At 39.5% G+C, this 270,412-nt stretch overlaps 1 protein-coding gene, 1 long non-coding RNA gene and 1 pseudogene across 20 annotated transcripts; 1 reads left to right on the forward strand and 2 right to left on the reverse strand.

Moving 5' to 3' along the window:
• Positions 1 to 1,908: 1,908 nt before the first annotated feature.
• Positions 1,909 to 146,877, reverse strand: LOC105466175 (Rho related BTB domain containing 1). 19 transcript variants are annotated; one of them, XM_071069601.1, is made up of 13 exons: positions 88,759 to 89,026; positions 86,578 to 86,628; positions 80,982 to 81,053; positions 55,924 to 56,125; positions 55,458 to 55,561; positions 37,398 to 37,583; positions 32,815 to 33,788; positions 30,730 to 30,848; positions 22,397 to 22,547; positions 19,117 to 19,205; positions 16,342 to 16,447; positions 15,620 to 15,811; positions 1,909 to 2,104 (listed from the first exon to the last, which is right to left on the reverse strand). In XM_071069601.1, exons 4-12 carry the CDS (start codon positions 56,113 to 56,115, stop codon positions 15,642 to 15,644), a joined length of 2,091 nt encoding a protein of 696 aa, XP_070925702.1. In that variant the 5' UTR covers positions 56,116 to 56,125; positions 80,982 to 81,053; positions 86,578 to 86,628; positions 88,759 to 89,026; the 3' UTR covers positions 1,909 to 2,104; positions 15,620 to 15,641. The 19 variants fall into 19 exon arrangements, with proteins under 19 accessions (XP_070925702.1, XP_024643807.1, XP_011713464.1 ...); XM_024788039.2 differs by lacking the exons at positions 1,909 to 2,104; positions 80,982 to 81,053; positions 88,759 to 89,026 and adding exons at positions 43,257 to 43,313; positions 131,820 to 131,920; positions 146,761 to 146,877 and having other exon boundaries at positions 15,379 to 15,811; XM_011715162.2 differs by lacking the exons at positions 1,909 to 2,104; positions 88,759 to 89,026 and adding exons at positions 131,820 to 131,920; positions 146,761 to 146,877 and having other exon boundaries at positions 15,379 to 15,811.
• Positions 57,397 to 57,499, reverse strand: LOC112423927 (U2 spliceosomal RNA; annotated as a pseudogene).
• A 47,419-nt stretch (positions 146,878 to 194,296) lies between the features above and the next one.
• LOC139356239 (uncharacterized) lies at positions 194,297 to 245,761 on the forward strand. Its single transcript, XR_011607777.1, has 3 exons — positions 194,297 to 194,895; positions 233,839 to 233,964; positions 240,606 to 245,761. It is a non-coding gene; the product is annotated as an uncharacterized lncRNA (long non-coding RNA).
• The last annotated feature ends 24,651 nt before the right edge of the window (positions 245,762 to 270,412 follow it).

Here is a 270,412-nt window from a genome sequence, read left to right on the forward strand (position 1 = left end):
TGTTCTCATTCACTTTGAATGATCTGAATATCAGTTCCTGTTGGGATCTGTAAAAGCCAAGGGCAGAACATCTGAAGCTTTATAGTGCCAGATGCCGAAGAATATATATGATTTTGATAGTAAGAAACAGGATGCCTGTTTTTGGAAAGGTTAAACAAGAGAAACCTGAGAAAGGGGGACTTTTTTTTTTCCTTCAATACTCCCTTCCTCTGGCCCCCATCACTGCTTTGAGGCTTCCTAATTGGTGTCCCTGCTGGCCGTGTCTTCACATCCTGCATCCTCTGCATACTCATCCAGCCTCCTTACAATTAGGGAAGAGAAGCCACCAGATTGTGGCTGGGGCTGCAGCCAGGCCAGAGGACTGGTTCAAAGGCAGAACAATGAGATTACCCAGAAACCACTGAGAGACAATTTTCAGAGAAGGAGACATGTGGGAGACCAAGTTGCTGCTTCTTTGCTTTGATGGTGAAATAGACAAGCAGGCAGTGATGTGTGTAATTGTAGAACTTCAAGGCTGAATTATTTTCCACTGTAAGCTGAGGTGGCTGCTTCTAGTTGTGCACCAGTCCTTTGGGCCCCCAAGAAGATGGTTATATAAGTGGACAGAAACTCAAAGGGATCCTTGTGGTGGGACATCCAAGGAGGAGGAAGCTACTACTCAAAGCTTTATGGCCCTGGTATAGGGCCGTGGACTAACCCATGAACCCTCTCATGCTTCTGGTGGGGATGGGAGAGGAGCACAGAGGAAGGGGGAGATTGAGGGCTTATTTTACATATTCATTTATATATTCCTCCCTCACTTTAGCCTCCAATACCATTTTACAGGTAAAGAAACAGAGGTTCAAGAGATCATCACCTGCCCCAGCACTTACACTGCTAGTAAGTGGCCTGAGCCAGGATTTGACCCCAAACCTGACTCCAAGGGTTTCTACACCAACCGCACTGCTTCCTATTATTATTCAATGAGAAAGGGAAGACACTTTCAATCTCATTAGTCATTAATACTTTTTCTAGTTACGATTGCTAGATGTCTTAGTCTATTTTGTGTTGCTGTAAAAGAATACCTGAGGCTGGGTAATTTATAAAGAAGAGATGTTTATTTGGCTCATGGTTCTGCAGGCTGCACAGGAAATATAGCAAGCATAGCACCAGCAGCTGTATCTGGTGAGGTCCTGAGACTGCTCCCACTCATAGCAGAAAGTAAAGGGGAGCCAATGTGTGCAGAAATCACATGGCAGGAGAGGGAGCAAGAGAGAGGTGGGGGAGGAGTCAGGCTCTTTTTTTTTTTTTCTCTTGAGATGGAGTCTTGCACCGTTGCCCAGGCTGGAATGCAGTGGCGCGATCTCAGCTCACTGCAACCTGCACCTCCTGGGTTCACGCCATTCTCCTGCCTCAGCCTCCTGAGTAGCTGGGACTCTAGGCACCCACCACCATGCCCAGCTAATTTTTTTTTTTTTTTTTTTTTTTTGTATTTTTAGTAGAGACAGGGTTTCACCGTGTTAGCCAGGATGGTCTCAACGTCCTGACCTAGTGAGTCGCCCGCCTCGGCCTCCCAAAGTGCTGGGATTACAGGCGTGAGCCACTGCACCCGGCCAAGTCAGGCTCTTTTTAACAACCAGTTCTTGAAGGAACTAATAGTGAGAACTCACTTGTACCCTCCTACCCCCAGGGAGGGTATTATTCTATTCATTCTTTTCATGGGGGATCATCACCCCCATGATCCAAACACCTCCTGTTAGGTCTGCACCTCCAACACTGGGATCAAATTTGAATATGAAGTTTGAAGAGACAATAATCCAAACTATAGCACTGGATAACACAACACTCCAACATTTAGTGGCATGAAACAATCATTTTATTATTCTCATGGATTCTGTTAGTCAGAAATTTGGAGAAGACATAGCAGTACCAGCTTGTTTCTACTTCATAATGTTTGCAGGTGCCCATACTCACATATTTGGTGACTGATGCTGGCTTTTGGCTGAGACTTCAGTGAGACTATTGACTAGAAGAACACTGACACTGGATCTTTCTGTGTGGTCTCTCCGCCTGGGCTCATTTGGGCTTTCCTGGAGAATGGCAGCTAGATTCTGAGAGTGGGTCCCTGGAGAAGAAAGTGGAAGCACATGACATAGCTTTGATCTAGCCTTGGGAGTCACGTGATGTCACTTTTACCATATTCTATTGCTTGAGTTAGTAAAAAAGATCCACCCAGGTTCAAAAGGAAGGGCCACAGACTCTGTAACTCAAAGGGAGGAGTGTCAAGGTCACCTAGTAAGAAGAACATGTGCAATGGGAGATATTGTTGCCACCACCTGCCAAAACACCTTACAGTGAAAAAGTCTGATGGTTTTCCAGAGCTTGCTTTTTACTGGAGAAAGGATGAAAAGGAGATGGAGAGGTGATGAAGGATACTCTATGTCTTAAGGGAGAAGAAGAGTTCCCAGGGTGGTGTCAGGGCTCACAACAAGAAAGAACTCTGCCACTGCATGCTTTATTATTTGACATCTTCTTTCACCTGAAATGTGACTGCCAGAGCTGCTGCCTGGTCTTCCTTTCCTGGTTCTTGCATTAACCTATGCCCACTTAATCAGAAGAAACTTTGCCCTCCTCACCCAAGGTTTTAATCATTAAGATGGTCACCTCTCCAGGTGGAGCACCCTCCTGATTTAGCAGCTTCAACAATTTGAAGATTATGGGCCCTAACCAACCCAGCTGTTTTTCTATAATATCTCCCAGGTGGGAAACAACCACTCTAAAGGCCATGTTCTCTTATTATCCTCATATAAACTCTCCAGAGAGGGACTTTACTTCTTGAGATAGTGGTCCTTGGTTCAGTAAAAGTTCAAAAAATGAATATTCCTGGCCAGGCGCGGTGGCTCATGCCAGTAATACCAGCACTTCGGGAGGTCAAGGCGGGTGGATTACCTAAGGTCAGGAGTTCGAGACCAGCCTGGCCAACATGGTGAAACCCTATCTCTATAAAAACACAAAAATTAGCCAGGCATGGGGGCACATGCCTGTAATCCCAGCTACTCGGGAGGCTGAGACAGCGGAAACACTTGAACCCAGAGGCGGAGGTTGCAGTGAGCCGAGATCGTGCCACCGCACTCCAGCCTGGCCAACAGGGTGGGACTCTGTCTCAAAAAAAAAAAAAAAAAAAAAAGAATATTTCCTTGTAATCAACAACAACAGCAGCAGCAACAATATTATATTCAGTAAAGGAACCGGGGACCCTAAAGCCAACAAAAAATTCAGAAGGGATGGTGCCAGGATGTCCATAGACTTAACACATCCTGTGTAATTCTGTTGCACATTGAGATTGAGAACAACTAACTGTCTGATATGATTTGTCCTGACTACCTTCTTAAATATAACTGCCATTCTTCCTCTTGCTCATATTTATCTCCAGGCCACAGGTCTTCTTGACCAGCCTTTAATATACTAAGTCGGGTCTTATCCTCTGGTCTTTGCACCTACTCTTCCCTTGGCCTCCAGATGCCATTTTCCTAGTTGCTTGCTGGACTCACTTCTTATGCAGGTGTTCTAGTCAACAGCCCTGCTGAAGTCTCAGCCAAGAGCCAGCATTTAACCACCGAATATGTGAATGTAGACACTTCCAGATGATTCTGTCCCTCAGCTGCTGAGTCACCCTGGCCTTCAAGTCTGAGCTGAGGCTACAAATATTGTGGAGCACAGACCAACTATAGCCAGTGTGTCTTCTCTGAATTCTCTTAATTCAGGTCTATACTCAAATAATACCTCCTTGGAGAGAATATCTCTGATTACCTTTGTTCAAAAATGATATTCTTAATCATCTTCTATCCTCTTCTTTTTTTCCCTTTCTAGCACTTACCTGATAAAAATACATACTTGTTTGTTAGTTTTTGTTGCATGCCTCCCACAAAGGAATGTAAACTCCGTAATGATAGGGACATTGGTGCCTGGAAAAGTGCCCAACACAGATTAGACAGGTATCAGTGCAATAAATATCTGTGAATGAATAAACACTTGATAATTATGCCACTAGTTCCTTTTCCTAGAGTCATATCAGATGCTATTGTACAATCTCCACCGTCTTTGCCCTTAAACTTGGCCTCGGATTGTGCCTCAGAATCCCTCACAACACAATCATGCATTACTGATCTGGGTCAGTAGATGAGATGAAATCAATTTTCCATACCTGGTCTATAGCATTAATTTTGGTATGTTCATTTATTGTTTTATTGTTATTTGGATGTGTGCAATCAGATACTAGTTGCTCTCTGGGGCCAAAAACAGAGTCTCATACTATATTTGGCATATAGAAGTTCAAAAAGTCCTAGATGAATTGAAATGATTTGTGATAATTTTCAGATCAAGCCTTTGGCAAGGCAGGAGGAAGGCTGAATGAAGATATGATCACCAGGCTTCCCAAGATAAGAGGTGGATAATTGGCACCACACTGGTGGAAGCAGTTTCCAGAACTGACGGAACCGAAGTTACCTCCCTAAAAAATAGGGTGGAGATGAGAAAATCAGTTGGGAAGGCAGAGATTTTAGGTTATAGGATGTTCAATTTGAACCTCAGTAAGATTTGGAAATTGTTTTCTGTTTATCCTACCACAAAACGTCTAGAACTTCATTTGCATCATCTGTTTGCGTATGTTGTGATATTGGTCAAATGGAATTTCTCCAGGGCCAGGTCCAGATGCTTGGGGTGAGGGAGAGGGTGGGGAGGGGAAAGTGACAGCTGTAATGTATTCTCCAGACTTGAAGATCAATGAGCCTGTGTTATTAGGTGGTTTGTTTTAGGAGAAATGAGATCTGAAATTATCTTTAACCTGGCAGGCTTTCACTTCCTGGTTAGATTTCAATGGAATCTACCTCTTAATATTTTCATGGCTGTCATCTGAAGGCCTTGCTCATGCTGGGTGTTTTTAAGACAGGAGAGAGATCCTAATTGGTTGCGATTGCAATCATTTCTCCTTTGGAACATGCCTAGTCGAGAAGAACATCCCTATTGAAACTGAGAGAGAAATGCCATTTTTGGAAAGAGCTAGTTTAAACAAAGAGGCCGAGGCGGGCGGATCACAAGGTCAGGAGATCGAGACCACGGTGAAACCCCGTCTCTACTAAAAATACAAAAAAAAAAAAAAAAAAAAAAAAAAAAAAAAAAAAAAAAATTAGCCGGGCGCGGTGGCGGGCGCCTGTAGTCCCAGCTACTCAGGAGGCTGAGGCAGGAGAATGGCGTAAACCCAGGAGGCGGAGCTTGCAGTGAGCCGAGATCGCGCCACTGCACTCCAGCCTGGGTGACAGAGCCAGACTCCGTCTCAAAAAAAAAAAAAAAAAAAAGATTACTATTACCTATAGAAACATCATTCACCTGTATTAACAATGTATCCATCACTCACCCAAACTGTGAAAGAACGTAGATACCCACTAAAATGAGTTCAAATGTTTACTTTCCCTCCCCTCCCCCAGCAAGTTGCCAAGATCTAATGGTCAATAAAAACATTTTATTCCCAACATAATTGCATGAATAAGACCAGAAACATGATCCAAGGAAAGATGTTGCCTTTCCTTGCTGCAGCTGACAGGGTTGCTTAGAATTTGGGCAGTTGGAGCTGGGGAAAAGCTTTGTTAGTTTATTAAAATGAGGAGTCAGGTCTGGATTCTAGTACCTGGGCTCTAAGCAATGACTTCCTTCCTTCCTTCCTTCCTTCCTTCCTTCCTTCCTTCCTTCCTTCCTTCCTTCCTTTCCTTTCTTCCTTCCTTCCTCTCTTTCTTCTCACAATTCCTTCCTTCCTTCCTTCCCTCCTTCCTCTCTTCTGTCTCTTTTTCTTTCTTTCTTTCTTTCTTTCTTTCTTTCTTTCTTTCTTTCTTTCTTTCTTTCTTTCTTTCTTTCTTTCTTTCTTTCTTTTCTTTCTTTCTTCTTTCTCTTTTTCTTTCTTTCTTTTTCTTTCTTTCTTTCTTTCTCTTTCTTTCTTTCTCTCTCTTTCTTTCCTTCTTTCTTTCTTTCTTTCTTTCTTTCTTTCTTTCTTTCTTTCTTTCTTTCTTTCTTTCTTTCTTTCTTTCTTCTCTCTCTCTCTCTCTTTCTTTCTTCTCTTTTCTTTTTTCGAGATGGAGTCTCGCCCTCTCACCCAGGCTGGACTGCAGTGACATGATCTTGGCTCACTGCAACCTTCACCCCCTGGGTACAAGTGATTCTCCCACATCAGCCTCCCTAGTAGCTGAGACTACAGGTGCCTGACACTATGCCCAGCAAATTTTTGTATTTTTAGTAGAGATGGGGTTTCACCATGTTGGCCAGGCTGGTCTCAAACTTCTGACCTCAGGTGATCCATCTACTTTAGCCTTCCAAAGTGCTGGGATTATAGGTGTGAGCCACCGCACTCAGCCTTTTAGACAGAAAGGGCTCTCTCTCTCTCCTTTTCTTTCTCTTTTCTTTCTTTTTTTTTTTTTTTTTTTTTTTTTGAGGCGGAGTCTCGCTCTGCGGCCCAGGTTGGAGTGCAGTGGCCTGATCTCAGCTCACTGCAAGCTCCGCCTCCCGGGTTCACGCCATTCTCCGGCCTCAGCCTCCCGAGTAGCTGGGACTACAGGCGCCCGCCACCTCGCCCGGCTAGTTTTTTGTATTTTTAGTAGAGACGGGGTTTCACCGTGTTAGCCAGATGGTCTCGATCTCCTGACCTCGTGATCCGCCCGTCTCGGCCTCCCAAAGTGCTGGGATTACAGGCTTGAGCCACCGCACCCGGCCTTTCTTTCTTTTTTTTCTTTCCTCTTTCTCCCTTATTTTCTCTTTCCTTCTTTCTTTTTTCTTTCTTTTCTTTCTTTCCTATTTCTCTCTCCTTCTCCTTCCTTCCTTCTCTCCTCTCCTCTCTTCCTTCTTTTCCTTCCTTCCTTTCCTTCCTTCCCTTCCTTCCTTTCTTCTTTTCCTTCCGTCCTTCCTTCGTTCCCTCCTTTCCTTCCTTCGTTCCCTCCTTTCCTTCCTTCCTCCCTCCCTCCGTCCCTTCTTTCCCTCCCTCCTTTCCTTCCTTCCTTCCTTCCTTCCTTCCTTCCTTCCTTCCTTCCTTCCTTCCTTCCTTCCTTCCTTCCTTCCTTCCTTCCTTCCTTCCTTCCTCTCTCCCTCCCTCTTTCTTTTTTTCTTTCTTCTTTTGTCATATGGTAGGTGAAATAAAAATCAGGCAGAAAAACCCATGGAAATCAGGCTGTTGGTATTTAAATACAAGTTTTAAAAGTCTGCTTCCCATTTTTAGTTTTTGATTCATTTCTCATGGACTGATTCTGTGCATGTGTAGGGTGATGATGGGGGTGGTGGAGAACTAGAATTGCCATCCTGGCCTTTTTTAGAAAGAACTTGCTGTAGATCTATAAAATGCTGTGTTGCAGAAATTCGTTTAGGTTCAAGTAAATCATGAAATTTGTTTTGCACAATTTAGAGAAAATTTAATGAGGCCCTTTCAAATAAGCGTTATGTATATTTGGGGGCAGTACAAATGATTATGTTTTAAGTTCTATAACTCTGAGACATTAATTACAATGAATTTATTTTTTGATCTTTAAATTGATTTTTTTGTTGTTGTTTTTTACACAGCGGCAACAGAGGATGCATTTTTTTTCATCCATATTTATTTTTTGTGTGCTGATAGTGCACAAAACTTCCATCAGTGTGTCCCATCAAATAGCCTAGGTTGTTCTCAGACTTTCAAAATAGTGGGTAGTGCACAGATCAATCTGAGCTCTTCCGCGGTGTCCTCACATCCCTTTTTTTTTTTTTTTTCCTGGGATGGAGTCTCGCCCTGTTGCCCAGGCTAGAGTGCAGTGACATAATCTTGGCTCACTGCAACCTTTGCCTGCCGGGTTCAAGTGATTCTCCTGCCTCAGCCTCCCGAGTAGCTGGGACTACAGGTGCCTGCCACCATGCCTGACTAATTTTTGTAATTTTGGTAGAGATGGAGTTTCACAATGTTGTCTAGGCTGGTCTCGAACTCCTGACCTCAGGTGATCCGCCCACCTCGGCCTCCCAAAGTGCTGGGACTACAGGCGTGATCTACTGGCTGGCCCCTTGCATCCTTTTTAACTTGTCTGGGTGCCCCTCCCCAGCTTCTGTGTTCTTCGGTTTGCGTTTCAGAGTCCATATTGGAGACTCCCATTGCAGGACTCCTCCTACACTGCTGCAGCTACTTTCCCTGCCTCCGGCCTGAAATGCGGGAGTTTCCATTATCCGCTCCCCCTCCGCTGCCTGAGCACTTAGCCTTCGACCACTAGTGCGGGAATATAAAAGCCCCTTCTGTGGCGTAGTCTATACTCCCGAGCACCCCTTGAGACCAGATTGAATGGGGCTTCCTGGCTTGGCTTTTCACCCTTTCCAGTCTCCCCCTTCCTTACTGGTCTCATGGAAGGGCATTTCCTAAGTAAACCACTTGCCTGGGAATCTTCACCTCAGGCTCTGCTTCTGGGGACCTCACTATCCTCTCCATAAGGTGTGGTTGTGGGAACTAAATGAGACAAATGCAAACAAGGCACTCATCACAACACACAGCCATAACATAGACTCAGAAATGTTATTACTATGATGATGAGTCTCACATCACTTTTTTGGACTCTGGTAGAGTGGTGCCAAGACTTACACCTTTGATCCATCTGGTTGGCCATGGAAATATTTGAATAAAACGGAAACATTTGAATAAAACTGAAAGAGCATATAAAAGTGCGTCCTAACAGGCCCGAGACCGTACCACTGGGGTAACTATGCAAACATAAGCAGAAAAGAGCAAAAGCAACCAGCAGAACAGCATTGGCTGAAAAGACAGTTCACATTAATTTTTCTTTTCCTTTTTTTTTAGATTGTTAAGCCCATTTCTCTAAGAGTTAAAAATTTCAGATGACTACTTATTTTATTATTTATTTATTTATTTATTTATTTATTGAGACAGAGTCTCACTCTGTTGCCCAGGCTGGAGTGCTGTAGTGTGATCTCGGCTCACTGCAACCTCCACCTCTGAGGTTCAAGTGATTCTCCTGCCTCAGCCTCCTGAGTAGGATTACAGGTGCCTGCCACCATGCCTGGCTAATTTTTGTATTTTTGGTAGACATGGGTTTTCGCCATGTTGGCCAAGCTGGTCTTGAACTCCTGGCCTCAAGTGATCTGCCTGCCTCGGCCTCCCAAAGTGCTGGGATTACAGGCTTCAGCCACTGTGCCCGGCTTGACTACTCATTTAAAAAGAAATCTCAGGTATATAAAGTGAAGTGGTATCCTGGTGACAGTGGTAAAGGGGTCCAAACCTGATAATGGGAGAGGGGCTGAGAGAGAAAACACAGTGATTTCAGCACTCTCCATCTAATTAGGTGGTGTGCTCTGTGGAGGGGGGACAGGAAACTAGGAGATAGGGAAGTTTTATGTCCAAGAAATAATTTATCCAGGACTTCCGAGGCAGTTTCAACAATCTCCAAAATTTGTACTGGAAGCTTACTTTTCTTCAGATTTCACATGTGAAATGAAATTAGAAGACATCCTTCAACACATGCACAAGCTCACTAGGGAATTTTCCCTCCGGCTTTATTAAGGTATAATTGACAAATAAAATTGTACATATTTATAGTGTGTAACGTGATGCTTTGCTATCTGAATACACTGTGACATGATTAAATCAAGCTAGGGAAGTTTTTTAAACGCAGAAAAACAGGCATCTTAGTATTTAGGGAGCTCTTAAGAAGTCATCTTGGCCTCTTGCCTTTCACGAGGGTCAGATGATACAAAAGGCCAAGGCCATTTGGGATGGAATAACTCGTTGTAATAGGTAATAACTTTCACAATCAGGGAAGCCTCTTGAAGCCTCTCAGGTGGCAGGAAGCTAAACCTAGTTTCTCTTCTTGCTGGTCAGAGGAACCAGTCTCCGGGCTGGCTCATAGCCTTTCAGATTGTTTGCATGTTGTCTTAGTGCTAAGGTAGTGCTTAGTGCTTTGGTCACTGAGTTCAGTGTTCCCTTCCCACACATGCCTGTCACCTTGGGAGGCTTTGATTCAGTACATCTGGAGTGGGACCTGGAATTCATTTTTATTTTTTCTGAGACATAGTCTCTCTCTGTCACCCAGGCTGGAGTGCAGTGGTGCTATCTTGGCTTACTGCACCTCTGCCTCCCGGGTTCAAGCAATTTTCCTGCGTCAGCCTCCTGAGTAGCTGGGATTACAGGTGTGCACCACCACACCTGGTTAATTTTTGTAGTTTTAGTAGAGACAGGGTTTCACCATGTTGGCCAGGCTGGTCTCAAACTCCTAACCTCAAGTGATCTGACTGCCTTGGTTTCCCAAAGTGCTGGGATTGTGGGAGTGAGCCACCATGCCCAGCCTGGAATTCATTTTTAGATCTGGACCCCAGGGCATGTACAAGAAGGCTCACTGTAGGGCCAAGGAATGGGAATTGGCTAGTGGTTCTATCACCAGTTGAATGGAGGAATCACATGGGATAGATGCCGCCTATGGGAGGCTAGGCAGCCCCGGGGAGCCACGGACTAGATGCACACATTGTAAAATGGCTAGATTTCCAGAACAGTGTGGAGTCAGAAAAGTAGATAGAAGGAAATTTGCTATGTAACACCATTTGTGTAACAATTATGCACATGAAACAACACTGTGTATAAAGAAACCCACATGTTTAAAGACATACATTGAACAGAAGATGAGAGTGGGTATTCTGGAAGAAAGAGAAAATATAAAAAGAGAGGGCCTTGTGTTGACTGAGGATGACAATGTGACAAGCACTGAGAAGCATGGCTAACTAGACTTTTTGCATCCAACCCTCAAGAAAAGAAGGAAAAAAATGATTGGGAGAGTGAAGACGAATTGCTCCTGAGTCAATCAGTGGTTCAGCCAAGCTCAGCCCTGAGGTGGGCTGGCTTTACTTAATAGAGAACGTGGAGGCCCTAGTGAGGGCAAATGTTCTCTTAGAAAGGGTCACCCTTTCTTCTTTTCTCCCACCACTCACCTTTCTGTCCAGCCCATTATTATTAATTATAATAATTATTTACCTTATCACAGCTTTATTTTCTAATTGTTAAACCACTGTCATGAAGCACTAAGCAGCAACGTCAGCATTTGGTTGAAGAGACTGGCAGGAAAAGACCACACTGCTCTGTTCTGCAACATGCATGATTGTCTTCTCTCTTGGATTTTTGACCTTGGTTTTGGCCTTGAAAACCAAGGTCAAAAATGCTGAGCACGCAGGTTCCATTTCATCTGTTTTTCGCTTCCATTCACTAAGTACTTACTATGTCCAAGATATTTGGCATATGGGTGCCTTACCTAAATCATCTCATTTAACTTGTACTGAAAACTCAGTGATATCTGTTCCCATTCTCTAGATGACTAAAGCTTAGAGAAGTTGTGTATCTTTTCACATGACAGTTGAACTTAACCTTCCAGGGGAGTATCACCCCAATTGGGACTACCATGAATCATCAAATCAAAGGATATATATATATATATATATTTTTTTTTTTTACCATATTGGAAGGGAATTTTAAGAATAGTCAGACTTTGGTTGGCATCCAAGTGGAAAGAAATGAATCAATTCTGTCCTTACTGATTGCCTGTAACATCTAACCATTCTTGTATTTGGGATTGAGAACATATTCAAAGAACTTAAATACTCCTTCGAAGCATGGGGCCACATTTAGGTAACACCCATTTCATCTATGTTCTGTTGGAAATCCATGTCACTGTGGAAACTGAATGACAGAAGAGGCAGGTCGCTTCACGTTTGCTACTGTTGTTGATAATGCTTTCATGTCTGTGGATATCAACTGCATGATTGCTTGGTTTCCACCCAAGAGTTACCTGTTCATAAATTACTTTCATATTTCATAGGCTACAGTCTGTAAATATCTAACTGATGAGCACCTGTATATCAGCCCAGTAAGAAACTATGCATATAAATGGCTCAAGTAAAAATATCCAATTTAGAAGCACTGTCAGCACAGGGAAGAATTTTCTAATGCAGTCAAGGGGTATAGCATTACTTCTACAGAAATGTAGCTTTTAAAGAAGGTCACTAGTATTGCCACCCCAGTGTCTTCACTTCTAAGTCTAAACCTTTCATGATGCATATATCACCTGCTTCCTAATTGGAAATTCAAGAAAGCAGTCTTCATCATAAAATAAATTACGTCGAGGGATATGCAGTAATCTCTCGACTTAATTTAGCACTTTGAAATAAATAATATATCCGTGACTCACAGTGTTGAATTCAATTCTGTGTCTTTCCTCAGTGGTCCTTTCCCTCCCTCCCTTCCTTCTTTTTTTTCTTTTTTTTTTAAATTGTCCTTTTCTTCATTATGCTGCTTCTGGTTACACACACATACACGTACAACACAAATGCATTCTCCCTGGCTAACTTTTACCTTTATGACTTTTATGCAACAGTCACATTCTTCTAGAAAAGAGAAATTATTGCTATTTGCCCTCCAGAATCCAACTAGGAGATCTCTGTCTGTCTATCATCTATCTATCTATCTCTGTGCCAATTAAAAAAAAATCCAATTCATGAAAAGGGCTGGCAAATCTTCAGCTTGCAGATAAGCATTCATTCAGAAGTGTTGAACTCATAAAACTGTTTCCAAACTCAAGATTCGCTTTGTTTTTTTCCTCTGACTAGTAGTATTTCTTCTGCCTAGCCAGTGTCATAGTGATGAAAAACGGAATTTTGACAACTAATATACCATACATTGGAAGCCAGCATGAAAAAACCTCTTAGAAACATTGGACTTTTTGCTTCTGAGTGTCCATAATGAAAATATTGGAGTTCCATCTAGACCAGCAGTGTCTGTGGTTCTCAAAATGCCAGTATAGGAAACTTTGCTGAAGTTACATAAAAGAAAAAGAATGCCAACACAAGGTACTGACATCCCTGATGATTTGCCAGACATTACTCCCAGAAACTTAGACCAAGACTTTCTACAGGGAAGAAGAAACTGGTATGCTTTATGTAATAAGTGCCACGACTGGGACCACCCACCTCTGAAAGGTAGAAAGGTGTTGGGAATCTCATTGTCTTCTTTTCACAGCTATTTCTTACAGTGGTCAGCACCTTCCCATAGAGTTATAGGTAGCCTGTCACTCAGAAAAGCCCCGCAGTGAAATCTCACTGGAGACTTTCTTCCCTCTGAGCTTGGGTAAATTATTACCTAGAAGTCCAGAAATTGTCCAGACATTTTCACAAAGGCTTTCTCAGACCTGCTTTTCAAGAAACTTTTCCTGAACTCAGCAACTCAGACCTATCACTTAACTGCTGGCGGAAACTATCTAAACCCAGATTATACTAAGTCCTTTAGGATAGTTGTAGTTTCTCCCCCTGCCCCCTACCCGGCCCCAGGCACTATGTCTAGTGACATACTGTGTTAGCCAAGAACAAAGCACCAGGCACTTCATTTACATTATGACACTGGAATCTCTGCTGACACCACCGAATACAAAAATGACAAGTCATTCAAGCTGCTTTGTTACTGGAGCATGCACAAGCTCCCATGACCCAGCACCCTCAATGTTTTGATTGATAGTTTAAAAAAAGCTGTTAAATTACACACACAATATGACGTCTGTCCTTAAAACAAAACTGGAGGCATTTTATAGCTAAACAATTTTATTGGCTTTTTGTGAAATAAAAAACACACAAGAAACCACCATGGTTAAAGGCCATAATCAGCATCAACCAAATGAACCAGCCACTTGGTTACAGCAGCTGATAACAACACTAGTGGATATTATTGCTTATACCCCAAGTTCATTTATACGTCCATTACATTTTGGCAAGATTACAATCAAATGGGAGCTTTGGTTGTAAAAATTCAACTATGACTACTCATTGAAAACTCAACTTCTACCATTTTATGATGGGATACATGTCAATTCTTCTGCATCTTGACATTTATCCTCTCCTGTCTCCTTTCTCCTTCCATTAATAAGATGTACAAACCTATTGAAAAAAATTAAGGTGGATGCATTTGTAACTATCCTTCCTCTGCTGCCTCCTCTTTTGTCATGACAAGGTGCTGCATTTCTGGGCCTCTCCCAAGATCTTCTATCTGGTATGTTTCCACTGCCAGTAATAAATGCCCATCTGTAATCTAGATAGATTTGCAAATGCATATGGCTGTCAACATTGGGGTTTGGACTTAACTGTCTCATTTCCATCTTCTGAAAAGCTAGAAGAAAAAATAAAAATAAAAACAAAATCAACAGCCCTTGGCATTGGTAACTTGACCTCCCAACAGAATGAGCCCCATCCCCTGCCACATAACATCCCATGGCAGGTGTGGAGCTGTGGCCTCGAAATGCTCTCTGTGTGTGTATGTGTGCTGTAACATTTTACTTTGCAGAGAAGCAATGACTGACTGCCTCACAAAAGCTCCCCTGCTCTCACACTTTCTAGTTTAACACTGAAAACTCAGAATGAGAAAGAGTCAGAACTAACTTACAATAGCACCATTTCCTAGACTCTTGGAATGAGATTCCTTTCCGTGTAGGAGAACGCAGGCGCCCAGCCTCCAGCTGTGTGCTTTCACAGGCTCCCAATGCATTTCAGCAGAAGTGGGTGGTCTGCCTTAGCCTACTTCTGCAGAAACATGACTCTTCCCTGGGAAGAGTTAAAAATATGGGTCTTAGAAAGTGAAGTTGGCCACAGGTGAGAAGCCTGAGGAAGCCTGTTTCTGGTGGTGAGATGTGACAAGCCTGTAGATGGCAGGAGGGAGTCCAGGGACCTTTTCCCTTGCCCATCTCAATTCAAGTCAGTGAAGAATCTGCATGCAGAAGCATGGCAAGTTCAAGGAATACTGAGAGACGTAAACCCTAATACAGCAATCGGAACACCAGCGCACTAATGGTATCTTACGTATTCAGGTCCACCAGTGAGTTTGCCCTGGATAATGCTGGGATTTAATAAGCCCTTCTAATGATTATAAAGATTATCCTCTTGCAACTAGACATTGGAAACAACAGAATATTTGATATCACTATATTTTACATGGCACATATAACCATATAATTACCAGCACTTAACACGGCAAATATTGTAAATACACATTCTTGGAGTTGACTTTGTAATTACACCGATGTTATTCAACAGAAAAAAGATTAAACACTCTCTAATTTGCACTTTGGGGGATTTCAGTCCCCTCCTTCCCTTCACAACAATAGGATAACCCTCTAATTACGTAATAATGCTCGGTGGTCATGTGGGCAAAGAGAATCACAGGGTGACTTCATAGTCAATTGTGGCCTGTAAAATAAAGTAATACACAGTATTTTCATTTCAACAAAATACAAGAGACCATATAAAAATATTTTCCAATTTGGAATCAGAAACATGAAAGCTGGATTTTTTTTCTTTGTATAAAAAGAAACAAAATAACAGACTAAAGTTTATTAAGCCTCCTAACAAAAAAAAATATACATATCAGTTTAAGGAATGCAGTGAGAGTCAGCTTCCCTTTTTGTCCAGGCTCATTGATGGTGAGCTTGTGCTTTGATCCTAACAAAGATAAATGCACAAAAGTGGAGGAAGGTCAGTGTCTGAAACCTGAACTATGTCGTATCTCTAATAAGACGAATTTTACAGTAGTGCTTTGAAAAGTGGTGGATCAGATTACCGATTTTTTTTCCTCTTCCTCTTCAGGCCACTGCTGGAGATGAATTCCAGAAGCACCACTTTCGTCTCGAGTGATGCTTATTTAGTGCAATATCTTCCTTCTCTCGTTCCCTTTTCACACGCTGGTAGTGATCTTCTTCCTTCAGGTACCACACGGGGGGCCAGCGGTGCCGCTCGAAGTATTCCTGGTTGTCTGGTGAAGGAAAGAATCAGACCATAAGACCTGCAGCTCATTGACGCTTTTTACGTGCTAGGCCTTGAGCTTAAAGCTTCTCGAATATTCTCTCAAAAACGTGATGTGGCAGGGACTGTGATTAGGGTCATTTGCAAAAAGTGACACTGTTTTGAGAGGAAGAATCTCTTGCCTGTAGTCATGCGGCTGGGCACAGAGAACCTGAACCCAGGACCACCTGATTTGAGAGTCTAAGCCTGCTCCTAAGCTTGCCTCCCTAAACAAGGGGAAGCCCGCCACCTCTGCGCTCTCTGCAACAGGGCACCATGGACTCCAGCCCAGCCAACTCCCCTCAGCATCAAGTTCTTCAAAGAGAATTCCCAGCCTTCTATTCTTTATGTCATCTCACATGAATATGTGACCACCAGCTAGTCTCAAGGAATTATCCGTGAGCTGCCTGCTGACTGTGTTCCTTTCCAGGGACAAAGAAGGTAAAAGCTTCCATGAGAGGTGAGGAGAGCTGGATGAATGGGGGCTTCGCACAGTCTCACCTGCAGATTTTGATTTGATTTCCTTGCGGAACTTGGAGCATACACTGTTGTAGTTGGTGCAGATGTGGTGCAAACACCAGGCGGCCAACTGGTGGGCATTGTGAAACTGCAGAAAAGTGAGCAAAAGGAGGGTAAGACTCTATTTTCTAAAAAGGGGCTACAAAGAAATTGGGGAAGCCATCGTAAGGGTGAAAATAAATGAAGGGCTTATATAACTAATTTGGTAAACCTCTTGTTTTGACCTCAATGTTTTGACTTTGGCCATGGCTCTGATGCCAGCCAGTGTAGTGCTGGGCACACCCCTCCCTTTCCCACTGTCCTAGGTGCACCAAAAATAATTGCTGTATCAAATCACGAGCTTAAAGTATGCCTCGCCCTCTCACCGTCCCCTGCCACCTGGCCCTCTAGTGCTAAGCAACCGTGGCCTCTGGAAGACACCAGCCCACAGCAGAAAGCAGCGATGTCATCTCTGTTTAAGGAAGCCTCGGCAATGGAATACTTCGTGTCGCATGTCAGGGCTCAGCTTGCTGGGGCCAAGATCCGAAAGAGGAGACTGCAGAATGTGTGACTGTCCTATACCTGTCCTTTGGTTACATAAGAAGAGCAGGCAGTATGGGCAGGGTGGAGAGATCCAGATACTTCACCCTTCCTTTCTAAGCAATGCTCAGGAACGTGGCAGCGAGGTAGCTATGATTGAAAAATATGAGATGCTCAAAAATCAACTGTCAACTCCCCCATTCCCTCTCCAGACCTGGCGGGCCTGCCGTGATCCCTCACTCTTTCCGTCTGTGCCCTTCTCTGACACCCCTTCTGTTGTCTGTCGCTCTTGATGTTTCTTTGGTCGGGTGGAACCTTAGAACCTACAGCACGCTTCCTCTGCGGCCCTGTATCTCCACTGTGAGGCCAAAAGCCAGAGATCTCAGAAACCCACTCGAGAGACTCACTGAAAATCACAACCCAAACATCAGAGACAGTTTTAGCTGGTGCTTCCAACTTCTCTTGCTGTTAGATTTCTCTCTGAAAACAAGACTAGGGCAGTGTTCCGCCGGGTGGGCTTATCCCAGCTTGAAAGAGCCAATTGTGTGCATTTCTTCCCTACTTTGAGTTTAGTGACTTCATATGTTATAATCAGCCATGATGGGAGTATTTATATAATAGAAATTGGCAAATGTAACAGATTAGGGTCCCACTTGCCCCCAAGCTGACTGTTAAACACTTACCAGCACATCACTGGGTTAGGGTCTAATGGACGAGCTAAGACATGAGAGAATCCATCCTAAGCTCGTCCTGCCAAGGCTTGTCAGGGCTTAGCAATAATCATATTATTTCCTTGTAGTGGGTATGTGTGGGGGTAAGGTGGGAACACAGTGCAACAAACAGACACAGACACAACTGCAAATCATTCCCTCAAGTGAGTGGTCCCGATATGAAATTCCGGATCATTACATTTTTCTCTAGGAGGAATACTTGCTGGAGCTAGTACAAGTTATAAACCATCCCCCAGAACTGTTTCAAAAGACCCTAAATTCCAAGTGTGGACAACCAGTTCTGATGGGGACTTGCTGATTCGACTGCATTAGATGTCTACTCTCAGTTTCACTGTAATCCCTAATTGGATTTTAATAATTTGTATTTGTGTCTGTTTCCTTTACTTGCCTATGATTGCCCTGGGGCAGAGGATCTACCATTTATATGTACACATCCTTTGCCTAGGGCAGTGCCTGGTATTTGGGGAGAAAAACAACAAATATTTGCTGAATGCTAAGTCAAAATGAATCGGTCGCTGTAAAGTTCAATTCCGCCTCTTCCCCCTTTTGCACCTGAGTCATCTCCTTTGGCCACAGTAGGAAGGGCCTGAGCAGCACCTGCTAGATGCCACCTCCTCCCCCTAAAACCACCTCCTTTCCCTTGATTGAGAAATATTGATTTAAACGGACTGACCTAAGACTTAGTAAGCCATTGTCTTAACGGAAAGAGGGAGCACAGGAAGCCAAACCCAACAGGCTGAAGAAAAGACGGAGGCATTTATTCTTAGTTCCCTCAGAGTGTAAATTCATTGTTAATCAGCCTATGCCAGGGACTAGAAAATTCTGCAGATGTGCCTGGCATTCTAAGAGGGCTTACACTCTTCAGTGCTCGCTCTTGAACATTCTCTCCCACTTGATTCTCAAAATAATCTGTAAGGTTGGTAGGATGCAAACTGTCATCCCATTTCCTGTGGATGAGGAAAGTGAGGCAGAGTTTAGCTTGTGCTTTGAGGAAGTTACTCCATGGTGAAGCTGAAGCTGAATCTTGGACCTTCTCTGGAAGAAGAGGGCAAGTCTGTATTGGGATTATGTAATTACAATCTGAATATTAGCAACTACTGGCTTTAGAAAACACCAGGACAGCTGTAGTGAGATGTTCATTAACAGAGGGTCATTACAGGGCTTCACGGAACTCTAGAAACTGTCTGTGCTTGGCCAAATACATGGCCAAGAATTCAAAGAAGGAGGAGAGACAAAACCTCCCCCAAGTGGTTCTCCCACATGCGAAGCTGGTGCCTTAGGCGACAATGGGACTGGTGCGGGGACCGTGTTGTTTATTCAAATGAAGCCCAGCAGGCTGAATGGTACATGAAAGGTAAAACTCTCAGATCTTCTTAGTGTTCACAGGGGGCCTCTGTGACTCAGTGGTGACATCTTTATTTAGACAGATGCAACAATGGAATGTTTCATCAGCATTAAATGAACTGATTGAACACACTTAAAAGGTGAAGAGCAAACTGATACAAACCTGAGCCAATTCCAAGTAAGAGAGCACTTCTCCGTCAATGCCCACGCCACTCATTGCAGCCTTGGTCAACTCCTGAACGGCATGCTGTTCTGGGGAAGAAAAAGGGGGCCGGAGAATGTTAAACCACACCCTGCAAGCCAGGTAGCTTGCCTGGAGGGTTGGTCTGGGAGCACTTAAGAAGGGAGGAAATGTGGGACACAGCTCTGGGCAGCCATCTGAATTAAATCCAGAAGCTGCTCTGATGTGTGGTCTTTCACTACTTGGGGTTCTGGTGCCAGTCACTTCACCCACACCTCTGGGGACTCTTATTCATGGCTCTAAAATAGTCAGAATCCTCCAGACCTGCAATGTTCTGTGCAGGATGGTAACTCCTGGCCACACGAGACTATTTAAACTTAAATTATTTAAAATGAAATGAAATTAAAAGTTCAGCTCCTCATTCACACTAGCCACAGTAAGTGCTCAACAGCCACATGTGGCCACTGTTTGGACCATCCAGATATGAAATGTTTCCATCACTGCAGAAGGTTCTACTGGATGGAGTGGCTCTAAACACTCTAGCACCTTCCTAGAGTCCTCTAGACTTTAGACACGCTCCTGTTTGACAGTTTCCCCACTCACATCACCACGATCCTTAATACCCCTGACAGTGAAGAGGTTGAATGACATAGGAATGAGTCTATTTGAGGAATTAAAAATGTGATTGCGTACGTCTGTCTCAACAGCTACAGATGGTGACGTATTGTTCAGCCTCTTGGATTCTAAAGACTGGGGAGACCCGCAGTCCGAAGTAACAAAAATGCAGTAGGGAGAGCCATTTCTGCTTGGGAGCTTGAGTCCAAGGCTTCCAAGCTGAATTTACATTGTGGCCTGAAGCTAAGACATTCTTGCCTTTGTAAAGGCTGTTGCCTGCCTCTGAGACTGACGTGTGAGGGTACAGCCTTGGCTCAGCATTTCTAGGTCCTTGACATTGATGTCATCCGTAGCATAGCATTTGTTTTTCTAATCCAGCACATTGTCTAAATCACGCTTACTTTCTGCTCCAGCTCTGCATGCTTACTGGTCAGTATGCCTATATCTGGTCAATATAGTATCGGGAATGGAATGATTTCTTTGGCACAAACCTCCTCACCTGGACTGAACTATTTGGAACTAAACTGCCCAGAGAAGTCATCTGGGCTTTGTCGTTTTAAGTAACTGCAACATTTCCTGACATTTATTTAACACGGGCTCACAAAGCATCGTCACTAGAAACTGATTTTTAAACACTATTTAAACACCATTTAGAAACTGATTTTCTAAACACTCTACACTAGACAGTACAAAGCAAATACTATAAAGGATTAAAGGAATCATCTTGGGAAGCTGTATATTAAATAATCGTAACAGTAACAACAGCATTTAATAACTAAACTAATTGTTCATAGAAGTCTAGAGTTCACACAAAAAGCTTTATTTGGGTCAGTTAAAAAAAAAAACTTTTATGGAGAAATCAATCCCATGTTTTCATTGCCAGACTTAACATTTAAGCAAAAATGGTACTAGTCTGAGATTGATCACAAACCTTATTGGGCAGATTTGGCTCCAAATTACTTTTGACAATTTCAAAAATAAAATAAAAATTTATCCTCAGGACTAATGTCATAAAACCTGTGGATAGTTAGATGGCTTGGAACCCATGTTTCATTAAGAAAGTAATTGCCCACTGAAGCCTCCCAGCGTCAGTATTTAAAAAAACTAGCGCCCTCTTTTGGATCTATTAGGTATATTGGTTAAAAACAGTTTTTAAAAATAAATCTAATATTGATGCCTCAACTCGCTTTTTCTATCCAACTGGGGAGGAAGTAGGACAAAGAGAGGACTTTGTTCTCCAGGTGGTTGTGTGTAGTGGAAGCCCAGAGGACAGAGAAAATAATCTTTTTTTTTTTTTTCTTTTTTGAGACGGAGTTTCGCTCTCCTTGCCCAGGCTGGAGTGCAATGGCGCAATCTTGGCTCACCGCAACCTCTGCCTCCTGGTTTCAAGCGATTCTCCTGCCTCAGCCTCCCGAGTAGCTGGGATTACAGGCATGTGCCACCACGCGTGGCTAATTTTGTATTTTTTGAGACGGGGTTTCTCCATGTTGGTCAGGCTGGTCTCGAACTCCCGACCTCAGGTGATCCGCCCGCCTCGGCCTCCCAAAGTGCTGGGATACAGGTGTGAGCCACCGTGCCCGGCCTATCCTTTATTTTTTCTAAAGACATTGCCAGAAAATCAAGTGCAGATAGGACCGGTTGGTCTGTTCATACACTCATCTTCATTCATTCAATTGTTCAACAAATATTTATCGAAAGCTAATATGCTCAGGCACTCAGAAGAAAGGCCAGTGAACAAGACAGGCACTGTTTATTTCTGCTTTGATGGTTAATAGGAATCAACTAAACAGTGATAAACACCCAGCTTGTGACTTAACACCTCTGGTGTAAAGTGAATGAGGCTGAAGATCTGAATTCCAGCGACAGCCATTTAAGTGCATATATCCTATACAGACCTGCTTCAGCTTCCCAACTGAACAAATCTAGAAATGATACATAAGATTTTGTGAAGTTAAGCCAAGTTTCCCTTTTTTCTCTTTCTCCCAAAATGAACTTGACAATGTCAGAACATTTTCTAAAATAGCTTTAAGAAAACCACTTACATAATGCTTACTATGTGCCAGACGCTGTTCTAAGGACTTTATATTTTAACTCATTTAATCTTCAAAACAGCTCTATGGCTGAATAATATTAGCCCCATTTTAAAGAGCGAGAAAGCTGAGACACAGAGCGAAGGTTACAGGACAAAGTCACCTCGTCTGTAAATGGTGGAGTCAGGGTTTGATCTTAGGCAATCTGGCTCTGTCATCTGTTTTCCTAAACAGTGCATCTACCGCCTTCTTAAAGACTGTGTCTGTGCAGTTATTATGGAGATAATGTTGACAAAATAGTATTATTTCAAACTCTGGGGTGCACAAATGACTCAGCATGCATAGAGCGTGTGCCTCAAGGGCAGGGGGCATGCATTACTCACCTTCATAGCTGTATCACCTAACAGGGTCCACCACAGAGTGGGTGCTTAAGGAGTATTTGTTGAATTGAATTGGGCTGTCTGATGCAATTTGATTAGTTCATATCATTCTACACAAGACAGTCCTATTTTGCGTGATAAAAAATCAACTTTTATTCTCTGTAAACATATTTTTATTTAAATGTGATTTTGGATAAATATGACAGACAGTGCATGGCCCTGAGTCATCAGCCTTACCTGCAAGTGCAACCAAGTGTGGCAGGCAAAATCTGTTTGCCAAGGCAATTAATTCCAGCGGGTCCAGATCCAAGTTAGGAGACAACTGCTTGGTATAGAGATAATCCAATACTGCTTGCATTGATATCTTGTTTATGTTCGGGAGATACACCTGAAATGTTATACAAAAAGCTAAATTCTGCTGCAGAAAGCAGGGAGTGGGCACATTTTCAGGCTATGCTGCTTGTAAATATCCTGTGTGACTTGATATTGGCGAGTGTTGGACACCTGCTTTGAGGCTGTGCATAGGAATCCTTCTGTATTTATGACTTTAAACATAATGGTTTGATTTGTAGATGACAAAAGAGTGGAGCTGCCTGACACAGCCTGATGCGGAATTTTTAAACGACTATTTGGACTTATAAATCAGACAAATGGGCTGGAAATGTATGATAACATTAGGGGCCCTCATGCCAAGCACCTTGTAATACTCTATTGTGGGGAAAGAAATCTCCTAGCAACACGACAGGTGTTGGGGGGAGCTGCAAACCACACTGTTGCTGACATGATGGAGCCTAGCTCTCCAAGACGTCAAAACAGAGGATGAGGCTGAGCAACCACCCTAGCTGCCACAGTGACCAGCTTGATTTCGACATTCTGTCAGTATATGCACAATATATTGCAATGTACTACATAACGTATACACTTCATTATTTTTTCCTACAACCACATGGATTCAGAACTACTGGAACATTATCAGTTATCAGTAGATTCAGAGAATCCAAAGGAGTCTTTGCTTAGGACTTCCAGGGGAGTATGACTGGGTACAGGTGAACTGTCCCCTGTAGGCTTCCCACAGTCTCTTTCATGAGTGCCTGTAGTTGTCCATATAAATGCATGCTAGAGCTTGCTAGAGAGCCAGGCACTGCCTGGGAGGTGGAGAGCTGGAGAGGTAGGCATGGATTAATGGAGATGTACACTGTGTAGCAGCTAGTCTTTATTTTAGGTCTCTAACTCCATGAGACAGGCCCTGGTGTCGTTCAGAACTGTACCACTTGGATTATTGGAATACCGACAATTACAAATATTAATCGTAATTGAAGGATCCTATGAACCAGGCACTGCGCTAAGCTTTCCACACACATTCTTTAATTGGACGCTTATATCTGCCCTAGAGAGTAGAGACTTACTTTTGCCATTCTACAGAAAAGGAAACGGAAGTTCAAGGAGGTTCATTTAAATCTTGTGTCCAAGGTCACAGAGCTAGGAAGTGGTGACTGGGATTTAAACCCAGGGAGTATGACGCGAAAGTTTATGTTCAGAATTGCTGTGCGGTGCTGGAAACGTTTAATGCCACAGAAGCACAGGTTTGAGTTACAACAATAAAGCATCATAATTTACTAATGGTTTGTAAGAATTCTACTTCAAAAGGATGAACAATTATGAACTTCTTTTTCTTTCTTTTTTATTTTATTCATTTTTTGAGACAGGGTCTAACTCTGTTGCCCAGGCTGGACAGCAGTGGCTTGATGATAGCCTGGGCTTGGGCTCAAGCTATCCTCCTACCTCCACCTCCCTAGTAGCTGGGACTACAGGCAGTACCACCATGCCCGGCTAATTTATTTTATTAATTCTTTTTTTGTAGAGATGGCGGGCTTGCTATGTTGCCCAGGCTGGTCTCAAACTCCTGGCCTCAAGTTATCTTCCTGCCTTGGCTTCCCAGAGTGCTGGGATTACAGGCATGAGCCACTGTGTCTGGCCAGTTATGAACTTCTTAATTCTCATACTTAATAAACCTCTATACAACATGTAAAGATATATATCTATATATTATATATGATTACATCTTTATAACATGGTTACATCTATATATTTTATATGATCGCACCTCTCCATACACATGCACGTGCACACACACACACAGGCACACACACATACTCAGGCACACACACACACAGTCAGGCACACCCACACACTCAGGCACACACACACACAGGCGCACACACACACACTCTCAGGCATATACACACAGTCAGGCACACACACTCAGACACACATACACAGTGTCAGGCACACACACACACACTCAGGCACACACAGGCACAGAGCCAGACCTCTATACCTGTGGGTTCCACATCTGTGGATTCAACCAACTGTAGATCAAAAATATTTGAAAAAAAGGCATGACTGCCTCTGTTCTGAACATGTACAGACTTTTTTCTTGTCATTATTTCCTAAACAATACAGTATAACAACTACTTACACAGCATGTGCATTGTATTAGGTATTAGAAACACTCTACAGATAATTTAAAGTATAAAGGAGGATGTGCACACATCTATGCAAATACATTGCCATTTTATATGAGGAACTTGAGCATTCATGGATTTTGGTGTCTGAGTGGGCGGGTCGGGGGATGGTCCTGGAACCAATCCCTCACAGATACTGAGGAATGACTCTGTGTGTGTGTGTGTGTGTATGTGTGTGTCTGTGTGTGTGTGTGAGACAGAGAAAGAGAGAGAGAGAAACAGTGAGAGAGAGAAAGAGTGTGTTATGTATGTATGTATAATGGCTCCATATTCTACAGGGTGCTTATGGCTTATGCATTCTGGCAGTGTGGCTCCAGAACTGTTCTAAGCTATAGAAACCTTCTTTGTTATTATCCTATGCAGCCATTAGCCACCTCAGAGAGGGAATATCCTTTCAGATAGGTAGACCTGTCCCTTAACATATCACAGGGAAGGTTTAGAAAAGTTCCTAGAAATATTAAGGAATTTATCCCCCACTTTCAGACATGGTTGGTGAAAACAACAATTATGATTCCATAAATGAGTTACATAAGTCATTACCATAAATGATTTGATAAGCATGATCATTTCAGGTTTCCAGCACAACCTCTACAACAAATAGAACTCAATGAATTGAAACTATTACTGGGATTATTTTAAAATAAAGTAGCTGTTGGGCTTGCTAGATCATCTGCAATATACAGATGTTGGAATGTTATTCTTCCCTTTAAACAGCTGTATCCACATATGAATAATTATTCAACTAAATCTAGCACCAGTTACACCATGTGTATGCTCGCATACATATATGTTTACATACACGTGCATTTATCTTACACAAATAATGGATTTATTTACAGATATTCAAACAAATTTGTTTCTGTGTGTAGGAACACGTAACATTTCATTTCTTTGATGAAATAATGTTTGGATTAGCGATATGGTTTGGCTGTGTCCCCACTCAAATCTCATCTTGAATTATGGCTCCCATAATTCCCACGTGTTGTGGGAGGGACCTGATGGGAGATAATTGAATCATGGAGGCGGTTCCCCAGACTGTTCTAGTGGTAGGGAATAAGTCTCACGAGATCTGATGGTTTTATAAGGGGTTTCCCCTTTCACTTGGTTCTCACTGTCTCTCTTGCCTGCTGCCATGTAAGATGTGCCTTTTGTCTTCCACCATGATTGTGAGGCCTCCCCAGCCACGTGGAACTGTGAGTCCATTAAACCTTTTTCTTTATAAATCACCCTGTCTCTAGTATGTCTTTATCAGTAGTGTGAAGATGGACTAATACAATTAGTATAGTTTTTTAGACAGTTGAAGGTTGAGTTGTGAAACTTTAAAATTTGAATCATTTTAATAGTGAAAGTACTCACATTTTACAAAGTGCTAAGTGCTCTAAGATGTTAGTAATTGTTAATATACAAAGTGCCAGAGCTTCCTGTTAACACCTGCTCTCTCAGAGATGGGGATGTCTGGTGCTTCTGAAAACAATGCCTCTAGTGATAGTGCAAGAGCCTGGGGCAGGCCCAGGGATATATCACTAAAGTGCTGCGTGACCTTTGATAAATCACTCACCCTCTCTCACCCTCAGTCTCGTCATCTGTTACATGGGAGGAATTTGGAATAGATGCTGTTAAAAGTTTTTTCTTCACGGAAACTCTGGGTTTTGAAGATCTTCAGATTACCTTAGCATTTTTTGGCAAGAGTGTGTTCTAAGTCATGGCTTAAAGAAGAAATAGCAAAATGAACATCCTAAATAAAAAGAAACTATTTCTGGCTGCAGCAGATGACAGATTCGAGTAAGCAACCTTGCCCAAATACCCTCAATGCCCTCGAAGTGTTCCGATGTTTGTAATCACCTATGACCTGCTATCTTCTTTTAGCTGAATATAATGTTAACATTTTTTGAAGTGATGGCTCTATTTGGCAAATAACGTTAGAGACCCTTAGAAAAAAAAATCAAATTAGAATAAACTCAGAACACTTTTGGAGCATTCATTTTTTCCCCCTCATGGCTGATTTTTAAAAAAAGCCTGTTTCTGTGATTTCAACATTTATAATTAACTGCATGACAACAGAAAGACCTTTATTTATAGCACTTTAAAAATAGTATAAGCAAAGCTTCATAAATAATGGAATAAAAAAAATTTGCATCCTACCTGCTGGATATAGTTTTTTTTTTTTTTCTTAAAAAAAAAAAAGAGTTATCCAAGAGAATATAATGCTACCCTAAACAATGTTCTATCTTGCAGTTTAGTCGGTTTAAAATTTTAATTGTGAAGATTAGCTGAGACTATTAGGCTTATAATTAGAGACAGTCTCATAGAGAATGAGAAAGTATCCCAGATCCAAAGCATTGCTTACTACAACCCAGGCATGCATTTTTAATGAACCACTTGCTGAGTACCTCTGGGGAGAGAATTATGCTTACTGCTACATTAAAAGTAATGAGAAAAAATATAAGTAAGATACAATGTTTTCCTGAATATTAAATGACAAAAAAGTTAAATTAAAATCAATGGACATAGGCATATTTCATTCTTTTCTGGATATGCACATTAATTCTATTAATTCTCCAAAAAAGGCTGAGTCTCATGGTGGGGGGCAGGAGGGTGGTGGGCATCAGATTTCCAGATTTTCTCAAGATAACAGAAAGTTAAAAGGTGGCCTACAAAGGCCAAATCCCAAGTGTGAACATGGACCTATGTTAATTATGAAGCATTAATTGAGTGCCTTTCCCCTACAACTATAACCACCTGAATTGTACTTTCCTACTTTAGAAAGGGGACTGGTGGCTTTTTAACTTAGAGCTTTCCAGGGCAAATATCTTTAACCCCATATGGAAAGAATTTAACAGGAAAACTCTAGCTTAATAGTCGCTAACATTTATTGAACATTTGTATGTTCTAGGCATCAAATTCAATGCTTTACACATGTCCTCTCGTGCCTTCTCTGCCCTTTGACGAAGGTTCTCTTGTTATCCCCATTTTACAGATGAAGAAACAGGTTTAGAGTGAGCCACTTGCCCAAGGTCAGGCTAAGACTATATTATAGTTTGCACAGGAAATAAAGTGAAGGGACAGGAAGGAGTGAGAATGTCAACAGCTCATTGCATTTTCAATATACTGGCTAAAGGAATTGTGGCACAGGTCTTCAGTGGCTTGGTTCCATGGTCTTTGTCTTTTGAGCTGGTTTGAATCTATACAAACCTATTAGCCTTAACTCCAGGTCTAAGCGGTGAGGGACCTCGTGTCTCCAGCAGGGTGTGCTAAACAGGTGGCCTCCTCCAGGAGAGGCTATCAAACAACCATATACATGTGTATTCACATTTGCTGCCAAGTTTTTGTTTTGGTCACCTCTACTGCACATTTTAATCTGGAGACGATTACAGTCCATTCTTGGAAGGGATAAAGGAGATTAGCATTCGTGAGGTCAGCTCTGACAGTGTCCCTTTGTGCCTGCGTTCCTGACCTCGATCAACTTCTCCCTGCTCTGTGAATAGCAGGTCCTCGGCTGCACAATCAGCACGCACTTCAGTGAGCTGGACAAAGAAGGGGAGCAAGCCTCCCAGCTCTTTATCTCCAGAGATTGCTGAAGTCAGTGAAATACCAACTGGATGAGGTTTTACAAATTGGTGGCTACCCTAACTTTTTCCTGGACACAAGAGGGAAAGAATATCATCACTACCAACAACATCAGAATAAGTCCAGTGGCAGCTACCATTTATTTAATGCTTCTGAAGTGCTTTGCAAGTAATGACTCTTACACCCCACAACCACAGTATGGGTTATAACTGTTTTCCAGATGGGAAGTCTAGAGCCAAGAAAGGTTAAGTCACTTGCCCAAGTCACTTGTAAGTGGAGGAGTTGCAATTTGAATCCCACAGTCCTGTAACTGTGCAGATTCCATGTACTGCAGTTGTCTTAGTAATGATGCTCCAAAACACCTTTGACCCAAGCTCAGGAGACATTTTCATTAGTCACAGGCGAGAGTCTCCTGGTTTAGAAAGGTTATTAGACACTGTAAGAGGCCATCAGGATAACTCTAATATTTTCTCCCTGAAAAGCAGATAGCCCTTTGCTAGGGGCGGGGTGGGGGGCGGTTGGTTTAGGAGCAGCTGCAGTTTGTTCTGGATGCACGAGAGTGGCCTAGTAATCTTAGCCCCTGCTATCCAAGGCTTGTGATTCTAGGATTCTGTTTCCCTACTTGGGGATGCAAATGCAGACTCCTGGGTCACAATGGGAGTGCTCGAATTTCTTGTGCTACTGCCTCATTTGAAAAGTTAGCTATTGTTTTCTGCATTTCTTTGAAAAATCTGGAAAGACGCTGAGACAAGCAAAACAAGCCTCTTAGGACAATAAACTACATGGGTGTACCCATGTTTTTATTTTTACTTTTAAAAAAAAGATGTTAAAAATACTTGCAAAACTCCACAAAAATGCTTGCTCACTCCTAAAGTTAGAAGTGCTTGAATTGAATTTTTTTCTTTTCCAACAGTTTTTAAAAAGACAAAGAGGACGTACTCCCATGTTAATTGTAGCACTATTCACAATAGCCAAGATACAGAGTCTGCCTGTGTCCATCAGTGGATGGTTGGATAAGAAAATGTGGTACATATACACAATGGGATACTATACAGCCCTAAAAAAGGAAAATTCTGTCATTCAAGACAACATGGGTCAACCTAAAGGACATTATGTTATGTGAAATAAGCCAGGTTTAGAGAGACAAATATCACAGCATCTCACTTATATGTGGAATCCAAAAATGTTGAACTTCAAAGTAGAGAGTAGAATAGTGATAACCAGAGGCTGGGATTAGCAGGTAGATGGGGAAAGGAAAGCCATCTGTCAAATATACGAAGTTTCAGTTAGAAAGGAGGAATAAGTTCTGGTGTATTTTTTTTTTTTGTCTTTTGTTTTTTTAGAGACAGGGTCTCACTCTGTCTCCTGGGGTGGAGTACAGTGGCACAATCATAGCTCACTGTAGCTTTGAACTCCTGGGCTCAAGTGTTCTTCTCACTTCAGTCTCCCAAGGACCTAGGACCACAGTTGCATATAGTCTAATGCACCTATAATTTTTTTGTGGTGTTCTATTGCACAGTATGGTGACTATGGTGAACAATAAGGTACTGGATATATTTCAAAAGAGCTAAAAGAGGATTTTAAATGTTCTCATCACAAAGAAATGGTGAACATCTGAGGTGATGGATAGGCTAATTAGCCCGATTTGATCATTCCACAATATATGTATATTGAAACATCGGGTACCCCATAACTACGTACAATTATTATTTGTCAGTTAAAAGTAAAACAACAAGAAAGACAAAGACATAGGGTCTCCAAGATGTTGTTTGCTCTGCTCTAAGCATATCCCTCTTCTAGAGATAGAGCCAGTGGCTGACAAGTGATGCAGCTAATTTCACTAGACCTAAGTACCTTGAGAGGTGTGCTCAGGGGAGTAAACGTTCGCTCCATTACTGTTGCCCTAAACTTAACAAACCCTCACACCCCCTCAACACAGGCAAAGTCAGGGCAGAGCCTTAGATAGTATTGTAGCTCATGGTAACCTGAAGGACAATCTAGAGCATCCCTCAGCTTGCAGATGAGGAGGTTGAGGCACAAGAATGTGGCTTCTTAAGGTCCCCTGTCTGGTTAGGGGCACAGCTAAGCCCAGGACTTAGGTGGCTGACCAACTCTTTTCACTTTCTGAACTACTGGGAGACATGCTCCTCTTGTACTTGGTTTTGATAGTACCATGCCTGGTGACATTTGCAAGAGGTACAGCTGATCTTGTCTTCATGGATGAGGACGGCTCTGAGGATGAAAAGATATAAGGCATGTAAAGCACCCAGGTGCCCCCACACAAGTGACCGATAAACAATAACTCCTCAAAACTGCAGAGCTAAGAGAAAGGTGACCAAACACTCAAGCACTGCTAAGGAGCTATTTCATGGAGCCAGTTTAAGGTTGAAAGTCATCTGGCTATTTACCCACTTTATATAAATACACAGGCACACGCATATTCATAAAGACGCCACTATGCTTTAGGAAGGCACGTACCTCACTGTTGGCACTTTCCACAAATGACCCGCCGAACATAGCTGCCATCCACTCACAGCTACAGATCAGCAGTGGCTTGTGGGCACTGATGGCTCCATCGTCCAATTTAAATGTCACGTCTGCCAAGGAATTGAGGAAACACAACCATGAGCCAACTTTGCTGAGAGCTTCAACCAAGGTTTCTGCTCCAATATCCACTGACCTGCGTCTCTCTCACTCTCTCGCATGTCTTTACTTGCTGATTTTATGTCAATCCCCATCTTTGGGCTTTGGCACACCCAGCTCCCACCTAAGGGAGCATGCTGCATTTAACATCATTACACATAAAGTCACGGCACAAACTCTCTGAACCAGAAAGTAACAGAAAGGAGGGAATATTTTTTCCTCCTTACTATGCAAAACTTCAAGCATATAAAACAGTGGAACAAACTATGATGACCACTCATTTATCCCTTGTTAACATTTTGGCATGCTTGTTTTAGGTATATTTTTAATTTACACCATTTTACTTATTAATACTCAATTAAACCTTACATTTACAATATGCTCTACTTGTATGCTATACTGAAACGTAACCGAATTACTGTTTTCTTAAGAGATGTCGGGGGGTCTGGTTATGATGCCGAGGCTAGATTTAAACTGCCGGGTTCCAGTAATCCTTCTGTCTCAGTCTCTGAAGTAGCTGGGACTATGGGCAAATTAGTCACCATGCCCGGCTATATGTGTATTTTTGTATAATTCTATATATGTGTATAGCCTTTTTTTTTTTTTAACAGATAGCATGGCACTTCACTCCTAACTACCTTATCACAAGTTTTCCCAAAATAACAACAGTCTCCTAAATAACCATACCATGATTACACCTAAGAAAATTAAAAATAATTCCCTACTATCATCCACTATATAGTTCATATTCAAATTTCTCCAATTATCTCTAAATTGTATTTCATAGCTTTTTTTTTTAATAAAAAAATATAACAGAATCCAACTGAGACTCCCACATTGTATTTGATTATTATGCCTCTCCAGTAAGGAGGGCATACCTAAGGCTCACTTTTAAGTTACTGTAGGTTTGTAACATATTCTTTTCATTGATTTTCAAGACTACTTCTGTACCACAATGGCCAGTGTTTGAAGTAAATACTACTCATAAGCTTTAAAATGAATGAACTGAGTCTTCAGGAACCACTTACTAAATGTGTAGTGCCCTGGCAGGGATTATAAAAGATAAAGACAAAGGTAGAGGTATCCATATAAATAGAAGTCAGGAAGTCAACATTTTACAATGAAATTACACACACCCACACACCCGCCCAGAGGACAATTTCAGAACAAAAATAGTCCAAGTGTAAGACAGTGCAAACATGGGTCAATAACCCATATTGGATGCGGGCCACCAGCGGGCTTAGCAATTATGAAAGGGTGCTGCGGGCAGCATATGGCATAGTTATCAAAGGCATAGGAGGTGCAAGAAAACTACAGAAGTGCAGGGCCAAGGAGCATGAGGACAGAAAAGGAGAGGGGATGGAAACAGATGAGGCACCCCTTGTAGGAAGGTGGAGGGCCACCAAAATTGCCTCAAGGACTTTAGTGGCCTCAGAACTTGAGCTCACTGATTTGTGTCAAGGGTCAGTGCTGAAGGGTCAATGGAGAATAGAATTGGTCAGAGAATAGATACTGAAGGGGAATTGTATGCAACAAGCCCACTGGAGATAGACTCGGGGTCCCTGATCCACTCTTGAGGAGCAGCATGGTACCACGGTGGTTTATGGAACAGGTTTTGATACCCACAAAAGCATAGGTTCTAATCCTGGCTCTACCATTTATTGCTGGTGTGACCATGGACAGATTAGCTAACCTCTCTGTCCCTTGGTTTCCCCATCTACAAAATGGAGACAATCACATTTAACCTTTAAATTTGAGGAGGATGAAAGAAGTTAATGACTGTAGCTTAGAAAGGTACATGGGAAAAAATAAGTACTTATAAATGTTAGCTATGGTTCTTCTTTCTCCTGCTCATGTCTGGCTCATGTCCAGTGAAATACAATCAAAGGTATTAATGGCTCTGCCCTGCAGCCCACTCACCTGAGAACGTCCCCTTGCTGAGACACTCTTTTATCCGATTGGCTTTCCTGACGTGAAAGGCTTTCGTAATCTCCTGGTTCATGAAGGCTTCCTTGTTCATGATGTTTTCCACCATCATCCTCAAATCGAACATCTCTAGGACCTCTGCGATCTGAGCCAGGCCCACCAAATCCTTTTCCTTTTCATCCAGTTGTCCTGTATAAAGAAACTGGAGCAGGGTCCGAAAAGGGCCTGGCTGGACTGAGGCGTCCATCCTGACTACAGTCACAGGGCCCACCCGCTTTGAAATGGGGTTGACTTGCATTTCCCTGTGCATGCCAATGAACCCCTTACTCCAGTCGGCCAACGTCTGTGTCTCAGGGACTGCACCCTCGGCTTCCAGCCCCAGAGCCTCCACTAGGCTCTTGTTTGAGGACTTCCACTGCTCGGCCTGAGGTGTCCTAGGCGGGCCCTCCTCCCTTTCCTCCTCTGAGTCGACACTCAATATCTGCTCCTGGAAATCTCTGCTCTGCTTCTCTTTCTCACAAGCTCCTTCACTCCAATTTGGGGATTCTTCACATTCCATTAAAAACAGATCATAAAATTTGGAAGAAGAGGTAGCAAGGTAAATTCGATGTGCAAAGATGTGTTCCTGGTCCTGAAGGATGAACAGAACATCGGCACACAGAGGATTGTCCAGTAAACAGGCAGCTTCACTTGTCCCCATGGAAGGACACTCTGGAATTTTGATGACCGGTGGAGGGGCTTTTGGAGGTAGGAAGGGTGCCTGAAGTAAAGGTTTCTGGACTTTCTTTAAGTGGGATTTCCAGAATTGCAGGTGCCTGCGGGAAATCAGCGCTGCTCGGATTGCATTGTCAAACACATCCTTGATCCCAAACTGGTCAAACACGCTTGTTTCATAGTATGGTATGCCAAGTTCCTTTGCTACCTCTCGGCCTTTTTCTGGGGGCAAAATATCCCCCCTTTTTATGGGCCTGAAATAGAACATTTTAAAAATTATAATCAGCCTTATTTTAGGGAAAAAATAGTAACCAGGGCCTATCTAAGCACCTAATGGAACTATACACTGAAAACTCTAGTCAGGCTTTTAGTCTCTGGAAAAATCCGCCACCATCTCAAGTCTTTCAACTGGAGCTATGATTGCAGGAGTTATGATTGCAGGAAAAAATAATGCTTTCAAATATTTCAGAGTTTCAATGCACATAATTTGTGAAGCTTATCCATAAATATTCCATGTTTTTATGTTATTATAAATGGCACTGTTTTTAAACTTTATTTTCCAATTGTTCATTTCTTAGTTTATACAAATACAATTTTTGTGTATTGACCTTTTATCCTGTTATTTTGCTAAATTAACATGTTAATTCTGATAGCTTTTTTTGTAGATTCCTTAGAACTTTTCATTTACATGACCATATGCCTAAATAGGGAGAGTTTTACTTCTTTAAAAAACAAATGCTCTCAGCAGTAACCACAGTAACTGAAGTATCATCCCTTTACTAGCTATTTAATCTTGGGTAAGTTACTTAACCTCATTAAACATAAATTTTTCCAACTGTAAAACAGGAATAATAATAATAATGAGTAATCATATCTTGAAGAACTATTGAAAGGTTTACATTATTAGCATGACTATGCTAAGCATAGTATCTGGTCCACCGTAAGTGCCTGATAAATGTTAGCTGTTATCATCATTATCACTATTCTCTTCATCACCTTCATCTTTATCAACAGCATCTTATGCTTGAATTTTACTTTATAACTTTAAAATGCATTCATATACATTTTTCATTTGAGCCTCACAATAGCCCTGTGAGGTATTATTTCTGTTCTACATTCTGAGGAAACTGAGGCAGAAAGGTTAAAGGGTTTGTCTGAGGTCACATTTGCAGGCTGCTGAGAGACCTCTATTAAGCAATTAGAGTCAAGACTTTCCCACTCCTAATCTCTGCTGCATTTTGTGAATTCTCTTTCAAACCCTCCTCTTCTTTTTTCCTCCAATCCCTTCTTCAAGCCGTCATCATCTTTTGCTTAGACTGGTGTATCAGCCCCTTAACTAATCTTTCTTCACACCCACTCCCCACATTTTGGTCCAAAGTCCTCACTGTTGCAAGAAAAGTCCTTACATAAAACAGCTATGACTTGGCGGCAGTTCTGTTTTAACTTCCTCTGATTTCACAAAGCCCCTGGAATAAAGTCCATACCCTTTAGGTTGGCACACAAGTCCAATTTACAATCTAATCAAACCCTGAGAGGACAAATCTTTGGAAACAGTAGACTCAGGACAGTGCTGGGGTTATGGCATAACCATGGTAAAGGCATAGATGGGTTCCAGAACACAGGCAGGAAGTACTTTTTTGTGACACTCATTACAAACACTTGCTTGATTCTAACACATACCCTTAGGAACTTATCTTCTTATATAAATATTTGGCCTTCAACACCAAAGGTAATATATAGGACAGACACTGGTCTTAGGAGGAAAAAGATGATACTGGATAGAATTTGGAGTTGACGACTTAGATGGAAAGGAGGGGAAATTATAGGGTGTGGACAAAGGTGGAAGGGACGTGCAGGGAAGAAGGTTTAACTTAAAAGTTTGCTCCTGTGAGCATTGTGTTCCTTGTTCTCAAGCCTGACTTGAAATTTACCAACTGATGAAACTCTTCAAGGCTTAGCTCAGATACAAACTCCTTCACAAAATCTTAGAATTGCTCCGTAGAAGGGACTGTCCTCTCCATTGTTCTCTACAGCTCTGCAACTCTCCTCCAGTACGTGACTGTGAGGCCTGATTATCATAACCTACTCTTTTTATACAGAAAGTTGCCGAGGCCAGGACAGTCTCTCATTTACTGTGGTCTTCCTAACCTCTATGTGGCTCCTAATATACAATTCCTAGTCCATGCATGGAAGAACAGAAGGATTGTGGAAACTGAATATAAAGTGTTTTTAGAAATGTAATGCAAAACATACCTAGAACATCAGAAATTGTCTAAAGAAAGCACCATTTACTTTTGCTTGGAGAGAATAAAAAGTTGTGTCAATATAAAATTTTGTAATAAGCCTATTAGGTAAATGTCAAAATAAGATTTTGTTTGTTTTTGTTGCTGTTTGCTTTTTTTTTTTTTTTTTTTGAGACAGGGTCTCGTTCTGTCACCCAGGCTGGTGTGCAGTGGTGCAACCATGGCCCGCTGCAGCCTTGTCTTCCCAGGTTCAGGTGATCCTCCCACCTCAGCCTCTCAAGTAGCTGAGTACACCACTAGTCCTGGTTGATCTTTTTTTTACTTTTATTTTTCTAGTGACGTGGTCTGACTATGTTGCCCAGGCTGGTTTCAAACTCCTGGCGTCAAGTGATCCTCCCACCTTGGCCTCCTGAAATGTTGGGTTAACAGGCGTGAGCCACTGTGCCCAGCCTAGAGGAAAGTATTAATATCCAAAGTTTTTGAAAAGGAATGCTCTCCAGCCAAAAAGTTCAACATAAAAATAAAAACATAAAAAGTTGTTTATTTTATAAAGGGGATTTGAGGGAGCTCACATTTTAAGAAATGTATTTCCCTCCATATGGTTTGGCTATGTCGCCACTCAAATCTCATCTTGAATTGTAGTTCCGATAATACCCATGTGTGATGGGAGGGACCCGGTGAAAGGTAACTGAATCATGGGGGCGGCTTCCCCCATGCTATTCTCATAATAGTGAGTAAGTTCTCACGAGATCTGATGGTTTTTATAAAGGGCATCCCCCTTTGCTCGGTTCTCATTCTTCTCTCTCCTACCGCCATGCAAAGAAGAATGTGTTTTCTTCCCCTCTGCATGATTGTAAATTTCCTGAGGCCTCCGCAGTCATGCTAACCTGTGAGTCAATTAAACCTCTTTCTTTTATAAATCACTCAGTCTCAACTATCTCTTTATTAGCAGCATGAGAATGGACTAATATACCCCACCAAAATCAATATCTACATTTTATATATACTGAAACAAATTCTCCTTCAAGTTGTATTTTACATTTGTGATACTTAAAAATATAACCACTAGAGAGATTTAAAAAGCAGTATTTGTTTGTTTTGCAACTATAGGTCCAAATTATTTTCAAAAAGTGGACAGTGTCATCTTGAGAATGAAATACTGTAACAGGTTGGACTGAGGAATACAAGGAAGATGAAAAACACTTCAATATGTGTGTTTGTATGAATCTGATGTTCTCTGGAGTCCAGATACCTCTAAGTGTTAATTAATTTTATTGTAATAATTATAATTTCAAGGATGACGTTATTATGAGTAACCAACATTTTGTCTAATACTTTATGCTTTTCAAAGTGCTTTTATTCACATCCTTTCATAATTAGAGAATTTACTTCAAGTGCTGTCCAATCATTTGACAAAAATGAGTTCTGACACCAGAGATGATGGTGCCTGTTAGAAGGGCTCAGGGCACACCCCTCATGATTCATGGGCTGACTTAAAGCCCATGGCTGATTGATGGGATCCAGGAGTGTTGAAGAGCAGAACACCAGGCTACAGAGACACCTGATGCCTGTAAATTTTAACTTGGCCAGGACAGGGAAACACTGACTCCCTTGGCTTACCTTGCTAATGGGCGCCTGGCTCGATTAACAGCTTCCAGGTCGGCGTAGCGGAGATCGAGCTGGCACCCAACAAGGACAACAGGTGTTCGAGGGCAAAAGTGCTTGATTTCTGGATACCACATGCTTTTCACATGATTTAGGGAATTGGGATTAGCGATTGAAAAACAGAGGACCACAACATCGGACCTAAAAGGAAATCACAAAAGAAGCTTGTATTGCCTTTTAACATTTCTTTTCCTTTTACCATTATGGTTCCTCCCAAACCCCATCCTTCTAATGCCATCTCATGTCACAGTTAAAAAAAAAGAAAAGACCAGATATTAAAACACATCTTGGAGTCATGCAAACAGCCTGATAAGCCCCCACATTCCAGCACCAACACAGCCTAACAGTTCATGTCCATATTGCACTGCAGAATGCTGATGCATTGACGTTTCCGATGAAGTTTTTTTATGGTAGAGATGATAACCCAAATTTTTCTCAGTCCTGGAACCACAACATGCTGAACTATTTCTCTTCATCACAAGAAATAGTTTCAAGAGAAAAGAAAATAATACAAACTACCTTTCACCAGTTTAAACAACATAAAGGTGATGATGACTCATCCCAATGAGATAAAGCAAACAGTTTAAACATTACTGAAAATGTAACAAGTATTTGCTGTACAGGGTCAGCAAATACACAGAAGGATTTCTGCCCTTCTTCCCACTTATGCACACATGTAGACAGCATAGCCACTTATCTGTTTCCGAAAAGAAAAATCCTGAATTTGCAGGAATTTTGACTCTTTACTAAGTAAGGCAAGAAGGTAATATTTAACATGTAACTAGGCAAGAATTAGATTGATGGCTAACAAGATGAGAAAATATTGGAAGCAGATTTCTCAAATGTTACATGAGATACAAAGCAGGTATATGGGGAAAAGAAAAACTGCTTTATAGTAAATTTTGACATGAGGGTCTTCCATTTTTACATCATAACTTACCATTCTAGAAGTCAAAGAACTATTTTACAAAACAGTTGTCCAATTATGGTGTTTGATAAATATCTGCTAAAAGGTATCCTTCACAGGAATTACAAACCATCATTCTAGGTTAAAATGTGCTGAATGATGACTTTCAAAACACTGAGGCAAAAGGATATAAAGAGTAAGAAAAGTTACGCCCAAGGATTCAAGACTATCTTGTGGCTAAATTCAGAAATAAACTCTTATAGTTTCATTTGATGTTAATTTATTGCCTTTATTGTTTATGTAATGAGAAGAATCAAGTCGATGAATCAAAACACCTTCCTTTTAAATCATTAATGAGCTTTCCCCCCTACATATCAATGAAGAGAAACAAATATATGCAGGCAACCATAAAATTTCTAAAAATAATCATTTGCAATGCAGAAAACTGTAGGGTGCTTACATTAAATGTAATTCACAAGCTGTGTCTTTAAATTTATATCCAAGAAAAGCTGCACCAGACCACAACAAATAGAGGAGAAAATCCTGAGATTAAAATATTTCCAAATTATAAAAGAGGACCTAGGACTTAAAGCAGATGAATGTATTAATCTGAATGTTCAGAATCATCTTGAATAAAGATACCAAGATTCTTGGATGCTGGGATAATATGAGTGAAAATATGCATAAATATATAAATGAAAAGGAAACGTCTTGTCTTTGGGATTCTGATTTACTTAGTGAAATATTCTGTGCTCAGTCTTACTTACAATCAGCATAAATAACAGTATCCAGTAAAGCCAAGAATGCTTTGAATTTTACATTTTTTATGGGCTGAGTTTTCTATTATTCATAATCCTATTTATATCAGGTATCTGATGAGACTCTGCTATAAGCTTCATTCTGATCATAAAATAAAGCCACCAAGAATTTTGGCACAGTGAGAATAGAATGAGAATATCTGAGGTTCAAAATTATACAAGAAGAATTGAGGAAATATATCCAGCACCTAAATGTGTTATAATACGTATAAAATAGTTCTAATTGGTGCCTTCTATTTCCCTATTAAGGCACATGGCTCTAAGCGGAATCGTTCTCAGAGCTTAATTTATATGACAGACATGTAGCTAAATGTCAATTCTGTTCTCTAATTTTATGATACAGCATGTGAGGTTTTGAAATCAGAGCTAGCTTGGTTGTCAAGGTTACCATGATAACACTCATGGTATTGAACACATACTAGCTGCTATCCATATGACCTGTAAACAAGTACAGACAGGACCTTGGGGGTTGGAAAAAAAGGAATCTTGTGATGATAGCAGCACAATGCCATCACACAATACAGGTCCTGAGGGCCCAACTTCTAACTATGTCACATCAATATTTAAATGCATGAAATGCCATTGGAAAGCTGGAAAGATAATTCAATGTCCTATAAATATTTTGCCTCAAAATAATGATAAAGAAAAGAGGTTGTGCTGAGAGCAATACTAACTCTGAAGATAAAATAACTTATTGAGTCAAAATTCTATTTGTATATCAGAATAAAGGTCTTTTTTTCATATTCACATTTAGGTGCTATAAGAATCTGTGCTCATTATTTTACACTGAAAGCAGTTAAAAAATAAGATAATTCTTTTTTTTTTTTTTTTTTGAGACAGAGTTTTGCTCTTGTTGCCCAGGCTGGAGTGCAATGGCATGATCTCAGCTCACCGCAGCCTCTGCCTCCCAGGTTCAAGCGATTCTCCTAATTCAGTCTCCTGAGCAGCTGGGATTACAGGCATGTGCCACCATGCCCAGCTAATTTTGTATTTTTAGTAGACAAGGGGTTTCTCCATGTTGATCAGGCTGGTCTCGAACTCCCGACCTCAGGTGATCCACTCACCTCGGCCTCCCAAAGTGCTGGGATTACAGGCGTGAGCCACCACACCCGGCCCAAGATCATATTTTAAGTACCACAATGCTTAAATGTCTTTTGGTTAACCTTGTTGATCTAAATACAAATGTAAGTTAAGAAAACTTTATATAAAGATTACATAAAATTCTATTCTTAAGGTCTGCCATATGAATGTAACTCCCTAAAACCAAGTTTAACCAAAAGGCTGAGCATTGGGAATCAATGGACACAGTGACAGAGCTATAGAAAGATGTTGCTTTGATGCATTTCTCCTTACCAACATTCTTTTCTAATTCCTAATTCTCAACACACCAGTATCCTCTGTGATATAAACACATATACAATCAAGTAACTATTTTCAGAATGCCATTTATTCTCTCTAGATTTTGAGCCATTTTTTTTTTAAATCTAGTCAAAGAAGGCACAAGACCTGCAGCTAAGAATATCTCCAGCTTTAGGCATAATGCCAAGGAACTAGAGATATTAAATAACTTTTAATCAAAACATACATTCCCATGTGGAGACTGTTCAATGTCTGACATAAGCTTGTGTTTAAAAAATACCATTCCTCTGAAAGATAAAAAGAAACAGGCAAGTTCTAGCATTTCTATTTCTATGGCTCTGTTACATTTTTTAACTTTGAAGAGTCAGTTTAAAAATAATTGGGAGTGGTGAGTGTGATGAGGACATTCTCACATATCAGGAATAGGGTTAGTCTAGAAATGACCTCAGGGGTCCTGTTTCAGCTGTAAAAAGAATCAAATAGGATTTAAATGGAGTCCTGCAGCTATTTGGGGTAGAAAGCATAAGAATTCGAGAATGCAGAGGCAGAGTACAGGGGACATGAGATTGTAAACTCCAGAACCTGAATACTGAGAAGGGGTAGGAAGGAGTTTGGAATGTTTATTGTATTTACTTTTATTACATATTTAAAGTTTCACTGGGCTAAACAGTTTTATTAGAGAAAGCCAGAATTACAAAGGACTTCAGGGTATATGGTCTTAGCTGCTTGCCCATGGAATGTTTATATCTTAGGGAAAAATGACTTCTTCTTTCTAAGGAGAAAATATCAGTATAAAAATTTCACTGGGTACTAACACATCAAATAATGTCCATGAAATAGTGTTTTGACTAGTCAAGTCAAAAACAATCTGAAATAAATTGAAATGTTGAAACAATTGGGCATCTTGTTTCATAGAGTGAATCAGAGAGACCAAGTCATCCAAAAATGCCTGAGCTGATAAAGCCAAGCTCAGCTGCATCAGTTTTACTTCAGATATTAAACAAACCAAAAAAGCATATATTTTTTTCAGTTATCTTTCGAGGGGAACACTGGCCAAAGATAGCATGTGAAAGATTGGCAAGGATATTTGAATAACATAAGGAGTACATGCAAAGTTGGGACCAATCTTTGTTGGAGGATTAAAGAAAAAAAAATCCAAAAAAAGTGCATCTTACCCACATATCTTGGCCCTAGCTAGACTTTGAACAGCAAAATACCACACATGTTCTCAGAGACTGTCTTTATAATGTCTACAGTCAAATATAGCAGAGTCAGTGGGAAAAGATCGGAGAAGCAACCAGAAGCTAAACTTTTTTTCCAATCTGAAATACCAAATTCATCCTTTGAAGACGTGGTCAGAAAAGGGTTGATAATCAGTAACAAACTTTTATTGTTAAATGAATTTTCGTCTAAGTTCTTTCCCGTCATAAAAGTACTCTGTTTTCTTAGTTTGACTTTCCTTTACCGGTCCCATCTATTTTGCCACTATCATCCAGCTGAGGAGCTGTGGGCCTTGGGTTTTCTTACCTGGTTAAGTGAAAGAATAATTCTGACATTATCTTTTTATCTAGAAACTTCAGATCAGGTCATTTTTACAGGCAATGAGGATGGTGGACTCCACCGAGCTCTCCAGAAAGCTGTGAGTGGGACAGCCAAACGCCCTTCTCCAGTGTGTCTGAGTCTGGTTGGGTCTCTTGATACATTAACACTTGGTGACCAAGAATAAGCTAATAATTGTGTGTATATATATATATGTGTATATATATATAATTTTTTTTGAGATGGAGTCTTGCTCTGTTGCCCAGGCTGGAGTTAAGTGGCTCAATCTTGGCTTACTGTAACCTCTACTGCCTGGGTTCAAGCAACTCTCCTGCCTCAGCCTCCTGAGTAGCTTGGATTACAGGTGCATGACCACGCCTGGCTAATTTTTTGTATGTTTAGTAGAGATGGGGTTTCACCATGTTGGCCAGGTTGGTCTTGAACTCCTGACCTTGTGATCTTCTCACCTTGGCTTCGCAAAGCGCTGGGATTACAGGTGTGAGCCACTGCGCCTGGTTGCTAATAATTATATTTACCCAAGTTCTGCTTGAAGTATTTCCTTTTAATGTACATTTGTACAAATTCTTTCGTTTTGTGGTAGGATCCCACCTCTTTATATGTCATCATTGACTATTATTACTTATTTTTTTTGGGAGAGACTCCACATATCCAGCATATGGGCAGACATTGTGGTCACATTTTAATGGGCTTCTTTTCTTTGTCACTGTGCATGAGTCCCCCTCTGGCAAAGATTCAAGTAGGAGTGTCTGACCTCCTTCCTTGGGGCTTCAAGCTTCTTTTTCCCTGCTGGTAACTGAGGTAGGTTCTTTACAGAAACATTTTCAAAACCATTCATGTTGACAACATATCTTTCATGCATATAGTCTGACAGGGCTATGCAAACAGACAGATCAAAACAGCACAAAACAGCTGGGAGCATGGCAGAGAAAAGGAATGTGTAACACGTGGCTTTGGAAAATTTTAGTAGGGGAGCAGCCCAGTGTGTATGAGATGCAGAGGGAGTTGTCAGTGATGGTGCACATAACCACCAGGAGATGAATGGCCGTGTAAGCTCATACTCATGGAGGATGGAGAGGCCTGTAGGGGAGCGCCTGGCGGGGGATCTGGGGAGAGCAGGGCAAACCATGCAGCGCCCTGGATGTGAGCAGAGAAATCAAGTCAATACTTTACCAATAGCGTGAGGCTTCTTAAGTACAGATGTTATGTGGGGAAAACTGTCAAAACATCCTGAAATATATCCAGATTTGGGAGTGATTAGCATGTGCAACTATTTTTTTCCAAGCCCGTATCTGCATGTTTAGTAGGAAGCAATATTTTAAACCAGTCTTCCACCACCCTCTGAAAGTGGGGCCAAAGCAATGCATGCTCTTAAGTGCAGGGAAGTCACATCAACATCCCAGCAATGCCACCAAACCCTAAGATAGATACTATTAGGTTGGTGCAAACGTAATTGCATTGAAAGCAATGGCAAAACCTGCAATTACGTTTGCACCAACCTAATACTTGAGTCTTAGAAATGGTTGGTTCTACCATCATAGTACAAATATCACAGGGGGCAATGGCCTTGCCAAAGAAGGTTGTGGGTTATCATTCAATGAAATCAGGCCATTTTCCACCCAAAATCTCATTTTCTATACTTGGCAAACCATACTCCCTTTAGTATATTCTTACACCTCACGTAATCATCAGAAGTTGAATGCATGTGAAATTGCGTGAAGCACAAATAATTTATTAAAAGAAACAGCTTAAACAGTCTCATTTAACTCCTGGTCAACGAATGCAGGAGGCACTGAAGTAAAGAAGGCTTGTTAAACAGAAGAAAGTGAAACTGTGGTAATAAATTCCCTTTCGACTCCATCTGGAGTTCACATTCCTCTTTGGCATTCCCTGAAGCTAAATGACTGAGGAACTTTCTTCCTAAACTTTTCATGTTTTCTCCTGAGGGCAAGTTGCACATATAAGAAAACTTCAGTGTCAGCTACAATGCTATATGGGAGGTTTCTGGGATTAACCTCCCCGACTCTTCTGAGACCAAACTGGGTAAACCAGCACGATCATTTGATCACGATGACAAAGGGACTCTACCCAGCATCCTTGGCAACTCTCTTTGAATCAGTAAAGGTATCAGGAATGGTCAAGTCACTTATCCAGTATTATTCATCAACCATCTAATCGTTTCTTGCAGAAATAGTAACTGAGAACCTACTGTGTACCAGGTACTCTTCTAGACATTGGGGATAGAGTGATTAGTAAAAGACACAAACTGCTGTCCTTGTCGCGCTTGTCCTCATTATGTCTACATTCTAGTGAAGACAGACAATAGAGAAGAAAAAATACTTAAAACAGGTAGTGCTAAGTGCTAATTAGAAAATAAAGCAGGGAAAGGGGACAGACATATTGGGGAGCAAAAATTGCTGTTGAAAATGAGGTAGCTAGGGAGGGCCTCGCTGAGAAGGTGACATTTCCAGAAGCCCTGGAGAAAGGGAGGGAGTCAATATGCCAGTGTGTGGGGGAAGAACCTAGCAGAAGAGGAAACAGTTAGAGCAAAAGCCCGAGGTAGGAGCTTGCCTGCAGTGCCCGCCCTGGGGGAAGGGACCATGCCATTCTGTTGGAGCACAGTCGTGAGGGGAAACTGAAGTCTTTGAGCAGAACGTCGTGATATAATTTATGTTTGAACAGTGTCAGTCCATTGCTTTAATGAGAATGGACTAAACTGGTGGCAAGGTAGGAGTGGGAGAGGATGGGGAGGGTCAGGGGATAGGGAGGGAAAGGCAGGAAGAAGCAGAGGACCAGTTAAGAGGTAAGAATCCCGAAAGAGAGGATGGTGACTCTGCCGAGCCTGGGAGGGGTCCCCTACAGGTGGAAGTGGCAGCATTCCGTATACACATGCTGAAGGTATAGCCTGAGGACCAGATGTGTGATGTGAACCAAAAGAGTTCAGAATAATGCTAAGCTTTTTCCTGAGCTATTTATTTTTGCTTCCTTGTTCCGGGAACTGACACCTTTAGTTCAGCATTGTTAACACTGAACTGTAATGGTTTATGTAGCTGTCTTTTCCACCATACTATCAGGTCATTTTCAGGGATTTTTGTCCTGTTCCTATTAGTTTCTCTCTTATTGTGCACACACAGTGTAAGAAAATGGGCCCTCGATTAATTTTTATTAAATTAAAAGGCCTTATGGATATCAGAAAGTAAAACCTGCATACACAAATATGTCTGCAGACTCAAAGTCTAAAAGAGATTAATTTAGGCTTAACGTAAGTCAGAGAATCACCTGGAACTTTAATAAAGAATGAAAATATAATATGAGCCATTACAGTTCTTCAGACTATTATTGCTGAAAGACTGCCATGTAATACCTCTGGTATACAGCAAAGGTTAACCGGTTAATCTCTATATATTTTAATTATTTGAATTTCTCTTAAAAAATCTCTTTACCCCATGTAATTGGATAATTTCATAACACCAGAATAATAACGCATTAATAATTTCTTCCAGGAATTAGATTATCTCCAGAAGCAAAGGAAATGTAAAGAAATGGACAGGTTACTTTCAGGATTAATTCCAGGTAAGTTACAACAGAATTAAGGCTTAAGAAAGCCCTCTATTACACAGACCATCTTGCTTTTTAAAAAACACATGAAACAAACAAATCACTAAAAGGATAGTCAAGATGATAAACTGGAAAAAGAATTCACTAATGTGCTTTCTGTGTCTGCAATTCAGAACTTCCTCCTTTTGACTCATCCTGGGGGCAGAGGCATTTTCGGGGGAGAATAAAGTGGTGGACTAATTTTGAAAGTCGGATCATGGCCAATATTAGAAATTACTGGTAGAATTGTTGTTAAGATTCACTAAGGCAAATCTCAGTGAAAGTGTTCTATAAACCGTTAAGTGCCAATTATTGTCAGACAAATATAATTATGGGTTCAAAAATCACCAAGAATGTATCTTGTATGTTGACTTTAATAAGAATGGCAGACTACTTTCATCAAGAGATCCTTTCCTTTTGGATTACCAGCTGTGTCCTTTATTGATATGGAATAGCTGAAAGATAGGTAACAATTATCCACTGAAGATATGCAGAATTATTTAACAGTCTCTTTGTTTTCACCACCTACTTTAAAAGGAAAAACTGTATGGGCTGGAATATATTTCTTCATCAGAAAGTTCCAGTATAAACACATCACAAACTGATGTTTTTTTTTCTTCTTTCATGGTGAAAAGTCAACACACTTAGTTGTATTTGACCCAACTTGTCAAGCTTCCTGTTATTAAGCAGTAATAGAAAAAAAGTAAAAGGAACGCAGAACACAAGACGTTAATGTACTGAACGATGCATATATTCCTTATTCTCTTTGCCCATCGCAGTGGCCTCATTAATTGCACTCCTGTGGACTCTCTTGGGCCCATCAGTGCTTTTCTGGGCTGAGCCACAAAGAACCCAGCCATGTGACCAGTGCTTGGGCAGCAGCCAAAATCCTTCCTGGCCCTGGCACATGGGTGAGCCCCAGGCATCAATCAAGCCCTGTTGCTATCTCATTTGGCACTCCGCTTTCCAAGGACAATTTCATCCTGGGGACAAGCCTGGGTCAGGCATAGGAATCCCAGCTCTTCTGTTTTTTCTTCTGGGTAGAATACAGGATGTACCAGTTCAGAGCGGGAAGGACAGTGTGGGACAGCAGGCCGAGGGTGGCACAGAGAATGGTACATGTATTTTCTGTGCGCCAGATGATTCAGCTTCACTGCAATCCTATGCTTGAGTTCTTTAGTACAGAATCCCTAAACTTCCACCACAGATTTAATTTTTTGAGTTATTTGTATGCATGTAGTCTAACGTGTATCTGTTTGTTTTGGATGATCACATAACAGCAATAATCCACCTTTAATTGTTCTAGTTAATGCTCTCATCTTTAGGCAAATGGATTAAAAAATGTCTCTCTATATAATTATTCTTAAAAATTATTCTTATAAAGATCTTGAAAATGATACCCAGAGGAGAAACAACCTATAATTGGAAAAGCATTATTATTCATACAAGTAATTCGCTGTTTAAGAATATTCATTCATGAAAGGCATTACCAAAACAATTTACAAGTCCAAGAACTTGGGGAAAACAAGGGAGGATTTGAGGGTATGGCTGAGAGTAACTCTCTCCTTTTTCTCCTGGTTTTGCAGCTGATCTTTCTGTTTGCTAATTCACTAAGGAGAGGCTCAGCACCGGTATTTTCCATCTTCATCACCTGCAGGTTGATCCATCACTTGTTATTCTTATTATAAAAGTGCACATATAGAATTCAACTTAGGAAAATAATTTGGCATTTATTATAAGACTATTTCCTTGTCTATGCCTTAGAAGATCCTGGAACACCTGAGAGATCTGTCGACTCATTCAACTAACATTGACCAAGCTCCTACAGGACACCAGGCCCAGGTACAGGGGATAGAGAATAGAAAGAAAACATCTCTGTCCTAAATATACTATGATAATAGGATAAGGGGAATGGGAGAAAATTAAGGAGCCAGTTTTCCCACAGTAGTTATTGCTACAACAGGAATTTGCAAAGGTGTCCTACGGGAACATAAGGAGAGACACCTCACCTAGATTCCAAAAGTGACAGAGAGAGTAGGAAGAGTGCAGAGAGGAATTCTAGGAGTACGTGACACTTGTTCTAATTCTTAGAATATGAGTAGTGATTAGCTAGCTTGAGAATAGGTGGGATAGAGGTCTAAATTCTAACATAATGCATGTTTGTGGGCCTGGAGGGTACAAAGGACACGGAACTGCAAATACTTTGTTATGTCTGGACCAAGACAGGAGGCTGGGAAGGCAGGCTGGGATTCAATCCAGAGAAACAAATAAGAATGGAGTCTCATGCCCATGAGTCTAGTAACCAACCCCAGTGACAGGACACACTTGATCACTCAACTCAGCACCCAGTTTCCAGTCAGAGTGACTGGGTACAAAATGGAGTCACATGCATGCTCCCAGAGATTACCACCATGTTCAGCAGTTTCAGAACCAACCAGCTACAAAAGACAAAATTGTTACTATTTGATGAAGAAACGGAAAACTTTCACAGAACTTGGTGTTCTCTATTTGGCTATCACAGGGTATCTGGTGAAACGTTTCTTGTTAGAAAAAGACATAAACATAACCACAGGCTGAGATACAGGCCCCTGGGTCAGATTATGAGCCACTGAGTGGGGGTTCTATCTCTGAGAAAAGGAAACCAGCATGATTTTGTGTGACAGTATGACACTGTCCCATCCTTAGTTTCAGGGTTATATTCAGCTATTAAGGATCTCGTTCCATTTTTTTTAAGTTCACATAGTGATTTATGTTTTCAATGAGAACTAACTTAAAGTTCCATAAATAATTAAAAAAAATATAGTCTAACATGCAAACCTTTCTTCACATATCATAGACTACTTTGTCCATCAAGATATTTCTTTTCTTTCTTTTTTTTTTTTTTTTGAGACAGAGTGTTGCTCTATTGCCCAGGCTATAGTTCAGTTGCACAATCCTAGCTCACTGCAGCCTCTACCTCCCACACTCAGGTGATTCTTCCACCTCAACTTTCAGAGTAGCCTGGATTACAGGTGTGTGCCACCATACCTGGCTAATTTTTTTGTATTTTTAGTGGAGATGGGGTTACACCATGTTGGCTAGGCTGATCTCGAACTCCTGGCCTCAAGTGATCCACTTGCCTCAGCCTCCCAGAGTGCTGGGATTATAGGCGTGAGCCATTACACCCGGCCTATTTCTCTTCTTAAAGAATTTTTATTGAGATATAATGGAAATACACCACATTTGAATATTTGTTGTTTAATTTGATTAATTTTGACATACGTATTCCCCTGAGCCATCATCATGATCAAAATGACAAACATTTCCATCACCCCTAAAATATCCTTATGTTCCTTTGTGATCCATCCCTCCCCACCATCCTCTTCTCTAGGAAACCAGAGATCTACTTTCTGTCACTATAGATTAGATTGCATTTTCTAGGACGTTACAGAAATGGAATCACACAGTATGTGCTCTTTTTTGCTTGGCATCCCTTACTCAAAAGCTCTGTCTCTCATCATCAAAGATTCTTCCCTTCTGACTGAGGTTTGGTAACGAGCATCAGAAAATTCCAGGACAGTGTTTACCAGAGTGGGGCCAGAGGACCATCTGCCTCAGAGTCATCTAGGTACTGGCTATAATGGGCTGATTCACCTCTTCCAGAACTCTTACATCCGAATGACTGCTCTGTTCAAATAGCAGAGCTAACAGTTTTAACCTAACCTCTTAGGGAACAACTATTTCTATCTCTTGGTTCAACTTGCTGCTTTTCTCTCATGTCTTTCTACTTTTTTTCTGTAACCTGAGCAATTTTTAGTTCTTTTTGTTACAGCGGCACACTGAACTGAATGTCTTTAAGACACAACCAGTGATAATTTTCCAAGACCTCTTGGTACCATATATTTAAAAGTGTGGTTTGGATTACTTTTCCATAAAAAGCACATGCATTACTAACTTTCTTCCCTTAGTTACTTTGCTATCTATTTATAAAGTCTGCCATTAGGGCCAGGACTTGAATGAAGAAAACAAAGCACTTGCTTCAAGTGCAAAATATAAGAGGGTACCAAAAAAACCCCAGTGATCCAGACAATACTTAAAAAAACAAACAAACAAAAAATTCAGGCTGGGCACAGTAGATCACACCTGTAATCCCAGCACTTTGGGAGGCCAAGGCGGGCAGATCACAAGGTCAGGAGTTCAAGACCAGCATAGCCAACATAGTGAAACCCCATCTCTACTAAAAATACAAAAAATTAACCGGGTATGGTGGTGGGTGCCTGTAATCCTAACTACTCAGGAGGCTGAGGCAGAAGAATCGCTTGAACCTGGGAGGCAGAGGTTGCAGCAAGCCAAGATCACGCCACTGCACACCAGCCCAGGCAACAGTGCAAGACTCCTTCTCAAAAAAAAAAAAAAACATTAAGGCAAAAAATCCATGGTGGACAAAGTATCAAAATTTTAAATATAGTCAGCATCAGTAACAATGCCATATTGTGTCTGAGGCAGAAGGAGAAAAAAAAAAACAGCAATGGTGATCCTGTCTTTTTAAGATTATTATTATTTACATTTTACACCCAAGACAAGTGACTCCCTCAGTATGCCCTAGTCCTGGCCCTGGTCCACATCCTGGTCCACTTGACGTTTCACTGTGTAACAGGCTATTTGCCATCCTAACATCATCATTACAATGTTACTTCTGGCCCAGCCTTTAGAATGTGCTATGAACATTAAGAGCTAACTCAAAATGCTCTATCTAGACAGATACACTGATCCTTACTTTTTCCCTTGCCATAAAACACAAGCACAACCAATCCCAGGCAAAGATACAAACACCAGTCACTACAGTCCTGAATTTTTTAAAGGGCCTCAACAGTGCATTGAGAATGGGGTGTGTTCATTCGTGTCTGATTACAGGTACCTTCAACATGAAACTAGACACCCAGAAACCATAGTTCTGATTTAAAACATGTACTTTACTTCTCATAGGAACTAACAACGTTTGAGAAAAATCAGTGTGTAAGAATAAGCTATATAATAAATGGGTTCCAATTGGACTGAAAATATGCCCAGAAATTGCTGGGGATAAGGGGAAGTACAGTGGTTCTGAATGTTTTAGTTAAATGATTTGGGGAAAACATGCCAAGATTCCCATTCACTCTCAGAAAGTTTGCTTGGATGTATCATTTTTACTGAAAACAAAAGGACTCATGCTCAGCTAGTTATGGATGCATATAAAGAATTAAGTTCTTTGCTGTGGAATAAAGAATTCAAGAGGAACACTGGAATTTCAGAGCTGGTAATAGAATGTGAGTGCTGGCCTTCAGGGTCCACATGGGACTGTGTAAGATTCAGACTGTACCAGGAGGAAATTTCAAGTAATTTTGTCATCCATCATCATCACCAGCTACAACAGCATGGTGGATGGGGAAGATGTGGGCTTTGGAGTCAGACAGACTCAAGAGGAAAGTCCAGCTCCACTCTGTCCAGGCTGTCTGACCTTGGCCCTTTTTTGTGCCTGTTTCTCCAACTGTGAAATGAGCCTATTTTGCAGGCTCGCCACAAGAATGAAGCAGGACAGGACACGTGCAGCACGTAGCACAGGGCTGGCGCATGGGGCGCCCTGATTAAACTGTACTTGTTGTTATCACTGTCAGCAACATAGGCTTTATTCAGTGTCTGGAGGTTCTCTGACCTGCAGGCAGATCAATGAAGGAAATTTTATAGGGGGAAAAAAAAACCAATAGAATCTGTAATTATTTACCTGTGTGTGACTAGACAAAAGGGACTGATATGGTTTGGCTGTGTCCCCACCCAAATCTTGAACTGTAGCTCCCATAATTCTCACATGTCATGGGAGGCACCCAGTGGGAGGTAACTGAATCATGAGGGCAGGTCTTTCTCATGCTATTCTCATGATAGTGAATAAGTATCATGAGATCTGATGGTTTCATAAAGGGCAGTTCCCCTGCACATGCTCTCTCTCTTGCCTGCCACCATGTAAGATGTGACTTTGCTCCTCCTTTGCCTTCTGCCATGATTGTGAGGCCTCCCCAGCCACATGGACCTGTGAGTCCATTAAACCTCTTTTTCTTTATAAATTACCTAGTCTCAAATACATCTTTATTACCAGTGTGAGAACTGACTAATACAGGGACTGAAGGGCCAGATTCCTGATAAAGGCAGAGCCCATCCCGTTTGTCTATATTTTCAGTGCTAAGTCCCTAAATGTGGACATTTCATTCTCATAAGAGCTCCAGGAGACAACTCTTGAGTTGAGCGACATCCCTTTAAGAAGAGGAGCTTTCCTTGCCAAAAACGAGCAGCTGATCAAAGTCACGGTTACTATGTACGGTTTTGTTCCTGACATTTTAAAAGATCCAGAAAAGAGCTTTAAAAGTTCATCCAAAAGTGGATATAAAGTAGGTGGTGGGAAAAAGGCCATAAGAGAGCTGGAGTTACTCACTCCAGAGAAGAGAGGGTCGACAGTTTTCAAAGTGCAGAGCATTACAATGCTCATGCTACTCTGTTTCCTTCATCTCCATGGAATAGAAGGGCTCCTATCAATACTTCTTTTTGGATAGATGGATGATTTCCCTTCCTGAAGACATGGGGTCAACCAGATGACCTTTTGAAATCTCTTCTAGTTCCAATCTTTGCACAAATCCAAAAGAGCAAATAGAAATCCAGCTCACCAATGTAGGGTCCCAGTAGGTTGAGGTAGCTTGGCACAGTGGAAAGAGTGAGAGCCAGGAGTCAGGCAGAGTGACTTTGAATCTGCCTCTGAGACTCAGTTGTTGGGAAAATTTATGGTAGTAAAAGAACTCAACCCTTTACTCAATGGTAGCACCAAGATCATCTCTGCCTCCTATAGTTCCTGAAAGGATTAACTAATGTTGGCAAAACACCTAATGTGTTGACTGGCACACAGCAGGTTTTTGATAAATTGAAGATTTTATTCTAATTGGCAAAAAATGGGTAGAATAGTTCCATTTAAATCATAAGAGAGCAATAACACTGTGGTTATACCACATCAGGAACATTGCAAATTCAAGTTGGCCAACTGCCTACCACTGACAACTCCTCATCCCACAGAATCCTCTCTGCAAACTACAGCTTGTCCATGCCAAAGAATGTTTGAGGGGCAACTTATTAACTATCTTTTGCTATGAAGCAGAGGAAACCGAAGGCAAGGTCTAAGACATGTTGGTTTAAATCTGGCTTCTCTCACTGTCACCACAAGAATCAAATTAATTATTCTAAAAAGGTCTCAAATACATTTCCAAGTATAGGGAACGTATTTCACATGCCTCAAAGTTTATGTCTGAGTACATCCCACTGAATTGTAATTCTCACTAAGTATAGTAAAAATGTCAGTCACAAAACAGGTTTGCAAAACAAACATTGTCAGAAGCTATAATTATGATTCCTCGCCTTCACGAATGATATAAAGGTAAAACTTGAAGTCATTAAGAAATTAAACAGCTCTCTCAGAGCAGGGAAATGTACTGGTCAGGGACCTAGAGTGAATAAAAGAACTACTTCTCTCAGGTTTTTCCATAAAAATGTAATTTTTTTTGGCATTACGTCAATGTGATCTTACATATTTAGCATTTACAGAAAGATGCTGGAGTGCAAGAAAGAGCAGCTCTGGTTTTTGTTCTTTAACTAGAGGTGGGGTCTGTGTCAAGACACCTGGAGGCTGTGAGGAATTGGAAAAGACAGAGGAAATACAAGTTACAAACATGCACACAAAGTGAGGCCCCAAGAAGAACGTGGCCAGAAACACGGGAGTGTTCCTGAAGCCCCTCTATGTTCCTCAGAGAATCAAAGTTGGCTTGGGGGAGCACTTCCTGTTTCTACCAAAGGGATAATGGGTTACAGTTGACAGAACCAAATGTTACAGACAAGGGAGCAGAACAAAGCACTTTGAACTGATGGAGTCACAGGAAAGAGCAGCTTATTTTTGTTGGGAGGGAACACACACGCAGGTATGGCATGTTGTATTGTAAAATGACTCCAGCTATGTCAGGGAGCTGGACAGGGCCCAGTGTGGATCTACGAAGGCCATTGTGCCATTAAATAAATGCTATGCAGGAATCTCACAAAATAATGAAGCAGCCCTTTTATTACCACCGCACCAGCTTTACGCTGAGGGGTCATGTTAAAATTCATTGTTTGAAATGAATACATTTCATTGTTGTTTTCTCTTTTTTTCTGTGGTATTTTTTTTTTCACAGGTATTGACAAATGCATACATTTCTAGTGGCAACAAATCACTGAGCTGTTGAAATAGTTTCTAGAGTCTAAACCCAAATATTTCCATTAACTCATCATCAGGCTCATCATTTTCACAACACCGTTTTAGAAGTGGGGATATAAAAAAGTCCTTTGAAATCTATTGTATTTATCCTCACACTGCCTAAAGTCATCAAATCAAGCTTCCTCAAAACCACAGGGGTTACAAACCTGACTGCCCAGCAGTTACAAGCAGGTTCATTTATAATTGTTATTTTTACATGTAGAACAATTGGCCAAAAGAAAAAAGCAAAACGGCAACTAAGATAACAATCAAGAACATTACAGGAAGAAAAAAAAATCCAGGAAATTCAAGGAAAAGAAAACTATCTATGATGTCGGATATTAAGTTCAAAAGTCCTTGTTACCAAGCGGACATTAAAACCGTGTTTTGCTTCCATATCTCTCTTTCTGAGTCCCCTTGAAAAAAGTGGTCTAAGTCACAGATTCTTTCAGTGTGTGAAATAATTCCTAGGAATAGGGCAAACTCTTTCAGCAGTTTATTCATTATTTTAGGCCACTTAGATAAATGACAATAAAAGTCTGTTCAGAGAGCTACTGGCTTGGAGAAATAGAAGAATCTTCAGAAATGCTTATCTCGATACCAAGGAGTAATTCATGTGCTTGGAGTTCCTAACTAATAAAATCCTGTAAGGTAACATGATGTTTAATGTTAAGAAGAGACAACAAGGCCATGATATCTACATTCTACACTTAAAATGAAATGTGTTCATTTATAATTAAGTGGCAAAAAAAAAGTCTCCACTAATCCAGATTTTAATAGCTATAACCCTTTCATTGAGAGAGACGTTAAGTTATGGTGGCAAGCAGAGGTTGCTAAATATTTTAAGGCACTTTGACCATGTTCCTACCCATATTAATGTCCTTTTAGAGGAGTTTTCCCATTACTAGATTTTTTTCTCCTTTTTTTAAAAATAAAAAATAAACATTAGTGTTTCCGTTCATTTTGGAAATATGTCTTGCAAAGGACTTCAGGGATGTTTTTCTTTCTTTTTAAAAATGACCTTCTAATAAAAATAACAGACTTTTCAGATAACACAAAACCCAAAGCAAATAACATTAGACTCTGCCAATATGGTCATGAAAAGACCAAAGAGTCCTTCTGAAGTAGGGTGACTGAGTGCCAAAATAACATAAAACATTCTAACAGAAGGCAAGTGAAGTGTTACTCAGAGAACCAGCAATCAAAGCAGCCTGCAGTTGGAGGGTGTTACAGAATCCTCATCTAGCAAACCTTCCAGCTTGACCACTGCTTGTTTTCAACACAGTACTTCCTCATTGGCAGGGCATGCTGCTTTTCTTGACTTCAGGAAACAATACCATTCTTTTTTTTTTTTTCTTTTTTCTTTTCTTAGACACAGTGCAGAACCCAACACATTTCAAGGCCATATGATGTGGTTTTTGTTGATTTGTGAACCAGCTGCTGGTTTTGAAAAGGAAATTGCACTCAAGCTCAACCGCACTGTACTAGTCTTGGTTTACCTGCCATATGCAAAGCGTCTGTCTTTGTGATGATCACCAAAAGTATCCCAAAGCCTGAGGGAAACACTCACTTCATCAACAACATCCCGAGAACGCTCCAAGACCTGCAGGAGAGAGAGAGACAGCATCTGTGCTCAGTGTCAGTAAGAAGTTCCCTAGGAGAAGCATGTTCAAGTCAGCACCCTCAGTGCCCCTCAATTCACTTGCATTAAGTTTCCTTATTCTATCTAATGGGATTTAAGCTAAGTCTTAATTCCCTTTTTGGAACCACCTGTCTCAACCCTCATTCAGGATACCCAGAGCCATAGTCTCCGGTTTGCATTTTACGTTTGTTTTCTTTTGTGGCACTAAAAAGGTTAGTTTAGTTTTGAATGTGCAATTTACCCACGCTCCTCCTTGAAAAAATCAGACTGGTAACCAGCAATGATGTGCCCTAGGGATGCTAAAGACACTCTGTGCATCTTACCTCCTGGCACACGCGGTACTGGTCAATCGCCCACACGGTTGGCACGTGGGTGGCCAGCAGCTGATACTGCGTGAGCGTGGTATTGCACGCCCTGGCACAGATCAAGCGCGTCTTTCCCACGGCATTGTCACCCACGACCACACACTTGATGGTTTCAACGTTGGGTCTTTCGTAGTCCATGTCAGCGTCCATTTATAAAACTCTGGAAGGAGAGAGCGAACACCGCAGTAAGGACACCAAGGCTTTCCAGAGCAATCGAAGACGTGAGATGTTCGGGGAGTTTTGCCTTCATCCAGCCACTTCCTTGGAGGTGCACAAGCATGGGCAAGAATGTTTGGAAGTTCATACTAAGCCTAATTGACACTCAAGTTTTCTTTTTATATCTCACACAAGTACAAAAACATGGGACTGTTATTTTGACCCCAAACGGTTTATTCCCGTTAACATGTTATTTTCTTCTTGGTTTTCTCTAAACACAGCCTGCCTACTGGAACTCCATTCAGCCACTGTCGGGACAGCTGGCACACATTTATAGCCTACTGGCTACTCACGTTGGCCTGCTAGCAAGTCCGGTCACCTGTAGGGCTAAACATCAACACTGGGGCAATAGGCAGCCTTGGCAATGCTAGCATCTGCTTCATCACAATATTGCCCATTAGCCAATATCTGTTGTTGAAAAGCAGTTTTCTATAGGTTCAAAACTATTATGGGGACTTAGAGAATAATCAAAAGTGCAGGCTGAAAGACTACCTGACGTCAAAGAAGAGTAAACTGTAAGTCTAAATTTAATCAAATTAACATATTTATTTGTATTAAATCAAATTCAAAATTCATTAAAAAATATATATATAGAGAGAGAGAGAGAGAAAGAGAGAGAGACAGAGACAGAGACAGAGAGAGAGAGAGAGAGATGGAATGTCAGTCTGTCGCCCAGGCTATAGCACAGTGGTGCAATCTCCACTCACTGCAACCTCTGCCTCTTGGGTTCAAGCGATTCGCCTACCTCAGCCTCCTGAGTAGCTGGGATCACAGGTGCCCACCGCCATGCCCGGCTACTTTTTATATTTTTAGTAGAGATGGGGTTTTGCCATGTTGACCAAGCTGGTCTCAAACTCCTTATCTCAAGTGATCTCCCCACCTTGGCCTCCCAAAATGCTGGGATTACAGGCGTGAGCCACCGTGCCCAGCCACAAAAAAAGATATTCTTAAGAGGGCCCATAATAAGATTCAAAAAAATTATCTTCCGTGTTTTCATCAAGAAATCTGGAACATATGGCAAAGAATAATTTTACCAGGAGAGTTACTTTGGAATCTTCCTGAAATCATCCAAGAAGGTTTAAACAGGGTTGCTGATGAGAGGCCAAGAGGAAGAAAAAAAGCACCTGCCAGCTTGGTCTCCCCAGGGACAGGACCCTTCACAAACAGGGGTGCAGACTGCTTTCCAGTAGCGGCTGGGTAGGAGGCCAGCCATGTATGAGTTTAATATTTTAATTAATTATAATTGCCTTTTCGAGGGAGTCTATTGTAATAAGAACAGATACTACACTTGATCTTAGTCAAAAGGCTGACAAGCAATGGAAGTCCATTGTTAAACTGAAAAAAGTGGGTGGACAGTCATTTTTAAGGAGTCAGTAAAGATTTTAATGGCTATGGTAAAGAAACTGTTCAGAGTAAAGCCTAATACATAATTGGGACTCAAGTGTTCGTTTAATTCATCTGATTTGAGAAAAACAATAACTTGGATAACATGAGATTAAGGGCATTGACAGGGATATAGAGAAAGAATATTAAGAAGAATTATTTTTCACAGTTACGACTATTGGAACATGGGCTGTCTCAGAAAGTGAAGGGTATGGAACTGTCGACTGTAACGCCATCACAAGACGTGTTAAAGCTGAGGCTGGAGAACGATTTGGCAGGAATGGAGTAGAGTGATTCAAGGAACAGATGTGTGCTTAGGTTAGGATTGGATCTGTAATTCCTACACCGTGGAGAGGCTTAAAACAGTCATATACCTGTCCGCTTGACAAATACTTATCCTGAACATCCTGGGTGGGGAAAAGGAGTCTTTAAAAATCTCCAATTCTGATGATCAACCAGGCATGGTGACTCCTAAAATTGATTTCTTGCAAATTTAGTTTTAAACTTCTATGGTTTTCTTAGTTACCCGTCTAACAGTGTAACATAGCAAAAGCATGAATTTGGTGTTAGATTGGCGGGTCCTAAACAAATCCCAGGGAACACTCTGCAGTATCTGGAGACGTGTCTGGTTGTCAGTTAGTGGAGGGAGTTCTGCTTCTAGTGGGTAGAAGATCAGAGATGCTGCTGCTAAACATTTTGCAGTGCACAGGACAATGTCCCACAACAAAGAATTACCCAGCCCCAAACGTTACAGGGCTGCGGTTGTGAAACCTTGCCTTAGAAGGATGTGAGTTTGAATCCTAGCTCCCCCCTTTTCCAGTCATTGGACTTTGGGCAAGTTGTTTGTACTTTCTGAACCTCAGTCTCCTCATCTGTTAAGTGGGAATCATGATGATACTCATCTCCTAAGGTTGTTGTGAGGATTATGTAAACTGATGAATTAAGTCCTCAGTGCAGTATCTGACATGCTGATGGTTTCAAAAATTATAATCATGATACTGAAGACAAATGCATTCAGATGACAAAATTGAGTCAGGTGGAAGGCCACAATTAGACGCAAACTCATAAACCTAATAATGACAAAGTTCTATAAAAAGGATACAACTTGGAAGAATTAACCAAACAGTAACTCACTGAAAATGAAAGAACACAGAAACAAGATGTGGTGTAGCTGATCTTAAGCAAAGAAGACAGAAAAAGTTTTGGGTGTGGAGAGGGCGGGGAAGAGGTCACAGTTAATGAAAAGATAATAGAGTCGGAAAGCTGTGTTAAAAATGCTTGCCTGAGGCATTTCTAAATTCCAGAATAAAAATGGTAATACTTAACACCCTTTGAGAAGTTTCTGGTTACATTAGCATGGGGTAGTAGCTGGAATCAGAAAAACAGATTCTAGTTGGAGTCTCACAACTTTGGAAATGGAGGTTCATTACTTTAAATGTCCTCAGTGGTGGGAAACCTTACTCTTTTAAGGGTGAATTTTATTTATTTATTTATTTTTTGACAGATAAATGTCATATAGAGCCAATCCCTAAAATTTGGGAGAATGTTTAGACTTGGTAAAAACGGAGAATAGGACACTAATAATACAGAATTGATTTTCTGGTAGGCTTGCAAACTAGCCCTGCTAGCAGCCCCCAAGAAGGAATCCCCCAAATAAGTTGAATCATAGCAGCACTGATGAAATGGCTATGTCGCTTTCACTGAAGATGACTTCAAGAGTTAACAGAAGCCCTTCTAGTTTCGTATTAAGGCTATGATTACAAAAACTATCATTACTTCACTTATTTTTAGACACATTTCATGAGTAGTCCTAAGAAGAATTTCTGTGTCAAAGGTGAGAATAACATCCGTGGGTCCTCTAATCCCTAACAGTCTGCTCGAGACCAAAGTGACTGCCAAAGGTGCTGACCCTTGTGCGAAATGGATAATATGTAAGGGAAAATAAAAGGCCGGGCAGAGTTAAATATTCATGGCCCAGATCACTTGCTGCAGATATGGAATTTCCAGGAAGCATTCACTGAATTTCCAAATACTGAAAATCTTTTATTTGGAATAGAAATGTCTCTTGTGGTATTCTAAAAAGCATTTTAAGAATGTGAAGTCACAGCTAAGGATGGAAACTCATGCTACAGTTGCATTGTTGTAAATCATTTGTTCATTTGTTACACATAAACACAGAAACATTATATTATGGTAGTAATTATAAAAATATGCAATTTTATCCTTCTCCACTTGTTACAGGCTCTAATTTATTCATATCTAGCATTCTGGTGGTTTAGTGTACTCTTAGGACCATCTGGATAATGACTGTCTGGTTTCTGATTTTTATTTACCTAGAATGAGAGTAATAAGTATTATTCATTTAACACTATTAATAAATGTCACCACTATAAATCCTGCTGATCGATGTGGAGACCCTCTCATACTTAGATACATACCTGAGGAGACAAGGAAGGTAGGAAAAAAAAGAAAAGCTTGAAAGAATGGACACTGGTAATCTGCTACCATGGCAGTTCCGTCATCTTACTCAAAACTGACTTGAACGTTATTTCATATTTTCACCAATACCTGATGAATCCACTTGCACAGTATTCAGAAATTAGAAGGGACAAGTTTATTTGAAAAACTGTTAAATAAACAAGACCGTGCAGGTGGGGAAGTTAAAGGCATGGTGGAGTAGTTCTGGTCCCCACCACTCACAAGGATGACCTAGAAAAGCGTGATCATGCTCTTCATGGTCTACAGAATCACCCCATCTGGTCTGATCATCTCATACCTGCCTGCTATTATTGCTGTCATCTCCTGGATTTCATGCCACTCCTCCACACTCCCTGCCCACACAGTGTTCTTGGGCCCACAGGATGGTGCAGCCCATATCCTAGCCTCACCATTTCTTCTCTCCTTCAGTGCCAGTGATCTTTACCACATTCTACTTGAGCCATCCATCTCCTTTTGGACACGTGCTGGATATTGTTGTCATCCAGAAAGATTTTACCTCTGAAATCCCAAATTTCAAAATTCCACTCTCAGAACAAAAACTCCTACCTGTACAGCCTGTGCTGGATGAAATAAGGCCACGGCAGCAACTCCCATCAGGAGGTGAAATCTATTTCCCTTCCTCTTGAATTAACGCTAAGCTTCTGACTGCTTGGCCCAAAAGAATGCAGTGGAGGTGATGCTGCATGAGGTCTAGAGTCTAGGTCTCCAGAGGCCCTGCAGTTCTACCTTCTTGCTGTTGGAATGCTGCCACAAGCCCGCCATGTAAGGAAACTGGCCTAGCCCAGCAGGGGATGAGAATTCACATTGAAAACCACTGAGGCAGCCCTGCCAATGGCTGTCACTATGTGCCAGATAATGCAAAGTCATCTTGGACCTTCCAGCTCGGCCAACCCTACAGCTGAATGTAGTTTATGAATGAGCCCAATTGAAACCAGCAGTGGAATCACCAGCCAACCCTCAGAATCTTGAGAAATCATAAATCATTACTGTTTTAAGCCACCAAGTTTTGGGTTTATGAACCAATAGTCAACAGAAACACACCCATTATACCTTATGAAAATCTCCAGTACCTTCACTCCTCTATTTATTTTTAAATGTCAGATGATGGTCCCTTTTGAATGGATGATCTTTTCCACCTAGGGTTGATGGGTCATGCCATCTTTACTCTTTACGGTCACCCTCAATGTCTTGCATTGTATATGTGGTATGCAGAATAATGGCCTCCCTGAATATGTCCATGGAATCCGTGAAACCTGTGAATATGTTCCATTGCATGGCATGAGGGAATAGGGTTGCAGATGAAATTAAGGTTGCTAGTCAGCTGACCTTAATATAAGCAGATTATCCTGGACTATCTATGTGGGTGCAACACAATCACAGTGATCCTTTAAATGTGGAAGAGGTAGGCAGGAAGTCAGAGTCAGAGAGAAACATGAAGATGCTATACTGCTGGCTTTGAAGATGAAGGAAGGGGTTGCAAGCCAGGTAATGTATGTGATCCATAGAAGCTAGAAAAGGTAAGGCAACAGATTCTCCCCTAGGCCCCCCAAAGTAACACAGCCTGCCAACACTTCAAGCTCAGTGAGACCCATGACAGACCTTTGATTTTCAGAGCTATAAGAAAATACATTTTGTTTTATGCTCCTAAGTTTTGATAGTTTGTTACAGCAGCAATAAGAAACTAACGTAGCACACTTCAGCCACACAAAATGACTTTCTCAAATTCTAAATGTTTTTTGTTACCTTTATATACACCTTTCTTTCTTGCCAACTCTCCTCCATTCCTTGTATGCCTGGCAAATTCTGTTCATTCTTTAAAACCTTATTCAGATATCCTACTGTGGCAGCTCTGTCACAAAAGCCTTCCTAATACCCTCTAAAAAGCTTTTCTAACTACCCCCTTAGTCAGCTTCAGCTGCCATAACAAAATACCAAAGACTAGGTGGCTTAGCCAACAGAAACTCATTTCTCACAGTTCTGGAGGCCGGAAGTCTGAGAGCAGGGTGCTGGTGTGGCTAGGTTCTGGTGAGGGTTCTCTTCCTGGCTTGTAGGCAGCTGTCTTCTTGTGATGTCCTCACATGACAGGCAGAGACAGAAAGCTCTGGTGTCTCTTCCTCTTCCTAAAAGGACACTAATCTCATCATGGGGCTCCACCCTCATGGCTTTATCCAAACCTAATTACCTCTCCAACACCCCACCTCTTAATACAATCACATTGGGGGTTAGGGCTTCAACATATGAATTGTGGGAGGATACGAACATTCACCCTGTAGCACTATCTCAGTGCCTACAGACACACTACTCCCTCTTGCCAACCCTCTTCCATTCCTTGTCTGTCTTGCAAATTCTAGTCATTCCTTAAAACCTTACTCAGAGATCACCTCCTCTGGAAAGGTTTCCTAACAATCCTCTGCCTCATAAACTAATTTATTTTTTTCTCTGTATCAATAAAGAGTTCTAGGAGAAGCAACGACAAACAAAAACAAATGTACACGCATCCATACACACATATTTTTCCTGTATTAACAAATCATGGAATGGTAGCTTGTGAATTTGTGTGCATGGGTGTGTGTTGGTTATACCTTCAAAATGCCCCTTTCATACACTTAACAAATCATCAAGTGTTTGTGGGGTACAGCTATTTGCTAAAGTGCTTGGAACATATGCTTATACAACACCCTTTTACTGCAAAGCCTTTCTTGACTACCCCTCTGGTCCAAAGGTCCCCTAATTTAATGGTGACTCTCTCTGAGGACCACCCATTGGAAAAATAGGGACAGAGCCAAATGTGACCTTAGTTGTTCTGGTCTTCTCTTCACATCACCTCCCTTTGGTGGTACCTCAACCCAACCTTCAGTCTTTGCCTTGATGACCTTCATGATGTTCTGTCCCTCTCTTATGAAACAGACTCCCAGGAAGTTCGGTGCATGCCCATTCCCTCATTTACAAGACACCTAGAAGACCTCTAGAGTTCTGCCCCCATAACTCAATAACTCAGGGCACTGTGGCTGATGTACTTGTTTGCTCAGATAGGCGCCCTTCAGCGTAGGGCCACTAACTGATTTCAGGCAAGCGTGCAAGACTCCTCTAACATGAGAAACTCAGAAATCAAGATGAGGGGGTAGGAAAAGAGTTATCATTTGACTAAGAAACCCCACTAGGGGTCTCCTAATTGCTGCGAATCATCCAGGCATTGGGATATGCTGCATCTTATCATTTACGCTATGTCTCTTGTTATATTTGCTATTTCTTTTCTTTTTCTTTCTTTCCTTTTTTTTTTGGAGATAGAGCTTCACTCTTGTTGTCAGACTGGAGTGCAATGGCACAATCTCAGCTCACCACAAACCTCTGCCTCCCAGATTCAAGCAATTCTGCCTCAGCCTCCCGAGTAGCTGGGATTACAGGCATCTGCCACCACGCCTGGCTAATTTTTTATTTTTAGTAGAGATGGAGTTTCTCCATGTTGGTCAGGACTTAAACTCCCTGACCTCAGGTGATTCGCCCGCCTCGGCCTCCCAAAGTGCTGGGATTACAGGCGTGAGCCACCACGCCTGGCCCTATATTTGCTATTTCTATCAAGGTATGGTGAGCAGTCTGCTTAAAAACAAAAATTGAAGGCCCATGGAGTGACCTTTGTACTCTTATCTCCATTTAGCTGTTCACAGACAGTCTGAATGATGCTATTGCACAGACACTACATTTTCTTATTCCTCCCAAAAGCATATAATCTTAACTTTAAGAAGTAATTCAGCTCAGCCATTAGAAAATACGAGTGCAACAAATTTTAGTGTATTTGAAGAGTTAGCTCTGAAATAAAAAACTGAGAATTTTATTTTATTGACAGGAACAAAAGAAAAATGTTAAGAGTTGCATAATAACTATAGCCAACAGTCAAGTTTCGACGGAGCAGATTTCATTATTCTGAGCTTTTAATCAGCAGTTGTAGGTAGATGGGAGCTGTTTCATACATAAAATAAACATCTCAGATGGAATAAAGAATGGATCCAGAGCTGGGAAAGAGATGCAAGGGCTGGGTTGGACTTTCCCTGAATCAAAACTTCACAGAATTATATCTCCAGGATAACATTGTGTTCCACCATTTAAATCAACAGATTTCATTGTTGTAATCAATATTATTTTTTCAATGGACTGTTTTGATTAAAAAAGAAAAGAGTAAGTAACAGAAAGGATGCTGCATAGAAGTCTATGGATGCAAATACTACAGAACCACCTGCTGATATGAAAGAAGTACTTTTTACTACATCTGCTCATGATTCTCACCAGGGCTCTATGACAGTGGAGACCCACACAAGAGCGTGCTCTCTCTGTTTTTAAAACTCAAGGTCAGTTGGGGAGATGAACCAAGATTAGAAACCAACCTTCTTTTCTACCTTATGTGCTGTTCTTAATAAACATTGCCCTCATTGAAAAAATAAAGAAAATACTTCATTTATTTTTTGAAAAACTAAACCAAAAATTTTAAAGATGCATGAAAATTCCAGGGCGGATTTCAAAACCATCATAAGTGAACTGTGCTGGGTTCAGACACACGGGTCTACTTTCTTCTACAAATACACCAGGGAGCCTCTCCTTTGACAATTTGCCTATGTCATTACTTCTGCTCAAAGGCCCTTTCCTCGTGCCCTTAACTCACCTGCTGAAATCATTCTCCACCTGTGGGACTAAGGCAGTCTTAATTTAAAAATTATATGCTAAGCACTGAATGAGTGCCAGGCCTATAGGTGTATAGTGAAAAGCAAGCCGGGGGTGGTTCGCAGTCAGGTGGAAAGAAACAACTAAACAGATAAATACATCATCACAAATTTGAGGGGTTCCTTGAAAAAAACCAAAGGATGTTGAGAAAAAATAATGGATGGGAAGCCTGAAGGGGCAGACTGGGTGACCTCTCTGAAGAGGCCTCATTCGGGCCATCTGGAGAATGAGAAGGGCCCAGTCAAGAGATGGGAGAGGAAACAGGCCTGGAGAGCCTGAGGGAGAGGAAGTGGGGAAGTGGGAAGGTTAGAAAGGTAGGTGGGGATAGATCATACTCAGCCTTTCAGGCCATAGTCAGGAGTTTGAATCTTATTCTAAATGCAGTGAGAAGCCACTGCAGTGTTTAAGCAGAAGTGTGGTAGGTTCTGATTTGCTTTTTTTTTTTTTTTTAAAGTTTTGTTTTGTTTTGTTTTGAGTTGAGGCTTGCTCTGTCACCCAGGCTAGCGTATAGTGGCACAATCTCAGCTCATTGCAACCCCCACCTCTACCTCCCGGGCTCAGGCCGTCCTCTCACCTCAGCCTCTTGAGTAGCTGGGACTACAGGCATGTGCTACCATGCCCGGCTAATTTTTTGTATTTTTGGTAGGGATGGGGGTCTCACTATGCTATCCAGGGTGGTCTTGAACTTCTGAGCTCAAGCTATCCTCTCACCTTGGCCTCCCAAAGTGCTGGGATTACAGGCCTGATTTGCTTTTTTTTGTTTTTTATGAGCCAGTGTCTCGCTTTGTTGCCCAAGCTGGAGTGCAATCGCGTGATAGCTCACTGCAACCTCTGCCTCCTGGGTTCAAGTGATTCGCTGCCTCAGCCTCCTGAGTAGCTGCGATTACTGACACTCACCATCATGCCTGGCTAATTTTTGTATTTTTGTGGAGACGGAGTTTCACTATGTTGGCCAGGCTGGTCTTGAACTCTTGATCTCAGGTGATCCTCCCTCCTTGGCTTCCCAAAGTGCTGAGATTACTGGCATGAGCCACCATACCCAACCCTGATTTGCTTTTTAAAGGAATCACCAATATCACTGAGACTGCTGTATGTACAGAGAACATGCCATGTCGGCAGGGGTGCAATGGAAGAGGAATGGTGAGGAAACCCTAAGTTCTCCAGGAGAGAAAGGATGGTGCCTCTGACAGAGCAGAATCAGCAGAGATGCAGCCAAGTACAGATTCAAGTTACATTCTGGAAGAAGACACACTGCAAACATCCTTCCTTTGCACAGTCTCTAAGGGGGTTTATCAAATTCTGATTTGTAATACTGATTATTATGTTTATATGCATTCCACTTCTACCCCACCGAGATTATACATTTTTGGCAACAGAAATTGTGATTCATCTTTAAATCCTCAAATCTTGTCACAGTGCCTGGCCTATAGGCAGCTTTCAATAAACGTTTGTTGAATTGAATATAAAAATACAGCCACTCCACCTTTCTTAGAAAACCTTCCACCTGGGGCTGGCAGAGAACTTGCACACAGCTATCTCCGGTGACTGATCATTAAGTTCTGTGGCCTCGAAAGCAGCAGTGTGTGGCTAAGCCTGCAGTTGGTGAGAGGAACACCTCGAGGGACATCTGTGTGGCCCATCACAAGAGCAGTGTTTGACAGATGGCATTGCACCAACCATTGCTTCCTGACAGGAAGTGCATCAGTAACCATGGGAACCACCAGAGACCAAGGACCACACCCTTTCACCAAATGGGAAGGTGGTGGTGGGGAGGAGAGTCCCAATATGCGCAGACAGGAGGGCCTTAGGATTGGACTGGATTTAGAAAAACAAATGAGTGCTTGTTTATTTTGTTCCAGTTTCTAGAGTCGATTTATAAATCTTAATAATATTTACATATAAGAGTCTCATAAAGTTCTCATCCACTTTTAGACTTAAATATCCTAATTCAAGGGATTCTCAACTTTTTTTGGTGAGTCACTACATGGCTGGAAAAGAAAGGAAAAAGAGAGGCACATGTACCCATTACATATGGATAATGATTTATCACTAACATGAAAGTGAGTCTTGAATAAAGGCGTTCAGACTAAGCCCAAAAGAACCACATCACAAAATGCAATTAGCTGTACTTCAAGACAAGATGGCAGCCGGGCGCGGTGGCTCAAGCCTGTAATCCCAGCACTTTGGGAGGCCGAGACGGGCGGATCACAAGGCCAGGAGATAGAGACTATCCTGGCTAACCCGGTGAAACCCCGTCTCTACTAAAAAATACAAAAAACTAGCCGGGCGAGGTGGCGGGCGCCTGTAGTCCCAGCTACTCGGGAGGCTGAGGCAGGAGAATGGCGGGAACCCGGGAGGCGGAGCTTGCAGTGAGCTGAGATCCGGCCACTGTACTCCAGCCTGGGCGGCAGAGCGAGACTCTGTCTCAAAAAAAAAAAAAAAAAAAAAAAAAAAAGACAAGATGGCAATGAAGGCACTGATGCCTTGAACCCTCCTCTACCATCATCTCACTGCAAGTAGCCTTAGTCTGTACAGATAGCAGCCTCTACAACAGTACCAGAAATTAATGGTAAAAAGTAACCACGTACCAGAAACTTGAAGGATTTCTGCCAAATTCACTTCCATGGAGCCAAGTGAGAACGTCACTGATGACCAGCAGACTGCCATGTCCACAAGGAAAAGAACTGGCCCAGGAAGTAGGCAAACATTTTTCACCACAGATGCCCATTATCTGGAGTAATGAGAGCCACACTGACTTGGGACAACGGTGAAGAAAGAAGGGTGGAGGAAGAAGGTTTCCTAGTGGCTCCAGTAGGAAACCAGCCTGCTGCTATCAGCATGGAGTAACCTTGCTGACTGTCCCTTGCTGAGGATGGACCAGGTAGAGAGAACAAAGTATGGAAAAAGATGCTCTCTATTCTGCTTTTGCTTCCTCCAGCCCACTCAACCAGACCCTTTCAGTTTTGACCCTATGACAGAACTGACCGGTCTTGTGGGGTTAATGCAAGAGGGAGTCAGGTGAGGGGGTGCTGCCTCTTAAGACTGAACATTAGTGTAACTTCCATGGTCACATTCCTCACTGTTGTCCTTAATTCATTCACCCTCAAAGGTTCTCTCAGCTCACATTACATTGAGTACCTTTGCTTGTCTGCTCTGGAACTGGGTGATTTCCTGGAATGCTATGAGAGAGCCCTACCTTGATCTTTGACAGAGCCTATGGTTATTCAAGCATTTGGAATATGCTTCAATCCTTGGCCTTTGTGAATCCTTTTGTGTATGGATAGTGTAAACAGAGACCATTCAACACATGACCTATTAAAAACCCTGAAGCATAGACGTGTACAAGCAATTACCTAAAGGCACAGAAGAAAGGTCTTCCACTTAGATAAATGTGCTATATAAAACAGCAGAATAAAAACTTCAAAAATCAGATTCATGAACTTAATCATGTAAAAGAAGATAATATACATTTATAAACTAATAGTAGATGAAATTATAAGTAGGTAATGGGACGAGATAAAGAAAGACCACATACAAATGAAATATAAGGTCACCAAATTGAAAGCCATGCTGGCAACAGTACACAGTAGACTTGAAAATGTTGTAAAATTAATTAGTGAGGTACAGGTCAAGCATAAGAAGCTCTCTCTAAATACAGACGTAAAGACAATCTTTCTTTGTCTTTACTGATGACTGACCAAAGACAAAAAAGAGACTGACTGTCAAAATGCGATCTCTTGAATAGTATGTGATATGGTTGCATCTAAATCTTCATCCAAATCTCATCTTGAATTGTAGATCCCCTAATTCCCACATGTTGTGGGAGGGACCCAGTGGGAAATAACTGAATCATGAGGGGTGGTTTACCCCATACTGTTCTTGGGATAGTGAGTTGATCAAGATCTGATGTTTTTGTAAAGAGTTTCTGCTTTCACTTTGATCTCATTTTTTTCCTTGTCTGCCTTTCACCTTCTACCATGATAGTGTGGCCTCCTCAGCCCCATGGAACGTGAGTCCATTAAACCTCTTTTTCTCTACAAACTACTCAGTCTTGGATATGTCTTTATCAGCCATGTGAAAATGGATTAATATGGTATGTGTTCCTGAAGAACTAAGGAGCATAGTGTGATTTAATAGAACAAAATGTTCCCACTACAAAAAACAGGAAGGAGCAGGGAAAAGCAAGGAGGAGAAGGAGGAGGAGAAAAACAATGGAAGGCTCCAAATCTATGCATTTTTTTCAGTAAGATGTTTACATATCAATGACAAATTATATAAGAATCTCATTGTATCTTATCATCTTCTAAAACTAATGGACACAAATCTTCTCCATAAAGAAATAATGATATGAATGACTATAAATTTCACTAAGACACTATTTGAAGATGATTTTAAAAAACACATAAGAGAGTCTTAAGGATGGAAAAAGGTATTCCATGCAAATAAAATCCCCCCAAAAAGAGCAGAATTAGGTATCTCTATATCAGATAAAATAGATTTCAAGACAAAAACTGTAAAAAAAGACAAAGAAAGTCATTATATAATGACAAAGGGGTCAATTAAGCAAGATGATATAGCAATCAACACTGCAGCACCCAGATATATAAGGCAAATATTATTAGAGCTAAAGAGAGAGAGAGACCCTGATATAGTAACAGCCAGGGACTTCAATACCCCACTTTCAGCATTGGAAAGATCATCTAGACAGAAAATCAAGAAAAAAAATCGCTATGGACCAAATGGACCTAACAGACATTTACAGAACATTTCATCCAACAGTTGTAGAATACATATTCTTCTCCTCAGCACATGAAACATTCCCAAGGATAGACCATATGTCAGACCACAAAACAAGTCTCAAAAATTTTTTAAAAAATCATATCCAGTATCTTTTCTGACTACAATGGAATAAAACTGGAAATCAATAACAAGAGGAACTTTGGAAACTATATGAATACATGGAAATCAAACAATATGCTCTTAGATATAGTTTGGGTATTTGTCCCTGACCCAATCTCATGTTAAATTGTAATCACCAATGTTGGGAGTTCGGGCTTGGTGGGAAATGTTTAGATTATGGGGGTAGATCACTTATGAACGGCTTGAGTCATCCTCTTGGTGATAAGTGAACTCTTGCTCTCAGTTCACACAAGATCTGGTCATTTAAAAGTGTGTGGCTCCTCCCCCACCCCACTCACTCTCTCTCTCTTGCTTCTGCTCTGGCCATGTGACACTGCTGCTCTCCTCTCACCTTCCACCATGATTATAAGCTTCCTGAGGCCTCCCCAGAAGCTGAGGAGATGATAGTACCATGCTTTATGTAAAGACTGCAAAACCATGAGCCAATTTAATCTCTTTTCTTCATCATTTATTCAGTCTCAGGTATTTCTTTATAGCAATGCAAGAAAAGACTAATATGCTCCTGAATGAACATTGAGTCATTGAAGAAATTAAAAAGAAACCTTAGAAATATATTGAAATAAATGAAAATGCAAACACAACATTCCAAAACCTATGGAATACTGCACAAATGGTACTCAGAGGAAAGTTTATTGCAATAAATGCCTATATAAAAAAGGTAGAAAAACCTCAAATAAACAACCTTATAATATATCTTAAAGAACTAGAAAAGCAAGAGCAAACTAAACCCAAAATTAGTAGAAGAAAATAATTAATAAAGATCAGAGCAGAAAGAAATGAAATTGAGATAAAAACAGAAAAAATCAACAAAATGAATTTTTTTGACAAGATAAGTAAAATGGACAAATCTTTAGCCAGACTAAGAAAAAAAAAAGAAGACCCAAATAAATAAAATCAGATATAAAAAAAGAGATGTTACAACTGATACTGCTGAAATTCAAAGAATCATTAGGGACCATTATGTATAACTATCTGTCAATAAACTGGAAAACCTAGAAGAAATGGACAAATTCCTAGACACATGCAACTTACTAAGATTGAGCCATGAAGAAACACAAAATCTGAATAGACCAATAACAAGTAACAAGATTGAAGCAGTAATAAAAAAGTCTCCCATCAAATAAATAGCCAGGACATGGTTGGGCGTGGTGGCTCACACCTGTAATCCCAGCACTTTGCAGGGCTGAGGCGGGCAGATCACTTGAGGTCAGGAGCTCAAGACCAGCTGGACCAACATGGGGAAACCTCATCCCCCGTCTCTACTAAAAATACAAAAATTAGCTAGGTGTGGTGGTGCACGCCTGTAATCCCAGCTACTTGGGAGGCCGAGGCAGGAGAATCACTTGAACTGGGAAGGCAGGGGTTGCAGTAACCTGAGATTGCACCACTGCACTCCAGCCAGGGCAACAGAGCAAGACTCTGTCCAAAATAAACAAACAAACAAACAAACAAATAAGGACAGGAACTGATGGCTTCACTGCTAAACTCTCAAACACTTAAGAATTAGTAGCAATCCTACTCAAGCTATTCCAAAGAATTAAGAAGGAAGGAATACTTCCAAACTTACTCTACGACTCCAGTGTTATCCTGATATCACAAACAGACAAAGACACAACAAAGAAAGAGAGCTACAGGCCAATATATCTAATACACATAGATGCAAAATTCCTCAACATAATACTAGCAAATCAAATTCAACAACACACTAAAAAGATTATTCATCATGATCAAGTGACATTCACCCCAGGGATGTAAGGATGGTTCAACATATGTAAATCAATAAATGTGACACATCATCTGAACAGAATGAAGGAAAAAAACAACATGATCATTTCAATAGATGCCAAAGAAGCATTCAGTAAAATTCAACATTCCTTCATGATAAAATTTCCCAAAAACCTGGGTATGGAAGGAACATATCTCAACACAATAAAAGCCATATATAACAGACTGAATGTATCATACTGAATGAGGAAAAAGTGAAAGCCTTTTCTTTAAGATCTGGAACAAGACTAGCATGCCCACTGTCACCACTTTTATTCAACATAATACTAGAAATTCTAGTGAGAGCAACTGGACATGAGAAAGAAATAAAGGGCATTCAAATTGTAATGGGAGAAGTCAAATTATCCTTGTTTGCAGATGATACAATCTTATATTTAGAAGAAACTAAATATCCCACAGAAAATGATCAGAACTGATAAACAGTAAAGTTTCAGGATATGAAATCAATACACAAAAATAAGTAGCATTTCTATATGCCAACAATGAACAATCTGAAAAAGAAATCAAGAAAGTAATCCAATTTATCATAGCTACAAATAAAACAAAATGCCTAGAAGAAGTGAAAGTTATCTAAAATGAAAACTATGAGACATTGAAGACACAAAAAATGGAAAGTTACTCCATGTTCACAGATGGGAAGAATCAATATTGTTACAATGCCTATACTACCCAAGGCAATCTACAGATTCAGTTGACTCAAGTGTTAGTCTCCTTTGGCAACACCCTTACAGACATACCCAGGATCAGTACTTTGCATCCTTCAATCCAGTCAAGTTGACACTCAGTATTAATCATCACTGCTATCCTAAGCAAAAAGAATAGAGCTGGAGGCATCACATTATCTGACTTCAAATTATACTACAAAGCTATAGTAACCAAAAAAGCATGGGACTGGCATAAAAACAGACACACTGACCAATGGAAGAGAACAGAGAACCCAGAAATAAATTCCCACATTTACAGCCAACTTATTTTTGACAAAGGCGCTGAGAACATACACTGGGGAAAAGGCAGTCTCTTCAATAAATGGTGTTGGGAAAACTGGAGATCCATAAGCAGAAGAATGAAACTAGACCCCTGTCTCATGCCACACACAAAACTTAAATCAAAATAGATTAAATACTTATATCTAAGACCTCAGACTATGAAACTATTATAAGAAAATATTGACGAAACACTCCAGGACATTGGGCTGGGCAAAGATTTCCTGAGATCACACAGCAAAAATGGACAAACAGGATTACATCAAGCATAGCAAAGGAAACAATAAAGTAAAGAGACAATCCACAGAATGGGAGAAAATATTTGCAAATTACCCATCTGACAAGGGATTAATAACCAGAACATATAAGGAGTTCAAATAACTCAACAGAAAAAAAATCCAATTTAAAAAGAGTAAAAGAACTGCATAGATATTTCTTAGAAAAGGATGTACAAATAGCTAACGCATATATGAAAAAATGCTCAACATCATTAGTCATCGGAGAAACACAAGTGAAAACTACAATAAGATATAATCTCACCCCAGTTAAAATGGTTTTTATGAAAAAGACAGGTAATAATGATTGCTGGTGAGGATATAGAGAAAGGGGAACCCTTGCAAGCTGCTGGTGAGAATGCAAATTAGCACAGCCATTTTGGAAAACAATATGGATGTTCCTCAAAAAACTAAAAATCAAACTCTTTTATGATCCAGCAATCCCACTGCTGGGTATATATCCAAAACAACAAAAAAAGGAAAATTAGTATATCGAAGCGATATCTGCATTCCCATGTTTATTGCAGTACTACTTAAAATACTAAGATATGGAATAAACCTGTGTCCATCAGCAGATGAATGGATAAGAAATCCTGTTGTTTGAAACAACATGGATGGAACTGAAGGATATTATGTTAAATAAAATAAACCAGGCACAAAAAGACAAATATTTCATGTTCTCACTCATATATCGGAGCTAAAAAAAAATTTGAGCTCATGGAGGTAGAGAATAGAATAGAATGGTGGTTAGCAGAGGCTGGGAAGGGTAGTGGAAAGGGGGACAGAAAGGGGATGGCTAGTGGGTAAAAAATACAGTTACACAGAAGGAGTAAGATTTAGAGTTTGGTAGCACAATGGGGCAACTATAATATATTAACAATAATTTATTGCATATTTTAAAATAACTAAGAGTGGAATTGGAATGTTTCTAACACAAAAAAATGATAAATGCTTGAAGTCATGGACACCCCAATGTATTAGTCTGTTCGCATATTGCTATAAAGAATTGAGAATGGGTAATTTATAAAGAAAAGAGGTGTAGCTGACTCACAGTTCTACAGGCAGTATAGGAAGCATGGCTTGGGAGGCCTCAGGAAACTTACAATCATGGTGGAGGGCGAAGGAGAAGCAAGTGTGTCTTCACTTGGCAGCAGGAGAGAGAGAGCAAAGGGGTAAGTGCTACACACTTTTAAACAACCAGATCTCCTGTGAACTCCAATATGAGAACAGCAAGGGGGAAGTTTGCCCCCATGATTCAATCACCTCCAACCAGGCCCCTCCTTCAACATGTGGGGATTATAATTGGATATGAGATTTGGGCGGGGACACAGAACTAAACCATATCACCCAGTTACCATGATTTGATTATTATACATTTTATGTTTGTAGCAAAATATCACATGTACCCCTAAAATATGTACAACTAACATGCATCCATAATAATTGAAAATGAAAAATTAAAAAAACAGATTCTTGAAAGAAAAAGGACATAATAATAAATTTCTGACTTGGGTCAAATTGATATTTACATGAAAGCAACATAAAGCTGTTCTTAGATATCAAAGACTCAGGTCAAAAAACCCAAGTTCCCTTAAGGAAACTGCTCAAAGATACTAGCCAAAACACCTAGAGATAACTGAAAATTAAATACTAAAAACAAACAAAGGCATCAAGGCTTTAAAGAACTATGGAAACCAAAGCCAATAAAAACGTAAGATCATCCTATGTAGTTATTTTGAATTTGGTTACAAAATGGTATAGAAAAAGTATCTGCCAGAGATAATCTAGAAGGTTACAAAAGGCCAATTCATAATAGAAGTCACATGAACCTTCATAGACCAAAAGACATAGAATAAAATGAAGAAAACTTTTTAAGTATAAGGAGAAACTCACAACAATAACAAATATATGGGACAAAAAATCAGAATAAAGCAATGTCAGGTTAAGAAAGTGAAAATAAACAACACATGGGTGATCTGAATAACAAATACTAAGGCTAAATTAATAAATATCCCACATTTTTAAACCTATAGAAAGATAGCTTTCTTTCAAGTGTTCTTGGCACATTTAAAAAGCTGACCACATACTGGGCCATAAGGCCCCAAATCCCCCAAAGTGTAAATTGTTGTCAACCAAATTCTCTGCCCACAAAGAAGTAAATGAAACAATTGAAAGGAAAAGCTCTATAACATGAACAAAAAATCTCAACCCTTGTAAATTTAAAAAATACTTTCTAATATATCCATCTAAGGTAATAATTTTATAAATGGGAAATGTTTTAAAAGCAAATATATTTACCATATCTTTAAAAAAAATGAAAACAACCTATGACAAGTGAGGGAATGATTAAGATACTTACTAAGTGATGTTAGACAAATTAATCTGTCGGAGACTGTATTTTCTTATCTGTAAACTGGGGATAATTATCTCCTTCCATGGGTTGTTGTGAAGATTATATTAGATAATGCTTGTGAAATATTTCAACCTCTGTGCTTAGTATCAAGAGAACATCAGTACGTCTTATCTAATAAGGTTGTCATCGAAGTTATGCTTATGATGAGTTTGCAATAATCCAGAGAAATGCTGATATTATTGAGGAAAAGTGTGGAATAGTAATGTGAAATATATTCGACTGAAACAAAAGTAAATAAGTATGTGTAACCCAAATAAAACTGTGCCTCACGCACTCACCTGAAGCACTGTCTTAGCACAGTGGCAAAGCAAAAGAAACACAAACTGATTCTTAGAAAGCTGTGAACCATGTAGCTGCTTATGAATAGAGAGGTGTGGCTTACCTCACCTGTTACACATCTTACAGTGAACCTCCTAAAAAAGTCTCTTTGAAATGTTGCCCTCTGGAGTCTCACCTTTCATGACAACTGCTCAAATCTGTCTTTCTGCCTCTCAGGACCTGGGATCTCTTCCTTTCAGGTCCTTCTTCATCCCTTCTTACAGGGTTAGCCATCATTCTCTGCTTGTCTTACTTGCATTCCCATCCATTACTTCCCTCTGACAAATAAACAAATCTTTCTTGGGACTTACCCTTTTTTAAGGGGGTTGGGTTGGTTTTAATATGTGACTATTTAAAATTCAGTAACTGTATCTCTGTCATGTAACAGGAAGCAACATTGACGTTTTCCCTCTGCAACAACAATACATGAAAAACAAAACAAACTGGAAGGAAATACACTAGAAAGCAACACTAATTGTTTCTGGACAATGAGGCTATAACTTGTTCCTGCCATTTTCTACTTTACTTTTGATTTCAAATTTTCTACAATGCACGTCTTGCTTTTTAAAAAAATGTGAGATAAAATCCACATGCTACACAACTTATTCTTTTAAAGTATACAATTCATTGGTGTTTATGATATTCACAGGGTGGTGCAACTATTCCTGCTATTTAATTCCAGAATATTTCCATTATCCCCCAAAGAAACCTTGTATCCATGTATCCACTAGCAGTCATTCTCTATTCTCATTCACCCCAGCTCTGGCAACCACAAATCTACTTTCTGTCTCTACAGATTTTCCTATTCTGGACACTTCATGTGAATGGAATCATGCAATATGTGGCCTATTGTGTCTGTCTTCTTTCACTTAGCATAGTATTTGCAGTTTCTTCCATATTGTAGCACCTTTCAGTACTCCATTACTTTTTATGGCTGAATAATATTCTTAGACATATTATTTCTATAATGAGAAATACGTTTTAGCTTTTTAAAAACTAATGGATAGATTAAGTATAACCCTTGATTGTCACTTCTACTAAGAGTACAACCCAATCATAATACATGATTTTTGATAACACATAAATTGTTTTTCAAAACCATATGTACATAAAAAGCATAGAGAGTCTGCTAAACCTGTTTCTTTCTCTGACTCGAGCTCTCACATTAAAAAAACCCCACAGGAATCAAAATGATGTTTTTCTGAATATCAAACACAGAAATGGAACCATATAAAAAGACAGCTGTGGATATTCAGGACAAACACATACAATTCTATCTCAAACAGAAGATGAAAAATTCTTGGCTTTTAAATCTTGAGCATTCAAAGGGAATACTTACGGTAACTGAAATGAGCAATTTTAAAAAACTGGAAACAGGGCACATGAAATATTCTGTGGCAATCAATTGTAGTTAAAGATAGTCTAAGCTCAGATCAATATAGCATAATTCAGCTTTACATTCATTAAGAAGAAAGTAGTTCTAGATTTGTTGGTATGCATGCCATGTATGTATTTGTGTACCTGGAAATCACAAACACATAAATATTGATGCACACTCAGTGCCCAAATTTAACGTTGCAATCTTTACTTGGAAAGGCAGACTTCTACACATTTTCAGTGACAAGGGAGATATCCTGATGGAAGCTAACAGTAGCTAGCTCATATAAAGTAATGGTTCAGGCAAACAGAATTCTGTAAATGAAGGACTTACCCTGGACATAAAATGTGAGGTGTTTCAAACACACTGAGGGTGGAGTCGGGTGGTGACCAGAAGTAGGGCACTGGTGGTGTACTGGTTCTTGATCTAGGTGCCAGTTACATAGGTATGTTCAGTTTGCAAAAAGTCATCAAGATGTACTTTGCGATCTGCATACATTTCTCTATGTGTTATACTTCAATACTTTCTTAAAGTTAAAAAAAAAAAGAAAGAAAGAAAGAAACAAGAAACTCTACACATTGATTTTGGAGGCCCTATCATCCTCATGGGGGTGGGGCTTAGCTAAGAGCTGAATGGGGAAGTTTTGTCAAGAATTAATAATCAAAATATTGGTCAAGTCTTTAGAGATGGCAAAGTTGTAAGTGCTCATTTAAGAAAGCTAATACCAAGGCTGTAGACTGTGGGTGTTTAAAAACCCATACTCATGAAGAAAAGTCTCCACAGCCTTCTGTAGTAAGTTACTCATTGAAAGCATTCTCTAAAGATGTTACCAGGTTAGCTTCTGGAGCAGCAGGGTGACCACCTGCTGTGGTCTTCTGATACAATGACAATCAAGCAATTGTATGTAAACATTCATGAGACTATCATATGCTCGTTAGGACTAGGCTGTGCTTTGATTCAGGCAAAGGAAGAAACGTTTTGTCAGGTTTTCACAGCAACGTTAGACCATAAACGCAAAAGTGCTGGTGGAAAATTAACCAGACTTCCTAATATCTCTTACTTTATTTGAAGTTATTGGCTAATAACAACGAATAGTTTCCAGCTAGTATTTTTCAGGGCATGTTCCTATACCTTCCAACTTTAGGTAGAAATTATTACATGAAAGATTGTACGATTTTAAAAAGCAGGATGAAGCACTGTTTGTGGAAGTGGAAAATGATACCAGTCTGGAGTGTGACTAGAAATTTTAAGTCAAAAGACTTTAAAATGTCATAACTTTCATCCAATTTTAAGGTTTTATTCCTGGAAAAATAATAAATGTATAGAAAAAGATTTCATTTAAAGAATGTTCATCAGCTGGGTATGGTGGCTCAAACCTGTAATCCCAGCACTTTGGGAGGTCGAGGCAGGCAGATCACGAGGTCAGGGGTTCGAGACCAGCCTGGCCAACATAGTGAAACCTCGTCTCTACTAAAAATACAAAAATTAGTTGGGTGTGGTGGCACACGCCTGTAGTCCAAGTTACTTGGGAGGCTGAGGCAGGAGGCGGAGGTTGTAGCGAGCCTAGACCACGACGCCATTGCACTCCAGCCTGGGTGACAGAGTGAGACTCCGTCAAAAAAAAAAAAAAAAAAAAAAGAATGTTCATCATCATATCACTATTTGTGGAAACAAAAATAACTTTAGAAGTCCAAACACGGGAGATGGGTTAAAGAAAAATGAATATATGTCCATCAAAAATGTGCTATAGGAGTACACTTATTGTTATATTAAGATGTTCATGATAAATCTTTAAATTAAAAAAGATTTAAAAATTTACTGAATAACACTACTCCTTAAAAATTATGTGCCTAAATACACATAAAAAGATTGAGATAGAGATATACTAAAATACTAATGCCAACATCTTTTATAGGATAGGATTATAATTCATTTTAATTTTTTTATTTTTCTCATCTATGTATTCCATCTCTTCTGTAGTGAACATATGTTCTTTGTGAAACAAAGAAATTTTACAAAAAAGAGGGCATGGAGGTAGGAAAACAAGGAAATAAAATACCTTCATGTGTGAGAAAACATTCTTCCTTCATTATGTGAAATTAACATCTACTCTTGACCTTGTCTCTGTGTACCTTAAGAACTTTGTGTGAAATGTCTTTTATATGGTAGGGAACAGCCTTGCTACTCCTGGACCCTTCTTTTCAATCCTGAGCAGATGTCCCACTCATCAGTATATCATCTTGGAGTTCCTGGTTATTCAGCTCCCTTTACTTCTATCAAAGGAACTAATACCTCAATAGGCCCAACCACAAAAACTACATAGCCCCTCAGCCTAGAACAATGCAACAAGGATATACCTGTTGCATGCTAGGTGTAGGAACAAGGCCATGGGAAAACATTCTCTAATCTTTCCAGATCAAGTCATGAGACTTTGAGAGACTTCAGTAGTCATGTCAGAAGAGAGTCCCTGGTCTACTTCAAATAAATAGAGTTTAAAGAATATTAGAATCTGATCTAAGGGTTCATTGTTGACTTTTGTTTGATACACACAAAGGGAAACAAGTTCCTTTACTTGAAGCCTCTTTCCAGGAGCCTTAATGATCAGCTGCCAAATTTAGCCTTTGGCTCCATGTCCACTGTGTCGATTATTCTCCCATGCTTACTGAAGTGAGGCCAAATCTCATCCCTATTTAGAGAGAACAAATGCAGATATCTTGATGAAATGGAGAGCTGGTGAACCTGTATTGTAAAGAGCCAGGAGAACATACTCTAATGAATGGAAGCACATGGGCCTCATGGCTTATGTTTTAAAAGTACGTTCACATGAAAGGATCAATGGCCGTGGGCGTGCTATATGAGACATAGAGAGGAGGGGAAGATACAGAGAAGGCAGTCAAGATTGGCTGCTCATTGGACTCACTGGGGGATTTGTTTTGTTTTGCATACTACTCTCTGTACAAGAATGTTCTTGGCAGCACTATCCAAAATAGCCAACAACTGGAAACAACCCATCAACAGTAGAATGGATAAAAAATAATAAATTGAGGCCTATTTATACAATGGAATATTATACACCACTAAAAATGAATGAACTACTGCTACACACATTATGGATCAATCTCAGAAACATAATATTGAAGCCAGGCACAAAAGAATACATAGGATATGATTTCATTTATATAAAGTCCAAAAGCAGGCAAAACTAATTTATGGTATTAGAAGTCAAGATAAGGGTTACATTGATTGGGTAGTGGCTGGATAGGGGCATGAGAAGGGCCTCTGGGTGCTGGTAATGTTCTGTTTCTATATTTAGGTGCTGGTTATGTGAGTGTATTCAATTTAGGAAATTTTTTTATATACTTATAATTTGTTTTTGAAATATAAGATATACTTCATAAAACGGTTTTAGTTCATATTCCTGGGCTCTAACATGGATCTACTAAAACTGTAGGCTCTAACTTCTTTGAGGTATTCAGTATAAAGCAAGGTTGGGAATCACTACACCAGATGATCTACATCCATAGGTGTACAGAAGCCAGCCCCTACTAGCCCACAAGAACTAGCTGCTAAATTTTTAGGAATTTTGCAGGCCCATTAGTGCCAAGTATTAAAAATTAAATTACATCAGTTTACAATTACATAAATTATACTAAAAACAAAGATAATAAGTACTCAGAACGCATCACTTTCTAGCTATTTCTGTTTACTATTATCTATATTTGGAGGCTATTCACGCCAATTTTATCTATATGGTGAAAGTACAATACAATGGTGTGACACCGCGTCATCTCTTTCCAATTCTGTGCTCAGCCACATCAGCAGCTTGAAATTGGACGTGGTGGGAATATTTACACCACAGAAATCAGCAGCCACTACCAATCAGTGCTTGCTTTATTGTTCTAGATCTAAGAAAATAATTTAAAACTGTTAATAATGGAGATTAAACTTAAAAGTGTGCTGTATGTGGAGGTGTGGCACTATGAATAGTACGTTTGAAAAATATTCTTTCAGTACTAAAAATTATCATCCGGTTCAACAAGGAAGTGATTCACATCATGGATGAATGAGTAGAGTTCTGACATATGTCTTTGATGTTTCACTTTTGTCTTACTGATTAACATAAAAGAAAATACCTGCCAGCATTTATATGGGAGCTGCACCCCTTAATCAACTGCAACATAGGTTGGCCTATGGATAGAAGAGTTCTGCAAAAAACAACAAAAGCATACTGTGAGACCTAACCGGCTATACTGAATTTACAATAACAGGTATTACAGAGTTTATTATTATTTGTAAACAGTGTACTACACATTCTTTATGTCACTAAAATTTATGTCAATTTGTGTATGCACATACACGCATTTTACTTTTTTCCAGGAGAGCTGGTTGATTTACCAGGTCGTCACCACCTACATCCCTCCTATGTTTAAGATTCCATGGCTCTCTATTATGATTCAAGAAACAAGTAAATAAAATAAGGTCTGGTTATGGCCTATGAAGCATGAATTTCAGCATAAGATATAGTAACCACTATTCTTTAGGACCTCATGACTCAAAGTGTGGTCCACAGACCAGCAGCACTGGCATCAATGGGGAACTTGTTAGAAATGCATGATCTCAGGCCCCATCCCAGAATTACTGAATCAGAATCTGCACTTTAACAAGATGCCCATTCTTGTTGTACACACGTGAAAGCTTGTGCACAGCTTTAAAAGCAATTAATTCCTTGGTAAGAATAAAGACTTACATATAATCAGTTTGAGATTAGTAGAAGGTTAAGGACAATATAGCAACTGGTGAGTTCTCAGCACCTAGCCCCAGTTCAGCCACTTCATAGCACTGGGAAAGACATATACTTGCTACTTTTAAATTTGAAGAAAAGGACATCCATCTTGCAACATGCATTTACCAAATACTAAAAGTGAAATTGCACCACCAGGATAATAAAGCCTATTCTAGGCCACTTGGATTATTACTAAAAAAGGAAAAACAGGTACAAGTATTTAAAAAAATATATCAAAGCAGTAGCTTTCCTCCACATATGTGATGAATTGGAGGTGTTGGCAAGGACTCGGTTCCGAAAGTCCAAAGCAGGGCAGCAAGTGCCACATGACGGAATGTGGCAGCTGGGGAGAGGAGTGCAGAAAACACTTCCCAGCGATGTAATTTAGGCCAGGGTACTTATCAAGTGCTGCCGGTGAAATGGGGAAATTGTGGTGTTTATGCTTTTCCTATCAATATATCAGTCAGCAACACGTGACAAAAAGAAAAGGCAGGAGCAGCATACCTCAAATACTCAAAACTACAGTGAATTGAAATGAAGGTAGGAAAGTCTCACATTTCAAAATTGAAAGCAAAAATTTTCTACTGGCAATAATATTCTCCGGAAATATTTCTTAGTTATCTGGCTGGAAATAGTGGCTTTGAGATACAAAGTTCCATGTAGAACACACATTAGCTACTTAGGAACAGTGTCTGGAAGAAAATGAGAGCCACAAATCTGCAAAAGAAGCTTGGTATTAGTTTGCAGCAGAAACTAAGGCAATAAAATAATTCAATGCAAGTAAACTTTGGCAACCCTAGAGTGTGAAGAAAACAAATGTAATGGAGACTGGGCCACTGGAACCCAGAGACACCACTGGGCCTGTTGTGTTCAAGAAAAAAAAGGTTCCTATAACCATTCCTTGCAAATCAGAATTCAAATGACTCCAGTAAATTTAGAGACAAAATGATACAACTGCCCTAATATGTTAAAACATTTTCTTTTGACATACTCTAGGAAGGCTAAGAAGAGAGCTAACCCTTATTGAGCACCTACTATGTGCTTTACATGCATGAGGCTTTTATAACATCCTCATAACCCTCTGATGGGGGAGGGGATACTGTTCCCATTTTACAGTTGAGGAAAGTAAGGTCATATTTCACCTAAGTTGCATAGTTAATGAAAAGCCAGAGTTTGGTCAAAATGAAAAAGCGCCAAATGGATCACATAACAAAGACAGCTTGGAAGGGTTATTGTAACAAAGACAGCTTAGAAGGGTGTTATGTTTTGAATAAGAGAAAAAGACTATTTTATCTCCCACACCACTGAAGATAAGTGAGGTTTCTCCTACTACCCACCATATCTTTACACGACTAGAATTCTCTTATCAGCATTTCTGGATGTACCTTGGGTTTCACATGTATATCATACTTGCTAGTTGTATTTCAGGCTATGTTGGAAGATTTAGAAGACTTGGCACTTTTCAGGCAGTATTATGTAACGGCACTGGGCTTTGGCTGGGACTTGGAAGCCTGGGTTCAGTTCAGAGGGTGTCACTTATTAACTATGAGAGTAGTCAAGTTACGTTGCCTCTCTGGGTGCCAGTGTTTTCCATCCACATGAGGTTGGGCTAGGTATCCTTAATAAGGACATTCCTGGCTCCATGATTCAACTCTCTCTGACCCAACTGTTTAAGATTGTGACACCTTCCATCAAAATACATTTAAAATGACCTAAACAGTTAGCCAATTTATCTAGGCAAAAATGTTATGTAGTTCAAATTTAAATACAAAATTTAGAAAGTAGAAACAAACCCAGAAGAATAACTTCTATGCTCCAACATCTGCAAGAGTAACCTGGAATGAAATGGTTTAAAGTGTTGCTTTTGGTGGTGGGTGCGGGGAGGTGTTATTTAGAGCAAATATATATTCAAGTTCTTAGACAGCATTGGGTGCAAATCCAAGCTCTGTTTCCTAGTAGTTCTTTAACATCTCTGAGTTCCATTTCTTGCCTCTGTAAAGTTGGAATTGATCATGAATATTAGCTGCAATTTAGTTAACGTGTCTGGCATCTAGTAGGGGCATAAATGCTGGTTTATTGTTATCACAGCAGTCATTAAGGGTTTGGTCTATGGTTGGGTAACAATTCAAAGGAAATTTCTCCACAGAGAGATAGAACCTAAGATCATAACCTTATTAACACTGGGAACTTGCCATTAACCTGTGTCTATGCAATAAATAAACTCAGGTGCACAGTGGAGACATGTAATTGCTTTCTTCTAGACCTATTGGCATCGCTTTCTTTGTAAAACTTGCTAATTCGTTCTTTAGTGGATAAAGCCTGATCAGAGGCATGCTGATGTATTTGATGACAGAGCTCAAGGAAGTTTCTGAAGACAGGAGTGTCCTGGGACATCTGGAAAAAGTGATAGTCATAATCACATGTCCATCGTTTTTGGCATCTTTTGCCAGTTTTCCAATATCTGTCCTATGGGCACAAGGAACAAAAGGTGCCAGGAAAAGGAGGAAGTGGGTTCTATTTGTTTACAAACTAAAAATAAAAAAATTCTGATGCTAACAAATAACTAATCTGTAAATATCCCATCCATTGGAGTAACTGCTTCTTGATCCTTCCCCCAAAAGCTTTCCCTTTCCTTTTCCTCTTCCCTGCTGCCCACACACTCACCCATCTCCTGCCCTCGTCTACACACACTTTTTGGAACTCATTTTTCCCTCCCTCTCCAAGTTTTGTTTTGGTCTTGTGATGTTGGTGGGAAGCCTGGTGGAGAAGAGAAGCATTCAAATCACCTATGCTCTTTAAACCCTAAAACATGAAGCCAGAGGGAAACTTGAATGGCCTATTTTCTAAAAGGAAGACCAAGAGAAAGTTTTAAACATTTCTCTGTTTTCTACAGGTATATTTCTTGAGCAAAAAATGGCAGAATTTCAAATGTTTCCAGCCATTTTAAAAGAGGTAAGTCATGCATACTAACCAAAGCCTTATGAAATTCAAAAGAGAAAACAAATGATTGCTAAATGATTATTATTAGAGATACCATGCTAATTCCTAGATCTCTTTTGTTCATAATGTTATATGATTCAAAGTATAATTTTAGTGCTTAAAATTATAGGTTTATGGTTACTATATTGATATTTTTGTTATATACCATTATCACAACTAACCCTGTTGATGAGGTGTTGGCCTATAATGGGATCTTCCCAATAATAATAGTGCTGTTATAGAATGTGACCTATTTTGTAATGATCCACTACACAACAACTTTTACAGGACAGAGGTGTTATAGGACAGCTTATAACATCCCTTTAAATGCTTAAAAAATATCTTCACTAATTAAGATTTTAGAGCTATTAGCTTGAGTGGGGGTTATCAGTACATTAAAAAAGATGATATCCTAAGGTTTGCTTTCATAATTTGTTTCCCATTTCATTTTTTAGTACCCCTTTATATAAAACTAGCTAAGAAGGATTACAAATTACTTTATGAAAAGAAAGAGGGGAGAAAGGAACTAGGGGAACAGAAGAGAGAGAAGCCTGTCAATTCAGGCAAAACCTGAAAAAGGTCTGCTTAATATTTGGTTGTTATCAGGACTTTGGTTAGGATTTATCTATTACGTATCCGAATCCATCTACGTGGTGCCTTTCAGACAAACTGAGGTTCCAGGAAAAATCCAGTACTTTTAAACATCATGCCAAATTATTATGCTTTCTCAAAGATGCCATGCAGATTCAAATAGCTCACAATTTTAGGTTACTATGCTTGTGAAGCAATAACATCTTTGAGTTTGAGATATTGCAATTTAGCGGTTCTGGATGACTACATAATCTCTCCCTGTTGGGTTGAAATTCTACATTCTACCCTTTCCCAAACTCTCACCGATTAATCATCTACCCAGACAAAAAAAATGTGCTTGGAAATTTTTTTTCATGCATATATGCAATTGCAAAGTAATTCCACAGAGTGGAAAATGCTGAACTTCTCATAAATGTACCACTGATCCCCAATTCAGCCTTCTGGCAAGTATAATCTTGATTTATTCTCTATTGTTTCATACCTGAATGTTTAACATCTTGCCTTTTAAATCTTCCGTAAAATCTTCAAGGCCAGAGACCCCACAATAAAAACTCTCTTATATCTTTGACAGCGTCATGCCAGAAAGTACACATGAATACTTACAATTTCACGAATTTACTTAAGAGAATAGAATTGATTATTTTGCAACAGCTGGGCCATTGTTATTATATGTGCTAGCAATTACCAAGTTATCTTAAACAAGTCACTTAACCTTCTTTGTCTTCAGTTTCCCTAGTGGAAAACAATTTTTCAACTAGAGAGTTTAGGTCTTAGGGTAAGACAAAAACTTTAAAAAAAAAATCCTATTTGTGCCATTTAATAGAAGTAAGAATTGAACATATTATTTAATGTCTATAAACTTCCAACTCCTCACCTGTAGTTTGGAACTCAAGGTAGTGGTTTCACCTCCCCGAGATATTTTTTTTTCTTTTTGAAGCAGAATAAGACTATTAATATAAAGAATGCAGCACATTACCTGAACCGTGATTCATGCTCAATAAGTCAATTATTATTATATCAAGTTTCTTCCACCCCAGAGTGCTAAGATTAGCATAGAAGTAAACCCTCAATTATCAAGCACCCAGATCCCCAGTATTCTCAAGCGTGGGCACCATTCTGATGCCTAAAGTGAAAAATAAAACGTCGTATGAAGGACAAACTGGTTTGAGGCCCATATTTGTACCATGGTACTCACAGAGTAAGCAATAATTTTAATAATCATTGAACTCATGACATTCATAACTGAGTCCATAAAAAGGTCAAAGACAAAATTTTTAAAAGACAAATGATTAAGAAACCTGTTCTGAAATGCATGCTCAAAATTAGATACAGAATGTTACCAATCTATAGTCATGGGTTTGCACAAAGACACTGACCTGGCTTGCTGGAAGTGAAGAACAGAACACTCGGCTCACAGCTGGACTTACCTACATAAAAGAGAGAAATACTTTATAAATTCTACTGCCTGCCAGGAGTACATGGGGAGCCACTAAAATTTTCAACATACGTTGTTTTCTTTTTTTTCCCCCGAGAAAGGGAAGAATCTGCTTTACTTTTGCTAAGTGCCAGTGTTAATGTGGCATTTCTTAGGGTCAAATACATCCTGAAATAGCTAGGTTAACATTTTGCAGGATTTGTGAAAATACATTTTTGAGCACTTGGGACCATACCAAAAAAAAAAAAAAAAAAAAAAAAAAAAAACCCAAAAAACATTTGGCCGCAAACCGATAGATAACAATGAAAATCTTAGAGGCATTTTACAATACAGAAGTCATAGATGTGGTCATCCTATTCAAAATAGCATTTTTAGACAACATAATCATAATTAAAAGACCAAACAATTTTGTTTTTTCCCGTTGTATTTGTATAACTTATCATTTGTATTATTGAGCCAATAACATCAAACTGTTACATGTGTTTCTGTTTCCACCTGTGTGATCACACAGCTTGCGTTATGCACTTAAAAAATCTTACACTATCTTCAAACTCTGGGAAAGCCATAATGGGCAAAATTAGTATATTGACTATGATATTCTTGCTTCCTAATGATTTTCCAAAGCCTTCTGTACTAGGATCAACTGGTTAAAGCTTTTTCCCATTAGTATGTCCAAATATGATCCAGGAATCTCAGAGGAAACCATGTTTAATATAATAATTTACTGCCCACTCCACCTGTGGAGCAGAATGCAGACATTATTTATACTGCAAAGAGCTTGTGTTTATTTTCTAGCAACCAGTGACTCTCTTAGGCATCTACAAGGTTACTGGAAATGAAACATAGTTCCGAATTTCTAAATAGCGTTTGTAAACAAACTTACCAGAGTATGTTTAAAAAGGTCTAAGGCTTGCTAAGACCAAACAAACACAGCCTATTGACTATTTACTATCTGCTGCTCGTCAGAGGACTTATACAAAGATGCAACCACCGATAACGGTATTTTATTTTTTCGGTTTAGAGTATGTTAGTGTAGAACGTACACCACAGCCTCGGTTGGGGGTGGGGGAGCCCCAAACCAGTGAAATCTCAAGCTGAGCGTTTGGCTGGAGTTCAACAAGGCTCAGTGAACAGCACAGGATGGGGAAGTTCAAAGTCAGGGCGACTCTTTTGGTCTTAACTTCCTAGATTTTCCTAGATCTGGGTGCCTCTGTGTATATATTAACCTTCACGCATTTTTGCCCCCAGCAAATGTGTACAGTCAGCTCCAAAGGCACAGCTTGTGTGCTAACGTGCAAAGCCAAGTCAAAACCCTGTGCTTGGCGCTCCCTTCTAACTTTTTGGCTTGTCCAAGTCTAAATATTGACATTGCTCCTCAGTTGAGATGTTTGATACTGCTGGGGATGGAAACGGTGCAGCTAACAGTAGGATCTAATGATATATTTGTACATAGTTGTGCCTGCCTTCCACTTCCTTTCGGGGGGCAGAGGGCTGGATTCTCTTGCCTGCACATCTCCCCTTGGTTGTTTTCCCCAAAGCCGAGCACACACAGACAAGGTAAGGTGTTCTGCAAGCCCCTCATGGCAGCTTCTCCTGTTGTCACAGCAACTCACAACAGACTCCATAGACAGGGGGTTGCGGGGGAGGGGAGGGGAACGCCAAACTGTGGGCTGGCCAGTCAACTCTCAAGAGGGTGCAAGCGCCAAAGGGGCTAGCTTATTCCCCTGTTCGGGTCCTCCGGTACCCGCCCTGCCTTCCCCACACTGGCCTTCGAAGGGGAAGCGCCTTCTCGTCGGCGCGGCACCACCCCCTCCCTGGCGCAGCCAGCCTGATAAGGGTGCCTGTTGTACATTTTCTCAGCTCCAAGTTAGGGGTGCGGCTGTGCGGGCGCTCCTAGAAATCTCTTGTGCTCGCCTCTGATGGGAGGGTTCCTGGCCTCTCGGAGAGGCGAGGGCGGCCCCCCTAGCGGCTCGGTCCCACAACTCTCTCTCGGGGCGCTGCTGGCCGCGTGGCACGGCCCGGGGCCCGCACTTGCCACCCGCTGGGGCCGGGGCGGTGGGGGCTCCGCAGCGGCTGCTCGGAGAAGTTTCATAGCATAGAGCACTCACGACACAGAACCTACCCTGAAGCCGAGCGAGACGCGAGCTCTCTCCGCCTTCAAGGGCCGGGGGGAGCGGGGGGGCCCCCGCCACTCAGCAGCAGCCACGGCTGCGCGCGGTCGCGGGTGTGCGGGGCCCCTGCGCGCGGCGCGCAGCCCGCCGCCCAACTTTGCACAAAGGCAGCATGGCACTGCCTCGCCCTGCCGCCTCGCCCGGCGCCGCGGCCGCTCTTCCCAGTCCCGGGCGAGAGGGGCTCGCCCCTTTCCACCCGCAGCCCTCCCCTTCGCCTGCCCCCACCCCGCTCCCAGGCGGGGCAGCCGGGCGGAACGGAGCACCCGGCACCTCGCTCCGCCGCCGTGGCGGCCGCCGCTCGCACTGTGACGTTAGCAGCCTTCGCGGCTATTTATATCCACACGATTGGATTTCATTCATGAAACCGGGGCCTGGTGTGTCTGTGCTCTGGGACACGGGTGGCAAAGGTGCCTTGGCTCTACGCAGACCCGACGGGCCCGGGCACGGAGGCGGATCGCCCGGGACAAACCGACACAGAGCATGGGAGACCCCCGCCCTTTCCCCGCGCTGCCAGGAGGGGGGAGTCTGGGCCATCTGTGTCCCCGTACCCCATCCCCAATATCCCATCCACTCCCGTGCCTTTGCTGGCCCTTTGTCCCAGGCTTTGGAAAAGTAAGTTGGGCCACTAACCGGCTGGGCAGCATGGCTTTCTTCCCCCTAGGAGCTGACCGGCCGCGGACTCCGAGGGAGGACATTGGCTTTTGTTTCAAAACCGAGCCCAGCTGCTGACTAAGGGCTGCGTTAGCCCAGCCTCCTCCTCCCTGGGCGGCTGCACGTGTTGGCTGGCTCTTCCATTCTGGGTTACCTTCCTCTGCGACTTGGCCGGAGGGGTCCCCGCAGGGGGCGTAGGGACGCACCGCTGACCCCGACCCGGGTACAGAGGTGATTTACAACCTCCTGCAAACGGCTGAGTGAGGAGGTGAAATTGACTGTGGCCTTCCACAGACAGCCCATGCCTCCCCACAGAAACTGCTCTCTCCCCCAGGCTGACGGTGAGTTCTGAGGACAGAACCAGGGGTAGTTTTCATGCATTCACTTAAATGCTTATAGAATGACAAGATGCCAGGTGTCTTGCCAAGCTCTAAAGAGGTGACATGAAAGCAACCAACTGGGTTCCTGCCCTCAGGGAGCTTTCAGTCAGCCTGCTAAAATTAGTATGCCTAACAAAACCCATCACTCCCAGCCTGCAAAGAGACCACTGGGGAATGAAGACACGACTGTGTTCAGCTACCCAGAGGAATGAATATATTAATTTAATATAGCTTTATTGAGTAGGCTGTATGCAGAGAGCGGGGGATACAAAGATGGAAACAATGTCATTCTTGGCCTCAGCAGTTCTCAGGTAATGTGTTCCTGAGATACTGAAGGCCTGGGAAAAAGAGAGTCCATCCTATTATAAGGGCTACTTCTTTGGCTTATCCCTCCAAAAACAGGATGCGTGAAAAAATTCTGAAAGCAAACACACTTCTCTGTCCCTCAGTTTCTTCCAGGAAACCGTCTTCAGTTTCCTGATGAATTACCCTACGGCCAAGATTCCCAGGTGAATTCCAGTCCAGTGGATATTTCTGTTCTTCCTTGCTTGCTTATATTCTCTTGAAGTCAAAGGCTTGCCTGGTGCTCTCTGAATCCCCCAGAGACCCCAGAAAATAGTGGAATCCAATGTTTTTACGAGGAAAGGTATCACCGGTAACCTCCTTTGTTTAAGCCATTCCCATGGCAGTATATTTGAAAATGGAGTTACCAAGGTCCTAGTCTTTGATACCAGAGAGGGTAGTGAAAAGTCAAGCACAGGTGTCTACTCCAAGAACACATCCAAGAGGTGGGTGATCATTTACTTGGCATAAAACTGACTTCCCATCCTGGCGCGGTGGCTCACGCCTGTAATCCCAGCGCTTTGGGAGGCTGAGGCGGGCGAATCACAAGGTCAGGAGTTCGAGACCAGCCTGGCCAATGTGGTGAAACCCCGTCTCTATTAAAAATACAAAAATTAGCTGGGCGTGGTGGCACACGCCTGTAGTCTCAGCTACTTAGGAGACTGAGGCAGAAGAATCGCTTGAACCTGGGAGGCAGAGGTTGCAGTGAGCCGAGATTGCGCCACTGCACGCCAGCCTGGGTGACAGAGCAAGACTTAGTCTCAGAAAAAAAAAAAACAAAAAAAAACTGACTTCCCTTAGTATTTTGCAAAATGACTCTATCTTACAAAGGCTTAATCAAAATACATTCTTTTTCAGGTACAAATTTCTTGGGAAAAGTTAATTAACCCTGTTCACTCCTAGCAATCAGTCCTCTTCATTGCAAGCCATTTCTCTTCAAACTGCCCTGGCAGCTAAAAAATAGGGTAGAAACTCAAAAGAAATGTGAATCAACGTGTACTGCGGCCCCCATATGTGGCGGGCACAGGGCTGGGTGGCTTAAAACACATTTTCTCATGTAATCCCCACAACAACTGACAAGGCAGATGCTATTATTATCCTAATTATTTTACAGACGAGGTAACAGGCATGGAGAAGTTAAGTTTTCCGATGTCTTGACAGTTGCATTTGCACCTGGGGTGGTCTGTGCCAAAGTCTTATTTTATCACTGACCTGCTTTTTAACAGCCTGCTTTTCCTCAGTTTCTTCCATTTTCTCAGTTCTAAACTAAAAAGAGTTCAGTGTCATACTTCTCTTACATAATAGGCAGGCGCCTATACCAGAAAGACACACAAAGACCCCACCTGGCAGGGTACCCTTCAGCTCTTGACCTCCACCCCCAGGGCACACCAAGGCTCACAGGCTTCCAAAAGATGTTTCTTCTAAAGGGGATAAAGAAAGTCAGCCATCTTGGAATTACCTAGTTGAGTGCCTAAATCTGAGGGAAACTGGAAGCACTTTCAAGAAAATAAGTTGGTATCAACAGTAATTCAGATACAGCAGAGTAAGTCATTGTTCTAGGAAGTCTTTCCAAACAAGGGCAGTGATCAGAGAAAGACGTTGCCACATGGTACTATGCAGCCCCAAACTTCACGTATAAAACCTCAGACTGGAAAAGCTGAAGAAAATGCAGCAAGTAGTACAGACTGTATTTTGCCAATAGGAGAAGAGAGAAAGGGAATCATAGCAAATAACGCCTCTAATCACTGCCATGAGTGTATCCCTGCTCTTGTTATTTCCATGAAACGATCAATTTTTGTATACTAAAATCATTGCTTGCTGATAGAATCAGTACCATTCCCTTTAAGTAAACATAAAAAATGGTACCTAAGTGGAATTAAAGCAACATCGTGTATTTAAACACTTTCATGTTTCTATTGCACAAAGGTGACTTAAAAACTTTAGATTAGCTTTTATGGCAGCCATTTTATCAAAGTCATAGGATTAAAAAAAATCCCACAGGCCGGGAGCGGTAGCTCAAGCCTGTAATCCCAGCACTTTGGGAGGCTGGGACGGGCGGATCACGAGGTCAGGAGATTGAGACCATCCTGGCTAACATGGTGAAACACCGTCTCTACTAAAAAATACAAAAAACTAGCCGGGCGTGGTGGCGGGCGCCTGTAGTCCCAGCTACTGGGGAGGCTGAGGCAGGAGAATGGTGTAAACCCGAAAGGCAGAGCTTGCAGTGAGCCGAGATCCGGCCACTGCACTCCAGCCTGGGCGACAGAGCGAGACTCCGTCTCAAGAAAAAAAAAAGAAAAAAAATCCCACAATCTAGACATAGAATTGTTCCACCATCACAAAAGAATCCTCTCATACTACCTCTTTATATTTGCACCCCCAACCATAAATCTGTTGTCCATCTCTAGAGCTCTTTTATTATTGTGAGATTGTTATATTAATGGGAACGTTAAGTATGTAATGTTTTGAGATTTACTTTTTTTTTCCTAAGCATAATGCTCTTGAGTTTCATCCACGGTGTTGAACATATCAGTAGTTCATTCCTTATTATTGCTGAATAAATTTTTATTGCATGGATGTACCAGAGTTTGTTTATCCATTCACCCACTGAAGGATATTTGAGTAGTTCCCAGTATTTTGCTATTAATATTATGAAAAACACTTCCATAAACATTTGTGTATAGGTTTTGTGTGAGCATAAGTTTTTATTTCTGCGGGATGAATACTGAATAATGCAATCGCTAGGTCGCATGCTAAATAACAAACTGCTGAACCATTTTCCAAAATGGCTGCACCGTTCAGATTTCCACCAGTAATGTATGAGAGATCTCCACATCCTCAGTAACATTTGTATTGTCATCATTTTTTAAAAAGTTTCACTTGTTATAATAGTTGTGCAGAGACAACTCATTGTAAGTTTTAATTTGCATTCCCCCAATGAATAATAATGTTGAATATATTTTCATTGGCCTTTTTTGCCATTCTTATCTCCTCTTCGCTGAAATATCTGCTCAAGTCTTTTGCCTATTTTATAATTGGATTGTCTGTCTTTTTGCTGTTGAGTTTTTAAGAGTTTTAAAAAATACATTCTGGGGTGGTAGAATTTTCAAATTGCAAATTAAGTACTACCATCCCAAGGGAACTCTATTTTCAACTCAAATGTATTGTTCAACATTTCTATTGCCATCAATTTTATCAAGAACATTCTTAGGTAAGAGAAGTACTTACATAAAACTCCTATAGAAAGGGTCTTTTCAGGATTATTTTATAAGACTGCATTTCAATGGTTGGTAAGACACAGGGAGACCTTAGCCACATGTAGCCGAAGCTGAGCCTTGTGACAGGTGCAGATGCCTCCTGGGACCAAAGCAGCTAGACACAGCAGTGGCTTTGTTCAATCAGAGCTAACCTAAGAAGAGAGATTCATGCTGTCCATCTCTCTGCTCTGGATGCAGCATGTGATGCTGTCATTGGCTATTTACAAGAAATTATCCTGGATGATGAGTTCCAGGTGTTACAGAGAAATTTTGGGGACTAGTACTAATAGGGGTTTGAAGCACAAAAGAGAATAAGCTCATGTATGGCCCCATTTTAAAGAATAAGTGTTTGGTAGAAAGGTATATTGAGAAACAATTGTTGGAGTAGATTTTTGCAGTTAAGCCAGTGGCTTTAATAACACCCGACAACTTTTTGGCACCCTGAAGAGGAAGACATATTTATGTCTGCTCTGCTGGTGACATATTTATGCTGCTAGTGCTTATGGATTTTCTGACTTTTAAGGAAATGCTTCTGGACTACGGAGGAGAATAAGAAGGCTGGGCACCGGCCTTTAGCAGTGGTTTAGTGGCAACTGCCTTGTACAAATCATTTTACATGTTAGCTTCTAGCAGTGAGGTCGATCTGGACAGCACGGGCCTAATAGGCTGTCGGGCTCCAGCTAGTGAGGACAAACAGAAAAGACTGACTGTTCTGAGGCTCTTCATTGATGCTAAGTATTGACGGGTCATAAGGAAAACGACTTGACCTCCTGGGACCTGTTTCTCCTAAAATACCTTATTGCGTTCAGTCACTCTGGTATTCCTGCTAAAGTATATACTTCTCCAAGGTGCTTCTGAGTCAGACTAGTCTCCAACAAGATGATGTCCAGCCTTCCATCTAGGGTCCCTTCCCCAGCTTTCATGTCATGGATATGTCAACATCATGGCATAACCTACCATCACTAACCCTTTCTATCCCAAATACCACAGGCTGTCTTTGAACGAATCTGTGTGTTCATACTTTTTGCATATGTGCATAGTTTTGCATGGTTTGGGGTAAAAGTGAAAAACCCTTCAGTCTGAGTGGCCCAGCTCTGCAGGATTTTGACTACTTGGGAATTATTTCAGGTATTACTCAGACCAACTCTTCAGATCTCTAAAGCTCCTATTGTCTTCCCACTGTTGTGGGGGAAGTCAGAGCAAGTTTTGGTTGCGGGAATCAACTAAAAAGTGATGTCTTTTCCCTACAAGCTATAGGTGGACATTAACTCTTAGGTTTGTAGTCCAGTTATGACAGTTGATATTGACGTGGTTTCCAGGAGAAGCTTCCTTTTTTTTTTTTTTTTTTTTTAAAAAAAGCATAATTTTGGAAACAGATTTATAGATGAATACTCAGGTTAACCTAATGGATCTATTCTTGACATTTCCTACCATTACCTGTTTAAAGACAGAAGCATTAGATACTGTGCATTTTTCATTGTTAGTTCTATGAAGACAAAGTGTCTTTTCCACTGCAGTTTCTATTTTACTGGGCACCAATGAAATGCAGGCTATGTACTGAAAATAGACCAAAAGGTATCCTTTTCTTATAGCATGTTAAATTATTTGTGTGGGTTTGCCTAAAGTCCTTTCTGTGTGGATTCATTCATCAGGTTTTCTGTTGGGGTAGGGTGATTTTGGTAAAAGTGTGATTTTGCAAATTCTGCAACTCTAACTACAGTCTTTCTGTCAAAATTTATCCTATCAAGATGCTGTTCCACTGGTCTAACTTAACATGCATAAGAGGAGGTAGCAAACAGTTTTTATGGTCATCTGTCTGACTTTGTTTAGGCATGGCTTAGCAGATTGAAAAACGTGTATGTCACAACTCCAGAAAAGAAAAAGACAACAGTTTAATGTATAATGTGTATCTTTGACTTTTTAATAAGCAAAACTATGATTTTGTACTGGAAAAAATCTACATTTGAGAAAGAAATGTATTTCATGAACTACATTCTTAATATTACAAAAGGTGCTAATGCTAGATTTCAACTTTACCTAATTAAAAATAAATTACATTTATGTGTCATAGCATGTTTAAGGCTATCTTGCCTGACCACCTGTTTCATATAACTGTTTCTTTTTATGAAACAAGTTTAAAAAACCAAAAATGAAACACAGATTAAAGGGATCAGAGGGTAGCACAAAGAGAAAGAAAACGGAATTGTATTTTGGCCATCTCACTAACTGGGATATAATTCTGTGCTATTTCCTTAACCCACTGCACCGCAAAGTTCCATATATCAAGTGGGGACAAGAATAATAACTTTCCAAAAAGTCGTTAAGAGGGCTAAATGAAATAATGTTTGTGGAAAATGTTTTGTAAGATGTAAAGCTCTACACCTACTCATAAGTGTAAAAATGGGCTTATTATGAGGCCCCTTAAACAATGCTGTGCAGCATAGGGTATCATTTGATTTGGGAGTGCCAAAAGTTAATAATATAGCAACTGTATCATTCCCCTAACTCCTCCCTCCCCAAATGCTGACTGTAAGTATTATACATAAAAGCTTCCACCAAATTGTATGAGGTAGAAAGTTTAGTATTTGAGGTTTGAATATTTTGCTCTGCCATTGACTTGCAACTGCTGTGTGTTCTCCCATCTGTACAAGTTAGCTAACTACATGCAGAAACAAGGAAAATAAGTGGACTACAGATACATACACAAACACCCTATTTCAGACAAATAATTTCCCCTATGTTCATATTACATTTTCCTGCCTACCAAGCATCTGTAATATACATGTCATTTAATCTTTATGACAACCTCAAGAATTATTCCAAATGGGGGAGACGGGGAAAAGACATTTCCCAGAGGATAAGTGACTGGCTCTCTGTTAGCAGAGGGGGACCCAGAATTCTGACCAATACAAAATTCTAACCCTGATCTTCTGACTATGTGGATGTAAAGCTTTTGAAGTAATTTAGTGTGTAGTACACTAACTTGTATACAGATACCACTTCAAAAGGAATACAAGTGCTTTAGAAACACCAGTGTCCTGGAAGGAGACCTACCCATCAGTTCCTGGAAAGAAGCTGAATTGTGAGGCTTTCCTGAATTGGCACCATTCCTCCTTTCATAATGGTTCCTAATCTAAAAGCAAAGATGACCTCACTTCTTACGCTGGACTCAATAATATTCTTGTCTCTGCACACAATTTCAGAGTCTCCTTAGCTCTGTAAATATTTATGCCTACTTTAATATTTCATATGACCAAAATTTATCATTTGGTAAACTCCCCCTTTATGGTCAAGTAGCTAACAGTATCACATGTGGGTGACCTAAGCCATTAAACACTTAAGGATCAGCATCGAAGGTGCACAATCACTTAGCTTGTAAACATAAGCCGATGACTCCAGGGATCAGGGGCTAAGGCTCACATCCTGTCACGGTATCAATCTTAGAGGAGCTTGAAGATTTGGTGAGAGGCATGGAAGCTTCGTTGCTTCTCCATCCCCGTGGTGCTTTGAATGGCACTTTGGGCAGGAAAGTGCATAGTCAATGGTTGTTAATAATGGTAAATGATTTGGGAGGCCGAGGCAGGCAGATTGCCTGAGGTCAGGAGTTCGAGACCAGCCTAGTCAACATGGTGAAACCCCGTCTCTACTAAAAATACAAAAAATTAGCTGGGCCTGGTGGTAGGTGCCTGTAATCCCAGTTACTCAGGAGGCTGAGGCAGGAGAATCGCTTGAACCCAGGAGGCGGAGGTTGCAGTGAGCTGAGATCATGTCACTGCACTCCAGCCTGGGCAACAGAGGGAGACTCTGTCACCACCCCCGCCCCCCAAAAAAGAATGGTAAATGATAAAACTTTTATAAGACACCTTAGTTATAATTTCTTCTAATCACTCATATATAAAGGCTATCTGTATGATTTATGACAAAGCTGGAATTTTAAAGCTGGAATTTTAAAACTGTCTTTTATAGTGTTATCTGTTCTACTGTGATCACTGTCAACACTGATCACCCATGAAAAGGCACTTTGAGATCATAAAAAATGTTTCACAAAGATTACAGTGTCATAAACAAGTATGGGACTAGTGTGCATGATAAATTAAACACCAAGATCACCACCTGTCTTTTTAAGCTGTAATAATACTAATTAGCACTTAGTAAGTACCCACTATGTGTTGGGGGTGGAGCCAAGTGCTTTTACACTCACTTTCATTAACTCCTCACAAGGACTTAATGAAGAAGGCACCACTATTATCCCCATTTTACAGATGAGGAAGCCGAGGATCAAAAAGAGCAAGTCACTTGCCACAGGTCAAATACTTAGAAAGTTATTATTCATCTTAAAGTGGGTACTACTGACAGAGAAAGATTCTACCTTCATATAATTAGCATTTTATATTTACCCTTCCTTATTCATTCAAAGTACTGCTGATTACAATGCATGACATTACCCTGTGTACTTGAAAGACTAATGGGCTACAGCTCATCTTAAATTCTGATATCAAACTCAGGTAAACTACCTTAGTATTTTATATATCCAAAGTTTCATGTAGATTAAAGGTTGAGTAGAGTTGAAGAGAACTGATCTCTATGAGGTGACAACTTCAGGAGTCTCGGGGTCCTTGACAAGCAGCTGATACTTGTGGATCAGGTGTCGATGAGTGATATGCCCTCATACGCACGAATTCAAAGAAAACACAATTTGTAGAAAAATACAAAATGCAATCTTTAGTTCACTTCTTGCTATTTCCTTAACAAATTAAACTATTGCTCCACTTCCTGATGAAACAAGCAGGATACTACAGTGATTGTATCTTGTGCCAGCAAGGTCGGGTTGATGAGATAAAATGGGAGAGTCATGCGGAAAAACACACAGCCCATTTCAACAGATGGAGTTATTATAACATTTGATTTAAATATATGGACAACGTGGGTAAGGCTAGTCTCCTTGTGAGTGTATCGTTTATTCTCAACTATTCAGTAGAAAATAAAGATTTCTCTATGTTTAAATATCCATATCTATCCAGTGGGGGAATAAGCCATACACACAAGACCCCATTAGTTCTAAAGTGAGGCTCCTTCCTTCTTAATTCTTGGCCAGTCCCATATCTTTGCTGAAGGCCCTGCTTCTCTCATGTCTTTCTCTGAAGTTACATGGCACCTGAAGAAACAGTGGCATTTGTGTGGGATGAATACCAAATGAGACACTCCTAGGAAATAAAAAGTAGTACCTAAACGACTTTTGTCTTAACAGTTTTCAATACCTCAATCCAAACAATTCCTCTTTTTAATAACAGAGGTGATATGCCATGTACTGTGAAGATAAGGAGTTCTGCTTTCTATAGAAAGAAATCTATCACACCTGTTGCTCTTATAAGCATTATTGTTTATACTGTAATTACAGTGTACAGTATACTGTTATTACAGTGATAACAGTATAGTCTAGAGTAATAACAGTATCTTGTTTATACTGTAATATTTCTGGGCTTGATGTTTCTTCTCAATAAAACAGTTGAGGTGGCTAATGATGAAAAAAAAGCATATATATCCTGAACAATAGTTTATAAATAGAAACACAGAGACATGAAAAACCCTTTGAAATTCACTATCAGTTTATACTCTTTCCCCTTACACATTAATGAGGGACTGAGATATTGAGAGATAGTAAAATGCCCTGTTAAAAGAAACATTAAGTTATATCCAGTATAATTTTAAGCTTTAAATTTATTTTAACTCTATTCTATGTTATTGTGGTTTAATCAATTAAAGTGGTAAACTTGGCTAATTATAACCATTACCTTTTTTAAAAGTGTGTGTGTGTGTGTGTGTGTGTGTGTAGTTTTATTTATTATTTATTTATTTGGCTCTACAAATACAATGAACATTAGCCTGGTGAGAATCCAGACCATTGGTTTGAAAGTAGAAAACGCCTCAAGCCTGGCAGCTATCAGCTCCTTTGGGAGAATTTCCTTGGGCAAGTCAAGTCACTTCTCTGAGTCCAGTTTCCTCCTCTGTAAAATGAAAGTGCTCTGAGTGGAGTAAAAGAGTTTATGGCAGACCAGAGTACCAGGGTTATTACACTCCTCATGTTGAAATTATTATAAAAATACAGAAGACATAGCAGTCTCAAAAAGGCTTTACACTTTTAATTTGGAAATATTTAAAAACATGTTCAATGAGCACTGAATGAATTCTTTCTATGTTCTTCTTATTAAATTAAACTGACAGTTTCATTATTTACTCACTGATGGCTATCATTTGCGTTGGGTTTAGGGTTGCCAGATAAAATAGAGGACACCCAGTTACATTCAAATATCCCATGCAATATTTGGGACATACTTGTACCAAGAGATTTTTCAGTTTGTTTAAAATTCAAACGTCAGTGGTGTCGTGTATTCTTATTTGTTAAAGCTGGAAATCTACTTGAAAAAAGGGATGAGAGAGAGGAGAAAAATTAGATGGAAGGAAAGGTGACAAAATCATTTTTGAAATTATCCTAATAGTGAATTTAATAAACAAAAGGAGATAAGTTGGTCAAGTAGTATTCCCAAAGTGTGTGCCGTTGTACCAGCCCTGAGTGAAACTATTAAAAAAATGGAAATAGTCTTTTAGTTTTTAACATAAATGGTCAAGTTTCGGAAATAGTTCACATTTCATCCCCTTCTTTTTTTTTTTTTTTTTTTTTTGAAACAGTCTCACTCTGCCGCCCAGGCTGGAGTGCAGTGGCGCAATATTGGCTCACTGCAAGCTCCACCTCCCGGGTTCACGCCATTCTCCTGCCTCTGCCTCCCGAGTAGCTGGGACTACAGGCGCCCGCCACCATGCCCGGCTAATTTTTTGTGTTTTTTTAGTAAGGACAGGGTTTCACCATGTTAGCCAGGATGGTCTTGATCTCCTGACCTCGTGGTCCGCCCGCCTCAGCTACCCAAAGTGCTGGGATTACAGGAGTGAGCCACCGCGCCCGGCCTGTCGTCTTCTTAAAGAAAATTATAATTTTTAACAAGAGTTCTCAGGGCATTTATATGTGAAAGTAAATTATGCATTTATAAGACGGAAATAGTTGAGCTGCCCATACTTATTTGACAAGGGGAACCTCTTCCTTTCCTTTTCTTTTTTTCGATGTAGTCTCGTTCTGTTGCCCAGGCTGGAGTGCAGTGGCGCCATCTCTGCTCACAGCAACCTCTGCTTCCTGGGTTCGAGCGATTCTCCTGCCTCAGCCTCCTGAGTAGCTGGGATTATAGGCGTGTGCCACCACTCCCGGATAATTTTTGTATTTTTAGTAGGGACGGGGTTTCACCATGTTGGCCAGGCTGATCTTGAACTCCTGACCTCGTGATCCACCTGCCTCGGCGTCCCAAAGTGCTGTGATTACAGGCGTGAGCCACCACACCCGGCCAACAAGAGAACCTTCTTTATGGTTTTAAAATACTGCAAATCAATTCACATGTTAACAGAACACTTTGTGAACACTTCGTAACACTTTGTGAACATCATAGTAAATAACAAAAAAACGCTGTACAGACATGGATCAATCATGCACAGGAACATAACAAGAATGCTTCCTTCTGATTGAGCAGGGTAATTATTCAAGGAGTATCTGTCCTGAGCTATCCCAAACCACAGAGAGTTGCCAGCTATCAATACGCAGCACAAATACTTCCATTTAAATTGCCAGACTACTGTGTACCAGCAACGCTGATTAGAAAACAGAGCAATTAGGGTAGCAGAGAGGCAGCTGACTCAGTGTTAAGAAAGCTTTCCCTTAGTCTAAATTTGTAGTCTACAATGTGTCAGTTACAGATACTCAAAAAGGTTCAGAGTTTGAATGAAAGGGAAACAGGAACCCATATGTGCACCAAACTTGTTTACAGCTTGAAAAAAGAACATATCGAGACCATCCTGGCTAACCCGGTGAAACCCCGTCTCTACTAAAAAATACAAAAAACTAGCCAGGCGAGGTGGCGGGCGCCTGTAGTCCCAGCTACTCGGGAGGCTGAGGCAGGAGAATGGCGTGAACCCGGGAGGCGGAGCTTGCAGTGAGCTGAGATCCGGCCACTGCCCCCCAGCCTGGGAAACAGAGCCAGACTCCGTCTCAAAAAAAAAAAAAAAAAAAAAAAAAAGAAAAAAAAAATAGATAATCACTATCTCGAACACTAAGGATGTACTATCCTGATCGATGAAGTATTTTTCATTTAAACATTTTGTTACATTTATAACAATTTTTGGTCATTAATTTTCTTACTAAACACATTGAACTACTATCATGTGGTATTCTGCAAAAGTATTACAGTGGGCCTCATTTGTTAATAGTCTGGTAATATAGTCATGCATCCCTTAACAACAGGGATAGATTCTGAGAAACATGTCCTTAGGCAATTTCATCATTGTGCAAACATCATACAGTGTGCTTACAGAAACCTAGATAGCATAGTCTACTACACACCTAGGCTATAGGGTAGAGCCCATTGTTTCTAGGCTACAAACCTATACAACATGTGACTGGATTGAATCCTGTAGGCAACTGCAACACAATGATCGGTATTTGTGTATTTAAACATAGACAAGGTACAGTAAAAATATGAATAAAAGGTTAAAAAAATGGTACACCCGTATAGGGCACTTACTAGGAATGGAACATGCAGGACTGGAAGTTGTTCTGGGTGAGTCAGTGAGTAAATAGTGGGTGAATGAGAAGGCCTAGGACATCACTATACATTCCTGTAGACTTTATAAACACTGTACTCTTAGGCTACACTATATTTATAAGATAATATTTTTCTTTCTTCATTAATATATTAATCTTAGGTTACTATAACTTTTTTATTTTGCAAACGTAATTTTTTAAAAAACTCTTGGCTATTTTATAATAACATTTGGCTTAAAATACAAATACATCGTAGAGCTGTACAAAAATATCTTCTTTATATCCTTATTTTATAACCTGTTTCCATTTTTTTGGTGTTTTATTTTCATTTTGTTATTTTTTAGACTTTTTTTTTTTTTTTTGAGACGGAGTCTCGCTCTGTTGCCCAGGCTGGAGTGCAGTGGCCGGATCTCAGCTCACTGCAAGCTCCGCCTCCCGGGTTCACGCCATTCTCCGGCCTCAGCCTCCCCAGTAGCTGGGACTACAGGCGCCCGCCACCTCGCCCGGCTAGTTTTTTGTATTTCTTAGTAGAGACGGGGTTTCACCGTGTTATCCAGGATGGTCTCGATCTCCTGACCTCGTGATCCGCCCGTCTCGGCCTCCCAAAGTGCTGGGATTACAGGCTTGAGCCACCGCGCCCGGCCTAGACTTTTTTTTGTGAAAATCTAGAACACAAACACACACATTAGCCTAGGCTTACACACGGTCAGGATCATCAGTATCACTGTCTTTCACCTCCACATTTTGTCCCACTGGAAAATGTGACTATAAAACAGAGTAATTAGGGTAGCAGAGAGGCAGCTGACTCAGTATTAGAAAGCATTCCCTTAGTCTACATTTGTGGTCTACAATGTGTCAGTTACAGATACTCAGAAGGGTCCAGAGTTTGAATGCAAGGGAAACAGGAACCCATATGTGCATCAAACTTGTTTACAGCTTGAAAAAAGAACATTATCACTCTCTTGAACACTAAGAATGTGCTATTATGGTTGATGAAGTATTTTTCATTTAAACATTTTGTTATATTTAGAACAATTTTGTCTTCTGGGGCAATAACATACATGGAGCTGTCCTCTCCTATGATAACAATGCCTTCTTCTGGAATACCTCCTAAAAGACCAGCCTAAGGCTGTTTGACAGTTAACTTAAAATATGTATAAACAGGAGCACACTCTAAAGTAATGACAAAAAGTATAGTAACACATAAACCAGTAATAGAGTCCCTTGTTATCATTACCAAATACTATGTGCTGTACATAATTGTATTAATATGTTCTATACTTTTATATGACTGTCAGCATCATACATTTGTTTACAGCAGCAGCATCATAGAATGTGAGTAATGCGTAGTGTTCAGATGGCTGTAATGTGACTAGGCAATAAGAATTTTTCAGCTCCATTATAATATTATGGGACGGCTGTTGTATGTGATACGTCATTATGTGGTGCAGGACTGTAGTCTTCTGAGGGACTTAAACGGTTCCCAAATTGGTGCAGTGGTGCAACCACCACTAAGCCTTTGAGTCAACACAAATTCCCCTCTTCTCCCACCCTTGAAACCAACCAAACTGAATCAAATGCTAAAATGATATTGAAAGTGCTAAAAGGCAGATCCAAGTGAGTACGTAGAGGTAAAAGAAAAAAAAAGGTTTTTGGATAACCTGGAAATTTGATAACCTGGAAATTTGATAACATGCTTCTGAATAACTGAAAGATTCATAATTGCTTGTCCAATGGTAATGATATTTATTGAATGCTCACTCCATAGATGACACACTGTTTGGTGCTTTTCCTGCTGTATCTCATTTACCATTCCCACTGTACAGACAGGAAAGCTGAGGGATGGTGAGGTTAAGTCATTTGTGCAATACCACATCCCTAGCAAGGGGAGTTCAAGGATTAAAACTGGGAGTCTAAATGAAACTCAAATTCACAACCATAGTACAGTATTACTGAAAAGTGGAATGACTTACTGTGAGCAGACACCACTTGTGAGTGCCTGCCGGAACAGACACAGACCCCACAGTTAATCTCATTAATAAGTCAGTAATTGGGTCCTCGGGACATGTAGTGAAAAGACTCCGTACACAAAACACCCAGTGCCAAACTAAAGCAGGCAGAAAAGTCAAGCACCTCTAAAGGAAAGAAATCATAAGGAACTTGAATTGAACCCATTTTTATATGCATAAGGTTGAAGCCTGAAACAATTTAGTTTTGAGCACAGCATGTTATAAAGAACACTAATGGGATTCTAAATTTTCTGAAAATATGTCCAATATAAAAATGTTAAACTCTCATTTCTTTAGAAACCCAAACTTCTGAGCCAGCCTTCTTGCAAAAGGAACTCAACAGATTTTTAGTTTTTAAGAGGTTTGGGACCTTAATATTGTACAGGTGAGAGAAGTTAAAATTTTTCTTTTTTATTTGAAGAGTAGGAATACATGGATCTATAGAGCAAAACTTGGAATTGAAACACTCTATAGATATGGATTTTCAAAATATTTTTTTTTCAGGAAAATCTCACAAAATATCAACCACCAACCACATCTTCAACACAGAAGACAGAGTAGAAGCTTTTTGGGTTTATGTTGTTGTTTTGTTTGTTTGTTCAAAAAGGGGTCTCACTCTGTCGCCCACGCTGGAGTACAGAGGCACAATCACGGTTCACTGCCTTGACTGCCTGGGATGAGGTGATCCTCCTACCTCAGTCTCCTGAGTAGCTGGGACTACCGGCGTGCACCACCATGCCCAGTAAATTTTTGTATTTTTAGTAGCGAAGAGGTTTCGCCACGTTGTGCAGGCTGGTCTCTAACTCCCCGGCGTAAGTGATCCTCCTGCCTAGGACTCCCAAAGTGCTGTGATTACAGGTGTGAGGCACCGTGCCTGGCCCAGGATAGGATATTTAAATAAAAAGACTTCATTTTGTAATTAATATAGTGGCATCTTCATTTTGGTAAACTGTTACTTTGGTGGCCTCCAATTAGCCCTGCCTCCCAGTATATACAAAGGATAGTACATCAGGACTAAGTGGTCGGGAATGCAAAGTTGCCTCAACATTCAAAAATCAGTCATAAATCACCACATTAGTAAAACGGAAAACCATATGTTCATTTCAACAGATACAAATAAGCAACTGGTAAAATGTAACACCCGTCTGTGATTAAAAAATACAAAACAAACTCTTATCTGAAGGTTTAAAGCAAGGGAAAGGCATGACCACATACTTGCTGTTTAGACTGAAAGGTTCGTTATAAAACAGTCACAGTTCTTGCCCTTGAAAAAGGGTCCTACAGTATGGCACTCTCTGGGAAGAGTTTCTAGGGATGTGGGAGAAAGCAAAATCCAGATACCTAACTCCACCATTTGAGGAACAACGCCAAATATTGATTGCCAAGTGAGCAATAGATTTACTCCAGATCACTTTAAAAGCTACGTGGACAAGAAAGGACTCAGACACACAGTCCATTAAAAATGTGATTGCTCTACACATCACAGGCAGCAGTGCTAATGGATATTGCTCACATGTCTCCGAGCCTGGCTGCTATTGGCTGAAACAAAAATGAAACAAACAAACAAACAAGTAGCTGAACTTCTCAGTCCTATAGTGAGGGCTCTGGCAATAAAAATAACAGGCAGGAGTCAGAAAACCTGAGTGCATTTTGTCTCTGCCACTTTCCAGTTATGTGCACGTTGGAAAGACACTTTATCTCTCTGGGCCTGTTTCTGCAACTAAAAAATAACTAGATGGGACTTGGAATGAATCAGAACTGGCAGTCAATCCTGGTTCTCTTCTTTACTAAGTGATCTGTGCCTCAGTTTCTTCCTTTGTATAATGGGAAGGAAACCTCGAAGTGTTTCTTTGAAGATTAAAGACAATTATGTAAATGGAGCACTTAACATATTCACTGCACATATTAAACACACAATAAAGGCAGATGTATTAATGTTAAGATTGAGCTATTAAGCTCTAAAATGCCATAATAATAAACAGTAGGCTGGAAATACTAATTTGTTCTGACATGGAGATTGGTAGGTGTTGTAGAAAGCTTTGAAATTCTGTGTATCCTGCCTATCATCACAGGTGGTACTGTAAGAAGCTTTATAATTTTAGCAGAGAGGAAAACAGAAGGGTAGACATTCTTGTATGATTTAATCTTGGTAATGTACCAATGATTTCATTACCATGTGCAAAAAACTATGATGACATTTCTTATACTCTGGTAAGTACTAAGTGAAAAATCTAATTAAATGATGCTTCCATAGAATTTCCATAGAATGTAATTAATGTGACAACCAGAACCCCCTATTGATTATGCTGGTGAATTTAATCAAATAGTATGTTTACGTAAGTAATACAACTGTCTGACGTCTAGTCAGACATGTGGTTCTTGCCAGTTGTAAATAAACTACTCACACGAACAAAATATGCCCTTAGAGAACTAGAAATTTAATAATCTGTATTTGTAACATAACATATTGTACCAAATAAATGACTGTTTTATCTGAAAGTCATATTCATAGTATCTGTATGAGAGTTTGAACTATTTGGTTGCATGGAATATTAATACTGGAAATATTCATGAGTGGGGTTTAAGTTATATTCCTCTTGGATCATGTCCCCACCATACATACATCTGATGCTTTCTTTTTATGGACGATCATAATCCAAGTCGTAAAGAACTTGAAATAATTACAATTAGATTTCATTTTCTGTGGCCTCTTGGGCTACCCTGGCAGCTACCCCTACTGGCCTGCACCATGGATGTCAGTGGGTGCTGCCTCTTGGCAGCTACCCCATTGCTTACCACTGCTAATATCCATGAGCTTGTTATTACTACTTCAGGAAGATGTTTTGTCACCATCATGTCCACAGGGCTGACAGCAGGATTGTGGTCATTGTCAAACTCTTCCCTTCTAAAGCTCTTCTTTATCTTTTAATTGACTTGGGGTTCATGGGGGTGGAGGGTGCTAAGTATGGGGATTCACCAACTCTATCTGTCCTGTACTCAGAGAGTCAACTGTGCTTTACCCAGCCCCTTTTCCTTCTAGCCCTTCAGCCAACCAAAGGAAAGGGGTGTGGGGCTGTCATTCTCAAAGGACCCTGGGGCTTCCCAGGTGACTTCAGCTGGTCTTCTGTTGATGCTCAAGAGGCACTGTGGCAATGCCATGCACATTACACTCAAAACAGAGCTCACATCAATGTCCTTGTGAACACATAGGAAACCTTATAGTCAGTAAGAACATACTATGAGACACAGTGTGCCTAGAGTTGGACATACTTGGATTAGAACCCTGGCTTCACTGCTTACTAGCGGTACAATTCTGGATGTATTATGTGACCTTGCAGAAGCTCTGCTTTCTCCTCTCTAAAAGGGGGCAAATAATACCGGTGCATTAAGTATAATGCCTCTCACACAATAATAGCACCATTGTGAATATTTTACATCAACATATAAGTAGGCTGCCTTGTACAATAAAATGAATACAATGATGTAGTAAATACAGCCTCATAAGAATGTCACATGGATCTAGATTCAGGTGAAAGCTTGTCTGAGAACCAGCTTAGCAATTTTCAAATTATGTGACCTTGAGAAACTCCCCCAACCTCTCAGATTCTTAGAGACATCTGAAATGGACTTAACCATACCCACCTAGGATCATCGTGAAGTTCAAATGTATTGCTGTATATATGAAAGTGCTTTTACAAGCTATACATTCTAAGGAAGATAAGTTATTTTTCTATGAATATGTTATTGCAATGTTACTAATGCAGTGGTCATTTATAAATTTTTTTTTTTTTTTTTTTTTTTTTTTTTAAGACACAGTTTCCCTCTGTCACCCAGGCTGGAGTGCAATGGGGTGATTGTGGCTCACTGCAACCTCTGCCTCCTGAGTTCAAATGATTCTCCTGCTCCAGCCTCCTGAGTAGCTGGGATTATAGGCATGCACCACCACGCCTGGATAATTTTTGTATTTTTAGTAGATATGGGGTTTCACCATCTTGGCCAGGCTGGTCTCAAACTCCTGACCTTAATTGATCCGCCTCCCTCGGCCTTCTAAAGTGTTGGGATTACAGGTGTGAGCCATCGCGCCTGGCATATATATATATATAAAATATATAATATATATATAAAATATATAATATATATATAAAATATATAATATATAATATATATAAAATATATAATATATATAATATATATAAAATATATAATATATATAAAATATATAATATATATAAAATATATAATATATATATACACATTTTTCTTGTACCTGAGATCCAATGATAGGACCATTGTAAGTAGAGATTTTCATAATGAGCCACAAATTAGAAAATATCTACTCATTATAAAGTTTATATGCAGTTAGCAGTCTGTAATTCTTTGTTGGAACTAAAATTAAAATAATCTGGTTGTCTGTGACCACCAATATAACTCTTCACAACAGAAAAAGAGATACTTACCTACAATAGATAATATATCAAAATATGCCCAATGACTAAGTTTTCCTTTTAAATACAAATGCACAGACATGATAGGGGAGGAAGAATGATCATTTAACAGTATCCATTTACAGGTTTGTCTCAAATTGCAAAAAGTCAAGATTACTTATAAAGTTCAAATTGGATCTTATGTATAAAGTATGCTCTTTATACAAAACAATATTTTTTGCTTTTTAGGGAAATTTCCATACCTCAGGAAGAAGCAAATTATATAGTATTTTTTTCTGTATAAGATAATTTTCTAGGTCTTTATCATAATTTTGTTTTCCTCTAAAGAAGTTTTCCATTTAAGAAGTATTTAAACTTCTGTCCTTTGGTAAAGTCTTAAAACAATTTACCATGGCCTTGGAAAAAACGGCTGGCCCAGTCAATTTTGGGGAAGTAGAAATAGTTTTTTAAAGTGTTATGATTTCTGGTCCCATTGTAACAATTTTGTCTTCTTTCTGAGTCAGTCCCGGTTTCCCAAGCATAACCTGTACACTGACAATACTGTGATTCTACTACTTTAACTCTTCAAAGCAATGCCACTTAAAATATCTACCAGTTTCAATGTATGTCATTCCTAATCTAGAGTTAGAATATCATAATCCCCAGCCATGTTGTTAGGACTGAAAATCTATTTCCTAACATCTAAATAGTCTTGATCGTAATACAGACCATGGCTACAGATGAGATGGCAGAATTCTCCCAAGAAGTACTGCAAATATGTATAATTTGCAACCAAAGCAATCTGCATAAACAAGTGACCAATAAACAATCCACACCATTTGGTTTGACCAACAGTTATGGCAGGAATGTTCTGAAAGCCACACATTGCTGTATGGGTAGGCAGTTTTCATTGCCCTCCGCTCCATACAGAAACCCGAATGGCTCAGCAAATATTGACTGAATTATAATTTTGATGTCATCAATCTTTTTCTTTGCATACTTGAGGTTTGTATCTTGCTCCTAATTTCAGATGATGAAAGTGAATTTAATCAGCAAATATTCTGATTACAATAAAAGAGATCCTGAAAGATAAATTCTCAGGTATTATAAGAGGCTTTTAGGGCAAACCCTGCAAAAAGGCTCCTTTGAAAGTTGCACCCTTTACATAAAACTGTCTCTCAGAAGAATAAAATATTTAGACAGCAACATTACAACAGAAAGCCTCTGCTTTAGAAAAAAACACATATTCAGGCTCTCCTTTGTCTATCTAGGAAGCTTTCTGTGGTTAGTCATCACCTTTGAAACATGAGGTCATGTGTTCCATTGGAACAGGAAAAATATTTCAGATCTGTGGTCCTCCAAAAGATATCCAAAGCATTTGTAAAGGAAGCAATGGTTTTTGTGTTATGTTGCTACTAAAATTCACAAGTAGGATACCTTCCTGTGTCATCCTTCCTTATACCTGTATCAAGTAATTTAGTATCACTTTCCAAATTATAAGTTCCCTGAAATATTTTCTTTGTTCCACACATTACCAACGATAGCATCTAATAATGGTCTTAGACTATTAGGCAATTCCTCAGTGAATAAATGATTAGATGAGTAGTCATTCAGTAATACTTAAGGATTGTTTCAAAATGAATTTCAAACCAAAGGGAAAAAAACCTTGATTTGTTTGCCTTGACACATCTTGTCACCTTTCCCCACTGTCTCACAACATTCTCTATCCCCAAATTCACGAAAAATGCACAAAAAAGACCTACTAAGCTTGGTGCATGTGTTAAGGCAGGCAATACACGCAAACATAAAATATAATCTTCACACAAGGAGATTTTTCTTTTCCATCTTTGTAAAAATATAATGCATGCAACGTTCTTTTCTAATATGTAGTGGTTTTGCTAGTTAGGTACTTAGGAATAAACACGTTACTGCCAATTTGCTCACAGAAGACAGATTTGTGAGGTGAAATAGCAAAGAGGCTGGAGAGAAGGTTGGCGCCAGAGAGGATACAACTGATTATAAACCCTCTCCTGGGTTTTGGGCCACCACTGCCCTCTAGGGGACACATGGAAAATAAGCAAACTTTCTCAAGCTGAGAATTTGAGACCTTGGGAAATCATCTCGTCCATTCAACTTGTATTAAGGAAGACAATTTTAAAAGTAACTAAAATTACTTCAAGGATAGCTATATAACCCTTAAAAAACTTTACACTGCATGCTTTTCGAGGGCCACCTGCTTTGGAGTCACTATTGCCAGATAAAAATTTCTTTATTATGTCTATCCTAATTTTCCTGCACCATTTTAAACATGTCATTTCTTGTTCTATTAGAAAACAGCTGCTTACTATGACTAATGTGTTAGTCATTGTTTAGACTTTCAGCTTTTCATTTTCAACGCCCCAGAAACCAGAAACTCCAGCTCTTTTAGTCTTTCTTAATGAAGTTAGTTTGTACAGAGAAAAATATGCCAACATTTCCAAATTGTTACTTATTTCTGGGAAGAGAAGCTTCAGTAATTTCAAGTGGAGAGCAAAGATCAACTTGTGGTTTTTACAGGGTGGATTAAACTTCAACCTTCTTTATAAAAATTAGGGATAATATCTAACGTTATCCTACTTTATAGGCAGAAATTAATCTGCTCTTTCATTCCTAAAGTCTTAAGGAAGAATTTAAATTAGTAATACTAAAATGAAGTCTCTGGAAATAAATCCTCTGCCTTTGGGAGAGAATTTCACAACTTTAGGGTGATACTGTGGAAGAGTGAGTTTCTTATAAGGCATCTATTTGTTCAACCATTTAACATTCGTTGAGTATGCCATTACTTATCAGATACTACATTAGGGGTTGTACATATACAAAGAAACTTACCATTCAGTGGAGAAGATACATATTATAGCAGCATATTTTGTCATGTATTAAATTTAATTGTATTCAGTATTATTGAAATGCTTAGGTTTTATGTATATCATATACTGAACTCCAAGTACCTTGAGAGTACAGAATTTATTTTGCTCATCTCTGTATCACTAGAATCTTGGATGACATAGTTTTTTAAAGTCTCATAATAGTCCTTTAAGTGGACTATTATTAAGTCCTCAGTTTATAGATGGAAAAAAATGCTTCAGCAATTTATAAGCTAGAGCGTAGTAGATTTAAACTCGAGTGTGTTTGTATTGTTGGCATCATGATTCTTCCTTACTTGTGTGCCTAGCATGGTGCCTGGCATGTAGGAGGTGTTCAATAAATATTTGTAAGATAACTAATTGGTATGCCTTTCATAAGTAATGTGCTCTTTGATTCTAAGATGGTATTTCAAGTGCCTCCATGTTTGACACAAAATAGGTCTTCAGTAATTAATAAATGAATGAATGAATTCAGGTTTCTTGGCAATTCTTCAGGATTTTTCCATTACCTTCATTCTCATGGTATATCCATAGTTGGGGAATAAAGTCATAAGACTAAATGAGATAAGTGTTTTTATGATGGTAACCTCTAACCATCCATCCTGGAATTCATTTTCTGGTAACCTCAGGACATCTGATAGGCCATTGTCTTGCCTTGTTGGCAATTTCATTGTTCAAAATTTTGAGGAAATAAAGGGAGGAACTGACATTTCAAAAAAAAATCAAATTCTAACTCATTGGGGGAAGTGGTTGGCCATGTGGAAGTAACAGGAATCTTACAGACAATAAATACACAGTTTTTAAAACTGTGATGGGGATAGGTCTGAAAAAAAATAGACAAATATGGCAAATTTATGAGAACAGATTTTTTTTGAAGTTCAAAGAACAGACTAGAAGAATTCTATAGCATAAGAATTTGAAAGGAATAATGTCTTGAAAAGATTGAGATGTTTGCAAAAATTCTAAACATACCAAAAAAACTTTTAATATTAGTTTTCTCTGATGTTAGGATTATGAGTAATTTCTTTTCAAGTTTATCTGTCTATATTTTTAGTTGTCTACAAAGTGACTTTTCAGGTGATCAAAGCAATTCTGATTATATTCTAAAAAATAAAACAAAAGTTACTTTAAAATAGCAAGTTCTACCATGTAGTTGCACATAATTCTGAAGTGAAAGACAGTTGGAGGCCAGGCATGGTAGCTCACCCCTGTAATCCCAGCGTTTGGGAGGCTGAGGTAGGAGGATCGCTTGAGACCAAGAGTTTGAGATAAGCTTGGGCAACAGAGCCAGACCTTATCTCTAATTTAAAAAAAAAAAGTTGGAAACTATAATGAAGAAACCACTGCAGTGGTTATTATGTGATCTTCTTTCTAGTTTCTATGTATCTCTGCTTTACATAATCTTTAAACCATCTATTTTGCTTCGTTCAAAGGGCACATGTTTACTGAGAAACTTCTTACAGCAGCACTGCGCCAGGCACTGGGGACACAAGTGTCAGCAAGACAAAGTTCTTGGGGAGAAATATTATAAATAAATAAGGTGTGTCTTTAATTCCAGTTAACAATGGTGCTTTTTGGGAAAATAAAGCAGGGTGGGGGTGAGGGAACGATGCAGTATGGTTGTTTCGGACACCGTGGTCAGGGTTTGAGGAGGCACTGACTCTAGGTCGGAGGCCTGAATGGTACGCATTGGCCTTGTGAAAATCCAGGTAAAGAGTAGTAGTCTAGGCAAGGGAATAGCAAGTAAAAAGGAAAATTCTCAAATGAGCTAAGACTAATTAGAAATATATATATATATATATCGGAATACATTTAAGTTTTTCTTTGTTTGCCTGTTTTTTTTTGTTTTTTTTTTTTGTTTGTTTTTTTGGTTTTTTTTGACAGAGTCTCACTCTGTTGCCCAGGCTGGAGTGCAAAGATCCTGTCTTGGCTGACCGCAATCTCCACCTCCTGGGTTCAAGCGATTCTTGCACCCCAGCCCCCAAAGTAGCTGCGATTACAGGTATAAGCCACTGTGTCCAGTCTTTGTTTGCTTTTTAGCTTCAAGGAACACACTGTTCCCTCAAAAGACAGACCTGCAGCTGAGAGAGGATGGCAATCCTGATGGATAAGAAAAATAACAGAACTATAAGATTTTTTTTCTTTTTGTTGTTTATGTCAAGGAGAGAACGATGTTTGGAAGGGAAACGATAGACTCCTATTGCAAAAAGGGAAGAGAAGATGAATAAAGAGAGTGTAAGGGGACACTTTGCATTCTAAATGCCTTCAAGGGTGAGAGCTGTGTCCCTGTGTTTCTATTTCTTTATTCCCTAGAAATGACTGCAACCCCAGGGCAAAGAGACAATGCTGGTGTTTCTATAGTTATTTTGATTAATCCAAATAAATTACCAGAATTTTATTGAAATGTGAGATTTGGTCATCATTACCCTTTTACTTGTGTTCAGAAGTTGTTCCACTCAAAATGTCCCTGTCCTGGCTTAAATTTACTTAAGGAGACTGAGGAAGGGAGAAGTTCCATTATGCTCTTGGAGAAGTGGTCTCGTCCTAGGAGAATTTAGCCCTTGAGGGAAAGAGGGGAGCTGAGGGAATGCGGTCCTAGAAAGACAGAGGGACTGAATTGGAAACCTCTCCCCAACCCCACTTCTCTGAACCCTGCTCTGCCTTCCTCTTATTTTCTTCAGTGCCCCATGCTTTTCTCTCCTACCTGTCCACCAACCAATTCAAATGTAGCTCCGTCTGCACCTCTACAGGAAAACTGGTGCTCAATGTGTCTCCAGAGAAACGTAAATTATCTTTCTGGAAACCCAGAGGATGTCATTTAAAACCACAGGAAGATGAATTGGAAGGGTGGTAAGTGGGTGTGGCATGTGGTCAGGTGTAGGAGTGTTCCTTTGTTCAATTCAAAATTCAAATGTAGTGTGTAAATGAATTTTGTTTCCAGACATATGTAATTCCTAGTTCAATGTTTTAAAACAGGAGTATGAGCACCAAAATAACAAGTTTTGAGTGTTTTGATTCTTAAAAATAGCAGGGTGTCTCTTATGTTGCAGACACAGAGCGGGATGCTAGGAAGTCCCTGTTATCAATGAAACCTACCGAGTCCTTGCTGACCATCTTTGAGGAGCTGCAGAAAGCACGAGAGGTGTACACAAGCAAAGGATTGTTGAAGGTGGATCTGATTTTCAAAGTGGGGAGGGAGATAGTTTCTTAAAACCTACATATCAGTGAGCCTCAAATAAAACATGGTGAGATTGACAGCTGGGCACTAGATGATTCACTGAGGAACAGATCTTGTACATGAACATCATTTCTTTTCCCTGAAAGAGTTACTAGGTTAACCAATGGTGGTTATTAGTGTATCTCAATTTCTACAGGATATTTGCCAAGGCATCACATGGCATACTTGGGGCTAAGATGAAAAAATATGAGCAGGACATCAGGGGTGTTGGCAGTTTGTTGAATGGTCACAGCTAGAGATGGCAATGGATGGCAGTCTAGAAGGACATTTTTAATGCTGACGCCCCTGTTCTTGTTATTGTCAATATTTTTTAAAAATCAGGTGTTTGAATAAATAGAAAGTATAAGTATGCTAGGTAAATTTACAGATGGTGCAAAGTTAGGATTTCACTTAGTGAATAAGTGAGACGACAAAATTAGAATACACTCTACATTCCAAATGAAAATAAAATTGAAGTTGAGATGGAACAAATTTAATGTGATAACATTAATGGAAATAAATGTGAGGTCTCCTATGGAGGCCCTAAACAAACAAAAAACCCAAACCCAACTGTGCAGATACAGGGTGGGGCACATATGACTTGGCTTAGATATTTGAGAAGCACTTAGGAATTTCAGGTGTCACTCTGATATAGCAGCCACAAAAGCAACTTAGGTGTTAAGAGAAAGACAGTGCTTAGAATGAGCTGTTGCTAATTGTGTTTTATCCTGTTTTTGCAATACCCTGGGTTTGTGAAACATTAAAAAATCAGAGTATGTTCAGGGGAAAGTGAGTAGGGTGTTGAAGGAAGGAAAACAGAAGAAATAGTGAAGTGTTGGAAAGGAGCTTGTCAGGGCATCAAAGAGGAAGTCAACAGTTCATTAGCCCCAAAGGTTACATCTGGGATGAGTAAGGGAAATTTATAGAGAGACACATTATGGCTCAATTAGGATTTTCTATCAATCAGAACAGCTTGAATTTGGAAGGTCGAGAGAGTCCTATTGTCTGTGTTTTAGCATCACTTCAGTTGTCAGAAGAGTTTAGGATCATCATCTATGACCTTTAAGGTCCCCTTCAATCTTGAGAGTCTTCAGTTCCAGAGTTGTTTACTAGGCATTTATTGCATCATAATATGACTTAGCTTTTTGGATCACTTTTAGGCTATGCTTTTAGTATTTAAAGAAATAGAATAATAATACCTTGGATGATAATGGAATATAAGGCTTATAATCCCTTCCCCCATTCTCAGGTGGACACCTAAGAGAAGACTACAGGACTTCAAACATCAACCCATTTCAGTTATGGTGTCAGCAAGGAGAGAAATGGCAAACTGGGCCAACTGTTTGATTGACACATAGAAGGCCAACTGGGTAAAATCATTACTTAAAGACTGGATTTCCAGTGTACTCTCCAATTGTATCTGGCCAGGGCATCATCCAATGCCATGGATGAAGCTTGCTTTCATTTAGCAAAATGTCATAGTGATCACCGATTGTTTGTCTGTAATAGTAAATAGCAACCTTTCTGTCAATGCTATAATAAAAAAAAAAACAGGTTATTGATGGTTACAAGTCTATTCCAATTTTGCTTATTATATTAAAAATGCTTCCTCATTTTGAGTACAGTGGGGCTTAGGTGATTTGAGTAGCAGTCACAGCTTATATTATATCAGCATAACTAAATCCTACTCTCTTCAGGTATATAAACTCATGATTCCATCCAGAAGTCATGTATTTATTCAAGAGACAGGAATATTAATAATAACATGCATTTTCCTTTTTAGTTCCTTAGATCAAATATTTACTGATCCATATAATTCAGATCTGTATTGAATATTAATTCCGTATTTCATGGATCTTGGTGATTGTATCAAGTTCAATGCTTCACATTTACCTGAGGAACTAATAAATTTTTGATAAAAATAGTTCACTATGAAACTTCAGAATCATTTTGGACAGTAGCATAATTATTTTTGCATTTATAGTAAGCACAATAGAAACATTACCAAACAACATAAGTCCAATACTTTTTAATAGTACCACGGTCAGAAAAGAGCTTACATAGCATTTTTTCTTCTGCTTGCTTTACATTTATATTTTTGTCACAATACAAATAGCGTTCCTACAGTGCAAGATTAATGCTATGGTTTTCTATGTTCATTCTATATCATCTAAACTGCAGTTGGACCAAATAACAAAAAATAATCAACTAAATGCTAAACAACCCCTTGTAAAAATATGCATGGAGAGTCAAAGTCAGTATCAGAAAAAATGTCCTAGAATATATGCATAACTCACCATTTTTATTTTGGTAAAACTTCAGAGAACTTTTGTGATGATTCAATGAAAATCATACATATAAAGCTTTGCCACAGATTAGCTCAAGGTAGCTAGTTTTTATGGGACATGCTTACCATCATCATTATCATTATTGATGTAATTAATAATAATAACATTAGCACCTGAATTTAAGTAAATTATCCATCTGATACATGAGAGGTCTATTTTTTTCACTTTATATTTGTAGAAATTATTCCTAAAATTTTCTACTGGTTCCAAAATAGCTGAAAAAGAGCGTGTATAGCCAAGACAATCCTAAACAAAAAGAACAAAGCTGGAGGCATCACGCTACCTGACTTCAAACTCTACTACAAGGCTACAGTAACTAAAACAGCATGGTACTGGCACCAAAACAGATATATAGACCAATGGAACAGAACAGAGGCCTCAGAAATAATGCCACACATCTACAACAATCTGATCTTTGACAAACCTGATAAAAACAAGCAATGGGGAAAGGATTCCCTATTTAATAAATGCTGTTGGGAAAACTGGCTAGCCATATGCGGAAAACTGAAACTGAACCCATTCCTTACACCTTATACAACAATTGACTCAAGATGGATTAGAGACTTAAACATAAGACCTAAAACCATACAAACCCTAGAAGAAAACCTAGGCAATACCATTCAGGACATAGGCATGGGCAAAGACTTCATGACTAAAACATCAAAAGCAATGGCAACAAAAGCCAAAATTGACAAATGGGATCTAATTAAACTAAAGAGCTTCTGCACAGCAAAATAAACTATCATCAGGGTGAACAGGCAACCTACAGGATGGGAAAAAAATTTTGCAATCTATCCATCTAACAAACTGCTAATATCCAGAATCTACAAAGAACTTAAACAAATTTACAAGAATAAAGCAACCCCATCAAAAAGTGGGCAAAGGATATGAACAGACACTTCTCAAAAGAAGACATTTATGCAGCCAACAGACACATGAGAAAATGCTCATCATCATTGGTCATTAGAGAAATGCAAATCAAAACCATAATGAAATACCATCTCACACCAGTTAGAATGGCGATCATTAAAAAGTCAGGAAACAACAGATGCTGGAGAGGATGTGGAGAAATAGGAATGCTTTTACACTGTTGGTGGGAGTGTAAATTGGTTTAACCATTGTGGAAGACAGTGTGGTGATTCCTCAAGGATCTAAAAGAAATACCATTTGACCCAGCAATCCTATTACTGAGTTTATACCCAAAGGATTATAAATCATTCTACTATAAAGGCACATGTACATGTATGTTTATTGTGGCACTATTCACAATAGCAAAGACTTGGAACCAATCCATCAATGATAGACTGGATAAAGAAAATGTGGCACATATACACCGTGGAATACTATGCAGCCATAAAAAGGATGAGCTCATGTCCTTTGCAGGGACATGGATGAAGCTGGAAACCATCATTCTCAGCAAACGCACACAGGAACAGAAAACCAAACACCTCATGTTCTCACTCATAAGTAGGAGTTGAACAATGAGAACACCTGGACACAGGGAGGGGAACATCACACACTGGGGCCTGTCAGGGCATGGGGGGCTAGGAGATGGATAGCATTAGGAGAAATACCTAATGTAGATGACAGGTTGATGGGTGCAGCAAACCACCATGGCATGTGTATACCTATGTAACAAACCTGTACGTTCTGCACATGTATCCCAGAACTTAAAGTATAATTAAAAAAATAAAAAAGAAAGAAAGAAAACTAATAACCTAATTGCTGTGCTTCTAAGTATGATCATCGGCTTAGTACACAATACCAGTAGTGGTGGATTAAATGGCAAACTCAAGCTTAATCTAACTACTTCTTAATCTTCCCCAGACAGCCTTGTCAAATGCAATTTGCTCTATGGCAACCCTGCTCGGAAGGTAGCCTCACTTGGAGGCAAAATATCCACTGATGTTAACAAAATTCTCCATTTAAATAGAAACAAGTGCAGTGTTGAAAGCGAAAATGATTTTAGTTTGAAAAAATGGGGTTCATGAATCCTTCAACCATGACTATAGAAGTAAATATTTCTAATGCCGGGCAACAAAAGCAAAAGTCAAGGACTGATTGCATATCATTATATAGTATGTCTGTTAATTTTTTGTTTATGATTTTCTCTGGATTTAAGGATTCAATATGGGCTGCTTCAAATATAAAGGTAAGCATTATTAAGAAAATTACTTCCGAGAAAACAAGCAGAGTCTTTACTCGATTAAAAGGTTCTCATCTGTTAAACACTCACATATCTCAGGGCAGATAAGATTTTAGTGGTTGTAGAAAATGAGAGGTTACAAGCTAAGATTATTACAGAATCACAGAGCTAGGAGATCATCAGGGGGCCACTGAGTTTACCTTTCTGTCTACATTCAAAACAGCACCCAAGAGAGAAAATTGTACATCCTCTTCTTTAAAATTTTTAGCATAAACTGTATTTGAGCCTTCTTAACAGCCTTCTTTTTTGTTGTTGTTTTTAACTAGCACTTCATTTCTGAAGGAATTCTGAAAAAAGTAACTTAGGGATTACATCATAGAAATATCAGAACTAAATGAGGAGGGCAACACTTGTTGAGTTTCATATTCAAAAGAAACAACACCAACAACTGAGATAATGCCATCAGTAACACAGAAGGCCCATGAAGCTATACTAGACTAGGAGAAACCTGGTGGCCTGGGATAATGGGAAAAGAACATAGATTCAAACTGAGCTTTAAAGGATGAAAAATCAAGAATAAGCAAAATAATTAAGTATTACATTACTTGCAGAAGAGAACATATGGGCCATTTGGGGACTGACTTGAGTTATATGTTAGGAAGAATTTCTTCAAAGTGAGGAAGGACACTAAACACTGAAATGAGCTCCTGGTGTAGGTGATACAATTTTATCTTTGATGATGATCTTTTCTCAAAGTAAAGGTGCTAATGTTTGAACTAGTTTAGGCAAAATAGTTTACCTGAAGATGGAAGTATGACCTTATTAAATTAAATCAAAATGACTGAATAAACGCCATTTGGTGTCTGTTATTCTTTAGGATAAAAAATAATCATCAGAATTTTCTATCTCCATAACACGAAATATAATACTCCTAATACCTAATATGTGTGGTGCAAACCTAAAATATTTCACCTGTGCATCACTAAGTCTATAATCAGTTAAGAGTGTCATCACCCCTCTTTCCAAAGGTTTCAAATACATATATTTAAAACCATTTTCAAATTAGTTATAGGTAAATAATATAAATGTATCCTTGGAAACAAAACAATATTTCAATTGACAAAACATAATAATGGAAACTGGGTTCATGACTAATGACATACTCTGACTAAATCAAGAGATATAAATAGACATGAAAGACAACTATCAAACTGCTTGATAAAATAACTATAGTTTCTCTTTGTTTTTCAAATTCCAAGATAAGGAGAATACAATGAATACCTAAGTTTACCATGAACAAAATGCCTTTGTGTTGCCATTCATTTTATAATCAGACTCCAAAAAATATACATAGCTCAATGATTAGACAAGGTTTTCCCACACATCCATCGAGATTGGGGGCCGGTAGAGAACACCCATTTCTCCGGCATGGGATTTGAGTTTAGACTTGTTTAGAAGAAGTAACCAACAGGATCAGTGTTTATTCTCTAGCAGCCAAAGAACTCTCATCTGTTTCTCCTAGTCAGGGCATGTTGCTAGTAGTTGATTCTAGGCAGAGACACAAGTTTCATTGAAAGGACATCTGTCAGAACTGAGTTTTAATGTCACCTCTAATTACCTACTGGTTGCATGAACCTGCAGAAGAAACTTTATTTCTCTGAGGATAGTGGTAAACTGACCGTAATTTCTTATAAACATTAGTTCTCTTTTCTGTGGATTAGAGAAGGCATCATGATGGCATGTATGGGGATGACTATATTTTTTATAAGCAAATGTGGGTAAGAAATGACTCTCTTGTCTCTTGTTCTAGAAATGGAACTTCTACCTCTGTATGTGTGGCTGATACCTGTATGATCTTAAAATGACCTCATTGGTAACATTCACATTAATTAAAATGCTTCCAAATAGCAGCATGCCAATATACTAATTTATAATAAAAATATATCCATCAAGCTAATGAGCTATATTGACTGATTGCTGTATTTTTCCCTAAAGGTATAGATATAGATATAAATCCAAGTATATGGGAAGGAGAATCATAATCAATGAACTGGTTCCAAGTTAGTCTGGGTTCAGAACCAGGGGAATTCACTGGAAGGTGTAAATGGCTGGTGTATTTAGGCCATGACAACCTAATGCATTTTTCTGTCACCAGGGACACATTTGCTACATGGTCCAGAGACTTGTGTTCCTGTCCCAGAATCTCCACATCCTATCAATTGCTGGAAAGATACTGCCTGCATTTGCCCTTTTGAATCTCCTTTTTCTGTACTTGCGCTGTCAAATAAAAACAATTTCTGATGGATAAGCATGTTTACTCATAAGAGTTTTTAAGTGATGTGTAGGCTAAATGCTGAAATTTTAAGCTAAAATGCTACTTACTCGCTTGCATGGAAATACTAGGTAATAATTGACTAAGTGCTGTGCTGACTTTATATGGAAGCAAGATGGAGTTTCAGTAACATTCTCCACGTGCTGTTCTGAAAAATCATGAATACCTGATTATATATAAATTCTTTTTGAAAGGGAATACAGTGTTTTTACTTAGCATGAACAAAATGATTTTTCAGTTTTTCCATAGCGTCTCTCTTCAAAATGTTACATTTTGGCAAAAGCTAACAGAATAATATATACAAAGATGACAATCAATGAAAACAGAAACGCTATAATAATGGGTTCTGAGATTACAAAACTGAGAACCTGGGAATCAAGCCCAGTTCAACATTTACAATAATGGGATGTCACTTGCACCTCATGGTCTATAAGGGGATGGTGGAAAAATGAGGAAGTGGAAGGGAGGAGTCTTATCTGGTTCTCTGCCCAGTCAGTTCATTGTTGCACTAGAAAGTGATATAAATTCACAGTTCTCCTGTAAGGCTAGGTAAGGACATGAAATTCTCAGGGGAAAATGATATATCCAATTTAGAAGCTGCAATATGGGTCAAATAAATGTAAATGGGAATAATAAATGCCATCGAAAAAGTCCTAGACTAGGAAAAGCCCAGGGGTACTAGATATTGCAACAGTGGCACATAAGGAAAGCAGTAACAGCATTTCATTAGGATATTTTATTAGCTGGAAGGATTTTTTTAAAGGAGAAAATTTATGTACTTCATATAGTTAATTTGTACTCAAATATTTAAAATGCTTCTTTTGACTATGTGTGTGTGTGTATATATATATATTCATTTCTATTTTTATCACAGAGAGTAAGATCGCCGAAATCTCCCTATTTATATACATATAGTAAAAGCCTTCATTATATAAAAATAATCTACAAAGCCCACTCACAGGTCAAGTGTATTTAACTCTGAGTTAGGAAACTGTATACTGAAGTACAGCCCACTCTTGTTCCTTTTACAGCCAGTCTCTATGCAAGAAGTCTGAAACGAATATTTCAGTGACATTCCTCTGTAGTAATGCCCCTTGTTTGTTTTAAAGATTCAGTTTTAAAAACTTATGTGCCCCAATTAAGTGGATATTGTCCAATAGACTTGATAGGAAATCACACATTTAAAAATATTACCTCATAATATGTTGTCTTATTGGTAGATCTAATGTAAAGGGTTTTATATTTCACTATGTACAACATTTCTAATAATAAAAATATTTCCTTCAAATTCAGATCAGAGCACTTTCTGGATTGGTAAGTACTTTTTGGTTTCAAAAATACATTTTAAATTTGAAAGAGAATTTCTGGATTCAGAAAGAGTTTAATATTTAACACACAAAAATGTGTTTTAAATCATCTGCCTTTGACAGCTCAGCTAACAAGCCAATCTTTAGACTTTACCAGAAACTTTTGCATGTGGAATTAGGGCAGGGACTCCTTGCAATAAATTTTTTAAAATCTTAGCTTCATTGGCTAAATTTAAGAGTCTTGAGATCTGGAAATGAAGGAGGAATTATATATTATAAATTATCATGGAAAGAAGGTACATTTCTAATTAAATGAATTTTGACTTAGAATAAAATGACTGAAACTTTTGGTGCTTTTCCTGTCTAAATTGTAGGACTAGAGTAGTAGGATGATATTAGAATTGTATTAGCTGAGTCAGTGCTTAGGGAGCATTTTGAGATCCTTGGCCTTTAAGTACCACACACTTTGAAAGAAGCAATTTTACTTATAGCTCAATATAATATAATACAATATGGAGAAATAATGTCAACGACAGCTTCAAGGGGTGTTGCCCTATTTATGAAACCTTAACATGTCACTTATGTGTGGCTGGTTATGCTCCTCCATACAAGCAGCTAAGACAACCATTTTACTGATGCAAAAATTAATAAAGAAAACAAAAGTAAGAAATGAAGGCAGAAAGTGAAAGAAGAAAGAGACCAAAAAAGATGCCTCACAATCACAAGCCATTCCACAGGCAGAGGCAAATGATAAGATTTGTTTACTTTGTTCTCACTAAATGTAATTATAAACCACTTGGTTCTTTGTTTTACTGTTAATATTGTAAATTCTGTAAATCTCAATACATCTTTCCTGTCCCACTCCCCAGATGCCACATGGTCATTTTATAGAAGGACCATTTCTCACCCACATGAACCTAGGGGGTGAAAAAGGGATGACTGATTTAAATATCCTAACTCAGAATTTATGTGGATTTAAAAATCTCTGACTTAATGTTGCATTAACTACTGGTGGCTGCTTTACTGCCTTTAAAACATGCATATATAATTGGATACTGTAATGCTTTGCGGGTAAAATAAATACCAACTCACACTAAAATAAATACTCCGCATGATGAAGTTCATGTAGACATAAATTAATCATTTACCCGTTAGCCAATATGCACAGGAAAGAAATAGATCACTTATTAAAGGTTGCCTCATCTATAAAATGGGAAAATAAAATGCTGATATATTTTACAGTGCTGCTGTGAGGAAAAAATGTATAAAATTATTGCTAAGCCATTTATAAACCATAAAATGCAGTATGAACATTAAATTAATAATATTTGTACTAATTCAGATTCAACACCCTCTGCATTAAATATATATTTTTGCCTATTGGAGCATACACAAAACTGAGCTGAGGCTTTTTATTTAATTTTTAATGGTGTCTTCAGAATTCTGCAAAGCATCACAGAAGTTATTGGCCATGTGAAAACAACATTTCAGTGGCTTATTCCCACCATTTCTGAGACAAAGTTCCTGGCTGTTCACATCTCCAACCCCATATTTAAAGTCTTCTCCCAAAGGGCCTTATGTCTCCACTTGCATAGACACAGCAGTTACAAAAGGAACATGGGTTTGAATTTCTCAATCAAGTGGAAGTTATTAACATGCTTTGGGCTTTGTTTTATTCTACATTATAGACGGAGATAGAGAATTAATGCTAAGTTGGGAGTGAGAGTGGGTATGTTGGGTCTCTGCATATTGTATCAAAATGATCTGCACTGTAAACCCATGCTGGGACAGCAGCATGGCTATGAGTCAGCAGGGTCTCAAGGCTATCAAGCTGCTCAAAATGTTGCTGGCTCTAGAGATAAATCAAGCTTTTGTTTCTCAGCTCGCATCCAGAAATGTCATTCAAGGGCACAAGAGAGAGTTAAGCAACATATAGAACATAGTTCCTTTCTTCTTCTACTTCTTCTTCTTTTTCTTTTTTTAATAGAGTATTGTTATTTTGAAGACTTACTTGTACAAAATCCGTAATACACTCAGCACATTTTTAACATTGTCAATGTCCCTTTGATTCTCAATGACAAAACATATCAGACGTTCCTCCACTCACTTCCTTTTATAGAAGCCATTAATATAGAAATATCTCCTCTTCTTCTATAAAATGATAAATGGCTGGCTGGAGATGTCTGAAACACTGCCAAATCTCCCCCAATGTATCATGTGTCACCAGCAATAATAAACAGTGACTAATCTTTGGTCATGAATTATATTTATGGCTTCCTTGTCATCAGTAGGTAGGTATTTTCTCGAACCAGGTTCAAGGCTCTAATATTTATGCTAGGAACATGTGTGCTAGGACAAGTGTGCCTAGGTTCAAAGGAAACTAATCCTCATTTGTTTTTTTCATTTCATTGCTTATGGAGCTTGTTATTTTCATCTGTATCTACCTCTTTTTGCCTCAGGATTTACCCAGGAGTATTCTGATCAGGATTCTAATTTATCCCAGTAAATTTACCATTTTGGTGATAACAGTGTCTTGCCCAATAGGAAAAATAATAAGGAAAGGAATATGGCTAAAATGCAAACTTACCTAGTTAAAGTTTATCAATGGTCAAAAAGAAAATACAATGAAACCATGCCCTCCATCTCATAAATCCAGCTGTGGGTAAGGGGATCAAAGTTTTCCTAAACAAACTCTAATAAAGGCAGAACACCAGAATACACAATCACTATATTGCAGAATGGCAAATTAAGGCTCTGAAGGAAAAGAAATGAGGTGAATATGGGTACAATTCAACTTCAATTCAATTTAACCAATACCAGGCACTGGAGTACATGGTTGGGATACAGCAGTGAAAGTCAACAACAATTATTGCCTGTTTGCAGTTTATGTTTTAGATGAGGGAGAAAGACTGTAACAATGAGTGAATTACATCATTTATCAGAAGTTGGCAAGTATCACAGAGAGAAATAAATCAGAAAAGGGAACTGGAAAGTGTGGGAAGAGATTACATTTCTAGAAGGGTAGTTAGTGAAGATCTTATTGAGAAAGTGAGATTTGAACAAAGACTTCAAGGAGGTGAGAGAGCAAGTTGTGGATGTGTGACTAAAGAAAAGTGTTCCAGACAGAGGAAATAGCAAGTGAAAAGGTCCTGAGGCAGAAACATACTATGTGTTCTGGCAGAGTGGCTGGAGTAGAGAAGAACGGGAGAGGGAGGAACCGGAAGGAAGTGAGGTCAGGCAGGTCATTGCTGGCTGACTCTGCGTGAAACAGGCAGCCAATGGAGGATTCTGAGTCAAGGAGCAAAATGATATGATTTATACTTTATTGAAAAAAAGACTGTAGGAGGCAAGGGTGGAAGCAAAGTGATCAGTTAAATTCATTAAAATTAATACTTCAACTCTCCTCTTTGCATTAGCTTAATGAATATGAGCAAGACATTAATGATAGAGGATAGTTTAACATTAAATGCAAACATATGAGAGTTGTAATTACACAAAGCTAAAACTGGCTGGAAGAGAGAATTCAATACAAAAATCAATAAATGTCCACTGGACCAATTGGTAAGTTGAACACATTTTTGACTAAGTTGTGAATATATGATTTAAAAAATGATTAAACTTTGGGAACTTCAAGCATCGAATGCTAAGGAATAGATTTAAAATGTTGCTCCTTAACATTGACTGGGTTGTGGAATTAAATAAGTGTCTATCTTGACACTGAGATGCTCTTCTCAGGTACCTTTCAGTCCTTTGCTTATTGAGAGTTGGAAGTTGGGGAAACATGAGCAGTTAAGCAGAAAGCATACCACCAAGAAAGATGAAGGAACCCAGAGTTTGGATTCATGGTAAGTGTTTATTTTCAAACTTAGAACATATGAACGATGGGAACACACATAAAAAGTGGGGTCTTCTCTGGGGAATAAAGAAAAAGGAAAAATCTAAACACTGATGAAAGGCGAATTTAGAATTCAGCCTTCTACTCAACCTTCCTGGCAGTAGAAATGATTAGGTTATGAAACAGAGCTCTTTCCCATCTCTCCTGAGCTGTTTAAGTTTAGAACAGATTGGGACTGAAAAACTGTCAAATTTCACAGTAGGAATGCCCATTCAAAGAGCCACTTCCCCTCTCTGAAGTAGGTTACTACATTCACCTGGGGAAATTTCTACTGGTTTATAATTAGGTGGCTAATTAAAAAGTGGATTATCAACTATATTAAAATATGCTAGAAAGATGTGTACATTTTTCTTTCTTTAATTTTGGAAATCTGCCATTTCCTTAAAAATATCCTTACTGGGAAATTCCATGTTTGATATATAAGCTTTCTTTTTTCTTCAGAAATAAATTTTTTTGAAGTGAGTCTAAGATTTCTGTTTATTGAGGTAATGAATGTAATTTGATGTTTCTCTGTCAGTAAAAAGTACTTAACATCATAGCTATCATTCTTTACAATAAGAAGAGAAGGCTATAATTAGAACTCCAAGGCAATGCAAGGTCCCCAGAATTACTTTAGAGTGAAAATAATAAAGATGATGAAAATAATAACTGTTTTCATTTACTCACTTATATGCCAAATGCTTTGTGTCTCAATTATCTCAAGAGCCCTACGAGGTAAATTTATGCCCATTAAACAGATGAAGAAACTGAGCGCAGAGAAATTGGGTAAATTATCCAAGGTCACACTGCTTGAAGATTGTAAAGCTGAAATGCAAACTCACGTCTGACCTCAAAACTCTTGCATTAACCAAGATTTTTTTCCCCTCTTAAAATAGTTTAGCATCAAGTCAAAACTATTTTGATGTATTTAACTGGTTTTGAAATTGATAATATTCATGTATCACATAAGCAATGAATCAAGATCTTATATTAATCAGACCATATTTCTGAGCCACTTGTCCAAATATTAGCTTATTTTACAAAGTAAAACATGATCATCAGGAGACTCCTGATGCATTACTAACAGCACAAGTTAAAAAGTTAGCAGTCACTTGGTACTATAAGTTAATTTTTTTTTGTTTGTTTACATGGAGTTTCGCTCTTGTTGCCCAAGCTGGAGTGCAATGGTGCGATCTCGGCTCACTGCAACCTCCACCTCCTGGGTTCAAGCGATTCTCCTGCTTCAGCCTCCCAAGTAGCTGGGATTACAGGTGTGCATCACCATGCCTGGATAGTTTTTTGTATTTTTAGCGGAAATGGGGTTTCACCCTGTTAGCCAGGCTGGTCTCAAACTCCTGACCTCAGGTGATCCACTCGCCTCAGCCTCCCAAAGGGCTGGGATTACAGGTGTGAGCCACTGCGCCTGGCCTGTAAGTTACTTTTTATTTGTCTTTTTCTATTTCTTCCAATTTCTGAGAAGATTAAATGACTAATTTCTGAGAAATGGCAGCCCATGAACTTTGCTATAATCATATCTATGTGCCTTCTAGACTAGTCAAGTATTAAGTGGGTAACTCTACTCCTAAAGGCACCTATATATTTGCCACTTCAAGTAGATAACTTAGCAGACAGGCATGACTAACTGTACTGGGATAGGCTTACTGAACTGTTGATAGTACTCAGTACTGATACCATTTGGGTGATGTGGAGTTCCTTCTCAAATGACAACAATAACAACATAATTATACTAATATTTTTGAGGGTGTACTGTGTATCAGGCATTGTGCTCATTGCATATATTACTTCACATTACTCCAGGGTTTCTCAACCTTGATACCATTGATATTTTTGGCCAGATGACTCTTTGTTGTTGGGGGCCATCTTGTGCAACTAGGATAATTAGCAAGCATCCCTGGCCTCCCTAGATACCAGTAGCACACTCAGTCCCTCCAATTGTTACAGCCAAATTTCTCCTGGCGGGCAAAACTTCCTCCTATTGGGAACCTCTGTTTTACTTCCTCTATGACTCTAGGAGGCTGATACTGTTAGACTAATATTACTGATGAGGAAATTGTGGCTCCCAGAGACTTACATAAAATGCCTAAGGTCTCACAGATAGTAAGTTACAGAGCTAGAATGCATATAAATTGTCTCTCTTGAACACGGTTACATTGAGGTTGAAATTCACATGTGAATTTCATGTGCATTTCATTTGCCCTCTTTCCTCTTCTTCCTGTCCTTCTTATGGTGGGCATGGAACAGTGGGAGGGAAAGGCAGTGCACATGACATAAGGCACATAACTTTTATTGTTCCATGGTCTTTTAATCGACAGATTAATTCCATTTTAACTGGAATTCTGGAAACTAATGAAAAAAAATTACAAGTGCTAGATGGTCTATTCTCAGTGTTCTTGAATCTGTCTGATTTAATTCTAACCAATTAGCATGCCATTATGGAGGAATATTATGTTGGGAATCAATATTAAGCTAAATACTAATATTTTATTCAGTATTAAAAATTTATACAAATGGTAATACAAGTGCTTTATCCCTACTTTCTCTAAATGAGAAGAAATGCTTCCTTAGGGCGATTCCAGTGAAAATGATATCTTCTTAGGAGACTATTGGTATTATGCTTTACATAGATCATTGCTTAAATGAATCACTAACAATTAACTGAATGAAATTTTCTTATTATAAGACAATGAGTTTTTCAGGGTATCAAAAATTGTTTTTCTTCTTATAGTTACAGTGTAATCCCATGTTGAGAACAAAAGCACATTATTGTCCAATATTATTCTATGTAAAAGAATAAAATAAGTGTCATGCTTACCCTGATTTTAGTATATCATTTCTTTCTTTTTTCCTCTTGAATACTTTACTCTTTATTGATTAAGATATAATACTAGGCTGGAATTTTTGAATCTAAATGTATTCAGATTTTGCATTTTACGTCTTTGCAAAGAGGAATACACCTAGATGCACTCAAATACACCTAAACACTGAGCTAGGTGAGCATGTAATAACCCCCTAAAGATAGTTTAGTAAGGCATGATTTCAAAACTAGATTTCAAACCTGCTTTCCAAATTGTGCACCTGGGTACCTTCCCCAATGTCTGGCCTTGCCTTGCTACATAGCATGGACCCTGTAGAGCTTCCTGGCCCTGCCCTCCTTCTGGCCGTGTTCCTCTATTTCTTCTACCTCCTAATTGCAGTAACTTTTTCCAGCTTCCAAGGTAGGGTAGCAATGAAAGATTTCCATAGTTTGGATCTAATGAAGACATTTACAATTTTTATCACTTACGTACTTTAATTCCCAACTTCTTGGTCAAATATTTGACAACTACCTGAAAACTAAACCATTTAAAATCTCTCTAACTTTCTGAATTATTGTACTCCGTTCCTCAGTATTAAAATTAGAAAAGTTTTGCTCCATATTTTTGCTCCAATTGGGTAGGCAAGATCTATCGGTTAATATGCACGTAGCTTGTAAAGGGTGCTTGTAACTCTAAAGCCGTATTAGAAGTTAAAAACTGACACGCAAAATCAAAGGAAAAAAATCATTGAATAAATTAAGTTAACTGAAACATTACAGATTGGAAGTCTGTTCAGCATAGTAATCACCATTACCAATAGGAAAATTTAAACGAAAAAAATAACATTGAATGGATTGACTTTTCTAAAATATTGATAGGATTTTATTAATAAGTGTTTTATGCATATGGCTATTCTGAACATTCCTTTAAAAATGAAAGACTACAGCCTTAATGAGAGATATTATTACATGAACATATTTGAATCTGGCTTATGAAACATAGGGCTTGAGAATTTGAAATGTGTGCATAAAATGCAAATAGATTTAATTAACTGAAAACCCATAAGACAGAACTTCTTCAAATAAGCAATTACTTTGGGGACTAATAGTGTAAATAGGATCCTGGTTCATTAGCACAAATACCCATATGAGAGAAGGATCAGCAAATTTTATTCTTTAAGTTATTTATGCACACATGGTAATATCTCATTAATTTGGGGCTTCAATAAATTTAAAATATTTTGGTAATTTGTTCATGAGCTGGGTGGACGTTTACTTTTGCTTTGTAAACACTTTATTTATAGGTGGATAATATATGGTGTTTTAAACATTTATTTTCAGTCTTATGTACACTTTTTAGACACAGAATAAACAATTTTCAAGGAACCTCAGGCACTTTACAAGTTCCTACATACATCCAATCTATATGCTAATAACAAAATGTTCATATGATTTATTATAACAGGTCTCCTTAAGGACTTCTACTTTATAAGGTTTTGTTGAAGTTAGTATATGTAGTTAAAGGTAATAAAAGCCACATTTGTTTAAGAGTTATCTATAATTCAGCTTTCCCACAAATTCATATATGCCCACCATCTTAATTCTTTGGAATAAATGATATGTTACAATATTTGCAGCTACACACAGAGAGTTTTCCTTTTAAATATGCATTAGACCATATAAACATATGAAGAAAAATAAAATATAATGAAGAGTGAAAATAACAAATAATTTTATGGGTGGACAAAGGAAAGTAAACTGTCCATACTGTCCTTTTGAAATAATTCTACTTTTTTTAGGCACAATACTCTGAGGAAAAAATTCAATAATGTGGACCTTTTTTCAAAAGCTGATTTTACTCACTTGGGATGACTCTAGTTCTAATAAGATTTTCTAATTAAAGACATTCAGTGCCCAGGCCAAAAAGGGCGGATGCTCCAAGCTAAGGCATCTGGGAAAAAGAGAAATGCCACGCACAGCAATCTGGTCATTTCTAAATCTTTCTTGTATATGGTCATGACTTTTCAGAGTCCACATGTCAATTTCCTGCACAAAATGCTACGCACTAAAGAATTTTAAGTGCGTATAAAGTGGGTAGAAGAGTTATGTTATTTTAGTAATCAAAACTCATATGTAGGTCCAAATGACTCAAATTGTAAACCAGAGAAAACATATTCAACTAGAATTTATAAAACCCATAATTGAACTAAGAAATGTAATATTTCTATTTTTTGTGAAACATAATGAAGACAATCTAGATATTATTCATAAGTCATGCCATCTTTACGTAAGATGCTTTTCCATTTCTTTGTTAAATATTGTGAGAAAGGGGAAAGCCAATTCTGTTACCTAAATTAGTAGTTACTCACCATATGAAGGGGGAAAATCAACTTCAATTCCATCTTCATAACTTAGTCAAGAATGCTTGATGAAGAGGGCTCTTTCATGTGCTTCTTAATTATTATAAAACCTAGGAAAGAGATACATACAAGCATGGAATGTTTCACTCTCAAGAAGAAAACCACTCAAACAATATTAGTTTCTTATGTCAGTGATTATTTCTCATGAGAATGAGAAGTGTGCCAACCAACTACATGCCATTGACAAATCTCCTAGCTGCTTACAAAAGTCAGAGCAAAGAAGGCTGAAATGACTACTGCCTTTGGAGACAGAATATCTGGGGTCAAATCTCACTCATAGTTTTCATCTGAGTGAACTTTAAGTTCTTAACTTCCTGGTGATGCTGCCCTCATCTTCCAGGTGGAAGTAATAATACCAGTTACTCAGTAGGACTGTTTTGACAGTCAAACGAGATAATGTTTGGAAAGGAATTTCTTTAACAGCAACACTTTTTATTTATGCTATGACTTTCTTTTTACCTTGAGGATTTGAGGTGCTTTCCAAGAAATTAATGAAATATAAATAAAAGATATATATATATATAATATATATATAGGCCATATATACTGGTCAACACAGTTGAAGTGATTGACATTATAATTTGGATTTGAATTCCTTGGTAATTTAGGTGAAAGGAAAACAAAGTCCTATTCGTAGGAGAAACCCTGTAAGTCCTATTCTTAGGAGAAAGCATATCACTTCCTCCAAAGAAACCAAATATTTTATCCTCCTAATAAAAAATTCATTGAGAAATTTTTCATGTAAAACCTGAAAGCGAGGCATTGAGATAAAATGGACTATTTTATGAGTAGGACTGACTACCTAATATAAAAACTGAAGGGCAAAACAGTAGTTTTGCTTGGAGGTAGTTATTATTGCCATAAAAACTGTGTTATTCCTAGAAACAAACCTGAAGCTTGAATCAGGAAAACCTTAAATACAAAACCAATAACTCCCAATTGGCAAATCATCCAGCTCACCTCCCCTTCTGTGCCTCTCTAACAAAGACACAAGCAGCTTCTTTACTAAGTCATTTTCTCAATAGTAAGGAGGAGTTTCTGAAGGAAATTGTTGATTGCTGGTGGCTCCAGGCCAGTTGCTGCTCATTAATGAGTAAGGGCAGAGCTGCAAAAACGAAGCGTGGACCCAGATGTGAGACAGAACGGATAGCTGCACAGCCCATTTCATGGGGCCGTTCCACAGGGAAAGGAAGAGAAACAGAAAAGGCACAACCTAGTGATTATATCAGTGAAACAAATCACAGCATGAGGCTTCTTCCTTGAAATCCACATCTTTTTCTTGTCTTTCCTGAAACCTCAATTCCCATCTCAAGAAACTCCCCTGAATTTTCTTCTTCTGGCTTTTCTTCTTCTGCCTTCCCTTAAACGTGGACCTTCCACAAGATTCTCCACTTGGCAGCAATTTCATTCACATTTAGAGCTTAAATTATATCTTTTTGGATGCTTTTGTGAACTAGATCTTCATTCCCATCCTCTCCTGAATTTGACTTTTTTCCCTGTTCCTTAAAATCAGTGGCACTGCCACTCTCCCTGGTTCGACACTTGGCATCATCTTCATTCTCTTACTTCCCACAATACACATATCCAATGATTAGATTATGGCCACCTTGCATACAAAAAGCCCTATTTCCCATTGACATATCCAAGGTCGCTGACATAATTCAGAAACTCACCCACCATCCTCCATCTCCCATGTAGGCAATGACCTCTCATCTAATGTATTCCTGTTTTCAATCTCCCATCATTTCCCAGGTTTCCAGGTGCTTCTAGTCTTTTTCTTAAACCTCATGCTTCTCCCCTTGCTTGAAAACTTCTAACAGCTCTTCAACAGACCTGTACAGGATAAACTTTCCAAGCACAGCTTTCCAAGATCTGAGATCAATACGTTTACCACTTTCCACATAACCTCTCTAGTCATTCTAAACCATCTCCCCTCACTATCAAACCCTCCCCACCCCCTAACTCCTGCGAAAAGTTGTTTCCTGCCTCTGAGACCCTGGTTAGTAGCTTTCTGCTGTCTGAAATACTCAACTTTTAACACACAGTTATATTTATTTATTTCAAGGAACCAAGATTTTATTTTTAAAAAAATATAATTTCGACTTTTATTTTATATTCAAGGGATACATGTGCAGGTTTGTTACATAGATACAATGTGTGGATGCTGAGGTTTGGGGTACAAATTATCCTGTTACCCAGGTAGTGAGCAGAGTACCCACTAGGTAGTTGTTCAGCCCTTGCCCCTCCTTCCCTCCCCCTCTAGTAGTCCCTAGTGTCTGTTGTTCCCTTCTTTATGTCCATGTGCACCCAACATTTAGCTCCCACTCATAAATGAGAACATACAGTATTTGGTTTACCATTTCTGTGATAATTCACTTAGGATAATGGCCTCCAGCTGCATTCATGTTGCTGCAAAGGACATGATTTTGTCACTTTTATGGCTGTGAAGTATTCCACGGTGTATGTACACCACGTTTTCTTTATCCAATCCACCACTGATGGGCTCCTAGGTTGATCCCATGTCTTTGCTATTGTGAATAGTGATGCGATGAACACATGAATTAATACCAAGTTTAAATACTACCTCCTTCAGGGATCTTCCTGAATCCTTGGTTAAGAATTCATTGTACCCTCCTCTTCTACAAACCAAGGATCCTTAATTGTACCCTTCCTATGAAAGTTGCATTTATAGTACTCTGGCTTTATTCTGGATAGCTATACACCCAGCAGTGCCTTTACTATCAGGAAGTTTATAATTTGGCTAGGGAAACCTTGCTTTAATCACATTTCTAACTTCCATGGGGTAATATTGAATGCTCTAAAAATTATAGGAGATTAAAGCATTTTTTTTTTCAGTCAAATAGCACTGTGAAAGGCTCTGAACATAGGGTTAAGGACACCATTTTAGAAAATATTTTTGAACAATAAGTGACAACAGTAAGACTGTCTGATTTGAAAGACAAAAAGAATGAAAAGAGAAAATGAGAGAGAGAAAAAAGTAGAAGTTGATGTGTTATTTTTCTTTCTTAAAACACAAATTTGACTATTTTATAAAAATCAAGTAAGTAGTTACATCTGAGGAAAAATGTTGCATTTGTTTTAAGACATCAGATTACAAAATGCATTTGAGATTATCACATGAATTTATTTTATGGCAAAAGTATATTTTATGGTAGATTTTCCATGGGGAATGGAAAATGTCTTCCTGGTGCCTGTCCTAGTCCTAATGCCTAGTACATATAAGATAGGTTGATATTTGTTGAATGAATAAATGTTTACTCAGCCTTCTCTATCTCCAGTTGCCCCCTAATCTCTCACTTCCTCTTCATAGGCAAACTACTGCAAATAATCATAGACACATCTTTCTTCTCTTACCTCCCAGTGACAGCTCACAGCTGTGCAATCTAACCTCTGCCTTATCACCTTGTCCCTGTGCTGAGACAGTGACGTCCACTCTGCCCCTACTCTGGGTGGGGTTCAAACTTTGGTGCTAAAGCAGAAGCAGGAAGGAAAACTGAGGCTGCAGTTCATGGAAGTCCCCAAGCATGTGCTCTGTGATGTCCCAGGCTCCCCCCCACCCACCCTACACCCCACATAGCAATGCAAGCAAGTGGGAGAGGCAAGCCAGCATTGCTTCGTGACATTTATTTACCCTGGCCGTAGGAGCACCACTGATGGGACAAACAGGTGGGGCTGTGCTCATACAATACTCTTGGTGTGCAGGTTCAATCTTTTCTCTCCAATTCAGATCTCAGAACCTCAGACTGTTCTATGCTCCATCCTAGTTTCTCTCTCTTTCTAGTGGTCACCAATAGGCCAATGATTTTTCTATCTTGCCTATTCCTCAAGAATCTTTTTGAGACAGATGCAAGATGTGAACATGTAAAATATTCTCAAATAGGCAGGATGACAGACAGAATCAGTTACAACTGTCATTTCCCGTACATATCACTTAGAAATTTCTCTTTAATTCAAAAATAATTCTCCCCTGACCAGTATTCTCCCTCCATGCTCAATAAAACACACATTTCTCAGTCTTCTTCTTTCAACTCAGCTGACCCCTGCTTCTTTCCTAGAACGCTTGCTCCTCTGCCCACCATGACCCAGGAATCCCTGGGTTTCCTTCTGTTTCTTTTGCTGTCTTTCATCCTCTGTGGGCTCTTTCACTACTGGGCCATTATGGGTTTAATTTCCTCCAGGCATTTTGGTCTCAGTGTTTTCTTCTATCACTTGCTTCATTATCTTTCTCTAAGCAATCATATCTGCCTCCAGACCTATGAATGTCACGATGAGTCAGAAGTTTATATCTTTGACAAGCCCCACACCCATAATCCACTGTCTGTCTGCTGTCTCCCGTGATGTCTCGAGACATCTCAAACTCAACATGTCCAACACTGAGCTTAGCATCTGTTTTCACACACACGTTCCTCCTCCATTGTTCCCTGACACTTCCTCATGGGGTGCACATAGATAACACAGAAGGTGGCCTGTCAATTTTACCTCCTATATATCTCTTGAATCCATTCACCTTTCAGAAGTCACTAACACCTCATCCTTCTCCTTTAGGCCAGGGTATCACTATCTCTCTACTGAAATATTTCACTGATCTGCATACCTTTCCCCCTTGCCAACCCATATTCCACATGGTAGCCAGAAATATATTTTCAAAATGTAAAATTGATGATGTAACTAACTACAGCACTCCCTACCCCCCACCAAAAAAACCAAAACAACCAAAATCCTCAATCTTCTCACTGGTCCTAGGATAAAGGCATATTTCTTGATATGGCTAAAAAGGCTCCCATGGTGATGGACCTGATAACATCTTCAGACTTAAGCAGTTCACTCCTCTTCTGTACTCCAGACATTGTGGCCTTCCCTCAGTAATTTTTTTTTTTTTTTTTTTTTTTTGAGATGGAGATGAAGTCTTGTTCCTTCCTCTGTCACTCAGGCTGGAGTGCAGTGGTGCAATCTCGGCTCACTGGAACCTCTGCCTCCTGGGTTCAAGCAATTCTCCTGCCTCAGCCTCCCGAGCAGCTGGGATTACAAGCGCTTGCCACCATGCCCGGCTAATTTTTGTAATGTTTTTTTAGTAGAGACAGAGTTTCACCATCTTGGCCAGGCTGGTCTCAAACTCCTGACCTTGTGATCCGCCCGCCTCAGCTTCCCAAAGTGCTGGAATTACAGGCACGAGCCCCCGCGCCCGACCTTCCCTCAGTCTTTCATGCTGCCTGTTCTGTCTCCTGCTAGAGGACTTCCCTGTGTAGCATGCCTTCTGCCTATATGCCTGGTCTAGTTGATGCCTGTGCATCATTTGGATCTCATTTTACAGAACCTTCTCTCTCTCTTTTGTAGCACTTAGAACAATTTCGATTTCATATTCATGTGTGTCATTCTTTTACTGTCTGTCTTCCCTTCCTAGTCCACAGGCCAAATGGAGGAAGGGAGTATCTGATGCAATTCGGTGTCTAACACATAGTAGATTATCAATAGAGACAACTTTTTTGAAAGTGTGAGTGTGTGAAATCAGTATGAAAAGACATAAATTCAGTGAGAAACATGTACCAACCCAGGATTTTTAAACGCCAGGCTAGGAGTACATTTTGCACAGAATTGGGGTCAGTCACAAGAGCACTGAGAGCTTTGAATGGATATAAGAAATGAAAGGAGGAAGATCTCCGTTCTCATTCAGGTTTAGTAGTGGGTGAATGGGAATGATAGGGGTTTCTGAATGAAACATTTCACCTGAGCAGATGCAACTGGTTTTATGATATAAGATGCGTGCTAAGATATGAAGGTAGTATTTTCCAGTCCTATTATCTTCATTTTTGCTACTGTATATATTGAATAGAAGTCATTGCAAGGGGAGGAAAGGAGGACAAGGTCCACAGACATGCTGGGGACACAAAGGAGAGAAGAGATTTCAAAAATGCCTAAGTCTCTGGATTGTAGATATTCTGCTGGATATGCCTTTTTATATCTTAGCTTCTAAAATTCATGTCATCAAATGCAATATAATTGTCTCTGCTTCCATATGGTGACAGAATTCTAGCAACTGTATCAGGATCTCAATAAATAGGCGAAACATAAATGTTGCATAAGATGTTTTCCCTCAGACACATTTTTCTCATGCCCCCAAATCATGAAACACAAATTTTGTAAATTAGAATAGTATCAGTTATGAATGCATTTTTGCAATTATGAGAGTAAAAACATTCCACATTGAAATAAGAAATGTCATCTGATTTTGATCTAACACCAAGGGGAAAAAAAACACATTCCATTTAAGAATGACAAATAAAGCTGTCAATGTGATCCATTTATAGCCCCTCAGAGAATGCCACAAATCCACATAATGTTCTAAGAAGCTAGTCATTGTATTTGCTCTCTCAAATAAAGAAGGCATAGAAGTCCCAGATAGACTCCTATCCAAGGAAACTAAGGTTAGCAGGAATAACTCGCTTTAGTCAATGTCCTAGGTGCATGCCTCTTAAGGAGAGAATGAGAGCTTCTGGCTTTTTACTAAATAGTGTGCAACAATGGAAATGGTGGAGTGATGGAGGGGAAGTGTCTCTCTGCTTGGTTAGGTAAAAAGAGGGACTGTAAGAAAACGGAGAAAACCCATTGTCTTCATTACACAAGCTCCATCTCTCCTTACTGGTGTAATGAGGCCTCCTTCCAAAGGTCTACTGCTGACAAAAATTACAATAAGCCATAAAACCTTAATTATAAACATTCAAAGTGCTAGTCATTTTAAAGCATTTTTTAATGGGTTATTTCAGGCTCAGCTACAAGGGCACATGCCAAAAACAAAACACCAGAAATAAATCTCTTTATTCCTTATTACAATACTCAAGCTTTCTTCTTTTAAGAGGCAGTTTCTATTATATACATATACATATATTCATGTATAAGTATACATAAAATATGACCCTCTGCAAGGCATAACTGATTTTTTTCTCCTTTGCATTGGCTGCTCAAATACTGAGAACAAAATTTGTTACTATCTTCTAGAAAGAGTGTTGAATTTCATGACATAAATTTTGAGTATGAATCTCTCTCATGACCCTATCTTATGTTCTTACCCTTATTTTTTTCCTTTGACTCATTTTTTCTTACCTACTTGAAATACATTTTATATTGCTCTACGGTATATATTTTTATTAGCCTTTTTCTATAGGCCCTAAATCCTTTCCAGCATATAAATAAAATATATAACATTTATAGGTAGTCTTTTTTTTCCTCTGGAGGGTTGCAAAATTCTCCAAAGGCAACATGTAATTGGTTACTGTAAAAATATGAGCATTAAAATTTATAATTCATTTGTAGTAATTAATTTTTTGGTGACATTTAGCTCAATAGTGCAATTTGATTTTCTTAATATTTGTATATACACCTTTAGAGCTGAGGTTCTTAGCCTGAGATCCATGAACTTAAATTGTAGGCAAAAAGTCATGTATGTAAATTTTCATTAAGGAGGAGTGTCAAAATTTTAATCTAATTCTTTAAGGTAAATGTGACTCAAAAGATTAGAAATTACTGCTATGCATTAGGATAACACTAAAAAATCGTATCTTGATCTTTATTAATTCAACAAATTGACAAAATATTTGTTGAGTATCTGTGAAATGCCTGGCACTATACTAGATCCTGGGAAGATAACAGTAAACATGTAGGCTTGACCTCTGACCTCAGGGTACTTCTAGTCCAGTAAGGATGAGGATAAACAATTAAAAAAATGAAACAATCACACAGTAATATACTACAATAAATAAAACAAAGAGACGTAATAGAAAGTGAGTGAGATTAGGTGGTCAGGGAGGACTTCTCTGAAGAGGTGATATCTTATCTGGGCCAAGCACCATCTGAGGGAAGAATATTCCAGAGAAACAGAAGAGCTAATGCAAAGACCCTATGGGAGAAACAGGCTTGTGAAAATGATAGCACTTTCAGAAAATACAAATGGTAGATCTCCAAGTTCACATTTTCAATAATACTTCGGTCTAGAAATATCTGTATGATCTTTCCTTCTCTCTTTTTTTTTAAAGTTAGATTTTCTAATGTGAGATAAAGATATCCTCAGGAAAAAAAATGCAATGCATCTTATTATACATTAAATTCATTCAATAAATATTTGAGTCTACTATCTTTAAGGCACTGTGGGAGATGCTCTCTAGCAAAACCAAATAAAAACTCACTGTCATACATGCAACTATAATGTACCTTAAACCAGTCTTGTATTGTTCTGTCTCATAAGTTTATGAGCCAAGTAAATTCTAGGGCCCAGACACTTTAATGCGTAAGAAACCCAAAGCTCTTTAGAAAGGCACCAATTGCCCTGTTACAGTTGAAGATAGACAAGTAAAAAAAAAGAAACACGTAACGAAAATTGCAGCTAAAAATTCTTTCAAATTTTCCAAGCCATAGAGTAATATTGCACTCTATGGCTTAGAGTACATGGAGTACAATGTTACTCTATGACTTGGAAAATGCTCTAAACAACCCTGGTTGGGTACATCAATACATTAAGCTGTGACTAAAGATCATAAATAGCTCCCACATTATTAGACGCTTTCCTGAACTAAATTCTTTATGAGTATATTAAAGAAAATAATATACCAGTAAGATGACTATGTTGCTTTGATCATAAAATTTCATGCTGGGAAATTTTTACATGCTGGCAAGTGCTTACTGTGTACCAGGCACCTTACTGAGGACTCAGTGCACATACCCTTTGAGGAAGGAATGTTACTACTTTTATTTTACCTATAGGAAGAAACTGAGGTTTAGAGAAGCAAAATGACTGACCTGGGGGAGGAGCAACCAGAGATTGGAACCTAAGCAGTCTGACTCCAGAGCACCTAAGAAATCATTTCCAAAATTAGTGGTCAGCCTTATTACCTACTCGAGGGGAACCTGGCTGCTTTGTAAATTGTCTCTGATAACCTCATTTTCTCTTACTGTTTAAAAGGCTTTGGGGAACAACAATCACATGCTGATTAATTTAAATATTGGCCAAAAAAGATGGCAAACTGCTATTAAGAGTAACATATATAATTTTAAAATGTTTATTTGGATCAGAGTAAATTATTTGAACTATCCATCATATTTCCTCTTAGGAGAAATAATAAAGGGTTGAATGTACTTATTTAAAAAATCTCAGAAGTACACACGGCATTTTGCTCACTTGTTTCTGCCCTTACTGTTTTTTGTTAATGCAATTTCAACTTGGAAAAGGGAGATTTTAAAGCTATATTCAAATCCAGTAATCAATCATTTTCCTCTTTTTTTTACTTCCCCAAAATAAAAAAAAAAATCAGGTTCAAGCAGGTTGCTGAGACTTCTCTTTCTTGAACAATATTGGGGCAGCAGGAGCATGTCATAGTACTTATGCACCGTTAATTGAATATTTATGCAGTATCACACACTGTGCTAAGCACCAAACAACTTCATTTTATTCGCACAACAACCCCATTAGTAGCTTCTATTATTATTCCCAATTCACAGCTCAGGAGATGGGGACTCACAGAAGTTGCTCACACGTCGAAGACCTCATAGCTCGTAAATGAGGAGCTTGTACCAGGCTGACTGACTTGGGCTTAGGCCTGACATAGGAAGCTTGGGCTTCCTGTGATTTTCTTATTCTTTCCTTTTGTTCGATCATGTTCTCCCCACTGCCATATCAATGAAGACTCTTTATTTTCCAACATGGGCAGTCGAAACCCTTTAAAACTTAAGAATGTCCACAATCCAGTTTTGTTTTTTTGGTTTTTTGTTTTTTTTTAACCTGCCCAAGCTGATTTCTCAGTATTCTGCACTAAATACCCTCAGGGCCTGAGGGAATCTGCCTCCTCTCAAAGCTTCAGATGTCTTCCCACCCACAATCCAGCTAAATTCTGCTCCTTAAGGCCTAGTTCAACTATACTTTTCACAGTCACCTTCCAGACCTTTCCAGCCCAGAGAAAATGGCCTGAGGAGTTTGCCTCACTGTCTACCACTGTAGATGACCTGATGTCCCCCATTATAGATGACCTGATGTCCCTGAGAGCTTCGGCAGCCTGGAACCCAAGGGATGGTAATGCGAGGCCTGTTGGAATGTGCCATGGGGGCATTTTTCTCAGGAGCACGTCCAGAGCTTTTATCAATTTCATTAAGCTTAACAACCACCGCTCAGCACCCTTACTTCTAGAAACTAATGACACTGAACACTAATGTTCTCTGATCAGGAATGCCAGATTTAGCAAATAAAAATATTATAGGGGAGACACAATTTTATTAAAACGTGATTTGTTGTGTATTTGAAATTCAGATTTAACTAGGCATCCTGTATTTGATTTGCAAACTTATCCTGAATGTTTCGTGGATATTAATGTTATCTCTCAACTGTACAGAATGTAAGCATCCAGAGAACAAGGGACTTCACTATTTCCTCATGAAACTTAACACTCAACTCTTGTTACTCTTATTACTACTTATCAATTTATTTTTGTGGTCCAATAGAAACATTTTTGAACATGCTTGATTTGAGGCCAATATCAAGTCTAGTAGCCACATTATGATTACACACACACACACACACACACACACACACACAACTTTTGCTACAAAGGAAACAAATGTCATCATACCTAGTAAACAATTTTAATAATCTCTGCTATTAGCTGGATTCAAACACACTGAGTTCCTCCCCAAATATCTTTTTTTAAAATATCCTCTTAGGAAGAAGCTGGGGAAATTAAAAACATACCAAAATTGTTATTGGATCTCAAAATGAGATCTTCAGACTGTTTGATTGAGAAATCACCAAAGGTATTTGTTAAAATGCAGTTGTGTGGGGGCAATCTCAAACCTATTAATTCAGAACTGTGCAGAATGGCTCCAAGCAATCTGTGATTTTAAAAAGCCTTCCAGATGATTTTTATGCCCTCTAAACTTTAAGAACTGTTTGTTTATAAAATGTAATACTTTAGCAAGGAATGCTGTCTATGTTAGAAAAGAAAAGTTATCATTTTTGTGCTTAAAGATAAGCCACCAATATTTTGAGGTTCAAACTAGCAATCATGTTTGAAATGTATCTTTAATCTATCACACCAGTGTTAAATGCTCAGCACTGTAAATTTTCTATTTGGACTGTCTAAGCATTTAAATAGAATTGGTAAACTAATGATAGGCATTAAAAGGCTGCTTGATGGATTATTAAAATAGTAAATGTGTCACCGAAGTTTATAGAGACCAGAAGAACTTTGAAAATAGACTATACATATTAAGATGTTCTAATGCTGCTATTCAGGATTGGTCTGGGCAACATAAGTCTCTTTTGAATTTTTGAAAGAAAGCATCATTGTCCAAAGCTCCTTACTCCTGTTGACTGTGTGGTTCTCACTATTTTTGATCTCAGAGTGAAAAGAATGCTGGTTTATAAGTCAGAAGGCTTAGGTTCTATAGTTTATGATCTGTTTTGGGGGGGCTTCAGTTTGCTCATCAATAAAACAATGGCTTAGACTATTAGCTGATCTCTAAAGTATTGTCTAGACCCAAATTTCTATTATCATTCTGAGCTTCAGTTTCCTCTGCCGTAAAATATGGGGTTGTACTAGGTGCAGTGTGTCCATTTGTCCTGTGTGTCTGAGGGCGGCCCTGTCATCTCCATTACGGCGCTCAGATCTCCGTTCATAATTCAGGCTCACCCTCTCTAACACTGTAAGATCAATGATGCTTCATTTAGGCTTTCCCAAGGAAGGGACAATATATTAGCCATTCACACATGTCTTTTATAAGAGATAATTATTTATTCAAACATACAGACTAAGAAATATGTGCCATTCATCACTGTGCTAGGCCCTGGGAATACAGTAATGAAAAAAGTCAGAAAACAGAGTTCTGGCCTATGCAGCCTACATTCTGATGGGGAAGTAGGGAGGGATGGGGAAGAAGATAAAAACAACAATCATATTAAACAAATAAAAATAAGAGACTTTAGTTTGTAATCAGCTCCATGAGGGTTCACTGAGGGCTGAGATGGAGAAGAACAGAAGGGAGTTCAGAAAAGCCTCCTGGAGGAAGTGCAATTTACTTAGACCTAAAGGAAGAAAAGAAGAAAAATGGGAAGGAAGGGGGTGGAGAAAGGGGAAGGGAGAGCATATTCTGGGATTCTGTGGGAGAAATAGCTTATGTGCTTGGCATCCAAAATCCTGGAATTGTCTCTTCTATCTCTGAGAGATAATTTAATCCAAAACTAGTGAAAGGAAACCAGAGGCCCAGAGGGTTAAAGGACTTCTCTGAGGTCAAATGGCTAATTAACAGAAGAACTCTTCCACACTTCAGTTCAGAATGTGAACTCTTCTTAGAGATTGCAACGGAGCAGGAAGTACCAGACTGTATTGATTCAAATCCTGGCTTTTCTATTCATAAACTGTTCATCCTTGGGCATGAGAGCTTCTTTGAGCCTCAGTTTTCTTTTCTGTGAAACACAGACAACATCTACTTCACCAGATTATTACAAGAATTTAATGAGATATTGTGGCACAGTGCCTAGTATATCACAGCTGCTCCGGAAATGCAAGCTCTTTTATTTTTCACCTAGTGCACTTTCACCCGTAACAACTTGTTGTCAAGTTAAGACAAAGTAGAGCAGAGGTTTAAGTTACTCGGATAAAGGAGGAGTGGCGGCAGAGGGAAGGTTGTGGAATACGGGAATGGAGTCTATTTAGCAACTGCCCATCCAAATTCTAGTGGAGGAAATGAAAAGAAAAGTCCACTAAATTGGACAAGTGTCAAAAAAAAAAAGACATCCTCAACTTCATTAAGGTCACAGCATAACCTGCTAGTGATAAATCTAGAGCTGTCTATCTAAAACAAAAGAAAGATCACCTGTATCTGTATTTATACTCAAAAGTAGCATGGAAGAAACGGATTTTACTCTAGGATGTCAGTAAACAGAAGAATGACACACTTTGTTATTCAAAACATGCTCAGAGAAAAATGTTAATATGCCACTAAATCAACTGGGAACAAACCAGTTATCTGCAGGATGTTAAAATGATAGCTGGTGTTAAGGATGCCTCAAAACCAAGCCCATGATATTGGAAGAATCAATAATTAATCCAAGTAACTATACAGATTTTCTTCATTGTCTATGAACAAAACCACAGGTTGAATTCAACCTTAAAATACGAAGAGGCATATTTCTTGGATTAGACTGGAAAGCTATGAGGCTGTTCCACAAAACCTGTATGCCCTCCCTGTTAGGGAATGTTGATGGTTCAGACACACATGAACCAGGGCTGAATATTTCTTAGTTTCAGAAGTTCACTGGGTCCCTCTTCACCCAACCATAAGGTAAATGCCATTTCATATACAGCTTTTTGAAATGCAGCTTATTTTATGATTATCTGCTGTTGCTGCTTTATGGGAGAAATTTTATTTCAAAGTTTCATAGGATGTGAATTGAACTCATTATTTTGCTCCAAACTCATTGTTTAATTGACAGGAAACATGCATCTAAATCATCTTATATGCATGGCAGAAGCAGCTACATAAATTTAACTATGGGTGGATTATTACTATTTAGCATATTTATAGAATTTTAGATTCAGGAAGCATTTTACAAATCTTTTATTAGTTAATCTTTACACTTCTGAGTGCATCTGACAGGTGGTAAACAATGCTTTGGGGTTTAAATTGCCAATACATGAAAACTTTAATGGGGAAAAAGAAATCTACAGCCTTCCTCCTTGCTCCCAAATGTGCCTAGGGCACATTTTTGATACCTATTTCTTCTCACCAGAGACTAAGGTTAGTGGCCCAAGAAGCACAGTTGCACACACTGAAACACTAGTGATAAAAAATATATATTTTGGGTTTTGTCCCAAGTCAGGTGGCCAACACCAGGGGAGACCTTCTTACCAACAGCAAGATGATGTGACAGGATTCTCAGCACACATACCTCCCAATAATACAGCGCATAAAAAGAAGCAGTCAATTTCTCTAAAACTATAGGGTAAACTTAGTTTCAAATTCAAATTCTAACAACGCCACACCTGGTGGACTCACTATTTGAGTGACATCACCAGTGATTACTTTTGAGTGACATCACCAGTGATTACTTCTGTTAAAATATATACATGTGTATTGAAAAATAAAACTCAATTTAAACTAAGAGAATGCATATCTTCATTTTTTTTTAATTCCCAAGTATTAAAAACCAAGCTCGCTTGAATACCAATTCAAACTTTGTATGAGTGCTCCAAAATACCCCAGACACCACAAGGTGTGGCATAGCAGGGCAAAGCAAGCCTCAATAAATCAAAGTCTAGTTCTTGACCCAAAACCTTTTTACAGCCCGGGGATTTCACAGCTAACAAACCAAGAAAAATCAATCCCGCATCACCTTAAGGCCGGGCATGAGGAGCTGCAGATGCTGCACCTACTTTCAGAAGACCCCAGTGTGGCACGTACAGCCCAGATTCTTATTTTTTCTGACTGACAGTGACTTTATCCCTCTAATCTCTCTGGCCACCCGCCTCCGCCAGTGTGTGTGTGTGTGTGTGTGTGTGTGTGTGTGTGTGTGTGTGCGCGCGCGCGCGCGCGCTGGGGGACGCTTAGGTAGGAGGGTGCTCAAGACACCCAAAGTATTCTGGAAGCAAGCACCCTCTGCGGCCCTGTGCTTTGTCAGAGCAGCTGGGCTAGCAGTCAGGAGGTCAGCGAAAGGTAACCAGGTCACCCTCCTTTCAGGGGTGCAGAGGGATGCGATGCTCCAAGCTCTCGCGTCCTCAGGAGTCTGCGGATGTGGGGACTGCGGGTGGGCAGAGAGACCCCCCCATAATCCCGCCCACCCTGGCGCGGCTCCTCCCGGGCGCGCTCCCGCCCCGCCCCGCGACGCCCGCGCTACCTGGGGACGCTGGAGGCTCCCGCGGTGGCTCTGGGTCCCGCCGGGCGGCCGAGGCCGGCGCGGGCTTTGTAGAGCCGCGGGGAGACGCCGACCCCGCCCCGCCCCGCCGACCCCGCCCTCTCCCACCTCGGCTGCCTTCCCCGCCCGCATCCCGGGCCACTGTCTGCGCTCCGCCACCTCGCTCCAGGCCTGGCTGCCGCCGCCCTGCTGGGCGGGAACCACGGGTCCCTCCCCATCCTCGTAGCCTGCCGGACAGTCCTCAGGCGGGACCCCAACGCCTAGGCGGTCCCGGGAGCCCTGGGCCGCCGCCCCCCGCCCCCCGGGGCTGTCACCCGCTGGCGCGTGGGGGCCTGCTGGGACCCTGGTCTTTGGACCCGGCCCTTGTGGCCCCAGTGCCTGCGGCCTTGCTCTTCTCTGCGCAGGGCCCGAGGGGCCGCCCCTTCTGGAAGTCTCCCCAGGACCCATCCACCTCATGGGCTCGCGGGGGGCTCCAGCGGGAGCATCTCCTGCAAATGGACGCCAAGTCTGGGGAAAGTTTCCGGCGATGTCAAGGGTCAGCCTTTTCTTATAGGGACGTTCTCTAGCCAAGTGATGGAAACTCAAGGATTCCATCAGGGGGTTCTGCTGACATCACAAACCACACATGACTTGGTGTCCTGTCATGTCGTTTACATAAAGACTCTCCGGCCGGGCGCTGTGGCTCAAGCCTGTAATCCCAGCACTTTGGGAGGCCGAGACGGGCGGATCACGAGGTCAGGAGATCGAGACCATCCTGGCTAACCCGGTGAAACCCCGTCTCTACTAAAAAATACAAAAAACTAGCCGGGCGAGGTGGCGGGCGCCTGTAGTCCCAGCTACTCGGGAGGCTGAGGCAGGAGAATGGCATGAACCCGGGAGGCGGAGCTTGCAGTGAGCTGAGATCCGGCCACTGCACTCCAGCCTGGGCGACAGAGTGAGACTCTGTCTCAAAAAAAAAAAAAAAAGACTCTCCATCCTTACTGCAGCCTTCTGTACGTTCACCTTTGGAGGCCCCAGGCTAGTGACATTTCAGCGACAGGGTGTAAGGAACTTAATTTTAAAGTAAACAACATTAGAAACCCGCACATTTATGCGTTTGCTGTGTACCAAGCTCTAAGTGTGGTCACCTTTGAATAGTTCAGACCTTCCAGTGGTCAAGATGATCTAGGCCAATCACTATTCTGCACTTCCTTTTGGTCTTTTTACTCTTATTTTTCATTTTTCCCTTGATGTCAAGGAGAGGTGAAAATAAGCTGCGACAAGATCAGTTTGAAGAGCTTTTAACAACTAGGGTAAAACTTTATGGGAGAGGCAGTCTGCAGTCATTGGAAATAAGATAAGAAAATTATCTGTACACGTAACTGCAGTTTTACCATTTTTTTTGCATGAGCTTGCGTAATGAAGGGCTAGAGGTAGCTATTATTTTTAGCAGAAATAATGCTTTTCTAAGAATTAAATAGATTAAAAGTATGATATAGCTAGGATGTCAGATCAGGGTAAAACTCTATTGACAGAAGAATGAACGAAACGAGCTGATAGTATAGGAGATCCAACAATTCTTTGGAGTAGTAAAATTGGTTTTGTCTTGGAGTCTAAATTATACAAATGGATATGCTAGAAAACAGGACTTTTATAGCCCTAGTTACCATTTAATGAATTATTTCCTTCTCAATATCTCTATTTCCTTCAACTGTTTCTAATAAGGTGTAATTTCAAGATTGCTCAAAGCTTTGGACATCCAGTCATCCTTTTCTTCTTTGTATTTTTTCTTTTCTTTTATTATTATTATTATACTTTAAGTTCTAGAGTACTGGGAAAACACGTGCCATGGTGGTTTGCTGCACCCATCAACTCGTCATTTACATTAGGTATTTCTCCTAATGTTATCCCTCCCCTAGACCCCACCTCCAACAGGCCCCTGTGTGTGATGTTCCCCTCCCTGTGTCCATGTGTTCTCATTGTTCAACTCCCACTTATGAGTGAGAACATGCGGTGTTTGGTTTTCTGTCCTTGTGAAATTTTGCTGCGAATGATGGTTTCCAGCTTCATCCATGTCCCTGCAAAGGACATGAACTCATCCTTTTTTTTTATGGCTGCATAGTATTCCATGGTGTATATGTGCCACATTTTCTTTATCCAGACTATTATTGATGGACATTTGGGTTGGTTCCAAGTCTGCTATTGTGAATAGTGCCACAGTAAACATACGTGTGCATGTGTCTTTATAGTAGCATGATTTATAATCCTTTGGGTATATACCCAATAATGGGATTGCTGGGTCAAACGGTATTTCTAGCTCTAGATCCTTGAGGAACCGCCACACTGTCTTCCACAATGGTTAAACTAATTTACACTCCCACCAACAGTGTAAAAGCATTCCTATTTCTCCACATCCTCTCCAGCATCTGTTGTTTCCTGACTTTTTAATGATCGCCATTCTAACTGACATGAGATGGTATCTCATTGTGGTTTTGATTTGCATTTCTCTGATGACCAATGATGATGAGCATTTTTTCATGTGTCTGTTGGCTGTATAAATGTCTTCTTTTGTGAAGCGTCTGTTCATATCCTTTGCCCACTTTTTCATGGTTTTTTTTTTTCTTCTTGTAAATTTGTTTAAGTTCTTTGTAGATTCTGGATATTAGCAGTTTGTCAGATGGATAGATTGCAAAAATTTCCTTGCATTCTGTAGGTTGCCTGTTCACACTGATGATAGTTTCTTTTGCTGTGCAGGAGCTCGTTAGTTTAATTAGATCCCATTTGTCTATTTTGGCTCTTGTTTCCATTGCTTTTGGTGTTTTAGTCATGAAGTCTTTGCCCATGTGTGTGCCCTGAATGGTATTGCCTAGATTTTCTTCTAGGGTTTTTATGGTTTTTAGGTCTTACATTTAAGTCTTTAATCCATCTTGAGTTAATTTTTATATAAGATGTAAGGAAGGGATCCAGTTTCAGCTTTCTGCTTATGGCTAGCCAGTTTTCCCAGTACCCTTTATTAAATAGGGAATCCTTTCCCCATTGCTTGTTTTTGTCAGGTTTGTCACAGATCAGATGGTTGGAGATGTGTGGTATTATTTCTGAGGGCTCTGTTCTGTTTCATTGGTCTATATATCTGTTTTGGTACAAGTACCGTGCTGTTTTGGTTACTGTAGCCTTGGAGTATAGCTTGAAGTCAGGTAGCGTGATGCCTCCGGCTTTGTTCTTTTTGCATAGGATTGTCTTGGCTATGCGGGCTGTTTTTTGGTTCCATATAAGCTTTAAAATAGTTTTTTCCAATTCTGCAGAGAAAGTCAGTGGTAGCTTGATGGGGATAGTATTGAATCTATAAATTACCTTGGGCAGTATGACCATTTTCACGATATTGATTCTTCCTATCCATGAGCATGGAATGTTCTTCCATTTGTTTGTGTTCTCTTTTATTTCATTGAGCAGTGGTTTGTAGTTCTCCTTGAAGAGGTCCTTCGCATCCCTTGTAAGTTGGATTCCTAGGTATTTTATTCTCTTTGAAGCAATTGTGAATGGGATTTCACTCATTTGGCTCTCTGTTTGTCTGTTCTTGGTGTATAGGAATGCTTGTGATTTTTGCACATTGATTTTGTATCCTGAGACTTTGCTGAAGTTGCTTATCAGCTTAAGGAGATTTTGGGCTGAGACAATGTGGTTTTCTAAATATACAATCATGTCATCTGCAAACAGAGGCAATTTGACTTTCTCTTTTCCTAATTGAATACCCTTTCTTTCTTTCTCTTGACTGATTGCCCTGGCCAGAACTTCCAATACTTTGTTGAATAGGAGTGGTGAGAGAAGTCATCCTTGTCTTGTACCAGTTATCAAAGGGAATGCTTCCAGTTTTTGCCCATTCAGTATGATATTGGCTGTGGGTCTGTCATAAGTATCTCTTATTATTTTGAGATACGTTCCATCAATACCTAGTTTATTGAGAGTTTTTAACATGGAAGGCTGTTGAATTTTGTCGAAGGCCTTTTCTGTATCTATTGAGATAATCATGTGGTTTTTGTCACTGGTTCTGTTTATGTGATGGATTATGTTTATTGATTTGCATATATTGAACCAGCCTTGCATCCCAGGGATGAAGCCAACTTGATCTTGGTGGATAAGCTTTTTGATGTGCTGCTGGATTCAGTTTGCCAGTATTTTATTGAAGATTTTCGCATCAATGTCGATCAGGGATATTGGCCTAAAATTCCTTTTTTGTTGAGTCTCTGCCAGGCTTTGGTATCAGGATGTTGCTGGCCTCATAAAAGTTAGGGAGGATTCCTTCCTTTTCTATTGATTGGAATAGTTTCAGAAGGGATGGTACCAGCTCCTCGTTGTGCCTCTGGTAGAATTTGGCTGTGAATCTGTCTGGTCCTGGACTTTTTTGGTTGGTAGGCTATTAATTATTGCCTCAATTTCAGAACCTGTTATTGGTCTACTCAGAGATTCAGCTTCTTCCTGGTTTAGTCTTGGGAGGGTGTATGTGTCCAGGAATTTATCCATTTCTTCTAGATTTTCTAGTTTATTTGCATAGAGGTGTTTATAGTATTCTCTGATGGTAGTTATATTTATGTGGGATCGGTGGTGATATCCCCTTTATCATTTTTTATTGCGTATGTTTGATTCTTCTCTCTTTTCTTCTTTATTAGTCTTGCTAGTGGTCTATCAATTTTGTTGATCTTTTAAAAAAACCAGCTCCTGGATTCATTGATTTTTTGAAGGGTTTTTTGTGTCTCTGTCTCCTTCAGTTCTGCTCTGAACTGTAGTTATTTCTTGTCTTCTGCTAGCTTTTGAATTTGTTTGCTCTTGCTTCTCTAGTTCTTTTAATTGTGATGTTAGAATGTAGATTTTAGATCTCTTCTGCATTCTCTTGTGGGCATTTAGTGCTATAAATTTCCCTCTATGGCTGGGCGCGGTGGCTCAAGCCTGTAATCCCAGCACTTTGGGAGGCCGAGGCGGGTGGATCACGAGGTCAGGAGATCGAGACCATCCTGGCTAACACGGTGAAACCCCGTCTCTACTAAAAATACAAAAAACTAGCCGGGCGCGGTGGCGGGCGCTTGTAGTCCCAACTACTTGGGAGGCTGAGGCAGGAGAATGGCGTAAACCCGGGGGGCGGAGCTTGCAGTGAGCTGAGATCCGGCCACTGCACTCCAGCCTGGGTGACAGAGCAAGACTCCTTCTCAAAAAAAAAAAAAAAAAAATTTCCCTCTACACACTGCTTTAAATGTGTCCCAGAGCTTCTGATATGTTGTGTGTTTGTTCTCATTGGTCTCAAAGAGCATCTTCACCTCTGCCTTCCTTTGGTTATTTACCTAGTAGTCATTCAGGAACAGGTTGTTCAGTTTCTATGTGATTGTGTGGGTTTGAGTTCCAGTTTGATTGCACTGTGGTCCGAGAAACAGTTTGTTGTGATTTCTGTTCTTTTACATTTGCTGAGGAGTTTTCTACCTCCAACCATGTGGTCAATTTTAGAAAAAGTGCGATGTGATGCTGAGAAGAATGTATATTCTGTTGATTTGGGGTGGAGAGTTCTGTAGATGTGTATTAGGTTGGCCTGGTCCAGAGCTGAGTTCAAGTCCCGGACATCCCCGCCAATTCTCCAAATTCTCCATCTCGTTGATCTGTCCAATACTGACAGTGGAGTGCCAAAGTTTCCCATTATTACGTGGGAGTCTAAGTCTCTTTGTAGGTCTCTAAGAACTTGCTTCATGAACATGGGTGCTCCTGTATTGGAGCATAGATACTTAGGATAGTTAGCTCTGATCCCTTTACCATTATGTAATGGCCTTCCCTGTCTCTTTTGATCTTCATTTGTTCAAAGTCTGTTCTATCAGAAACCAGGATTGCAACCCCTGCTTTCTTCTGCCTTCCACTTGCTCAGTAGATCTTCCCCCATCCCTTCACCTTGGATCCATGTGTGTCTTTGCACATGAGATGGATCTCCTGACTACAGCACACCGATGGGTCTTGACTCTCCATCCAATTTTGCCAGTCTGTGTATTTTAATTGGGGCATTTAGCCCACTCACATTTAAGGTTAATATTGTTATATGTGAATTTGATCCCACCATCATGATGCCAGCTGGTTACTTTGCCAGTGAATTGATGCAGTTTCTTCATAACGTCAATGGTTTTTACAATTTGGCATGTTTTTGCAGTGGCTGGTACCGTTTGTTCTCTTCCATGTTTAGTGCTTCCTTCAGGAGCTCCTGTAAGGCAGGCCTGGTGGAGAGATTTTGGCAGGACCAAATCTCTCCGCATTTGCTTGTCTGTAAAGGATTTTATTTCTCCTTCTCTTATGAAGTTTAGTTTGGCTGGGTTGGAAAATCTGGGTTGAAAATTCTTTTCTTTTTTTTTTTTTTTTTTTTTTTTTTGAGACAGAGTCTCGCTCTGTCGCCCAGGCTGGAGTGCAGTGGCCGGATCTCAGCTCACTGCAAGCTCCGCCTCCCGGGTTCATGCCATTCTCCTGCCTCAGCCTCCCGAGTAGCTGGGACTACAGGCGCCCGCCACCGCGCCCGGCTAGTTTTTTGTATTTTTTAGTAGAGACGGGGTTTCACCGTTTTAGCCAGGATGGGAAAATTCTTTTCTATAAGAATGTTGAATATTGGCCCCCACTCTTTTCTGGCTTGTAGGGTTTCTGCTGAGAGATCTGCTGTTAGTCTGATGGGCTTCCCTTTGTGAGTAACCCGACCTTTTTCTCTGGCTTCCCTCAACATTCCTTCCTTCATTTCAACCTTGGTGAATCTGACAGTTATGTGTCTTGGGGTTGCTCTTCTTGAGGAGTATCTTTATGGTGTTCTCTGTATTTCCAAAATTTGAATTTTGGCTTGCCTTGCTAGGTTGGGGGAGTTCTCCTGGATAATATCCTGGAGAGTGTTTTCTAACTTGGTTCCATTCTACCCGTCACTTTTAGGTATACCAATCAAACATAGATTTGGTCTTTTCACATAGTCCCATATTTCTTGAAGGCTTTGTTCATTTCTTTTCACTCTTTTTTCTCTAATCTTGTCTTCTCGTTTTATTTCATTAATTTGATCTTCAATCACTGATATCCTTTCTTTTTTTTTTTTTTTTTTGAGACGGAGTCTCGCTTTGTCACCCAGGCTGGAGTGCAGTGGCCGGATCTCAGCTCACTGCAAGCTCCGCCTCCCGGGTTCATGCCATTCTCCTGCCTCAGCCTCCCGAGTAGCTGGGACTACAGGCGCCTGCCACCTCACCCGGCTAAGTTTTTGTATTTTTAGTAGAGACGGGGTTTCACTGTATTAGCCAGGATGGTCTCGATCTCCTGACCTCGTGATCCGCCCATCTCGGCCTCCCAAAGTGCTGGGATTACAGGCTTGAGCCACCTCGCCCGGCCCACTGATATCCTTTCTTCTGGTTGATCGAATCGTCTATTGAAGCTTATGTATGCTTCACACAGTTCTCGTACTGTGGTTTTCAGCTCCATCAGGTCATTTAAGCTTTTCTTTACACTGGTTATTATAGTTAGCCATTCATCTAACCTTTTTTCAAGGTTTTTAGCTTCCTTGTGATGGGTTAGAATGGTTAGAACATGCTCCTTCAGCTCCAAGAAGTTTGTTATTACCAACCTTCTGAAGCCTACTTCTGTTAACTCATCAAACTCATTCTCCATCCAGTTTTGTTCCCTTGCTAGTGAGGAGTTGTGTTCCTTTGGAGGAGGAGAGGCATTCTGGTTTTTGGAATTTTCAGCCTTTCTGCTCTGGTTTCTCCCAATCTTTATGTTTTTATCTATCTTTGGTCTTTGATGTTGGTGACCTACAGGTGGAGTTTTGGTGTGGATGTCCTTTTTGTTGATGTTGATGCTGTTCCTTTCTGTTTGTTAGTTTTCCTTCTAACAGGCCCCTCAGCTGCAAGTCTGTTGGAGTTTGCTGGAGGTCCACTCCAGACCCTGTTTTCCTAGGTATCATCAGCAGAGGCTGCAGAATAGCAAATATTGCTGCCTGATCCTTCCTCTGAAAGCTTCATCCCAGAGGGGCGCCCACCAGAATGAGGTGTCCATTGGTCCCCACTGGGAGGTGTCTCCCAGTCAGGCTACATGGGGGTCAGGGACCCACTTGAGGAGGCAGTCTGTCCATTATCAGATCTTGAACACTGTGCTGGGAGAAGCATTGCTCTCTTCAGAGCTGTCAGGCAGGGACGTTTAAGTCTGCAGAAGCTGTCTGCTACCTTTTGTTCAGATACGCCCTGCCGCCAGAGTTAGAATCTAGAGAGGCAGTAGGCCTTACTGAACTGTGGTGGACACTGCCCAGTTCGAGCTTCCCTGCTGCTTTGTTTACACTGTGAGCACAGAACCTCAGCAGTGACAGACGCCCCTCCCCCCGCCAAGCTCCAGCATCCCAGGTCGATCTCAGACTGCTGCACTAGCTGCAAGCAAGGCTCCATGGGCATGGGACCCAACGAGCCAGGCATGGGAGGGAATCTACTGGTCTGCCAGTTGCAAAGACCATGGGAAAAATACAGTATTTGGGCAGAAGTGTGCAATTCCTCCAGGTACAGTCACTCATGGCTTCCCTTGGCTAGGAAAGGGAAATCCCCTGACCCCTTGCACTTCCCAGGTGAGGCGATGTCCTGCCCTGCTTCAGCTGGCCCTCCATGGGCTGCACCCACTGTCCAATCAGTCCCAATGAGATGAACCAAGTACCTCAGTTGGAAATGCAGAAATTACCCATCTTCTGCATCGATCTCACTGGGAGCTGTAGACTGGAGCTATTCCTATTCGGCCGTCTTGGAAGTGACCTTTTTCTTTTCTTTTTTAGAGACAAGGTCTCACTCTGTGGCCCAGGCTAGACTGCAGTGACACTATCATAGCTCACTATAACCTTGAACTTCCACCCTCACGTCATCCTCCAACTTGGCTCCCCAAAGTGCTGGGATTACATGTATGAGTCACCACACCTGGTCCCATTCATTCTTTTTTTTTTTTTGAGATGGAGTCTAGCTCTGTTGCCCACACTGGAGTGCAGTGACCATCTCTGCTCACTGCAAACTCTGCCTCCTGAGTTCAAGCAATTCTCCTGCCCCAGCCTCCTGAGTAGCTGGATTTATAGGCATGCGCCACTGCGCCCCACTCATTTTTTGTATTTTTAGTAGAGACAGGGTTTCACCATGTTGGCCAGACTGGTCTCAAACTCCTGACTTCAGGTGATCCACCTGCCTTGGCCTCCCAAAGTACTAGGATTACAGGCATGAGAAACCTCTCCTGACTGGTCCCATTCATTCTTTAAAGAATGCAACGAGGGCTCAGCAACTGGCTGGCATTGAGCTTGGTGCAGGTCATATAAGTGGGAACCACATAGATAAATACAAGTCCTGCCTTTTAGGAGCTTGCTTACATTATAATGAGGGAGGAAATACCTGGTAAACAGTCAAGTGCAAAAATGACTAATTGCACCTTTGAAAAGTTGTGTGTGGAGGCATGGAGTGGTAGGAGAGCACATCCTCTAAGTGGTTTTAATTTTAGATTCCTCTTTTGATTTGATCCCTAGAATTATTTCTTTTTCTTTTCTTTCTTTTTTTTTTTTCTGATACAGGGTCTTACTATGTCACCCAGCTGGAATGCAGTAGCACAACCTCAGCTCACTGCAACCGCCACCTCCTGGGTTCAAGGTGCCTCCCAAATAGCTGGGACTACAGCCACTGGTGCATGACCATGCCCAGCTAATTTTCACATTTTTAGTAGAGATGGAGTTTCCTCAAGATGGCCAGGCTGATCTCGAACTCCTGGCCTCAAGTGATCCACCAGCCTTGGCCTCCCAAAGTGTTGGGATTGCAGGTGTGAGCTACTGCTCCTGGCCCCTAGAATTATTTCAAGCCAGCAAAGATTTTGATGTTGTTACCCTTTCTTTCATATCCCATATCTAATCCATTAGGAAATCCTGATATCTCCATCTTCCGAAGGTATTTCAGATCCCAGGTCTACTGTCTTCCAAACTAGCATTGTTTACTTGGATTTGCGAAAAAGCCTCTAAACTTGTCTTTCTACTCTTAGTCTTGCCCCTATAGTCTGTTATCCAGATAGCGTTTAATGTGACAGTTTTTGAAAGTGTATATCATAATTCATGTCACTCCTCTGCTCAAAACAAACAAACAAACAACAACAACAACAACAACAACAAAACGCTCAATGGCTTTCTGTTGCTATCAGAATATAATACAACATGACCCTGTCCGTCAAGGTCTTACCTGCTTGCCACCTCACCTCTCTTACCTCCTACTCTACCACTGTCCTCTCCTACATCTTGTCACAGATTCTTTGGCTTTCTTTTGCTCTTTCAACCTCACTCTCCTGTCTCTTGACCTTTGAACTAAACCTCCTCCTGTAAATATTTAGAGTCTTGCTCCTCAGTTACATCAGATGTCTACTCCCATGTCTGCTATTGGAGAGGCAGTCCCTCACCACCCCTTCTACAAATAGCCCCCTTTCTCAACCCCCTCATTCTTTGTCTCCTTAATTTACTTTAGTTTTCCTTTTAATACACAAGTTAACATGTGTATGTGCATTGTCTGCTCTTTTCCCCCTACAGTGAGAACAGCAACTTGGTTATAGTGCCAGGAACATAGAAAGCATTCAATAAATATTTGTTGAAAGTAACCATATCAATTATATTATAGAATGAAGTTTTGTGTTCCCACAAGATTCATGTGTTGAAACCCTGATCCCCAAATATGACTGTATTTGGGGATGGATAGGGCCTTTAAGGAAGTAACTGGGCCCTGATCTGATGGTATTAGTGTCCTTATGAGAAGAGACATCTGATAACTCACTACCTGTCTTCGAATGCATACACTGAGGAAAGGTGGTGTCAGCCGATACTGGGAAGGTGGCCACTTGCAAGCCAGGAAGGGAGCCCGAACTGAATCAGCTGACACCTTGATTTTGGACTTTCCAATCTCCAGAACCGTGAGAAACAGATTTCTTTCATGTAAGGCAACCAGTGTATGATGTTTTGTCATGGCAGCCCAAGCAGACTAAGACAAATTACACAGAATATAGTACGAAAGAAACAAGGAGTTTAGATAGAATCTACACTCACACAGTGTCACGAATCATTTTAGGATCACTCCTGCAATTGAAAGGTGTAATGGTGTGACCTTTAACCAGTAAATAACCCTTTGCAGCCCTTCTCAGAATAATCGAGGCTTCAAGAATACTCTTATGTTAACCTGAGAGTACAATAAGAGTTCAAGATGAACGAATACCTTTAACTGCTTTTTTTTGCTGTTATTTTTTTTACAGTCATGAATGGTTGAAGCTCACAGGAGAAATAATTATCTAGTTACAATATGGGAAAAAATGCTCTATGAAAGTTCCCAACTGATCACAATGTAGGAGTCACATGCAGCTGGGTGCCTAGAGCATAGCCATGACCTGTTGCTATTCAAGCAAAATATCAAATGCTTCCAATAACAGCTTCAGCTACCTACCACAACTGTTTATACTCTTGGTCTCCAAAGTAGGCCATGAGGAATAAATATTAGAGCTTCCACTTATTTTTTTTAATTAAAAAAGAAACTAAGCCTCTGCAAATGTGCAATAAACAGATAGAAATTGGCGCCCTTATTTGCCCAGAGGTCAGCTGGTCTCTTGTTCTCCCTTTCAGAGATATCCTGAGGAAACACTGGGAGAGTCACAGTATGGAGGGGCTACCGTGTGGTCTTTACACTTCTTTCATTTCCAGTGTGTTGCCTCTTGTTGATGTTTATGTGTGTTCTCTTCAGGCACTGAAGATTCTGTTATCCAATTTTAACCAAGTGGAAGTATCAGAATGGAAAAGTGGCTTACAGGGATTTCTGCAGAGAGGACAATACTAGCAATACAAGTGTAAGCAACAACAGGAAATTGATGGAGTTGACACATTTCCTACTGTATTCTTAGCCTAATGGAAGAGGTTAACAACAGTGATGATCTATCTAATTCAGACTTACAAGAAATCAGCTCCTCCCTGATTTACTTTTATTAATGATGAACCTTGCCTTGAATATATTTATTGTATTTTGAGATGTAGGCCAATGCCAATGATAATATGAAGCATTGTGGCAAGCAAAATATTAATAAATATATGTTTCATCATTAAATGATTTTTCAAATTAACTTGTATGTATGTTTTATAATGTACAATGGTGTGTGTAATAAATAAGCAATCTTATTAATAAGTTAACAAATAAATAAATATTGGGGACATATAATGAACATTTCTAATTGATGCAGTGCTTTATCAAAAAAGTTTGGAAACCACGGATTTACATATACAGGAATAAAATAATTTATTGGAACACAAAACCTTGGTCTTGAAGGAGAAGAACAAATAAATCCAACTTTTTTTTATTTATTTTTCCTTATTTTTGTGAGACAGAGTCTCATTCTGTTGACCAGGCTAGAGTGCAGTGGTGTGATGGCTCACTGTAACCTCTACCTCCCAGGTTCAAGAGAGTCGCATGCCTCAGCATCCTGAGCAGCTGGAACTACAGGCACAGCCAATTTTTGTGTTTTTAGTAGAAACATGGTTTCATCATGTTGGCCAGGCTGGTCTCGAACTCCTGGCCTCAAGTGATCTGCCCACCTCGGCCTCTCAAAGTTCTGGGATTACAGACGTGAGCCACTGTGCCCTGCCCAAATCTAACTTTTTAATTACAGAATATCTACTAAGGGTATGGATTATTCAGCACCCTTCTATATCTTTCTTCTCTCCTATGCCTTTTAATCATTTCTCAATTTCAAGAAAAATGAGAAGAGAATAAAGTTTGTTAATTTACCATGATATTTGAAGAGGAAATTTGATTTGCCAAATAAAAGAAGTTTGAGATCTAATTATGGGTTTTTCAGTTTTGATTTCTTATAGATGATAATAATATGACTTGAGATTCACCCATCTTCAAATTTGTTGATTTTTCTCTTACAATGGAAAGTACCCATAAGACTTGAGATTTGAAGTAATATTCAAACATGGTCAAATTCTTCTCACTGTTCTGTCTCACATATAAGAAAGTTTTGTCCTACTTTTTCAAGCTATCAAAAACTCCCTTCTTCATACTCTAAAATTTTACATGTTCATTGGCAGCATGAATTTTTACATTTTCATATTCAGCCACATGTATTGTATAACTATTGGTATAATATTTTAATTAGGACTGTCTAGTTCTAGTTTCTTAGCTGAGTATCATCATATTATAAAATTTTGAGGTTGGAGGGATCCTTGGCTACAGTTCATTGTGTGAATGAAGATGCTGAGTTTCAAGATGCCTAAGGGGCTTGCTCATGGTCAAACCATTAGATCCTGGCAGAACAGAGACCAGACATAAGTCTTCTGACTTCTCATTCTGCGTATTTTCTACTGTGACATGCTGCTGCAGAGTGAGCTTGATGAGAACGTTGTTTCTCTTGTCAGGTATGAGTTAGAGAAAGTGGGAAGCCTTCGGCTCTCTCAGGCAGCCCAGGGAATTCCAGTTCCCCAAATACCCCAACCCCAAATGGTGCCCATGAAGGAAAAGGAATCTCTCCTGGATATTTATTTATTTTACAACTAATAAAAAATGAGAGGAGACCTTATAGGTAATTTAATTTTTCTCCTTGAGTCTTAGAGATTAACTCACCGCTAAGCCACTGCCAGCTACTATTTTCCCAATTAGAACTTTAACCTTTGTAAAAAATGTTATTTTGATAAGATGGTCCTAGTGAAAAAAATGGGAATAAGAATATCAGTAAGACACAGGCATGTGGCATACTTTAAACTAGTTGGTAGGGATTATCGGTTACTGATTAGCAATAATACCTAATGGTTTGGTAGAAAATTTTTAAGGAGAGTGAATGGAAACTTAATTTACTGAGGTACTTAAAATGCAACTAAATAAAATAGTGAAGAGTGTATTGTAGAGATAATCTAGTTGCCCAGATGACCTTTCCATAGTTACAGTTTTTATTGTTCTCAAAATGTGTGTGTTCTTTATCCTTTTATGAAAAAATAAAGATTTTCTTTTTCCCAGGGGCATGAAGTTACCCTGCAGTTTAGTTGTTAAAATACACTGAATATTTTTTTTTGTTACTTCTAGGACACTCATAGTTATTCTGGAAGTCACCTTAGTTCCTGTGTTTTCCCTCTATATTTGAATTTCTGGCTCCAGACTCCAGATTTTAAGCTTGTTAGTTATTTCTCATGATACTCCTCATAAACTAGTTAATATGAGATTTTATGCCATGGATTAAAGAAGAAAATTGTTAAGATTTGGTTGTAGTCTTATGTTTTTAACTTTGATACTTTTTTTTTCTCTCAACCTTGGAAGCTGCAGTAGGGTGGGGTATGTCTGAAAGGAATTTGGAAATTTATTTGTAGTTGCTACAAAGGTGACTTGTAAATTCTATAACCAAATTCCTATGGATTGTGAAAAGATTCATTTCATTTTCTTATGAACAAAGTCTCAGAGTTTAAAAAGTACGTATTTTTACAGCACTATGCCTTCTGAGTTTTATTACAAAAGAAAACATTGAATAGTAAAATGACATCTCTATAAAGTCTGTCCAGATGGATTTTGTACATGTGGGCACCATCTTTTTTCCTTCCATAAAAGAAGATAAGTCTTTGATTATAAGGATTCTGTGTGTTTTGCTTTCTCAATATGCAGTGCCTAATAAATTTGGTTGTAATGTATTCATTTTCCACCTACAACATGCTTTGTGAGTAGAAACTGTAGACCCTGGAATTTATTGCAGGGGTTACCTGGAATTCTGAAACCATAATGTTAGAGTGCCAATATGAGAGCAAGTATTTGACCTTGAGAGGATATCCAAGCCTGAAGAGATGACAGCCAGAGATGTTAATATCATTAAATATTAGTAAATTAAAATCTGATGCTTCATCTCCCACATATTCCATTATTTCCTAGGATAGAACAGATTGCTGAGGGTACAAAAATCTATTGTTTTTTTAGGCTTTTTGTGCTTTGGTCTCTTTACCTTATGCTTTTATATCTTTCTTGCACCTCTCTCCATGATTAAAAAGGATGCATTACCTATACTTAAAAAAATTAGGTTACAATTATGCCACGTCCCTCCTTAAAATGTGGTTCCCATTGGACCTAGAATTAAATTCTCTTAGCATAGGTGGCAAGGCCCTGTAGGAGCAACTCTAACTCTGTCTACCTCTCTTATCACTAAGTTGGTGATACTAGATGACTTTTTATTTCTTGAAGATAGTTCGCTCACTTTTGACCTTGCATCTGTAAACTTGTAATTCCCTCTGTCTGGAATGTTCAGAGCCCAAAATTTCAAATGACTGGTTCCTTCTCAATGTTCCTTTCCTCCCTACCCATTGAATGTGGCCACATACCCCTCCAGTCCTTCCACATCACTTTAATCTATTTTTAAAGGCCAATTTTGAAAATGGATTATTTATTTATTTTACATGTTATGACATAATCTTCGTTAAACATATTTTTAATGAAAATATGGTTGCAGGGATGATATAAGTAGTAGTTAAAAGTATAGAATTGCCGTGATCAAATCCTGGTCTCTTGCCATTTAATTTTTCTCAAGTTCCTTCGTTGCCCCAATCACTATAAGATGGTAAAAATACTCATCAGTCAGGCTGCAGTGGATATTATTTTGAGGTGATGCATATTAAGTGTTCAGCACATGCCTAGCATATAGCAATTGTTCACTAAATAGTAGCTATAATAGTTTTTCTTCAAAACAGGAGTAGAACAGGATGGGCATCAGGCCATGTACACTCAGAATCCTGAGGCATGCCAGGGCTTGAAAACCAGAGAACAAATTCTTTTCGATCAAGTTCAAAAGTGCCAACATCCAAAGTTCAGAATTTGGGTAGAGTAGGTGAGAGCAAGAAGCAAGGATGAAGGAAAGGCAGAACGCTGAAGACAGTGTTTGCTAGTGGGATTTAGTCCATTTTTATTGGCAGGATTGCACATGAGTAGCTCTATTTGGCTGAAAACTCCAGAAGCAAGGCTAGAAACTGATTCTCTATAAGTAAAACTTACATTACTTTGTTTGTTGATTTTTGAAACTATTTTGGATATTATATCTATCTTGCTCTAAATATCTAAGAAGAGCCTAATTTGATTATTCTGTAAGATAAACTATCTTCTTTTATACATATGACTCTTCTCAATTTCATACTGAAATTTAGTGCTACATAAACCTTATTTGATCACTTGACGGTAGTTTGTTCTAAGTTATACAGGCACAGTGCTTAGGGCTATAGCAAAATAATGGACAAAAAAATGTCTTGTGAAAACAGTTTAATCTTTGATGGTTTAAAAAATAAGAAAGAGAAACAAGGAACAACAGCGTAGTTATAAGAAAAAACATCTAAACTTGGTTAGAATTCCTTACACATATTTATGACTTTGCTTTGCCATATTGAATTACATATAGATAGAGGGGTCAGGGCCAAACAAAATATCTCCAGGGCTTGGGCCTCCAAAGGCTTTAATTCAATCCTCTCTAGACACATTTTTATAAAACAGGATTGAAGATTTTAGATCTCAAATCTCAGGTCCCAGCTGCAAATTTTAAGTCTCCAACCCTAAGCAACTCTTCCTTAAATGAAAACAAACAAACAAAACCAAATACCTACACATCCAAGTCTTTTCTGGAAAAGGAGCATATGCTGTGGGGAGGGATGTTTAAATGTTCTGGTTTTAATTTTTTAAACAACTCTCCAAAGTAGAGAAAATTTGAAGAATTAAAAAATTAAAAAGATTATATTCTAATCTCTGATGTCATTTTACAGTAGTTCCATTCAATATTCTTTTTATATGCATTTCTTTAATAGCCTAGTAGTAAGCAGAGTATCTGAGAAATTAACAGTTGTTTGGGCCCTGTATGTTTTTGAAGTTAGTTGTAATCAGGATAGATTAGGTTATTATGAGGTAACAAACAACTCCAATCTCTCAATGCCTTTACACAATAAAAGTTAATTTCTTCCTCATGCAGACCCAGGGGATTTGAGTGCTTCTTCAGTTGTCTTCCACAAGGTGACTTGGCAATTTAAGGTCTTTTGATTTTGTTGCTCTGTTATCTCAAAATCTCAATTCAAGACTTCCTTGATTGTTACAGTGAAGAAAGGGGACTATACGGGCCTTTTCAGTTTTTCAGCCCTGCTCACATTTCACTGGACAGAACTAGGCCCTGTGGTTCTGCCTAACTGCAAGTGCATTGGGAAGTGAGGTTTTCCATGTGCTGTGGAAGGAGCTAGGAACCTGAAATATATAGGTTAGTTGTGTCTATCATTCCCCAAATTAATTTTTTAAAAGCAAAGCATTTAGCTCAGAGCTCAAAATTATTCAAAAAGGGGGTTTGACATGCATACAAATTTATAACCAGTAGAACTGGATTATTGGCCACTTGAGACAGTCTAAGGATCATGCAAGGACTGCTCTAAAGAAAATACATTCTTATGGCAGATGTGACATAGCCAAGTACATTTTCATAATGTTATTATACTTATGTTCTTCAGCTTCCTTCAGAAAATTGGTTCTTGGCTATTTTGTCTAACCTCTTCACTTGGGCAATGGCCTCTACAAGAATAGGAGATTTAAGTTATTCCTGCTGTGATGTAGACTTGCAATGCTATTCTGAACTGAGACTATGTCATGAAGAAACCCAGCCAAACTATTAGTTTGCCTTATGAAATTATTGATATTTAATGATTTGTTATTACAAAAAACAAATTTATATGATTCATCTTTATAGTTAATATTAAGTAGAACAATAACTAGAATATTGCCATTTCCCTTATTTTACCTTTTTGCATTGGTGTAACTCTAATTTGGGTCTTTTAATAGGATCTTTGATCTCAAGTAAGGAATTTTGTACATAGAATTTTGTATTGTAAGCATCACTGTTTTACACAACCTTTTCAACCATGACCAAAGGTTCACAACATGACTAATGGTTAATTTTAGTGAATTATTTAACGAGTTAATTATCCCCAGTTTCTTTAGAACATGTGGTTCTTCCTTAGGTCAACTACTTATTTCACGTCTCTTAACTACATGGCTTATGGTAATAAAATATGCATGAAGTTTATTTTTTTCCAGGTTTATTGAGATATATTGACAATTAATAATTTTATATATTTAAGAAAAATGTGATTTGATACATATATATCACTAAATAATTATCACAATGAATCTAATTAACACATCTATTGCCTCATAGTTACCTTTAGTTTTGAGAACACTTAAGATCTACTCTCTTAGCAAATTTCAAGTATACAGTATGGTATTATTAATTATAGTCATCATGCTGTATATTAGATTCCCAAAACTTATAACTGAAAATATGAACCCTTTGACCAACATCTCCCTGTTTCTCCCTCTTCCCGGACCTGGGCAACCATCATTCTACTCTCTGCTTCCATAAATTTGACTTCTTTACATTCCACACATAAATGAGATCATACATTATTTGTCATTTTGTGTCTGGCCTATTTCACTTAGTATAATGTCCCCTAGGTTCATCTACGTTGTCAAAAATGGCAAAATTTCCTTCTTTTTTTTTTTAATGGTTGAATGATATTGTGTTGTATATATATTTCACATTTTCTTTCTTCTTTCATCTGTCAATGGATACTTATGTTGTTTCCATATGTTGGCTGTTGTGAATAATGCTGCAATGATCATGGGAATGCAGATAACTCTTTGAGATACTGAATTTATTTCCTCTGGACATATGCCCAAAAGTAGGATTGCTGGATCAAACGGTAGTTGTGTTTTTAATTTTTTGAGGAACCTCGATACGGTTTTCCTTAATGGCTATACTAATTTACATATAAATGGCCAACAGACACATGAAAAGGCCCTCAAAATCACTAATCATGAAGGAATTGCACTTCATTCTTCAGCCCAACCCAAACTTAGTTGCTTTACGATAACATACCAAGGAAGTATAGATAGTGATGTAAATTCTTGTTTTGCAGTTTTAAAAATTGTTGTCACTTTGGGAGGCCGAGGCAGGTGGATCATGAATGAGGTCAGGAGTTTGAGACCAGCCTGGCCAACATGGCGAAACCCCATCTCTATTAAAAAAATACAAAAATTAGCCAGGCATGGTGGCCGGCACCTGTAATTCCAGCTACTCGGGAGGCTGAGGCAGGAGAACCACTTGAACCCTGGAGGCGGAGGTTGCAGTGAGCCGAGATCGTGGCATTGCACTCCAGCCTGGGTGACAAGAGCAAGACTCCATCTCAAAAAAAAAAATGTTGTTACAGCATCCTTGAAAAATGACATCTTACCTCTTCCTCTCCAGGTTACTTCATTTCCAATAATTATGAAGATGACTACCATTTATTGAACATGTTCTTTGTTCCTAGCATTGTGTTAAGTGCTTCAATTACATTATGTAATTCTCCCAAAAACTCTATTAGGGAAAAAGTACAATTATGTCTATTTATGGATGAGAAAAACCATCTAAGTCTATGTATCTGGTAGGGGGAAAAACTAGCATTGGATCCAGCTGTGTCTCCTATAGTCCACTAGTTCATAACCACTTAGCATGTTATCCCTGTTCTCCTTCACCTTCCGTTTCTTTAAAACAGCAATACAGTTCTTAAAACTGTACTCCTGTAAAATCACGCTTGTACATGAGTATCATTTCTATTTCGATTGAAGGGAAGTCTTAATAGATGGTTTGGCAAACCAGAAATGTAATAGTGCCGTATGTCTCACAAGGCTTGGGTGTACAGAATTCTAAGTGAAAAACTGAGTTGTTGATATGTCTACTGGATTTTTACATAATAAAAACAAGATAATAAATATTTAACCTTTCTTAAATCTAGCTGCTGTGAAAGCGATGTCTGTTTTATTATTTTCATAATAAAAACAAACAAAATAAACAAAATAGTCTAAAAGATGAGCTCTTTGAAGTCATATCCCATACAGTATCCCTCATCGGGTCTTGAGTATGATAAACGTTCAGTAAGTTTTTGATGTGTCACTACAACAGTGGTTTTGAAATAGACCATAATGCATTGTTTTGCTCTAAAGTCTATTTGGGTGAAATCCTTATATTCTCAAGTTACTTAATTTGCTCCCCAGTGTAAATATTTAAACTTTTTAATTTTCATAAAACAAAATTAAAGCAAGGAATATTTTGGCTAAATTTCATAGAGTTTTGGTTTCAGATAGTGAACCACGAAGTATTCCTGAATTGTAAGCTATCTTTATTAAGATAACATGTTAGTCATATTTTCTAAAAGGCTCATAGGTTTCTAAACTTTCAGAGAGAAAATGGTGTCATACCTATTTTATGCACATAATCTTCATGAATATGATACTAATTGGACTACAGCAAATGGAAAATAATAAAGGAAACAATGAATATCAGATTTTATATATTTGCTTCTTTACAAAAAATCAATTCCTAAAATTGATGGAATGTAATGTGGTACTATCAAAACCTTTGTGGTTAAATTTACTTTTAATCATTTTTCCTTTATTATCTTTTGGTGGCAAGAAAACCTTTGATTAATCTCTGTGAAAAGAAATTAAACTTTAAACCTTACACACTAAAGAGAAAACGCTTCCAAGGTACACAGTGAATAAGCTTATTAACTTTAAAATTAGTCAGTTAACACTAGAAAATTCACAGTTAGGAAACTATGCTGATAATTATATAATACTTATATTATGCTCCTATTTGATTTACTCTATTTGCTAATTTCTCAGTAATAATAATTCATTATATTTTTGATAGCCTGTAATTTCTATTGCAAAGATTTCAATTTGCACTCTTTACATACTTTTGATTTTATGACAGAATTTTAAAATGATATGCAAACTTGAGTTTAGAGAAATAATTACACAGATGCAAGAAGTACGATAGATAACTTCCAAAATAAGCAGATTCATCCTCACCCTCAAAGCACAGTAACATGGAATGAAATGGTATGGGTTTCATTTCTACCTCTATCACTTATTAGTTTATATATTTGTGTAATTATTTCACGTGTCTAAGTCTCAGTTTTCTTTTCCGTAAAATGAGAGTAACTGAAACTTCTACCTCCTAGCAACCTTGTGAAAATTAATGACATAATCTACCTTAATGCATTGAGTGTTGGAAGAGTAAATGACACATGGAAAGAACTCAATAAAGTTTAGCTATTATTTTTATTAACATGTCAGTAACTTTTTAGGAGTAAAAGATCATTTGGTTCTTTTGAAGTTTATATAGACATAAATATGTCCATGTTGATTATGAGGGACCCGATAAAACAAATATTAAATACATTAAGGATGTTTCTAACAATTGTGGTTTATTGGTAGCATTTATAACAGTAATATGAAATACTGCTTACAATAATAAAGATCCCCATGAACAAATCATATTTATAATAATGAGTCTAATTACAATGGATTAATGGCATAATTAGAATTGTGGTAACTATTTAAAAGTGAGTTAGAAAATATTAACATTATATATGTGTTAATATAGATTGTTTATGTCAATATGGAATTGCAAATGTGTGAAAGCTGGGAGATAGTACTGAAGGAACTTATGCTGCCTGATAAAAGAATTGCATGTAGGGAAAACAACTCTTGATCAGAGAAATAGACACGCCTGAAAATAAAAAGACATTTTCTTTAAGAAAACGAAATCACATGGTAAGTCAAGAGAGGGCAAGACATCCCACTGGGAGTCAATATTGTGGTATTCTTTCATAGCATGCAAAGTAGTGGACTATTAACATTTGACAAAGACTCTATTGAAGCAACACAGAGATAATTTGCATGCAAGTCAGGAGAAATGCTTATGCCACAACACTGCATTTTATATAAAATGAAACCATGAAAATACAATTCTATTAAGACTGTTTTTTGGGATCACAACTGAAATTTCACGGTCTTCATGCTTTCTCTGCTCTGTGAGATCTCACTGGATACATTCATTATGAACTGACCGTATATGAAGGAAAAATAAAGTAACCAGGAATAAGTGATTTCTTTCCAGAGATGAAAATTTGAGATTAATATAGAGTGAAAGAGTAACAAGTCAGAATTTTATTATCACTGAAAACTTGTTCCAAACCTTTTTCCTTGACAAAGAGTACTTTGTTACAAATACATCATTTATTTTATTTGACCACTATTTTAAATTCACTTAATCAGTTAAAATTGGTGGAAGACTTCATAAGCGCTATGAATAGGTATGCAACTGTAGGATGAATCAGGCACACAGATCTTGTTCTCAAAAAGCTTATGGTCAAGAAAGAAGGTTAAGAGTATGTGATTAGGCAAGAAGAGATCAAACTCTAAGAGATGTACTGTGAAGTCCATTATGCTGTGAACAGGCAAAATTATATATAAGTGCTAGTTCTTCTGATAAGATTCAGGATAATGATCTCTGGGCTATTTACAGAGATAATGTAAACTCATACACTTAAGCTCTTCTTACTCTTTCGTTGTAGCAATCATTCCTTTATTCGTCCATATATCAAACATTTATAGAATATCTGCTCTGCCAGGCATTGAGCCTATAAGAATGAGTTAACCTTTCATGGGGTTCATAGTGTAGTAAGAGAGACATCACACTTCATTGTATTTTATTTCCTTGTCTCAGTGCTAGGACTGAAACATGAACCAAGTGTTTAGGGGCAAATAGGATGTAAGTTTAGGGTACAAGCAGAATAATTGTTGTTAGACTTGGCTTAAAAGTGATCAATTTAGAAATACAGAGAGATTTGCCGGGCGCGGTGGCTCACACCTGTAATCCCAGCACTTTGGGAGGCCAAGGCAGGTGGATTGCCTGAGATTGGGTGTTCAAGACCAGCCTGACCAACATGGAGAAACCCTGTCTCTATTTAAAAAATACAAAATTCGCCAGGTATGGTAGTGCATGCCTGTAATCTCAGCTGCTAGGGAGGATGAGGCAGGAGAATTGCTTGAACCCAGAAGGCAGAGGTTGCAGTGAGCCGAGATCGCACCATCGCACTTCAGCCTGGGCAACAAGAGTGAAACTCTGTAACCAAAAAAAAAAGAAAGAAAAAAGAAATGCAGAGATTTAAATCTTAGGGGTCATAAAATTGACCTTCTTCATTTTACACAATACAAAATGTTCAGAGAAGATAAATGATTTGCTCAATGTCACATGGGTTATTGGCAACTGAACTGAAAGTTGGATCCACCTTTGGTTCTTTCAGTTCCAGTCCATTCCTCTTCTGATCAAGCCCACTCCCTCAGGAGGGTTAATAGCTAACATAGATGTTTTATGTAGAGTCTGAACCAAAGAAAACATGCCTAAATGGCTATTTTAAAGGAAAATAAATTAGTGATATGAGCAGCTTAATAGCAGGTGCCAGATTAGAAATAGATTTATTTTGCAAAGACCAACAAAGGAATTAATGCAACTCTATGAAGATATTGTCTTACAAATTACAGAGTCATCAATATTCTGCATGACTCTAATGAGAATGCAGAGAGACATTTCATAGAATGTTAAAAAATGTAAAAGCTGGGGGCAGTTTTATAAATCCAATAGGAAAATTTCCATGCCTAATCAGAGGTGAATACAAATGGTATTTTTTTTTTTCAAACTACAATTCCTTGTGATAAGGCTAAAGTAATCTTTTAATAAATTAAGGATGTCTTCTTTGTCTACCTTTTTCTTCTTTTGCCACACAGGAATCTGTAGGCCTATATTAAACAGCTGATAGAGAAAAAATATTAGGACTCTAGGATAGTTATTGTAATAAGACAGTCTGGAAGCATGACATCTTCTCTGCCATCGAGTAGCTATTGACTTAGGACCGGTTACTACATTTCACTGAGCCTCAGTTTCCTCATTTATAATGTGACATATGTAATATAAAACTATTAGGGCTCCTTCCAGCTTAAAAACTCAATGTCTTCTCAGTAGATAATAGTTGCTTGTTCAAAAGGTACCTCCAAAGATGGTTAGCTGAGGTTTGTGTTCTACTTAATACGCATTGGTAAATAAAGTTGCTGATAACTAAGAATAGAAAGAAAAATGATAGCTCACTCATTTTAATGAGAATGCTGTAAGCATATGCAATGGTTTATTATTAAACTATTCCACTAGTGGAGAAATTGGAAAAATCACAATAAAATTTTTCAATTTTCCATTTCAGTAACTTTATTGAATTGCCAAGTCATATAACAACAGCCAAAGTTGATACATTAAATGTGGATGTTTAAGAACAAAGTTAATATGTAATATTATTGTTTCTCATTTTAGTCCTTTTCTGCCAACCCTTTCCAAAGTTAAATAAATCTTCTTTCTTATTGCTAAAAAGTGTCTTACTATTTCTGATAGTTTGAATATTTTTTCAGTTAATTCTTTATTCTTATGTAAAGGTTGTAAATCACTGTGGATTTCTATTTCTTTACTGCCAAGTATAATACAATGTCAATATTCCCTTCCTTTCCAGAGTCTGTCTTATGGTTTCTATTTTCAGTTTATGATCCTTGTGTCTATATTTGGTAAAAGTCTGCTTATGTTTTTCAAATCTGATGTAAGGCAATCTTTTAACAAAATGTTTCTGAGTGGAACCTAAAGCAATCTGAATTATAATTTTAGATATATGCTTCCCAAGAAAGCAATATAATTTTTTTTCAAGGAGAGAGTTGCTATTTGGTTTCAAGTGTTGTTACATTTTATGTATTCACACTATATTTAATAATATTCTCATCTTTTTCTTTGACTATCAGGATCTGCCTGCCTCCTGACCCAGATTCCTTCTTTGTGTTTCCATACCCGGACAGAGGAAATTTCTTCTGGGCTCTAGGCACTGTTTGCTGCAACCGCTGTGGGCCTTTATTGTGACCACTAGGGGTCTTTGGCTTTGCTCACATTCTAACAATTAATTAGAAAGGGCAATTTTTAAAAGAAGTTACACAAAGAGTTCATTATAATCTATGTTCTTTTGCCTTAAGAGTTCTCAGTAGATAAGTATGATCCACAAGGGCACATGATCAATACCCTCTAAGGATGATCGCTGATGGCCCAGATTTTTTGCTAGAGAGGAGATTGTCAGGCTTCTGTGGCTGAGAACTTCCAAATCTCAGCCCTATTCTTGTCCTTTCTGAGGTTTAGTTGGTCATCATCTTTAACTCTACAAGAAACTCTCGCATTCTTCTATTTTTCTTCTTTTTTTGGCTTAAATTATGCATTTTCGGTTTTGTGCTTGCAGCCCAAGAGTGCTCACTGTCTTTGTCAACTCGGACTGCGGTAACAAGTTACCATAGAATGGCTGGCTTAGACAGTAAGCATTTATTTCTGACAGTTCTGGAGGATGGAAGTCTGAGATCAGGGTGCCAGGATGGTTGGGTTCTGGTAAGGATCCTCTTCCTGGCTTGTAAATAGCTGTTCTGTCCTTTTTCTTATGAGGATACTAATCCCAGCAAGATGGATTCACCTTCCTAAGGCCCCACCTTCAAGTAATATGGCATTGGGAATGGGTATCAACATATGAATTTTGGAGGAACACAATCATGTGGTCCATAACAAATACCTGTAATAACTTGGTATATTATTTTGCTCTATTTGTATAACAGAACAACACATTACCTATGCTCAAATAATACACATGAATTCCATTGTTATTAACTGCAAATGCTGAGAGGAATGATTTTGACTTCTTCCCATTGTATCTCTGTAGTCAATGACAGCAGAATTGATATGCTATTTGTTCCTAGGTCCTGATGTCAGCTGAAGAGAGAAATGGTGTCTCCCAGAGTGTCCTTGGCTTACCTTTCCATCTGGAGGGTGCCTACTCAATTCAAGAGGAAAGAGTTTTTGAGAGAAGACCCAGTTTTCTTATTTTGCCATTCCAGTGGTTTCTGGCAAGCCAGGACACCCGCTCCTCCTTTCTGAAACTGATCTAGCTGTCATGTTTGCCTTAGCAGAGCCAGGAACTGCACCCACACAGACTCTTTGTTGGGCAAGTCAAGTCTCTGCTCATTTACTAGGAAACTTCTCTTTCTCCGCTGAGTTTTCCGAGAGAAAGATATTTATACATGGATTTGTACATGGATTTCTCCTATAAAATGATGACAGTATGGATTTTGATTTGACTTTTCTCCAAGATGATGCCTCTTAAACCACCCTTCTTATTTTATTGTTATTATTTCTATGAAATCATTTAACTGGAACCTTTCTAACTACACAAATCATCTACATCTGTGGAGTCTTCTCTGCTCCTTCACGAAGAAACCTCACTCCACAACAGATCATAGTGATTATACTATGTAATTTTGAAACCTATGGCATTTAAAAATATATGTGTGGTTCAAAAAATAAATTCAAAGTCCTTTTCTGATACGAAATGGTATCTGTGAAGATCCACTATAGAAAGTAAAATTAAAAAACCAATTAAAAAAACCCAAGAGTGACTGTGGTGGAGGTGGAAACCAAGATGTGGGATTGGGCTGAAATGCAATGTATTTGATACTTCTCTTATTTTCTGTGGCAGCTTTGAGAGTTACCCTACTCCCACCCCAACACTTGGGGTTACCTGGAGCACACTGATCTCAATATTGTTCCCTTAACACTTAAGCAGTTACTGTCCTTTGATATTTCCTGCACTGCAACCTTGTTATTATATTTTGCATGGTTATTTAACTTTCCAAGTATTTGTGTTGACTTCCCCAGGAGGTTGTACTTTTCTTGAAATTAGAAACAGTATCTTGTATCTCAGAGAGGAGCCAAATCAAAATCCACATAGCCAAAGTTAGTACTCAGCTTGTGAATATGGAGCTCTGTTAATTTTTAATTGATCATTGATTCTGTCTGGTTTTAGACTCAGAAGAGGAAACCATTCAGAAACATGGACATAAGTAGGTAGTTAAGTCTAAGTAGCACAATCAGGTGGTAAGTTGGACTCTTGCTCCGAGAAGTCAAGGTATGGATCCTAGGCTGCTGACATTCTTACAAAAGAATGCCATCAGGTAGAGTGATTCAGAAAACTGTGTGTACTTTTTACTAATGGCAATATTTGCTTGATATAGCTGAATTGATAGCTGAATAAAAGACTCAGAATATGGCTCCACCTATTCCAAGTGTGATTTTGATGTGTGCAAAGTTTCAAATCACAAGGGGAATTGATAACAGATTCTGTCCTTCATAGAACACTGTTCAATACCCAATAAATCAGAAAAGATATGGGAAGCTAAGTTCTCTTATTGAAACTAGCAATGTTACTAATTACGTGGAGAAAGAATGGGCAGTATTATGAGCAACACTTCAATAGTCAGCTTAGGATAAAATTTTTCATTCTGTTCGTTGGTGTTACCACTGATTAATAGCCAGCATGACTCAAAAAATATATTTATATCCACAGTAGTTGGTGACTTCTGTGATTGTTATTTATCCAACATATACTATCTGAAGATGGTTGTGCTTTTCAATATGTTTTATAATCAGAAGTCACTTGTTTCTCTCAGTGTGAACTAAATGTTTTATAAAGGAAGAATAAATATATAACATATGCTATAGGATGAAACTTCCTTAATATGTATTATAAAGCTCTGACTTGTTATTTTAAAAAAGTTAAAACGTGCTTGAACAAAGATCATACTGGAAATATTTAGTGGGAAGTGCTTATATGGCAATCTATAGTAGAAAGAATATAGTATATATATGTAGTAGAAAGTAGTATAGCCTTTTACTATATATAGTAGAAAGTAGTATATTCTTTACTACTTTCTATACTAAAGAATATTTTACATTCTTTCTATAATAGAGAGAATATACTATATTCTATCTACAATATTTAGTATAAAGTGATTATATAGTGATCTCCCATTGCTTAAAAAAGTACCTTCGAATTTCCAAAGCCTAGGTAGTACAAAGAACTGGTATCATTACAGAGGAATTACACACACCTGGCCTTTTGACAACAGTGTCTAGGCAGAATTTTTGAATCCAATTTTTATTATTAATAATATAAGGTATGCACACATTCTCATCTTCTGAAGAGTGTCTCCACATATGTGATCTTATTCCCTTTTACAAGTACCCTTTGCAGGAGAAATGAACAGAAATGGCTTTTACTGCTGGAGCAGCTGAAGAACAAAGAAGTGGTTGATTTGCCACTGTCACAAATGGATTGGGTTGAAATGAAGATCCCTGGTCTCCTAGCCCAGTACTCTATTCATCAGCCATGGAGTTGCAGTCTTGCTTCCCCACTGGCATCATGAATGTGAGGATGAGACACACTCCATGGATAATCACAGATCACAGTTCTAGAGATTTTCATGGGACATGTGTATGTGTGTTGGAAGGGATATTTCAAAGGGGTGTCTCAGAATTTTGGTGGGGTTACTGAGTGTAGTTTTAAAATGCACCGAGAAATCCCCTAACCTTTTAAAATCATAGTAGCATTAATGCATTTTCTGTGCTTTTCCCAAATCTTTCCATCTATACCCCCTAAGATTTTTCTTAGGAGTCCAGAAATCTTTTTACTTTGGAAGCTAAAATGCTTCCTCGTTGGGCTGTTTGTATAATATATGTTGACTGTTTCATTTACACAGTGAGCCCTTTGCCATATTGATTATTCTGGGTTTGGTTCAAAGCCAACCTGCTGCCCAGTGAAACCCAACCTCTCTCCTCTGACAGATTGTGACCTGGCTTCTGGTTGTACATTTCCCTACACCCTTGAAAGAGCACAGTGTGCTCCTCTCCTTTCTGCTTACCTCCTGAATTCTGGCTGAATCAGCCAAATATTTTCCATACTAACAATAGTAATGAGTATGAGGTAGCCCTGTCTTCCTGGGGAGGTGGTCCAAGGATGAAGGAGAGGTGGAGAGAATGTGACTCTGTCGGTTGTTGGGACAATGAAGTATTCTGCTCAAGACACTCCTTGGTGAGATATGGAGACACCAAAGGGATATGACTGAGTTTCCAAAGAATGTAGGAAGGCATGATCATAGCTGTGATGTGAGGTAGTCTGGGATGGGGACAATGGGTGTCTTAGTCCATCTGGGCTGCTGTAACAAAATACCATAGAATGGGTGGCTTATAAATGAAAGAAATGTATTTTTCTCAGTTCTGGAGGATGAGAAGTCCAAGATCAAGGTGCTGGCAGATTCCGTGTCTAGTGAGGGCTTGATTCCTGGTTTATAGATGGCTATCTTCTCACCAAGTCATCGCATAGCAGAAGAAGCAAGGAAGCTCTCAGGGGAGTTCTTTTATAAGGGCATTAATCCCATTCTTGGAGGCTCCACTGTTATGACTTAATCACTTTCCAAAGGCTTCACCTTTTAATACCGTCTTATTGTGGGTTAGCATTTAAACATACGAATTTGGGGGGAACATAACATATACATTCAGTCTATAGCAGTAGGCAATGAGGGCGTCATATTCATTACTCCCTAACCCCCAACTTCCAAGGAAAAACCCATTTGTAACTGCCAGAAACATGATAGAGTCAAGTAACAGATATTTGCTCAAGGTCTACAAAAGTAGTAAAATTAATGACTAACACACAGAATGTGCTGACAGTGTGTCAGGCAGTGTGTGGAACACTTTGCACTCATTATTTATTTAATTCTTACAAAAACCTGTGAAGTATGTCATGATTTTACAAGTGAGGAAATAGAGGCTCAAAAAGGTAGAGTAAAATGCTTACAGTTACACAGCTTGTAGGTGAAAGGCAGATTTGAATACATGTTTTCTGATCCCGAAATCCCCCATATTTAGCCACTACACCCCATTATCAAGGGCCCCAAAATGGAGATGCTCCAGAGCTTAAAGCAGATCAGGTCATCTGCTTTCATGAGACTCCTCTGCCATTAGGGTGGCCAACTATCCTGATTAGCCTCGGATCATCGCAGTTTTAGCACTGAATGTCTCACACTGTAGGAAACATCTCAGTTCCAGGCAAACTGAAACAACTGGTCACCAATGCTGCTGGTGCAAATCTAGGTCTCCTTGGGCATGGAGAAACCTGCCACCACTATGTCCAAGGGAACGATGCCTCCCTTGTCATGTTATCTCTGTGAAGCCCAAACTGGAAGGAGTCAGTGGTGTGGAGGAACCCAAGACCCTCTGGAGTACACTTTTCAGCCCTCTTTGGTGTCCATGAGGACGTAAACATAGCACAGAAAAATGGCTCCAGGCCGGGCACAGTGGCTCATGCCTGTAATCCCAGAGCTTTGGGAGGCTGAGGCTGGTGGATCACCTGAGGTCAGGAGTTCGAGACTAGCCTGGCCAACATGGTTAAACTGCATCTCTACTAAAACTACAAAAATTAGCTGGGTGTGGCAGTGCACGCCTGTAGTCCCAGCTACTTGGGAGGCTGAGGCAGGAGAATTGCTTGAACCTGGGAGGCAGAGGTTGCAGTGAGCCGAGATAATGCCACTGCACTCCAGCCTGGGCAACAGAGTGAGACTGTCTTGAAAAAGAAAAAATTGGCTCCAGGATGGAGGAGGCTTATCCTGGAGAGGAGTCCGAGGGAGACTTTCCACCCTCTCCTCAATTTCCTCTCTCTCTCTTTCATAGTGCATCCTCTCTCATGCTACATATTACTCACTTCTCTTTCAATCTGTGTTTTACTTTTGAGGAAAGATTCACTGCTTAATAGCTAACTCTTTGGTGATATAGGTGAATCCTACTATAACAACCTCAGCATCTAGAGATACAAATGTATTATACAAGAGACTAACTCTGGACATGATTTATTTTCTACTAGGATATTTTTTAGTGAAGACGAGAATAAGGTACCTGTATTCTTGCCAGCAGTAATTCCAGTTGCCACTATCATAAGCTCAGGTTTAAACTGATGGAAGCTTTGCGTTTTACATCTGTTCTTTTCCTTCACATCATTCACCTCATGCATTCTAATTGCACTTTATTTATGGTTTGAGCTCCTCCCTACTAGACTCTAAACTCCTCAAGGGTAGACACCATAATTATTTTCCTCTATTATTTTATTATGCATTCAACACAAAGCATGACATATGATATGCCTTCAATAAATATTTCTTGAATGAATAAATAAATCCTATATCAGACAAATAATAGCATTTAACTTAATTTTCACTTTTTAGGCTTACCTCATGCAAAGCAAATAGGAAAGAACTTACAAAGTAAAGTGTGAGTCTAAGCTGTTTTCCAGTATGTACAAAACAACTAAAATGTATTCAGTGTATATTATGTGCCACACACATAAGCATGAAATACACACACACACACAAACACACACATACATACACACACACACACACACACGTAAACTCACTGGATTCTCACCTAGTTTCATGAATGAAAAAAAGGCAGAGAGAGATTAAATCATTTGCCGAATATTAACAAATAAGTGATCTGAACTTATTACTGACCAGAACTTAAGCGTGGGAAATCCAACTCCAGTTTTCCAAGCATTGTGGACAGCTGCCCTGTCTACTTACTTTGTGGCTGACTTTGTGAGTGTGACACAGCAAAATGACTCAGGGCCATGCACCAGCTTCCTCATGGGACCAGTGCTCAAAATGAATGGTTCAGCAGGTACCCTTTCCTATCCCCAAAGGGCTCTACAAATATGCTTATATAATCCAATTTGTTATTCTCCCATTAAAGAGGTTTATTTTTGGCCCAAATAAAATTGATGTTGGCATTCACTGATTCTGATATCAGTCTTTCAGGAAAAGATGTTTATGCTACTACAGAAAGCTTCCAAAGGTATAGACTTGTTGACAGTGGCAGAAAAAGGAAAGGTTGAAGCCATTCAAAGACGGAAAAAGAAAGTGAGGCTGCTCAGATGGGATTATTATAAAGGATCATGTGATTAGCACTTTAAATTTGAAGTATATTACATCTAAAAACAAAATTATGACATAGAAATCAAATAATATGCTAGCTAACATTGCTTCAGGAGTCACTCCAGCTCAAATTTTTTCTGGGCTTCAGTAACCTGGTGTCCTGGTTTTCTGGGAAGCTGATTACACGTTCTATCCTTGAAATTATGGGTCCTCCAGTGACCTTATGGCGACTGCTGCCCCAGGTACTCTTGCAGCAAATCTCAAACTTACCTCTTCCACGGTCACAAACAGCCCAAGTGACACAGCTAAGTAATGTACAAATACATTAAAAAAAAATGCCATAAGTTAAATCTTGGCCACTAATTGCTATAATAACAATATTACTGGGTTATTCTACTTGATATATTGGCAAAAGAGTCTTAAATATAGCAAAGGGTGAGCAAGGCAAAAAAATAAATAAAGAATATTTGAATCAGTATAATCTGATATTATATGCTTTATTCAGTGTATATTTGAGTCAGTACAATATAAACTCCAGAGGAAGCACTGAAATTTTGAAATTTTGATTACTGGTATTGAAGTATACATAAAGCATGACATAATATACTTAGTTTTTAGCAGAGTAAATATTCCTTAAAATGGTAGTGTGAAGAACGAAAAATAATTAGTCAACCAAAACTTCCCCCAAATCTTAAAAAAAATCAGCTGAATCTCTTTCAATACTAATTGCTGTAAACTTGTAAATAGTTAAGAGAAAAACATTTTTAATGAATTGATAAATTTGGTGAATTGACTCTTTGCTTAATTGATTTTTCAGCAAAATGATTTTTAAAAACATGCTCAGTTCCCAAAAGGCCTCCTTTTCCAAGCTGCCATCTGAAACATGTCATGTATCATCTCAAATGGGCACTGGATGGGAACTGCTAAAACGGCCGGGTGTTATCCACCCCTGGAGAGCCTTAGATATGTTTCCTTTTAGCTATGCTGACAATCATTCTTTCCTGACAGGCCCTATTAAGAAAGGGTGTGGGCTTTCTTCCTTATTGTCTTCAATACCGAATTCCAGGATTTTCTTATATGTACTTTATCCCTTGAATGGCCTTTCTTCTTGCCAAACTTTGCTTCATTTTTCATACTCTTTATTATCTAATTCTCAGTAAATTTCTTTGTATTTCCTCCTCATCCCAGTCCTATGACCTCGTTCAATTTTCACCCACCCTTTCAACTAATTTCTTTCCATTCTATGATCCAGTGGTCACCCGTCAAGCTATTTACTATTTTATTTCTCTCTGTATCTTGTTATGTCTTGAAGATATTGTCTAATACTCATTATTCTGATTAGCTACTTATTAAATTCTCAACCAACTGTTTTTGGCACCCAACGTTTCACTCCCCTCCACTGAAGTGGTTCTTAAGATCATCAATGCTTTCTTAATTTCCAAACTCTGTAACCTTTTATTTGTCCACATCCCTAAAGTCATCTATGCAATATTTGATTCTCCTTCTTCATTTTTCTTTTGACACCATTCTCTTAGCATTCTCTTACTTTCTGCCTGGCTGTTCTTTCTTAGTATCTTTTGCTCAACTTTCGTCCATAGTTCTCTTTAAAGAGCTGTAGAGCTCTACACAAATGTAAGTGGAATTGTTGTCATTAATTTATTGATGTTTAAATTGAAACAAGGGACTGAAGGTTTGTTTTCCGTTCAAGAAGAGTGCACGCACACTCACAAGGGACAAGCAAGTCACTCAGAATTCTACATAGAATACCCTTTCTTGGATCTCGATGACTTTGGCAGAAGTAGCTATGCAATTGTTACCGGGAGTGGGGGGCTGGTAACAATTGTTCTTAGAGCTCCGAAGATGGTGGTGGGCACTCCCAAGATGGCAGCAAACCTCTTGTTCTCTGACCTGGTGTTCTTGGCCTTATGGATTCCAAGGAATGGAACCTTGGGCCATGTGGAGAGTATTAAAGCTGTATTAGAAGCTGTGGGTCATGGAAGAGAACCATGGAACCCAGCTACTAGTGTTCAGCTCAATTAAGATGAACCTGGGCACTTAGCCATGCAGGAACAATGGCAAGCCTTTAGCCCGATTGGGAGTGGTAAAGGGCACCTCACTGGATCGGGAACTCAGCAGACACCCTGCTGGATCCAGAGGGGTGGAAGTCAGTGGTGGGTCTGTGATGGTGGAAAACAGCAGTGGTGGATAGTGAGCGAAAGTTCAGCTTGAGCCTAACAAACACAAACCAGAAGAGTGTGCAGTTGCAAGATTTAATAGAGTGAAACAGTGCTCCCATAAAATGGGAGGGGATCCAAAGGGGGTTGCCGCTCCCTACTTGAATGCGTGGGTTTTTATCCTGATCACTGTTCCCGCCTTGTGCTCTCAGGTGATATATGATTTGACTATTTCTTTACCTTCTGCTTTAGCCTAATTTGTATTTTAGTGAGTCCTCTTTACTACCTGATTGTTCAGGTATGAGCTGAGTTACAAGTCTCGTGTTTAAAGGTGGGTGTGGTCACCTTTCCCAGATAGCCTTAGGAATTCTTAGTTGGCCTAGGAAATCCAACTAGTCCTGTCTCTCAGTCCCCCCTCTCAACAGGAAAACCCAAGTGCTGTTGGGGAGGTTGGCCAACGACCGTTCTAACTGCTTCCTGCTGAATTGGGGTGTAGTAGGGGTTGTGCAGTTGAGATTTCCTTGGGACGGATGCCTTCCATGTCATTAATATCAGAGCACGGGCTAGCAGGCTGGTTCAGGGGTCCACAGTAGATCTTAGTCATGGACTGCATCTGGGGCTCCATTCGAAGAACGATTTGTAATTTTACAACTTAGATTCTGGAAGAGATGAACTTAACAAGGAGGTTAAAGATACAGGGATTTAAATGTATGGCCTGAAGTGCAGGGGCATATGGGTGTGGGTGGTGAAAGTGGGGTTTCCTTTAGAAAAACTCCTATACAATAGGGCATCAATATTTCTGGGAAGCCGCATTCTCCATAGAAGCTCTTGGTAAGGGGAACTACTGGTAGTACAGCAGCATGGAAGAGGAGCAGTGAGAGTGAAAGATTTGGTGAAGGGTTTTAAGTAATTTCCCTTGGTTAGCTGCAGGCAAAACTATTTTTCCTTCTTCGGTGGCTAGCCATCCTGAGGGGAAGAAACTATGTCCTTGTGAGGTTCCTCATTCTATTTCTTCTGCTGAGTACTGGTGCTTGGTTTCCCGGAGGGGATTACCCCATACTAGGGGTCCTTCTATAACCATTTCTAATGGAGGGTCCTGCCTTGTGGCTCTTTTGGCTTCAATATCCTCTTGGCAGTTCCCTTCTATTTCCCTTTCCTTTCCTTTCTGATGACCCTAGCAGTGTAAGACTGTCATCTCTTTAGGTTTCTGTAGAGTCAAGAATAATCTCCTAATGGCTTCCTGATGTTTGATAAGTGTTCCCTCTGAAATTAGGAATTCCCTTTCTCTCCATATTGCTGCACGGTCATGGAGTACTAGGTAAGTGTTATGCCCAGTCCGTTTATTCCCCGAAGAAGACCACCAGAGTCCAGAGTCGAAGCTAAGCAGCAAGGATCTTTATTACAGGTTCGAACCTGGAACTCTCACTCACTCTCGAAATGAGAGGGTCCAGAGAGAGAGTTCCCCCACAGAGCATTAAACAATGTTATATAGTCTAAGAAGAGTGGTCATAGAATCATTATACAGATCAGATATATGATTGGCTGGTGTTTGAACAAGGCGATTTGGCTAACTATGATTGGTTCCCGCCATTTCTGGTATCTCAGTTCAGGACGGAAGAGCAGTTTCTGCACAAAGGCAGTTAATTATATTGCGTCAGGTTGCACAACTGGTTTATGGCAGCATGAGTTTATCTTACTTAAACATGTCTTGTGACCTAGCCCCAGGAAGAAAAACAGGTACTTACAGAACTTTCAAAAATTCAAAACCTCTGGTACGTGCAGAGATAAGAAAGCAGAACAAAGGGTGTAGCAATAGGGAGCAAGGAGGGTGGGTATGTCTTTGTGTTTTTGTGTCCTTTTATTTGTCCTTTCATTTCCCCCTCACATAAGTAACTGGACATCCAATCTTGGATTTTTAGAGTTTTATAACACAGCCTCACCCTCTGGGTGCAGGAGGGGCTGGTGATGGCTACGGAGGACCATCAGTTGGATGGTATCAAATCTTTCTCTGACAAATTGTAAAATCTTATTTATTACACAGGGGCCTATAGTGAATAGAAGCAGTAAAGACATTAGGGGGCCTAAAAGAGGAGCCAAAAGGGAAAACATTGATGAGTTCCACCAATTATTAGCAGCTGCAGTAAATTGCTGCTTTTTCATTTCTAAGCTTAGTTTATGCAGATGTTGGACTCTCTCTTCAACTAACCCTGATTCATTTATATAGAAACAACATTCTTCTTTGAGGAACATACAGGTTCCTCCTTTTTCTGCGGTAAGCAGATCTAGGGCTCTTCTATTCTGTAGAGTTACCTGGGCCAGGGAAGTGAGTTGCCTCTGGAGAGATGCAAGTGACTCAGCTGATGCTTCCATTGCCATGGAAAACTGTTGAAGTAACTTATCGCTTTCTATCATGGAGTGTTGTAACGCCCCTCCCGCTAGCCCCGCTGCGACAACAGAGGTGGTTAAGGATATACTGGCAATTAGTGGTAAAAAAACTGCCCGTCTATGTTGCGTAGTTTCAGTTGGGGTTGGGGTTGTCCCTGCCCAGCCTATGAACTCTGCCGGGGTTAGCAGGGTCAGTCGGGGAACTAGTGTAACAGGGATACACAACTGTCCGTCAGAGATGCTTTTGGACAGAATTTTTAACAGAGTCATATTACACCAGAAGAACACACCAGGGGGAGCATATATGGGGCTATTAGGGTATGTAGCCGATTGGTTACAGAGGCAGTTGCTAAATGCCAAATAACAATAGGGGTATTTCTCTTGGTATGGGTCACGGTACAGGGCTACATCGGGTATCGTGACTATTGACGAGTTAAAACCCGTATAGTTTGTGGGAGGGGAGGATAGAGGAACAGCCGTTAATGGTGGTCTTCCTAGGGTTGCACACATAAAGCAAGAGAACAGGTCGCCTAAACCGGTGAGGTTGGCGAATGCTAGCCCTTCCTGTAGTAGGGTTCGCCAGGAGAAGGGCTGCAAGTCTTGTGATAGCTTGGTTTCTTGCCTGTGGATTTGTGTATGGATTAAGGGTTGAATCTGGACTAGACTTCTCCACAGATATAAATGGCTACTGGGCCAGGTACTAGTTGATGAGTAATATACTCCCCCATGTTGTGGGGTTGTCCACCGAGAGTCCCATGGGTCTCTAATTATCCAAGTGTAAGTGACGGGAGACTCAGTTTGGTAAAAATACCACCCTTGTTATTCTCTCCAGTATCGGACAGAGTGCGTCTTACAGTAGCTATATGGGCAACCTGCACTCTGGTGCCACCAATAATTTTTACAATTATATTCAGTTTGATCACATTCAAAACAGATCATGGGTATTGCTGGTTGGGCAATCTGGAACCTAGTGAAATTGAGGTAAACTATAGTATTACACCCTGAGGGGGGGCAGTCTGCACTAGCCAGCAGTTTACCCTCCTGGGGGGTTTCCCCAGGATGAGTTTTGTTTTCATAGAGCCAGAACCTCCAGACATAGGGATTAGACGGCGCAGCAGTGAGGAGAGTCAGATGCATAAGGCATAAAAGCATAGGTGAGCTAAACATGGTTACGGCCATGGGGATGACAGCGCAGGGTTAGCTTTAAGGGATTGTTCTTAGCTTTGTCTACAGTCCATGTAACCAGTGCTCCAGATGGCTCGAGAAGGTTGGATGATTGGTCCACTGGTTTGACGTGTGTGTAGTGGATCCACGAAGCGATGCCTTCTACTTTGAGAGCGGTGGGAGTAGTCAGGAGCACTTGCAGTGGCCCTTTCCACCTGGGTTGGAGAGTTTCTTGCCGGTGGCGCTTGACCAGGACCCAGTCTCCTGGCTGGAACGGATGGGGTGTCGGCGGAGGTCCTGCTTCGTACAGTTCCCGTAATCTGGGCCAAATTTCCTGGCGAATTTTCTGTAAGGCTTGTAAGGAGAACAAGAGCTCAGAGACATTTTCAGTTTCAGTTTCAGGTTTGAGTAAGTCATCTTTTAGTCTAGGGATCAGGGGTGGGGGTCTGCCATACATGATTTCATATGGTGTGAGGCCTAGTCTGTAAGGGGTATTTCGGGCCCGAAACAGAGCGTGGGGGAGAAGTACTACCCAATTAGCGCCAGTCTCCATGGTCAATTTAGTTAAAGTCTCTTTTAGAGTCTGATTCATCCTTTCTACCTGTCCTGAGCTTTGGGGCCTATAAGCACAATGTAATTTCCAATTTGCCCCAAGAATGGAAGCCAAATCCTGACTTACCTTAGCAACGAAGGCTGGTCCATTGTCTGACCCTATCTGGAGGGGAAAGCCATACCTGGGGAGGATTTCCTCCAAAATTTTCTTTGCTACAACCTGAGCAGTTTCTCTCTTAGTTGGGAACACTTCTGTCCATCCTGAAAAAGTATCTACAAAAACAAGTAAGTACTGATACCCATATTTTCCAGGCTTTATCTCAGTAAAGTCTATTTCCCAATAGACGCCAGGCCTAGTTCCTCTATACCTATTTCCTGCGGCGGTCTGGGGTTGGGGGCAAGCGTTGTTCAGTTAGCAGGCTTTGCAATTTGTTGTGACATTGCTGGCCAATTCAGTAATACGCCTGATTCTGAACTTGGCGTGCCTGATTAAGTCTATCATTCGCCGGGCACCTAGGTGGGTTGTCCGGTGGATATGTTCCAACACCTGCCATCCTAATTTTTCTGGTAGGATGCTTTGGTTATTTATATCAGTCCACCACCCATTTTGAACCTGTTTTAGGGGAAGCGTGTCCATCCATTCACAATCCTGTTTGGTATAGTTGGGAAAACATGGCAAATTTCTTGGGCCAGGATCAGGGAGCTGGAGTGCGAGGAGCTGACTGGGAGCTCTTGCTATGCTCCTTGCTGTTTGGTCAGCTAAGGAGTTGCCCCGAGCAATTGGTGTAGTTGGTTTCTGATGCCCAGGGCAATGTACGATAGCCAATTTCTTTGGTTTCCACAGAGCAGTTAATAGAGCTAGGATCTCTTGTTTGTTTTTTATTTCTTTGCCTTCAGCTGTTAATAGTCCCCTCTCTCTGTAGATGGCCCCATGTATGTGTGCAGTAGCGAAAGCATAGCGGCTATCCGTGTATACTGTTAGTTTTTTCTTTGCCCCTAGGGTGAGGGCCTGTGTGAGTGCTATCAGTTCGGCTCTTTGGGCTGATGTCCCTGGAGGCAAGGGTTCCGCCCAGATTACCTCAGTCTCTGACGTTACAGCTGCTCCTGCATACCGCTGGCCTTGGTGGACGTAGCTGCTGCCATCAGTGAACCAGATGAGTTCTGTGTCGGGGAGCGGACGATCTTGCAGGTCTTCCCGCACCCCATGCACCTGAGCCAGTATCTCAGTGCACTCATGGAATGGGGCGTCCAAGTCTGGATTTGGCAGCAGTGAAGCAGGGTTTAGAGAAGTAGGGGGCAGAAAAGTTATTCTGAGGGGGTTTAACAGCAGTCCTTGATAGTGGGTGAGCCAGGCGTTACTTATCCATCGGTCCGGCAGCTGCCGGAGGACGCCCTCAATGGCATGCGGGGTGATAATGCGCAACTCTTGCCCCATGATAAGCTTATTAGCGTCCTGGACCATTAGGGCGGTTGCCGCGATTATCCGGAGGCAGGGTGGCCAGCCGGCAGCCACTGAATCTAATTTTTTTGACAAATAGGCAACTGGCCTCTGCCAGGGGCCTAGGTACTGCGTTAACACAGCTTTTGCAACACCTTTACTTTCATCTACATATAAGTGGAAGGGCCTGGAGACATCAGGGAGCCCTAACGCGGGGGCTGACAACAAGGCAGTTTTGATCTGTTGAAAGGCCAGCTCAGCCTCTTCCATCCAATTGAAGGGCTGCCGTTCCTTTGTTGCCTGGTATAGGGGCTTGGCTAACTCAGCAAATCCGGGTATCCTTAACCTACAGAACCCTGCCGACCCCAGGAATTCCCTCACTTGCCGTGTTGACTGGGGTCTAGGGATGCATAGGACTGTTTCCTTTCGGGCTTTGGTTAGCCAGCGTTGCCCCCCTTTTAATAGGTACCCTAGATAAGTTACCTCCGACTTGCAGATCTGAGCCTTTGTTGCTGAGGCTCGGTAGCCTAGCTCCCCCAGAGTCTTCAAGAGGTCCTCAGTCCCTTGAACACAAGTTTCCGGGGACCTGGCCGCTATTAAGAGATCATCAACATATTGCAAAAGAGTTATTTCAGGGTGTTGCCACCGGTACTCACCCAGATCTTCATGAAGGGCTTCATCAAACAGGGTTGGCGAGTTCTTGAACCCTTGTGGCAGCCTGGTCCATGTTAGCTGACCGTTGATGCCCCTCTCAGGATCCGTCCATTGAAATGCAAAGAGTTCTTGACTTTTGGGAGCCAGAGGAAGGCTGAAGAAAGCATCTTTTAGGTCAAGAACGGTATACCACTGTTTTTCAGGATGTAAGGCACTCAGAAGGGTGTATGGATTGGGCACAGTGGGATGTATGTCCATGACCCTTTTATTAACTTCTCTTAAATCCTGTACTGGCCTGTAGTCCGTACTGTTGGGTTTATGAACAGGTAACAGTGGAGTATTCCAGGATGAGTGGAAGCCCGTAGGACTCCTTGGTCTAGGAGTCGGCGGATATGGGGCGTGATTCCTTCTCTTGCCTCCAGGGGCATAGGATATTGCCAAACCCGAACCGGGTCCGTCCCTGGCTTAACTTCCACAAATATGGCAGGTCGATGTTTAGCTAGCCCTAAGCCCCCAGTTTCTGCCCACGCTTCAGGGAAACGCTGGAGCCAAGAGTCAATTTCCTGATCGGGGGGCTTTTGCTCTTGATGGAGTCTGTACTCATCTTCTAAGGTGACAGTCAGGATAGATATTGGCCTGTTTTGGGAATCAGTTATCTTGGGTCCTTCTGGCTCAAAGTGGATTTGGGCCCCCATTTTTGTCAGCAAGTCCCTCCCTAGTAGAGGGCAGGGGCTCTCTGGGATGACTATGAAGGAATGGGAGACTTTTCCCGTTCCTAAGTCTACAGTCCTCTGGGTTGTCCAGGGGTATTTTTTGATGCCTGTGGCCCCGTGCACCCAGGATGTTTTCTTAGACATTTTTCCAATTGGCTTGGTTAGGACTGAGCATTCCGCCCCGGTATCGACCAAGAAGCGAACTGGGGACCCCTCCACTTGCAAAGTTACCCTGGGTTTGGGGAGGGGGTCCGAACCCCGTCCTCCCTAGTCAGAGTCCTGGGTGACGAGTACAGAGGTAGGGTTAGCTGGTCTCCGTTTCTTTGGGCAGTCTTTAATCCAGTGGCCACGTTCCTTGCAATAAGCACACTGATCTTTTTCTAATCCTTGCCTAGGGCCTTGCTTTTTCTGCTTTCTGTTTTGGCCATTTCCTGCCTGGGGGAAAGCTGCTACTAAGACTTTGGTCATTTCTTTGGTTGCCTTGAACTGTTTTTCTTCTGGAGTATCTCTATTATTATAAACTCGCTGTGCCATCTGAAGGAGGTCCTGTATCTGCTTTCCTTCTAAACCCTCTAATTTCTGGAGTTTTCTCTTTATATCTGGTGCTACCTGGTTTACAAAAGACATTATTACCACTGCCTGATTTTCCGGTGCTTCCGGGTCCATAGGGGTAAACTGTCTGAAGGCTTCCATTAATCTCTCTAAATATACAGCGGGGCTTTCTGTCTTACCTTGTAACACAGAATATACTTTAGCCAAATTGGTGGGCTTGCGAGCTGCAGCCTGGAGACCCGCCATTAGAGTCTGGCGATAAATGAGCAGTCGTCCCCTACCTTCTGCCGTGTTGTAGTCCCATCTGGGCCGGGTCAAAGGGAAAGCCGCATTAATGAGGTCAGGATTTGCAGTTGGCTGGCCGTCACCTCCTGGAACCAGCTTTCTGGCCTCAACTTGGATTCTTTCCCGCTCCTCCGTTGTGAACAGGATTCGGAGGAGCTGTTGACAGTCATCCCAGGTCGGCTGGTGAGTAAACATGACACTGTCTAACAATGAGGTTAGATCTTTGGGATTATCTGAGAACCGAGCATTTTGGGATTTCCAATTGTATAAATCACTAGTGGAAAAAGGCCAATACATGAGACGGGAGAGCCCGGTATCATCGAACGATCCTATTTCTCTGAGAGGCAGGGCTACAGTGGAGTCAGGGAGTCGAGAAGATTGGTCCCGCTGTACTTGGCCTCGCGTTCGGCCGGCCGGCCCCCCCAGGTTGCTTTCGCTCTCGGCTGCTTCCGCTTCTCGGTTCCCTTCTACGGAAGCACCACCCTGGGGGACTGGGTCCTGCGGATATGGTGGGGGAAGAGTGGGTTCTAACGTTAGGGGGTCCTGGCTGTCCAGCAGCACAGGGGCCGAGGGAGCAGAGGGAGTCCTTTGTCTTGTAGGTCGCATTACTAGGACCTTGCAGGGCTCAGGGATTAATGGAGTTATCCAGGGTGGTGGGTTTTCCACAAGATCCTGCCACACTAGAATATAAGGAATTTGATCAGGATGTCCTGACTGCCCTGGCAGGAAAATCTTAGTTTTTACCTTAGTAATAATAGAGAGACAGAAAGTTCCTTCGGAGGGCCACCCTACGCCGAAAGAGGGCCACTCCGAACGGCAGAGAGTAACTAGCTTTCCTTTCTTTAGTTCTACACTTAAGTTACGCCCCCGAGCCTTCACATCTTTGAAATTGGTAACAAGGAGTGAAAGCGGCATGCTCTGGTTGCTGCCCATCTTTGGACTGTTCCTACAAAGAGAAGGAGGGACGAAAATGAGTGTGAAGCAGAGGCGAGTATCCGACAGGTCCGGTCCTGGAAGGGGAAGAAAAGGTTTTATGTTTCGTTTTGGACTTACACTCAACACTTAACAATAATGGACAGACAGTGACAAACGATGAGCCTTCGTGAGCGCGTGTCGGCCTTCCAACCTGAGTCAGACGGGGCAACCAAGGATGGAGGCCCCCAGATGGGCACTGGGGAACGTCTCCCACCAGTCCCAAGTGGCTGTCTTTTAGCGCGACCGCCAAGACCGTGCCACTTACAGAACAGACCAATACAGATTATGGATTACGGATTTCGCGAAATTTCAGGGGGACAGACAGAGATAAAGACAGAGACAGTGACAAAGCCGGCTTACCTATAGACCCACTCACTCAGGGGTCTGGTGGACTTGGGGGGAAATCCCGGATGAGCCCCCAATTGTTATGCCCAGTCCGTTTATTCCCCGAAGAAGACCACCAGAGTCCAGAGTCGAAGCTAAGCAGCAAGGATCTTTATTACAGGTTCGAACCTGGAACTCTCACTCACTCTCGAAATGAGAGGGTCCAGAGAGAGAGTTCCCCCACAGAGCATTAAACAATGTTATATAGTCTAAGAAGAGTGGTCATAGAATCATTATACAGATCAGATGTATGATTGGCTGGTGTTTGAACAAGGCGATTTGGCTAACTATGATTGGTTCCCGCCATTTCTGGTATCTCAGTTCAACCCTTGAGACGGAAGAGCAGTTTCTGCACAAAGGCAGTTAATTATATTGTGTCATGTTGCACAACTGGTTTATGGCAGCATGAGTTTATCTTACTTAAACATGTCTTGTGACCTAGCCCCAGGAAGGAAAACAGGTACTTACAGAACTTTCAAAAATTCAAAACCTCTGGTACGTGCAGAGATAAGAAAGCAGAACAAAGGGTGTAGCAATAGGGAGCAAGGAGGGTGGGTATGTCTTTGTGTTTTTGTGTCCTTTTATTTTTCCTTTCAGTAAGCATACTTAGAGTCTATATATATTTACCCTTTTTTTCTTCTAATTCTAGTGCCCAAGTGAGGGCTATTAGTTCTGCCAGCTGAGCACCTGTTCCTGGAGTGAGGGGATTATTTTCAAGTATTCCATTATACTGACCACTGCATACCCTGCTTTTCAAAGTCCTTTTTCTACAAAGAAACTTCCATTAGTATACAAGTTGAGGTCGGGATCAGTCAAGGGAAATTCTAGAAGATCCCCTCGAATGGCGTAGGTTTGAGCAATCACCTGTTGACAGTTATCTTCTATTTTTTCTTTATTGTTTGGAAGAAATGTGGGTGGGTTAAGAGTTGCACAGGTGAGCAGTCACAGCACTGGCCCTTTAAGTAATAGAGCCTGATATTTAAGGAAATGGTTGCCTGACAGCCACAAGTCTCCTTTAGCAGAGAGTATGCCGTTTACACCATGAGATGTCCACACAGTAAATCTCTTCCCTGTATTATTTTAACTGCTTCAGATACTAAGACTGCTACTGCCACCTCTATCCGTAAACAATGAGGCCAACCCTTTGCCACTACATCAATTTCCTTACTTAGGTATGCCATGAGTTGCAATCTGGTCTCTTGGACCTGTGTAAGGACTCCTGGAGCTATTCTTGTTCTTTTCTGTGACATATAAAGAAAAGTCTTGCCCTGTTGGCAAGCTTAACACTGGGGCTTGGGTTAGGGCCTTCTTTAGGGCCTGGAATATCGCTTTGGCTTCAGGTGTCCATCTTACTAAATGGGTATTGGTTTTCTGAGTCTCCTTAATTAGTGTATATAATGGCCGGCTATTTCGCCGTATCTGGGAATCCATATTCAGCAGAAGCCTGTTGTGCCAAGGAAACTCTTAGTTGCTTTAAGGTTTTGGGATAAGGATAAGCCAGTATAGGCTGGATACGTTCCTTACAGAGGGCCTTGGTGCCTTTGGATAATTTTAGCCTTAAGTATTTAAGCTGCTGTGAGCAGAGCTGAGCCTTTAGTTTGGAAACTTTGTAGCCACAGGTAGCGAGGAAATTTAAGAGCACTTGGGTGACTTGATGGCACAAGGTTTTTGAATGGGCGGCTAAAAGTAAATCATCTACATACTGAAGGACAAGAGTATCCAGGTATGAGAATTGGCTCAAGTCTTGGGCTAATGCCTGGTCAAATAGATGGGGCTATCCCTGAACCCTTGGGGTAAAATAGTCCAGGTGAGTTGAAATGTTGGGTTCAAAGGATCTTCAAATGCAAGCAAGAATTGAGAGTCAGGATGTTACAGGGATGCAGAAAAAGGCATCCTTAAGGTCCAGGGCTGTAAACCACTCTGTTTCCTCTGGTATTTGGGAAAGCAGAGTATAAGGTTTAGGTACAGCTTGGTAGAGAGGGACAACGGCCTCATTGATAATCCTGAGATCTTGCACTAACCTCTCCTGTCCTTTGGGTTTCTGTACTCCTAATATTGGAGTATTGCAGGGGCTATTGAATGGTTTTACTAGGCCTTGGGCTTTTAGGTCCTTAACAATCTTTTGGAGTCCTTATTGGGCCTCAGGTCTAAGGGGGTACTGCCGTTGGTAAGGAAAGGAGGCAGAATCCTTTAGTTTAACTTGAACAGGATGGGCATTCTTTGCTCATCCATATTGTCCTTCTGTTGCCCAGACTTCAGGATTAATTCCTTCCTCAAGCAGGGAACAACAAATGGGTGCTCCTTCTTCTATGTTCAGGTGTATAATGGCCCCTGCTTTTGCTAGGATGTCTCTCCCTAACAAGGGAGTGGGGCTTTCAGGCATAATTAGAGAAGCATGTGAAAAAAATAAAGCTCCCCAGTCACAACTTAGTGGCTGGGAGAAGTATCTAGTGACTGGCTGTCCTAGGACCCCTCAGATAGTGACAGATCTGGAGGACAGTTGTCCGGGACAGGAGAGTAAGACTGAGAAGGCCGCGCCAATATCCGGGAGACAGTTAACCTCCCGGCCCTCAATGGTCAAGCATACCCGGGGCTCTGTGAGGGTGATGGCATGGGCTGGCACTTGCCCCGGCCACCCTCAGTCCTGCTGCTGGATCATCTGGTTAGTGGCTTCTGACTCAGAGGACCTTCATCCCCTGGGGCAGTGGGCCTTTCAGTGATTCCCCTGACATAAGGGACATGGGCAAGGGGGTGGCTTATTTCTATTTGCACAATCTTTTTTAAAGTGTCCTTGTAGACCACACTGGAAGTAAGCTCTATTAGACTTCGATTTGCCCAGCCTTTCCACATTCCAGAGCCTCCAAAGTCCACCTGCCTGAGGGCCGTGACTAAAGCGGTGGCCTTTTTCTTACCTCGTTTGCCCCGTTCCACTTGCTCCTCCTGATCTCTATTATGAAAACCCGAGGTTGCCAAGTTCAACAGGGTTTTTAAGTTTTGCTCCGGGCCTAAGGTGGACTTTTGAAGTTTTTTTTAGTATCTGCAGCTGACTGAGTGATAAACTTATCCTTTAAGATTAGTTGGCCTTCAATAGAGTCGGGTGACGGAGAGGGATGCTTCCTCAACGCCTCCCTTGTCCAGAAAAGCAGTAGAATTTTCTTCTTCTCCTTATGTTATAGTGGACATCATTGAATAATTCATAGGCTTCTTCCTAGTTTCCCTTAGTCCTTCTAGAATGCAAGTTAGCAAATGTCTGCCGCACTAATCTCCATGTTCTGATTCTGTGTTCCAATGAGGGTTTACACTGGGAACTGCCTGCTGGCCTGTGGGGAATTGTTCTCTTTCCTCTGTTGTCATCCTATCATTGACCTGACTGAGATACCAGAGATCGCCAGACTCTCAGGCTACAGTTATGGCGGCACTTCTCTCATTTGGGGTTAGTGTCTGATCTAGCAGTAACATTATATCTCTCCATGTCAGATTAAAGGATTGTCCTAACCCTTGTAAAACATCAGTATAGCCATCAGGGTTATTTGAGAATTTACCTAGGCCTATTTTAATTTGCTTTAAGTCTGACAGGGAAAAAGGTACATACACTCTGGGCCGAATTCTCCAGAATACATCTTAGGGGTGTTTTTGCCTTAGGGGGAATGTTTCCCATCTGACAAAACAAAACAAAACAAAAAACACAGGATGCTAGCACCCCTAGTCATTTTCCGATGAGCATTCGTCCTAGAGCGTCCTCTATGGTCCTAATGCTTATTCCTTTCTGGGGTGCGTAACCACCCATGGACCTCTGCTTATCGGATTAGTTACGCTCACCAACGTAGCAGTCCTGCACCCCTTTTCCTGCCTTCCTTGACCACCAAGAAAGGGGTCTGGGCTGCTGGATTCTCGTGGTCCTTTACCAGCATGCCCAACATTGCCTTTGTGCTCAGGGGTGAGTCCTAGAGCTGGACTGGGTTTCTGAGTATTTAGTAACAACCCAGTTGCCCCATCAAGATGCATTCCCACAAACAACAGTTGTCATGCAAATTCGTTTCAGAGAGGGCGTAGGTTACCTTTTGAGTCAGGATCCAGATAGAGATTTTTGATTCTGTAAGTACTTTAAGGCTTGGCTGAGTGCAAACAGCTCCAACGTTTGAGCAGACCAATTGTTAGGCAATTCTCCTAATTCTGCTTCCACAAGAGTCTCCCTGTCAATTACTGAATACCCATTGTGTTTTTTTTTTTTTTCCTCAATCACCTGGGAGGAACCATCTATCATCCTGTCCTGAAGGGAGTTCCTCTTAGGTCTGGTTGGAACTTTGTATGGTAATTAAGATTTAAATTCCCTGTTAGGAAATCTGCTGGGTTAAGGGAATTTTCAGTGGTTAATGTTAAATTATCTTTTTCTAACAGAATAGCCCCAAACTTTAAGATTTGAGTTAGTAAGCTACTTTTTGCTTTTTTGACTTAGGATAGCTCTGAACTGGTGAGGTGTGCTCACAATGAGGTTTTTTCTTCTTTCTTCTGTTAGCAAAGCAGTTGCTGCTACAGATTGAATGCATTTGGGCCATCTGCGGGTTACTGGGTTAAGGATTTTTGATAGGAAGGCTACGAGTTGTCAGTGGTCTCAGTGTTTTCAGGCTACACCCTTGTTCACACTGACAACAAGGTAGTATTGGAGTGTTGTAGGGTCACAGAGAAGACCTTCAATTATCAATTATAGGTTTTAAATTTACCCTGGCTTTTAAAGGAATAGGGCACACTGTTTTTTCTTTACTACTTCTATCTTTCTCTTTCTCTTTGACTACCTCTTTGTCTCTCTCTCTTTCTCTCCTCTCTGTCTCTTTCTCTCTCTTTTCTCATAGCCCTTTACAAACTTGGTGCCCTGGTAAGGGTGGTGGGAAACGGGTCCCACACAACTGCCCATGTTGAGAGCTGTATGCCTAAATTGGGAGGGACACCAGGGACAAAACTCTCTGGGTTCATAGCCTAGGGGCCTAAGGACACAGTGTAGAGCTTCCTTAGATCCCTTTGGAGATACCACCTGCAAGAGGAAATGAAAGTCTGAACCATTGGTACTTAGGAGGCAGAGATCGGAAGAAGTAGATTCAGAGGTAAGGAGAATTTTGGGGCTACACTTTCAAGAAAGTCGTGGTTGGGACCCAGGAGGTATGGGTCAGAAGGAAAGGTAGTGGCACACACATGGGTGACTGTCGAGTAGAGACTTCTGACTGAGCCACGATCTCAACCAGCTAACACCGGGAGTTCAGGACAACAACTTTCTACCTCTAGTTGGCCCTTGGCTTCCCCAGGAAAATTGAAAGTGGAAGCTAGTTGTAGGCAGTCCAACACTCCCAACCCAGAAGGGTTGGGGGTTGTTAGACAGCCCTTTCCCAGACAGCCTGACACCTGCGTCTTAAGTCTGGTGGCACTAATCTTTTTTCACCAGCCAGCAGGTGCCTGGTATTTTCCTCCAATTCTTTTTTTTTTTTTTTTTTTTTTTTTTTTTGAGACGGAGTCTCGCTCTGTCGCCCAGGCTGGAGTGCAGTGGCCGGATCTCAGCTCACTGCAAGCTCCGCCTCCCGGGTTCACGCCATTCTCCGGCCTCAGCCTCCTGAGTAGCTGGGACTACAGGCGCCCGCCACCTCGCCCGGCTAGTTTTTTGTATTTCTTAACAGAGACGGGGTTTCACCGTGTTAGCCAGGATGGTTTCGATCTCCTGACCTCGTGATCCGCCCGTCTCGGCCTCCCAAAGTGCTGGGATTACAGGCTTGAGCCACCGCGCCTGGCCTTTTCCTCCAATTCTAAGGAAGGATAGGACAGAATAGCAAGTGAAAGTGGTCCAATATTACTTACCACTTTGGATGTCCCCTCGTGGTCACCAAAATGTTACTGGGAGAGTCCTTGTTCTTAGAGCTCCAAGATGGTGGTGGGCTGCTTCCAAGATGATGGCAAGCCTCTTGTTCTCTGACCTGGGGTTCTTGGCCTCATGGATTCCAAGGAATGGAACCTTGGGCCATGTGGTGAGTGTTATAGCTCTATTAGAAGCCGTGGGTCATGGAAGAGAACCGTGGAACCCATCAACTAGTGTTTTCAGCTCGATTAGGAGAACCCAGGCACTTAGCCATGCAGGAACAATGGCGAGCCTTTAGCCCGATTGGGAGTGGCAATGGGTGCCTTGCTGGATCAGGAGCATAGCAGACACCCTGCTGGATCCAGAGGGGTGGAAGTCAGTGGTGTGTCTGCGATGGCAGCAAACAGCAGTGGTGAATGGTGAGTGAAAGCTCAGCTTGAGCCTAACAAACACGAACCAGAAGACTGTGCAGTTGCAAGATTTAATAGAGTGAAAACAGAGCTCCCATAAAACGAGAGGGGACCCAAAAGGGGTTGCCACTCCCTGCTCGAATGCCTGGGTTTATATCCTGATCAGTGTCCCTCCCCTTGTGCTCTCAGGTGATATATGATTTGACTATTTCTTTACCTCCTGCTTTAGCTTAATTTGTATTTTAGTGAGCCCTCTTTACTACCTGATTGTGGGGTATGAGCTGAGTTAGAAGCCCCGTTTTTAAAGGTGGGCATGGTCACCTTCCCCAGCTAGGCTTAGGAATTCTTAGTCAGTCCAGGAAATCCAGCTAGTCCTGTCTCTCACAATGGCATCAGAGACACCATGGGGCATGGGATCAGAGAATCTACAGAGAAGTCATGGGAGTCTAATCCTGACCTTAGGAGAACAGATTTAGCCAGAGGTGTCAGTGCTGACAGGAACATGAGAAAAGAAACTTAAATTCCTGACTTTCTAAGTGTTGTGGAACGAATTGTGCCCCAGCCCTCAACCACAATTCATAATGTTGAACTTCCAATGCTCAGTAACTCAGAATGTAACTGTATTTTGGAGATAAGGTCCTTAAAGAGGTCATTGAGTTAAAATGAGAGTATTACGGTGGGACCCTAATACAACCAGATGGGTGGTTTTTTGTTTTTTTTTTTTGAGATGGATTCTTGCTCTGTTGCCCAGGCTGGAGTTCAGTGGCATGATCTCAGCTCACTGCAAACTTTGCCTCCCAGGTTCAAGCGATTCTCCTGCCTCAGCCTCCTGAGTAACTGGGATCATGGGTGCCCACCACTGCACCTGGCTAATTTGTATTTTTAGTAGAGATGAAGTTTCACCATCTTGGCCAGGCTGGTCTCGAACTCCTGACTTCGTGATACCTCGGCCTCCCAAAGTGCTGGGATTATAGGTATGAGCCACTGCGCCCAGCTGGGTGTCCTTTTAAGAACAGGAGATTAGGATGCACAGAGAGACACCAGGGATGTGGGTGCACAAAGGGGTGACTATGTGAAGCGGCAGAAAGAGGGCAGCCATCCACAAGCCAAGCCACTTGTAATCCGAAAGAGACCACAAGAGAAACCAAACCCACTGATGCCTTGATCTTGGATGTTCAGCTTCGAGAACTGTGAAAAATAAATTTCTATTGTTTAAGCCACCCAGTCAGAGGTATTTTGTTATGGCAGTGCTAACAAACGAATATGCTAAATTCCTGGATAATGAGTTAGGCACCTAAAAGCTGACGGGTTTGTCAGTAAAGGGAATGTACCCTAATAAGGTGTTCCTGCTTGGAGTAAGTAAAATTCTTCCTTATGGATATTTTTCCCTAATCAGAAAAGGTTGGAATTTGCTATTTCCAGAAGAATGAAGTAACCCTCCTCAATATGCCACTTGCTTTTTCAGTTGGAAAGACTATTAGCTATGTATGACCTTCACGTAGAGAATTGTTTGTGACAGTGATCTAGCCAATATCAAAATTTGCCTCAGCGAAGAGCTAAAAAGCAAAGCAAAACAAAAAATCCTTGATATTTGAAGAGTTTGTGTCCCTTACTCTAGAAAAAATTTTCTGCAATTCAAACAAGTTTTCTGCATCAGGCTTTGTGCTAGCTTCAACAGAGGATATACACTCAATTGGAGTAGGGCTTTAAATTTGTTTCATGACAAAGGCTATAAATTTTACTAGGTGACTCAAATTATTCATGAGAGAGAGGAGATCTTGATTTATGCTCTAGTTTTGTGTAAATTTCATTTTTGTAAAGTAAATCACTTTTCCCATTGACTCACATTACTACTTGAGAGACTTTTTATCTTCTTTTCTGAGTAATCTCCTATTGACAAAGGCTTTTTGCACTTCTGTGCAAGCATTTAATGACCTAAAAGCAAACCCTTAAATGAAGCATAGCTATTTTCAGAAACTGCAAGAAAACCATATATTCATCCAGCAAACATAACAAGCACTGAGTGCCAACTATGTGGCAGGGGCTGTGGATTCAGACACTGACCTCCTGTCTTCAAGATGTTTACTGTCTTTGGTAGACTGAAAAAGTCTTTTGAGAAGCAAATAATCAGCCCCCACATATAAATGCTCTGTAATATACATATTTTGAATGTTCTTAAAAATTGATAATATAACTGTCAAAAATAAACGAGGCTGGATAACTACTTAAAGTGGTAAGTATAGATATTCATCAGCAATAGCTACTATAACAGGGAAAACTACCCAGTCGGAACTGAACTCAACTTCAATTTGTACAGAGGTGACTGGGGATTTTAAAGGGAGAATGAGGGAGCAGGGAGGGAAGTGAAAAATTATCAAAAGCAGCATGAGGTTGGTCCATGTTCATTCCCTTTGGGCTTGGTAATTGTAGCTTATCCAAGTTACAGTCCTTTCCCTCCTTCTCCACCCCAGAGACTTGGAGACAGGACTTGTATCTACATGGTGGCTGGAAAAAACAGTAAATGCTTTGGGCAGTCTTGAGTTTTCTCAGGCAGGCGCTTTAGGCAGGGCTAGGGTCATTAAGGGATGTGGCCTTGAGCTGTTAGAAATGATACTAGAGTGTGTTCAAGTCTTTATTGGCCAAGATTGAAGCCTAGTTCAGAAGAGAGCTCAGAGAAACCTGGCTGAAGTTTGGTCAAGCAGAGAATCTTTGTCAAACACTGTAAAGAATTTCGTCGCCGGGCGCGGTGGCTCAAGCCTGTAATCCCAGCACTTTGGGAGGCCGAGGCGGGCGGATCACAAGGTCAGGAGATCGAGACCACAGTGAAACCCCGTCTCTACTAAAAATACAAAAAAATTAGCCGGGCGCGGTGGCGGGCGCCTGTAGTCCCAGCTACTCAGGAGGCTGAGGCAGGAGAATGGCGGGAACCCGGGAGGCGGCGCTTGCAGTGAGCTGAGATCGCGCCACTGCACTCCAGCCTGGGCGACAGCGTGAGACTCCATCTCAAAAAAAAAAAAAAAAAAAAAAAAAAAAAAAAAAGAATTTCGTCATTGTTTGCTCAGATCCAGTCTAGTATACATCACTAAAATTGATGTCATGTGTATCACCAGCATTTCCATGATCATTTTATTGCTTTGGAAATACAGGAATTCTTAATCTGGAATTAAGTACTTTAAAAGATGTATTATCTAAAATTGATGTAATATCAAATGTGTGTGTGTACATGTAGATTTTTCTGGGAAGAGAGTTCATTACTTTCATCAAATTTGCAAAAGAGTCTGTGACACTAAAAATGATTATTTTGGGCTGAGCGTAGTGCCTCACACCTGTAATCCTAGTACTTTGGGAGGCCAAGGCAGGAGGATCACTGGAGGCCAGGAGTTCAAGACCAGCCTGGGCAACAGAGTGAGGACCTCTCTCTACAAAAAATTTAATAAAAAGGATTTAAAAATATTATTTGTTGCCTTGGTCCAGTATCCACTGATAATATTTCTAAGAATCCAGTTTCACTACAAACAATTTTGAGAAAATGAACTATAGTTATATGAGATAATTTATTTCTATACAAGAAGCATTTATTGAACACCTAACATGGTCATTGCATTTCACTAGCCCCTGTAGCGTCAATATGGGATCTTGAGATACAGCTGAAGAAACCATAACATTAAAAAAAATTAAATAGAGATGGGTCTCACTATGTTGCCCAGGCTAGTCTTGAACTCCCAAGTTCAAGTGATCCTCCCACCTTGGCCTCCCAAAGTGCTAAGATTACCAGTGTAAGCCATTGTGCCTGACTGGTAGCACTTTTTTTTAAATGAGGGAATGGGTGTGGGGTGGGTAAGGCTAGTTGACAGGAATAGCATCAGGATGGACAGTTGCCATGAACAGCTAATAGTTCTATTAGGAACTATATAATATTTGTGCAGAAAATCTTATTAAACATCAATGGCTAGTTATGTAAGGGAATTTTAAAAATATTGTGCCAGCCTGTAAGTAGTAAGCAACTTATTGACTTGAAATGCTTTATTGCATGGAAAGCGTTACTAACATAGAGTGTTTTCCATTTTCCATTCATGTTTTTCCTCATTATTTCTCTTGGGCTAATACTGTTTGGACACAATGAACACATTAACAGTACCCACCCTTGAATGCTCTTTAGAAAAACACAAAGTATTTATTGATTCTTTATGGGTTTTTATACCTAATTAAAGCTGGTTAGAATCAACAACCTTAACAGCAATGTGTTGTATTCTCCCTGCTGCTAAAAAACAGCAGGAAAACATTTTTTAAGCAACAGAGTCATGCTGCAAGTTAGAAGTAAATGAGCACTTTCCAACAATAAGATCTGCGAAATTACTGCATTTATATCCTTTCCTTAATCCCTATTATGAAGATCATACAATGAAGAATATCTCTGTATAATGAAGGCTGTTGCTAACTCATACACGATAGCACAAAGCAGGATGCCATCTGTTAGAATAATTTGGAACCTCTAATTTTACAATTGTTGGGAGCCCATCATTACTTTTCTATTTATTTAAAATATATATTCAAAAACTTAATGCTTCAGGCTTCATAATAAGGCTTTGGTGATAAGTTCTATAAAAACATGTCGCTATAGTTTTCTCTGTGCTTGTCAGGCAATGTCTTTTACAAAGGAACAAAAGAAACCTCTAATATTGAATCCAAGACATTCAGAACTCAAAGAAAACAGATTGACAAAAACAGTCTATCAATTTTCTTTATTTGTAAGTTCTGGTACATGGAGTGGATGTTTGGACTTCATTATAGAAGTGGTGAATATTGTAGCATCCTGGTCTTGATTCTTCAAGCTGTGTGAGCACTCTTACCCTGGGTCATTCTCAGGCAACGTGTGCCCCCAAAGGCACAGCAGACAGGCAGGAGCTCAGTTATTTCAGAGAACCTGGGAAAATGAAAAACATTGGTTGAGATCCAGGGAGCTTATCATACTGCTTAGTATAGCTGCTGGCTAGCAGAACCCATAGGAAGCTGATTTGCCAACTGTCTGAAGGGAGACTTTTATTGTTTTTGTTTTTTGAGAAGGAGTGTCACTACGTTGCCCAGGCTGGAGTGCAGTGGCATGATCACGGCTCGCTGCAGCCTTGACCTCCCCAGTCTCAGATGATCCTCCCACCTCAGTTTTTGTATTTTTAGTAGAGACAGGATTCGGCCATGTTGCCCAGGCTGGTTTCAAACTCCTGGGCTCAAATGATCCATCTGCCTCAGCCTCCCAAAGTGCTAGGATTACAGGCATGAGCCACTGTGTCTGGCCTGAAGGGAGACTGGAGAAGCTCAGTTCTGCTTGGCCATTTGGCTTAAGTATATTTTAGCTATGAACAGAGGTTGAGGTCAGAGATGGAAGAAGGAGAGAACGTCCATTCCTTGGCAAACAACCTCAGAGATATGCTCATGATCACGCAGCTCTTGAGGGGAGCAGGATTGAGATTAGAATTCAGGCTCCCTGGACTTTCAGTCCAGTATTTTTGCCCCTTGGTGTTATGGTGCCTAATTGCAGACACCATTCTATGTCTTCACTTCTGAGTAGATCTCCAACACATCAGAATTTCTTGCCTTTCTCTAAAGAGCTCCAATGACAAGGTTTTCCACGGCACCCATGCTTCCACCAGTTTGACCATTTGATTTTTATACCAACTGTCTCTTCCCCTTCTCCTCCAAATTTATTTATAACTCTTCTTCCACTTTTCTTCCCTCACATTTCCTTCCCATATTCACAAGAAACAGGTAACGTAAGACGGAAGAAGAGCTCAATGTACCATTTTTTAATTTATTTCTTCTCTTTTTCAAGTTCTAGGGATAAAGACTTCAGAGGAAGTCATGCAAACTTACAAATTCTCTTCCTCTTGGCTAGAGTGATGACTCCCTATAGCTCGCTGCCTGGTCCTCAGGCTTTGCCTGTCTGTTTTGGTTTCCTCATCTCTGAGACAGAGATAATACTGTACCTCTCAGCAGAGGGGCAGATAGTTGAACTGGTGATTGTTGGCCATTTCCTTTCTTGGCCAGTCAGCTGCAGTCCCTCTCTATTTCGGGGGCAAGTTACAGCTTAAAGAAAACAACAACATCACCTGACAACACCTAAAAGAAATGTATTCTGCAGAGAAAGTGCATCTCCTTGTACTCTGAGGCTTTCTTCTCACAAAGGCTGTTTATCTATCACAGCTCAGAAGGTTGTGCAGTTGAATTTCCTAATGTGACAGCTGGGTGTTCCAATATACAGATGTCCCGGGAGCCAGGGTGGTGGCAGAATGAGGGGAGCTGGTCCAGGGGATGCGTAGGGATCACCAGTAAATACCCTTCCCAGGTGCTTGGGTGGCTTGGGTGCTGTGTAGTCTATCACTCTCCCAGGCAGAGCTGCCTCCAAGTCGGGAATATTGTCAACAATTCTGAACTGCACATTTGGAGGTGGTGAAATATTACAGTAAACATGTGATTTTTATTTTTCTAATATTCCTTGCTTCCCTGCTGCTGTCTATGTCTTCTCTTCCACACTCAGCCACATCGGTTCCTGTTGCTCATTTGGCATTCCTGGCTTCATAAATATAAATTTTATGGTTTACTTCCTTGACTCTATCTTAAATGCTTCCCACTCTGTCAGTTTCCCATGCATTTTTGAGCTACAGCCAGTTTTCTTTAACAAGCTGTACGTTCCTTCACAGTCTGTTAAAAACCGCTATTTCTTTACTGCTGTCCTATAGACTCTTATCAATATTTCAAATCTTGTGATCACCAAGTTGCCCAAGAATAGCATCTGCAGTGAAATTAACAGGGATAAAATTACAAGATCTATCAATCTTTATGCTTCACGATGTAAGGAGGTCATTAACTGAGGTCAGGAGAAACTTGCCTGACAGCGAGCTCCTTCAGAATTAGTGCGTTATGGGAACATTTACAAATTAGTCTCATTATATTTAGGAGCATCTGGTATGAACCTCTTGTCACAATCATGATTCTGGGAAGGCAATTAATAGGTTCTTGTGAGTTCTCTGTAACCTCCAGCCTAATTTAAAAAAGAAATTTGGATGCATTTCAGCTATTTTATCCAAAAAGACTTTTCCCCCTCTCTCTATGGTTGTTAATCCAGCAGCCAAGAAGTCCATTATGAATTGTGGGTCTTGATGTAATTGTATAAGTAGTGTCAGTTAACACAAGACGACAATGCCATTACTTGTCTTTTCGTCACATATATCCTACACTTTCCAACTTACTATCGGTCACAGAGTCACAAAACACCAGAGCGGGAAGAGAAAACGGGTCACATTCTTCAGCATTTTCCAAAGCCCATTCTGTGGAACACCACTTCTGTGCGATGCTATGAGGTGTGACTTTGCGGGGCAAGGATTTGTGGTCACATCATGGGGTTCAGCTAACTTAAACCACATGACTTTTCTTTACTACATGACTTTTCAGAAACCATTGGATGTCAATGCCCTCTGAGTGTCTCCTAGAGGAGACAGTATGCAGGCTTCTTCATAGGTATTTAAACACAGAATTCTTTTGTCAATTTCTGTGCTTTGTAGCAGGTACTTTTGTAAATGCTGATCCTGTTGCACCCTTTTATTTTGTAGCTGAAGACTCAGCAGAGGAGCAGAGGCTCAGGGAGCACACCAACACATGGCAGAGGCAGCCTCGGGAGCCTTGTCCCCTGATTTCTGGCCCAGGGTTCTCACTGCTTTACTCTGTGCACGCAGAGCGGACCTACAGAGGCCTCTCGTAGTGGGGTGATGCACATCAGCGACTTACATTCACACAGCTTCTTCTGCAGCTTGGCTTCTTCCAGGTCTAGTGGGGAGCCACAGTGGGCTGGCCACTGGCATTCCCAATCCATGTTGGAGGAATCAGCTGAGCTATGCTTATGATTAGGAGTCTTCTCATTTTGCCCATGACTGAGAAGGTTTCTGGTATATAAGATTTTCAATGCTAAACCAGTAGAATCTAGGGCAAACCAGGACTAGTTGGTCACCCCACTAGGCTGCTCACCCAGTATCTTGAGGGGTCACTGTGCTGAATAACTTCCTATTGCTTCTTTACCCACTAGATCCTCTCTTCACCTTTTTTACCCTGTTCTGTTTCCCAAAAAGTCATCCCTTACCCTTCGGATTCCAGATGAGCTGGATCAAGGGTGGAATTATCAGGAAGAGGTGAACGTATTTATTCTCCTGCTTCTTCCTTGCCACTGCTGCCAGAAGCTGTCTGCATCCCTTTTCTGAAGGCCACAGCTCCTTGTAGATGGTCATCTTTGTGCAGCTACTTCCCACAGCTAATTACCCTGGACTCTGGTTCTAGTAACCACTGGTTCCTCTTGTCTTTTCATTTCTAGGGGTGGTAATAGCTTCCCATTATTGCTGGGCCTGTAATGCTGCAATATCTCTTTTTTTTTGTTTCCTTAGATTCTGCCCACAATTTTATCAACAATTCCTTTATTAACTTCTCTTCAAATTACCCAGTTTGAGAGTCCCGTCTGTTTCCTGTCAGACCCCTGGCTGAGACAGTCACTGGTTGATCAGTGTCGCTTTGAGATTCAACTGGCTTTTGCCCGGGCAAAGTGATGGCATGGCTTTGGAGGATGCTGTGAGAGCAAACAGATCTTTCAGTTGAGGACACTTTTCCTCTTCATGCTGGATGGGAAGCCAGGTAAAGGAACTTCTGATCTTAGACAAGGCCTACATAGCCAATAATTAGGGGCAGTGATATCTGCCCAACATAACTCTTCGGACTAGCAGCTGTTCCATTTGGAAGCACAGATAAGATAATTATGCGATAATGCTTTCAAAAGTAAGACTTCTTAGTCTTACCTTCATTCCGAGGTTGAGGGGAATAGCTGAGGACCTAATTGCCTGTACACTACCAAACTTTTAGGTGAGCTTTGTATAAAAACTAGAATTGGAGGTAGAAACATATATCTGCAGGCATCACAAGAAGACAGGGGCTGCAAGACTGGCTCCCTTCCAGCCCAGCCTTGTTACTTCTAGGTTTGAATTTACCAGTTGCTTGGTGCACATCCAGGCAGCATTTGGCATTTGATGCAGAGTACTGTAACATGACTATTGCTGTTTGCAGGAAGATGGATATCTAAAAAATCTTGATATTGGACCCAGTTTCATGGAATATGCTGGAGGCATGTTTTCTAAATAACCCTGATCCAGAACCTCATTTCCGGAACCAAAATCTGAACACAGCTTCAGTTTAGTATGATAGTTGCTTCAAGTAGGTGATCTGTCCAGACTATGCAGAGTTCTTTAATATTCATTCATTCATTCATTCATTCATTCATTCATTCATTCATTCAATATAAGTGGACTTCTATTATGAACCAGGTACTGTGCTCAGTGCTGGGGATAATGCAGTGAGCAAGGCAGGCAATGTACCTGTGGAAAGAATATTCTACCAGCTGTGGTGGCTCACACCTGTAATCCCAGCACTTCAGGAAGCCAAGGTGGGAGGATTGCTCGAGCCCAGGAATTTAAGACCAGCCTAGGCAACGCAGTGAGACTCAGTGTCTACAAAAATTGTTTTAAAAAAATTAGCCAGAAGTGGTGGTGTGCATTTGAAGTCTCAGCTACTCAGGAGGCTGAGGTGGGAGGATTGCTTGAGCCAGGCAGGTTGAGGCTGCAGGGAGCCATGATCACGCCACTGCATCCAGCCTGGATAACAGAGCAAGACCATGTCTCAAGAAAACAAAAAAAAATTTTTTTAAAAAAAGAATATTCCAGTGCAGGTACCTGAGAGTAACAAACAAGCTGACTAATGTAAAAAATAATTACAAGTTATGACGTATTTTATGTGAAAGGTACAAGTAAGGAACACAGAGAGAGAATGACAGGGAAGAGATGCCTAACTTTAGATGGGGTAAAAGGAATGCTTCCTAAGGAGGTGGCATTTAGGCTCAGAGCGAAAAGATGAGAAGGTACCAGCAGGGAAGGATTCTGCAGGCAAAGAGAGCATGTACGAAGTCACCAGGCTGGCGAAAGCCTCTGAGGGATCAAAGGACTGGAAGACAAGAGGGTAACTGGAGTATGAGCAGCAATTATCTGGGTTTGAATCATGGTTCTGGCACTTAGGCTGTGATCCTGGGCAAGTCCCTTAACTTCTCAGGGCTTGATTTCCTCTTCTGTATAATGGGGATAAGAATAGTACCAACTATTCTTAGCATTAGCTAAATTTATTAAGTTAATATTTGCAGAGTCCTTAATATTTTTTATACAGTAAGTACTCTCATTACATAGCCAGTGCTGTTAATATGAGGTTGCAAAGAGAGAGACAGAGAGACACACAAGCCCAGACTGTGTATAGGACTTCAGAGAAATCAGTCACAGATATGGTATTAAAAGATAAAATATAGTAGAACATCTTTTTTCAAGGCACAACACAAACTAACGCCTGATGATGGAATGTGAAGTGCATAAATTACTGAATTTATTTTTAAAGACAAATGATGTCTTTTTTGTGGTCTTTCAAATTCATCAGATGTTTATATAGGCAAATAGGGCCCTCTTTGACCCCCTTACTCATCCCCCCCAATAATTCACTCTGACATATATAGAACATTTTTTTCTCAAGGACATTTGAAAGTTCAGAAGTATGGGGTACTATTGATTATTTTAGTAAGTGTACCATGCCTGTCATTTTATCCTGCTTTTGTGCCTCATCAGAATTTAAACCTATTTTTAGTTCCACATGGGCATAATTGTATATGATCTAAAAAAAATCATGGTGAGAATAACATTGGACAAAATCTAAAATGCTCCCTATAGCTTGCATGACAATAGCGTTCATTGCAAGCATTTTATATAGGTTCTTTAGGAATGCCACTGGTTAGTATATTTTATTTTCTAATTTTTCCCATATTTTGAAGGAAAAAAACCACACATCATTTTCATATATGTCTCTACTTACAAAACTGAAATACAAGGTGGTGAGGGAGACAGAAAGATAAGAGAAAATGTCCTCAAGCCATATGTTCAAAAATCTGCTCTAGAGAGAAGAGGAACCAGAATAAATATTTTGGTGAAAATTAGAAATGTGGTTGCACACCAGAAGTTTTCCAAAGCCCTTCATTTTTCTTGGTACGCTTTCTGCACTCAGTTCTAAAACAGTTATTCTTCCCACTGCAAAATTACCTCTTTGGAATAGATTTTAGAATTGGTATATATTCAGGCAGACTGCCCATTCCTAATTTAGAACTTGGGATGAATAGTTTAGAATATTGAATATGACACTCTTTCCAGTCTTGGCCAAGAGAAATCATACGCTAAGGGCCTTGACCAGAAAAGCCAATTGGAATAAACAGAGTTGAAACAATGCCTTTTACTGCCTTTCATTTTGAAAGTGCACATTTAACAATAGATGTTAGAAATACTCTGTGTTTTTGGGACTCGGTGACTGTGAATCTCGGTAGGCTTTAGAAGAGTAGGGAAGGAAGGGAATGTAAGATTAAATAACATGTTGGATATTGAGTTTTAACAAAGCTTCTTAACCTTTGTACACAGATGACTGTGATGCAAGGTGGTAGTTGGCTGGGTAGAACAGAATGACTGTCAATAGTATTCTTTGATGTTTTCTAATCTTCTTCTTCTGCTCTTTACTTGCACATTCTACCTTGCTGTTGTTTTGCTGCTGTTTACAGTGTTCTATCAGGTGAGAGACAAACCAGTGGTCATCAGAGGCAGAAAAATGTATTTTGAAAACCTTAACCTAGGTTTACCTCACATTCTTGAACTCAGAGAAGACAGAGTAATATAAAGTTCACAGCTATTGAATAATTCTTAAGTTAAAATATTTTTAATGTCCTGTAAACGATTATAACGACCAAGTGAGTAAAACTGTAGGGTCTTACACAGTATTTTATTTCAGGGTGACCAACCATCCCAGTTTGCTTGGGACTGAGGAGTTTCCTGAGACATGGGGCTTTCAGTGCTGAAACCAGGATAACTGGGATGGTTAGTCACCCTAATAACACGATGTATCATAGACCTTTTCCTTCTTCCTTCCCCATCCTGGTCTTTCTCCCTCCCCAAAACTGCCATTTGCCTTAGCTCCATATCTGTTAGGATGGTGGCATTCTTGGCAGATGCTATAGCCCTTCCCCTCAGGCATCCAGAGCTCTCTGCCTTTTAGGTCAGTGGAATTTGAGAATAAGTACTCTTAACACTTCTCACAGCAAGTTCACATTCCTTGTAGCATTTGATTTTCATAACAATTCAGAGAAGCAGCAAAGGCAGGTATAAGCCCCATTTGACTGATAGGAAAATAGGAGTTCAGAGAGGTTGCTGGTTACTTCCTGGGATGACACAGCTCGACTTGACCCTCCATCTCCTCACACTAAGGGCAGTGGTTCTTTCAGTTCACAATGCTGAGGCTTCCAAATTTTTGTGACATGGACAGCTGGGAATAGTCTTAGGATAAGAGTCTGAGCTATTCCTGGGGCTGGTAAATTGGATAGTGGAAAAGAACATTAGCTTAGAAGTCACGGGATTTGGGGTGTGTTACTGAGTTGTGAGCGGAGTGTTACTGGACAAGTTGTCATCGGTCTGGGTCTCACTTCCTTCACAGAAAAGTGCTGATGTTGGAGTAGATGAACCTAAGATCCCTTCTTGTTCTAAGTTCCATCCTATCTTCTCTTCGCCATCCATGCCCCCTTTTGGACATGAAGATGAAAATGGCAGAAAACTCTTAGCTGGCTAGCAGGAAGACTGGAAGGGTTAATGGTCTAAGTCAGGCCTGTTGAGCACCTCTTAAGTATTCCAGAACTCCACCTTTTAAGGAATAACTTTGACAGGAGGCTTTAGCTAAATGATCTCTCAATGATACCACTAGTCTTGGGACCAATTATGTGGAGGCATTACAGGGAAAAAGAAATGAAAAGAGTGGACACATAAACCAGAAGAGCAACTGCCTTCAGAAGAAATGATAGTTCCATGTCTTTGATGTCAAAGTTGCAAACTGCAAATTCAGACTAGATAGCCTACTTAAAATATAAGGTCCAAATTCCAAGCAAACTGGAGTTTGCGTATGCTCCTCAGAGACATCCACTGAGAAGCAAATGGGCCTTCCAGCACACTCCCTGCTATCTCTGTGACTCCATGAGAAAAGGCTGTCTTAAGGACATACTTGTCCATAACAGGATGCTGTACTAGATTTTTGGAGTCCTTTGTAAGTTTGGGATCTTAGATCTGTGCACTAGAGATAAGATGATGCTTAAGGGTTTTCCAAAAGAGTTTGCAGAACTTCAGAAGAAGAAATTGGAAAATTTGCCTTCTCGCCTCCATTCTGACACATCAGTAAAGAAGGCAAGGAGGTAACTCGGGGAAGGAGATACTAAAGCTCCCTTGAACCTCATGTACAGCCTTGAGGACAACCTACTTGCTTCCAAACAGCAGCCTTGGAAGTATATTCATGCCTAGAATTGAGCAGCATTTATTTATTGAGGGGTTGCCATGGGCTTCTGGGCTGGGTACTTTCTCCAGATCCTCTAATTTAACCCTCACAACAACCCTACAGGCAGGTACTTTCATGGCCTTTTTACAGCTGAAGAAACAGAGACTTACATTGTCAAGGTTATGTAGTTTGAGATCATACAAGTTGTAAGTGGTGGTGCTGAGAAGACTCAAACCCAGGTTTCTTTGTTTTTTCTTATCTGCACCTATCAGCTGTCTCTATAAGGCCATCCTGAACCACAAATGAAAAAACTTGCTATGGCATCTAACAAGCGTAATGGATAAGACTGATGTTCAATAATTAAGAGGAGGAGAGGAAGGAGAAAAGGGACTAAGAGTTTCTTCCTTTGTTTCTACAAATGAACAGTGTTGTAATAATTGTGCGACCTGAGGGCAAATACGCGTCCCCAATTTGTCAAGTATTTGATGGTGGTGATTGTATTTTTCCAAACCCACTTCTCCTTCTGTGAGCCACTTAGCAATAAGCAGGATGGTAAAAGAATGGCAAAGATATCACCCATTTGCTGGGAGGTCTTTTTTATGTACTCTGTGTACTTTGGGTGAAGGTAAGAGAGGGCAGCCAGAAGGAAAGAGCCCTGGATCCAAGGGGTGACGATGGGAGCTTCAATCCCCACTTCTCTTCCATGTTGGACATCCTTAGACAAGTCCCTCAGTGGCTCTGAGCTTTAGTTTCTTCATCTGTATAATGGTCACCACAATTTTATATATAGAAAGAGTCATAAAGAGGTAATATATATGAGAGTTTCTAAAATAATTCTTACTTCCCCATAAATACCTTATGGAGTCTAAATAATTCTTCTGGTAAAGGTTGTGTTACAAACGTAAGCATTTAACGGCCCAGTGAAAACAAACATCCTAAGTCTGCTCCCACCTCAAGGCTTCTGGACTTACTTTTCTTGCCTCCTGGGCCACTCTTCTCCCAGATCTCTGTAGAGCTGCCATGACTCATCATTCAGGTCTCAGCTTAAATGTCACCTGGCGAAAGATCTATCCTGACTGTTCTATCTAAAGAAAAGTATTCTGTCACTATTTCATATTTTGTAATGTTCATAGCACTGCTATCTAAAATTAATTATTTACTTGCTTGTTTATTCTTTTCTCCTTCCATTCGAGTACAAGCTCTTTCAGAGAGAGGGCTTGTCTGTTTCACTTGCTGCTAAGCAGCAGGGGGCTAGATCAGGGCTGTCCAATAGCAGAAGAATCATTACGAACAGTAAAGAGAATAAGGAAAATGCATTTTGATGACACATTTTCTTTAATCTTATATATCTCAATAGCATATCCACATGTCATCAATATAAAATTATGGAGATATTGTGCATTCTTTTTAAAAATATTGACTGTTCACAATCTTATGTGTATTTGACACAGTATCTCAATAGTAACAGGTGTGTCATGGCTGCAGCACTGGGCAGCACAGGCCTGGGAAACTAGCATGCCCAGGTATTCCATATTTGCTGGCCGAATATGTGTGAAAAGATTTGGTTGAGACCCAGCTTGTGTGAATCACTCTAAACCCTTTGTTTTCAAATCAAAGAATTAGAGCTTTAGAGATTATCCCCATCTTCCATCCTAATATAGATGAGAAAATCTTCATCCAGAAAGGGGCAACATTAGTTTCGACATTGTCTTACGGAATGTAGGTGGCCCCATAGAAGGTGGCAGGGCCATGCCTGGAATTCGTGTTTTCTCATTCTATAGTGAATGCCCTTTTCAAATACTCATGCTGATACAGAGATTTAAAGAAATCCTCTGTGATATAGACTGCATCATTTTATTTCAGAATATACCAAATGATTGTGTACAGCACTTCTTGACATATTTGGGCATAACGTCCAGAGTTTGGCATCAAACAAATAAGTGAATTTTAGTTCCCATTGTTATGAGAAGTCTTTCTTCATACCTTGTTTAATTCAGTCATTTAATCTAGATCACTCTGAGAGCTTGTTTTTGTTGTTGCTGTTGTCGTTGTTGTTTTATGAGGTGGAGTTTTGCCCTTGTTGCCCAGGCTATAGAGCAATGGCGTCATGATCTCGGCTCACCGCAAGCTCCACCTCCGACGTTCAAGTGATTCTCTTGCCTCAGCCTCCTGAGTAGCTGAGATTACAGGCATGCACCACCACGCCCAGCTAATTTTGTATTTTTAGTAGAGAGTAGAGACAGAGTTTCTGCATGTTGGCCAGGCTGGTCTCAAACTCCCGACCTCGTGATCCACCCAACTCGGCCTCCCAAAGTGCTGGGATTACAGGCGTGAGCCACCGCGCCCCACCCACTCTGAGAACTTCTTAAGAACTTTAGCTAAAAGCTTTAAAAACCAAAATATTCACTTTCTTGCTAGCATTGTATATTCCAAGATGTTAAGAATTCAAATGTCACCCACACACCTGTAGACCATGTGACCACCTTATTCACATTCCTTCCTCTCTTGAATCACTGGGAAGAAGGCGAGCAGCTGCTTGTGAGGTGGCATAATATTGATTAATGGTGTCTACAGGAAATCAGCTCAAGACAATTAATTTTTACAGCACCAGCCCAGTACTTTCAAGCATTCTATTATAAAATTATGCATTGTTAATTGATACTGCTGGGAATTAGGAGCAAAGACCAGTTTGCCAAAAAAATAAATAAATAAATAAATAAATAAATAAAGAAGGATACAACTCTGTTGCATATTAATATTGACTTTCTACTTAATAATCCAGTGGGGAGAGGAAATCAGAGCCATGGTCTATCAAACACACTACAGATGAGGAATTATTGCCTGTTTCTTTTATTGTTAAGTTATGAACATTAGGAATTGTGGGCTAAGATAATGAGTTGTCACTTCTGCCAACGGAAACACGGTGCATATTTTGTCAGTCTTCCACTTTTGAACCTCTAGGGGCAAACAACACAGTTCCTGGGCTGCTGTGCGTGTTCTGATTTAATTCTCTTTTGGTGTCTATTTGCATCTTCAGAGCATGGGAGGGCATGGGATTACTGCCATCTTTGCTGTGCAGGGTCTGGGGAAGGAGACTAAAGAGAGACTTCCACAGTCACTACCCACATCTCCAAGGCACTTGCTAAAATACATTACAGAAAGTATCAAGTTGAATGTGGATCCTAAGAATGAGAATTTTCTTGGCTTAGAGAAAAATTATTCTTTGTTATTCTTTTTGAGTTTAAGTAGTTACATTTTCCAATATTTCCCACAGGCCTGCTGCTCCATTCTTTTGCAAGAAAGATTGTCACCCTCATAAATGCATGCTTATGGTCTCTATAATAATATAACCGAGAGAACAAAGAAAGGTGAAGTTTTCTAGAAATTTTCTGTATAAAGCAACAACAATAAAAAGAATTCTATTAATTAAATACTTCTTTTTTTAAATAAAAAATTATGTTTTGTTACCATTTTACAAAATAAGAAAACGAGGTGTAGAGAAATTATTAACTGTGTTCTTTTTTCCTGTCTTTTAAACAAGATTTTTATAAATTTTTTTTATTTTTATAGATTCAGGGGGTATATGTGCAGGTTTCTGGCATGGATATATTGTGTAATGGTGAGGTTTAGGCTTCTAGTGTGCCCACGCCCAAATACTTCACTTTAGTAGTTCAGTAAACAAGGAAAAAATGTGTCTCTTAACAATGGAGAAAGCAGATTAAAATCCTGAATGTTTTTGTTGAACTAAAATGTCTTTATTTTGAGTCTGGCATTTCAGCTTAGCTGCTTTAAATTTCAAGTTTTGCTTTTACATTTTAAACTTATTAATTGATTATCATTCATTGAGTCTTTATTTGATAAGAGCCCTCTAGTTTTAGTAAGATTGGGAAGAGGGGCTGAAGATGGATGAGAAACTTAACTGAGAGGAATCAGCTCTGGATACCCTCCAGTGTACTTATTTTTATTTATATAAATCTACAGGATACAAGAGCAATTTTGTTACATGCATAGATTGTGTAGTGATCAACTCTAAGTGATCAACTTAGAATATCCATCACCCGAATAACACACAGGGTACTCATTAAATAATGTCTTATCATCCACCACCGCCCCACCTCCTCACCCTTCCTAGTCTACATTGTCTATCATTCCCCTCTCTATGTCCATGACACCCATCAATTTAGAGTGTGCTCATTCAGAGGCAGTTCGGAGTGGAGTTAAGACTTTAGGCCATGACGTCTAGTGGACAGGGGCCCCACTGCTGATAGCTACGTGATCTTGGACAGGAGTCTTACTCTCTTCAATCTCAGTTTCTTTGTTTGTAAAATACCATCACTTTAGACCCCATCTCAAATTGCCATAGTGAGAAAATACATGTACAACTTCTGTTATGTTCTAAATGCCCAATAAACATCAATGACTATCATCATTACTATAATTTTGTTTGAGTAAAAGTGTCCTTTTTTTTTGTTTTTATTTTTATTTATTTATTTTTTTGAGACAGGGTCTCACTCTGTGGCCTAGGCTGGAACACAGTGGAGTGATTATAGTTCACTGTAACCTCCAATTCCTCGGCTCAAGTGATCCTCCCACCTCAGCCTCCTGAGTAAATAGGACTACAAGCACCTGCCACCACACCTGGCTAATTTTTAAATTTTTCATAGAGACAGAGTCTTGCTATGTTGCCCAAGCTGGTCTCCAAATCCTGGGCTCAAACAATCCTCCCACCTTGGCCTCCCTAAGCACTAGTATTAGAGGTGTGAGCCACTGCACCTGACCTTTAGTTCCTTTATCGCAGAGTAAAGCAATCGATGTCTGGGTACTGAAATAACTGTATATTTTTGATATATTACTTTGTAATAGAGGCCTTTTGTCATTTTTTCATTTTCTTAATTGGATTTACTTTTAGTACTCACATATATCTGAGTTTCGAATGTGCACAATATTTGAAAATAATAAAGCCATCTTTAAGATAATTTAAAATATAGCCTTGAACTGATGCCTTGATTATTTTCTCCTGAATTTCTGAGATTTTTAAAGAGACCGTAGTGATTCTACGTCATCCCAGAATGACAGCCCTAATATAATTGCAAAATAAGGGTCAGGGCAGGATGTCACAAATTTTTTGTTTTCTGCAGGCTCTGTCTAAGATTCTCTCTGCACAGTACCATGACAACGGGTTTGAAAGAGAAAAATTTAGTTAATCAGGCAGTTGTTTTAGCTACATGAAGCCAAACAACTGGTTTCAATCTTGTTTTCTTCTGCTTCATTGCATTGATGAGATTCAACCCATACTTCTGACATCATGTGTGTGACCTAAATCACATTCTTTTACATTCTGGAAATGGCTTTAATTGAGTATTTAATGGAGTATTTGCTCTATTCGAAAGACCTTCCTTTGCACATATGTGTGAGGAGAATTGTAATCCAGTGATTATATTTCTGGGAGAGGCTCTGCTTCAGTCAGTGCTGGTGCTTTAAAATATTTTTCCTGTCGTTGGATGGGGGAGTGGGTGGTGACTTTAAGATGGGCTCACCTGAAGTAGTTTCACAGCAATGACAGATGACTTCGATGAAGGCTGTTTGTATGTATTTATTTTCTTATTTTAAGTACAACTCAGCTCTACCCCTGACTAGTTGCCGTATATTGTGTTAGATAAGAATGACTGTTATGAAATAAAATAGAGGCCACTTAGTCTAAGAGTTTAAAAGTAGAGACTCTTAGTAAGTTGCTTCATGTTTCTAAACTCCTGTTTACTTTTTAGTAAAGTATTTTTGTTTGCTTATTTGTTTATTAGAAAGAAACAAAGCAATAGTGCATGTGGAAAATCCGTAGCCCGGTAGCATATTATAAATATGCAATAAGCAGCAACTATTTTTATTTTTTTCTGTGCTCATACCTATGACCTCGGCATGGTAGAACACACACATAAATCTTATTTTCTAACAAATGTGCCCTATTAATCAAAACTTCAAAAAAGTCTTCTGTTCAAAGGGAAAGGGAAGCTGCTAACCAGTATTACTTTTCAATTAAAAATGTTTCTCTGCCCTTCTTGTGCCGGTGATTTTGGTTCCAAGAAGATTCCACATGAACCTTCTGATGTGTGTGAAAGAACAAATAAGAAAAGCTCCTGGAGATGGGCTGAGGAATGACACTGCAGTTTCGCTCCCCACTTCCCCAGGATTTGGTGGCAATGACAAATGGCAACTCAAAGCAGTTTTCCAAAGGCTTCTTTAAAACAAGCCAAACAGTTCTTGTTTGAATTGGCTGTTTACTGTCATTCTTACATGAAAAGAAAGAAATGTTTGGCAAGAGCAAATTTCAGCAGGCTGCCAAAAGGGAGCTTCCAAGAGTCAGTGTGTCACTGGGCAGTCGTTCAATCCACCAGGGGAACATCATTTAAACTCAGCTTGAATGGGCCCATTTCTCTGCATACCGCATGTCTGATGACAGCTATTAAGATTCACACATGGGTTTCAGATATATTCACACCTTTATCATTGTTTTAACTTTTTATTTCAAAATAATCTCAGACTTAAAGAAAAGTTGCAAAAAATAGTATAGAGGTCCTATTAACTTTTTCCTCTGAAACATTGTATATACCCATGGACAATTGCACTCTTATTAATTCGATACCTATTATAGAACTTGCAATATTATTATTAATACAATTTCTCATTCTTCTCAAAATCCTATGCCTGGGTAGAATGAACATTTTGTTCATATTTATGAATGAAGAAATTGAGGCACAGGTCATAGAGCCAGCTAGGGCTGAATTGGAACTGGATTTGGTATAGTTGATTCCCAATCCAGATGTAAAAATAAATGAGTTTAATGTAGAATAAATCATTTACACACACACACACACACACACACACGTTATGTGAATCATTTTGATAATTGGTTTGCTAATAAAATAGTTCTTCCCTCCCTCGTATTTAGTCCACCCTTTCTGTCCCAAATATCCCTAGAACCTATTGCCTGCTTCAAGTACCACTAATATTCCCTAGAATTCAGACGTTCCCTATTCCTTACTTGTATTTTTGCAAAAATAAATTTCTTATTTATCTTCCTGACTCCACGCTCTTGCCAGAGTGTCTTTTTTCCCGAAGTCACTGATCCAATTACATCATTCTTTTGTTTAAACTCCTTCAATAAGCTTATGTGTGTTGTTCACTCATTTCCAAGTACCAAACAGGGTATTCAGCATTCATCATCTCCTTTACTCCACACAACCACACTATGAGGTAGGCCTTACGTCATTTCCTTGGTTCAATAGGATCACAGGTTGAGATTATGTGGTAGCTAAATGGCAGAGTCAAGAGCTGAACTTAGGACTCTAGAGACCTCAGATCACCCAGTCTGCCCATTGCCTATAGGATCAAATCCAGATTCCTGAGCCAGTCCACTAAGATTCAGGCTTGACTTTAGGTCATCTTTATAGTAATTTGGTTCCTTGTATCCTGTGCTTAGGTGTAACAAATTTCCTGCCCTACCTAGTTGTTTTTTCATACTACCATGCCTGTTCAAATATAGGACTTCTCTCTTTGCCTAAAATGACTGTCCCCATTTTTGCTATTAGCAAGACGTACTTCAAATTCACAGTGGCGCACTAGGGTAGAGAGGGCAGGGTGGTGGGAATGCTCCACCTGGGTGCAGGCAGTAGTGAATGCATTCTGTAGACATTGCAAGTAGTAAATGCACTCTGTAGAAAGTTACTATCAAAACTGAGTAAAATCATCTGCTTCTTATTAGCATCAGGTATCAGCAATTGAAAGGATGTCAATGTCAAAAGACTCCTCTCTGTGGGAGGCGTCAGCTACCCCTGCCTAGGTAACCCTCCTGCAGATTCACTATCTCCTTGTTTCTACCGCATTTACTATGGAATCTCCGTTAGAACTGCTGTCAGATTATGTTACAACTACTTCATTGTCTCTTCCTCACTCAGACCATGTGTTTCTGAAATCCAGTGACAATGTCTTAGACACCTTTGTGTTCTGGGTGCTGAGCATAAGGCCCAGAGTACACGTGTGGATAAACGAGTTAAAAAAAAAATCCCGGAATTATTGCCTTTATATCCTTCCTTGGAAGTACTTCTTATTAATAATGAGTATGAATACCTTTGTGTTCTGAAGAAATTTTGTGAAGAAGTATCTAGTATTTTAAAATTATGTAATTACACATCACAACCAGTGATTTCAAAACTGTATGTGGTAACTTTTAAAGATAAAATCTGGATAGTCTAAAGAATCTAGGGGCCGTTAGTTGAGTAACATCAAAGAGGCTTATTCTGTGGAACTCCTGATAACATCATAACGATAATAAGCGCAGCTTTAGAGCTCAAGAGACTGGAGGCCAAGCTCTGCCTCCGCCCCATACGTCACACATAGTGATCATGAACAACTGTTTATTCTCTCTGGAACTTAATTTTCTCCTGTATAAAATAAGCGCTGTGCAAAATAAACATACAAACATGGATAGTGTTTAGCAAAGTGTCTGATACATTATATTACTAATGACGACCACATCTTGAAATTTTGCCCTCATTATTAGTATTTCAGAGATTTCTGTAACAGGAGTTATTTTAGAAATATAAAGTCATTTAATCAATTTATATTAGTTATAAACATAAAACTTTTCATGAGATCATGGAGTAAAAAGCTACCTCACAATGAAGAATTTTCCATAGGCATTACCTTGATTTTAGTCCACTGCAATGTAAACTTCATAGTATGTTGACATGATTGTATGTGGAGGAGATAATTTCTATGTTGACAAGGGTTTAAAACGTCATACATTTTGTAGAAATATTACCTTGTTTAGATTAAACATAAGGTTTATTTGAAACGTCCATAGTAGTGGGTCTATTATCTAACGTGATTGCCATTGGTGGATAAATTCGTCAGTAAATTGAAAAGAGATTCGTGAAAATAATATACACATATTTTAAGTATTTATGTTGTCAATTTTTTTTTGATGAAAAGCCAGTGTCTTTCCTTTGAGTGTAGGTGCACTGATTGGAATACTCACTCATCTTTCTTGTATAAATTATACCCACAATACATTGTCTACTGTCTCTACTAGTTTCCATTTATTAAAAGCAGAGCTAGAAGTTAAAAGACCATTTTGAAGCTGTCTGAAAGCAGAATCTGTCTAAATTTTTACAAATGTTTCCTACTCTTTCATGGATATCTCACCCACATCTTATTAATTTGCTTTCAAACTTGCTTTTATGAACTCTTTCTAAAGTACTCAACCAGTTTTTTTATAGAAACCAAAATCTCTCTTTCCAAATTCATATTGCCTCAGTTTGTGTGTATTTAATTGTGTAATTCTAATAGTAAGTAAACTGGCATAAACTGACTTGAGAAAAATGTAAGCAACTCATTGTAAGCATAAAACCTGTGTGTAGACATTCTAGAAAATAACCTACTAACCGTAATTGTTCATTGTAACATCAGTCAAATGTCTTATAGAGAAAATGGAGACCATGGCTCAGTCAGGTGTACTAGTTAGGAGCATTGAGAGTGTCAGCTGGATTTAATTTTGAGAGCTTAGCTCCCCTCTATGAACTGAATTTTGCTAATTAGAAATGCTGTGGGATTCAGAGCTTTTGACCCTTAAAATGTTTTAAACTTTTATAACCTTGTTGTGAGGTTATTTCAAGGCAATTCAATTTAAGATGTTGCTTAGTGTTTGAATTTTATCTTTTGCCAAGCAATTTCTCTTTTTATTACAGCACATGGATCTTCTCTAATCCATGTGCCCTAATAAAAATATAGTTTAATTTTAAAGAAGGAATTGGACAGTTGTATCCTGAGGAAACAGTATCTGCCAAACACTTGCTGGGGAAAAACACCAATAATGTCCTAATGCTCAGCTGAACACTCACATCCCTAAATCCTTCCTGAGCAGCCAAGCTTTAAGAACACTTCCTGACACTTTTACCTAATTTGATGTCGAACGTTTTTAATGCAACTCACAGAGAACTGATCTTTTGTCAACTCACATAAGTCTCTTTTGGCCTCCGATTAATACAAATATTGTCTTAAATAGAAACAATTCAATGTTCTTTGTTTAGGCTGAAATCCCATATTTCAAAGGATTATGAAATAAATGTGTTTGCTATAGGGTAGATGAAAAGAAGATCTGGCATTTGAAAATCTTCATATAATTGATCTGATACATTCTTAACTCCTGCTGACGTCGATGAGAAATAAGGGCATGTGTAAAGAGCCAGAGGTCACATTTGAAGTATTTGAAATTTGAAAATGTTGCCAAGAGGGTTATCTAAACCTTACTGATGGCGATCATTTGTTGAGCCATTTGGTTGGGAAATATGAAAATTTGCATGACTCTCTATAATATAATAGGTTAGATTGGTGTAAGCTTACAGATTTTTTTTTCCTTTGTAGCATTTTAAAATCTGGGAAATTTTACAATTAAAGAGTGAAACAGAGGTTGATACTAGCTTATATTATTGCATGACAGCAAATGGCTGGAGCTAAGCAGCAACTGCTGTTATATAGGATCTTTCCCCTCTGATACCCTATGGTTCCCCCATTCCCATCCATAACACGTGCCCATAGCCAGTCATTTCTGTTACCTTCTGACAAATTACCTATAAGCAGGTGAATTTGCAGTTCCTCTCATGGACTGTAACTTTTTGTTTTTTTAAATGTAAGTTTTGTATACAAAGATGTATTTATCTAGGAGGATTAGGTTCTTCCAGTGTAATGAGTTGTTCCTTCTGCTGTCAGCATCAACACTTTCAGGCTGCTGTGTTGTACCTTAACCTACTGCAAACACTCAAAGCAGAAGTTGCCTCCCCCTCACATTAAGAATCCCAGTTTAGACAGATTTAAGAATTTACAGATTTAAGAATTTACAGCTTTAACGTAGACGTGCCATCTTGCAAATACATCTTCAGATCAATATCTTCCTAAACCCAAGGCATATGTGGTCATTTACCTTTTGAGTGCCCTGCGCATTCCTGGGTTTCCTGATTCTTCAGATTACATGCAATTTGCATTGTGTTTTCTTGGTGACGGTATTGAAGTATGGAGAGAACCCCAGAATTAACTCGGTTTTTGTCCTGATTTCCTGAAACATCTGAACAGGTTGCCCTTGACCAATGTCCTTGTTACTAAGACTTTTTGATGGTGCTTCCCCAGTGGTTTGGCATAAGGAGCATCAGGGTTGGAGATCATCCCAGAAGGAGAGGGGATCTGAGGACAAAGACAGACTAAAGATAGTGGGGAGGTTAGAGAAAGTGTGACAAGTAGGATCAGGCCAGGGGCGCTACAGGAAAGGTACAGCTAAGGACAACAACTAGAGTGGAAGTAAAGCTAGAAATGAGTGGAAAGTGAAAAGAAAGAAGAGTTTTCTTGTCTGTTTGTATACTTACTGCTAAGGCCAGGCATTCATTTCTACTAGATATGAAATGGGTGAACCAATCTTCATACCTGGGATTGTATGGAGGCTGAAGAGAAAAAAATGATTTCTAAGGAAACAGACTTGTATTTCCAGTTACTTAGAACCCTTCACACATATTTAAAGTTTTATTTTTGGTCATTAGCAAGTGCAAGGATAAATTGGCCAATGAGAGTCTTACACTTAAGTGGCTTCTTAATCCTTAAATTCTCTTAGTCTGCAGACCAGTGTGTCTGTCCATGGGAGATGCCAATATTAGCAAAGGTAGTTCTTGTCGCCTATTTACAGCCCTCTCTCTGGGAACCCTGATTAGTACACATGATAAAACTGCTTGAAAAGGAATCTGTGCATGAAAGAAGGTGGGGAAATGGGCTGTGGTATGACTGGAGGAAGCAGAGCTTATATGGCTAAATAGCTCACTTTTAAAATCCTGATATAAATAAAATGTGTTTCTTAATATTATTGTTTGGCTATTTTCCCGGGTAAGTGCATGAACCATACATCTTTGACCTTGGCTCTAAAATATGAATTTTTATCTTGCAAGAATGTAGGGTCACGGGTTATAGATCATGGGTTGTTTGAGGTGAAAAAGACTTAGAGATCTGCTAGTCCAATCCTTAATTTTATGGACGAAAAAATGTATTCCAGTCTCTGTCATATTTAAATAACTCTGAATACATTGGAACATATGAGGTGATATATCTGTTTTAATTTATTTTTTTGGAGAGGGAACTTCTGGGGAGCCTTCTTTGCTCATGCTCCAGTCTGGATTCGTGCTTTCTGAGACTGGGCACAGGGGTCACCCTGGGACTTCATTACCATCCTAGGACTTGCTTTGCCTCTCTCTTATGTGGGATCTTGAGTTTCCTTGTTTCTATGTCTTTCTCTTTTTTGGTTTATATATTCCTTTTGGTGGAGAACACATTATCCTGCATCTTTTAGCGTATCGGGGCATAGATGATAAAGGTTTTGAGGTCTCCCAAGTTTAAAAAGTCTTTATCTCCACACTTATTGATAACTCGACTAGATATATGTCTGTATTAGTCTGCCCTCATGCTGCTAATAAAGACAAATCCAAGACTGGGTAATTTATAAAGAAAAGAGATTTAATTAACTCACAGTTCCACATGGCCGGGGAGGCCTCACAATCATGGAGGAAGGCGAATGGCACATGTTACAAACTAGCAGGCAAGAGAGAGCTTGTGTAAGGAACCCCCCTTTATAAAACCATCAGATTTCATGAGATGTATTCGCTATCACAAGAACAGCATGAAAAAACCTACCTCCGTGATTCAATTACCAGGTCTCCCCCATGACACATGGGAATTATGGAAGCTGCAATTCAAGATGAGATTTGGGTGGGGACACAGCAAAACCATGGCAATGTTTTAGTCCATTTGTGTTGCTATAAAGGCATACCTGAGGTGGAGTAATTTATAAAGAAAAGAAGTTAATTTGGCTCATGGTTCTGCAGACTGTACAGAAGTTCAGTGCCAGCATCTGCTTCTAGTGAGGTACTCAGGCTGCTTCCACTCATGGTAGGTGTGTGCAGAGATCACATGACAAGAATGGAAGGAAAAGGATGGAGGACATGCCAGGCTCTTTTTAACAAGCAGCTCTCCTGGGTACTAATAGGGTGAGAACACACCCATTACAGCAAGAGTGGCACCAGGACATTCATGAGGTATCCTCCTGCATGACCCCACACACCTCCCATTAGGCTCCATCTCCAACACTGGGGATCAAATTTCAACATGAGACGTAGTGGAGGAAAACACACCATATCCAAACTATAGCAGTACAAAATTTTGGAAATCACTCCTCTCTCTGAATTTTGAAGACATTGTGTCTTTGGGTTTTAGCTTCTAGTGTTGGCATTAAGATGTCTGATACCAATTTGTCTCCTGATTCCTTCTATATGACAGTTTTTCATTCTAGCAGTTTTTATTGCTTGTATACTGGTGATGGGTCTTCAATCGGTCTTTTTCATTATACTGGGTACTAAGTTAGTCCAATAAATCTGGAAACCTTTGTCTTTCCATTCTAGGAATTTGGTATAAATTATTAATTTGATAATTTTCTGCCCTCTGTTTTTTTTCCTGTGGTCTTTCCTTTCTTTCATTTTCAGTATCTACTCTTATCTCTAATGCTATAATGATAATTTTCTAAGTTTTCTTATGATCATATTTTTGTATCTTTTCATCTTTGACGGTCATTTTTAATGTATTTTCCACCCTCTTTTTATGTTAGAGAATTTTCTTATTTACTTGGTAATTCTAATTTTCCTCTTACTGATAAGGAATGAGGAACTAAAAAAAGGTTTTAAAGTTTATGAGCAAGGATGAAAAACTTGTGAACTGCTAGGTTCGTGTGTCTATAATTCCTTGTAATAGATTTGGGGAGAAAAATGAAAGGAAATGCACTTGTTCAATCCATAATGTTTAGCTGGATGTTCTGACTGGTATATTCTAAACTAGCTGCAACATTACTAGAGCCTAATAAAGCTTTGGTGCTTCTCTTCCAACTTGCCTCCCTTTACCAACATCCTATCTCTCTCTCCTTCCTTATCTATCTGTGTTCATTCCTTCTTTTTTTTTTTTTTTTTTTTTTTTTTTTTTTTTTTTGAGACGGAGTCTCGCTCTGCCGCCCAGGCTGGAGTGCAGTGGCCGGATCTCAGCTCACTGCAAGCTCCGCCTCCCGGGTTCACGCCATTCTCCTGCCTCAGCCTCCCGAGTAGCTGGGACTACAGGCGCCTGCCACCTCGCCCGGCTAGTTTTTTGTATTTTTTAGTAGAGACGGGGTTTCACCGTGTTAGCCAGGATGGTCTCGATCTCCTGACCTCGTGATCCGCCCGTCTCGGCCTCCCAAAGTGCCGGGATTACAGGCTTGAGCCACCGCGCCCGGCCCCATTCCTTCTACCATATTCATATCATGTTCAGGGGACACTTGTTCGGTATATTTGTTTTTCTTTAGCATTTCAAGCAATTTGGAAAAAAGCAGTATGGAATACAGTTTAAAAAATTAGATTTAAGGCTGGGCGTGGTGGCTCACGCCTGAAATTCTAGCACTTTGGGAGGCCGAGGCAGGTGGATTGCCTGAGGTCAGGAGTTTGAGACCAGCCTGGGGAACATGGTGAAACCCCGACTCTACTAAAATACAAAAAAATTAGCTGGGCATGGCAACGGGCGCCTGCAAACCCAGCTACTCAGGAGGCTGAGACAGGAGAACAGCTTGAATCTGGGAGGCAGAGGTTGCAGTGAGCCGAGACTGCGCCACTGCTCTCCAGCCTGGGAAAGGGAGTGCGACTCTGTCTCAAAAAAAAAAAGAAAAAAAAATTGATTTATAACTGTCAAGGTTTGTCTAAGGCCAGTTAGGATGATATCACCAAATATCAGGTACCCTCCATTTAATTCGACAACAATGTATTGAGCTCCCGTTCTTAGCATTCCACATAATTACCACTGAAAGAAAAGTAAACAAATGAAAAATAAAATAGTACACTCTGTCTCACAAGGCTTACATGCTAATATAGTCATGCATCACTTAATGATGAGATTACATTCAGGTAAATGCATCCTTAGGCAATTTCACCATTGTGTGGACATCATAGAGAGTACTTACACAAACCTAGAGAGGTGTAGTCTACTACTCACCTAGGCTATATAGTGTAGCCTATTTATCCTAGACTATAACACCATACAGCATGTTACTGTACTGAATATTACAGATAATTGTAACACAGTGGTAAATATTTGTGTATCTGAACACATCAAAACAAAGAAAAGGTATGGTAAAAACATGATACAAAAGATTAATAAAAAAAAAAAGGTACACCTACACAGGATACATACCTAGAATGGAGTTTGCAGGACTGGAAGTTGCTCTGGGTCAGTGAGTGAGTGACTGGTGAGTGAAAATGAAGGCTTAGGACATTACTATTCACTACTGTAGGCTTTCTAACCACTGCATACTTAGTCTACACTAAATTTATAAAATCTTTTCTTTCTTCAATCATAAGTTAATCTTAGTTACTGTAACTTTTTTCACTTTATAAGCTTTTAAATTTTGTTAAACTTTTGGACCTGTAATCTCAGCACTTTGGGAGCCCAAGGTAGGAGGATCATGAGGTCAAGAGATCGATTCCATCCTGGTCAATGTGGTGAAACCCTGTCTCTACTAAAAATACAAAAATTAGCTGGGCATGGTGGTGCACACCTGTAGTCCCAGCTACTCAGGATGCTGAGGCAGGAGAATTGCTTGAACCTGGGAGATTGCAGTGAGCCAAGATCGCACCACTGCACTCCAACCTGGCGACAGAGCGAGACTCCATATCAAAAAAAACAAAACAAAACAAAAACCCCACAAACACACTGTACAGCTGCACAAAAATATTTTTTTATGTCCTCATGCTATGAGCTTTACTCTATTTTAAAAATTATTTATTTATGTTTTAACTTTTTAAACGTTTTTGTTAAAAACTAAGACACAAATTCACATGTTAGCCTAGGGCTACCCAGGTCAGGATTATCCATATCACTGTCTTCCACCTCCACATCTTGTCCCACTGGAAGGTCTTCAGGGACAATAACACACATGGAGTTGTCATCTCCTATGATAACAACGCCTTCTTCTGCAATATCTCCTCGAGGACCTGCCTGAGGCTGGTTTACAGTTAACATTTTTTTTTTAAGTAGAAGGAGGGCACTCTAAGATAATGATTAAAAAGTATAGCAAATACATAAACCAGTAATATAGTTGTTTGTTATCATTATCAATTATTATGTACTATACATAATCGTATGTACGAAACTAACACAGGAACAGAAAACTGAACACTGCATGTTCTCACTCATAAGTGGGAGCTGAACAATGACAACACATGGACACAGGGAGGGGAACATCACACACCGGGGCCTGTTGAGGGGTGGGAGTCAAGGGGAGGGAGAGCACTAAAACCTACATCTAGGCTTAAAACCTAGATGATGAGTTCATAGGTGCAGAAAACCACCATGGCACACGTATACCTATGTAACAAACCTACACGTTTTGCTGGACTTGTATCCCAGAACTTCAAGTAGAATAAAATAAAAAATAATTGTATGTATGTAGACTTGTATAGGACTGGCATTGCAGTTTTATTCACACCAGCAGCACCACAAATGCATGAGTAATTTGTTGCTCTATGATGATATGAGGATGACTATGATATCGCTAGACAGTACGAATATTTCAGCTCCATTGTAATCTTATGGAACCGTCATTGAATACACAGTCTGTCATTAACCAAAACATTGCTAATCAGTGCATGACTCTACTTTCTGCCTGAGTCATGACATTGGACCTGCTACTACTCTTTCCATTATTTTAATGGAAACTCTGAATTAGCTCACATAAACATCAAATTAATTAAGGTCCTCAAAAGTTTAAAATTGGAATTTTATCTCAGCTTTTTTCCTGTGATCATTGTATGATTTCGGAAAATACTAACTCTATGTTGAACTTCTCTGTATTGCCTCAAACTGCCTTGCACCACGCTTTCCCTAGCAGGTGTGCCGTATGGGTTTGTGGTTATGATGCTGACAATAAAACTCTGGTCAATATGACTATAATCTCAGATTTTGATAGAAAAATCAATGCCTCACTTAAACGTCGGAGGTAAGGAGCAGGCAACAAGATCCCACTGTAATTGCCACATGTGGTGAAGGAGATTCAGAGGTTAGGATCAGGTCCAGAGAAAGGGAGCATGGTAGTACTTGTACCTTCTTGTTATTTCTCAGGTAAACAGTTTCCATGGTTCCCCAGTGAATATCGTTACTGGGACAAATAACAGAAGCAGTGATTGACTGGCTCAAAGTCAGATCTTTCATTTTTCATACCTCGTCAAGATTGTCCCATACTAAGTATTTTATAACCTCTTATCTGCTGGCACTGGATGGAGTAGACGCTGAGTTTTCTGACCACAGCTGTATTTTTGGAATGTCATGTTAAATACAGAAAGGACAGTGTAGCTTTTCTCCTAAGAAATGGCAATTTGAATGAAAGTCTGCCTGTACATGATGCCAATTAAAGATCTATGTATATATGGTGACTATAGATAATAATAATTTACTGTAATCTTGAAGATAGATTTTAAGTGTTTTCACCATATAAAATAATGGGTGTGTGAGGTAATGCATATGTTAATTAGCTCAATTTAGCCATTCCACAATGTATGCACATTTCAAAACAACAGTTTTACATGATAATTACATACAATTTTTCAAAATCTCTCTTTTACTTTATGAGACAGGCTCTTGCTCTGCCACCCAAGCTGGAGTGCAGTGACATGATCACGGCTCACTGCAGCCTTAACCTACTGGGCTCAGGTGGTCCTCCCACCTCAGCCTTCTGCGTACCTGGGACTACAAACGCACACCACCATGCCTGGCTAATTTTTTTTTCAGTAGAGAGAGTGTCTCACTATGTTGTCCAGGTTGGTCTCTAACTACTGGCCTCAAGGGATCCTCCTGCCTTGGCCTTCCAAAGTGCTGGGATTATGAGCATGAGCTACTGTGTGCAGCCAATTATAAACCATTTTTATCTGTCAAGTAAATAAATATATAAGAAAAGAAATAATGTGTACATTCACATATACGTATTATACATGTTTGTACAGTCAAGTCTCTTTATTCAAAGTCATTACATTCTGTATGGTCACTGTGAATACTCAGTATCAAATACTGAACCATTACTTCTAGGAAAGGTATATAGTTAGATTCCCTGTGGGCTCACGATATTCATTCTTATCAACTGCTCAATACATAACCTTGTTTTATGTGGTTATTTATTTCATATATATTTTGATTCATATGCCTTGAACTCGTAGCCAACAGCACTATAACTCATGTTTAAAGGAAGTTTATCTAACACACATGTTTTCTGTGTCAGGAACATCACAGCCTCCTTGCACTCAGGAACAGTAGACAGCACTTCAGCACTACAGTTGGGGGCCATTTTAAACAGTGAAATCACCACCAAAAAGTACAAAAAATGAGAAAACCATGGCACTGAATAGACTGTGGAAAGGACGCTTGGTAGCAGTATGAGAGCTGAAACAAGAAGGCAAAGTATTGTGGCCTTGTTCACCTCGGTTGGGACTGCATAGGCAACTACAATTTTTTTGTCATTCTGAGTATGTCTATGAAAACATCACAGGTATTGATTTTGGAGTGACAAATTTTATCAAGTCGGCAAATTTGCAAATACAGAATCTGTAAATCCACCAATAATGAGGATTTTCTGTGTGTGTATCTGTGTGTGTGTGTGTGTGTGTGTGTACTATGGGCAAACAGCAAACAAAGGTAATCCCCCGAGATTGATTACCTCTTCAGCTTCACAGGTGCATAAAAACTGACAAGCCTGACCTTGACCTTTTGCCAGTGGAAGGACAGATCCTATTCCTATCAGCTATGGCAGCCAACATGTCACATGAACCTCCAGGTTTGTTTTCCTTTCTCCCTGTTTCAGTGGGTTCTGTTTTATGAAAGAAGACAGGTGAGTACACAGTGACCAATATTTTGGGCTGATATCAGGTAGGCATTGTTGAAACAGCTGAAGCAAGCTTCTTTCTGCCTGGGGTAGAGATCTTAAACTCTAACTACTATGAGCTGCCTGAATTGCCAGAAACATCTGCTGTTGAATTATTTAGTAATACCACATAGGCAGGGTTTGATCAGTTTCATTTCTTTGTCCCAGTTCATGACATTTAAAAAAATCTACTCTGCTTGAATAATTTCTATTCTTGTCACATGGTACAGTGACTTACTTGGATCTGGGGGGAAAGACCAAATCATGTGTTAACTTGTGGGATCAGGAGGAAACTATAGAAAGAAACATGGCTAATTATATTCACCCATACTATGGATAAGTAAATTGTGAAAGCTGTCAATATTTGGTAGACTCATTTTAACTGTGTAAAATAAATTTGTGGCAACAGTGGACTTTAAAAAAATTATTATTTTATTTTTTATTTTTTGTATAGTTGGGCGGGGAGTCAGTCTCACTGTGTTGCCCAGGCTAGTCTTGAACTCCTGGCCTCAAGCGATCCTCCTGCCTTGGCCTCCCAAAGTCCTGGGATTATAGGCATGAGTTGCTTCATCTGGCCTAAAATTTATTTTTAATTGACACGTAATAATTGTTCATATTTATGGGGTACAGTGTGGTATTTCAATACATGTATACAATGTGTAATGATCAGATCAAGATCATTAGCATCACCATTGTCTCAAACATTTATCATTTCTTTGTGTTGGAAATATTCAAAATCCTCTCTTCTAGCTATATGAAAACATACAGTTAAGTTATTGTTAACTATAGTCACCCTGTAGTGCCATAGAACCCTAGCACTTCTTCCCCCTATCTAGCTGTAATTCTGTATCCGTTAACCAACACTTTCCTATGCTCACTTCCTCCTACCCTTCTCAGCCTCTAGTAATCACTATTCTATTCTCTACTTCTATGAGATCAACTTTTTTAGCTTTCACATATGAGTGAGAACATATGGTATTTATCTTTCTGTGTCTGGCTTATTTCACTTAACATAATGTTCCCAGGCTCCCCTATGTTGCTGTGAATTACAGGATTGCATTCTTTTTTATGGCTGAACAATATTTCATTGTGTATATATGACACATTTTCTTTATTCATCTGTTGATGGACACATAGGTTGAGTCCGTTTCTTGGCCATCATAAATATTCCTGCAATAAACATGGGAATGCAGATAAAGAACTACCATACAATCTAGCAGTCTCACGTCTGGTTATATACAAAGAAATTGACTTTTTAAAAACTCCACTGACAACCGATTTTGAAAGTTGTTTTCTGACTCTCCTTGAATGTTGCCAAGGGACATTGGTATTTTATAACACTATGTCAAAGAGAAGTAATAGTATGGGGTGCATTGGAGGAGAGGAAAAATCTAGCATGTTCCTCAGAATCTTTTGTAGTTTAAAGTCCATGAGTGAGAGAAGGGTATTAGAAAAAACACTAGTTAAGAGCTGATTCTGATCCTGAGAGGACTAATCACATGATTTTAGGTGGATCTTGGCACCATTTTAATCTTCAGGGATATTAGTCTTTGGATTGGTCAGGAGTCCTTTTCTAAGTGGAGAAAACCTGTTCAAAGGCTTCATGGTGAAAGGAAATGTATTGGTTTTCATAGAACAATGAATGTTCTATGTAGGCTTTAGGTATGGCTGGATCATGGGGTTCAAATGATGTTATCAAGAGTCAATTATATTTTCTCCTTCCCTCAGTTCTGCTGTTCTCCCTGTTGGTTCTTCCCTTACATTGCCAAGTTGGCTTACATTCTAAAAATCACAGTAACACCATTAGAAATGAGCTATTGTGTGTGACTGACAATATTACAAAAGTCCCAGAATTTAATCCCTTTGTTTCTTTTTTGGACCTGATGTTTATCCCTGAAACAATCACTACAGTCCAGGGAACACAGTGCTCTGATAGGTCAGACATTCATCACTTGACTGTTTCTAGATTCAGGGCAGGAGTTAGTGCCACATCTAAAACTTGGAATAAAAGTAGGGTAGAGATTATTTTTCAGAGAAAATCAGAGTATTGGTGTCAGAAGAAAAGTAAATGAATGCTGGGCAAGCAAAATAATAAATGCCCATCTTGGTTCCATTAAAACCATTGGCTTGCTATATACTTAAATTAAGATAATGAATATTGAAGTGCTTTGGAAACAACACATGAATGCAGTATATTAATATAATGATTATTACTATATATTAATAGCATCAATTTAAACATATATGTTTATATTTACATGTATATGTATATAGATCTAATGACTACTGTTTAGTAGGTATTATGGAAGATATCAATGTGAGTAAGAAATAATGCTTGTTCTCAATGAATTTTAATGTAGCTGGGATATTGACAGGAAAAAAATCATTCATTGTAACAAAAAGCAGGAGGAAATAATTACTAAAGAGCAATGTGAGTGGGGAAAGCAAGGAATGTTGGAATATATTAATTTTGAGCAAAGAAAGTTTAGAACATAGATCAGCGCCTTAGTAAACCAGATCTCACAGTTCTTGAAGAGAGCATGGGAGCCTCTGCTATCTGCAAGGGCAGAAGGAACAAGAAATATAATAGAAAGGGGATGAAATGGACAACAGAGTTGGAGATGAAGAGGAGAGAAAGGAGAAAAATAATAGCGTACAGAGAGACGAGGAGTACCCAGGGGTAAGAATGTGGAGGGTTCATGTCTTGTGGTTTACAACAGTCAGAATTAACTGTGAAAATTAAAAAACTCAGGGAAGCACTGCTTCTCCTTGACCTTCAGAAGCAGTCTCTAGCTGGGGCCCAGAGACACTCATGAACAAGCCAGCAAGCTCCACCTGGGACTCTGAAGCACGTGACTGGCACAATTCTTTGAGGATTCATCAGAAGAGTGTTTGCTAATATGCTGCCTTTTATTTCTCTTTCCAAACATTTATGATCCCAAAATTAATACTTTGCTCTTTATGTGTTAAATGATGTTTATGCTCAATAATATTTTATTCACATTGCACATCACGGTTGCACAATGTAGGGATGGAAATAAGTTGGTCCTTTTTTTTTTTTTTTTTTTTTTTGAGACGGAGTCTCGCTGTGTCGCCCAGGCTGGAGTGCAGTGGCCGGATCTCAGCTCACTGCAAGCTCTGCCTCCCGGGTTTTTACGCCATTCTCCTGCCTCAGCCTCCCGAGTAGCCGGGACTACAGGCGCCCGTCACCTCGCCCGGCTAGTTTTTTTGTATTTTTTAGTAGAGACGGGGTTTCACCGTGTTAGCCAGGATGGTCTCGAACTCCTGACCTCGTGATCCGCCCGTCTCGGCCTCCCAAAGTGCTGGGATTACAGGCTTGAGCCACCGCGCCCGGCAATAAGTTGGTCTTGAAAGTTGAGTTGTGTACTTAAAGCTTCAGATGAAAAGAATTTATATACTATCACAGCCCATTGATACCTCATTTATCAGAATGCCACTTAATCAGCCACATCGACTATTGGTAGCTTAACTAAGAGCCAGGGAAAGGAAAGGGAATCTGAGCCATTAAAAGTGTAGCTATCATGCCCAGTCACTAAAACTCCTGCATTTACTCTTGAAAGAGTCCTTAAAGGCTGATTTACAATCCTGTCTCACACACACACACACACACACACTCACACACACTCACATACTCCCTAACTTTTACTCTACTTGTACGTAGCAGATTAGATAGAACTAGGGATTCAGAACAGGATTCAAAACTAAGGATTCAGAACAAGAGCATTTGGGGTGGCTGAGAAAGAGTCTTAGAACCATCAGACTGAAATGATGCTGAACAGCTGAAAATAAAAAGGAAAGTAAAGAACTATAAAAAGCCAAATCAAAATGAATGCATGAAAATATTAGGATACTGAGAGTGCCGCAGAGATACATGTTCCTGATGAGGGAGCCTGTGTTATCAAGAAGCAGTCACGGTCAATACCTTCTGCTTTAAATGGCAAAAAATAAGTCATATATTTGTAATTTGTATGTATATAATTATATAATATGTATTAACCTTATAAAGTTGTAATTTATATTTTTGTATTATATATAATTTAAATTTTTTTCTCTATTTGATGTATTTTTAAGAAGTTGATGCTTAATGCAGTAAATTTCAGTTATTTTGAAAATTCATTTACCTATAACTTACTATTCTCTGTTTCTGTTAAGTGAGAGATTATGGCATTTTATGATTTAATCTCCCCCGATATCCAATGTTTCATGAAGGAAGGAGTATGCCCAGGGAAGAAACAGTGGTACATGTGTATTTTTTAAATGTCTTTTTTCTATTTTGTTAGTTAACATTGTTTTCCAGTAAAGCAGCAAATCAGAAACTGGCTTAATCAACTACTTATCACTGAGGTCTTTACTGCTAATAAAACATGCTTCACGTTTCATTATAAAAGTTCCTCCCCTAAAAATGGAAACTTCTTTCTTTGTGGGGTGAAGCTGGAATTCTGGGGTTTGAACTTCAGTGGAGACCTAAGCTGTAGCCAGTATTCTTGGGTTTCTATAGTTGTCACCTGGCAGAAATCACAGGGCTATATCCTAGGGGGCTCTTGGCTATTTCTTCTTTATCTGCTGGAGTTCCTAATTCCTCACTTTGCTAAAAATGAGACAAATACCTAGCAACAAGCCTATGGTTATGCAAATGAAGTTATAATTTAAAGCTCTGTGCAAATCTCGATAGTGATGAATACAAGCAGAGATATTCCATATTCAGTGTAGAATGTTAAGGTGTCAGTAAAGAATGAAAGGGTCTGATTCCCTCCAGATTCTTCTGCAGTGGCTTCAGATGTACATTTAATTATAGCTTCAAGTCAGGTATGTTAACATCTAATATCTTTGTTGAGGATGACTGTACTTTGCTGGATCAGTTCACCAATCTTTCCTTGTGTCCACTTGAGACTCAAAATGGTGAACTGGATAAATATACACAATCCATGTTATTTTTTATTGTTAACAAAATATTAAAATAACCTGAATACAGGATGGGTAATATTGACTACAGGTAAGCCTAGGCTGAACCTCTACTTTGACTGTGTTTGAAATCCACAACTATGAATATTTCTGCCAAGAAATACGTTACCTTGACTAATGGAAGGCAGTGGCATAGTGGACACCTTTTCCTCCTGCCTCATAGAGGTGTGGCTTTATAGATAGAAGGTGGGACATTCTTTTTTCTTTCTTTTTTTTTTTTTTGAGATTGAGTGTCACTCTGTTGCCCAGGCTGCAGTGCAGTGGTACAATCTCGGCTCACTGCAACCTCTGCCTCCCAGGTTCAAGCAATTCTCCTGCCTCAGCCTCCCGAGTAGCTGGGACCACAGGCATATGCCACCGTGCCCGGCTAATTTTTTTTTTTTTTTTTTTTTTGCAGTTTTAGTAGAGATGGAGTTTCACCGTGTCAGCCAGGATGGTCTTAATCTCCTGACTTTGTGATCCGCCCACCTCGGCCTCCCAAAGTGGTGGGATTACAGGCGTGAGCTACCGCAACCGGCAGAAGGTGGGACATTCTTCACTAGCCTAAACTTTGTTCAATTCTGAGTTTGATCTCCTGCTCTCAAGTGGTAAGCTGAAGTTCACTCAGATATTAAGAGCAAAGACTATCCTCCTAAATGTGCTAGTTGGCAAAGGATTGGGCTCCTTATGTAGATGTTAATGGTTCAGATCAAAAGCTTTCAAAAACTTGAGTAAAAGAAATAATCTGTTTCTTTACACATAGTTTTCAAAAAGTATCCTTTCTTACCAAAAAATTTTCCTCTGTGGTTTAATAGATGCCAAGACTTTAGATTTTCAAGACGTTGGAGATTAAGATCTCCTGTGAGTTCCCCTCATTAATCCATATTGCCCTTGGTTTATTCCAAGGATGTTAAAGCATGAAGAAGGCTTCGGGCCAGCTAATACTCAAGGCCAGCATGCACTGCTCCCATCTGATGCAGGGAAAATCATGACACATTGTTTGCTCCTTCAAAACAGGTTCTCAGGGTCAAAAAAAATGCATATCTCATTAGTTCTTTAAGTCACACAATTTCATAATTGAGGTTTAATAATTTTAATGTTCAGATCAGATCCTTCATCAGAACCTCCAACCTCATGGCTTGTGTTTGGGATTTGGGATAACAATGTGGTGACAAAGATTCACTGTGCAGAAAAAATAAAAGATATTCCAAAGGAGGTATTTTTAATTTAGTAAAAGAAAGCTTTTCCGGAGAAATGAGGAAGTGTTTGATTTTTCTAGCTTTTATCTTTTGCCATGGATATACTGCTGAGGCAGATGAAATGCCTTGTTCCTCAGGTGCACCAACATCACCCTTTAATGACAAGCAATTAACTTCAGTTAAAAAAATGATGCTCTGGCGAAAATGCAGGGGATGGAGCAAGATTGCCTGTAATCTCTTATGAAGAACCCAGGAATCTGACCTTTAGAAGCATGCAAAAGAGAGGGAAAAAATTCAGAGTAGATCTTTTGGAAGAGAGCGTGGGGAACATAACTCCTATGGAGGCCTAAAAGGTAAAGGACAGGAACACAGCTGGGCAGGGAAAATAACTAAGCAAGTCCCACCTGAGTGGTACAGGATGTGAACTGCAGATTGCAGGTTATACCCCAAAGGGTCAGCAACTGCTCAGAAAGAGCCCGATTTAGGCCATGCAGAAATGTGGGCTCAATGATGCTCCATCTAGGAAATACTTTCAAAAAAGATGAAGATCCAGATCTTATGTAAAATCTCCTCATATGTAAATGTTTGTCCAGATTCATAAAAACATGATATGCCCCAGCAGAAAATGATGGAGGTTTGCACTTTTGGGTTTAGAATGCCAGTATTACACCAAACTTCTTATGAAGTCCATGGTCACATGTTGTTCAAGTGGGCAGTTTGTGGTCCCAAAGAACAAAAACTCAAGCATATATAGTGTATGTATATGTGTGTGTGTGTGTATGTGTGTGTGTATATATAAAATTTTGGGGGGTGAAAGTAAGTATACAACTGACTGTCTCATAAACCTTATGTATGACTGGAAAGAAATTATCCCCAGGGCTCATGGGGACAGGACTGGGAACCAGAAATTGGGAATTGTAGTAGTTTGTGGTCCCAAAGAACAAAAATTCAAGCATATATAGTGTAGTATATATGTGTGTGTGTGTGTGTGTGTGTGTATATATATATATAAAATTTTGGGGGGTGAAAGTAAGTATACAACTGGCTGTCTCATAAACATTATGTATGACTGGAAAGAAATTATCCCCAGAGCTCATGGGGACAGGCCTGGGAACCAGAAATTGGGAATTGTAGTATTTGTCTCTGTGTCTTTCTGAAGCCATATGGTCCTATGTTTCTGCCTTTCCAGAAACACCTCTCCATTTCTCCCTGCGGACTGGCTTCCTCTTTTTCTAGGTAATGCTGCTCCACATACATGACTTTTTAGCTCCAGAACCTACCAACTATGAATGGCAGTCTCTATATCTCATTCTAGAGAACTAGATTGGCTGAGCTAAGACTATGAATTGGTTCCCCTGGGTAAACAGCTGTTTGCTGGTCCAACTAGCAATGGCTGGACAGAGACTGAGTTAGGTTGAGGCAGAATGTAATGTAATCAAAGATTCATTGGCAGGTTAGATTAAGACAAAAGGGAAAGTTAAATGTGGATATAGACTGGCTGGCATTGTATATACTCTACATACAATGCTGATATTTTTTATTTTAAATGTCGACAAATTTAAGTTAAGAAATAATATGTGATTATTGATGAAAGTCTGGGAAATTCTTCAAAGGCTAAACAACAAAATCTCTCGTAATCTCATTACCCAAAGTCCAGTGCAAATATTTTGATATACTTACTACCAGTCTTTTATTCTACAGATCTCAAAATGCTACAAGAGCAAATCTTTTATTTTCTTCCAACAAAAACTTTACTTTACATTTTAATGGAAAATTTTAGTTGATTATTGATTAAAAAACTCATCAACTTCCTGTCTCTACAAATCTGCCCAATAGCAATGTTTAATCTTTTTGCTTTTCATTTCAGAAGACAAAATATTACTCCACTTCTTCAATACCAATTCCTCTATTTCTTTACTTAGTCTTATCCCCACAGATTTTCTTTTCTTTTTTTTTTTAACTTTTATTTTAGGCTCAGGGGTACATGAACAGGTTTGTTACATAGGTAAACTCATGTCGTGGTGGATAGTTGTACAGATTATTTTGTCATCCAGGTACTAAGCCTAGTACTCAATAATTATTTTTTTCTGATCCTCTCCCTCCTCCCACCTTCTACCCTGAAGTAGGCCCCAGTATCTGTTGTTCCCCTCTTTGTGTCCATGTATTCTCATCACTTAGCTCCCATTTATGAGTGGGAGAATATGCAGTATTTGGTTTTCTGTTCCTGCATTAGTTTGCTAAGGGTGATGGCCTCCAGCTCCATCCATGTTCTGGAAAAAGATATAATCTTACTCTTTTTTTTATGGCTGCATAGTATTCCATGGTGTATAGGTACCACATTTTTTAAATCCTGCCTTCCACTGATGACTATTTATATTGATTCCATGTCTTTGCTATTGTGAATAGAGCTGCAATGAACATGTGTGTGCATGTGTCTTTATGGTAGAATGATATTTATTCCTTAGGGTATATACCCACTGATGGGATTGCTAGGTCAAATGGTATTTCTTTTCTTTAGCTCTTTGAGGAATCACCATGCTTCTTTCTACATGGTTGAAGCTTACACTCCCACCAACAGTGTATAAGTGTTCCCTTTTCTCTGAAACCTTGCCAAGCATTTGTTATTTTTTGACTTTTTAATAATAGCCATTCTGACTGGTGAGATATGATATCTCATTGTGATTTTGATTACATTTCTCTAATGATTAGTGATGTTGAGCTTTTTTCATACATTTTTTGGATACACGTGTGTCTTCTTTTAACAAGTGTTTGTTCATGTTCTTTTCCCACTTCTTAATGAGATTTTTTTTTCTTGTAAATTTGTTTAAGTTCCTTAGAGATGTGGGATATTAGACCTTTGTCAGATGCATATTTTGCAAATCATTCTCCCATTTTGTTTATTATTCTGTTGATAGTTTCCTTTTCTGTGCAGAAGCTCTTAAGTTTAATTTGGTCCCATTTGTCAATTTTTGCTTCTGTTGTGATTGCTTTTGGTGTCTTCGTCATGAAATCTTTGCCAATTCCTATGTCCAGAAGGGAATTGCCTAGGTTGCCTTCCAGAGTTTTTATAATTTGGGGCTTCACATTTAAGTCTTTAATCCATCTTGAGTTGATTTTTGTATATGGTGTAAGGAAGGGGTCCAGCTTCAATCTTCTGCATATGGCTAGCCAATTATCTCAGTACCATTTATTGAATAGAGAGTACTTCCCCCATTGCTTGTTTTTGTCACCTTTATCAAAGATCAGATGGTTGTAGGTGTACAGTTCTATTTCTGGGCTCTCTGTTTTTTCCATTGGTCTATGTGTCTGCTTTTATACCATACCATGCTGTTTTGGTAACTGTAGCCCTGTAATATAGCTTGAGGTCAAGTAGTATGATGCCTCCAGCTTTGTTCTTTTTGCTTAGGATTGCCTTAGCTATTCCATATGAATTTTAAAATAGTTTTTTCCAGTTCTGTAAAGAATGTCATTGGTAGTTTTACAGGAATAGCATTGAATCTGTAAATTGCTTTGGTCAATATGGTCATTTTAATGATATTGATTCTTTCTGTCAATGAGCATGGAATTTTTTTTTTCATTTGTTTGTGTCATCTCTGATTTCTTTGAGCAGTGTTTTGTAATTCTCATTGTAGAGACCTTTCACCACCCTGGTTAGCCGTATTCTGAGGTATTTTATTCTCTTTGTGGCAATTATGAATGGGGAGCTTTTCTGATTTGGCTCTCAGCTTGACTGTTGGTGGTGCATTGGAATGCTAGTGACTTTTGTACATTAATTTTGTATCCTGAAACTTTGCTGAAGTTGTTTATCAATTGAAGGAGGCTTTGGGCTAACACTATGGGGTTTTCTAGTTATAGAATCATGTCATCTGCAAGCAGGGATAATTTGACATTCTCCCTTCCCATTTGGATGCCATTTATTTCTTTCTTTTTCCTGATTTATCTGCCCAGAACTTCCACTACTATGTTAAATAGGAGTGGTGCGAGAGAGCTTCTTTGCCTTATACCAGTTTTTGAGGGGGAATGCTTCCAGCTTTTGCCCATTCAGTACCATGTGGACTGTGGGTTTGTCATAGATGGCTCTTATTATTTTGAGATATGTTTCTTCAATACCTAGTTTATTGAGAACTTTTAACATAAAAGGGTGTTGAATTTTATTGAAAGCCTTTTCTGCATCTATTGAAATAATCATGTGATTTTTGTCTTTAGTTCTGTTTCTGTGATGAATCACATTAATTGATTTGTGTATGTTGAACCAACCTTGCATTCCAGGGATAAAGCCTACTTGATCATGGTGGATTAGCTTTTTGGTGTGCTGCTGGATTCCGTTTGCAAATATTTTGTTGAGGAGCTTTGCAATAATGTTCATCAAGGATATTGGCCTTAAGTTTTGTTTTTTATTGTGTCTCTGCCATGTTTTGGTATCAAGATGATGTTGCACATAGAATGAGCTGAGAAGTCCCTCCTCCCCAATTTTTTGGAATAGTTTCTGTAGGAATAGTACCAGCTCTTCTTTGTACATCTGGTAGAATTCGACGATGAATCCATCTGGTCCTGGGCTTTTTTTGGTTAGTAGACTCTTCATTACTGATTCAATTTTGGAGTGTGTTATTGGTCTATTCAGGGATTCAGTTTCTTCCTGGTTCAGTCTTGGGAGAGTGTATGTGTCCAGGAATTTATCCATCTCTTCTATGTTTTCTAGTTTGTGTGCCTAAAGGTGTTTGTAGTAGTCTCTGATGGGTATTTGTATTTTTGTGGGGTTAGTGGTAACATTTCCTTTGTCATTTTTAATTGTGTTTATCTCAATCTTCTTTCTTTTCTTCTTTATTAGTCTAGTTAGTGACCTATTGATCTTATTTTTTTTTTTCAAAAAGCCACACATTGATCTTTTGAATAGCTTTTCATGTCTCAATCTTTTTCAGTTCAACTGTGATTTTTATTATTTCTTGTTTTCTGCTAGTTTCAGGGTTGGTTTGCTCTGGCTTCCCTATTTTTTTTAGTTGTGATGTTAGGTTGCTAATTTGAGATCATTCTAACTTTTTGATGTAAGCATTTGTTATAAATTTTCCCCTTAACATTGCCTTAGCTGTGACCCAAAGAGTCTGGTATGTTGTATCCTTGTTCTCATTAGTTCCAAAGAACTTTTTTGTTTCTGCATTAATTTTATTATTTACCCCAAAGCTATATAAACACATGGCTTTGAGTGATTTTTTTTTAGTCTTTTTTAGTCTTGATTTCTATTTTTATTGCACTGTGGCCTGAGAGCTTGTTTGGTAAATTTCTATTCTTTTGCATTTGCTGAGGAGTGTTTTATGTCCAATTGTGTAATGTAAGTAATATATTTTAAGAAAGACTTAAAAATATGCACCATCTTTGATCCTGCAATTTCTTATTTAATGATTAATACAGAAGAAATTCTCAGAGATGTGTACAATGATGTATGTATGAATACATTTATGAATGTATTCATGATCATGGTCAGAAACTAGAAACATCTGAAACATCCAACAATAAAGGATTGGTTGAGAAAAGTGTAAAACAGACACCAGATGGAATATTTTGTGAAAAATAAAAAAATTTTTGAGAACCAGCCTGGGCAAAATAGCAAGACACTACCTCCACAAAAAATTTTAAAAGTTAACAGACTTCTGTGGCATATACTTATATTCCCAGTTACTTTGGAGGCTGAGATGGGATGATTCCTTGAGTCTAGGAGTTTGAGACTGCAGTGACCTGTGATTGTGCCACTGCATTCCAACCTTGGTGACAGAGTGAGATCTCATGTCTTAAAATATATATTGGAGAAATATATTTAGAGTGTTTACAATAATTTGCTAAGCAGGCTACCAAATTACATGTGCAATATATGCATTTTTTTGTATAAAATTATAAACATATTAAAAGAACTTGGAAGATATTCACCAAACTGTTACAAATGGTAGTCTCCAGGTAGTAGAATAATGAGTCATTTTCACTTTTTACTTTTCAGTATTTTCCAGTATTTCTGCATTGAGCATGTATTACTTTTGTCATATGTAAAGAAGCCAACTCAATACATACAATACAGGAAGAAAGAAATTTTCTGACAAGGAACTGCATGAAAATGAAGAACAAAATTATGGTGAGAGAGTGTTTTGCAGTTTCCAAGCTCAAAGAGTGAGGTTGATGTTGGGCTCCTTGATTAGAACTTCTTTTAGAAAGCTGTCCAACCATGTGAGTCAAATTCAAAATGTAGGCACTTCCTTTCTTGTCTTATAAATGCATTCTATATAACTAAAATGCATCCCTCTTCCTTTCATAATTGAGATCTCCCAAGTTTTCATTGGGTTTTTTTCCTGACAACTTTTATTTCTTTTCATATGCTGAAGATAATATGTCTATATTATACACAATCAGAAAAATATTAAAAGATACAAAGAAGCAGAAAAAAGTCCCTCAGTTCTACAGAGTCACCTTTTTACACCACAGTGAGTCAAGGAAGGTTGAAATGAAATGATACTGCTATGCTCAGGAACTTAGTATTTCCACTAGATTGGAAGTGGTGTGAGATGTGTACATGCATATTTCCTTTCTTCTTAGGGTAAAATGCAACAAAACAACAACAGCAGCAGCAGCAGCAGCAGCAACAATTCTGGTTAGTTTACAGAGTTCTACAACACTGAATTCTAAGTAGTCAAGAGTTTACTTCATTTGTAATAAACTAAGCATATTTTCAAAGGCGAAGTACTAACATACTTCCTGAGCATATCTGATTCTGCAGGTAAAATGAGATTATTTCCTCTCATTTCTCTCTACCACTTTATTTTTAATTTGGAAATATATCACTCTGTGAAATAGGTAGAAGATGGTTGCTAAGGAGATTTGGAATGGCTGAAAGGTGACTCCCATGATGTTAAAATGCTGAGGCTATTGAACAGCCACCAAAGAAATACAAAAGCACAGAGATAGCCTCTCAAATGGTTTGAGATCAAGGCCTATGGAGGCTATTTGGTTTCTTAACATTTGCATTAAAATTAAATAAAAGTATACATTTTATTTAATGTTCGTGGTTTAAAAGAGCAAATAGTATAGAAACACATAGAAGGAAAAGCAGTAATTCTTGCCTTCTGGTAATTTCCTTACTCCATTTCCACTTCTCAGAGATAACTACTTATCATTATCTCTGCTTTTGTCTATTCATGTGTTTTTTTCCATTTCTTCATGTAAAAATTTTCATATTGCTGTTTCTAAATTTATTTTTTTTTCTTTATCACTATTCTGTCTACTAACAGTAGATAAGGATTTATTTAGCTTAATAATACTGACCTTTATAGTCTCTCATCCTCACCTCTGTCCAAAGGTACTCGTAGTTCCTTCACAGGTCATTTTTGCACCACTCAACAATATTATGTCATCATTTCTTGTTCCATCATAATAGACAGTATCTATTGATTTCTTACTCTGAAGATAATGGCATCCATGTTCCTACACTTCTTCCACATTCATCCTCCCTTCATCTATTCTATTCTTGGTAAGGTTGAAAATGTGTACATTCTGTTCAGTAATTACAGTAAAGTGCTTTGTACTTTGCCTACAAGTTGATTCTAAAAATTGAAAATAAGGATAATTTATATTACTTAGACAGGATATAACAGTATTTTCCATCTCAATGTCTTTGTTGTACTTGGGAGATTTGCTTAATTTACTATTACAATATGTCTATTAATTTTTCAAAATTTGAGAGATTTTGGATTTTAAGAGTCTTCTTTTGTCTTTGTACTTTTTTCATGGTACCCTCTTTTTGGCTTATGGTTGCAATATCTTCTCAATCTTCTCTTTGGGGAGCAATTAGAAGTACTTTTGTTCTCTCTCTCTTATTCTCACTCTCCCCTCTTTACTTCTATTTTATCTTTAGTCACTTTTGTCTATTACCTTTATTGTGCATGTTTCAGCTTTTTCTCAAATCTCATCATCGGTGGCATTAAAAAACTGACCATAAGCCCTGTGTATGTGAATATGACTTGTTGAAGGGGAAGGAATCGATTATGGAAGAGATGATAGGAAACCAGAGATTACGCACTGGGACTCCTAAATAGCAGAATGATGAGAGATTTGCTCCGTGGTGATCATTCCTTCACTGACTGCCCTACCTCTTCACAGATAATTTATTCAACATATCCAGAGGACACTCCTTTCCCAACTCCCAGGGGAAAGGATACGTATATCTCACTTTAGAGTGCTCTGCATGGGTAGATGAGAGAAAGAGTGTTGACTATTTCATTATAGGCTTCCAATTAACCCTTCTCTTTTCAAGCCTATGCGTTGAATCTGTCCTCCTTCATATTTGTTCTCTTACAGCTTGCAATCCACTTAATCAGTATCCTTGGTTATGGCCTTCTCCGCCTTTCTCCAACAGTCTTCAGACTCATCTGTCTGTTTTATTGTCTTATAAAATTTTTATGAAATTTCTTGATTACAGATGATTCCACTCTCATTCTCTTTGTTGCTGTGGGGTTATATCTATCTGTTCCTTTAGTATCAAGTATGACGGTGTCCCAAAAGAGAGAGGAGATAAACGCTGATCTCATATTGAGATATAAGCCCCTGCTACAATTTTGTCTAAGAAATTTTCTGGACTGTAAGTTCAGAAGAATTAAAGGCTATCAATATCCTAGCAAGACGCATACCATACAAGAGTTAATAGATACGTAGGTTTCATATAGCATCAGGCTACCAAGTATTACCCTAGAAGAGGAAGGAGGATATACCTTTTGATTGAGAGTGACAAGAGATTTGTTGCTTTTGAAAGGTGGTGGATTGTGATTTAGACATTCACAGTCACAAATTCTATTCAATTGATGCATTTAGAAAAGCAATAGCTGACAATTATGAGGTATGTTGCATAGCAAAAATAGGTGATCAGAGGTAAAGTGATGTTTTAAATAACAAAGTAACAGATTATGGTATTTTTAATATATTGCAAGACAAAGAAAATGCACTAGTATATACTGACTGGGACTTTGAAATACTGAGAAACATCAAAGTTCCCTAAAAAGATAATTAGGGACCCCAAAATGTGCACAATGAATATAGTGGATCCTCTAATAACCGTTTAAAAGTTAAATACTCTCACATTAAGATAAGATCATTTCTTTCAGGAGGTAGACTGCTGCTATTTACAAAAGGCAAAACATGTTCCAAGTGAGCAGACCAGCACTTTGTTTTGACTATTAATTTCTACAGGACACTCATTGATGTCAGCTATCATTTTCTAAGTGTTCACTTTATGCCAGCACTGTACTAGATACTTTACATGTATTACTAAGTATCTAGTATGACATATGCCTTTCCAATATATCTTAATAATTTTTAACTACATATTAATGCTATATATTATTTATTAATATAAATCATTGTATATCCAGTGAACAATCTTATTCTGTCAGATGCATTACTTAACAAATCCAGTGATCAAAATCTAGAGAGAGCAGTAGTTAGTTGCCTGCACAAATGAAGTTTTATAAGGTACAAGTAGATTTTGTGAAGTGTCTCTTCTTATGAGACCTCAGATATGCATAGAGTATTTTACACAGGTTGTATGCACTATATTATTTTTAAAATAAGGAAGAACATTTTAGCATTACAAGTTGTAGGAATTATAAGATGGAATTTTAAAAATTAAGTGAACAAATGCTTAGAAAAACGAATGATTTGTAAAGCAATCTCTTCATATTTCAGCATTGATATTGGAACTGATAGGCACAGTTTTCATATGATGTATGTTGCAGGCTTGGCCATGTGATCCCCAGGTAAACCTTCTGGAGACAATGAAAGCCACACTCAAATATGTTTAGATTTAGACTCTTCACAAAACCCTATGAAATAGAAAAAACTTTACTTGTTAAGCAGGACGGAAAACAGAAGCCCAGAAAAGTCACTTTGCCAAGAACATCAATGCTAGTTCAATGATAGAGTCAGGATTCAAATCAAGATCTAGGACTACAGGATCTCTAGCTTCTTTCACTACCTTGCCTTCATTCTCCAAACAGCAGGCAGTCTCAGTCCATTTGCCTCTTTGAGAGGCCCCTCACTTTATTTAAGAACTGGAAGGTAAGAAAAAAAAAAAAAAAGAAACACCTTACTTTTATGATTGACCCTGCAAAGGTATTCTTTATATGCTCACCTGGTAGGTCAAAAAACTCACTTCCACATTAGTTCCCTTCAATTCCATGTGACATAAGAAAGACAGGCCAGTGCAGTGGCCATGATGTTCAGAGAAAATTCTTCATCAAAATATTGAATTATGATTGCTATGAAACCTGACTGTCAGCATAATATTTTAAAAACCATCTAATTTGAGCAGAAGTATAGACAGGATGTAATTATTCACCATCAGCTCAGCTGAAAGGGTAGCCATTTCCTTCTGAAATTTGCGTCTGAAAACCCCAAAGTTTGAGCTGTCAGGGCACATCATTGCCCTGCCGCAGAGATGTTCTTCTGTTGCCATTTCTCTGAGCATCATTCTATTTCTCTGATCTTTGTTTTTCTTTCTTCCTGCACATTCTTGACAATGTGAAGGTCTGTGCAAGCCAATTGAAGTAGAATACCCCAGTTCTGTCTCAGCAATGCTCTAGTCTCCTGTTGACACTATTGAGGCTCTTACAGTCTATCACCATAATGCCCACATGGTTCTGAGTCTCTGGCCAAAGCAGAATTTTGCAACATGTTCCTTGTGCTGGGATGCCTGAAACCTTCTCCCCATTAAGGCACATCATCATCTTTCCTCTACACTTTTAAGCTACACCTTGACATAGAGTTATTTCTTCTTAAAATACCTTAATTTCAGTAGTTTTTTTCGCCATTCATTTTTGGCCCCTGGAAAGCCAGCCGATGGTCTTGAAAGAAAATGTCTTAGATTTAAATAGATAGTGCTTTCGTGTAAGTAACAATTTAAATCGGTTAGAATGAAGGGCCTAAAGTTGTTCTTCATGCAGAATTAAGCTCTCAATAAATGTTAGTTTGTTTATCTCCTGTCTGGTTTAGATATTGTGCTAGGTATTTATGTGTGTGTTGCTGTTGTTTTTGTTTTATAACTGTTAACTCAGATTGAATTCTTTAAGAATGTGCTGCTTACCTGGAGTTCTAGCTTGATCCAGGTGTTTTGTATATATCTACATCTTTCTGTAGATGCCTATAAGCCTATATCTATCTGTAGATACCTATTTATTTATCTATCTATGTATCTACATATATGTATGTATATGTCATATATATTAAGTGAATTTCTCTTATATCTAATGGAGTACTTAATAAATGTTCTTTCGTGGTGATTTGAGTCTCAGTTTCATCTTTATAAAGGAGTGGTGATAATCTTTAGAAAGCATAATTAAGCCAAAAGCCCTTGTGCCGGTCTGGTCCAGGTCGTCCTCAGAAGATGGTCTAACCTAGGATTTTGGCTTCATGCTTCAGGGCTCATACAACTAATTTCTGAATGTTATTAGCTTTTAATTACATATGTGACCAAAATATAATCATTGCATAGTGTACTTTCCCCATGAACATCTGTAGATACATAATTGGTTTTTAATAGCATTTATGTAATAGGGTGACTAAGTGTATTGAGTGAGTTATGATATGTAAAATGCCCAAAGGAGTTCTGTGCATCTAATAAGGACCATGTCCGCATTTGGACTGTGAAGTCAGACCTCTTACATTCTGGTTCCAACTCTGCCACTTCCTAGCTGTGCTATCTATAACAATAGAACTGTTTCACAGGGTATTGTGAGATTAAATGTAGTAAAGTATTAAAATGCTTCAAATAATGCCCGGCAACAAAAAGCCAGCTACGTTAGCTGTAGTTTATCAGTAGCATTAGAATCACTATTTTTAATGAAAGTTTGCATTTATCTACAGCTTTTGAGTATGATTCCCCTCCCTGATCTTCCATTCCACCCTTACCACTGGGCTCTCCTGTTAAAGGTGCTCTAACTTTACTTAGGTTGGCTCAGCAAATATTTTCTAGCTGCCCATTCTTGGCCTTACCTGCCCATGTATGTTTCACGTGATAAGCCATCTCTTTTCCTTCATTTCTTCTCTACTGCCTCCAAGAGCTTCACTTAAAACAAACAAACAAACAAAACTTTTTCTTGCTTCCCAAACCTGTTTTTATACAAAAAAGTTTATTTTTGCCCCAACTATCCCAACAGATGAGCTCATATACTCTCACATGTGACGTTGTCTCCCCAGACTCTGATAAGAGACAGTGAGGAAGGTGGAAGGCAGGTGGATGATATTCTTTGAAAAATGCTGTCTGCCAGCTTTACTGCTGAACTGTGGAGGCCATCTCTCTAACTTAGGTGGTCTTTAGCTTTTGCCTTAGCCTTACTTTTTTTCTGCTCTGATTAGCATTCATTGCGACCTGCTGCTATTCAAGGGCGGGTGTTTTTAAACTCTCTTGTAGAAAGATAGTTCCTGGAGTTCAAGGTGACAGTGGCTTCCCGATTGTACAGCATAAGAAACTTCCTCTGTAATACCGTTAAATACCCCACTGGCATTACTCTTAGGTCAACTCCTGCACAACATGGTATGAGTTACACTTTCAAGTGTTATCACACACAATTCTTGCAACAGCCATATGTAATATTATTACTGCTTAATAGACAAAGAAATGGAGGGGCACATTAGAACATCTATGCAGTCACCACTGTACTCTAGCTGTCTGAAGGCACCGGCCTCTTTACCAGTGTTGGAGACAGTAGAAATATCTCCTTTGCCATGACCCCTTGCATACCAACTAAAAGGTCAAAATGCTCACCTTCAGCTTCTGGGAACATGACCCTGTAATCAGCAACTTGGGAAGAGGCCCAGAACATAGTCATTTTAAAAGTTTCACTTAGAGTGAGTTCTAAGGCATGTAATATTAATTTCTGTTTTGTTCTCACAGTTACAAGAGAGTTGGAAAATAAATGAGAGTTATTTTTCTCTATTTTTTAACTTCCTCAGAGTGACCAAGCCGAGAGTCCCAGAAGTTGGGCATTTTGCGCCCTTAGGGGCAAATGACCATTTTTATGTTTTTGAAAATCTAAACTCACCGAGGGAATGGATTGCCTAAAAGGTAATAGGCCTCAGAGTACAAGAAAAAGGAGATGTGATTTGACCTGGAAAGGAGAGAACTGGATTTCCTCACTCCTATTCAAGGTTAGCTACCTTCTAGATACTTTAGGTGGGAATGTTCACATAAATGCTTGAAAAAAATCTCTCCACTGCATCCCAGTCAGGGTAAAAGGTCCCATGCCCAAGCTTAGCAAGAGGCAGGGGGAAACACTTGCCTTCACAGAGCCTAGACTATGTGTAAGTATTTATGAGTGAATGTGTGTGTTTTTGTATGTATGCATGTACCCTACCTAATAAGCATCTCAAAGGCAGTCATGATGGTATGAAGAGACCTCTTTCCCCAATTTAAAGATTGGATATACCCTCTGGCTCTACTGAATAACTCCCTACAGAGAAGGAGAACTCCCTAAATATGAGAGGATTTCAAAAGGTTGATGGCGAATGTAATTAAAAGATAAAAACCAAAAATGTAAACTTTATTTCTCAACATAAGCTTCATCAATTCAAGACACTTTTGGAGGCAATGATATCAATCCGCCCTTAAGAACTGAGGGTCACGGGAATTTCACCATGTCAATGAAGGATTTTTCACATTATTAACTGCAGACAAATGGGTGCTTTTTACGGATTTTTTTAAGATTAGAAAAAAAAAAAGAGAAGGTACCAAATCAGGACTGTAAGGGGGATGCCTAATGATTTCTCACTGAAACTCACAAAATTGTCCTTGTTTGATGCGAGGAATGAGCAGGAACACTGTCATGGTGGAGAAGGGCTCTGGTGAAGCTTTCCCAGGCATTTTTTCTGCTAAATCTGTGACTAACTTCCCCAAAACACTCTCATAATAAACAGATGTTATTGTTCTTTGGCCCTCCAGAAGGTCAACAAGCAAAATGCCTTGACCATCCCACAGAACTGTTGCCATAACCTTTGCTCTTGACTGGATCACTTCCACCTCTTGGTAGCCATTGCTTTGATTGTGCTTTGTCTTCAGGATTGTTCTAGTAAAGTCACATTTCATCTCCTGTTACAATTCTTTGAAGAAATGGTTAAGAATCTTGATCCCACTTGTTTAAAATTTCCAGTGAAAGCTCTGCTCTTTTTACAAAGCTAATCTTGGTGCAATGGTTTTGGCATCAATCAAGTGGAAATCTTGCTCCACTTAAATTTTCCAGTCAGAATTGTGCACACTGAACCCATTGAAATGTCTGTGGTATGGCTATTGTCTGTGCTATGTATTGCTGGTCGCCTTCAATTAGGGCACAAACAGGATGCATTTTTTTCTCACAAACTGATGTAGATGGTTTGTCACTAAGGGCTTTATCTTCAACATTATCTTGTCCTTTGTTAAATGGCATATCCATTTGCAAATTGCTGATTTCTTTGGGTCATTGTCCTCATAAACTGTGAAGCATCAACAATTTCACTTCCACCCAAGCTTCCTTATAAACTTGATGTTTGCTCCTGCTTTAATTTTAGCAGAATTCATGTTGCTCTGATAGGATCTCTTTTCAAAGTGATGTCTTATCCTTCAAAGTGCTTCAAACTAAATCCTATTTAGACATGTTATAACAACTTAGTGTGAGTTTATTTTGGTGCAAAAAAATTTGAAATTCATAAATAGTGTGTGTCATAATTTTCCATAAACTTTTACAAAGAACATTTGCATGTCTAAGATTCAATTTATTAACTCTCTGATTAGTGAGGGGCTTAGCACAAGAGTAAATTTGATTTAGAACAAATGAAGCAAGGTAACATCTATTTTATCCCTATTATCCCTCAGAAATCTATTTTATCCCTGATATCCCTTAGACATCTATCAGTAAAACAGCTATCATAACTTGATTTTAGTATTCTATACAGATCCCAATTTAGTTCTGGATGGAATTGACGGCTGAAAAACTGGAAAATGAAGGAAGAATAGAAGAAATGTTAAGTAACGCAGTCGGAAAGAAGGAGAGGGATTTAAAATGAATGGTTAAGGGAGAAAGAGAAGGCTTCATTATGGCCTGTGAATTGTGGGTGCACCTGTGCAATGGGGTGACTGTGTGCAATACATGTGTGGGAGTGACTAGACATATTTACAATGGGTGAGAGAAGAAATGGGAAAGGCAGTAGACTTAGCACTATTTTCTAATTTTGGAGGTGGTTGAGAATTTCCCTGGTTGTTGTGGGACAGTTCTCTGAATAGCCTCAGACTGACCCACTTCCTTTTCCTTTCTCACTTATAGTTCTCAATAAAAACTGTAGAATGTGCTGGGAATACAACATCTTAATATAAAGAGAAATTGGCTGAAAACATCCTGGGCTTTGTTTCTGTCCCTCCTAGAACAAGACATTTTATACACTATAGCTCAGCGTGTCACATAATCCTGGGGTATGTAACCCATAGTGGGCTACTTTTCAGGGTCTCTCAGCTGAAGTATGATATGGAGAATGCACAGACAAGATTCCATCTCCCCTGTGTAGTTTTCCTGAGCCTTGGAGAACTAGCTTGTCTTAAATCATTGGCTTCTACTATCCCTTGCTGCCTATCTGTGAGTAATAAAGTTATTTCACTCAACTTGTTTTGTGAGTATTCTCTCTCACTCATGAAACTGGTAGAAATTACTACCCAAGATGAATGGGCTGAAGGGATAACCAGTGCAACATGAACTCGCTTTGCAGTTGTTTAGGACCAGACTTTCAAAGTTGCTCATGATCTTAGTTTTTAAGAGACGTGACAGCTATGCCTGCCCAATGACCAACAGCACTGTGCTGCAGCTTTATCAATGTCTCTGGGCTCTTGATGCATAAGAAACAAAGCCAAAGATAACATCTTATTGAGAAACTGAGTTGACCTTCTTTGGGTTGCATGCCTAATTTACACTTTCTTCCTTCCTTGGGAACTGCCCCGAGTCATAGCCCTTGCTGAAGGGATGGGTCTGAGTAGCTGCTTCTTCTGTTTCCCCCTCCTGTCACAACCTATCAGAATAGAGATAAACTCAGTTTGCCAGAGACAAGCCATATTGTTTATCTTGCAAGTCTGATGTTAAAGACACTGAGTGTGTACTCATCGGAAGGTGCATGCTTACATCCAGCTACCACATAGCAATAGGGCTGGGACAGGGTATATTTTCAGCCACGTGCTTTCCTGATTAGTAATAACAGCCCTCAAAGTGACACAGGTGAGGGAAGGAGACGAGAAAAGAGAAGCAAGGAAGGGAGATCAATTGGCTTCAGAGGAAAAGACAGAGAGAAGCAGAGCAGTTGCCTTGGTCACATGACGTTAGTGTTCCTAAGTCATCAAAGACCTTTCCTTGCACTTTCCCATATCCTTCCAATCTCCTTGCTTTATTTGAGCTTAGTTTAAATGAGAGTCTATTCTTTGCAGTCTGCAATTCCTGATGAAGAAGAGAAGCTATCATTTAACGAGGAGACTTTATAAAAAGGAAATTAACAAAAATGGCTTTCCCTATCCCAGCCCTCTATAGGAATACAGAAAAAGAACACTTATGAGAGGACCCTCTAATCCTAGGGAAAATAAATATTTATTAAGCCAAATTTCCATGTCTGCCATTGTGCTAAATGCTTTACAAATCATTTTTCATTTAATTCTCACAACAATCCTGCAAGGTATGTAATTATTTATCCCCATTTTACAGATAAAGGCAGAGACCCAGAAAAGTCAAGTAATCTTTCACTTTATAAGAAAGACCCAGGAATCAAAATCAGATCCTTTTATTCCTTCTAACATACTCTTTCATCTGAATTCATGTAAACTGGGATTTTGAAATTTTTCTTTCCCCATGGTACTGTTTTAAAATTTAACACAGTTTGTTAGTCTTGATAAGTAAAGTACTTTTAGTATTTGCGTCAGCATTGGCCTTTGTGTCCTTAAATTTGCTATTTTTGAACTTAGAAATGTTATTCATGATTCTCTGGGAACTTATGAAAAATTTTTACCTGTACTTCTACTTTGGGACTTTCAGACTCTGAAGCAGTTCTGAAACTGTTGAGAAAGTGTTGTTGAAACCAAAGGGATTCAGAGGATGCTAAAGGAATCTGGCTAAATTTAAGAAGAATGCAGGATAATTATTCTGAAGAGCCCAATAATTCCTAGTGGTGGATTGTTAGCTAAGTAATTCGTGGGAGCCACCTGGTTGGCTGTGATTGTATAACATAAGAAATTACTGGAAGAATGTTAAGACATTACTTATGAGACTTAAAACTTAGAGGGAAAAAAATATCTTGGAATCTGCCCTGAGGAAGTTCTGAATGGATTCCAGGCACAGCATACTGTTCTTTACTGATTGATGTTCTGTTTAGTTAAATCCTGCTGTTTTGCAGTTTCAGTGCCATCCTATAACTTCATAGAAATTCCCGGAGGCAAAATTAGCATCTGTCTCCTATTCCTCATCACCTTAAAGAATTGGTGCTAAGGACTGTGAGAAAATGTTTTAGGAAATTATGAGATGCTTAAATGTGTCCATCAATCAAAACCTTTTCTAAATCTTAAATAATAGTTTAGGATATTTTCAATAAAATTACAGGTGGCACTTAAACTAATTCAGATAAAATTATAATACTTAAAATCTATATTGCACATGCTTTTAACCCCTGAAACATGCTAAACATCTTAGATATCTATGGATTTTGAAATGTATTTTTCAAGGAGAGAATTTTAATTTGAGCTCCTTTGCATGAATGCAGACTCAAAAGTCTGGCTGTTACGAGTTTTTATCATACAACATGAATGGGGAGACCTACTTATTAAAGATAGCTGTATTGGATTCCATTAAGGGATGCTCATGAAACGTAGATTTTCAGTTTATTGTAAACTGTCCAACAGGTTTTTAGCAGGAACCCCCGTGAGAGAGATCCACTTTCCCATCAGATTTCCATTAAGATCCATTTGCCAGAGCCGCTGTTTGTTACTCTGCTCTTGGAATGTCTTGAGAATGAATCATTCCATTTTATTTGCCTGAATGTCATGTGAATATAAAAACACATGGTCACAGGTTTGTGATCAGTTAATCATAGCAAGCGCTCCTTATATTTGTTTTTGTGTAGCTGTGCGTTTCAGTTATTGGAGCAAAACTTTTTGATGCTTGCTTCAGCGGGAGGTGTAAGGACTGAAAGTTGGCTTTGTTTGTAATAACTGCAGGCTCTGTCATGATTATTTTTTGCAAGTTTCTTCTAGGGTCATAATCACTTCCATGCTATGCTGTAGTACTAAACTCTGAAAGTTAATGCCATGTAGGTGCTGCCACAGACTAATAGCTGAATGTGCTAGTCTCTCATTCCTAACACTGCTCCAATTCTTCTTCTTTGGGATATAATTAAGTAGGAATGGGAATTCTGCAAAAGAGTTAAACACTGACATGAAATAGTTGAAAGTTGCGATGGGCATTCCTTTCACAAGAGTCCTAAAACCCATTGGCCTCTGAGATTGAAGACCAAAAATTTTATCCATTTTTCTTTTTCTGGTTTTATAACTAAAATTGATTCAAACATTTGCCAAATATAATTCAGACTTTCTGGTTACAGACCAAGTTTTCACACTAAGCATTATGAATTTGCAATGAATTCATAACATTTAGTATTCATGGTAATAACACTGATAATTATGAAAAGATTTAATATTCATGAGGGTTACACTGCTATTTTCTCAGGTGCCATGATAATTTTTAATAATAATTCAGCATTTCTTAATGGGCAGTTGGCATAATAGAGTGTGATCCAAGAGTTTTGGTTAAAGGATATTAGAGGAAAGAAAGCAGGGCATTAATACAAATTTTAAAACTTGATCTTCCATGAGAACGTTTGATCAGTATTATTCTATATTATTAAAACAAGCTGTCTCTGTTAAATGGCTCTGAAATGTCAAACAAATCTCTCCATTGCGTATTCAAGCTGATGACTGGCACAGTTCACAGTTTAAAAGGGGAGGGAAAACAAAAATATCTTCAAGACCATTTTTCTGAGGGAAAAAATACTTTTAGTATTTGCTTCAATGTTGGCCTTTGTGTCCTTAAATTTGCTTTTTACCAGCGCATACACTTCAGAGTATTTTTTTTTTTCAGCACGCCATCTGTTTCTTTGCAATTGGGGATGGTTGAATAATTTCCTGAGGAATTGCTGACAAGATGTGTCCCAGGAACAGTAATCCAGCAGGACTAGATTTCTCATTAAAATCGCTAAGCTCAGCTGTGTTATAGCAAGCTCTTGATTTAAGGTGGTCACCCTGGGCCAGCGAAGGTCAGTGGCCACCAGCTACCCATTTTTTTTTTTCTAAATATAGGACTGTAAAATCTATGCATGTACACTACAAATGATTCCAGGTACAAGATCATTTAGGAGGGAAAGTGTCACTCGTCCCAAAGGGATTTTCTTGGGGTCACCTTGGTAGCAGTGATCATCCTTGTTTACCTTCACATAGTACTATCTCTCATCACCTGAGGTGACTGATGTATGGGTGAACATCTCTCACTCATTACACCATTTTAGCGTACACTACTCTACTGCCCCCTTTTTCCCCAGTCCATAGATAAACTGGGATGCATATGTGCTCTTCTGGAACTTTCCATGGTTCTTTTAGCAGAACCTGACCCTTTTCCTGAGATGCTCTTGAACTGCTGGCTGATGGCAGGAGGCATCTAGAATTAGCAAGATTCCAAAGCAGGGCAGATTGGAATATGAACTTCAGCTATGTTATCTCACTTAATGTCCACAACAACCCCGTGACTTAGATATTATTATTTTTCTCTTTTTACAGATAAGAAAACTGAGTCTTGGGGCATTTAATAACTTGCCCCCAAACACACAGCTAGTTAGTAACAAATCAGGAATTTGTAACATCTTGCCAGCTTTCTTTACCACCTCCGGAGGCATGTAGTCTCATAATTCTATATTTCTAGACTAGTGTGTCCCAGAATGTTGTCAACTGATCACCAAAATCAGATGCAGCAGGAATGACTGTTAAAAATAAAATCCCTGCTCCACACTTCAGACACACTGAATCAGAATCTCTGGGTTGGTGGGCGCCTGGAGTTTTTAACAAGCTCCCCTGGTAATTCTGTTGCACACTAAAATATGAGAACCACTGCCCTACAGCATAATAAATGTTATTTAATTAATTGGTTCATTAAATATTGAACAGTTAAAGTCATTATAAAGCTAAGAGTTGAGCTGGGTGAAATTAAAAGTAAAACAAGAAAGCTATGGTGGAGGTGGAGGTGGGGGTGGGGTTGAGGCCCAGAAAAGAGAACCAGGCAGGGACCCTCTTCTGTGGAATAAATCGTAGCAAGATTTTTGCCATCAAAAATTTTGGTACTCAGTAACAATGACGGCCTTAAATGGAATAAATCCTGCTTTACTACCTTGTTTTGCATTTCAGTTGACCCAGTTGTAGGTGGACCCAACCATTCTGCCTGCATTTTTCCTATGGTGTCTCACTTCTCTGGAAGAAAACAGAAAAAGAGGCAGCTCTATGTTTGTATGGACTGTGCTCTGCTTAAGGAGGTCCCCATTTCAATTAAAGATTCATCATGTCATGTTTCTTCTTACCTCTCCATAAAAACTTGACTAAATTTGGATGGACATCTCTAAAGATATACTATGAGTTTCATTTTGCAGCCAGTCATTTTTAGGTAAAAAAGTTGTTTGGTTTTTATATCATACAATGTCTTGGATTGAACTTGATAAGGTTTGCGAAAGAGAATTACTGTTGAACTCATCAGTTCTTGATAACAGATTTGAACTGGCTTATGAAAGGAAAAGGAGTATTTGTTTTAAGGGTGTAGAATCGTCACAAGGAGCCCAACAGCCTGAATGCTGACAGGCAGTAGCATGCGTTTAGAAACATGAACAGCAGTTCCCAGAACTTTCTCCCTGTCTCAAAGTATTGCTCCATCTCTGCATTACTCTTTGCTGTTTCTTAGGCTGATGGAAGGTAGCCACATCACAGGTGCCCATTTCATATCTCCTCTATTTAAAATAAAAACTCAGACTGTTTCTTAGATTCCACTTCAATTACGGGGGTAAAAAGATCTAATTGTTTAGCTTGGGGCAAGTCTCTTGGCTTAGTGGATGCCTGTAGCAGGCAGGGAACCTAGGATGTGGGTGAGGGTCATACAACTGGCAGGGGAGGAAAAGATTCCTACCTTCCCAGTGAAGAGGGATGGGGAAGATGGTCCAAAAGTTAATCCTTTAAGAAGATGAACAGAACATACCTTGTCAATGCCTCGAATCTTGTTTTCTCTTTGGGTGGAAGGCAGGTGAGGATAGAATTGGGAAAGGAATGCAAGAAACACAGCTTTCCATAGAAAAACCAGAGTTTCACAAATCCTCTGAAATTTGACATCAGCTTTCTTCTTTGCTCTTGAGTTATCTTCTCCTAAGAGTGATAGTTATCCATCCTGGAGAAAAAATACACAAATAAAAACCATGTTAGCTATTTGAGGTATGGGTTTTATATGTAATGCATCTTGCAATTAAATCCTAATGACATAATATTATGTGCATAACTTTTTATGCATGACTTAATGTTATCATCTTGAAGGAATGTTCATCGTAAGTATGGGAAGGGTAGTAATGTTTCCAATTTGACATTTAATCAGGTGGTGAAAGTCCACACCTATTTCATCTATAATGACATCTTAACTAGGGATCTTTATGAAGTATTTGTATAACAGAGAAGAAATGACATTTGATGGCAACTTCTTTCAGTCATTTCCATAAATCTTAGCGGCCAATTCTCTTTATAGAACAAAGATGAAAACCAATGTTGTACCATTCCGACAATCCCAGCTGCTGGTCTGAAAATACCAGGACTGATGTATTCCTCAATTGGAGGGAGAAGCAGTGTATTCTAGGATAGTTTTGATGTCTTCATTTAGTAAGTATTTGTTGCCTATGGCACAGGTTAAAAAGTGGTGACCTGTGGGCTGGACTTGTCCTGAAAATGTGTGTGCATATGTATATGTACATGTGTCAGGGGCAGGACTATATTTATATCTGTATAGAGAGAGTCTAAAAATGTCTAATTGGTTGCCAACATTTAAAAGTTAGAATATTTCATATAAAAATCCAGATTTCAAGCTTTACTTGAAAAATCAAGAGATGTGGCAGCACTAATTTTACATATTTACAAGGTAATATTGGCTAGAAATCTGGAGTAGGAAGGGCCCTATAGATGAAGCATATATTCTCCAGTTTGCTACAATTCCCACCACTCCCTACCATTTGTACTTTTGACCAATTATATTCATTTGCATTTGCCATGCTTGTTCCTGTGAATGTTTGCATTTTCAATTCCGTATATGTTCATAGCACATTAAGTTAATTTGTATTAGAATGTTCTCTTAAGCTGTGTAACTTTCAAACAAACAAGCTTCTTCTCATTATTTTTTTTAAAAATGCATAGCTTGAAAAAAACAGAGATCTAACACCAAATGAGATGCGATAGCTTTGTGACATAATTAATTCCAGTTCCTGCTTTATCTCTACACCGTGATGTGTGAAAAAGGAAGCATTGGAGTTAATCAAGTTAACCATTTACAGAGGGAGGCTACCGATGATCCTAGTTGCCTTACTTCTTGGGCCTTAATCCATAGAGCTGAGTTGTCTGCCTTTTATTCAAGTTCATTTATGTGATGATTTCCCCAGATTCATGCCCTCTAAACAGAAGATTTCTTGGCAGGGGTTGGTTTGAGCCCAAAAGGTGAGAATAATATTTACTTTTCAATTCTTTCTCTTTCTGTATTTGGTAGCCTCCAAAATGATTATCATGGCGTAAATCTTTCTTCCTAATGTCTTAGTAGGGCAATGTTGGAAGTTGGTGGAAAGAGATACATAGGCAGAGAAGTGAATGAACACGACTTTTAATGTTGGAAGTTTTAGCCATGAAGTACTCCTATGCTATCTACTCTTCCTGGATCAGTAAATTGCTCATACTCCTGAAATTTGATGAGGACATCAGCTTAAAACAGATCATTTTACAGATCCCTCAAATAACTTGCTAAATTCCCCCCTGGGCCCAGACTAATTTAAATCCTACCTTCTCAGTAAATGAGTCCTTGTTTCCACCAACATAAGCTGAATTCACCCTACTAAACTTCTATTATACACCGTGTTTTACCAGCATTTTCCAAACTGCTATGAACTGAATTGCATCCCCCTCTCTCCACCCCTACAAACTCATATGTTGAAGCCCTAATGCCCAAGGTGACTGTATATGGAGATAGGACTTTTAGGAGTTAGTTAGGGTTAAATTAGGTCCTACGGGTGGGGTATTAATCTTGTAAGATTTGTGGCCTTATAAGAAAAGAGAGAGAGAGAGATCTTTCTTTCTCATCATGTAGAGACATAATGAAAAGATAGTCATCTGCAAGTCAGAAAAAGAGCTCTCACCAGAAACTTACCACACTGGCAACTTACTTTTGAACTTCCAACCTCCAGAACTGTGAGAAAATAAATTGCTTGTGGTTAATCCACCTAGTCTATGGTATTTTGCTATGGTAGCCCAAGAAGCCTAAGACACAAACCATGTCCTAAAAAATATTGGAGCCCAGCAGATGGTAATAAGTGCCTCAATATGAGGGGAAGGTTGCAATGATCAAGTAATTTTGGAAGTACTGAATTAATTTAAATAGGATTCTTTATCACATGACTTCTCAAAACCTTTAATTGTTAATGTACACTCATAAATCTCTAAAAGGAGATATTTTACGCAAGGTTTTCTGAACTTATTTAACCATAGAATACGTTTCTCGAGAAACACCTTTTAATATCTTGAGCAAAAGTAATATTCTATGAAGCACGATTTAGAAAATGCATATCTATTAATCTAAAAATTATTTTAAAACTGCTTTATGGTATCTTTTATTCTATTGGATTATTACTTTACTTATTTATTTAAGTTTTCCATCAACAAAAATTTACTTAGGACCTTCTGAGTGTCAAGTGCTATGCTAGTTGATCTCCCAGCTTCATGCCACTTAATCATCCTAACAACCCCATAATCATGATTTGACAGATTATGAGACTGAGGCTCAAATTAATTGGCTCAAAATAATGATTAGCAGAGAATATGAGTTGGTCTGATTTTATAGTCTATGCTTTTTTTTTTAATAATCTCCCCCAAATCCACACAGAGATACTGAGACTGAGAAGTTCAGTAATCTGTACAACACCTCACAGTTAATACAGTGATGGTCTCGATTTCAAAACCTGGCTTCTTAGACTCCAAAGCCTCTGCTCTTTCCACTAGAATGTGTATATTCTAGGCCAGGGGATCTACATGAGCAAAGCCACAGGGGAAGAAAGGCACAGCATATATTTAGGAAATAGCACATTTGGCTGAAACACAGTTTGTAGAGGGTGGAAGGGTGTCAGGTGCAACTGAGAAGTAATGCTGGGAATGGATTGTGAATTTTTTGACACTATATGTATTAGTTAGCTTTTACTGCAGCAATAAGCAACCACAAAGTTACAGTAACTTACTACAAGAAATATTTATTTATTGCTCATGTTACATAAGGTACTCAGGCTTTTGCTAGCTCTTGCTGGGCTTGACTTGGTTTGATTTGTCTCAACTTGACTAGGTTACATGTGCCTTCTCATTCCCAGATCCAAGCTAAAGGCAGAGCCAACATATGGGATGTGTTGTTTTCATGGTAGGGGCTTAAGCTTCAGGGTGCAAGCAATGCCTCTTAAACTCTCTGTTTAGAACTGTCACACTCTCTTCCATCCATATTCTCCTGCTCAGAGCAAGCCACATGACCAAGTTGAGTGTAGCATTGTGTATTTTTTCTCATTCTGCCCGGTGGGACTGCAAAATCAGATGGCTAAGGGTGTAGATGCATTTTTTTTTAATGGAAAAGGAGTGAAGTATTGAAATGATAATCCACTCCATCATACTGTGATAAGGAGTTTGGACTTTATATAGAAAATGAAGAGTTATTGAAGGTACTTAAGCATATTTATATTTCTTCTTTCTCCTTCCTAGATTAAAAAGCAAGAAGTGAAGTTTGATTCTGTTTTTATCTTTCATAAGACTTTTTACACCACCATGCATGTAGTAGGAACCCAGTTAATGCCCCTTTCCAACTCCATAAATATAATGTAAAAATAAGTTAACCACCACAGAGTTTTTCAGTTTTGGCCTCATAAGAGTTAAACCTTCCCTTTAAATCTGAACTTTGTCACTGATAGACAGCTGTTGACACATTTATTGAAAAGCAGAAATAATTCCTTTTGGTCTGGAAAAGTGGGTGTCGGCTGTATGTGTGAGAAAGAGTTATGTTGGATAGACTAGTTATTTTCCATCGCAGAGTGTGGTGTGTAGGTAAACTTTTGTGGCAGAGTGGAACTCTGTTCCCTTATCACTTTTGTTTCTCCCCATATTCATATTGGTATGAAGGGTTGTTAAAATCCTTCTCAATGTTACTAAGAGAGAAACTGAATTATCTTTTATGAACTCCAATCTAGAGAATATCCATTTCCAGTCGTACCTTACCAGGAGGAGGGGAAAGGAACCTGCTTCTATCACCTTGGACAGAAAGACAGCAGTAGAATAAACCAGAACTTTAGGTTTAAAGCTAAGAGGTAGAAAAGGAAGGAAAGAGATCAAGAAGAGGAGACATCTGGATACCATATAAGGTGCACATAATAAGAACACACAATTAATGTTTTGTGTTAGTTTTTAGATTCTGAATGGATTTACAATTAGTCAAAAATAGGGTGGTAGGATTGTTTCTGATGGTTTTGTTGTTGTTGCATGCTTTTCAAGACATTGCTCTGCAAACTGTCAGGATTATGCTATCTAGGTTTTTGACCATAACTCCATGGGTGAGAAAGGAGATAAGAGGGAAAAGGGAAGGAGGCGCTTTGCTTCAGGGTGTGCAAGGCAGTAAAAATTTGCCAGGTCAATCTGGACCAGTGATTGGGAACCTCTGGAATATGCAGTCTCCAAGGGAAGGGACTTGTCTCGAAGGCTTGGCTGTCAAATTCTTAGCCTTTTGGTGTTGATCCATACTAAACACTCATGCATATCTCCACCAGGTTGGCAAAAACTGAGGTTTTAATAGCCTTTTGTGTCTTAGTGTCTTCTGTTGGCTATGTCACTGGGGATTCTTTACTATTGTTAGTTAAAAGCTTGATAACTGTGTTCTGTTACAATATAATTAAATATTTGATTAATTGCTGCAGTTTTATTCCATGGAGTATGCAGCTTTCTTGAATCAAAGAGTTTGTATCAGCACGGTGTCAAAAAACACAAAGATTTAAAGCTCATCCAAGCATCAATTCAGAGCTAATACAGGCACCTTGACTCTCAAGGCTGCTGAATGGTAGGATTAAACAAACGTTTTTAAAAGGGGGACTGTTCCTGCTACCGGACAAGAATGGTAATAAAGTGGGATAAATATAGAAGAATGCAAACTTACATTTTTATATCTGAAATGTGTGCTCTGGCTCCCTGGTTTTGATCTTGCCTATTAATAGAGAAAAAATGAAATCTAATCTATAAGAGAGAGATCAAGGTGTTGAATAAACTGAGATGTGAAGAAAGTGTTTCCCCAGTCACCAAACATTTAGTGATCACCTTTTGTGTAGCACATACCTACAGCAGTAAGATTGCTTTCAAAGTGCTCATGTTCCATTAGGGAATACAGATCTTTGTGAAATACATTACAGATAGATAAATACTAATAAATGCACAAACAGAGATAGTGTGATGAATGTGGTGGGGCAAGACAAGAGTGAGAAAGAAAGAAAATCAGAAAAATAAATACTAAAATAACTGACTTTTTGAAAAGGGTCTCTAAAGAAAAGCTAAATGAATGGAGTGAGAAGAAGGAAAGCAGTATGGGTAACTCAATGTCAACTTTAAGATGGTGATGTCACAAGGACATCTGAGAGCTGCCTGGATTTTGCAGACTCCACATCAGCAAAAACCAAACTTCTATTGTTTTGAGTCACTGAGCTTTTGGGGTTATGAATTGCAGCAGTTAGCCTAACAGGAGCAGTATAAAAATGGAAATAATAGCTATTCTACATTTCATATGGTTGTCGAGAGCCTGAAACATAGCAAATGGGAAAGACATTGTAAAATTTTAAGTACCAGACAAATGTTAGGGATCGTGGTTGGAAAGAAAATCAAAACTTACCAATTGAAAATTCATATCGAATTTAATAAGAAATGTAATTGGATCAATTGAAAACATGTTTTCAATGATTACTCTGGTTATATGCTGTTATGAAAACACCTTTAAATCTTAACTGAAGGCCTTTTGTTTTGAGTGATTCTTAATGCTATAAAATAAGTTTAATAAATATCTACTTCTGAACATAAAATTGTATGATATCTGATCTGGGTTCTTTGGTTTACTTTTTAACAAAATATAAACAGATTTTCTCAAGGGAGATACAACTTGAAGTTAGAAATAAAGAAGAGCAGGAAAAGACTAAGTAAGGAGGATTTATAGGGGAAAATGGTGAATTGGTCAGAAATCTTTCAGGTACAACTGACAGAATCTTGATATGAAGTGGTTAAAGCCAAAGCAGGACTTTATTCATATGACATAACTGCAAGAATGGCAAGGCTGCGGCTGGGGCTCAGCAAAAGACTAAAATGCCATTAGGTTCCCTCTACTTCCCCATTTCAGCTTCCCTCTGCAGGTTATATCATGCCTTTATTGGACATTGCTTTTTCTCTTCATGGTTGTTGACAGTTCCCTGGTTCCCTATCCTAAACCTTCAGTTACCAAGGTAGGCGTTACCTGCAATCTGTTCTCTTTCAAGTCCTAACATTCTATGGAAGGGATTTACTGGGTTATTTGAGTTACGTGCCCACTCCTGAAGGGGATGAAGTCATTAACATGGCTGCTTCTGGGTTAGTCATGTGTATGAGGAAAGAATTTACTAGGAAGAAATCTCAGAGGCAAATTTAGCAGCAAAGAGAATTTCTAATGCAAAATAGTCAATTAAAAATTACTGTAAAAATACTATTCTAGACTGTTAAAGGACTGTAATAAATGAACAGACACTACTGTTCTCTGGGAACATCTACTACTCTCTGGGAACTTAAAATCTGCTGTTCTCTGGGAACTTAGAATCCACTGTGGAGATAAGACAAATAGACTTATAAAATGTTTATTTATAATGTCATTTGAGTGTACAAGACAGATCTTTGTTTACTTTCCATTAACATACATGATATCTATTATGATTGAAAAGTCTTGATTCTTGGACAATGTACAGACTTGTGACTCATATATTTTGGGATTCTCACCAACTTTAAGATTCTAAAGAAAGTTTCCCAGCTTAGTATTTTCATATAACTAATTTCAGCCACACTTTGTAAAAATATACATATGAGATTTCTTAAAAAAACTTTTTTTTATCTCCACTGCTGAGATCACAAAAAGGGAATTTGTGTCTTGGCAACAGAAACTTATTATAAGAGATAATAATGTTTGACTTTGATTCTCTGAATCAGAATGTTGGTATGGATTTAACTGGATTATTCTAAAAGCATGCTAAAGTCAACATTTGCATGGTCAGAATTTGAGTAAATTTGCCTACATTCTGAGACATCTGATTAAGGAATCTTTAATCTTGTCTTTTGTTGTCTTACTGTCAGCATTTGCTATTACTTTCAACAAAATTTAATACCACCTAGGTTTGAGATGGGATGGAGGAGGATTGTGTTTAAGAAAGGGAAGGCTCAAAAGGATTTGCTTTCAAGGAACATTGAAGAGACTATTTTAGATGATCACTGTGGGTAGCCATAGATTCAATCTGCTTAGGGCATAGACACAGATGATGCTTTCAAACTGTTTTCAAGGATTCATTGCGTGGATTGCCAATGGTGCTGAATTCCAGGGTCATCTTTTAATCATTCCAAGTTCAGGTGCTGTTTTTCTTCATCATAGTTACCAACAAAAAGAAAAGTAAGATGTAAAACATGAACGCACTGGACTCACCTCTTCACTCTTTGAACACTCAACGTTCATACTCTGGCACTTCCTAGATATGTAAACAGGACTTTTGGAATGTGATCTAAGAATCAGCAAAGAGTAGTCCATTTGCCTTCCTTTGTACCCTGCCTAGATGCACCCAAAGGCTTCATCATCAAACTCATTCAAGTTGGTTAACTCAGTGTCCCTCTGGGATACTTTGTTGAACTGTAGAGGTCAATGGAGTTGAGCAAATCTGGAGAGGCATTTAATGGAGTCCAAGAGACAACATATTTATAATTTGTGCCATTCTATAAAATGTGATATAGTCTACTTTCCTAGAAAAAATGGAATAATACTATGCTTACTTGTTTGTAATTATTTTTTCTTTTGAGACAGGATCTGTCTCTGTTGCCTGGACTGGAGTAGAGTGACACGATCACAGCTCACTGCAGTCTCGACCTCCTAGGCTCAAGTGATGTCCTGCCTGTGACTACCTCATAATTAGAGTGTATTTTACTATTTTGATAATTCTCATATTGTGGAAAATTTAGGTCATTTCTAAATTTTTCCTCATATAAACAGTGCTTCCCAAACTTTATCACTAAATCTTCATTTACCTTTTTGATATCAACTAAAATTTTTTTCCTAGAAATATAATTAATGAGCCAAAGGACAGATCTTTAAACATTTTATTTTTCATATATGCTGCTCAGTTGCCCTCAAGAAATATTGTATGGGCTTAGACTCCTAATATTAATGTGAGGGGCCTAATTATCAGCATCTTTTCTTGAAATCTCAGTGTTAAATTTATTTTAAACACTGACCATTTTATACATACAACATTCTGTAGCGTTTTGGTTTAATTTTTATTCACACTGTATGAGATTAAATATTTTTCATGTTTGTTAGACATTTATGTTTGTTTACTTGCAAATTATGTATATACCCTGTGCTTGTTTTAATCTTAGGGTGTTTGAATTAAAAAATTGATTTGTAAAGACTATTGATCTATTAAAGATAATAGCTTCCATATTTTTATTACATATATTCCAACATGCAAATTTATAAATATATACTTTTTATATGGTCATATTTATTCTTTCTTTCATGGTTTCCCTCTTTGGTGTTATGCTAATAAAGATTTTCAAACTGCTACATTACACACACACACACACAAATTTTTTGTTTCTAGTGTATCTATATTGCAATTTATTACATCATCTTGAAGATGTTATTCAATTGTCTTCTAATTTTCATTATTATTTTTGAGATATTAGCTGTAAATCTTATTAGGATTTCCTTTTAGGTAAGGTGCATTTTATTCTGGCTTCTTCAAAGATTTTCTCCTTGTCTTTGGGTTCTGGTAGTTTCACTATGATAAGCCTATGTGTGTTTCTCTTTGCATTTATCCTCATTGTGTATCTGTGTCTTGATATCTTTGATGATAGGAACCACTGATTAAGACAATCAGATCTGAATTCCCTTCCAATCAAACTTTTTCTTTGTGCAATTGTATGGAAGTAATATTTCTAGGCCTGTCTATCATGGAGCTAGATGGGACTAAAGGGCTTTTGAGAACGGAGAGTGAATGAGTTGGTTTGTGATTTTATGCCTGTGAATGTGAATCCTGGACTCTGTGTAAATAAAGTTGTATGTTTATGCTGGTAATGGGAACAGTATAAGAGAGAGGGAGAAAGAAACTCTCTGTTGTACAGATGAAAGTGTGTTTCATTTAGGATTTTTTGGATTATCCAAGACATCATAAACCTATTGAAAAAGAACTTGTTGGCTCTGGTAACTTAATATTCAGTTGTAGATTTAGCTTCAATCTCTGTTTTCTGCAGGGATCCAAATGATGTAATCAGGCCCTGGTTCTCTTTCAAAGTCTCCCAGCTACCCTTCTTTCTATTGGAGTTATTCTCAGATAAGTAGTCTGTTGTGTTAAAAATATTACCTCTACCAACTTTAACTTAGTTATTTCAGATTCAAGTCTCAAGAGAAATAACACCTCCCTTAGTTTCAGAGTTGCAATGTCTTATTTGCTCTGATTTGGCCTTTTGGTCATCCTTGAACAATTATTATGGCCAGAGAAAGGAAATGCCTTGATTGGCTGGACTAGTGTCACATGGTCACTCTATCCTAGGTCTGAAGAGGGGAATTAAGTCAATTTGAAGTTTGCTACTTGATAATGGGTGAAAGGGTTATTTGTTAGAAGAAAATTGGGATTCTGTGGTGACCTAGCCTTCATTTCTTCATCCTTTGGCCTTTTGAGATTTTTATAACTCCAGTATTTTATGATGCAAAATAGTTTTTTTTTTTTTCTTGAGTGGCTATCTGGAATTGTTATATGCTTCTGAAATACTTGAATATACTCATGTCCTATATCAATGTTTGCAGTTCTTGATTCAAATAATCTGCAATAATTTTATAGCTAGAGGCAGATTCAATGGTTTTGGACTCTGGATACGTATTAGAAGAAATACCTGGAGAACATTTATGGAAGATTACTGGCTTTTCTGTGGATATTCTGATATAGATCACCTAAAGTGAGAGCAGGGCATTGATGATTCACTGTAAAACCAGGATGAGAACCATAGGTTAACAAATTCGGGAGCAAATCAACTATAGAATTTCTTAGGAGGTGGGTGGATTTTAGTTCCTGAAGTGTTTGATAGTTTCCTTTAGCCATTATATGTTGACATCCTTTATTTCAATGCTGCTTGATTTTGAGTTAAAACTCATTGCTAGACATGCTGGGTTAGCAAAGGGGATGATGAGAATGAAGGTGGGAATGGCAGGAGAGTACATACAGCTATAAGTGAGATGCTTTTCCTTAAAGAACTCTGTGAAGCCACAATAAAAATAGCCCACCTTGAAATTCTACTTGGTGAAGCACTCATTTACTGATATCTAGGCAGAGAGCACATGGTGGATATTTTCCTTCGATGCTTGGCTGCCTGCCATTAACTGTTTCTTTCTAGCTGGGGGACTTCAAAAGATAACATAGCACTTGTATGTATATCCAGCTGTCCCATGCTGTGGACTTCGGTTTTAACTAGGTTCCTTTCAAGCCCTATTTTCAGTTTCTACAAGTGGCTTAGAAGAGAGGTGTTTCTCATGGACCATTTCAAATAAATAGATAGACTCAGAAAAGTAGCGACCCAGCCGGTGCCTGGAGAGCGTCTACTTCTTAGCTACATAAGACATTTCAGCATAAACACGATGGACACTAAATGTTTGCAAAGGTTCGAAGACAGTTTTCAAATAACAATGAATGAGACATTTCAGCATAAGCATGATGGGCACTAAATATTTGCAAAGGTTCGAACACTGTTTTCCAACAACAATGAATGAAAATCTTGTACTTTTTTTTTTTACTTTTAATTCTATATTATTTCTTCCTTTGCCTTAAATTCATAGCCAGTTACAGTAACAGAGGTGAATATTTTCGTGAGCTCTCAGATGCCGACATCCAGAAGTACACAGCTGGCTATAGTATTTTTAAAAACATAAGAACTCTTCTCTTAATATTTATTTATTTATTTATTTATTTATTTATTTATTTACTTTGAGATGGAGTTTCGCTCTTGTTGCCCAGGCTGGAGCGCAATGGCATGGTCTCACCTCACCGCAACCTCCGCCTCCCGGATTCAAGCAATTCTTTTGCCTCAGCCTCCTGAGTAGCTGGAATTACAGGCATGCACCACCACACCTGGCTAATTTTGTATTTTTAGTAGAGACGAGGTTTCTCCATGTTGGCTAGGTGTGTCTTGAGCTCCCAACTTCAGATGATCCGCCTGCCTGGGGCCCCCAAAGTGCTGGGATTACAGGTGTGAGCCACTGCACCCGGCCAACATTTATTTATGTGTTAATTTTTGCCAGAGAGCCAAGAGTTTGCCTTTGCCTTGCCAGTCTTCATGTCTGTAGATTGAGGTGGAGATAGGGACCCATTGGAGCTGTTGGTCTCCAGTCTACTGTCCTCCAATCAACCTCTCTCTGTTTTGCCTGTTTCACCTTCTTGTCCATAGGCTCACAACGTTTTATCCTAGAGTCTGTTTAGTTCTGTCAGCTCCCTGGCTGCCATTAGCACTATATTCCTTTTGGTGCATTCTGGAATGTGGATTATTATACTGTTTTATCTATCAACATCTTTATATCTGCTTTCCAATTCCAGAAATGTGAAGAATTGCCCTCTTCTCCCATTGTCTCTGTTCTTATGCTTATAGTCCTTTGTGCTGATACACCCTTTTATGGGTGGGCTTTTGGATGGAAAGGGAGGGGAACACCTGGTCTCCCATCCTCTACCTGTAAGTTCTTTTTTTTTTCTTTCTTTTTTTTTTTTAACCATGTCATGTGTGATATGGTTTTTCATTCACTTAATGAAACATACCATAATAGTGCTTTCGGAAGTAAATTTACTCAAATCTGTTAGTTTTACACCTAAGGATATGGATGAGGAACAGCATTATTCATGTGGAGGAAGGAAAAATGAAGCTTAATGTTGTTTCTACTGCCAAAGTCTACTATGAGACTTTGGAAAATAATTTAAAAACCAAATAGGTGAGAGCTTTTACAATGTAATTTGTAACATTTCACAAGGATGACAAATGTCTATAGAATTAAAAGAATGAACCTTTGGGGCAGACTATGGGACATTCACCTAAGAATAAATTACTTTGGAACTTCTGTTCCTTCTTCAATATTTGTAAGCAGTTTTTACCCAAGGCGTAATGCCAAGCAGTTTCAAAAGTATGAATTATTACCCATAGCTCACACCAGTTTATCCTTTTTTTCTATTTAATTAAATGTGCCTCTCATCTCTCTATCAAGAGGAATAAAACTCAATTGCGATGTATTTAGTCCTTTCTAGTTTATCTTTCTGGTACTTTTTAAAGGTAGCTCCATGCCATATGCTATGCACCAGAATGGCTGTAAATAATCATAAAATTAAATGCCAGAATTTACCACTACATGTGGTTTCTCATTAAGGTTTGATGTGGCTTCTCTAAACTGAAAATGGTTGAAGGGTTGATTTCTTGTATTATCAAGCTGTTTTCTGAGCTTTCTTGCTGGCCCACCTACCTGGATATATAATTAACTTCAGCTCTGAAAGGCTCCTGGTAGATTTGGGCTATATCTTTGGGAAAATAAGAGGTTATTCTCTGAAACACATATGTGCTTTGGAATAGCAATTCCAAAGTATCTTCAGTGGCTGTTCCCTAATATGATGGCAACCATATGTTCTGGATATTCCCTACCAATCCTATGTCATGTAACCTGATCTGGGGTTTGGAAAATATAGCCAATACCATATGTAATACTAAGTAGGGAGAATAGGTCAGGCTGTTATTGCTAATGAGCTAAATGTTATTTTAAGATGAATCCCAAACTAACCCAGACTATATCAGTCGTTATTTTAGATTCATTACTTTAATTTTCTTCTTTAAATAATACTGTATTCTAGAGAATTAAAATTTTCATGATGAGAAACTATGGCTCTATGATAACAAATCCATTTAGGGAAGAGATTATAGACAGTAAAATCAATACGGATTAGACTATTCATATTTTGAGTTCAATTGTTTTGACATTCTTCTTTAGATATTGTATTATAGAGAATTAGGAATTTCCAAATATAGATGACAGTGGTCCTGTGCTCACAAGTCAATTTAGAGAAAAGATTATATAAATTAAACTTAAGTTTTTCTCTGTGTGTGTGTGTGTGTGTGTGTGTGTGAGTGTGTGTGTTTCTGTCATGATGTCAACAAGTAAAGATTAACTCCACTAAACAGTGTTTTAATATTTCCATATCTTCCAATGGACTGTGTTTCATTCTATCATCAGTAATGATCAGGGTAATTATTTCAATAAATATTGTTTTTGAATGACATCTGTTGTACAAGGTAGTGTCCTGGAGACTGAGGACATCCTAAAATAGATGTCTTAACTTTTGTTGCAAAGCAGCTAAGACTAGTGACTGGAGAAGAGTCAGCTTCTTCTCCAGCCACAGTGGTTCAGTGTTACAAGCCAGACAGATAGGTGCTTGTCACTTATCAGGTGTGAGACTTGAGCAGGTTAAATAACTTCCTGTGAGCCTCGGTTTTCTCATTTACAAACTGGGGCACAGAAGACCTACCCCACAGGTGGTTGCATAGGACAAATGAGGTGAGATTAGTAAAGTGCTCAGCACAGTTTCTGGTACACAGTAATTCAACAAATATTGGCAAAAGTAGTCATTACTGTTGTAATAATATAGTTTCTATTAAAATTGGTCGACAACATATGTCAATATCTGGCAGTGCTTTCATTCGGCAGAAGGGATAGGAAGTATTTGCCTTGGTTTTATCAATATTACGTCAGAATAGGAGTGGAGGTGAAGTGTGGCAAGAATAACATAAAGCTGTGTCTCTGTTCCTTAATGGTTGGCATCACCAGTTCCTAGAAACTCCATCCCTGTTCATTTTTCTTGGTTTCCCCCCCTCCTCCTATTTTTGCCCATGCCCAGAGGTCTCCACTTGTTAATAGTCTACCCAGCTTCCTAGAGTGCTGAGCAATTTCTCTGCTTGATGGTGGGGCTGGTCTTATCCTAGCATCAAACATAAATTCAGCCACCAGAGCCAAGAATAGAGAAAAAGACAGAAATCTTTTTTTCTTGATTTTTGAATTTGTTACATAAGCAGCTTTACAACATAATACATTTTTATCATGCCCAATTAATTGGCTTTATTGATATAGCTAAAATTAAATGAAATAGGCTCTATAC

This window comes from Macaca nemestrina, chromosome 9, assembly GCF_043159975.1.
Source record: "Macaca nemestrina isolate mMacNem1 chromosome 9, mMacNem.hap1, whole genome shotgun sequence".
Classification (NCBI taxonomy): Eukaryota; Metazoa; Chordata; class Mammalia; order Primates; family Cercopithecidae; genus Macaca; species Macaca nemestrina.

Excerpts from the sequence above, each read along its gene's own strand:
- LOC105466175 (XM_071069601.1), bottom strand. The coding sequence starts at position 56,115 with ATGGACGCTGACATGGACTACGAAAGACCCAACGTTGAAACCATCAAG. Across the intron at positions 30,849-32,814 it reads CAGCAAGGGGACGTTCTCAG|ACGTGACATTTAAATTGGAC; the intron begins GTGAGTGGGCTG and ends ATTCCTTGGCAG. Across the intron at positions 15,812-16,341 it reads AATCAAATCAAAATCTGCAG|ACAACCAGGAATACTTCGAG; the intron begins GTGAGACTGTGC and ends TTCCTTCACCAG.